This window comes from Grampus griseus (assembly GCF_964374135.1).
Source record: "Grampus griseus genome assembly, chromosome: 19".
Classification (NCBI taxonomy): Eukaryota; Metazoa; Chordata; class Mammalia; order Artiodactyla; family Delphinidae; genus Grampus; species Grampus griseus.
The window spans coordinates 16311885-16546306 of NC_139013.1; the positions used below are offsets into that span (position 1 = coordinate 16311885).

Consider the following 234422-nt stretch of genomic DNA (forward strand, 5'->3'; position numbering starts at 1 on the left):
TCTTTTTTCTTTTTTTTTTTTTTTTCCTACTATAGCCATCCTGGCAGTGTTAACTTGTATCTCGTGGTTTTGCATTCGATCTTAGCCAAAAGGCCAAGAAGCAATTCACTGAGGTTTTGATTTGCATTTCTCTAATGACTAATTATGCTAACCATTTTTTCATGTGCTTATTAGCCATTTATGTATATTCTTTGGAGAAGTGTCTATTGCTAGTATTCTGAGTATGTTTGCATCCATATTCATAACGGATATTGGTCTATAGTTTTGGTTTTGGTTTTGTGTTCTTATGGTGTCTTTGTCTGATTTTGGTATCAAGGCAATTCTGTCATTATAGAATGAGGAAGTGTTTCCTCCTCTGCAGTTTTTTCAGAGATTGTCCTTTCCCCTTGAATGGTCCTATCATCCTTGTTGAAAATTAATTGACCATATATGTGAGAGTTTATTTCTGGGATCTCTAATCTATTTCATTGGTCTGTATGTCTGTCCTTATATTAGTGCCACACTGTTAAGTTTTGAAGTTGGATAATATGAGTCCTCCAACTTTATTCTTTTAAAGGATTGTTTTGGCTATTTGGGGGCCTTTGCAATTTCATATGAATTTGGGGATTGGCTTTCCCATTTCTGCAATAAGGGCTGTTGGAATTTTGATAAGAATTGCATTAAATCTGTTATCTCTTTGGGTAATATTGATATCTTAACAATGCTAAGTCTTCCTATTTTATTTTGAACATGAGACATCTTTCCATTTATTTAGGTCTTTAATTTCATTCAGCAGTGTATTTTTAGTTTCCAGCATTCAAATCTTTCACCTTCTTGGTTAGATTTATTACTACATATTTTATCCTTGTAGGTACTGTTGTAAATAGAAGGAGCTTCCTAATTTCCTTTTTGGGTTGTTCACTACTATAGATACACAAATGATTTTGGGGTATTGATTTTCCCTGCAACTTTGCTGAATCCATTTATTAGCTTTATTATTTTTTGTGAGTTCTTGGGGATTTTTAATGTATAGGAGGATAATGTCATCTGCAAAAAAAAAAAAAAGAGAGATCATTTTACAACTTCCTTTCCACTTTGGATGACTTTTTTTTCTGGTTTTATAGCTCTGGGTAGAACTTCAAGTACAATGCTTAATAGCAACTGTGAAAGCAGGTCTCCTTCCTTGTCTTTTTCTGATTTTTCAGTCTTTCACCTTTGAGTATGATGTTAGCTGGAGGTTTTTCACAAATAACTTTATCATATTGAGGAATTTTCCCTCTATTCCTAGTTTTCTGAGCATTTTTATCCTGAAAGTTCGTTGGATCTTGTCAAATGCCTTTTCTGCATAAATTGAGATGATCATGTGGGGGCTTTTTCCTTCATTTTATTAGTGGGAAGGATTACATTGATTTTCTTATGTTGAACCACCCTTGTATTGCTGGGTCATGGGGAGTAAACCTTTTAATATGCTGTTGGATTCAATTTGCTAATATTTTGTTGAGGATTTTTACATCTATATTCATAAAGGATATTGGTCTGTAATTTTCTTTCCCTGTGATGTCTTTATCTGGCTTTATCAGAAAAATACTGGCCTCATAGAATAAGTTATGGAGTGTTTCCTCCTCTTCAATTTCTTGGAAGTTTGAGAAAGGCTGGTGTTAATTTTTCATTAAATGTTTGGGGGAATTCACTGGTGCAGCAGTCTGGTACAGAACTGTTCTTTGTTGGGAGGTTTTTGATTATTGATTCAATTTCTTTACTTCTTATAGGTCTTTTGAAATATTTTATTTCTTCTTGAGTCAGTGTAGGTAATTTCTGTTCCAAGGAATTTTTCCATTTTTGCTTGGTTATCTAATTTGTTGGTGTATAGTTGTTCACAATATTGTACTATAATCCTCTTTATCTCTGTAAGGTTGGTGGTAACATCTCCAATTTCATTTCTGATTTTGTTTATTTGTGTTTTCTCTTTTCCTCTTTGTTAGTCTAGGTAAAGGTTTAATAATTTTGTTGATCTTTTCAAAGAGCCAACGTTTGGTTTCATTGATTTTCTCTGTTGTTTTTCCTTTTTCCATTTGGCTTATCTCTACCCTGTTTTTTGTTATTTCCTACTTTCTGTAGCTTTTGGTTTAGTTTGTCCTTTTTGTAGTTTGTGAAGGTGTGAAGTTAGGTTATTGATTTCAGATCTCTTTTTTATGTAGGTGATTACTGCTATAAATTTCCCTCCTAGCACTGTTTTTGCTGTGTACCATAAATTTTGGTATGTTGTGTTTTCATTTTCATAAGTCTTTAAGTATTTTCTGATTCAATTTGTGATTTCTTCTTTGACACATGGATTTTTGTCTTAGTCCATTCAGCCTGCTATACAAAATACAAGAGAATGGCTAGCTTATAAGCAACAGAAATTTATTTTTCACAGTTCTTGAGGCTGAAAGTCTGAGATCAGGGTGCCAGAATTGTCAGGCTGTCTTCCTGGTTGCAGACTTCTCACTGAGTCCTCACATGGCAAAATGGGCTAGGAAGTTCTGTGGGCTCTCATTCATAAAAGCACTAATCCAATTCATGAGGGCTCCACCCTCCTGACCTAAGTAACTCTCAAATGCCCCACCTCCTAATACCATCGCATTGGGCAGTAGGATTTCAACATATGAATTTTCAGACCATAGCAGTTGTTTAAGAGTGTGCAGTTTAATTTCCACATATTTGTGAATTTTCCAGTTTTCCTATTAATTTCTAATTTCATTTGGCTGTAGTCAAGGAAGTTACTTTGTATGATGATATCAATCATTTAAAATCTATTGATACTTGTTTTGTGGCCTAATGTATAATCTATCCTGGGAGAATGTTTCACATGCACTTGAGAAGAATGTGTGTTTTGCACTTTGGGGGTGGAGTGTCATTTATCTGTTAGATGTAGTTCGTTTATTGACTTGTTTGAGTTCTCTGTCTCTTTACCTACCTTCCATGTGGTTGATCTATGCATTATTGAAGGTGGGGTATTGAAATCTCCCATTATTAATGTAGAACTGTTTCTCCATTCAATTCTTTCCATGTTTTCTTTATATATTTTGATGGATCTGTTATTAGATGTGTAAATGCTTATAATTGCTATATCTTCTTGCTGTGTTGACATTTTATTTATAATGACCTTCTTTGTCACTTGTAATCTTGGATTTAAAGTCTGTTTTGTCTTGTATTAGTATAGACACCACAGCTCTTTTTTTTTTTTTTTTACTATTTGCATAAAATAGATTTTTCCACTGTTTCACTTTCAACCTATTTGTGTCTTTGGATCTAATGTGAGTCACTCATAGACAGCATGTAGCTGGATAATGTTTAGCTTTTTAATCCATTCTGCCAGTCTCTGTCTTTTGATTGGAGAGTTTCATCCATTTACATTTAAAGTAATTACTGGAAAGGAGGAACTTCTGCCAACTTGCTCTTTGTTTTCCAAGTGCCTTATTACTTTTTTTTTTAATCTCTCATTTTCTCCATTTTTGCCTGAGGAATTGTTGTCAGACACCTAAAGTGAACTTTGTAAGGTAGGCAGTAGTCCTTCTGGCAGGTGAACTTGATAGATATTGGAAACACTAGGCTGAACGAACCACATGGTCAAAGGGAATATTTTTTGTTCAAGGAGGCATGAGAGGACATGTGAGATTGCAAAGAGAACCTTGATCTTCTGAGAGACAGTATTGCCAGGAGGCAACTGTATGTCTTTCACTGGATGTTCAAATTCAGCCTGTGTTCCTGAGATGTGTGACGCTGGGAGATTTGCTAGTGCTGCCTGAGTCTCAGGTTGCTGACTGTGCCATAGAAAAGATTATAGCATTTTTGGGAGGATTAATAAAAGAAAAACACACAAAACAACTTACATGTGCCAATCACTCTGTTGTTTGCTTTATGAATAAATAAATTCTCACAACCACCTGGTGAAGTGGGAATTATTTTTGTTTTGATGCTGAAATCAAAGCTTGAGAAATGAAGTAACTTTTCTAAGATTAATGAAAAGCAAGTGTCAGTACCAATAGGCTGATTCAAACCTGGGAATTTGGGTCCAGAGCTGGGAATATTTAATTGCTTGAATGCTGCATACAAAGTTCTCAGCATACAGTGCACTGTATACAGCCATGAAACTAAAATACTGCTGCTAGCGATATTGTTTGTTACCATTATAATTTTTTCCCTATTCATCTTTAATGCCAGAACTTACTTTCTGTGCCCCTCAAGCCGCACAGCCTTGTCATTCTTTCATCAACGAAATCATAGGCATTTTTTTCTCTAACACAATTGCATCCTGTTTAAAAGGTAGTATCTGACTCCCCTTCGGTGCCCAACACAGAGCTAGTCTCCCACAAAGTGCTTAGTGATGTGTGCCTTGGTTCTTTCAGGATTTTTACGAATGACTGCACAATTGTCTCCAGCAACATATGACTAGCCCAAGGCTACTGAAGCTACTCCAACTTTCCAGGCATCAGTGACCTTCAATAACATGGTTGTAAACTCTATTCAGGAACACTGAGGGCAGTTGCACTCATTTCAAAGGACCCTGTACTGAGAGGTGATGCTGAAGACCTTTAGGCTTCTGGTCTCACTGGGCAAAGCCTCACTTCTTCTCCACAGGGACCTGGAGCCTCCTTCATTCTGCTCTTTCTCCAAAACACATGTGTAGTACACCCTCCCATCTTCCTGCAGCCCTGCTGTGTTCTTGTCTCACTTTTTCCTATCCAGTGTCCTTTGTGTCTCCTCAGAGTATTTTGGATAATAAATATATTCCCCTGCAAGATGTTTCAAATACCAAAGGAAGATTTGTTGGAAGCAAATGGGAGTGTCTTGTAAGAGCCCCCCAAAAGGTGAAACAGTAAGTAGATGGGTGACAGGTGATTAGGAAGACCCACTAGAAGATGTGACATTTGAGACCAGAATGATGAAGCAGCCATGTGAAGATAATGATGATGAAATTTATAGCTAATATTTATTTTAGTGCTTTTGAGGTACCAGGCATTATAAGCATCTTACATCAATTAACCCACTTAATCTTCATAATAATCCTGAGATCTTATTATCATCATTTTACAGATGGAGAAACTTAGGCATGGTGCAGCAAAGTAATTTGTCCAAGGTCATACAAAGCCAGTATACACATAACTTGGTTTTATACCCAGGTAACATGACTCCAGAGCCTGTGCTCTTCATACACATCAAGAAATGGTTAAGAGATAAGACTGAGCACGATTCTCCATTGGTGACATTATAACATCATTATGATCTCAGGTATATACTCTTACTGCTTTCTTAAAACCGTCACTATCTCAAATATTTAAGTCTCTGGATTTCTTTTCCTAGTTCAGTATTATTGTGAAGGCACTTTAAATCAAGATTTGTAAAACATTATCGTGTATGCTCATGCTTTTTAAATGACAAAGTATGAGTATTTGGACGAATCCTCATAACAAAATAACAAGATGGCATAAAACTATGTGTAGTGAAAGCGAATAAAATCTGGGGGATTAAAGGACTACTTCATCTTTGCTGTATCAGTGCTTAGGAGAACAGAGGACAGAGCACAGGAGAAACAAAAAGCTACCGCCATTATTGCACAACTAAATATACTTCTAGGGGCCAGTCTATCCATAATTATAAATGTTCTTATCCTTGATACCATCCCATACTCCTTTAATTATAAATTTATCGAAGATCCTTCAACATGCCATAGAATGTCGAAATAAATCTTATAACTAAAACTAAATCAAAGGAAAGATAAATTTCTGCTTAATATTAAAACTTCACCATCCCATTCCAGACCCACTATACCTGGTGAGAATTGCTATGTGCCTTCACCTCTTAGCTTTCTGTTAAAAGTAGCATATGTACCAGAGTAGAATATTTTGTCTAAAGTTGGAAACCCTATTACTCATTCCATACCAGAATTATATCACCAATATAATATTCTTCCTTAAAATAATGTCTTACAACTATCAAATGCCATAGAGAACATAATCTGGAATATAAATTATATAACTGCCCTTTACTTGCAACTGTGTCCATACAATCCTAATCGCTGATCTGTATCACCTTTCCAGTCACAAGAAAGGAAACTGTGAAGCCCGTAAGGCTATTCCATTTCTTATCTGAAACTTATATTTGAAGCCATCCCCCTTATAATTATCTGTCAAGGTTCAGTGTAGAAAACAAAAACTATTTTAAGAAGATATGTTGCAGGATACTAGTGCTCTCAAAATTGGTAAGCAGGCTGGAGAAGTAATGGGAACAGCTCTGGACTAGTAAATTCCAACCTCCCATAACAATGATCAAGGGATGGGGAAATGACTGCTGCTGTTACTAGTGTTGCTGCCAACAGTAGTACCTCAAAGCCACAAAACTTGAAACTAGACACTGAATAATGTATTCTGGATGCAGAAAACATGATAGAACTTGCTTGTCTGCTTTGCCTAGAATGAACTCCAAGAGCATGTGTGCCTTACATACAGTTGTCCTCAGCATCTGTGAGGGACTGGTTCCAGGACCAACATACTCCCTCACCCACTATGGATACAAAAATCTGCAGGTGCTCCAAATCCCTTACATAAAATGGCATAGTATTTGCTATAACTTAGGCACATCCTCCTGTATACTTTAAATTATCCCTAGGTTACTTATAATACCTAATACAATGTAAATGCCATGTAGTTGTAAACACAATGTACATACCATGTAAATAACTGCCTGCAGCCGGTAAGTTCAAGTTTTTCTTTTTAGAACTTTCTGGATAAAAACTTATTTTAACATTTTCCAACTGCCAGTGGTTGAATCTGCAGATGCAGAATCTGCAGTTATGGAGGATCACTGTAATTAGGACTCATTCCTTAGGATTTGGATTAAAAAGCACATCCTCTCTGCTCTAATCCCTCATAGTATGTATAGTTTCTTGGTTATGTTCTCACAGCACTTGTAAAAATTAAAATGTGTCAATTAAGCCAACTGGAAATGGACTGTGGATTATCCTTATCAAAATAGAGACATTCTTAGCTCAGAGATCAGGCCATTTTTTTCTAGGTTTGTTAGTCTCCCACTGAAGGCTATATAGGAAAGCTGATCCTAATTCTTCAAGAGGAAAGTAGTGGAAAATTTTGTAAGAAATATTAGTGTGTCAGTGAAAGAGTCCAATATATACAAAATAATTTTACTAGAGACCAAAAATTTTATTCACACCACTTTTTACTTCTGTTGCAACTTTAATTTTCAATTATAACATTTATTGGATCCACTGGGTGACTAAATATCTTCACATGCCCATTAGCTAAAGATAATTTCTATGTAGAACTCTTGAGTAAAATGCATGCTGCTACTATAAGATATGCATATTCATTTATAATATGCTTGTTTGTTCTCCTGTAGAATTGTTTACAAATTAGCATCATTGCAAAGAAAGACTTACACATAATTCCTAAATCCTTCAGGTTTTTCTAACGTTAATCTTCTGATGTCTAGCAAGCTAAGAATGCTTAGTGAACACTTTGCTACATTTCTTACATAAGCTTTCTTTCCAGTGTGAGTTCTTTGATGTAAAATGAGGGATGCATTTTAACTGGACTTCCCACAATTTTTATATTCATATTGCTTCTCTCCTGTATGTGTTTAATGTTTTTTAAGAGATTCATATCACCTAATGTCTTTCCCGTACTTGTAACATGTAAAGGGTTTCTCCCCAGTGTGGATTTACTTATGTCAGTTAAGGGATTAATGCTGGCTAAAGTCTTTCCCACATCTACTGCCTTCATATAGTCTCTCTACAGTGTGAATTGTGATAGACAATAAGGCTTGTATCATTGCTAAAGAGTTTCCCATATTCATTACATTCATAAGAATTTTCTCCAGTATAGATTTTCTGATTTTGAATCAGGGAGGATCTATGGCTACAGTATATTATGACAAATTCTACATTTATGCAGTTTCTCTCTTATATGATCTTTCACATGTATAGTGATTTATATGGCCTAAAGGCTTTTCCACACTTATTGTACTACTGGGTTTCTCTCCATTATGTACTCTTTGATGGGCAGTAAGATTTGAGCCTTTGCTAAATGCTTTCCCACACTCATTACATTTATATGGCTTTTCTCCAGTATGAATTCTCTGATGTACAGTAAGGTTTGAACTACAGCTGAAGGTCTTCCCACATTTAATACATTCATAGGGTTTCTCTCCAGTATGAATTCTGTGATGTTGAAACAGGGATGCCCTATGACTGAAGGCTTTCCCACATATACTACATTCATAAGGTTTCAATCTAGTGTGGTTTCTCAAATGCATATTCAGTGATTCAGGCTGGCTGAAGGATTTCCTGCATTTTTGACATTCGAAGGGTTTTTCTTCAGTATGAATACTCTGATGCTGAATAAGAAATGAGAGGCTGCTAAAGACTTTCAGACATTTGTTGCATTCAAATTGTTTCTCTATACTGTGAATTCTTTGATGTCGAGTAAGGTGTGAGCTACAGCAAAAGGCTTTTCCACATTCGCTACATTCATAAGGTTTCTCTCCAGTGTGAATTTTCTGATGGTGAATGAGAGATGACCTGTGAATAAAGGCCTTCCCACATATTCGACATTCATAGAGTTTTTCTTGAGTATGAATTCTCAGATGTTCAATGAGATGTGAAACACGACTAAAAGCCTTTCCACAGTTCATACATTCATATGGTTTCTCTCCAGTGTGAGTGCTTTGATGATTAGTAAGTGATGAGACATGGCTAAAGGCCTTCCCACATTCAATACATTTGTAAGGTTTCTCTCCACTGTGGCTTATTTGATGTCGAGTAAGGGATGAGCCATGGCTAAAAGTCTTCCCACATTCATGACATTCATAGGGTTTCTCTCCTGTGTGAATTCTCCAATGGCGATTAAGGATTGATTGTTTCCCAAAGGCTTTCCCACATTCACTACATGTATAGATTTTCTCTCTATTAAAAGTCTGGTGAAGGGTAAGAGATTTGCTTTGGCTGAAGGCTGCCACACTTTCATCAGAATTCAAAAGTTTCTTTCCATCATTGATATTCTCATTTTTTATAACTGAATTTGCTGGTAAGCTCTTCTTAAATATATCACGTTTATGTGACTTCCCTTCAGCAGAAATTCTCTGTGGTTCAGAAAGAATAAACTTTAAAGGCAAGATGCTTCTAAACTTACTACATTTGTAAACACTTTCCCTGGTGGGACTTTCTCTAAAGGTGAGGGTCACTGGTCTGAAATGTTCTACCTGATTTTCACACTTCCCCTCCAACTTCTCTATATAATCCAAGTCCTTGTTAAAATTTGAAAATTCATGACTTTGTTTTATAGTTTTTTCCATTATTACCATTTGGGGAAAATCTTCATCATAAATATCTTCCTTCGTTGATAATTCTTTGCTTTCCCATCTTGATTTCCAATCTGTAATATATCAAGACAGCAAAACACTGCTTTTACTGAACTTCTTGAAAAGAAACTTCTATGGTAGAAATAGGAGAACTGGATAAAAAATAAAGTCATTCCCCTCTAACCCCCAAGACACATGGCTCTGACAACTCTCATATATTCAATGATTTCTGAACAAAGTTCAAATGCAGCACAGAGAATACAGACAGCTCACCGAGGCAGGAACAGAGTATAATAAGGGAAATGGGTTAACATAGGCAATCAGTTTTGGGGGAAAAAAGGAAACTATCAGAAAGAAAATGCAGAAGGCATTCTGGATCCCAAGCCAACATTTTGTGCCTATACTTATGTGAAAGACTACATTTTATCTCACACAGCCTTGGTTCTCCAACGTTTGATTAATCTAAATTTGCTGTCAGATTAGTATGCTTAATATGGAGAATATATAGCACTGTGCTAAACAGCTACAATGAAAACAAAATAATCTAAATACTCTTTATGGCTCAGAAAGATTTAAGCTTTGTGAGTTTATGTAGGATCTGTGTGAAATCATATTTATTGACATTAAAAAGTACTGTTCTGGACCTCCCTGGTGGCACAGTGGTTAAGAATCCACCTGCCAATGCAGGGGACACAGGTTCGAGCCCTGGTCTGGGAAGATCCCACATGCCGCAGAACAACTAACCCTTGCACCACAACTACTGAACCTGCGCTCTACAGCCTGTGCACTACAACTACTGAAGCCCGCGTGCCCTAGAGCCCGTGGTCCCCAACAAGGGGAGCCACCGCAATGAGAAGCCCGTGCACCACAACAAAGAGTAGCCCCCGCTCACCGCAACTAGAGAAAGCCCACATGCAACAATGAAGACCCAACGCAGCCAGAAGAAAAAATAAAGAAAATACTGTTCTCAGAAACCTTCTTATATATCCCTTACTTCCTCTAACACTTATGTTCATATTTGTTCTTTGAAGTTCTGCTTTTTCAGCCTAAAACCATTTGTATATTTTTCCTTAAGTGGACTCAAAAAGAATAATTGCCTTATTTTCATTTCAAATAAATAACAATTTGAATTATTATGACGCCAAAACCCTCCACTTTTGATGAGATGACATGAGTAATACAGAAAAATAATAATTTAGGATAGAGGAATGGTTGTTTTGAAATCTAAGCTAAGGATCCCTCAATTTTGTTACATTTGGAATCTCTGATGACAGTATCCCTAAAATATACTAAAATGCCTCCATACTTTCTACAAGCATCTTTAAACAAAGATCTCCTTTGCCTGATTCACCATGACTTACCTGGAAACAAACTTTTCGACAGCTTTTTCTCCACCATCCAAGGTTCTTTGCCATCCTCCAATAAAGCAATCACGTATGGCTTAGGTATGGAAAGACCTGCTTACAGGAAAAATATAGAACAAACATTGTTTAAGCTGTGGCCTTCATGGAGGAGAGACTCATCAAAAAAGGGACCGAAGAAAGGTCTGAAGGATGTTCACTGAAACGGGAAGATAAGCTTCAGGCAGGACACAACAGAGCTATACATTTCCTCAGAACATTTACTAAGGAGGATCTCTAGCAATTTGGAGTGGCAGAAGAAAGATCTCCCTCATTGGGGTGGAGGCAGAAATATGCTTACCTAGAGATACCAGGTTCTCATAATTCTGTACCATCACATCCTTGTATAAATTCCTCTGAGTAGGATCTAGCCATCCCCACTCTTCATGAGAGAAGTCTATGGCCACATCACTAAATGTCACCTGAAATAGCAAACACATTTAGGCTCAACCATAGCCCTGGCCTCTTTTGTCACTGGTTAAGAGGTAAAATTACCCTGGGGTGGAAGAAAGGGAACAAGATTCAGCAGTTGTGACAATGATCAGGAATCTGATCTAAGTTAAGTAATAATTGGATAATTATGTGCTTGGCATTGTTATACAATAAGGATAAGAGATAAATATAAGAGCTCTGCTTCAGGAGAGTAGGGAATAGAATTATAAAATTTTTCAAAATCAGCATTCAACTTTTGGCGTATAGTCAAGTGCTTAGCTCTGTTTTTTATAGTTTACGTGCCAGGTAAAAGAACATGAATTAAGGTTCAAAAAAAAAGAATCCAATAGGTTCATAATAAAAAGACACCTTTATATTAAAGATAGACACATTCATAACCAATTTATAAACAAAAAGCAAAAATATTTATGGTACATAATTAAACCTCATATTCATAATCTATAATTAAAATAATTTGAGACCCCTGGGCAAGAAGACTGAAGGATGGTTTCATGTCATAGGTAGTCCTTGAATAGAACCTTAAAGGAAGGGCAAAGAAAAAAAAAAAAGACACATTTCAAGGAAAATATTCTAAGAAAATAGATTTCTTCCCAATAGTACTCATTCACAGTATTATTTAAAATAGCAAAATTTTAGAAAAATTTTTAATGTTTAATAATAGCTTACTGGTTAGTCAAATTAAAATATGTGCAAACAAAGTATGCATTTAAAATGTCATTATTATTACCTTTCACTGGTGAAATAGGCATTGTTTGGCTATTGTAAATTTTTCACTCCAAGTGTAGATTCAATATTCTGTTACTTTATTTGGATATTTTATTAATACACGTGTTCACCAGTGACACTGGTCTTTGGTTTTAAGGAGGGAATTTACCTTCATCAGGTGTTAGGGAAATAATTAAAAATCAAATCTACCAAGCAGAAAATCCTCTCTACAGTTTAAAAAAAAAAAACAGTTTTATTACTGAATAAGCACTAAACCAGACTATAATGCACTTCACAGGTAACCACTAATGAGACTCCAAGGACAGAAAGAAATTTCACCCTTTTACAAACTCAGGCAGATACAATCCATTACACATGTTTTCAAAGTAAATGATAACTTGTCCTTAAGTAAGAGGACTTGACAGCATCATTTGCTACACACAGTTCATCCTAAATTCACCTGGTAATTGGGGTAGTCATCTGTGTTAACTGCCTTTATCCCAAAGAAAAATTTTGAAACTCATATCTTTATGACAAGCAAGTAGTTAGAATCTGCAGCCAGGAGTCTAGGCTAAACTCCCATACAGATAGGGAGGTAGGGGTGCATCTTCCTTCATGTTTCCATTTTAAAGAGATGGCTCCAAGGCCCTTAAGAAAGAGTTTAATGCTTTGCAAAACTGGCAGAGGCTTATTTAGCTTTGAAAAAGATGAACAAGCATCTCAAAGGGAGAGGGAAAGGATATACAATTACAGATTTTTCTCAAGGAAACACTCTAAGAAAAGGGAGGGGGAGAAGGTCTCTCTTTTGGCACCAGGGAAAATTCTTTTTTCCACTTGTATTTACTCTTAGCCAGGTATTAGGGTTACGCTAGCCTTATCATATGAACTGAGAAAATTTCCATCTTTTCCTATTTTCCACAGTGGTCTTTTTCTTTTTTAAGATTTTTTTTTTTGATGTGGACCATTTTTAAAGTCTTTATTGAATTTGTTATAATATTGCTTCTGTTTTATGTTTTGGTTTTTTGGCCACAAGGCATGTGGGATCTTAGCTCGCTGACCAGGGATTGAACCCATACCCCCTGCACTGGAAGGTGAAGTTAACCACTGGACCACCAGGGAAGCCCCCCACAGTGGTCTTTAAATGATTAGCTTTTAAAAATCCCAAATGATAAGCCAAATTTAAAAATCAACACTACATTAAGTGAATAAAACACTATGTTTTACTCCACCAATGCAAAGATATTTTACATTTTAAGTTTTGATATTAATGAATATCATTGTATTAATAGTCTAGAGAAGAAACCTCACATAATCTAATAGATACTCTTTGATCTTTATTTAAATCAGAGTTTCTCAATCTTGGCACTACTGACATTTTAGGCTGGACAATTCTTTATTGTGCCAGCTGTCCTGTGCATTTTAGGATGTTTAGTAGGATCCCTAGCCTCCACCCTTTAGATGCCAGTAGCAACTCCCCTTAACCACCCCCACCCCCAGTTATAACAACTGAAAATGTCTCTAGACATTATCAAATGTCCCTTATGAGTGGGACTAAGGGGGATAAAGTCACCCTATTTTGAAAACCACTGCTGTACAAAATTTTTGCACTTCTTTGAAAGACTCTTGGGCCTCTCTACCTACATGCAAGGTGTTTTCTCAGTTTGGTATAACTTCACTTCTACCTCTGCCGCCCTGGTACTATGAGACACTGAAACAACTCCAGCCTTGCTTCCCCAGGGATGCTTCAACTCTTTCTTCCCCTTCAATTGCCTGAGCAGCCTGGGATGTTAATTCACCTTTGTCCCCAGAACTTAGGATATTAAATAAATACCTTAATTTCTTATGCTTTCTTACTTTTCTACCAGTCCTGTACTGCTCAGTACAGTAGCCACCATATTTGGCTATATAAATTTAAATTAATTAAAATAAAATTAAAATAAAATTAAAAATTCAGTTCCTCAGTCACTGTAGCACTCAATAGTCATACGGCACTGGTGGCTACCACATTGGACAGTACACAAATAGAACACTACCCCCACTGTAGAAAGTTCTCTTGGACAGTATTGCACGAGATCATGAAATCCTGCATGTCAGTGTACACCCAAACCTATGTAAGAGTCTTCCTAACAGGTACTTCATTATGTGTTTAGAAAATGAATCCATGAGTGATTTTGGCAATTAGTTCACTTTAGCTTTTACTTAAAAAAAAAAAGTTCTTTCAATTCTAATTATCTAATATACCCAAGAAACAGACTCTGCCCAACACGCACATCTGCCACTCATACCTTCTCCTGTGCAGGCTTCACTTCCACGCCATGATTCTGTCCCATCATTTTCTCATCACTCTTTCACTCAGTAGCTATTTACTAAGCATCTGTTTTATGCCAGATACCACTCTGGACACTGAAGATAAAACAGTCAACAAAAAAGAAAAAAAATCTCTTCCAGTGGGAGGAGACAAACGATGAGTGTATGCATATACTAAACACATAGTGTATCAGCTAGTGAGTGATAGGTGCTATGAAAACACAGTGATGGAGGAGTGGAAGTGACAGTCGACAGAAGGTGACTGCAATTTTAAATAGGTGTTCAGGGAGGCTTTACCGAGAAAGTAACCCCTGAGCAGAGATACAGAGGTAAGAATGCAAGCTTGTGTATATCCAGGGAAAGAATATTCCAAGTAGATGGTACAGCAGATTCCAAGGCCTGGAGGCAGTAGCCAGTGTGGCTGGAGCTCACAGGGAACAAAGAGACAGAGAAGGAAGATGAGATCAGGGAGGTAATAAGAGAGCCTAACTGTACAAAGCTTTTTATGTCACGACCCAACTCTGACTTCTATTATGAGTTAGGGCCACCAAAGAGTTTTAAGCTGAGGAATGACAGGATATTATATAACAAGAGGATCTCTATGACAGCTGTATTGAGAAGAGACTGAAGAGGGTCAAGGGCAGAAGCAGAGAATCCAGCAAGGTGACTACTGCAAAATATAAGTGGCTTGTACCAGGGTGGCAGTGGTAGTGGCAGTGATGGGGTAACTAATGGTCAGATTGTGTAGATACACTGTGTATATTTTAGATCCAACTAGAGTGTTTGAATGTTAGTTATAAGAGAAAGGGAGATCTCAAGGATGACTCCAAACCTCTCGACTTGAACAACTGAAAGGACTGACATACACCATTAACTGAGACCACATGATACAGTTTGGACAACTACAAAGCAAATAATTCCAAACTTGAACTTTGAATTGTAATTTAAAAAAAAAGTTTTGCTCAAGACTCTTCAGAGGCTTCTAGCAAGAAACTGGTAGAAAACAGAAGCACTGAGAGAAGACAGTACTTTGGAGTTCTGCAGTCTACATCCTGTGCTATAATGAAAGGAATCATAGATCCAGTCCCTAAAAGGACTCTGTGAGGTGGGAACTGGTAGGAAAGGCAAAGCAAACACTCAGGAGTCCTGATAAGTAGGTGTTTCAGGAAGATTTGGGGACATACCAACTTACCTGAAACATGACTCTGCAATTTCCAAAAGTCAACACAGTCCTCTTTCCAGGCTCTCTTCTTATAGAAGGGCAGTGCCTGAAAAGGCAGATCAAGGACAGGAAAAAGCAGTCATGAAAAATCAGGCTTATCTTGCAGCTCTGGACACACCTGCATGGAGAATCACACTGGGAATCACTTTCTAGGGCTCTAACCTTTCCCTAGGCAAGAGGTAACCAGGTGCCATTTGCGTGTAAATCAACTATCATATACATAAGTGACAAACTCATAAAACAACAGTAATAACACTGTTAAATAAGAGCTTTTTCGGTCTTCACCACTATGCATAGTAGGCATTCACATTATTCCAGATTTCTTTTTTTAAACTCTGAGAAAACTGAAACTCGGCGATATTAAAGCAATTTGTTCAAGGTTTACACACTGGATTTTTTTTTTAATGTAGATGGCGTTTTCTTTCAGTGCGTACAACGCACCCTGGCTCTCCCTTTTCCTTTTCGCAACAGCTCTGAGGTAAGCGCCATCCTTACTCCCCTTTTACAAAGCATGACAGAGGCCCCGAGAAGCTAGGGGCCTATTGGGCTCACACCGCGGGGCAGACCCTGGGACCAGCGACGTTGTGGCTGCCATGCCCAGCGCCCGGGTGCCATCAGCCCGAGGCCTGCGGCGGCCCTCCCGGGACCCACACTTGCCTTAAACCTCAGCGGAGCCCGCCAGCACCGAAGCCGGGCGCGGCCGTCCACAGTGGGCACCTCCTTGTACCTAACGCGCCGGATCGCTGCAGCGGACAATGGCCTCCCGCCTTGCGGGAACTGCGCTGCCCAGAGTCCTCCGCGATTCCAGGACCGAGAATTCCGCTGCAGGGCCGGAGACGACCGTGGGGCGGGCCAAAAGCGGAGTCCACGGCTGGCTGCACTTCTCAGATTCCTACGCGTCGGATACAAAAGTTGCCGGTGCGTCGCACGGTCGCCTCCCAAAAAACCACACTTCCCAGGAGGCACTGCGACCGCGCGATCTCGGCGCACCGCGAGACCACAGCCTGGGCTGTGTGAGAAATTACACAGCAGGGCTGTTCCACCGGACACACACGCTAAGTATCGGGAGGACAACAGTCGTTTCTGGCAAACTCTGCTTCCCGGAGCCAACGGCAGCCGTCTAGATGCACTGTGAAGACAATGGCGCCCGAACCGCGAAACTACACTTCCCAGAAAATTATGCGGCCGCGAAACGTCTTTCGGGTCATTCCTTTGCTCGCATAGGTGTTGTCCGGCCCGGAGAAGGGCAGCCTTGCTAATGCGGGACACGAAGTGGCCTCTACCAGCCAAAGGTCTCCTGTCATCCAAAACTTTGCTGTCACGCTGTCCAGCTTGTATAGGTCTTGAGTATTTGGCGCCCACTTGCCCAGGACTGTATTTTCCCAAATGCCCTGTGTCCGGGCTGTTACATTAGCTGTCTGCGGACCAATGACACTTCCCAGAAGTTCGAGGGGTCACGTCTTCGCTACGACAGTGACTGCCGCTGTGATGTGCATTACACGTCCTCGAAGGACTCAGGATTATCAGACTCGAGTGAGGGCACTGAGGACCAAGACCCTCAATCCTGGGAAAAAACACTCCTCTGACCCTCCTCCGGCCCCAGAAGCGCTTCTTAGTCTCTGACTGCCCAGCCCACCCACACGGGCCCTGGACAAAGATGTATCTAGGCCAGAGCATTCTACTGTTGTGAGTTTGTGTTGTTGCCTTTACTTTTTTTTAAAGTAAGTTAAATTTTACTTATTTTTTAAAAATTATAAATAGTATCACTATGAATTTTCTTGCATATATGAAGTACTTATATGCATAAGATTCACGAGGTAATGCTTCCACCTTGGTATATCTTGTGAGTGTGGTATTCAGTCCCTATAGCAGCAGTGGTTTTTAAAAACATTGTGGCATCAGCTGGATTCCTCTCAAGGCTTAGAGTATGTAACAAGGAAAGGTTTGCCAGTGCAAAGTATATTCCCATTTATGTTTTTTATGTCTTTATTAAACAGTGACATTTTTTTCAAAGTTGTACCAATTTGTACTCCTGCCATAGTTTATAGTTATTTTGGTTGGCAACTGTTAGTGCCAGCACTTGATTTTTGTGAAACTTTCAAATTTTACAAATCTGCTAGGTGTCAAATTATAACTTATTGTGGCTTAAATTTGCATTTCTTTTATTGTTAATAAGATTGAGAATCTTTTCACCTGTCTGTTGGCTTTAGTATTTCCTTCTCTGAGAGTTGCACATCTCTTGGTCAATGTTCTTTTAGAACAATGACCTTTTTAATATTAAAATACAAGTTACACAGAAAAATGCAAGATTTTAAAGGGAGAATGCAGAGACTAGGATACTAAAATTTTTCCCCTGAGAACCCTGGGCATTGAACTGGATTCGGTAACCAAATATGTTTTCTACAGTTTTTGCATAATGTTTCTGAGTGTGAAATTCTTTGATTTTTCTCCTGCTTGGGATTGTTGAGCAGTTTGAATCTGTGAAGTGGCATCTTCTTGTGCTCAGCAAATTTTTCTTCTCCATACATTGCCTCTGCTCCCCTCCCCTTCTTGTGAACTCCAGTTAGCTGTTAGGTAGGTTTTTCCATTCTATCCTCTGTAATTTCCATCTTTCAGTCTCTGTATTGCAATCTGGGTGATTTATTCTTATTTATCTAACATTCATAATTCCCTTTCCAGGGGATTTTTTTTTAATTTTCAGTTTTTCAAAGATTTTTGTAACATGGTAGACACAGTTGATTCATAATATGCATTTGATAATACCAATAATTGAGGATCTTATGAACCTTTGTAAATTTATTTTTTAATTTCTTTACTCAGTTTGCTTTGTTTCCTTTTTTGGTTGGTTATCTGTGTGCCACTCAGTCCTTGAAAAGAGATTTTACTGGGCTCCCCAATATCCTTGGATGAAAGTGCCTCTCTTTTCTAGAGATTATATAGTTTTATTTTCAGACAAGATCTGGGATTACTACCACTCTGGAACCACTTTAAACTAAATCCAAGACATAAAGTCCCTGCTCAGTCCTTCCAGAAAATCTTATATAGGAATTCCTCATTGTTGCTACTTTTCCTCATGAGCTTCTTGGAAGAATTATGAAGCCTTCCCATTATGGGTCCTCAGATGTCTGGGACATAAATTAAGTTCATGGGGAAGGGGGGTTAACATTAAAGGACTAGTTGTGACTGGGGGCAGAGGTGAGAAGCTATTTCAATAGCTTCTATTTCAGTAGCTATTTATGACCAGTGCTTAAGGAACATTACTTCAAAGCTGAACCCCTAACATGTGAGTGCTTTATGATTTGCATTTTTAACAGAAAGGATAGAGGCACTCTGATGAATAGCAAGACTAAGAAAAAGAAATCCAGGGGCAGATGGACTGGGGACTCGGGCATAAGTAAACCAGTTTTAAACAAATACGCCAGTCACTTGAGAAAGAAAATAGGGCCAAGAGAGATCAATAAGGAGACAGGAAAATACTTTACATGCCATACTGAACCCTCCGCCTTCCACTAGCCCTGAGCTGCCTTCGTTCCCTTTTCTATTAGGCATTATTTACAATAAATGATTTTGCTATTGGAATTTATCTGTTCAAGGGCGCATTTTAGAATATGAACTGGGAGGGGCTTCCCTGGTGGCACAGTGGTTAAGAATCCGCCTGCCAATGCAGGGGACAAGGGTTCCATCCCTGGTCCGGGAAGATCCCACATGCTGTGGAGCATCTAAGCCCATGCGCCACAACTACTAAGCCTGCGCTCTATAGCCCATGAGCCACAACTACTGAGCCCACGTGCCACAACTACTGAAGCCCTTGTGCCTAGAGCCCATGCTCCGCAACAAGAGAAGCCACAGCAATGAGAAGCCTGCACACCACAGCGAAGAGTAGCCCCCACTCACTGCAACTAGAGAAAGCCCGCGTGCAGCAACAAAGACCCAATGCTGCCAATAAATAAATAAAATTTATTTTTTTAAAAAAAGAATATGAACTGGGAGAAGAAAAGCCAGTTCATGTTGATGCTGAAACTGTTCCAAGACTCAGGGTGATAAGGAAGTTTGGAACTCTAAGCTTCCAGAGACATCAAAAAAAATTATATGTATTTGCCATAGGGAGAAACTCCTGCTGAGACCTCTGCTAGAAATCTTTGTCCTCGTTCCTGGCTCATTCTCCATCTATCACTTTGTAATAAGCCTACACATCCCAATATGGACCAAAGTTTTAAATCCAAGAGCCTAGTCCTAGTTCTCCTGTCACTGGTTTGAAGACCTATCCATTCCCAGTCTGGCCTAAGCCTGACCCTGGAATGCCCAATGTAGCACCTGTGCAGAGCCTCCAACAATACGTTTGTGTTCTCTCCTTCTGTCCAAGAGGACCTCTGATATCCCACATCTCTGATTATTTATGTGACTAGTATCAGGTAACACCAGACACTTCAGTATGAAGTGTCAGGTGTGCATACGTTTGACAATAGTATAAAGACTTTGCTTGATAGGTTGGCTGGGTTACCTGAGGAAAACTAAGGACGGGTATCAAGGGCACTGTCTGGGTATGATGGGGAGGAGGGTGCCCATCTCACTTCCTTTCCTCCCTCTTAGATTATGGAGGAATTGGAATAAGTCTTGCTTTAGCTCCATAAGAAGGGGTTTCATTTAGACTTTAAGGCTGAGAATACCCTCGGGGGCTTACTAGGTAGAGAGCTCAAGTTTTTCCTATTGATTTTGCATGATTTCTCAAAAAAAAAAGGCTTACGGGAGGTGAAGTCCAATATGTATGTCAGTCTGGGAAAGTATGTGGATGGAAGTAAAGTGTCACTGTTCTTTTTACAAAACTTCAATAAACACTATTGCAAAATTTAGAAAAAGAAAATTTTAACTCATTCTATTTACCCATAGAAAGTGACTTATGCTAATCTATTGAGAGAAAGGTATCATTTATTTTAAAATACAGATTTATTTTACGTGTACGCTCATATTCTTTTTCACTCAATCCATTGTGAATGTCTTACAATACTAACAACATACAACCTACATTATCATTAGAATGTCCACAGTTCCATATCAGGAATCATAACAGTAATAGATTTAAGTGCCCTCCCCTTGATGAACATTTGCTTTGTGCTCAAGTTTTTACTTAAGTTTGTGAAGAATATCCTTGTACATACATCATTGCATATGTACTTGGTTTTTTTAAGTGGTAAATCCCTAGATTCTATGCTACTGGTCAAAGAATTTACCTGTCTCTAGGCTTCTTTAATACACACCAACAGAGCGCCTCTATGAAGGCTATTCTATTCCATGTTTTGGCCTTAGGAGGAAGTCTGGAGCTTTTTAGAATCTAGTTCCAAGATTTCAGGTAACTGGTGAAGGGACCTACCTGTTTCTGGAACCCCTTTTCGGTGTATTCTCTTCCATCCAAACTGTAGGAGGGAAAGGGCATGTGGGGCTCTGGGCTACCTGTACTGAGTGGGGATTTAGGGCCACAAACAGAAATAAGGGTGTTTCCTGTGAGCTGCCAGTGGGTCCCTGTCATTTAAGAAATGCTTCTGAAGGCAATACTAAAGGCATGAAAGATTCCTCTGGTGCATCTTTTGAGGCTGTAGTGATCTGTACCTACTAGGGGGGACTGAGGCATCTTTTGGTTCAGCACATTCCTTAAGTGGGGAAAAGGACACAAGGACATTGTCAGAAAGAAGTTGAGCATAATGTTCTTCATCAGTGCCCTTGAGAAGCTGCCCTGGTCCAAGTTTTAGAGGACCCCCAGTTTGGTTCCACTGTCAGAGGATCCTCCCAACTTAAACTCAGTCCTATTTCCAGAACCCTCTCTGCCACAGCACCTTCGTCAGCGTTCAGTGAAGGAGGAATCCCAGTAACATTCTTTTATCTGTCTTATGTTCTCTGTGACAGACATAAAGTTGGTACTCAGTAAATGTTATATGTACCCTGCTCTGATGGTTAATTTTATGTGTCAACTTGGTTAGGCTATGGTGCCCAGATTTTTGGTCAAACACTAGTCTAGATGTTGCTGTGAAGATATTTTTTAGATGAGATTAACATATAACGTTAAATCTGTAGACTTCGAGTAAAGCAGATTACCCTCTATAATGTGGGTGGGCCTCATCCAACCAGTCAAAGATCCAAAGAGAAAAAGACTGAGATACCCTGAGGAGGAAGGATTTCTGCCTTCAGACTCAAACTGCAACTTCAACTCTTCCCTGGGTCTCCAGCCTGCTGGCAAGAATTAAGGCTTGCCATCCCCCCAAGTTGTGTAACTCAGTCCATTAAAATAAGTATCTCTGTCTCTGTCTATCTAACTAAGTAGCTACCTATCTGATCTACACACACACACACACACACACACACACACACAAACACACAAACACGCACACCCCTTATTGGTTCTGTTTTCACTGGAGAATCCTGACAAACACAGCTGCCATCTCACTGAGCTTATTCTATGGAGTGTCACCGTGCTCTACTGATAATTCAAGCTTTACGACTCTGGGTCATCACTATTAGAAAATTCTTTCTTAAGAATAACCTTTATTGACCCCGAGACAATAATATCCATAGGAACACATGTGCTTCCTGCCATTATCCCTTCTCTGTCTTTAATCAACATTTTTTTCTGCCTTTACTAGATCTTTTCCATCATCTTTCAGATATGCTTAGACTAGTTCACCTTTTAAAAATATGCTTAGAATAGTTCACCTAGAATAGTTCACCTTTTAAAAACCCTCTCTTTTCCCAAAACCCCCTCCAGCAAGTACACCACTTCTATTCTCAGTAGAAAAGCTTCTTGGAAATTTTTTCTATATTAATTTTCTTTAATTTTCACTCCACAACTATGTCCTATCAGAGAACATTCCTATTATTTTCCTGAGACTGCTTTTCTCTAGGTCAAAGTGATCTCCACATTGCTAAATCTGAGCCCCTCTTCTGTCACTATGCTTCTTGACCTGTTAGCATTTGACACAATTGACAACTTCCTCATTCTTCAGTCTCTTCTCTTGATTCTATGACGCTACATTTTTCTTAATTTTTATTTTAATGGCTGCTGCTTCTCAGTTTCTTTTGCTTGTTCTTCATCTCTCCTTTGATCTCTAAATGTTAAAGGGACCCAAGACCATATTTGGCCTCCATTTCCACATTTCCTACATGTTTTCTTTTGCATTTCCATGTGTTTATAACTCATCCTTTAAAAAAAGCCTCCCCAGTCTATCTATAACCCAGCCTTGCCTCTCCCTGGAACTCCCTATCCATACATCTAGCTCTTTACCTCCCAGCTCATTTTGGTTGTTCATTGTCAACTCAAACTCCACATGCTTCATGGGGCCCACACAGACATCTTGATTTTCTCCTTATTCTCCTCCTCTTTCAAGCCCCCACACTTAGCAAATGGAATCGCCATCCACCCACCAGACAAAGCTGAACATCCAGACATTTTCCTGTATCCCTCTTTTGTCCTCACTTACCCTCCCTGCACATTCATTCCAGCAGACAGTGTTGTTTTCAATGCTGCCTCAAAGTGATGGGGCCTCAGCCTTCATTTATTTGCATCCAGTTCTCACCTGAAGCACTGCAAGGACTGCTTAACCAGTCCTGTGCTTTCACGCTTGCATCCATATAGTCCATTCTCTATACAGAAATTAGATGATTTCTAAACTACATAAATAGAATTCCATTTTGTAACATCTTTTAATATCTTCTGATCTCTCAAAGAATATAATCCAAATTCTTTATGTTGGCTTATACAGGCCTACCTGACTTGGCTCTGCCTCCTTCCATGCTTCTCCTTGCTCACAAGGACACACATGTTAATTCAGTGACCTGCCTTCTCTACCTCTCATAAGCCACATTTGTGCATCTTTAAGCCTTTAAACAAGCCTTTTGCCTGGAGGCTCCTCCTCATGACCTCACTGCTGTTCTATCTTGTCTTCTAGATCCTTGCTCTATTGTCACCTCAAATGGGTCGTTCCTCACCACTCTCTCTGCAGGTGCCATCTAGTCCCTCTGTATACCATCCTATTTTAATTATTCACCCAACACTCATCAATTTTTGTTACTCCTATGGTAATTCACTATGGTTTGTTTATTATTTGTCAGCAAGCACTTGATTGAAACTTACTGAAAGAATACAGGTCTCTTTTCACCAATGCATCTCCAACATGAAGATCAGTACTGGGGTATTGAAGGTACTTTATAAGTAAGAAAGGAAGGGAGGGAGGGAGGGAGGGAGGAAGGAAGGAAGGAAGGAAGGAAGGAAAGAAAGGAAGAAAGAAAGGCATCTGATATGCTTCTTCATTTTCCAGTCTATCCAATCTTCCCATCCTCCCTACCCTAATCTACTTTAAGATTCTATAGATTTGTCTATTTTGGGAATTCCATATAAATGCAATCATTTATTTTCCCTTTGTCCCCATACTGTTGATCCCTTTTACCAATTTTGCCCTTCCTCCCCCTTGTGCCTTCTGGTAACCACTATTCTGTTCTCTAAGTATCTATGTATTTGTTTTTGTTTGATTTGGTTTGTTCATTTATTATGTTTTTGTTTATTAGTTTTTTTATTCCACATAGGAGTGAAGTCATACAGTATTTGTCTTTCTCTGTCTGACTTATTTCACTTAGCATAATACCCTCAAGGTCCATCCATGTTGTCCCAAATGAGAAGATCTCATCTTTTTATGGCTGAGTAGTATGAATATTCCATTGTGTGCGTGTATCTCACATCTTCATTATCCATTCATCCTTTGATGGGCACTTAGGTTGTTTCCATGTCTTGGCTATTGTAAATAATGCTGCAATGAACATGGGGGTTCGCATATCTTTTTTGATTAGTGTTCTCACATTCTTTGGATAAATACCCATAAGTGACTTAGATGGTTCATATGGTAGTATTCTTAATTTTTTCTGAGGAATCTCCATACTGTTTTCTATAGTGGCTGCACCAATTTACATTTCTACAAACAGTGCAGAAGTGTTCCCTTTTCTCCACATTCTCTCCAGTACTTGTCATTTCTTGTCTTTTTGGTAATAGCCATCCTGACAGATGTGAGGTGACATCTCATTGTGGTTTTGATTTGCATTTCCCTGGTGATTAGCGATGCTGAGCATCTTTTCATGTGCCTGTTCGCCATCTGTATGTCTTCTTTGGAAAAATGTCAAATCAACTCGTCTGCCCATTTTTTGAGTTGTTTGTTTTTGTTGTTGTTTTTGAGTTATATGAGTTATTTATATATTTTGGATATTAACCCCTTATTGGATATATCATTTGCAAGTATCTTCTCCCATTTGGTAGGTTGTCTTTTAGTTTTACTGATGGCTTCTTTGCTGTGAGAAGGCTTTTTAGTTTGATGTAGTCTCAACTGTTTATTTTTTTTGCTTTTACTTCCCTTGCCTGAGGAAACATATACAAAAAATATTGCTAAGAAAAATGTAAAAAAGCATATTGCCTATGTTTTCTTCTAGAAATTTTATGGTTTCAGGTCTTACATTCGAGTCTTTAATCCATGTTGAATTTATTTTTTATATGGTGTGAGAAAGTAGTCCAGTTTGATTCTTTTGCATGTAGCTGTCCAGTTTTCCTAACACCGCTCATTGAAGAGTCTATCTTTCCCCCATTTTATATTCCTGCCTCCTTTGTCATTCATTAATTGCCCTTATAAGTGTGGGTTCATTTCCAGGCTCTCTATCTTGTTTCATTGATCTCTGTGTCTGTTTTTGTACCAGTATCATACTGTTTAGATTACTGTAGTTCTGTGGTATAGTTTGATATCAGAAAGCTTGATACCTCTAGCTTTGTGAGTTCTTTTGTGTTTCCATACAAATTTCATTTTTTTAAATATTTATTTATTTGGTTGCATGGGGTCTTAGTTGCATCTCCAGGGCTCCTTAGTTGAGGCTCACCAGATCCTTAGTTGTGGCACGTAGGCTCCTTAGTTGTGGCATGCGAACTCTTAGTTGTTAACGGCATGCACGTGGGATCTAGTTCCCTGACCAGGGATTGAACCCGGACCCCCTGCATTGGGAGCGCAGAGTCTTAACCGCTCTGCCACCAGCGAAGTCCCCATACAAATTTTAGACTATTTAGTTCTAGTTCTGTGAAAAATGCCATTGGTATTTTGATAGGGATTGCATTATATCTTACATTGCCTTGTGTAGTATGGAAATTTTAACAATATTAATTCTTCCAATCCATGAGCACAATATATCTTTCCATATGCATTGTCAACCTAAACTTCTTTCGTTGGTGTCTTATTGTTTTCTGAGTACATGTATTTTACCTCCTTAGCTAGATTTATTCCCAGGTATTTTATTCTTTTTGATGTGATTGTGAATGGGACTGTTTTTTTAAATTTCTCTTTCTGATAGTTCATTATCAGTATATTGAAACACAACAGATTTCTATATATTAATTTTGTGTCCTGCAACTTTACCAAATTAATTGAGAAGTTCTAGTAGCTTTTTGGTGGCATATTTAGGATTTTCTGTGTATTATGTAGTATTGTGTCATCTGCAGACAGTGACAATTTTACTTCTTCGTTTTCAATTTGGATGCTTTTTATTTATTTTTCTTGTCTGACTGTTATGGCTAGAAATTTCAATACTATGTTGAATAAAAGTGGTGAGAGTGGGCATACTTGTCTTGTTCCAGGTCTTAGAGGAAATGCTTTCAGCTTTTCACCATTGAATATGATGTTAGCTGTGGACTTTTCATATATGGCCTTTATAATGTCAAGGTATGTTCCCTCTATGCCCACTTTGTTGAGAGTTTTTATCATAAATTGATGTTGAATTTTGTCAAAAGCTTTTTCTGCATCTACTGAGATGATCATATGGTTTTTATTCTTCAGTTTGCTAATGTGTTTTATCACATTGATTGATATGTGGATATTGAACCATCCTTGCATCCCTGGGATAAATCCCAGTGATCATGGTGTACGATCCTTTAATATACTGTTGGATTCCATTTGCTAATATTTTGTGGAGGATTTTTGCATATGTGTTTGTTAATGATATTGGCCTGTTATTTTCTTTTTTTGTGATATCTTTGTCTAGTTTTGGTATCAGGGTGATGCTGGTGTCATAGAAGGAGTTTGGGAGTGTTCCACCCTCTGAAATTTTTTGGAATAGTTTGAGAAGGATAGGTGTTAACTGTCTTCTAAATTTTTGGTAGAATTCAACTGTGAAGCCATCTGGACCTGAACTTTTGTTAGTTGGGAGTTGTTTTATTACTGATTCAATCTCATTACTGGTAATTGGTTCTTTCATATTTTCTATTTCTTCCTGATCCAGTCTTGGGAGATTGTAGGTTTGTAGGAATTTGTCCATTTCTTCTAGGTTATCCATTTTACTGGCATATAATTTTAGTATCTGAATATATAAATATATATAAATGTAGTAATCTCTTATGATCCTTTATATTTCTGTGGTATCATTTGTAACTTCTCCTCTTTCACTTCAGATTTCATTTATTTGTGCCCTCTCTCATTTTTTCTTGATGATACTGGCTAAGGGTTTACCATTTTTGTTATCTTTTCAAAGAATCAGCTCTTAGTTACAATGATGTATTCTATTGTGGGTTTTTTAGTCCCTATTTCATTTATTTCTGCTCTGAGAGGTATGATTTCTTTCCTTCTTTAACTTTGTGTTTTGTCTGTTCTTTTTCTAATTCCACTAGGTGTAAGGTTAGGTGGTTTATTTGAGATTTTTCTTGTATCCTGATGTAAGTTTGTGTCATTATAAACTTCCCTCTTGGAACTCCTTTTGCTGTGTCTCATAGATTTTGTGTTGTGTTTTCATTTTCTTTGTGTCCAGGTATTTTTTTAGTTCCTTTTTGATTTCTTCAGTGACCCATAGGTGGTTAGTAGCATACTTTTTAGCCTCCATGTGTTTGTGGTTTTTGCAGGGGGTTTTTAGTTATGGTTGATCTCTAGTCTCATAGCATTGTGGTCAGAAAAGATGCTTGATATGATTTCAGTTTTCTTAAATGTACCAATGCTTGTTTTGTGGCCTAGAATGTGATCTACCCTGGAGAATGTTCCATGGGCACTTGAAAAGAATTTATATTCTGTTGATTTTTGATGGAATGTTCTCCATATAGCTATTACATTCACCTGATCTAACATGTCATTTAAGGCCAGTGTTTCCTTACTGATTTTCTGTCTGGGTGGTCTGTCCATTGATATAAGTGGGGTGTTAAAGTCCCCTACTAGTATTGTGTTACTGTTGATTTCTCCCCTTATGTCTGTTAATATTTGCTTTATGTATTTGGATGCTCCTATGTTGTGTGAATATATATTTACAATTGTTATGGCTTCTTCTTGGATTGATCCCTTGATCATTATGGAATATCCTCTTTGTCTTTGTATAGTCTTTGTTTTAAAGTCTATTTTCTGATATAAGTATTGATATAATACTATCTGATATAAGTATTGCTACTCTGGCTTTCTTTTAATTTCCATTTGCATGGAATACCTTTTTCTATGCCCTTTCAGTCTGTGTGTGTCTTAGGTCTGAAGTGAGTCTCTTTTGGCAGCTTATATACGGGTCATGCAGCCACTCTATGTCTTTTGATGGGGACATTTAGTCCATTTACATTTAAAGTAATTATTGATAGGTATGTACTTATAACCATTTTATTAATTGTTTTTTGGGTTCTTTTTGCAGTTATTTTTGTTCCTTTCTTCTTCGTTCTCTTCCCTTGTGCTTTAATGACCATCTTTAGTGTTATGTTTGAATTCCTTTCTTTTTTTCTGTATGTATTATCGGTTATAGATTTTTGGCTTGTGGTTACTGTGATGTTTACGTATAACAATTTATATCCATATCTTTATCTATAACTAGATAGCAATATAGATATGTAATTATTTTAAGTTGCTGATGTCTTAAGTTCAAATGTACTTTAACAAACCTGCATTTTTACTCTCCCCACCACTTTTAATTAATTAATTTATTTATTTTTGGCTGTGTTGGGTCTTCATTTCTGTGTGAGGGCTTTCTCTAGTTGTGGCAAGCGGGGGCCACTCTTCATCGCGGTGTGCAGGCCTCTCACTATCGCGGCCTCTCTTGTTGTGGAGCACAGGCTCCAGACGTGCAGGCTCAGTAGATGTGGCTCATGGGCCTAGTTGCTCCGCGGCATGTGGGATCTTCCCAGACCAGGGCTCGAACCCATGTCCCCTGCATTAGCAGGCAGATTCTCATCCATTGCGCCACCAGGGAAGCCCTCCCCACCACTTTTAATGTTTTGACATCATATTTTACATCTTTTTGTGGGTTTTTTTGTATCCCTTAACTACTTATTGTGGATATAGATTATTTTACTACTTTTGTCTTTAACCTTCCTACTAGCTTTATAAGTGGTTGATTTACTACCTTTACTACCTTTTCTATATATTTTCTATATATATATATATAGAAAAAATATATATATATATTTTTTTATATATTTGCCTTTACAATGAGATTTTTCCTTTTATAATTTTCATGTTTCTAGTTGTGGCCATTTCTTTAGAGAAGTCCCTTTAACATTTCTTGTAAAGCTAGTTTGGTGGTGCTGAACACTTTCAGCATTTGCTTCTCTGTAAAACTTTTGATCTTTCCATCAAATATGAATGAAGTCCTTGCTGGGCAGAGTATTCTTGGTTGTAGGTTTTCCCCTTTCATCATTTTAACTATATCATGCCATTCTCTTCTTGTCTGCAGAATTTCTGCTGAAAAGTCAGATGTTAACATTATGGGAGTTCCCTGTATGTAACTTGTTGCTTTTCCCTTACTGCTTTTAATATTCTCTCTTTATCTTTAATTTTTGCCATTTTAGTTACAGTGTGTCTTGGTTTGGTCCTCTTTGGGTTGATCCTTTTTGGGACTCTCTATGCTACCTGGACCTGGATGTCTGTTTCCTTTTCCAGGTTAGGGAAGTTTTCGACTATGATATCTTCACATATGTTCTATGCCCCTTCCTCTCTCTCTTCTCCTTCTGGGACCCCTATAATGAGAACGTTAGTATGCTTGATGTTGTTCAAGAGGTCTCTTAAATTGTCCTCATTTCTTCTTATTCTCTTTTCTTTTCCTGTTCAGCTTCAGTGATTTCCACTACTCTGTCTTCCAGCTCACTGATCCATTCCTCTGTATCATTTAATCTAATGTTTCTTCCTTCTAGTGTATTTTTCATATCAGTTATTGTATTCTTCATCTCTGCTTGGTTCTTATTTATATTTTCTAACTCATTAAAACCTTCTAACTTCTCACTCTGTTCATCCAATCTTTTCCCAAGTTCTTTAAACATATTTACCATCATTACCTTGAATTCTCTATGGGGTAGATTGCATATCTCCACTTCTTCTTCTAGGGTTTTATCTTGTTCCTTCTATCATTTTGCTTTTTGTTTTCTACATAACTTAAAGAAAACAAAGATGTAGCTCTTTTATTCCTAACTTCCTGCATTACTGTATTCTTTTGTGTTTGGTCTATTTTTTGTAGTGAAACATCTAAATTCTTTTCTCATTTTCTGTTGTATATATTTTATAGCTGTTTCTTTGTGGTTACCATGGGATTACATTTAACATACTAAAGTCATTACATTCTAATTTGAATTTATCCAGCTTAACCAATAACATACAAAAACTCTGCTGTTTTACAACTCCGTCCCCAACCCTGGTGTTTGATATCATAAAATTATATCTTTTACATTGTGTGACTAAAAATATAAACTAATAATTCTTTAAAGTGCATTAGTATCTTAAGATATGTAGGATACAAAATGCAGAGTTACAAACCAAAGTTACAATCATACTAGTTTTAGACTAATAATTTTAAAAAGTAATGTAGAAATCAAAAAGTGGAGTTAGAAACTGGTGTTACAATAATACTAGATTTTATAATTTCCCATGTATTTACCTTTATTGAGATCTTTACTCCTTCATGTGTCTTCAAGTTACTGTGTAGTTTCCCTTTATTTCAGGACTGCAGGACTCCCTTGAGCATTTCGCACAGGACAGCTCTAGTGGTAACAAACTGCCACAGCTTTTATTTATGTAGGAATGTCTTAATTTCTTGGCTCCAAGTTTTGCCAAATAGAGGATTCTTGGTTGATGGTGTGGGTGTTTGTTTTGTTGTTGGTGGTGGTTTGTTTTAGCATTTTAATGTATTGGCCCACTGCCTCCTGGCCCTCAAAGTTTCTAATGAGAAATAGACTGATGATATTAATGTTGATCCCTTGCATGTGATAAGTTGCTACTCTCTTGCTACTTTCAAAACTCTCTCTTTTGTCTTTGTCTTTCAAAATTTGATTATATTGTGTCTTGTAGTGGGTCTCCTTGCAGTCATCTTACTTGGAGTTTGTTGAACTTCTGAGATATTTATAATTATGCCTTTCATCAAATTAGGAAAGATTTCAGCCACGTTTCTTCAAATATTCTCGCTTCCCCTTTCTCTCTCTCCTTTTCTGGGAGTCCTGTAATGTGTGTTAGTCTTCTACATGGTATCTAGCAGTTCTCTTTGGCTCTGTTTTTTCTTTCTTTCTCTTTTTTGTTTTATTTTGTTTGTTGTTGAACACTGGACATTTAAATCTAATAATGTGGTAATTCTGGAAATCAGACTCTCCCCTTTTTCCAGGGCTTGCTATTTTTGCTTATTTTATTTTCATTTTGTAGGCTAACTCTGTGGGAAGGATCTCCTGAGGTTTAAACTTTCAGTCTTCTCAGGTGTTTTCTGGGCCTGCACCTTTCCCTCATCACTTTCTAATTTTTCTCATATTTGCAAGTTGCTTTTCACTGTCCTAGTCCTTGATTTCTAGCTCCCAAAGTGGGAAAATGAGAAAACTGAAGGGAGGAAAAAAAGGGTTCTAGCCCTTTAAATCCTCCCAGAAGTCACATCAGCCAGAGTGGGAGGGGCTCAACAATGAGGGGAGGTGCAAGAACAATGCACCTCACAGCCCTCAGTTGTCTGCTCCTCTCTAATCAAGAACAGAAATCAAAGAACAGATCCCTGTTGTTTCGAGGACAGGGTTCTTTTTGCCCTGGTTGGCACAAGCTATACATAGCTTGCTCCAGGAACACATGCACAGTGGTCTGTCACAGGGCTGGAGGTGGAGGACTGGTAGCTGCTACTGTGCTAAGGGCTGAAATTGACTAACATTAACCACAATTTACTGCCCAAGTCTTCTTACGGAATTTGACTGCAGTAGACTACAGAGTTCCAAAATACTTACACTAGATAGATTCTGCTGAAATTGTTGTCTATGTGAGGAGAGAAAATCCTGGTGCTTCCTACTCTATCTACACCTACATAAGCTCTTTTTAAAAACGGCATCATTAATTCATATTTTCTACTTGAAAAATTATTTTCCTTTACTCCCTGACTCAACATTTGTTCCACCACCTTCTTGGCACCCTCACCTTCTCTCCTTTTCCCCATTTTGTCTACCATGTTTTACATACTATTTAATTTAGTATTTTTTTTTCATTTTTCCTGCCTGTCGTTCTCAAATGGAATGTACGTATCATGAGGGCAGGTTTCTTTGTGTCTCTTCTTTCCTTTGTCTCCCATACACTGATGATAGTGCCCAAAAATCCATTATTTGCTCACTGAACATAGGTTAGAGCAGTGAATAAACATGACAACAACCTCCCTTCCTGTTCATTTTCACCGTTCTGGAAAATCCTTCCAAATGTCCTCTTTACCACTTTCTTCTAGTGGGTTTTGCCTCAGTGTGTTAAGAATAAAAAAGGCACACGTTTAAAAGAGAAATCCTCAAGTGTGGTAAAACTTGTAGGATAGCACAGGCTATTACTTCTCATACTATTACTCCTCAGACTTCAGTTTCTTATGCTCAAAGTTCCTTAAGATATTAACTTTTTCCATTTCTCACAGTGTGATTTCCCAGGGGTATTTCTGCCACTATCTTTGAATGAATTCTTAATTATTATTAATGACTTTCAGGAATTTAAATAATTTACAAGTGTGTTTCAGTGATACTCTCTGCATGCAGTTACTACTGTTTGTGAAATTACAGGTGAAGCGATAATCACTTCTTAGTAAGGAATTGAGACCCTGAAGTCACAAATATTTGTCTCAGGTTTCAGAGGCCCCTTGGCACACTTGCAGGGGTTGTGACAGCTTCTTTCCTGGCAGGAAATGACATTGTGTAAGTGGCTTTCCTTTCCAGATTCCTAAAAGAAATTGAATGTGTTTTAGGATGTGGATTAGGAAACAGTATCTGGATAAAATAATGTTGCTTGCTGGGTTGGACACATCACTGATTATACCAACAGGACAGACGTTTTCTGAGGCAACCAGAGGCAGAGTGCCACCCATGTTCACCAGCTTCAGAGCCTCTGAAAGTCCTCCCCTCCCCTCCATCTTTGCATCCCTGCTGGAGACTTTTCTCACTTATCCCTAACAAAACATACTGAAATTTACAAAACTGCCAAATAAAAATTGTCACTAGCCATCTGCCTCTACAAGGATTAGATTACTAGCCACTGCAGTTGCTGACTTTCAACACACCTTGAGAGGAGTTCAGAGCAGAGATCAGGAATAAGGCACTCTGTGCTCTAGGAAAAACTGGCAGAACAGGCCTTTAGATAGTTAGATATTTTCAGGAGAAGGTTTTATCAGCCCAATTTCTTACATCTTCTTATATCTAGAAAAGCACTAAAATCATTAATGGAGACATCTGCTCCTCAGGACTAGTGGCAACATTCTGCAAAAATGTATGCTTGGTTGCATGTATCTCTCTTCACCAAAACCACATATATACTGACACACACACACACACACACACACACACGCACGCACGCACGCACACACCTCTTTGGAGCAGTTCCTCAGAGCTATCTGAGCCGCTGTGTCCCAGGCTAAAGTCCTCATTTTGCCCCGAATAAAACTTAACTCACAACTCACTGTTGTGCATTTTTTTTGGTCCACAGGACCAACTCTAAGGCTTCAATCTCCATGTATTTGAAGAGTAGCTAGATATCATATGTTTCCTCTTAGATACAGACACACACTTTCTGAGTCATAGTTTGGTGTGGTGTATCCAATTAGGTTTGTAACCTTTGGAGCATCTGAAATCTTTAAAGTTATCTGTGACAGGTGGCGGATAAATCTGTGTACTTCCCCTTTAAGAAGGTGCGAGGCCCGGCCCCTTCCTAAGAGCCTCAGGCCATCATTTCCTAGCACCCCGCCTAGGGTTCCCTGAAGGCTTTCCGGTTCTTGGCCAGGCTGCCTGCAGGAGAGAAACTACACTACCCAGAAGTCTGTGCTGGGAGGAAGCAGTAAGAATTGGGCCAATAGGGACGGTAAAACGGGCGTTTCCTGTGTTGTTGGCTTGGACTTCCGGCGTCCTGGGGGCGTTAGTTCTTTTGAAACGTGTTTCTTTTCTGTTCACAGGCTTCCCTTGCCCGCGACCTTTCAGAACTTCCGAGAGAATCACCATAAAGAGGTAGGAACCACCTCTGCGCCTTGTAAGACCTTGTGGGGGGGTTAGAGGGAGCCCACTGGACCCGTTTTGGTTGCCGCCCCTCTTGGTCCCGCTCACACAGGGAATTAGAGGCCATGGTGTAGGCACACGGTGAGGACCAGCTGATTAGTATTATGCTCAACTGCTGATTAGTATGATCACTGTCATCTGTTCCCTCCCCTTCATTGCCGGAATGCTTGCATGTCTCTTAGGCCACACGGCCTTGGCATCGTTTTATGTCTTTTGTGAATGATTTCAGCATAGAAGACCTTTGGCTGTAATACAGTCACATTCTGCCCAAAGGCAGTGTCTGCCTCGCCTTGGAGCCTGACACAGAGCTGGGCTCCCAGGAAGTGCTGAGTGTTATTGACTTTGGGGCCCTCTGGTCCTTTACCAACGACTGAACGTTGAGCTCTAATCACATCTGTCTGTCCCAGGGCCAACAAAGCTACCTCTGTTTGACTTTCCAGGCATCCGTGACCTTCAAGGACGTGGCAGTGACCTTTACCTAGGACGAGTGGGGGCAGCTGGATGCTGCCCAGAGGAGCCTGTACTGGGAGGTGATGCTGGAGACCTGTGGGTAAGGCCTCACTGCTCTTTCTGTGGGGACCTACAACCTCTTTCATGCTGCCCTTTTCAGGAGGCTTCTGAGGACACTCTCCCTCCTCCCCACGGCCCTGACATGTATTGGTTTATCTTCAGGCTCCTGTGTCTGCCACAAGGAATTTGGAGCAAGAAACCTAGTTCCCCTCAACAGCTCAGATGGCAGAGGAGAAGGATTTGTTGGAGGAAATATGGGTGTCTTATAATATTGAGGGGTAGGAGGTCCAGTCAGGCACCATGAGAGACTAAAGTCAGGAAATGGAAGAAATACTGATTAGATACTGGCCTTGGTGTCTTCTCATCTATTTGTGGGTCTCCTTGTGCCATTCTCAGCAGATTGGCTTTTTCTGCTGCAGGGAGCTGATAGCCAGAAATGGTCACCCCTACCCTTGATCTAAGAAACCCCTCAATTCCTTGTCTCTACTTCTTGCTGTACTTTTTTTTTTCCTCATATATCTGTCTTTCTCTACGTCTGGCTGTCTCTGCATGGGTGTTCTAGTGGCAGGAAACAGCCACCCAAGCCCACACTTCTTTTTACCTCTTACTCCAGTGCTCAGCACAGGCTGGCCCTAATTTGTTCCTTCTCCAGATTCCTACAGGATGGAGACTGAGTGGCCAAGCTTGATTGGTTTATAGCCCAGTCAGCAGAACCCCTGGGTAATGGCATGTTGTTCAGCAAGTGAGTGAAGCAGACAGGACATCAGGAGGCATCTGTGTGAGTCCTACTGGCAGTCATTCTGAAAAACAGAATCTCCTTTAAAAGGCGTTTTTTGCCCCTGATGCCTACATGCTCATCCCTCGTGTACTTAAGTCTGGGCCATGATCGTCTCTTGGTATGGGAGATCATTTTAGAGGGTGCACAAACATGGCAAGTGGCAATGATGGACAATCAGAGAAGGCCATTCCTTTTTCTCTTGTTTTTCCTGTTGCTGTTTCATGCTGTCTTTTAATGCCCCTTTGACTGCTGGCAATTTCTCTCTTCAACAGAAGGGACAGCCTCAGACTCAGAGCCCTGAGCAGGCAGCATGAGTTCATTGAGACTTGATAGTTCTGTTTTGATTTTCTTGCAGTAACTTTGCATTTGTGGCAAATGAAACTGGTTTTTCCATTTCTTATATGGACACAAGATTCCCTATATGAAGACATGTATTAAAGTTAAATAAAAAGTGGGTCAGTGTCAAGGAAGGCAGTTGTTAGCAATGGTCATAATTAATGTTCCATGAACACTAGTGCATCTGGGTCCCATGACTGCATCTGGACAGTTTTGGGGGGTCCTCCAGGACTAGGGAGATGGATCACCCTAGACAGCTAGCACTACCCTACTCAGCCTTTAGGGCCTAATGATAACGTTCTTGGCTTTGGTTCCCAGGTCACAGATCAGTATGGACAAGAGCAGCCTCATTCCGAGGTCTCCTCTCCATCTCAAAGTCCCAGACAGGACTGAAACATTTCTTTTTGTCTTTGCTAAAATACGAATATCTTATTTCTTTCTCCACAAACAGGATATCTGGTTCCCAAACCAGATCTAATCCACCCACTGAAGCACAGGCAGGAGCTGTGGGTGGTGAAGAGAAGCCTCTCCCAAAGTGCCTGTCCAGGTGGGTGACCAAGTGTTGGGCAGGAGGGGTCATGGCAACCTCAACTGAGGGGACCACTGCCTCTGGAATTCCGTGGGAAGCTTCTTCTTGTGGCCTCCTTGGGTGCCTGGGTCAGGGTAGAGCTCTCCGTCTTGAAGTCCCTTTGTCCTCCCACCTCAACAGATTCTTTTCTGCCACAGGGTAAAGAACCTGTTTTATGTATAAGGGCAAGGCTCTGGGCTCCAACTGCTTGGTATTAAAACCTGCCTTTGCCGGTCACCAGCCCAGTGGCAATAGGGAAGTTGCATGATTTTGTCGGGCCTCCTTTAGTTAATTTAGGCTGTTAATGTTCACTGCAGTAACAGATAATCTCCAAAAGCTGAGTGGCTCAACACACGAAGGATTTTTCTCACTCATGGCAGGGCTCGTGTGGGTCAGCGTGTGAGATTGTATCACACGGTTATTCAGAGACCCAGGTGTCGCCTGTCTGGCTTTATGGTTACCTTGGCATCATTCTACTGGCAGAGGGGAAATGAGAGGAAGTATGGAAGTCACACCTACATTATTTCCCCTCACACTCTTGACAAGAACTCGGCAGTTGGCCATCCCTTTTTTCTTTTTCAATTTATTTTATTGAAGTATAGTTGATTTACAATGTTGTGTTAGTTTCTGGTGTACAGAAAAGCAATTCAGTCATACATATATATAATAGATTACGTCTACTAATCCCTAATTCCCAATCCATCCCTCCCCCACCCTGCCCTCCCCCTTGGCAGCCACAAGCTTGTTCTCTATGTCTGTGAGTCTGTATCCCTCTTTCGATGCAGCTGGGAACTGAGGTTTAGCTCTGTGTCCAAGGAGAAGAGCAGATGGGTTTCTGGGTTTTGTTTACATCAAACCAGTCTGCTGCACTCAGCCTACTCCTGAAAAATGAAAGTGATAATAATTTCTAACTCATTGGGCTGTTTGAAGATGTAATCATTTGATGCATGAAATTAGTTAGCACCATGGCTGAGTTATAGTTACAAGCTCAAAAAAAGCTGTTAGGATCTTTCATGTAATAATAACAATCACAATGCATAATCCCTCACATGTCCTCCTAGACTCAGAATAAGAGAGTTTATGTTACCATCTCTGCCTGTAGGCTGCATCCCACCCTTTTCCACCTGTTCATCTATCCTTCCGTTTGTCAGACAGAAGCAATCCCTAGCTGCACTGTCTTCCTGGCCCTCCTTTACCGTAGAGCCTCAAGATGGTATTTGGCTTTGTTTGGCCCACATCTGGGCTGCTGAGAACAGTTGGAGTCACAAAGTGTGTTGATTGGTGCCACTGCAGTCACGGTCTTGCCCCTCTCCTGCTTCCTTGCACTCCCCAGCCAGTTCATGTGTGTCTCTAGCCCCCTTCACAGCCCGATGGAGTCTCTTCCAAATACTCACCTTTCAATTACATTCCACATGTTGCATCAAATTCTTCATACCTTAGAAGGAAATCATGATCTTGCCCACTCCTCCATCCTCCACAGTATCAGTGGATGGCCTTGTCATTCAGACAGTTGAGAAGGTGGGAAACGACCTTGTACAAACTCATGACACTCTGCCTCCATCTAACCCAACATTCAGCCATTATCATCCTGCTTATTTTCTGTTTTTCATATTGGGTAACTCCATCACCTCCACCACCTCTGTGAGCTGCACCACGAACATCCTGCTCTAAGCTCTCATCATCTTTTGCCAAGACGATGCCAAGACACTCCTAACTGGTTGGCTCACATCTGCTCTGTGTTTCTTCTGATCAGCTCTCTCCTGCACCAGCTCTGCCATCCATACAAGCGTTGATCCAAACATTCACCACTCCCTGAGCCACTGATGTCTCAGCATACAGCCTACTTCATGGCCTTCTTTCTTGCTGCTCAACCTTACAGAGCATCTCTTATCTGTCTCATACCTGTAGCTTCACTTCCCAACTTTGGAAGAGGTCTCGCCCCCTGCCGTAGCTACTTCCTGCACCAGAGACTAAGTCACACCTTCTCCTGCAACTTCGGAGGCTTCTCATGCTTCCTCCTAGAAAGGTAACCGGTATTTAGACTCTGTCACCATAGATTAGCTTTGACTGTCTTGACTTGATGTAAATGGAGTCCCACAGTTTATTCTGTCATGTCTGTCTTCTTTTGATCTTCGTTATGCCTGTGAGAGTCATTCTTGTGGTTCTATGTAGTTCAACTCTGTTCTTTCTCAGTGCTCAGCAGTATCTCATTGTAAGGATGTCCATTCTCCTGTGATTGCCGTTTTTTCCCCTATTTCTTGTATTATGAACATTCTTGTTCATGTTATTTTTGGAGAGATATACTATGTATACATAATAAAGTACTCATTTTTGCGGGGAATATACAGAGAGAGGAATGACTGGGTCTTAGGCTATGTATATGTTTAGCTTGAACAGAAACTGCCAGACAGTTCTACAGAGTGGCTGCACCCTTTCACGCTCCCACGAGCCATGTGTGAGAGTGCCCATTGCTACATTCCCATCAGCACTTGGTGTCTTCCCCTTTCCTTTCTGAGGCCCAGTGGTGAGGTGGCTCAGAACCACAGCACTGAAACCATTCTTGATGAGGTCATAGCTTTTATTCTAATTGTCAAATGCAACAACAGCACTAACGATAGTGAATAATGGCCCACGATATACTGAACATTCAACCTGTGCCAGGCACTATGCTAAGTACTTTACAGGTGTGGTCTTGTTAACCCTCATGGCAGCTGGTGAATTAGGAACTGGGCATCTCCCAGTGTTTCAGGTTAGGAAATGGTGATTTACAGGTGGTTAATAACTGTCAAGATGACTGCTTGGTAGAGGCAGGGTTTGAACTGAAGTGACATTCTTCACCACCACGGTGTACTGGTTTTCGATGCAGCAGAAACCTGTTCCACTTTTCTGCACCTCAGCTTTGGTAGCACTTGGTTCCAGTGGTCCCTCTTTTCCAATTCTGACTGGATTGTTCTCTGCCTCTTACTCTAATCGCCTCCTCAGTATTGGCTTTGCCTGACATCTCATGGCCCTTTCTTTTTATTGTAATTAGTCTCCCAGAATGATCCGCCTCTACTCTTAGTTCTTCAGCTCATGCATGTTGTGTCCCATATCCATGCCGCAATATAGGCAGGATAGTTAACAGGTATTCATTGCTTTTTGGTGCTTGTAAACACTGTATATACACTGTTTCAATTCATCCTCACAGTGATTTTTTTGACTCTACTTGTACTCTGATTTGTAGGTGAGGAAGCAGAAGCTTGTGGAAGTTGAACGCTTGCTGAAGGTCAGAAAACTAGCAAGGGGGTGTTGCTGGGATTTGAGCCTGGGCTGATTCTCCCCAGGTACATGATGTCAAACACAATACTCTGTTGGCTTCTAACATTTATATTTGACTACAGTTGTATACGTTTATATTAATCATAAACTTTGGTTTATGACACACTCATCATCTGGCAATGTACTATCATGTTTAATTTATTTTTAAACTTTTCCCAGTCATTTATTTATTTCTCCTAAAAAGATTATAGTGGGAACTTCCCTGGTGGTCCAGTGGTTAAGACTCCATGCTTCCAATGCAAGTGATGTGGGTTCAATCCCTGGTCAGGGAACTAAGATCCACATGCCACGCAGCACGGCCAAAAGATTAAAAAAAAAAAAATTATAGTGAACGCCATCAACCAATGCAAGAACAGGAGTATTACCAACCAATATCCTACCTTGATCTATATATTTCTCCCTTTCCCATCCTCTCCCTTCCTGACAAAGATAATCACTGTCTTGAACTTGCCTTCATAAGTTCACTACTTTATATGTGGGAGTGTTTTATATTATAAATAGAATTTCTTCTGTAGATGTGGTGGCTTTCAGATTTTCTGTTTCTTGTGCTGGATTTGTTATTTTGCATCTTTCAAGCAGTTTGTCTATTTCATCTAGTTGTCAATTCATTGGTTTAATTAAAATCGTATCATACCTGTTTGTAAGCGTACTTAAACAGCATATTATATGGTTTTCTGTTTTTTAATTTCTGATAAATGGTTATCATACTTGATTGCTATGGCTTGAATGTGTACCCCTCACATTCATTTGTTGAAATCTTCATCTCCAAAGATGATGGTATTAGGAGTTGGGGCCGTTGGGAGGTGCAGAAGTCATGAGCGTTCAGTGTCTTATCCAACAGGCTCCAGAGAGATCCCTCATCCCTTCCACCATGTGGGGACACAGCAAGAAGGCACTGGCTATGAACCAGAAAGAATGCCCTCACCAAAATGTGACCATGCTGGCGCCTTGATCCTGGACTCCCCAGCCTCCAGAACTGTGAGAAACAAATTTCTGTTGTTTGTAAGCTACCCAGGCTTTGGTATGTTACAGCAGCCCAAATGGACCAAGACATTGATGTAGTTTTCTGATACATGCTTTTAAAGAATTCAGTGTTAAATTACTAAGAATCACTGTGTGTGAGCTGTAGTGTTTTTTTTTTCCTTCTCAAAATATTGTTACGTCAATATATCACAATGTATTTATCGATTTTTGTGGACATTCACCTATTTCCATAATTATATCCAAAAATTCTCACTATACTACCTTGTTCAATGAAAGATACTTGTTTCCTTTTTCTTTCTTTTTTTATTTGGTGGTTATCCACCTTGCTGCACACACGTGCAGGAGTTTTAGTTGTAATTCTTCTTATGAGTGGAATGACTGATGGAAAACAACTTTACAAGATGTTGCCCAGTGTTTTCTAAAGTGACGTTATCAATTTGTTAACTTCACCAGCAATGAATGTGAGATTTCATACACCACATCCTGTCCCACATATGATATTTTTGGGCTCTATAATTTCTTCCAGTTGAATAGGTTGCTAACTGGTTTCTTACTCTGGTCTTCACTGGCATTTACCTCATTACCACTGAGGTTGAACTCCTCATTAAAAGTTTTTTGGCCAGTGTGTATGTTCTTGTGGAATAGAATAGAGAGCCCAGAAGTAGCCACTTTTTAATTGAAGTATAGATGATTTACAATATTATATTAGTTTCATGTGTACAACATAGTGATTCCATATTTTTATAAATTATACTTCATTTAAAGTACTTACAAAACAATGGCTCTATTTCCCTGTGCTGTACAGTATATCCTTGTTGCTTATCTATTTCATACATAGTAGTTTATACCTCTTAATCCCATACAGCTATCTTGCCCCTCCTCCTTTACCTCTCCCTACTGGTAACCACTAGTTTGTTCTCTATGAGTCTTGTTCCTGTTTTATATATATTGGGTTGGCCAACAAGTGCCTTTGGTTTTTAAGTAAAAATAAAAGACACATTTTTCATTTTCACCAAGAACTTTATTTTTTTAAAAGGATTTTTTTTTAATGTTTTTATATTTTATTTTATTTATTTTTGGGGGCATTGGGTCTTCGCTGCTGCACGTGGGCTTTCATCTAGTTGCAGTGAGTGGGGGCTACTCTTCATTGTGGTGCGCAGGCTTCTCATTGCAGTGGCTTCTCTTGTTGTGGAGCACAGGCTCTAGGTGTGTCGGCTTCAGTAGTTTTGGCACGCAGGCTCAGTATTTGTGGCTTGAGGGCTCTAGAGTGCAGGCTCAGTATTTGTGGCACACAGGCTCAGTTGCTTCACAGCATGTGGGATCTTCCCAGACCAGGGCCTGAACCCATATCCCCTGCACTGGCAAGCAGATTAACCTCTGTACCACCAGGGAAGTCCCACTACTTTTGTGTTTTGTCTTTAACCTCCATAGTTTGTGTGTAGATGATTTCCTACCTATACTTATGTTCGCCTTTACTGGTGAGCTTTCCCATTTCATAATTTTCTTGTTTCTAGTTGTGGCCTTTTCTTTTCTGCCTACAGAAGATCCTTTAGCATTTGTTGTAAAGCTGGTTCGGTGGTGCTGAATTCTTTTAGCTTTTGCTTGTCTATAAAGCTTTTGATTTCTCCATAAAATCTGAACTAGAGTCTCGCTGGGTAGAGTATTCTTGGTTGTAGGTTTCCCCCTTTCATCACTTTAAATATATCATGCCATTCCCTTCTGGCCTGCAGAGTTTCTACTGAAAGTCAGCTGATAGCATTATGGGAATTCCCTTGTATGTTATTTGTTGCTTTTAGTATTTTCTTTCTTACCATGTGTCTTGGCATGTTCCTCCTTGGATTAATCCCATATGGGACTCTGCACTTCCTGTGAACTTGGAGTGACTGTTACCTTTCCCATGTTAAGGAAGTTTTCAGCTATTATCTCTTCAAGTATTTTCTTGGCCCTTTCTCTCTTCTCCTTCTGGGACCCTATAATGTGAATGTTAGTGTGTTTGATGTTGTCGCAGATATCTCTAAACTGTCCTCATTTCTTTTCTTTCTTCTTTGTTCTGTGGCAGCGATTTCCACCACTCTCTTCCAGTTCACTGACCCATTCTTCTGCCTCATTTATTCTGCTGTTGATCCCTTTATAGTGTATTTTTCATTTCAGTTATTGTATTCTTCAACTCTGTTCGGTTGTTCTTTATATTTTCTAACTCTTTGCCAAAAACTTCTTGTAACTTAAACTTCTCTGCATCCTTTCTTTTCCCATATTCTTGGGTCATCTTTACGATCATTACTCTTAACTCTTCTTGGGTAGATTGCCCATCTCCACTTCATTTAGTTGTTCTTGTGGGTTTATTTCTTGTTGCTTCATCTGGAACATATTCCTTTGCTGTCTCATTTTGTCTGAATTTCTATTTGCATTTTTATGTGTGTTAGGTTCATTATGTTTTTCAACCTTGGAGAAGTGGCCCTCTGTAGGGGATGGACTATTTGTCCCAGCAGTACACTCCCCTCTCATCACCCAAGGGGCAGAGGACAGCTGGTCCTACAGTAGTTTCTGACCTGTGTTTGAGGACTTAGTTACACAAGCTTAGGGATCATAGTTCTCTTGCTTATGGACTGCCCCCTGGTGAGTGAGGCTGGTCAAGAGGCTTGTGCAGGCTTCCTGGTGGGAGGGGCTGATGCCTACCCACTGGAGGGTAGAGCTGGGTTTTGGCTTTCTGGTGAACAGGGCCATGGCAAGGGATGTCTCTAGAGGTGGCTGTGGACTGAGGAAGTCTTTAGGCAGCCTATCTGCCGATGGGTGGGGCTGTTTGGTCTAAAGCATGGCAGCATGGGAGCCTACAGGCTTTTGGGCAGGGTTAGGTCTTGGTGCTAATGACCCCAGAAAGACTTCTGCCTTCAGTGACAAGTTAATGTAGATGAATACTCACCAGTGTCTCCGCCTCCAGTGTGTACGTCCCCAGGGGGAGATACAGCTGCCCCCGCCTCCCCAGGAGACACCCTCCAAGACCAGCACGTAGGTCTGGTCTACACTCCTATGAAGTCACTGCTTTTGCCCTAGGTCCCAGTGTACATGAGACTGTGTGTGCACTCCAAGAGTGGAGTTTCTGTTTTCCCCAGTCCTGTGGAGCTCCTGCATTCAAGCCCTGCTGGCCTTCAAAAGTCAAATGCTCTGGGGCTCCTCCTCCTGATGCTGGACCCTCACGCTGGGGAGCCTGACATGGGGCTAAGAACTCTCCTGTGGCAGAACTTCTGTGATATAATTATCCTCCAGTATTCTCCAGTTTGTGTGTCACCCACCTGGGAGGTATGGGATTTGATTATATTGTGAGTGTGCCCCTCCTACCATCTCGCTGTGGTTTCCTCTTTATGTCTTTGGCTGTAGAATTTTTTTTTGGTAGGTTCCAGTCATCTTTATTGATGGTTGTTCAGCAGTTAGTTGTGATTTTGGTGTGCTCATGAGAAGAGTTGAACACAAGGTCCTTCTCCACCATCTTGTTTCCTCTCACTGTCACTAGTTGTTTACTTTCCTGTTTTTGCCACATATTGTGTCTTTTTTCTATATTCAGTTCTGGAGTTAGGAAAGTCCAAGATCAAGATTCCTATGGGGTTCAGTTTCCTGGCTTGCAGAGAGCCACCTTCTCGCTATGTCCTCAAATGGAGAGAGAAGTCATCGTGTTCATAAGTGAGGACACACAATATGTTAAATATGTAACTTCTTCAGAATAAAAAGAAAAAATAATTTATACAAAAAAGAAAAAAAACATTCCAACAAATGAAAGTCCAGGACCAGATGGCTTCATAGGTGAATTCAATCAAACATTTAGAGAGAGAAGACCTAACACCCATCCTTCTCAAACTCTTTCAAAAAATTGCAGAGGATGGAACACTCCCAAACTCATTCTACAAGGCCACCATCTCCCTGATACCAAAACCAGACAAAGATACTACAGAAAAAGAAAATTACAGACTGATATCACTGATGAACCTAGATGCAAAAATCCTCAACAAAATACTAGCAAACAGAATCCAACAGCACATTAAAAGGATCATACACCATGATCAAGTGGGATTTATCCCAGGGATGCAAGTATTCTTCAATATACGTAAATCAATCAGTGTGATACACCATATTAACAAATTGAAGAATAAAAACCATGCTCTTCTCAATAGATGCAAAAAAAACTTTTGAGAAAATTCAACACCCATTTATGATAAAAACACTCCAAAAAGTGGGCATAGAGGGAACCTACTTCAACATATTAAGGCCATATGCCATAAACAACAAACCCACAGCAAACATCATTCTCCATGGGGAAAAACTGAAAGCATTTCCTCTAAGAGCAGGAACAAGACAAAGATGTCCACTCTCACCATTACTATTCAACATAGTTTTGGAAGTCCTACCCATGGCAATCAGAGAAGAAAAAGAAAGAAAAGGAATCCAAATTGGAAAGGAAGAAGTAAAGCTGTCACTGTTTGCAGATGACATGATACTATACATAGAGAATCCTAAAGATGCTACCAGAAAACTAATAGAGCTAATCAATGAATTTGGTAAAGTAGCAGGATACAAAATTAATGCACCGAAATCTCTTGCATTCCTATACACTAGCAATGAAAGATCAGAAAGAGAAGTTAAGGAAACACTCCCAGTCACCACTGCAACAAAAAGAATAAAATACCTAGGAATAAACCTACCTAAGGAGGTAAAAGACCTGTACTCAGAAGACTATAAGACACTGATGAAAGAAAACAAAGATGACACAAACAGATGGAGAGATATACCATGTTCTTGGATTGGAAGAATCAATATTGTGAAAATGACTATACTACCCAAAGCAATCTACAGATTCAATGCAATCCCTATCAAATTACCAATGGCATTTTTTTACAAAACCAGAAGAAAAAATCTTTAAATTTGTATGGAGACGCAAAACACCCCAAATAGCCAAAGCAATCTTGAGGGGAAAAAAACGGAGCTGGAGAAATCAAACTCCCTAACTTCAGACTATACTACAAAACTACAGTAATCAAGACAGTATGGTAGTTTCACAAAAACAGAAATATTGACCAATGGAACAAGATAGAAAGCCCAGAGATAAACCCATGCACCTATTGTCAACTAACCTATGACAAAGGAGACAAGGATATACAATGGAGAAAAGACAGTCTCTTCAATAAGTGGTGCTGGGAAAACTGGACAGCTACATGTAAAAGAATGAAATTAGAACACTCCCTAACACCATACACAAAAATAAACTCAAAATGGATTAAAGACCTAAATGTAAGACTGGACACTATAAAACCCTTAGAGGAAAACAAAGGAAGAACACTCTATGACACAAATCACAGCAAGATCCCTTTTGACCCACCTCCTAGAGAAATGGAAATTAAAAAAATAATAAATGGGATCTAATGAAACTTAAGAGCTTTTGCACAGCAAAGGAAACCATAAACAGGACGAGAAGACAACCCTCAGAATGGGAGAAAATATTTGCAAATCTCCAAAATATACAAGCAGCTCATGCAGCTCAATATCAAAAAACAAACAACCCAATCCAAAAATGGGCAGAAGAGCTAAATAGACATTTCCAAGAAGACATACAGATGGCCAAGAGGCATATGAAAAGCTGCTGAACATCATTAATTATTAGAGAAATGGAAATCAAAGCTACAGTGAGGTGTTACCTCACACCGGTAGAACAGGCATCATCAGAAAATCTAGAAACAACAAATGCTGGAGAGGGTGTGGAGAAAAGGGAACCTTCTTGCATTGTTGGTGGGAATGTAAATCGATACTATGGAGAACAGTATGGAGGTTCCTTAAAAAACTAAAAAATAGAATTACCATATGACCCAGCAATCCCACTACTAGGCATATACCCAGAGAAAACCATAATTCAAAAAGACACATGCACCCCAATGTTCACTGCAGCACTGTTTACAATAGCCAGGTCATGGAAGCAACCTAAATGCCCATTGACAGACAAATGGATAAAGAAGATGTGGTACATATATACAATGGAATATTACTCAGCCATAACAAGGAACAAAATTTGGTCATTTGTAGAGATGTGGATGGACCTAGAGACTCTGTATACAGAGTGAAGTCAGTCAGAAAGAGAAAAACGAATATCATATACTAACACATATATGTGGGATCTAGAGAAATGGTACAGATGAACTGGTTTGCAAGGCAGAAATAGAGACACAGATGTAGAGAACAAACATATGGACACCAAGGGGGGAAAGCAGGGGTTGGGGGGGGCAGTGGTGGGATGAATTGGGAGATTGGGACTGACATATACACAGTAATGTGTATAAAATAGATAACTAATAAGAACCTGCTATATAAAAAATTAAATTTTTTAAAAAAGAATCTGCATATAACAGCAAGGTGGGTAACCACAAAAAATAACTAAAAATAAATAAATAAATAAATAAAAAGGAAACAAGTGAGTATCTTTAACTGAACAGTATAGTCAGAATTTATGGGTGTAATTATGGAAACAGGTGAATGTCCACAAAAATTGATAAATATACTGTGATATACTGGTGTAACAATATTTCAAGAAGAAAGAAAGCTATAGTGCACACATTGTGATTCTTAGTTATTTAACACTGACTTTTTTAAAAGCATATATCAGAAGACTATAGCAATGTCTTAGTCATTCAGGCTGCTGTGACAACGTACCACAGCCTGGGTAGCTTACAAACAGAAATTTGTTTCTCAGAGTTTTGGAAGCTGGGAAGCCCAGGATCAAGGTGCCAGCATGGTCACATTCTGGTGAGGGCCTTATTCCTGGTTCATAGCTGGTGCCTTCTCGCTATCATGGTGGAAGGAGCGAAGGATCTCTCTGGAGCCTGTTTGATAAAACACTGATCCCATTCAGGAGGGTTCCACCCTCATGACTTAACACAGTCCCACCTCTTAATACCATCATCTTTGGATGAGAGGATTTCAACATGTAGGGGACACATTCAAGCCATAGCAATCAATGATACTACTTATCAGAAATTAAAAAACAGAAAACTATATTTTCTTTAAATATACTTGCAAGTATGATGTAATAAAGTGATGAACTGACAACTAGATGAAATAGACAAGTTGCTTGCAAGATGCAAAATAACACATCCAACACAAGAAACAGAATCTGAAATGCACCACATCTACAAAAGAAATTCAATTTATAATACAAAACACTCCCAATATAAAGTAATGAAATTATGAAAGCAAGTTCAAGACAGTGATTCAGGAAAAGAGAGGACTGGAAAAAGAAGAAATGTATAGATAGAGGTAGGATATTGGTTGGTAATACTCCTGTTCTTGCATTGGCTGATGGTGTTCACTATAATCTTTATAGAGAAAATAAATGATTGGAAAAAGTTTAAAAATACGACAGTGCACTGACAAATAAAAGTGTGTCATTAAACTAAGGTTTATGATTAATATAAACCTATACACCTGTAGTCAGTTATAAATTTTAGAAGCCAACAGAATGTACTGTGTTTGATATCATGGTACCTGGGGAGAATCAGCCCAGAAACAAATCCAGCAACACCCCCTTGCTAGTTTTCTGCCCTTCAGCAGCCATTCAACTTCCACAAGCTTCTGCCCCCTCACCTACATATCAGTACAAATAGAGTCTCTCAAAAATCACTGTGAGGATGAATTGAAACACTGCACCTACAGTGCAAGGACCAAAAAGCAATGAATACTTGTTAACTATCCTGTCTATATCACAGCATGGACATGGAACACAACATGCATGAGTTGAAGCTGAAGAACGAAGTAGAGTTGGATCATTCAGGGAAACTAATTACAGTTAAAAGAAGGCCATGAGATGCCAGGCAAAGCCTTTTTTTTTTTTTTTTTTTTTTGGTTTGGCTGTGCTGCACAGCATACAGGATCCCAGTTCCCCGACTAGGGATTAAACCCATGCCCCCTGCAATGGAAGCACACAGCCCTAACCAGTGGACTGCCAGGGAATTTGCCAGGCAAAGCCAATATTGAGGAAGCAATCAGACTAAGAAGCAGGGAACAATACAGTCAGAATTGGAAAAGAGGGACCACTGGAACCAAGTGCTACCAAAGCCCAGGTGCAGAAAAGTGGAACAGGTTTCTGCTGCATCAAAAACAAGTACACCGTGGTGGTGAAGAATGTCACTTCAGTTCAAACCCTGCCTCTACCAAGAAGTCATCTTGACAGTTATTAACCACCTGTAAATCACCATTTCCTAACCTGAAACACTGGGAGATGCCCAGTTCCTAATTCACCAGCTGCCATGAGGGTTAACAAGACCACACCTGTAAAGTACTTAGCATAGTGCCTGGCACAGGTTGAATGTTCAGTATATCGTGGGCCATTATTCACTATCGTTAGTGCTGTTGTTGCATTTGACAATTAGAATAAAAGCTATGACCTCATCAAGAATGGTTTCAGTGCTGTGGTTCTGAGCCACCTCACCACTGGGCCTCAGAAAGGAAAGGGGAAGACACCAAGTGCTGATGGGAATGTAGCAATGGGCACTCTCACACATGGCTCGTGGGAGCGTGAAAGGGTGCAGCCACTCTGTAGAACTGTCTGGCAGTTTCTGTTCAAGCTAAACATATACATAGCCTAAGACCCAGTCATTCCTCTCTCTGTATATTCCCCGCAAAAATGAGTACTTTATTATGTATACATAGTATATCTCTCCAAAAATAACATGAACAAGAATGTTCATAATACAAGAAATAGGGGAAAAAACGGCAATCACAGGAGAATGGACATCCTTACAATGAGATACTGCTGAGCACTGAGAAAGAACAGAGTTGAACTACATAGAACCACAAGAATGACTCTCACAGGCATAACGAAGATCAAAAGAAGACAGACATGACAGAATAAACTGTGGGACTCCATTTACATCAAGTCAAGACAGTCAAAGCTAATCTATGGTGACAGAGTCTAAATACCGGTTACCTTTCTAGGAGGAAGCATGAGAAGCCTCCGAAGTTGCAGGAGAAGGTGTGACTTAGTCTCTGGTGCAGGAAGTAGCTACGGCAGGGGGCGAGACCTCTTCCAAAGTTGGGAAGTGAAGCTACAGGTATGAGACAGATAAGAGATGCTCTGTAAGGTTGAGCAGCAAGAAAGAAGGCCATGAAGTAGGCTGTATGCTGAGACATCAGTGGCTCAGGGAGTGGTGAATGTTTGGATCAACGCTTGTATGGATGGCAGAGCTGGTGCAGGAGAGAGCTGATCAGAAGAAACACAGAGCAGATGTGAGCCAACCAGTTAGAAGTGTTTTGGCGGCATCTTGGCAAAAGATGATGAGAGCTTAGAGCAGGATGTTCGTGGTGGAACCCATGGAGGTGGTAAAGATGATGGATTCATGCAATATGGAAAACAAAATAAGCATGATGATGGTGGCTGAATGTTGGGTTAGAGGAGGCACAGTGTTACGAGTTTGCACAAGGTCCCACCTTCTCAACTCTCTGAAAAACAGGGCCATCTACTGAAACTGTGGAGGATGGAGGAGTGGGCAAGATCATTATTTCCTTCGTATGCATGAAGAATTCGATGGAACATGTGGGATATAATGCAAAAGTAAGTAGTTGGAAGAGGCTGTCCGGCTGAGGAGGGGGTTAGAGACACATCAACTGACTGAGCTGTGCAAGGAAGCAGGAGAGGGGCAAGAACATTACTCTGCAGTAGTGCCAATCTAGACACTTGATGACTCCAACTATTCTCAGCAGCCCAGATGTGGGCCAGACAAAGCCAAGTGTCATCTTGAGGTTTTACAGTAGAGAGCCAGGAAGATAATGCAGCTAGGGATTGCTTCTATCTGACAAATATGAAGATAGATGAATGAATGGCTGGAAAAGGGTGGGATGCAGAGCATAGGCAGAGATAGTAAAATAGGAAAATGATACCCCAAAGGAAGACAATAATTTGCCAGTTACCAGTCGAAAAGAAATTGAGATCTATGAATAGATGCACAAAGAATTGAAAAATAATCATCTCAAAAAAACTATGAGCTAAAACAGACAACAAAATCAGAAAAACAATACGTGATCAAAATAAGTTAAATGAACAGACAGAAACTTTAACATACAACCAAACATATATTCTGGAGCTGAGAATATAATGATGAATCAAAAATTCCATAGAAAGCTTTAACAGAAGATTTGATCATGCAGGAGAACCAATGAATTCAAAGACAGATCATTTGAAATTATACAGTTGGGGGAGGGGAAGAAAGAATGATAAAGAGTGAAGAAAGCCTATGAGACTTTTAAGAACCAATATATGCATTGCGGCAGGGAGGGTGGGGTGGGGTGTAAGACCCCTCATGATGGAATTCGTGTCCTTATAAGAAGAGCTCTCTCTCGCCTCCATGTGAAATGTGAAGACACAGCAAGAAGGTAGCCAGCTGCAATCCAAAGACAGAGTTCTCACCAGACACCCACCCTCCTAGCACCCTCACCTCAGACTTCCAGTTCCAGAACTGTGAGAAATAAATTCTTGTTGTTTAATCCAAAAAAAAAAAAAGAACCAATATATGCATTATGGGAGTCCTTGTAGAAGGAGAAGAGAAGTGGCAATAAACTTACTTAAAGAAATAATGGGTGAAAACATCCCAAATATGTAGAGAGATATGGACCATCCAGATAAATGAATCTCAGAGTTCCCCAGTCAGTTTCAACAGAGAGAAAACTTCAACAGGACACTTTATAATCAAACTGTCAAAATCGAAGACAGAGATTTTTGAAAGCAGCAAAGAAAAAGCAGTTTGTTATACACAAGAGATTCTGGAGGAATGTCGTGGGTTTCTTCTCAGAAACGTTTGTACCCTTTCCATTATAAACTCTGAGGATCTAATGTACAGAACAGTGACTATAGTTAATAGTATTGTATCACATACATGAAATTTGCTATATCAAATAATCAATTTGTATATTTTAAATATATTTATATTTAAAGTACATAATATATATAAATTTATTTTTTGTCAGTTGTATGTCAGAAAATTTTTAATGAAGGCAAGATCAGATTTTTTCCAGGAGGAAAAAACAAAACAAAACAAAAAACCCTGAGTAGTTTATCACCTCTAGAACTGCTTCACAGGAAGTCCTAATGGAATTCTTCAATAAAAATTTTAGGGATTTCCCTCGTGGTCCAGTGGTAAAGAATCCACCTTCCAATGCAGGGGACGCGGGTTCGATCCCTGGTCAGGGAACTAACATCCCACATGCAACTAAGCCTGCACGCCACAACTACTGAGCTCGTGCGCCTCAACTACAGAGACGCCTGCACGCCACAATGAAAGATCCCACGTGCCACGATGAATATCCCACGTGTTGCAACTAAGACTCGACACAGCCAAAAATAAATGTTAAATTTCTAAAAAATAATATTAAAATGTGGGAGTATAATTCGTACTGTAAAGGCACATATATAGTCAAACTCAGAATACTCTAATATAGAAAGCTACAAATTTCCAGTTATGAGATAAGTGCTGGAAATGTAATGTACAACATGATGACTGTAGTTAACACTGCTGTATGGTATATTTGAAAGTTAGAGTAAATCCTGAGAGTCCTCATCACAAGGGAAAAAACTTTTTTTTGTTTCTGTGTAAGATGATGGGTATTAACTAAGCTTATGTGGTAATCATTTCACAATATATGAAAGCCAAGTTATTATACTGTACACCTTAAACTCATACAGTGCTGTATGTCGATTATAGCTCAATAAAACTGGAAAAAAGAATATACCAATATAGTAGTGGTATGCATAAATCACTTTTAAGTCTAGTATAAAAGGTAAAAGACAAAACTGTTAAAACAACTGTGACTACTGTAATTTGATATGGATAAACAATATTAAAATGTAAATTGTGACATCAATAACATAATATGTGGGTTGGAGAAGTGAAATGTTACAAATTTTTGCATGCAACTGAAGTTGTCATCATTAGCTTAAAACAGATGTTATATCTATGTTTTATGTATGCCTCATAGTAACCACAAAGAAAAAACCTCTAGTCAATTCAAAACATAAAGGGAAAGGAATCACAGCATACCACAATCAAGAAAAAAAAAGCCACAAAGGAACACAGGAAGAGAGGAAGTAAAAAAGGACTTTTAAAAAGTCAGAAAACAACAAAATCACAATGGTAACTCCTTACTATCAATAATTACTCTCAGACATAGGCTGAAAATGAATGACTGGAAAAAGATATTCCATGCAAATGGTAACCAAAAATGGTAAGAAGGTAGCTACACTTATATAAGACAAAATAGGCTTTAAGTCAGAAACTGTCAGAGAGACAAAGATTGTCACTGCATAATGATGAAGGGGTCAGTCTATCAAGAAAAATATAAAAATTTAAAATTTATATATAGCCAACATCAGAGTTCCTAAAAATATATGCAGTCTTTCACAGGTCTGAAGGGAGAAATAGACAGCCATACAATAATAGTTGGGGGACTTCAATACCTCACAATTATGGACAGATCATTCAGAGAGAAAATCAATTAGGAAACAGCAGATTTGAACTATCAGTCCAGCTGAACCTAAGAGACATATACAGAACATTCCATCCAACCAGTAGAATACACAGTCTTCTTAAATACATACAGAACATTCTCCAGGACAGATCATATGTTAGGCCAAAATACAAGTCTTAAGAAATTTAATAAGATTAAAATCATATCAAGTATCTTTTCTGACCACAATTGTATGAAACTAGAAATTAGTAACAGAAAGAAAATGAAAAATGGAGAATTTAAACAATATACTCTTGAGAAAAATCACTCAAGTCAAAGAAGAAATCAAAAAGGCAAATTTAAAATACCTTGAAACAAATGAAAATGGAAATGTAACATACTAAGTCTTATGAGATGCAGCAAAAGCAGTTCTAAGAGGGATGTTTATACCAATAAATGCCTGCATTAAGAAAAAAGATCTCAAAAGTCTAACTTCATACCTCAAGGAACTAAAAAAAAAAAACGAACACAGGCCAAAGTTAGCAGAAGGAAGGAAATAATTATTAGAGAAGAAATATATTAAATAGAAACTAGAAAAACAAAACATCAACAAAACTAAGAGTTGACTTTTTGAAAGGATAAACAAAATTGACAAATCTTAAGCTAGACTAACCATGAACATAGGAGAGAAGACTCAAGGAAAGAAAATTGTACATAAAAGAGGAGACGTTACAACTGATGCCAACGAAATGAAAAGGATCAAAGGAGACTACTATGAACAACTGTATGCCAACTATTATGGATAAGCTACAAGAAATGGACAAATTTCGGGAAACATACAGTGTACCATGACTAAATCATGGAGACACAGTAAATCTCAACAGACCAATGAGTAAGGAGATTGAATCAGTAATCAAAATCCCAGGACCAGATGGCTTCACTAGTGAATTCTACCAAACATTTAAAGAATTAATGCCAGTCCTTCTCAACCTCTCCCAAAAAATTAAAAGAGGAGAAACACTTCCAAATGCATTGTATGAGGCCAGTGTTTTAAACTGATACCAAAGCCAAATAAGGCTACTACAAGAAAACTACAGGATTTCCCTGGCAGTCCCTAGGATGCAATGATGTTCAACCTATGCAAATTAATAAATGTGATATACCACATTAAAATGAGTGATAAAAAGCATATGATCTGAATAGATGCAGAAAAAGCATTTGATGAAATTTAACATTCTTTCGTGATAAAGATTAAACAAATTAGGTATAGAAGGAACTTACTTCAACATAGTAAAGGCCCTATATGACAAATCCACCATTAACAACATAGTTAGAAAAGCTGAAAGTTTTTCCTCTAAGATTAGGAACAAGACAAGGGTGCTCACTATCACCACTTCTAGTCAACTATCACCACTTCTAGTCAACAAAGTAGTGGAAGTCCTTGCCAGAGCAATTAGGCAACGAAAAGAAATAAAAGGCATTCAAATTGGAAAAGAAGAAAAACTGTCTCTGCAGTTGACATGATATATAGAAATCCTAAAGACTCCACCAAAAAACTGTTAGAACTAATAAACAAATTCAGTAAAGTTGCAGGATACAAAATTAATATACAAAAATTAGTTCAATTTCTGTACACCAATGAACATTCTGAAAAAGAAAATCCTATTTACAATAGCATCAAAACCAAAAAATACCTAGAATAAATTTAACCAAGGAGGTGAAAGATCTGTGCACTGAAAACTATAGAGTGAAAGTAAAAACTAAGTGAAAGATTGAAGACACAAACAAATGGAAATTTATCCTGTGTTCATTGATTGGAAGAATTAATATTATTAAAATGCCTAGATTTAATGCAATCCCTATCAAAATTCCAATAGCATTTTTTATAGAAATAGAAGAAACAATTTTAAAATTAATATAGAATCATAAAGACCCTGAATAGCCAAAACAATCTTGTACAAGAACAAAGCTGATGGCATCATACTTCTTGATTTCAAAATACACTACAAAGCTATACTAATAAAAACAGTATAGGGCTTCCCTGGTGGCGCAATGGTTGAAAGTCTGTCTGCCGATGCAGGGGACACGGGTTCATGCCCTGGTCCGGGAAGATCCCACATGCCACGGAGCAGCTGGGCCCGTGAGCCAGAGCCTGTGCTCCGCAACGGGAGAGGCCACAACAGTGAGAGGCCCGTGTACCACAAAAAACAAACAAAAAAAAAAAACAGTATAGTTCTGGAATTAAAACAGACACATAGATTAAAGGAACAGAATAGAGAGCCCAGAAATAAAGGTATGCATTTACAGGCAACTGATCTTTGCCAGTGGTGCCAAGAACACAAAATGGCAAAAGGACAGACTCTTCAATAAATGGTGTTGGGAAAACGTGCAGAAAGAGGAAGTTTCACACAATATAAAAAATCAGTTCCAGTATATAACCTGTATATAATGGAATATTATTCAGCCTTAAGGACTAAGGAAATCCTTCCATTTGCTACAACATGGATGAAACAGGAGGACATTTAGTTAAGTGAAATAAGCCAGAATGAGAAAGATAAATACTGTATATGTTGAATCTAAAAAAATCAAAACTTATAAAAGAAGGGGGTAGAATTGTGGTTGCCAGGTGCTGGAGTTTGGCGGTAATGAAGACATAATGGTCAAAGGTACAGTTTCAGTTATGCAGTATGAATAACTACTAGAGATCTAATGTACACCATGGTGACTATAGTTAATAATATTGTGTACTTGAAAGTTGCTAAGAGTAAAGCTTAAGTGTTCTCACCACACACTTAAATGGTAACTATGTGAGATGAGGGAAATATTAGCTTGATTTTGTAAACATTTCACATGTATACATATATCAAAACATCACATTGTACACCTTAAATATACAAAATTTTTATCAATTATACCTCAATAAACCTGGGGAAAAAAGATAAAATAGCCCAATGCAGAGAACAGAATGGTGGATTCCAGGGGCTTAGAAATGGGGTGATGTTGGTCAAAGGGTACAGAGTTTCAGATATACAAGATAAGTAAGTTCTGGAGATCTACTGTAGAAACAAACACAAACCCCTAAACATAAGACCTGAAACTGTAAAACTCCTAAAGAAAAAGGGGGATAGATTCACAACATTAGTCTAGACAATGATTAGTCTAGACAATGATATGACACCAAAAGCATGGGTGACAAAAGCAAAAATAGTCAAGTGGGACTACTTCAAACTAAAGTTCTATACAGCAAAGGAAACAATCAATAGAATGAAAAGGCAACCTCCAGAATAGGAGAAAATATTTGCAAATCATATATCTGATAAGAGGTTAATATCCAAAATATATACAGAGCAACAGTTTTTAAAAATTAGTAACTTGATTTAAAAATCAGCTAAAGACTTGAATAGATATTTCTCCAAAGAAGACATACAAATGGCCAACAGGTATATATGAAAAGGTACTCAACATAACTAATTGTCAGGGAAATACAAATAAAAACTACAAGGAGATATCACCTCACAAATGACAGGATGACTATTATCAAAAAACCACAAGACAAGAAGTGCTGGTGAGCTGGTGAGGATGTGGAGAAATTGAAACCCTTGTACACTGTTGGCGGGAATTCAAAGTGTTGGAGCAGCTATGGAAAACAATGTGGAGGTTCCTCAAAAAAGTAAAAATAGAACTACCATACAATACAGCAATCCTGCTTCTGGGTATTTATCCCAAAGGGTCAAAATCAGGGTATTGAGATATCTTCACTCTCATGTTCATTATAGCATTATTCACAATATTCAAGATGTGAAAACAACCTATTGACAGATGAATGGATAAAGAAAATATACATATATGCAATATAATTTTATAATATATATTACTATATTATATATAACATATATTAGATATTTAGCCTATCACATTTTTTAGGCTGGATAATACTATATTAAATATATAAATGTATATATAAGTATGTAAATATTTCTTTTATATATAAAATACAGAATATTCAGCCTCAGAAAATAAGCAAATTCTGCAGTATGTGCCAACATGGATGAACCTTGAGAATATTATGCTAAGTGAAATAAGCCAATCACAGAAAAACAAGCTCCACTATTGTATGAGGTATCTAAAAGAGTCAAATTCATACAATCATAGAGTGTAACCATGGTTGCCAAAGGCTGGGGGGAGGGGGAAATGAAGAGTTACTAATCAATGAGCATAAAGTTTCAGTTCATCAAGATGAATGAATTCTTGAGATCTACTATATATATCATTGTACCTAGAGCCAACAATACTGTATTATGCAGTTTAAAATTTGTTAAGAGTTAAAAATTTGTTAAGGTGTATCTCATGTTAAATAGTCTTACCACAATATGCTTTTAAATTTTAAGTAAGTAAATAAATATTTCAACAGACATTGATAATGTCTCCTTGGGGCAACACAGTCACCTGTTGAGAACCACTTCATTTTTAAAAAACAGTGTATCAAAAATTTTTTGATAAAAATGCAATATTAAAGAAGACCTAAGTGAGGGGCTTCCCTGGTGGCGCAGTGGTTGGGAGCCCGCCTGCCGATGCAGGGGACACGGGTTCGTGCCCCGGTCCGGGAGGATCCTACATGCCACGGAGCAGCTGGGCCCGTAAGCCATGGCCGCTGAGCCTGCCCGTCCGGAGCCTGTGCTCCGCAACGGGAGAGGCCACAACGGGGAGAGGCCCAAGTATTAAAAAAAAAAAAAAAAAAAAAGACCTAAGTCAATACCTTAAGAGGCAGAAAAAGGAATGTGGAAAGAATATATGTGACATGAACACAAGGCAAGGTAGCCTCAGAGAGTGGCAGCATTTGGATCAAAATATTTCCGGGATGACACAGGATGACGACTTGTATTTTCAGAGTGGGCACAGGGGTGCCCCTCAGCACGACCAGCCTCATGAGTGGCTCCCAGGGTATTAAGCTTCTCCCCAGTAAGTCAGGGAGGATGGAGCTCAGACTGGCTCCCAGAAGTGCACTGGCTTCCTCTATTTGCTGGATCTTTAATCTCTTGCTAATACCTTTGTTCCTATGAAAGTAGTACATTGAACAGCCAAAGCTTAAGTGTAATAATAAATTATGGGTATGTTCCTTACTCTTTCCAGACAGATTTCTAAGCCCTCTACTTACAGTTATAGTTTCTACAATTGACTATGTGTTTGGGCCCCATCGTCTGGGGTAGTGTCACCATGGTCTTCGTCCTACATAGGTTGAAGCCATGAGTCCAATCCAGTCACAAAAAAACAGCCCTTCCCCCAGTCCTAACCATGAAACCAGAGCCACACACATCATGTTATACCTAGTGAGGTGTTGCTTCCTTTTCCTCACCCTCTTTCATTTTGACTGTTTAGAGGACTCTATTGTTATTTTAGGCCAGTGAGTGGTGAACATATCTTGTTTGTTGCTTCATGTTTCTCAACATTTGGCCCTTTTTTTTTTTTTTTTTGCGGTACCCAGGCCTCTCACTGTGGTGGCCTCTCCCGTTGCGGAGCACAGGCTCCGGACGTGCAGGCTCAGCGGCCATGGCTCACGGGCCCAGCTGCTCCACGGCATGTGGGATCTTCCCGGACTGGGGCACGAACCCGTGTCCCCTGCATCGGCAGGCGGACTCCCAACCACTGCACCACCAGGGAAGCCCACATTTGGCCCTTTTATAGTCATTGTCGGTGATACCCATGTCTCTCAGTTTTGCTTTGCTTCCTGGACAGTGAAACTGTAACTGTATGACTCTGTTCTCTAAAGGGCATTCAATCATTCTTTCCATCATCTGTTAATATTTAGGAGTTTCAGATTCTCCCTAGGAATCTGTGATTCAATGAACAGTGGATGGAGAAATAATGTCCCAGAACTCATAAATCCTATAACAGATGTACATGCTAACATTATGCATATAATTAATTATATAAAGATTACTCAAATTAACTATACTAGGTTCTTCAATGAAGAAATCCACGAAATGCTGAAATAGTGTGGTAGAGGAAAATTTTTTGTTTGGAGATCTGAAAGAAGCCTCTCACTATGAAAGTTTGATGGATTTTCTAAGCATAGTTCAGGTGCTTCTGACATTAGGACAACCAACTGGAGGAATCTCATGGAAGTCTTGTGCAGCCTCAGGGTAATGGTAGAAATCTGATGTTTTGAGAATAGAGACATGGGTAGGACAGCACGATATGAAACTGGAAAAAAAATCGACAGATGGTTCTGGATAGGCACTTGGGACAGACCAAGAATTCTGAAGTTTGTCTTAAGAAAAATTATAGGCTAATGAAGGGGTCCAATCAGGTAAGTAAAAATGAATTTTACTGCCATGCACATGTGCAGGGCTAGCCTTTCCTTCTGTGCACTTACACACTGCCTGCCTGAAACCTGTCAATAGCCTCCATTGCTTTGTGCACACCTGTAGCAAGATCCTGCAGCTACCGAAGGGCATGCCAACAGCCAGGGCCCCCACAGTTGCTTGTAGGCCTGAATTAGGCCCTATCTCCTGTTCCAGGCCACACCACTGGGCTTACTTACAACTAGCCTCCTGAAGTGCACTGTCTGGCCCAAACCCCCATTGCTGGCCTACAGTGCTGTGGCACATGGCTGGGGAGATCCTGCAGCCACAGTAGTGCATGTCAACAGCCAGGGCCTCCACAGCTCCTTGTGGCCTCAGATTTGACCCTATCTCATGTCACTGACCTGCACTCCTGGATTCACCTTCAGCTAACCCCTCTAGCTGTGTGCCTGCATACCCCCAGCCTAACTCTTAACCCCAGGCCTCTACTACATGCACCCATGGCAAGACACAACAGCCCTGGTTGTGCACACTGCCAGTGCACTCACAGTTGACCCTGGCCTTTACAGTTGACCCTGGCCCCCACTGCTACGCATGTGTCTGGAACTGGCCCCTGACAGTTTACATGCACCTACAGCTGGCCCCCACAGGTGAGCATATACACACCACCAGCTCTGGCTACCACTGCTCCATGCCTTGTTCCCTAGCCACTGGACCTGGCGGTGCTGCTGAGGACCCCAAAAATCCTTGCAGCCTCTGTGGACCCCCTACATCACTCACCAATGACCATGAAGTTGCTGATGCCTTGTACCCCAGCAGCCTAAGCCAGAGTCACCACTCCCACCCAGACCCAGAGACAACACACATATTCACACTTCATGCCTTGCAGCACTAGAACCAGGGTCTCAACATGTTCCAGCATGCCTCCACCTGCAGGTGAAGTTCCTTCCTTCCCAAAGTCAGTCCATAAAGTCTGGAAGAAGTGACTTCTTCTTCAAATGGACAGACACCCATGCAAAGCTACAGAGATCATGAAAAATCAGGGAAACATGATACCACCGAAGGAACACAGTAAACATCCTATAACTGACTCACACAAAAAAGGCACTACATGAATTACCTGACAATTCAAAATAGTTGATGTAAAGATGCTCAGAGAGCTACAAGAGAACAGCTAAACAGTTTAACAAAATCAGGAAAACAATACAAGAACAAAATGAGAAGTTCAACAAAGATAGAGAGCTTTAAATAAAAAGACCAAACAGTTTTGGAGCTGAATAATACAACGATTGAACTGAAGAATTCAATAGAGAGCTTTAACATCAAAATAGCATAAGGAGAAGAAAGAACTGGTGAGCTCAAAGGCAGATTACTTTAAATTATCCTATCAGAAAGAGAAAGAGAAAAAAAGAATAAAAAAGGATGAAGAAGAAGATTGAGAACTACAGAACGTATGGGATACCACTAAGAGAAACAATCTTTGCATCATTGGAATACCAGAAGAAGAGAGAGAGAAAAAAAGACTCTTTAAAAGAAATAATGTCTAGGGGCTTCCCTGGTGGCACAGTGGTTGAGAGTCTGCCTGCCGATGCAGGGGACACGGGTTCGTGCCCCGGTCCGGGAAGATCCCACATGCCGCTGAGCCTGTGCATCCGGAGCCTGTGCTCCGCAATGGGAGAGGCCACAACAGTGAGAGGCCCGCGTACCACAAAGAAAAAAAAAAAAAAAAAGAAATGTCTTGAGAGCTTCCCAAACCTGGGGAGAGATACTGACATCCAAGTTCATGAAGCTAATAGGTAAACCAAAACATTTCACTCTAAAACAGTCATCTCCAAAATACCATAAAATTGTGTAACATCAAAGACTAAGTGAGAATTTTCAAAGCATGAAGAGAAAAAAATTTTCTCTCATATTAAGGAACCCCCAGGGACTTCCCTGGTGGTCCAGTGGCTGGGACTCCACACTCCCAATGCAGGGGGCCTGGATTCTACCCCTGGTCGGGGAACTAGATCCCACATGCCGCAACTAAGAGTTCTCATACCACAACTGAAGATCCCACATGCCACCAGTAAAAGATCCCACACGCCACAACTTAGGATCCCACATGCTGCAAAGAAGACCCCGCACACAGCAAGGATTCCGTGTGCCTCGGCTAGGACCTGGTGCAGCCAAATATAGATAGATAGATAGATATTTTTAAAAGGATATAACACTTAAAAAAAGGAACCCCCATAAGTCTATCAGTGATATCTAAGCAGAATTTTTCAGCCCAGGAGATAATGAGATGATATATTCAAAGTGCTGAAAGAAAAAAACTGTCAACCAAGAATACTTTACCCAGCAAAACTGTCCTGCAGAAATAAAGGTAAGATAGACTTTCCCAAAAAAAGAAAAGCTGAGGGAGTTCATGACCACTAGAACTGCCTTACAAGAACTGCTGAAATGAATTCTTCAAGCTGAAACAAAAAGTTGCTAAGTAGAAACAGAAAAACATATGAAAATAGTATTACACACTGGTAAAGGTAAATATATAGTTAAAAGTCACAATACTCTAATATTGTATCATGGTGGTGTGTTAAACACTTAACTGTAGTATAAAGGTTACATGACAGAAGCATTAAAAATAGCTATAGCTACAAAAATTTGGTAATGGATACACAATATTAAAAGATACAAATTGTGACATCAAAAGCATAATGATGGTTGGGTGGAGTAAAAGGGTAGAGTTTTTTTATGCGATCAAAGTTAAGTTGTCAATTGGCTTAAAACAGACTGTTACAGCAATAAGATATTTCACATAACACTCAAGGTAACAAAATAAAGACTTATAGTAGATAAACACAAGATAAAGGGACTCAAAGTATACCACTACAGAAAATCATAAATTCACAAAGGATGGCAACAGAGAGGAAAAAAGAAACAAAGGGACTACAATACAGCCAGAAAACAATTGCAAGCAAGATGGCAATTGCAAGTCCCTATCAATAATTACTTAAATATAAATGTATTAAATTCTGTAATCAAGAGACACAGAATGGCTGAGTGGATAAAAAGAAAAATCAAGATCCAACTAGGTGCTGCAGAGAGGAGATTCACTTCATCTTCAGGGACACACATAGGCTCAAAGTGAAGACATGGAAAAGGATATTCCATGCAAATGAAAACTAAAAGACAGCACAGGTAACTATGCTTGTATCAGACAAAACAGACCTTAATTCAAAAAGTTTAACAGCAAAGAAGTTAATTATGTAATAGTAAACAGTTCATTCATTAAGCGGATATAATAACTGTAAATATATATGCACCCAACATTGGAGAACCTAAATGTATTAGGCAAATAGTAACAGACTGAAGAGAGTAATAGACAACAATACAATAATAGAAGGGGACTTCAACCCTACTTTCAACAGTGAATAGAAAATCCAGAGAGAAAATCAGTAACAAAACATTGGACTTGAACTATACACATGGAATGTGTATACACAAGTGTACATGGAATGTTCTCCAGGATAGATAATATGTTAGGTCATAAAACAAGTTTCAACAAATTCAAAAAGATTGAAATCACACCAAGTACCTTTTCTAAACACAAAGGTATCGACTAGAAATCAATAACAGAAAACTGAAAAGTTCAAAAACATGTGGAAGTTAAACATATAATCTAAAATAACCAAAGACGAAAACAAAAGGGAAATTTGAAAAAATACCTTGAAACAGAGGAAAATAAAAACACAACATACCAAAACTAAGGGATGCAGCAAAAGCAGTGCTAAGAGGGAACTTTATAGTGAGTAATGCCTGCATTAGAAAAAAGAGCTCAAATAAACAATCTAACTTTTCAACTCTAAGAACTAGAAAAAGAACAAACTAAACCCAAAGTTAGCAAAAGGAAGGAGATAAAGAACAGAGTGAATATGTAAAATACAGAAACAATGGAGAATCAATGAAACCAAGAGTCAATTTTTTTGAAAGATAAAACTGACAAACTTTTACGCAGACTTAACAAGGAAAAAAGGAAGAGGACTCAAATTAATTAAAAATGATTGAGGAGGGCTTCCCTGGTGGCACAGTGGTTGAGAGTCCGCCTGCCGATGCAGGGGACATGGGTTCGTGCCCCAGTTCGGGAAGATCCCACATGCCGCAGAGTGGCTAGGCCCATGAGACATGGCCGCTGAGCCTGTGTGTCCAGAGCCTGTGCTCCACAATGGGAGAGGCCACAACAGTGACAGGCCTGTGTACCGCAAAAAAATAATAATAAAAATAAATAAAACTCATATGGAAATGCAAAGGATTCAGAATAGCAAGAAGAAATTTGAAAAAGAAGTACAAAGTTGAAGGACTGCATTACATGATTTCAAGACATATTATAAAATTATATTAAGACTAAGATATTTGCAAAAATATAGATGAAAAAAGTACAGAAAAAGAGTAGCACATATAAGAGCAACTGATTTTTGAGAAATGTGTAAAGGCAATTTAGTGGAGAAAAGATAGTTCTTTCAACAAATGTTGTGAAGCAACTGAATATCATTTTTTTTTAAAGAACTCTGACTCCAAACCTTACACAGTGCATTATAATTGACTCAAAATGGATTATAAACCTAAAACTGAAAACCTCCATTAGGGAGCATAAGAGAGAATCTTCTTACTATGGGTTAGACAAAGACTTTTTACATACAATCCAAACACATGTTCAATAAAATGAAAAAAACAATATATTGGACTTTATTTTATCAACATTACAATTTTCTGCCATAGGAAAACTGTTAAGAGAATGAAAAACCAAGCCACAGGCTAGAAAACTGTACTGGCAAATCTCATACTTAATTAAGGACTTGAATCTAGAATTTAAGAAATCTGAAAAATCAGTAATACATCAGAAAAAGATTTTAATAGGCAAAAGATCTGAACAAACACTTAACCAAAGAAAACAGAGGGATGGTAGTAAGCACATGTAAAAATTCTAAACACTGGCCATTAGGGAAATACAAAATAAAGTCACAGAGAAATACCACTACACACCTAAGGAAAATGGCTACAATCAAAAACACTGACCACACCAAGTGCTGGTAAGAATATAGAGCAAATAAAACTCTCATACACTGCGGGTGGGAATGTAAAATGGTATAACCACCTTGGAACAGTTTGTCAGTTTATAAAAAGATATACATCCACTTACTCTTTGACTCAGTGTATTTATCATGTTCTTTATTTTCTGTATTTTTTGATGTTTTGACATCTTAAAAAGCTTGCTGGAGAGACCACCCCTCCCAGGACTATCCCATTCTTGAGACAGCAAAGGGTTTAGCCAAAAGTATGTCTCTAATGTACAAACCAACTGATCCAAATCTATAGCCCCAACCACCAAGTCACACACAAAGCCAATATTTCCCCTGCCCTAAACACAAGGCCAGGTACCAGACAATCTGAGACCAGTTCTCTAGTCCAAAACCTGCTGTCATTATTCAAACTAGCCAATCCTAAGCTGTTTACTCTGCCTTGCTCCTCCCACAAAAACCCCAATAAAGGCTGTGGCCTCTGCCTTCCCCTCACTCTTTTCTGCCTCCTGACCAACAGTGGTGATCTCCATGTAGCCCTATGTGTCCTTTCCCTTGGGAAATGTAATAAAATCTTTCAATGGTATTAACATCTCTGTGTTAGCACTCAGTCACTGCATAAGTTAAAATGCTGTGGTCACAAGTGAGACATTCAAGCCTTTTACTCCTAAGTATTGGAACATGAACAAAAAAAAGAACAAAGAGTATCACTCATCATCCAGGTACACAGGGGTTAAGCCACAACCCACTGCAGTCACCACCAGCAGTGTACCTTGAGGGGAATTCAGGATGAAAAAACAGGATGAGTCACTCTGTGCTTTGGATAAATGGTCCCCTAGATAATTAGATGCATATCTCAGGAAGAACTTTAGTGACCCCAGATTCTTGCATCTTCTCATACATAGAAAAGCACTAAAATCATTAACTTGAGATATCTGTTCTTTGTGATTAGCAGTAATCTTTTACCAAGATGTATGCTTGACTACATGTATTTCCTAGCCAAAAAATTCATATATATACTGGCTCCTCCCCTACGTTTTTGGAGCAGTTCCTCAGAGCTGTCTCCTGGGCTACAGTCCTCAGTAAGACCCTGAATAAAACTTAAACTCACAACTCTTATGTTGTGTTTTTCTTTAAGTTGACAAACCCAAGAGAAAGCCTAGTACATGAATGTCCATAGCAGCTTTATTTGCAGTAACTCCAAACTAGTATCAATCCAAATGTCCATTAAAAGATTAATAGAAAAACAAATTGTGATATATCCATCAAGTAAATACTACTCTCTAATGAGGCAAATAAAGTACCCATACATGCAACATGGAGAAATCTGAAAATAATTATGATATGTGGAGGAAAAAAAGGCAAAAAAGAGTAAACATCTTGTTATTCCATTTATACAAAATTCTAGAATTGGAAGTTTTTAGTGAAAGACATGAGAATGGGGAGCTAGGGCGGGAGGACAGGAGGGATTATAAAGGAGGATAAGGTAACTTGGAGGGTGAGGAATTTGTTAAATATCATTAAACCATATATGTATAATGCCCATACATGACAAAACATCACATTTTACACTTTAAATATACAGTTTACTGCCCATCAATTATATCTCAATCCAGCTTTCAAAAAATCTGGATCTCCTGCTTCTCTTGAAGAACTGGAATATTTGACAAACATATTGACTTGACCATAACTATTCTCAGCCCTCTGGTGGGACACCCCTACTTCAATGGAAGGAAAGAATAACAAGCAATAAAGACTGTGAGTCACAAAAGTCACATTCTTGGACTACAATATCTCTTCTCTCAGTCTCCATTTTCTTGCCTGTCTAACAGTGGCTTTGAGGTAAACAGCCCAAGTAGCCCCAGGAATCCAGAAAGCTTTAAGATTATTTGCTCTGCCGGTGACCCTTGTCCATAGAAGAAATGTAAATCTAGAAGTACTGAGAATATCTGTACATGCTCATCCCTCATAGCTTTAGTGAGCAGAATATTTCTGGAAGCACTTCAGATGGGGTACATCCTCTTTAGCTCGCTCCCCCCAACTCTAATCACACCCAGTGTGTGAATGTAATTATGCCTCCAATGACCTTAGACCACTCATGATTTCCTCCAGAGAAGGGGAGAGTACAGAGGTCTGCCTTCTCTGGGCACACTGGGTAACCTGATGCACATTAGCCAGAAGGCAGAGGCGAGATGGCTTCTGCCACAGGTACTGGCAGTGATTTAACTCAGGCAAGGGCCTTGAGCAGGTCAAACTGCATTACAGGTCCTGAGAGCTTCCCACATAACTGGCACTCATAGGAAATCTCCCCACTGTGGACGTTCAGATGTGTGAGATACAACTTTTGGTTGATGGCTACTTTATAAAGACTACTGTCAGAACTTCTCCCTGGTGTCATTCCCGTTGACCAAGCAAACACCCTGCACTGCAGAGGCCTTTCTCCAGTTTGAACTTTCTGGTAACAAATGAGGAAAGGCCACTAGCTTAAGGCTTTTTTACAATGTGACTTCTCTGATGTTTAATGAGGCTGGACTTGTGGCTAAAGAATGTCCCACATTCACTGCATTCATAAGGCCATTCTCCAGTGTGTAGTCTCTGGTGTTGAACAAGTGTGGGTTTAAGGCAGAAGGGTTGCCCACATTCGTTGCACTCAGAAGGCTTTTTGCCAGTGTGAACTCTCTGGTGTAAAATGAGGCTGGATCTTTGGCTAAAAAAATTCCCATTTTATGCACTCGTATGGCTTTTCACCAGTGTGAACTCTCTGGTGTACAAGGCCAGAACTTTGGCTAAAGGATTTCCTACATTCAGTGCACTTACAAGGCCTTTCTCCAGTGTGGGTTCTTTGGTGCCAAACAAGTGTGATTTTGTGGCTAAAGAATTTTCCACATTCACTACACTTATAAAGTCTTGCCCCAGTGTGAATTCTCTGATGTTCAATAAGGCCAGAGCTTCGCCTAAAGCATTTCCCACATTCACTACATGCATAAGTCTTTCTCTAGTGTGGATTTTCTGGTGCTGGACAAGTCTGGCTAAAGGCTTTACCACATTCACTACACTCATGAGATCTTTCTCCAGTGTGAATTTTCTGATGTTGAACAAGTCTGTGTCTATAGCTAAGGCTTTCCCACATTTGCTGCATTCATAAGGCCTTGCTCCACTGTGAACTCTCTGGTGTACAATAAGGCTGGAGTTATGGCTAAACAGTTTCCCATATTTGCTGCACTCATAGGCCTTTCTCCAGTGTAGACTCTCTGGTGTTGAACAAGTGTTTGCTGCTATAGGCTTTCCCACATTTACTGTATTCATAAGGCCTTTTTCCAGTGTGAACTTTCTTATGCCAAACAAGGTGGGAACTTCTGCTGTAGGCTTTCCCACATTCACTGCGCCCATAAGGCCTTACACCCATGTGAACTCTCTGCTGTACCATAAGTCTAGAGTTGTGCCTAAAGAATTTTCCACATTCAACGCACTGATAAGGTCTTTCTCCAGTGTTAACTCTTTGGTGTTCAACGAACTTATTTTTGTGGCTAAAGGCTTTCCCACATTCACCTATCATGCCCTTCTCCATTGCGAAAAGTCTCCCTGCATTCAGTGCTTCTAGGTGAATTCCCCTTGCTGTGAGTGTTCTGGCGCTGGAGAAGGCCCAAGCTGGGCAGGAGGTCCTTCCTACAATCCCCACACATAAAGGGATTCTCTGACATGTGGACTCTGCAATTCTTAACAAACAAAAGCCAGTCCTCAACCCTTCTGAGGTGTTTCTCTCCACTGTGCTGCTTCTGTTGCTGGTGAATGCTTACACTGAACCAGAGTTGTTTCACACATGCTGCACACGTGCAGTTTCTGCCTGGGGTATATTCCCTGCTGCTGAGACAGGTACAAAATGTCTTTCAAGACTGGGCCACAGTCTGTCATACACAGTGAAGTAAGTCAGAAAGAAAAAGACAAATACAGTATGCTAACACATATATATGGAATTTAAGAAAAAAAAATGTCATGAAGAACCTAGGGGTAAGGCAGGAATAAAGACGCAGACCTCCTAGAGAACGGACTTGAGGTTATGGGGAGGGGGAAGGGTGAGCTGTGACGGGGCGAGAGAGAGTCATGGACATATACACACTAACAAACGTAGTAAGGTAGATAGCTAGTGGGAAGCAGCTGCATGGCACAGGGATATTGGCTCGGTGCTTTGTGACAGCCTGGAGGGGTGGGATAGGGAGGGTGGGAGGGAGGGAGACGCAAGAGGGAAGAGATATGGGAACATATGTATATGTATAACTGATTCACTTTGTTATAAAGCAGAAACTAACACACCATTGTAAAGTAATTATACCCCAATAAAGATGTTAATAAAAAAAAAAAAAAAATTTTAAGGGAAAAAAAAAAAAAAAAAAAAGACTGGGCCACACATCCCACAAGTGTAGGCCTTTTGGGTGGTTGGACCTGCCTTGGGAGTCCTGAGTTGTAACACGCCTTGAGAAAGTGCCTCCTCATCCTTCATTCAAAACCAACAATCTGAAAGCATGCAGCCTCTGGTGGGAGGGGGCAGCCCTATCACAAATGTACTTCTTACAAACCCAGGAATTAGTACATAGGACTGTTGGAAGGACAAAGGGGCTGAAGTGAGGTAAGAAAGGGTCTGCTGTGCAGTTCTGAGCCTGGCAAGATCACACAATGGGGAGGTCTACTATGGGCAAGGAAACAGGTGGGATGCAGTACAGGAAGAAGAGGCTGGGTCTCCCAACTCACTTCTCTGCAAATGGCTTTCAGCAGGGGCTTGTCTGCTAGTGACATGAGCACTGAACAAAAGGGGAAATCAACTGCAACCAAGTAGCTGGTGTTCATGTACTGCTTAGAATATGTCTACATCTCACCAATACATTATGTGTAGCTCAATGTTGGAGAGCCCTTCTGAGGGAGCCGTGGAGAGGAACAGGGGAGACCTGAAGGCCAGACAGGCATGGATTAGCCCTGGCCAGAAGTCAGATTAGAAATGATAAAGGGGCAAATTGTCAAGAATGGAGATTAAAAGATAGAAGTAAATTATGGCCCCTGACCTTGGCATGAAAACAACAATGGGCACCAGAGAGGTTCCTGGTGTGATGTGAACCCAGCCCTGACATGAAGCCATCCCTCAGGTCCCACCTCCCAAGGCCAGTCCCCCTCCAGGGCCCTCTTGCTATGGCTGGAGTCAGGCCTGCCCTGTCAGGCACCCACATCTCTCCCTGCAACTCCAGTTGGGCAACTACATGGAACCTGGAAGACACAAGTCCTAAGTGAAAGACAAGGCAGGTGAGTAGACAACACTGGTGCAGAGCAACCCACCCCATGAACACAGGGAAAAAAACTAATGTTACAAAAAGAAACCTGGAGGAGTATCTCATAGGAACAGCCCAGTGGTCCCCACAAGTAGTGACCATGTTGGTGCCTGCAATTCCTGGCACAGTCAGGCATGAGGAAATGCCAGCTGGAGGGAAGGGGGCAGACCTGGGGCAGAGAGTTGCAATATATCTGGACAGTCACTCTGCTCGGGTGACCAAGTCTTTGGGATCCACTGGTTTCATTGCAGACTTCCTACTCCCATATCCTTCCCTGAAAGGCTTCAGGGATGCTGAAGGGTTGCTTGGGAGAGGATGGGAAAGTACACTCAGCCAAGTCTGGCACCCACGGCACCTATGAAAGAAGACACAGGAAGGGAGCAATGTCCACAGTCTGGCTGTGAAGGAAAGAGTGGCCCCTGGAGAAATAAGGAAGGAAAGAAACCAGTCAAAGACACTCGGCTGAGTGTGAAGGACTCACCCAGTGAGGCTACAAGTGCAAAATTCTCCAACATCACATCATGGTACAGGAGCCTCTGAGTCCCTCAAGAAGCTCCCACTCCTCCTGAGACAAGTCCACAGCCACATCCTCAAAGGTTACAGTGCCCTACCATGATGGGGAAGGCAACGTCCCTGAGCAGCCTCTCTCCCCAGGACCCTCAGTTAGTCCCCCAGACATCCACTCCCTGCCCCCACTCCTCTCCAGCTCCAAAACTCAGGATATACGAGGCCCAGATGCCACTGGTGCCAGCATTCTCCTTCCTATTGATCAATGTGCCATCCCACATCCACGATAGGCATGTGGGCAAATAAATGCCATCCAAGCACTGGGTATGGCATGAAAGTCTCCACCTCCACTCTTGCCAGCAAGTTCCACAAGGGTTCCCAGATCATGCCTCCCAGACACACCAAACATGGGCTCAGTTTTCTTCCTTTAAGCTGCTGGGAGCAAGTCCCTGGGACCTTCAGTTCTCACTCTCCCCACTGAGCGCACCACTCCATTGACAACACCTCCCCCACATTTCCAACCCCCCACCAACACTGCTACCTCCTCCACCTCAGCCCACACCAAAGGCATCTCCCTGGCCTCCCCACATGCCACTCTGCACAAGGCATCTGGAAAGTGCTTGCCAAACGCAGTTACGATCCACCTGCCCAGAGCCCTGATGGCCCACGCTGGCAGGGGAAGCCCCAGCCCTGCTTTAAAGGCCTCTCCACCACGCCCTTTCCTTGCTTCAGCTTCAGCCACCTAGAACCACATGCAGGTGCCACATACTTTAAATTCTCTTTACTGCTGTGTTACACATGCTGTCCCTTCACCAGTCTCAGCCTTCCTCTTTCCAGTCAAGCCTCATTCAAAACCCAGAACCTCCCATCCCCCAGCCCAGGACCAGCTACTCTCCCAGCTGATCCATTTGCCCCTGAGCTTATCTGCCAGCCTAAGTGAAACCCTGCAGGCCTCACCAAAGGTCACAAAACTCTAGCGTGCTTTTAGAGGGGGAGTAGGCCTCGGCCTCACTGCCATCTCACCTCCATTACTGCTATGCTCCCACATCCACCTCATGTGCACTCCCCCTTGGAAGCCTTGGTCCCCTACCAGACCCACCTCTCCTCCACACCTACCTCCTCCCGCACGGCCGCTACTCTCCCTCATCTGCCTTTGTGATGTGCACCAGCCCCATTCAGGTGCTCAAGAGAGAGGCCCAGTCCTCCAATCTGGCCCTCCTCTTCCTTGTCCCCTAACAACACCGTCACCATGATCTGAAGACTCCCCCTACTAAATGACTCACAGCTCCACCCCAGTCCACACACAGGCCACCAGCTTGTGGTGTCTCCAACCTGATTTCTTTCCCTGAAAACCAGACCTGTGTCCAGCTTTCCACTCAATGCCTCCACTTGGGGGGCTCTCTGCTTCTCAGACTCAACATGGCCAAAATCTAACTCCTAATATTCCCTCTTGAAAATTACATGCCTACAAGTGATTTCCCCATTCCAGTTAATGGCATCTCCTTCCTTCCAGCTGCAAAGGCCAACACTTAGACAACTCCCCTCTCTAGTCAGAAAGTTTTGTTGGACCTACTTTAAAAACAAATCCACAAATCCCCATCCACAGCCACTACCCTGATCCAGCCACCAACCTGGTCCCGCTGTCACCACACTCATCTAGAGTACTGCAAAAGCCTCCCTCACTCCTACTGTCTGCTCTCCACTCTGCAACCAGAGAAAGTCTGTTTAGACCTGATTCAGACCCTCTTCTACTCCAAAACTTCCATGGCTCCCAGTGTCCCCAGAATAGAGGCACAGTTCCTCAGCCTGCCATTTCAGGCCTGACTCCTGCACCCCGGCTCTCTGATCCCATAAGACGTAATGAAGAACTGCAGTTGCCACTCAGTCTCACCTCTAAGCATTTGCACATGGTGATTCCCGTACATTTAATACCTTCTACAGGACAGACTATTAGTGGCCAGAAACCAGGGACCCCTCCATACAACCTCTGGCCTGGATTCAGGGTCTTGAGTCTGAGGAGAGGCCTCAGAACCAATGTCAACAGTAGAGTGGCAGGCAGGGGGTCCCAGGACACATCCTGGAGACCATGAGTGGGAGATGGGGAGAGTGAGGTCCTGAGCCAATCTTTACTCACCTATACATTGCTCATGAAATGCTTCTGAAGCCATGGAAACCTGCAGGAAGAGTGAGACCATGAGTGAAGGGCATCCATGGTGGGGTCTCAAGGGCTGATCCAACGTCCTATGCCTACCCTGAAGCAAGATGACCTGACTTTAACTTCTGGGCTTCAGTCCTTGGTGCTGTCTCTTACTAGCTGTGTAACCTTAAACTAGGACTCAATCTTCCTGTGCCTCAGTGTTTTTATCTCTAAAATGGGCATAAAAATGGTACCAACCTCATAGGGCTAATGTTGGTATCATATGCCTTAGGGTACGTCAGGTGTTAAATATGAGCTATAACTACCATCCACAGAATTGAGGCTTTTGTCAATGTTTTCAGTGCAAATGACTTAATGGATTTTGAAATTTTAGATGTGTGTTATATTTACCTTTTGAGTACTTGAGAAAATGTAATATTTAAGACTTTTTAGTGTCTTAATATACTGATTTATGGTATATTCAGGTGTGAACCAAATATTAAGTGTTCGCATAAACTTGTTAAATTCACACATTTCAGTGTTGGACTGAAACGCCTACCTACACCTACACATTCAGAATACTGATCTCTCGGTGTTGAAATGAGTGGTTGTGTCATAAACTCCTAGTTAAAAATGGGGAAAGAGGGTTGAGCGGATGCTAATTTTTCTATCCTTTAAAATCTTCTCATAGGGACTTCCCTGGTGGCCCAGTGGTTAAGACTCCACACTCCCAATGCAGGGGGCCTGGGTTCAATGCCTGGTCGGGGAAATAGATACTGCAAACATGCCGCAACTAAGAGTTCTCACGCCACAACTAAGAGCCCACATGCTACAACAAAGATCCCACGTGCCGTAACTAAGACCCAGAGCAGCCAAAATAAATTATTAAAAAAAAAAAAAGTCTCATAATTGGATCACTTCCCCCCACTCTACAGCCACCTCTCCGGTCCAGCCTCCATGGTAATTCTGGTCTGTTTGCAGTAGCCTCCACAAGGTCACCCCATATCCACTATCCTTAACTGCCCACCCCTACCCTCTACCCCGCACGCAGTTTGATCTCTCAGCATCATTTAGGAAACTTCTAGAATTCTAGCTCAAATCTAGTCTATCTGCTCACAACTCTCCGAGGCTACCAGTGTATTCAGAATGCAGGCCCAGCTGCTCGGGCAACTACCATTCCACATAGCGCTCATCCGCTCACAATGTTTCCATAAGGAGACTCGCCCCAGGTTTCCCGAATGCTCCTCTATCGCACCTCCATGGCTCTGCACATGTTGGTCCCTCTGCATGTAACAGTCCTCTACTCATTACACTGGGTGTCAGAAATGGGGACTCCACCCAGGAACGCTCCACTGTCTTAAAGGGGACAACCTAAAGTGACCTGGGCAAGCGCCCCTCATTCGAAGCTTTAGGGTTCGGAGGTGGGGGTCTGGGCAGGTGAAGGCCTGCGGCACAGAGCATCAACCTCTGCTGGGTCCCTCAGCACAGCCGCCAGAGAGCCTGTAGCGGAGCGAAGCCGGGAAAGTCGGGCGACCAAGCCCGGGCGCCGCGGGCTCAGCCAAACCCCTACCCCAGCCCCCGGGCGGAGTCACACCAGGCGACGCCCTCTCCGAGCCACAGACCCGCCTCTATGAGCTGCAGACACCGTCTTCTCTCGCCCCTTCCCGCTCACTTTACCTCGGGCCGGACCAAGAGCTGCACAACCGAATCAAGCCGACCGACCCATGGTGACCAAAATGACCGCTGCCGGGAGAACGCCGGAAGTCCCTCCTTGACAGGTTTCGCAAAGTATGAGAGCGTCCTTCTCCTCGGCCTTCATTGGCCCAGCGCCGCAGACGCGCAGCGCAGAGACATCTGGGTAATGTAGTTTTCACCCAGACGCGGACGCTGGCTAGGGGCGCCCTTTCCAGACCTCTCGGCAAAGGCCAAGATGCCCAGCAAGAGGTTCTCGGAAGTGGTGACCCGAAGTTTCCATAAAGAGATGGGGTCTCGCTCTCGCTCCTTTCAAAGGGGCGCACGAAGATTTCCGTGGTGTGTACTCTGCAACCGATCACAGAAATAGAGACATTGTAAGCCGCATAGCACAGGGAGATCAGCTCGGTGCTTTGTGACCGCCTGGAGGAGTGGGATACGGAGCGTGGGAGGGAGGGAGACGCAAGAGGGAAGAGATATGGGAACATATGTATATGTATAACTGATTCACTTTGTTATAAAGCAGAAACTAACACACCATTGTAAAGCAATTATACTCCAATAAAGATGTAAAAAATAATAATAAAAAAAGAAAAAAGAAAGAAAAAAAAAGAAATAGACATTGTATTATGCTTCACAAAGCTACAAAATCAAAAGACACACGAAAGCTTGTCATTTCCATACGCAGTGAATCCACTTATTATCTGGAAGCTAATAAATATTATTTCTCTTCAAATACATGTGGGCTGAAGTCGATTTTATGGGCTACAGTATATTTGGGCAGTGACAAGAGAGAAAAAGTCTAGACAAGGTCATACTGGGGAAAATGGGGGAGGGGTGTTGGGTGACTGAGCAGGTGGTCAAGTATGGAACTCTGCTGCCGTTCCCACAGTAAACATCCCTGTCTATGTACTCAGTGACTGTGTTCAACCCAGGAGCGTAACTGGAGGAGGCTGGTATCCTACCCAAATTCAGCTGCTCACTGTTGGAAAGGTGGATACTGGAGAGACAAGGGTCGCTGGAAAAGGAAAAATTGCTTTATTCAGGAGGCGGCAACCTGGGAAAATTGCACTAATGTCCTAAGACCATCTTCAAGCATCTGATTAGGAGACAAAGGTTTTGTTTTTTGGTTTGTTTATAATTTATTTTTATTTAAGTATAGTTGATTTACAATGTTGTGTTAGTTTCTGGTGTACAGCAAAGTGATTCAGTTCATATATATATATATATGTGTGTGTGTGTGTGTGTGTGTGTGTATTATATATATATATATTCTTTTTCATATTCTTTTCCATTATGGCTATTACAGGATATTGAATATAGTTCCCTGTGCTATACAGTAGGACCTTGTTTGTTATCCAGTCTATACATAATAGTTTGCATCTGCTAATCCCAAACTCTGAATCGATTCCTCCCTCACCCCTGCCCGTTGGCAACCACAGGTCTGTTCTCTATGTTTGTGAGTCTATTTCTGTTTCGTGAATAAGTTCATTTGTGTCATATTTTAGATTCCATATATAAATAGGACTTCACTGGTGGCACAGTGGTTAAGAATCCGCCTGCCAATGCAGGGGACACGGATTCAATCCCTGGTCCAGGAAGATCCCACATGCCGTGGAGCAACTAAGCCCATGCGCCACAACTACTGAACCTGCACTCTAGAGAGCCCATGAGCCACAACTACTGAGCCCATGTGCCACAACTACTGAAGCCCACGCACTTAGAGACCATGCTCCACAACAGGAGAAGCCACTGCAATAAGAAGCCTGAGCACCACAACGAAGAGTAGCCCCCACTCACTGCAACTAGAGAAAGTCCACGGGCAGCAACAGAGACCCAATGCAGCCAAAAATAAATAAATAAATTTTTAAAATTAATAAATAAAATAAATGGTATCATATGGTCTTTGTCTTTCTGACTTACTTCACTTAGTATGAAAATCTCTAGTTCAATCCATGTTGCTGCAAATGGCATTCATTATTTTTAATGGCTGAGTGGTATTCCGTTGTGTGTGTGTGTGTGTGTGTGTGTGTGTGTGTATATATATATATATATATATATATACTACTTCTACTTTATCCATTCATCTGTCGATGGACACTTAGGTTGCTTCCATGTCTTGGCTATTGTAAATGGTGCTGCTATGAACACTTTCGAATTATAGTTTTGTCCAGATATATGCCCAGGAGTGGAATTGCTGGATCATATGGTAATTCTATTTTTAGTTTTTTGAGGAACCTCCATAATGTTTTCCATAGTGGCTGCACCAATTTACATTTCCACCAACAGTGTAGGAGGGTTCCCTTTTCTCCACACCCTTTCCAGCATTTGTCATTTGTAGACTTTTTAATGATAGCCATTTTGACCAGTGTAAGGTGGTACCTCATTGTGCTTTTGACTTGCATTTCTTTAAGAATTAGCAATGTTGAGCATCTTTTCATGTGCCTATTGGCCATCTGTATGTCTTCTTTGGAGAGATGTCTATTTAAGTCTTCTGTCCATTTTTTGATTGGGTTGTTTGGTTTTTTGTTATTGCGTTGTAAGAGCTGTTTGTATATTTTGGAAATTAAGCCATTGTTGGTCGCATTGTTTGCGAGTATTTTCTCCCAGCCTATGGATTGTCTTTATTTTTTTAACATCTTTATTGGAGTATAATTGCTTTACAATGGTATATTAGTTTCTGCTTTATAACAAAGTGAATCAGCTATACATACACATACATCCCCATATCTCCTCCCTCGTGTCTCCCTCCCACCCTCCCTATCCCACCCCTCTAGGTGGTCACAAAGCACCAAGCTGATCTCCCTGTGCTATGCGGCTGCTTCCTACTAGCTATCTATTTTACATTTGGTCGTGTATATATGTCAATGCTGTAGGTTGTCTTTACACTTTGTTTATGGTTTCCTTTTGCTGTGGAAAAGCTTATAAGTTTATTAGGTCCCATTTGTTTATTTTTGCTTTGACTTCTATTGCCTAGTGAGACTGACCTAAGGAAACATTGGTACGATTTATGTCAGAGGATGTTTTGCCTATGTTCTCTTCTAGGAGTTTTATGGTGTCATGTCTTATGTTTAAGTTTTTAAGCCATTTTAAGTTTCTTTTTGGGTATGATGTGAGCATGTGTTCTGAATTCCCTGATTTACATGTGGCTGTGCAGCATTCCCAACACCACTTGCTGAAGAGTTTGTCTTTTCTCCATTGTATATTCTGCCCTAGGAGACAAAGTATTTATGATACCATGAATGTCATGCTGAAAGAGAGAGAAACAGAGAGACAGAGAAACCAGTTGTGACTGATGAATAATTAACCATTGGAGCAATGTTAATCAAAACGTTAATCCACATAAATCCACACGAAAAGGCTTGGTAGATCCATCTAGATTGTTTTAATCTTTGGCCATTTTTCTCAATGCCTTTTTTTTTTTTTTTTTTTTTTTGCGGTATGCGGGCCTGTCACTGTTGTGGCCTCTCCCGTTGCGGAGCACAGGCTCCAGACGTGCAGGCTCAGCGGCCACGGCTCACAGGCCCAGCCGCTCTGCGGCATGTGGGATCTTCCCGGACTGGGGCACGAACCCGTGTCCCCTGCATCGGCAGGCGGACTCTCAAGCACTGCGCCACCAGGGAAGCCCTCAATGCCATTTTTAAAAAATCCATTCTTTCTTCATGATTCAATAAATTGTTATTATTATATCTTACACTATCTTTGACTCTATCCATGTGTTTTCTCTTCTGTCACAATGACCACCTAAACATTCCTCCACTGAAGCTAGACTGTTTATTAGTTGGAGACGTACTTCAGCTGCAATACTCGGTGAGAACAATCCTCTTTACGGTTCCTGTTTTTCAAAATTTCCTTGGTTGACTTCAAGGCTTTATTTGGGGCGGCAAATATTAAGTCAATCTTCATTCCAACAAAGATGAATTTAGATGGGTTTGGGAACAGATGACATTTCTACAATGTCAATTCATCTCATACAAGGATATGATTTAGCTCTTTATCTGTTCAAATTTTATTTTGCACTTTTCAACAAAATTTTACATCTTTTTAGGATGACCTGAACACTTAATACTAAGCCTAGCAGAGCATCCAGCACTTGGCAGATGTAAAAATCAAGGTGTAGAATGAACAAACGGGTGAATTGAAATACTTAAGTTCAGCCATCAGGTCAAAGAAGAGCCAGGCTCAAGGCCCTGGCCTCTTAGCCCCAGGTCCCAAGTTCAGCTCCTGGTATGTGACCTTATTTTGCCCACCTGGCCAGACAGTAGAGAGGTTTTACCAGTTATGCCACTCTTTTTGCGGGCCATGCTCCCTGTAGCTGACATTGCCCTAGACCCTAGGAGACAGAGGTAAAGCCTAGTCCCTTCCTTGTAGCTTCACAAGTCTCCTACTGGTAACGCAATTACCCATTTCGTGCTTTTAGACGTAGGCTCGGAGGGTTCGGGACACGTGCCCCATGTGGCACATCCTGCAATTAAGACTCCAGAGCCTGAGCTCTTTCCATGACAACAACACTGCCTCTGGGTTAGCTTCTTCCATCCACTCCCTCCCTCCTGGCCCAAGACTTCATGGGGGTCCTGGTCCCAGTGGCAGAACCCAAGGACAGCAGTGGTACTAAGTGTCCTTGAAGAAAGGTCAGGCTCCTCAGAAGACATCCACCTAAGAAGTAGAAAATGGTGAATGCCAGTAGGAAAAAGAGGGGACTTGCGATGAGCTTACTCAGGTCATCTCCGGAGTCACCCTCCAATAACTGGAGGGACATTTAAAGGACTAGAGGCTCTGCAACTGTGATAAAGGCCAGAGTGGGAGATATACTATGCTATCAGTGGCCCCGGACAACACTTTTATCTTTCCAGGCTGGTGAAGTCGGGGTTTAGATATGTGTTATTTTGCTTAATCTTCACACACAATCCCCATTTTGCAGATGAGAGAATGGCCTGAGAAAGTTACAGCAAACTTGCCCATGGTGCCACAGCTTGCCAAGGACAGAGCCTAGGCTTACCCTGTTTCTGACTCCAGTCCCCATGCTCTCAATGACCACATGTGTCACTTCTCACCATCTCCCAAGATCTCCTGCGGGGCCTCACATCCTCCCCGCACAGCACACAGACAGTGGGCACGCTGAGCGAAGCGGCAGCCATTTTATTAGAGTCAGGTGGGGACAGGTGTTTGGATTCTAGCTTCAGCTGATAAGGAGAACAGGGCAGGAAGACCAAGCGTAGACCAGGCATCACTCGCAAAGATTATCTCCTCAAGGGGAGCAGTTTGCAAATGTCTCCTAGAATATTATCCATCGCCGTGGACACTGTATAGTTAACACATTCATCACTGAGGAGGATGGAACCCTGGGAGAGAGTAGGATGAGGAGGGACAGGACCTGAGCCCACAGCAGGGCGACCCTGTCTCCCCAGGATCACCTCACACCTCACACCTCACCCTCAGTGATTCAGCTGCATCCCCAGCAAGAACCTCTGGCCCACAGACCCACCAGTGGAGAGGGGGCTGCCATCAGGCCGGCCAGGAGGAGGACGGCTCCCTAATCACCTGTGCACAGGTGTCAGGATGGAGACAGAGCAACAAGCCGTGCCAGGGAGGGGAGGAGAGGACAAGGGTTCTGCAGGGCGTAGCAGGGGCTGGTCCTGAGGGAGGAGCAAGGTAGCAGAGGCGGGGTTTGTGTCACGTCTCCTGCACCTGAGCCCCTTCTGTCAGGTGTATTGGGTGTACGGAATGTGCATGTAAACAGCCCCATGTGCCCTGTGTGCTTATATTAGTGCAAGAAACTCTGCTTTATGGGAAAACGTCTCGCTATGCAGTATCAACACTTTGAGGAAAATAGGGTAAAAGACAGACTACCTATCTGGTAGCATGAGGTATGACAAGAACAACAACGAAAGAAAGATATTTCCTCAGAAGATAACATTACTAGCACAGCTGAGCAGCTGCATGTAGCTAGAAGCTGCCTCAGGCCCCCAAACACCTGAGTGGACTTCTGGCCTGTAGGCACTGAGACAATGTCAGTGGAAGTGGGGCTCTTAGCCAGAGGAATAGCCATCAACGTGGGCACACGAGGAAGGAAGTGGCCACAAGCCAGAAACCTTACAAAGCCAAGGGAGTCCCTTCCTGGGAGAAGAGTCTAAAGGCAGGGGCTCATTTTCAATATTCCTAAAATAGCTCTGACAGGACTCCTAGTGCGTATGAGCTGAATTCTTCCTTTCCTGACAAAGATTAAAATTCTACTCCTCCAGTGCTAACTCCCCTCACCAAGAAAAAATCACGAGTCAACACACTTGGTGTGTTGCATTGATAAGAGTCCGCTGTTGTGTGGGAGCTAACTGGCACGCTGTAGACATATTCGGTAGCAGAAGAGGCTGGCTGTGCAGGTGGACTGTGGTTGCATAACATACGTGCCGTAGGGTGGAGCAAAGGTTTACGTGTTTCATTGTTTATAGCTCTTGTCTCTCACATATCCCATGACTGCACGGTCTATTACCGTGTGGCACATTGCAATATGCTGCATGTGTGTCATCATGGTGGCGGATGGGGAGAGTAAATTACCATGAGTTTCAGAGGCTTGAGCTTGTCCAGAAATCCCAACTAATTGTAGCAATCCTGGAGTTTTTCTATGTCTGCTTTTTCCCGTTCAGTAGTGCCAACTGTTTCAAGGGCTAGGTCCAACAGTGTCCTGCTTTCCGAGGACCACAGTGCTAACCACTCTGTAAAATATAGGGCAAGCTTCCGCTGTAAGCACAGACAGAAAACACTTCATCAAAGGAAGCACCGGGGTAGGAGGTTCGCGTTTCCCCACCACTTGGTAGTAACTCACATATCCAATGCTTCCAGACTCACCTCCCACTGAGATCCACCCTCTCCCAGGACTGTTATATCCCAGACAGAAAACATTCTCTATGAGGCACTCCCAGCAGAAGGGAGCAGCTAGAGGGGCTAGGACTGGAGACCCCTCTGCCCTTGATCACTGCCCCCAGGCACACCAGCCTACCCGCTTCTTCCCTTCCAATAAGCACCGCTACCCCCAACTAACTATCCCTCACAGTGTGCACAGCTAATGACCTCCCCCTGCATTCAAAGCCTGAAAGCCTCAGGGGGTTTCTGCAGGACTCCTGGGCACTGATCTGCCAGCTGCTCTCTAAATCTGTCCCTAGAAGCTGCCTGGAGATGACTACGGAAGGATGCAGTGAGACGGCATGGGGCAAGGGTCAGGAAGACCATCTGTACCCTCCTTCCTACCCTCACCCGTCTCAAAGGTCAGCTCTCTGGTCACCAGCAAGGCCAGCACAAGCAGTGTTCCCTTCATCGTGTCAGCGCTGGGATGCTCTGCTCAGGGCAGGGTTTCTGCTGCTTTATAAACCACTAGCTCCCTGAGCCTAGCCCAGCCCACACCCCTCCCGGGAGCTCCACAGGCCTGTGGGCAGGCACCTGGTGCAGGTGTCTTCCTCAGCCCTTGCGGGTGTTTAGTGTGGGAATCCCTTCCTACTCCGAGAGCAGAGCTCCTGGAGGAGACGTGGTGGTATCTTTGCCAAAGAACAGCTGGAGCTGACATTTCTAAGGGGCTCCATTCTGAGCGAAATGCTCTGTTGACCCAGCCCCAGCCATCTTGTTTTCCTGGTCATCCTTCCCCCCAGCCTATCCGGGCTCCAAAGGCAGTACTCTCCCGAACTGTGGCGAGGAAAGCACAGGAGAGTCAAGGGCAGGTCTACACCACTACAGGGAGACAAAAGGTTATCCAGAATCCTTACCTTTTCCCCAAGGTTAAGTCCTGGAGATAAGAATGAGGAGCTGGGGGCTTCCCTGGTGGCGCAGTGGTTGAGAGTCCGCCTGCCGATGCAGGGGACACGGGTTCGTGCCCCGGTCCGGGAAGATCCCACATGCCGCAGAGCGGCTGGGCCCGTGAGCCATGGCCGCTGAGCCTGCGCGTCCGGAGCCTGTGCTCCGCAACGGGAGAGGCCACAACAGTGAGAGGCCCGCGTACCGCAAAAAAAAAAAGAATGAGGAGCTGGACCTTACCGAAGCCCCCTAAATATCTTAACTGCTGCAGTCTCTGGACTGGGCCCCGAGGACTGGTGGACACCAGCCTTGGGTCTGAATCACTCCCTACCAGGGAATTCACAGGACTTGCAGCCATGTGGGTTTTCCCAGGGGCCGGTAGTTCTGTAATTTTTTATCGTGCCGCCAGCTTTGCTCAGATCCTTAAGGGAGCAAGTTCCTGGGCACGTTCTTGACTCCCAGTGGCTCCAGGCTTGCCCCCTCTCCTGGCTGTCTTGCCCTCCTCCGTCAGTGCATCTGGTCCCAAGAGGTGCTTGGACTGCATAGCCTATCCAGAAGCATCAGTAAACAGCTGTGGGTTTGTGGGGTTTGACTCCTGCATCAGAGTCTCTGAGGCCCACAGCCTTACAGGCCACTGTGGATGGGAGTCCTAAGGCCCAGAGTGCTGGGTCCACCAGAGGTGCCGTTCCATGCGCTGAAAACTCTCTCAAGAGTCAAGTTCAACCTTCCACTCTAGGAAAGCAGTTTGTTGGTGCAAACAAGATGAGGTGGTCCTTGAAAACTCTAGCAGAAGGAAGCCTGAGAAAGCTTCCAATGTCCAAATTGGAAACAGTTTGGCCAACAAAATAAGTAACAGAATATTAGATGATAACCCAAAGTATAAAGTAATATGTGTGAGTCCGTACTGTTATAAATAAATGATTAAATAAATAAATGGGGGAGAAGAGACAAACATTCCCTACAGAAACATTCCGAATCATATATGTAGATTATCCCCTCCAGGAGGGGGAACTTACTGCCCTGACCTCCCTGAGAGTGGGCTAGACTCAGTAACTCATTTCCAAAGGAAACAGTAGGGGAAGGGGAAAACAGTGCAGAAACATGGCGAACACAACATTAGTCAAGTAATCAAGGCTGGTATACCCAGTGGTAAGACATACTGCTGCCATATATACCCTGCTGTAAGGTGACGGGAAGGTACCTCACCTCTGTGGTGTTCTCCTCAAAACCCAAAGTCTGTACCCCCGTCTACATTATGAGAAAAACAGCAGACAAACTCAGCTTGGGGATCATTCTACAATACCTGGCCAGTCCTCCTCAAGACTGCCAAGGCCATGACAGACAAGGAAAGAATGAGTCACTCCACAGAGCAGAGAAGACTGGGGAGGCAAGACAATGAATGCAGTGTGCATAGGTTGTATATTGGATCCTGGAACCCGAAGAGGACATTAGTGGACAACCTGGTGACATCCAAATAAAGAGTAGGGTTTAGTTACCAGTAATGTTCCAATGTTGTTTCTCAGTTTTAACAAATCTTTGCAACTCTTCTATAAATCTAAAATTATCCCAAATTAAAATATTATTTGAAAAAAACTTGCATTAGGAAAGGACAACATCTGCTGCCACTCCTCTCTTGACCCTGTTCAGCACTTTGCTCTGACCTCACCGAATGTCCCCACCATCCGGGGACGTCTCAGATGGTCTTGTGGCATCCTCGGAAGGGCACTGGGCTGGACCCATAGCAGCGACCTGTGTTACTTCAGCACTCCAAGCTACTGGCTTCCTCATCTCACAGAGCTGGGGAGGGGATGGAAGGCAGTGTCTTCTGAAGGACAGGAGGCGTGTGACCCGTGCCCAGGTGTCCCACCACACTGAAGTCCCGTCCCACATACACATAGGGCAAGCATGTGCAGCCTGGCCCATATGGTGTTCACGTTCCTGCCCAGGAACTCTGAGGCACATCTGCAGCCACCTGAGCCCCTCATGGGGTGACCTTCAGAGGTATGGCCCCCAGGCATCAGTAGCCATGGCAAGGGAGGGCTCCACGGAGACCAGCTGACAGCTGGAGCTCAATACTTGGTATCTCCTTGCCAAGAGCAATTACCAGATGTGAATCCTATCTGGCATAAGGTTCTGATTGTGGTCACACAACTTGTGTCCCAACTTCAACTCTGGGCTTCAGCAAACCTTATTCTGCCAAAGGTGACTCAGAGAAAAGGCCAGCCAGGGGCCTCCAACAAAAAGTTACTTAATTCTGACTTATCAAAATATTATAAACCTTCACCTTACTTAATTAATCCCAGGCAATATTCACAAGCACATCTACAGCAAATAGAAGTAAAAATATTCTTGTTTATCAACTCCAGAGAAATGGAATATTCCTTCCATTATTCTAACAAACACTGTGAAACACCCACTGAGGGTTGGGCCCTGTCCTAGTCCTGGGGATGCAGCAGCACACGCCAAGCTCTCGCTCTCCTGCAGCTCTTTATACATCGAAGAGGGAGTGAAAGACAATCAACCAATGGCAAGAAGTGCTATGGAGGAAGATGAAGCAGGGGGAAAGAAGAGAGTGCCATGGGGGGCAGGAGGGAGCCAGCGCCTTTGATGTAAGGGGTCAAGAGTATGGGGAGGACTTCCCTGGTGGTGCAGTGGTTAAGAATCCACCTGCCGATGCAGGGGACGTGGGTTTGAGCCCTGGTCTGGGAAGATCTTACATGCCAAGGAGCAACTAAGCCTGTGCACCACAACTACCGAGCCTGTGTGCCACAACTACTGAGCCTGCGTGCCTAGAGCCCGTGCTCCGCAACAAGAGAAGCCACCGCAATGAGAAGACTGCACACCGCAACGAAGAGTAGCCCCTGCTCACCTCAACTACAGAAAGCCCGCGCACTGCAACAAAGACCCAATGCAACCAAAAATAAATAAATAAACGTATTAAAAGAAAAAAAACCAGTATGGAGAAATTTCTCTGACGTGTGATATTTGAACAGACCTGAGAAATGAGGCAACGAAGCAGGCAGCCACTTGGAGGAAGAGCATTTCGGGTAGGGAGTGCAGCACATGCAAAAGCCCTGCTACAGAAGCATACTCGGTCTGGTCAAGGGGCAGAAAGGAGGTCACTGAGGGAGGAAAGAAAGGCAGGGATAAGCTCACAGAGGCAGCAGGGGTGCGGGACTGGTTGTGCGAATGGCCCAGGACGGTGGGCCTAGAAGGGGCTTGGCTTTTCCTGAAGTCGGAGCTCTGGAGAGGTGATGGGGGAACAGCACAGAGACACTCAAGAGAAGAAGCAGGTTGGGGAAAATATTCCTGTGTAGATTGAGGTGCTGTTGCAACCACCCCCATGGCCTTAGAACTTAGTTATACTTTAAACTCTAAGCCTCTACCAAAAACCAAAAGACAAAGTAACCCAGTGACACAATCCGAAAAAGGCCATATCCTGGGGTACAGAGCAGGTTGGGGAAAGGGGGAAACTAGATCTCTTGGAACAAATGGAAAACATCACTAAATACCCCAATTAATGTAATGAGGCTAATGTCATGACATCAAAATCCAACTACTCAAGGTCATAGACAAAAAAATCTAAGCCAAATATTAACAAGTATGTGAAATTACATATCAAAAAGATACTATATGTTGGGACTTCCCTGGTGGCACAGTGGATAAGACTTCACGCTCCCAATGCAGGGGGCCGGGGTTCGATCCTGGTCAGGGAACTAGATCCCACATGCATGCCGCAACTAAGAGTTCACATGCCACAACTAAGAAGACTGCCTGCCGCAACTAAGACTTGGTGCAACCAAATAAATAAATAAATATTTTTTAAAAAACATTAAGACTAAAAAAAGGATACTATATGTTGATTAACAAGGATTTATACAAGAAATGCAAGGTAAGTTTAATATTAGAAAAACATTTGATGTAACTTATCACATCAACAGAACTAAGGGGGAAAGTATATGTTTATTTCAATAAATGCAGAAAATGTGTTATAAAATTCATCATCTTTTCTTGAATTAAAAAAACTCTTAGAGAGACTTCCCTGACCGTCCAGTGGTTAGACTCCATGCTTCCAATGCAGGGGGCGCGGGTTCGATCCCTGGTCGGGGAACGGTACCGCCAAAAATATAAATAAATAAAATAATTAAAAATTAAAAACCCTTAGAAAGTAGAAACAAAAGAATATATCCTTAATCTAATAACAAGTGTCTACCAAAAAAAATTCCCACAGTAAACTTCCTATTTAATGGTGAAATACCAAACGCTATCCTTTTGAATCTGGATAAAGGGTAGCCAGAAATACTTCATAATATTTTTGTAACTTTCTTGTAAGCCTGAAATTATGCCAAAACAAACAATAATAATATAAGATAAAAAGCTGTCAAAAACAAAATAAAACAAAGCAAAAACCTTCCCTTGGGTCTAGATAGAGGATAAGGATGCCTACTTTTACCACTGCTATTCAACATTGTACTAGAGAGCCTACAAATGCAGTAAAGCAAGAGAAGAATAGTCTATGTAGATGGAAAAGGAAGAAATGAACAGGTATTAGATACAGTTATATAAGTCCAAAAGCACCTACAGATAAAATATTAGAGAGTCTTTTAAGTGCTGCACGTAAGTCAGTATAGAATAATTAAAATGTTCTATATGGCAGCACAAACATCTAGAAAATTACATTTTCAAAGGAGATAACATTCACAACAGCATTAAAAATAACAGATGCCTAGGATAAATGAACTGATAAATGAATAAGAGATACAGATATAGATATAGAGAGAAATAGATATATAAAACTTTACTGAGAGAAAATAATGAAGACAAACAAATGGAGACATGTACCATCTTCATAGAGAGGAATAGTAAATATCTTAAATTTTTTAAAATTATCTCCAAATCGATCTACAGATTTAATGCGTGGTTAGGTCAAACTCAACAAGCTGGTTCTAAATTTACATGAAAATGCAGAGGGCCCAAAACAGCAGACACTCTGGAACAAGGCCAAAACGGAAGAACTCTCTCTACCAGAGTCAAGAACTAAAGCTTTGGGCTTCCCTGGTGGTGCAGTGGTTGAGAGTCCGCCTGCCGATGCAGGGGACACGGGTTCGTGTCCCGGTCCGGGAGGATCCCGCATGACGCGGAGCAGGAAGGGAAGGAAGGAAGTCAACTGGACTACTACAAAATCTAGACTGAGGCGGGTCAAAGAGCTGCTTACAGAAACTGGCAGCTGGAGCAAACGGCAGAGGTCAAGATGGCACCTGGCCAGTGGACCAGCAGCCTGGGTCAGCCACCTTTATGAGCACCAGCGGGGTGCAGCAGGGACAACAGAGGTGCTGGCCCCGGTCAGCGCTCCTTTTCTGGAAGGGAGAAGCAGAAGCTCACTCTCTAACAGGTTCCTGGTGGTCTCACGCTCCTTCATGGCCTTCTCTCAATCGCTGTCACTGAATTCCTGTGCCCACACTCAGCCTCGTGCCCTCATCCAGGCAGGGTTAGAGCCAGGCGCGCAAAAGCTCTGGACACCACATCTCTTACAGAAGGCGTGCTTTGTGCGTGCTGAACGTGTATGTGTATGCCATTACCCTCTCGGCTCCCTTCAGGAGCTTTAAAGCAAGAAGCTGGAACAGCAAAGTGCCTATTCCGCTGCTTCTTGCAAATGCTGCAGGTGCAGTCAGATTGTCAAGTCTGCTGAGGCCCAAACTTCCAAACGAACTGCTCCCAGTGGCAGCCTCCTCGGGGTCTCACCAGGGTGCCCACCCATCCCGCCCCCTCCGGGGGGCCCCTGTGCTATTGTGCTCACTCCCCGGTCAGCAGGCTCCAATCTCAGACTGAGGTCTCTGCCTGACAGTCCCTATCCGACTCCTGCCCCAGAATCCTTAGGTCAGCCCCTGGATGTCCATAGACTCCCCACCTCCCCACCCGCCGGGCCACAGAAAGGCAAAGGAAGTAAGCTGTGTGAAGAATGCATTGTTTGGGGCCGGGGCTCTTCTCCACAGCCCAGTCTGGCCACAGGGGCCAACTGTGGGCTAGTTTCAGAATGGGGGTGATCGATGGTAGGTGAGGGGCCAAGGGGTCAGTGCGAGGACCAAGCAGGGTGAGCCGGGGAACAGAGGCATAGGGGAAACAGGCCTTTCCTGAGGGCCGAGAAGGGGCTGGGGGCTTCTCATAGGTGAGGCCCCAGAGGGACCTGGATAGGGAGTTTTCACAACACAATATAACACAACAGGACCTGACACAATGAAACACATCAGAGCAGCACGTAGTTCCACTCAACTGTAGCAGAGAAGAAGGGCTGCAGGAGTCAGAGGAAATCATGGGGCAGACTGACTGGTGTTGGGCCCCTCAGCCATGCCCCCAGGTCCATGGCCTTGAGTCACCCACTTCCTCGTGATGACTGCAGAGTCCCGACCTCCTCGGGGCTGAGAGCGGGGGCTGAGAGCGGGGGCTGAGAGCGGGAGCTGGCGCTGGAGTCCAGGGTGAGGTCTGGCATTGACTTCCCTGCCTCTGAGCCCAGGTCATTTTGGGAACTGGATGGTCTTCCAGCTGAGCCAACAGTGCTGATGGCTATTTCTGGGCACCCTCGGCCAGGCTTCCTGCCTGCCCGGCCAGACTGGTTTCTGCATGAATGTGGTCGTGGGACTGAATGCCCTCCATTTACGGAGCTGTGTGAGTTTTCAGCCGGGGACTGTTGGCCGCAATCATATTCATATAATCACATGCACCCCATTGTACACATACGGTCTCGCATGCACTTCTAGACACACACAAACACATATTCTGAGACAGATGGGCTGTTGCAATCACACGGTCACACACACTGCAAGTCTCACGTGCCCCCCCAAACACACACTCACACACTCCCAACAGCATTCAACTCACACACACACAATTAAATTTTCACATACCACACACACCAAGCTTTATGCCCATCATACAAAACGAGACCCACGCACTCTCCTAGCCAGAAGCCCTACTGCAGACAGAACACACACACACACACACACACGCGCGCTAACACGTGCAGAGACACACACTCCAACCTAACGTCGCTTCATTCACTAGTTCTCCCCCAGATGCTCAGGGCATCCGTCTGCAATGCCCTCCCTCCTCCCATCCTTAGTGGCCTGAATTCCTGCCCCACAGGAGAGGTCGGAGGCGTGGGGAGAGGAATCCCTGAGGGCGGCCATCAGGAGCCCCTGAACCCACATGTCAGGCCCAGTGCTCCCGGCGGGTAGCTCAAGTCGTGTTCCCAGCCAGGCCCCAAAGACCGGGAGTTTAAGGAACACACCACCCACAGGCAAGAGTTGTCCGCAGGTCTTCAGCTGGACCATGCCGCCTGCAGCCCTGTGGGGAGGGGGCGCACCCGGCTGCCATGCCCCTCCCTCCCCTCAGCGTCCATCTAAAACTCTCACCAACTCCTGGATGACAGGAACAAGTTTCTCACCAAGGGCAAGGACACCTACACGTAGCCTGCTGGTGAACACAGCCCACGGAGCTGGAAGTCCGCACAGCCTCACAACTCCAGGACTGTGTGGCCAGCACCACAAAGACCCACGAGGCACAGGCCACGGTGCAGCCAGGGCTGAGGACAGCAGGGTCTGGGGCCACGCACACACTCTCTTGTTCATTGCCCCTGACCTCCTTCAAAAGCACAAACCATTTTCCCTGATAACCTCTGTTTAACACAAACAACCACCCATCTCTCATCAAGAAATCTCAGGGCAGATGGGCAGCTGCCCAGGATGGTGACCTTGGGGTGCTGGGCCTCAGCCCTCTGATGCTTAGCCTTCCCTCTCTGGTACTCCCATATTCCTTGCTTTCTTTCCCGGAAGACCCCTCCTTTCAGCTTCCTCCCCACAGGAACACATCAATGACATGGGCTCTGTGACACAGAGCTCTGACTAGAGCCACGGTCGCTGCCCAGCCTGCCTATCCAGACTGGCAACTGCCTGCGTGGACCCTTGGGCAGCCCCAGTCCTTCTCCGGCAGCTGCTCTGCTGCCCCCTCCATCCTATTGGCTGTGCCGGCTCAGAGCCAGACCCAGTGAATCACTGCCCCCACCCCAAGACCTGTACCTCTGCGGGGCAAGGCTGTCTGACATTACATGCCATTCACCAAGCTGTGGCTTGTGTTTTTAGCTAAAGGGGGAAGTGGTGGGTACTGACCTCAGAAGAGAAGTTGGGAGGAGCCAGCCTACTGTCAAGTCAGCCTAATCTGCTGCCCCTGACCCCACCACCCTCCTTCCCTGCCTCGACCTTCTCTACCCATCTTCTACATTGCCCCGACATCTGGAACGGACAGAAGTCCACAGCAGGACTTCCCTGATGGTCCAGCGGTTAAGACTCCACGCTTCCACCGCAGGGGGCAAGGGTTCGATTCCTCGTCGGGGAACTAAGAGCCCACATGCCGCATGGCATGGCCAAAAAAAAAAAAAAGCCACAGGGCTTCCCTGGTGGTGCGGTGGTTGAGAGTCCGTCTGCCGATGCAGGGGACACGGGTTCGTGCCCCAGTCTGGGAAGATCCCACATGCCGCGGAGCGGCTGGGCCCGTGAGCCATGGCCGCTGAGCCTGCGCGTCCGGAGCCTGTGCTCCGCAACAGGAGAGGCCACAACAGTGAGAGGCCCGCGTACCACAAAAAAAAAAAAAAAAAAAAAAAAAAAGCCACAGCAGTGCAACTACAGGAAGTTAGGGAGAACCAGCAAGGCACTAACCCTTGAGTCCTGTCCCTATAAGAGCAAGGGTCATGACCCAGGTCCCCGAGCCACCCAAGACCAAGGATGCCCTTGCCTCTCTGTAAGTCGCTATACAATTTTTGCAACAATCAACATTTCAGAAAAAGCATATTTAAATTAACTGTAATGTTTTCCCATAATTTTTGTAAGTTGTCCCGAAATCATATGCATGCCAGGACTCTACCTTCACACATTTATGCAGTTCTTTTCAAATACAGGTAAATGCCAAACACAGTGCGTAAAACATTCTTGAAGTTGGAGTAGATTTCTTATCTTATTTGCCTTATCAAAGTGCAATTCCTGGGTTCATCATGAAACCGACAGCCAAAACCAGACTGACAGTGAAGACGGAACTTGACCTGTCTCCATGGCCTTCCCACGAAAGCCAGGAGAAAAGAAAACACACCATCACCCCACAATTGTTTAGCGTCAGTCTGGGATTCTGACCAATGAAGCAGTGCCAGAGAAAGAAGTGAGGCACAGGGACCTCCCTGGCGGTCCAGTGGTTAGGGTTCCACACTTCCACTGCAGGGGGCACGGGTTCGACCCCTGGTGAGGGAACTAAGATCCTGCATGCCACGCAGTACAGCCGAAAAAAATAAATAAAAGAAAGAAAGAAATGAAGCACAGTAGGACCCTAATCCACAAAGCATTACTGATATCAAATAGCTTTCATACACGGAAAACATGAACTGCATTCTAGAAGGGATTACTCAGTATTAAAAGGGTATCAACTATGCCCAAAGTAATCTAAAATTGGAAAGCGTTTCAAATCAATATTCTAACACATATTTTTTCTCTTCTGTAATGTGATGAACTGATTCTGAAAGTTCTTCAAGAGTAAAGGTTTAAGAACATTCAAACTTGAAACTAGAAAACTTGAAAAGGGTCATTAATAGGAAAATCACAAAAAATAAAGGCATATGACCATCACGTAGAAAAGATGTTCATTCTCACAAATAATCAAAAAATGCACACACGATAAAACATTTTCCCCAAAAGAGAACAGACGGGGCTTCCCTGGTGGCGCAGTGGTTGAGAGTCCGCCTGCCGATGCAGGGGACACGGGTTCGTGCCGCGGTCTGGGGAGATCCCACATGCCGCGGAGCGCAGCCATGGCCGCTGAGCCTGCGCGTCCGGAGCCTGTGCTCCGCAACGGGAGAGGCCACGACAGTGAGAGGCCCGCGTAACGCAAAAAAAAAAAAAAAAGAACAGACTTTTTTTTTAACTGGCAGTACCCAGGGATAAGTGAGGACATAAGAAAAAAAAAGGTATTTTCCTATTGTTGAAGGGAATGACAGTAGGCACAAAGGATCTGGTGGGTAAGGTGGCAGTGTGTATCCGAATCATTACAGATCTGAAAACCATTCACACTACCATTTCCACCTTTAGGACTTTATCCTAGGTATGCAATTAAGACCAGAGATAAAACTTGGCTACTACATTATTTATCACTACTGATTTACAAAACAATGTCTTAAATATCCAGTAGGAAAGCAGACAACGTTTTACAAGAAGTAAACTATTTACATTGTCCTAATGGGCTAGCGTATAGACACATTGCTTTGTAGAAAGACAATTTTAAAGTGAGACTTCTATTTAATTGTTTTAAAAAGAATGCCAAAGTCCTGACTTGGAAAACGTTGGGGAACCACGGCCAGAGTGTTGATTTTGTAGAAGCGTCTCTCTAGCTAATACCCCACTGTAGACTTGGAGTACAAGGGTACGTCCTGGGGCAGTAAATACCCCCTATTCCATCCAGACCTCCAGGACCCCCAGGAACTGCTAGTCCTGGGAGGCATGGGGTGGAGGCAGACATCACTTACTGCTTCCCAGGCTGAGTTTCTTGTCTCCACTGTGCCAGGCAACAACTTCTCAGAGTCAGCCATCCTGGATGCATCTGCGGGGTCCTGGCCACACCAAGCCAACAGGAAGGCAGCCCAAAATGGAACATGTTCACGCAAGGAAACCCACGGCAGCATGTCAACACACCACTAAAAGTAAAATCATATAGACTTCCAGTTACAGCTGATGGGCTGAACCCCTTCACTCGTGTTCTCTCCCACCAGTGACCAAACCGGAGGATAAAGAAATGTGAAAATTGGGACTTCCCTGATGGCGCAGTGGTTAAGAATTCCCTGCCAGTGCAGGAGACACGGGTTCGAGCCCTGGTCTGGGAAGATTCCCACATGCCACGGAGCAACTAAGCCCGCGAGCCACAACTACTGAGCCCACGTGCCTAGAGCCCGTGCTTTGCAACAAGAGAAGCCACTGCAATGAGAAGCCCGTGAACTCCAACGAAGAGTAGCCCCTGCTTGCTGCAACTAGAGAAAGCCCACGTGCAGCAACGAAGACCCAACACAGTCAAAAATAAATTAATTAATTAAAAAAAAGAGAGATGTGAAAATTGATCACGTCACAATATCAAAGACAGTGGGAAGGGGTTCGTTACAGGATTTGAGATTTCAACAAAACGGCAAAGCACAGTGGGAGAGCTTAGCAGGACTCAGAGAAGATAAAGTGCTCCAAAGGTGGGTAAGGACAGGGCCATGGCTGGGTGTGCCCCCACAGATGGCCAAGGGGGCTGGGGTGCTGTAAATGGGAAGTAAGTCCCCTTGTGGGGTCTTTAAGGGTCATTCCAACATGGCTGCGAAAATGACGCTCAAAGAGGCATACGAAATTAAAGGGTTCATTATACTCTTAGGTCCCAGAGAAAGAGACACGGCACACCTCACAGGGGACCATGTGGGAGGAGCACCAAGGGAACAGGCTCCACCAACACGGCTGAGGACCCATGGGCAAGGGCCATAACAGGGGGTCAGGGACGAGCACACAAGCAAAAGGTTTGAGCAGATTTCACTGGTGCACTGGAACGCCACTAGGCTACGGTCATGGAACGGCAAGAAGGGGGACTTGTGGAGTGGACCAGCCTTATCATACGTTAGCTTGTTTGTGACGATGTTGAGGCATCAGGAAAATATGAAATTTTAAAATACTATAACACGATAAACGCTGTCATGCCTCAGCATCAACCCCCTTAATTGGATGGATCAAAGTTGTCACCTGGGTTGTAGAGATATCAGAGGTGAGTGGGACACGTTGACTTAACCACCAAAGGAAGGAAGGAAGGGTAGCCCCCGCTCTCCACAACTAGAGAAAGCCCGCGTGCAGCAACAAAGACTCAATGCAGCCATAAATAAATAAATTTATAAAAACTAAAAATAAAAGTATAAAAATTAAAAAAAAAAAGAGTTAACACTAATCCTTCTCAAATTCTTCCCAAGAACTGTAGAGGAGGGAACACTTCCAAAATCATTTTACAAGGCCAGCGTTACCTAAGCCAGATCAGGACACTACAAGAAAACTACAGGCCAAATCCCTGATAAATATAGATGCAAAATTCTCAATAAAATATACACAAATGAAATTCAACAGCACATTAAGTGAATCATATGCCATGATCAAGTGGTATTTATCCCTGGGATGAAAATGGTTCAATATATGCAAATAAATAAATGTGATTCCCCATATTAATAAAATGAAAGAGTAAAAATCATATGATCATCTCAACAGATGCAGAAAAAGCATTTGATGAAATTCAACATCCTTTCATGATAAAAACTCTCAACAAATTAAGTACAGAGAAAAGGTACCTCACCAAAATGAAAGCCATATGTGACAAGCCCACAGCTAACATCGACTCAATGGTGAAAAAAATGAAAGCTTTTCCACTAAGATCAGGAACAAGACAAGGTGCTCACTCTTACCACTTCTATTCAACACAGTACTGGAAGTTAAAAAGGAAGAAGTAAAATTGATGATATAATCTTACATACAGAAAATCCTAAAGACTCCACCAAAACACTAGTCCATTCAGTAAAGTTGCAGTGTACAAAATCAACATACAAAAATCAGTTGCATTTCTAAATACTAACAATGAACTACCTGAAAAGGATAGCACACAATCCCATTTATAATAGTAACAAAACCAAAATAATTAGGAATAAAGTCTAACCAGTGAGGTGAAATACCTGCACACTGAAAACTATGACATCGATGAAATAAATTGAAGAAGATACAAATAAGTGGATACAAATATCTGTGTTCATGGATCAGAAGAATTAATATTGTGAAAATGTCCATAATACCCAAAGCTACCTATAAATTCAATCCCAATCCCTGTCAATATTCCAATGGCATTTTTCACAAAAATAGAAAAAACAATCCTAAAATTCATATGGAGCCACAAAAGACCCTGAAGAGCCAAAGCAATCTTGAGAAAGAAGAACAAAGTTGGAGGCATCGCAGTTCCTGATTTCAAACTGTACTACAAAGCTGTGGCCGTCAAAAAACTATGGTACTGGCATTGGGACTTCCCTGGCGGTCCAGTGGTTAAGGCTTTGCCTTCCAATGCAGAGGGTGCAGGTTCAATCCCTGGTCAGGGAGCTAAGATCCCACATACCTTGGGGCCAAAAAACCAAAACATAAAGCAGAAGCAATATTGTAACAAATTCTTATTGAATTTAAAAATGGTCCACATCAAAAAAAAAAAATCTTAAAAAAAAAAAAATTATGGTACTGGCATAGAAGCAGACACATAGACCAATGGGACAGAATCAACAGCCCAGAAATAAACTTATGTACATGAGAGCAACTAATATTTGGCAAAGAAGTCAAGAATACTCAATGGGGAAAGGATAGTTACTTCAATAATAGATGGTCTTAGAAAAACTGCATATTTATGTGCAAAAGAATGAAACTAGATGCCTATCTTACACTGCTCACAAAAATTAACTCAAAATGGGTTAAAGACTTAAATGTAAGACCTGAAATCGTAAAACTTCTAGAAGAAAACATAGATATTACAGAACACTTGATTTGTAGCAAAGAAGAGGAAAGAGGTTAAGTAAAAATGCTGTAGTCCTGAATTTGAAGGATCAGTATAAACTCCTTAAAAATACGTGATATGGGGGAAAAAGGAAAAAAATGTGATATAGGTGAATGCATATATAATATGGATTAGATGTAATATAGTAGAGGTAAAGTAGAAGAAAATAAGTAAAAATTCTGTAATCTTGAATTTGAATTGGATGTAAGTTATTACAACCACTTTGAAAAATGATTTTACAATATCTAGAAAAGTGAAATATCATATATACCCTATGATTCATTGGTATATATCCTAGAGAAGCTCTTGAATATGTGAGCCAAGACAAGAACGTACAAGAACATGCATAGATATGTTCTCTAAAAGCTATAAAATAGAAACAACTCCAAACAGCTATCACGGTACGATGGCGAAATCGTTTATGGTGTCTTCATCAATGGACTATTACCCAGTAATCAAAATGAATGACTAAACCAACACATAAACATGGATGAATCGCTAAAATGTAAGGGTGAGCAGAGGACGTAAACACAGAAGAAAACATTTAGGATGATTCAATCAATATAAAACCCCAAAGCACTCCATAGTAAACAACAAATTGTTTAAGCATACATGAATAGGTGGTAAGACAATATAGAGAAGTAAAGGAGTGATTGACACATGATTCGGCATGAGAGCTCCACCTGAGAGGGTAACCAAGGGAGAGGTGTTCAGAGCAGGGCACATGGAGGGTGCTGGTTACGTTCTACTTCTCCAGCTAGGAAGTTATCAATAGATCCACTGGCATGTGTTCTTCTTTCCTTCAAACTGAACCTGTGTTTTCTAGCCTCAGTGGCCATAATATATTTCTCAATATAAAATTTTAAAAAGGAGGGCAAGAGAGGAAGAGGAAAGGGCTCCGGGTCTAGGGAGCATCTTTAGGGTGGGGACAGCTTGAAAATGCTTTCGGGTCACTCTCCCTGTGATCATGGCAAGGAGGAGGCCAGGGCTGCTGCAGGCCAATGAGTTTCTGTTGGAGAAGGAGAAAGAGGAACTGAGCCCACACTTCCTCTTGATGGAGGGTGAGGAAGGGTCGTGGCCCAGCCCTGAGCAGAGCTGGAAGGGAGACAAGCGGGACCAGGCAAAGAAGGTTCAGAGCAGCACCAAGGGGTGAGATGGGGCTCCCGAAGCAGACAAAGGAGGGGAAGAGACGCAGAACGGCCATGTGACCCAGGGTGGGACTTGCAGAGAGGGCTGGTCAGAGGGCCCTGGTCCTGGGGCAATGTGCAGAGGGTCTACGGTTGGCTCAGTGGCCCCTTCTCAGGAGGGAGCTGACCTGAGTCAGGGATGCTGCTGTGACCTCAAAACCAGACTAGCTGGGGCCACAAAAGCAGAAGCCTGGCGGTCCTCACACACCATGCCTGGTCTCTGAGTCACATGTCCCCCTAGCCTTACAGTGGCAGGTCTCACGGACATAGGATGTACGTGCAGAGTCATACACACCATTGCTGAAGTGACACAGACACTGTCCCACACAGGGACTCAGGTACAAACTGTAGAAATGCCTTACTCTATACTGACTCATCTTAGTGATAACAGTAACTCACTTTTGTTTTTCAGACTACAGCAAATCTTTTATTACACATAATAGTATGTACCCAAACAGTACCCAACACCATTTCATATCTCTAACACAGGGCAGAGCGGGCATTCAGTACTAGAACCGAGAGAGGCGTGTTAAATTTCGAGCTTCTGACCACATCATATGGTAGCCAGGCAAAGCTTATATGTCATTTTCTCACGTCATCCAACATGTGGCTCATACATTTCACCATCTCGATGGAGACAAAAATTTCCATTCCATATTTTGAGTGCAGGAAGTTGAGAGAGATAAAATCCAGTGAAAACACATTGGTTTCAATTCAACTGAGGTTTAAAAAAAAAAGCAAACTTAAGTTAGTCATTTTGAAGGGAAGGAGGAAAAGGAAGTCATGGGGTTCAGAGTCAAAACTATGAAAAGGGCTGGTCCCTATACAGGGGCTGCTGTAGCTCTGGAAACTATCTATCAAAGGATATTTTAAAATAAAGTGGCTTCTCTGCATTTTGTCTTTTTTGGGATTGTAAACACGTGCTGTTTGATATCACCTGAATCTCATTTAAAACTTTTTTTTTTTTTGCAAACAAAACAAAAAATGTAAGTCTTTTAGGCAAGTATCTTCCTAAGGAAAAAAAGGAGTTCATTTATTATAAGACTGTGAGGATACCCAAGCACGGCCCCACTTAAGATTCAACAGCATGAACTTGAGACCTTTTGTCCGCTGTTCCGCAGAGCTGAACTGGGTTTCAGTAGAACAGGAGCCACCGCTGCCTCCTGCGTCTTCCTTCTTGCCTTTCTCCACATCCACCCTGTAAGGAAGACATAAATGGATGTCTCATCTTTTTCAGCCCCTTCTCTGAACGGCTGCGCACAGCCCAGGAAAGCCCCACTGCATAGTCAAAGAAAAAAGGAGCCCCCAGACCAGTACAACAGCGGCTCCTCAGACATGTCTGAGACTCCAGACTCCACTGGAAATACGCAGAAACCTCTAAAGCTTCAAACCCGTCTACCGGCCAGGGCACGGGTAGCAACGCCATCCGGCCCCCAGCAGCATTCACCTTGCTCCACTCCCCAGGAATAGAACGCACCTGGTTTTCTACATCCTTCCAGCTGTTGTCGTTTAAATTCACCGTATTCCCTCTGATACTGAGCTGCCTCTGGATCCAGTCTCAGCCTCAACCTGGACATCCTTAAGATTTTCTGTCACCGTCTCACGGTTCTTTTCTTCCAGCTCGTGGTCAGCCTCTCCTCCCCCAGTGCCAGCTCCTTTAGTCCCTCTGTAGCTGTTCAGTGTCACCCTCCTTCATTGGCTCTGAGATCTCCAAACATCGTTTGCAGCTCTGACACTCATCTTCAGTGACGCTGAGCTGAGGGTCCAGCTGGCCTAAAAAGAGTCTATGCCTCCCTCACCCAGCGGTGAGCCACGCCTGTCTGGCCCGACAGGATGTCAGAAAGGCCTCCAGTGACTTTCACGCTTCAGCTAATGTTCTCCCCGGGGCTGCGTCATCAGAGTGAAGCTGTCGGTGCTTTCTGCAGACGTCATCCAGGCTGGGGGGATGAGTGTGTGAGAGACACCGTCTTGATGGCGTTGGATAAGTCTCCTTTCCTAAGTTAGCCCCTTCCTCCTGCATCGCTCCTGGTTTCACCTGGGCTCAGGGTAGTAATGGAGCTGTGGGCTCCTGGATGGTGACACGGTCCAGTTTCGGGGGCTAGCTGCAGTGTTGGCAACACGAAGCTGACCTGCATGGTGCCGCTGGGCATCTCCAACCCTCCATCCCTCGGCACCTGGAGCCGCCACCCTGGTCCAGTCTACAGCCGGGCACTGTGGCTTCCCGTGGGCCCCGGAGCAAGGCCTCCTGAACTGCCGTCACCCCGTCTTCAGCTACTTCCTAGTCTGCAGCTAACAGTGACTCATTTTTACTGAGCATTTATTATGCACCTGTTAGTGTTCTAAGTGCTTTACAATATTGACCCCTTCACTCAACCACTTAACCAACATCCCCCAGCACCGGAGGCTGGGGACGCTGGGCTCCAAGTGGACACAGCTGTGACCACTGCAGTCACAGACACCCCCGTCCCCATGCGGACCAGGGTCCGGTGGGGAAGACAACCCTGGGAATGCCCACATGGAGTGTACACGCTCTTACAGACATGGGCAGGGAGCCTCAGACAGGCCTCGGCGTCCTAAGAGAACTCACCCTGACCCCAGCCCCTGCAGCTGCTGCACCTCTGCCCGATATGCTTGAAAGAGCTGGCTGCTCTGATGCCACCTTAACCCCTCCCCCTGCCCACCTGCCTCACCGGTGCCCCTGTTCCATCCCCCTTGCTGAGGGATACAGGCGGGAACACCCCAGGGCTCAGGCCTGGGCCTCTTCTCTTTCCTGATCTCATCCTCCTTCCACATGACCTCATCCATGGCTTCAAATACCTCTATACACACATGGCTCCAAAACGTGTATCTCCTGCCCTGACGTCTCCCCTGAGCTCCAAACTCACATGCTCCACACGGCAGGCATCTCCAAAGGGCAAAACAGAATTTTCTACTTATGCACCCACGTGAACCTGCCCTGCCCTCCAGGACAATGGAAGGCATCCACCCAGGTGCTCAGGCCCAAAGCCAATGAGGTATTCTTGTCTTCCAATCAGACCAAGTATAACGAAGTCTTTAAATATAAACACATAGTTTTTACAGAAGAGAGGGTGGGAGGGAGAGTCAGTCCATATCAGAGCTAAATGCAGTCTTCCCCCCTGACCCCTCGCCGTGAGACACCCCCAGGCTGGGCTCCTGTGACCTTCCCTTAGACTCTGCGGCCCCTCACCCACACGCGTGGCTCCCACACAACACACGGGGAGCAGCCTCTCTGCCTCCCGGGCTGCAGGTACGGGGCTGCTGTTTGACCTCCTCCATCATGGACACAGCCCTCTGCCTCTCTGAAGACACACCTCTCTGGCAGTGGGACTCTCTCCACCCCCGTGAGAACTTGTTCCCACCCTGATGGGAGGCCCCCTCCCCAGAGTCAGTGATCCCCCCATCCCCGGGGTCACAGTTGACCCAGGTGTCGTGGGAGACCGGAGCGGGCTGTGTGAAAGGAGAGAGCTGAACCAGGCTGAGCAGGACAACGGGAAGGGCTGGTTCGGGACAGGCTGAGACTCCAAAGGCCCCATCTGGCTGGGAGGACAGCAGCTCCTGGCTGAGACCCACACAGCTCAGGAATGTGGCCACACCAGGCCACGGGCCAGGCAGAGGGCCCAGCTGAAGACGCCTGGAAATCCTCACTAGCACTGCTGCTCAGGTGGAAGAGGGAGTTCCCAAAGCAATCTGGGGTTGAAGGAGGCTGGGTAGACGTCGGGCCGGTGAAATGCCTCTCCCTGAGCTTGAGCTCTACCCTCAGTGTCTGCAACTCCACCGTGGACAGGGTGCTGATGGCCAAGGCACCGTCACAGAGAAGGGAGTAAGCCAGCTGGGTCACACAGGTGCCTGTGACTGGTGTGTGGCAGGTAACTTCAGGAAGGTAAGGTGGATTCTGTGGGACAGTCATGTAACCAGTGGCAGGTGTATGTGACACAGGCAGGCACACCTGCACAGCACAGGTAGAGACTGTGCACTGGTATGGGATGATGGGAGTGACAGGTGAGCAGCTAGGGACAGACAAGTGAATATGTGACAGGCACACAAACACCACTGCTGAGTGCTTCCCACCCAAGTGCCAGATGTTTCAGGGCCATAGTCCCCCCAGCCCAGGGAGACCTGAGGGCCCTGATGTCCTTGGAGAGCCTCCCAGGCCCCCTCTGCCCTCCAGGGTGAGCCTCCCTGCAGGACAGGAAAGGGCCCACCTGTGACACAAACGCCCGGACTTAGGGAGGGCAGCCCAGCAGTGTCCTCAGGGCCAGAGCAGGAAGATAGGAGCGGGGAGGCACCCTCCACTCCAGCTGTGTTGCCCCGGTTCTCCAGGCTCCTAGACACTTCCTGGGCTCTGTCTCCAGGAACCAGGGGCCTGGTGAGACTAGTCTGCTACCCCAGGAGGCAGTGCCACACAGAATTCCTCCTGGGATGGCTGAAGAAGAGCCTCCCTGTCTCCTGGGAGACAGGTCTGGGTTGGGAAGACCCCCCAAGCCAGGCCTGCCCCCAGCAGTCACTGAGTCCCCAGAGCACGTGCACACACACCCCTCTCCCAGCCAGGTACCCCCCACACCCACTCCGGGTACATGCAGATCCCATATGCCCACACACCATGCGGGGGCAGGGCCTCCAGAACTGCTGGGTGGAAGGTCACCAGCGACCTGGGCGCCGCCCCCATCCCCAGACCTGTCCTCAGACCCCAACCCAAGGCCCTCCTGGAGCCCCCGCAGGCTGAGCCTACGCTTAGCCCTTCACCCTCCTCCCAGGGGGCATCTGCTAACTAGAAGACCAGCCTCAGGGATGGGAGTGAAGCTGGGAGGAGATGGTGGAGAGCACAGCCCCACACATCGCCGCACTCAACCGCTGACGGCTCCCAGGATTGGCCCGCCTTGCTCTCCAGGCATCTGTGGTGTGGACTCCTATGCCCAGCACCTCCCATAAATCACGGCCCCAACTGCCCATCCCCTTCTAGCCCCTCCACAGCAAGCTCACAGAGGCACTCAAGGGTATCTTCAGTTCAGCAAGCTCCCATCTGTGTGTCCTGGCCAAAGAGGGGTAGGAAGCACGGACCAGGAGGGGTCAGTAGCATCTCCTCCTACCCTGTGACCATGCAGGCACCCCATGTTCAAGACCCAGCTCCAAGAGCCCACTGTCCCAGCCTAACGTCACACACGTGCACACACACCACAGCCTTTGTCACTTACAAGAGGCGAACCTTTCCTGTTTGTGGGCCAGGCCATCCAAATATTTCCAAATCACCTGGCCCTGGGGGCCCCCTGCCTTGCGGGAAAAGGACCCTAGGTTCTGTTGGCCTCACTCAGTTATCTTTCTCTCTCTCCCTCTTGTTCATTCCACCTCTCAATTTCTTTCTCAATCTTTCTCTCCACCATTCTCTCAGTCTCTCAGCCTCTCTCTCAATCTCTCTCTTACAATGTCTCTCTCACCATCTCTCCCTCTCCCAGTCTCTCCTGATCAATCCACCACCATCTCTGTCAAACGTTCATTCTTTCACACACAATGTCTTTCTCAAAATTTCTCGTTACCCCTCACAATATCTAGCTCTCTCAATGTCTCACAATCTCATGCCCCTTCTCATCTCCCTCCCAATCTCCATCTCTCCTCTCCCTCCCTTTCTCCCTCTTTCTCACCCATCTCAAACAACCTCCCTATCTCTCCCTCTCTCTCTCATACACACGAGCACGCGCGGCAGGGAACCCAATACTCAAGGGTATCCACAAAGGCACACCTGTGTGTGTACTACCCGGGGCACACACTTGATGTGCAGCACGTATAGTTTTTGTGTAAACCCATTCTTGGGCCTCTATCCCACCTGTGGCTCCTTCATTGGGCAACTGAGGCTGTACTTGGACTTGCAAACCAGTGAAGGAGAGGGGTCCTAAGTTGAGACTCTAAAGGCCAGGGCAGGGTCTGCCTCAGGTTACAGTACCAACCATAGGCCAGGCACTGTGGAGACAAGAGTGAACAACCCAGACAGACCCTGGCCTGGAGTGCCCACCCTCTAGTGAGGAGATGGACATGAAGAGAACTCTTCTTCTCTCAGTACATGAAAGTACAGCAGTTAACAAAAGCCCAGTTACAGGTGTCAGCAGGTGTCAACATCAGGGGAGACATCCTAGGGGCAGGTGGGTTTGGCACCCAGCAGTGGAGGCTCATGGGTAATCTACCTGGCTTGAGGTCTGGCTCTCACACTGCTTCCTCAGTCTCAACAACCATCATGTCAGCATAATTCCTGACAATGGACTGGAAGATGCTGCTTTCGGAAAAGAGCTTACAGATCGGGGCCCCCAATTCTGGGTGTTCGGTGACGTGTAATAACGAGAAGCCTGGCTTATTCGTGTCGCTGAGATCGGAAGGATCTGACCAGGAATTAAAGCATCGGGCAGGGGGTGGGTCCAGGCAGAGCGAACTGCATGTGCAAAGGCTCTGGGGTTACAGGGATGGTGGCAGTCACCAGCCCTGGGAGAAGGCAAAAGAGGGTCATGGAGCCCAAAGAGAAAGGGCAAAGTGTGGCCAGAGATAAAGCCACTGCCCCCCAGGGTCATGCATTCCCTTGGCTCTGACTTTTGATAAAGTTTGGCACATGAGTTCAAAGGAGGCTCCATGCTGTGATGACTCAGTCCAGCTGGATGGGGGAGCATGGTAACCAGGATGGAGCAGGTGTGGAGAGAGATGGTGGTCCCCATGGCAGGAAGATCAGGGACCACCTCCACAGCAGACACAAAGAAAGAGAAAAGAGTAGAGCTGAATTTGCAACAAGGAGAAACGGAGGCCAAAGCAGCCTTCGACCTTGGAAGCAATCAGAAGAAAGCTTTGCAATAATTGGCTAGAAAGCAAAGCAGCCCAGCTCAAGAGGAAGAGAAAGCCAGAAAGAACCTCCCATTCCTGGAATATACTGTCTCCTGCCCCACTGGGATCACCTCCTCCAAGAAGCCACCTTGATCCTGTTCAGTCCCTTCCTCAGGAGACACACGCTTCCCGTATCTCAGGGCAACGTCTGCGTTAAAATATTTGGTCAACGATCGCCAAACTCACCATGTACTTCCTTCCTCAGCCCACTAGAGGGCGCCCGGGCTCCAGGCCTTAGCCCAGCTGGAACCCGCCGGCTGCCACTTCCCCTCCTACGCTTCCCAATAAGCAGGCCTGACATCGTTCTGGTTCCTACGGCCTGGCTCCCCCAGATGAAGGATCTTACGTTTAACAGTGGGGAGAACGGAGAGCAAGAGCAGTAGCCGAGGTGGTTCAGTTCTCATAGGAACAAATGGTCTTAAAATATTCCGTAAAAACCACCGTGATGGTGACTGTGATTAGGAGGTCTCTCGCCGCAGGGGCCACCCACAAGTGCAAATCAGTGAGAAGCTTCGCAATGCTGATGTGTCTTTCAGAGGAAGAGAAAAAAATCTCCATTTCCACATACCACATTAGGTAACCGCTCTCAAGACACTGACATAAACAAAACCCCACGCTAGCCTACAGTCTTTAAGGCAAACACATATTTTAGGATTTTAGAGGAATTTATACAAAAGTAGTTAAACTACAAGGTTTTACCACTTGAACGCTAGCTATATACGATATACAAATTGCACATTTGTGAGTTTCTTGTAACTTCCCTAAGAAATAACAACCGTGGGCCAAGTTTTTAGAAGAAAACTATATTCTTTTAAAGAAAATGAAAATATTCTCAAAGGAAAAACTTAATTTAAGTCAAATCATACGCTTTTGTTGTGGAGCCTGATACACAGTGCTTTCCTGTAACACATGGGCAGGGCGCCCCCTCGCGGCCTCTCTCGACCGAGACCTGTGGCTGGAATTCTGCACGAGGTGTTCTTTTCCCGAGGCCGAGGACGAGAGGGGTTGGGAACGAGGAGCCAGGGATGGGAAGACCGGGGCGGGATGAAGGCTGAAAACGCCCATCGGAGTCCCGGTGGCCAAAACCCGCCGTGACCACAATGGCCGAAGGGAGGGCTCCTTCGTAGGCCCCACTCCCTAAGGGTGTCATTCCTCACCCCCTTCTACGACCCCTCCCAAACAACGAACCCTTCCCACCCACCAGCGGGCCAGGCGCTTATGAGACAAACACGCGTGCCCTCCGGCAACCCCCGCCTTCCCGCAGCTTTCTTGAAGGGGGTCCCAGACCCCTTCTACACAGGGTAACTGGCTCCCGCCCCGAGGCCAGTCGGAGGACGGCGGCCGTGTACCCCGCGCCCCTGCACGTGGTAACGGCCACCTTCAGCCCCGTGACCCAGAGCCGGTCTGGGAGCCTGCCCCCGAGGCCACGGGGCACAGGGGGTCCCGAAACAGAAGGCGGGTGATGGGGTGGGGGCGGGAGGCGGCCAGGGCCCGAAAGAAAGGAAGCCGTTTGAGGAGGCACAGACGGTGAATAAATATTAGTAGCTTCGCCGCGGGGCCGGCCCCTCGGACAGCAGCTCGGTGGCCGGTGGGAGTAGGGGTGGGGTGGGAGCCGGCGGCCGCGCCCACCCTGACACAGAGCCCCGACACTGACCTGGGTCACCCATCGCCGGCGCGCGCGCGAAAATATACTCGCGCAAAAACACGTGCGTGCGCAGGAAAACGCGCTCCTGAGCGAAAAAAACGCGCGCGCGCGTGCACGCAGACACAAACACACGCCCCCAGGGTCGGGCTACCCGCCCCCAGCTCAGAGCTCGGTGACGTGCACAGCAGGTGAGGCGCCCCCAGGGTCGGGCTACCCGCCCCCAGCTCAGAGCTCGGTGACGTGCACAGCAGGTGGGGGAAGTGGGCCTGGCCGGAGGCGCCGCAGGTGGCAGCGGCGGCACAGCAGGTGGCCCTCCAGGGGGTAGCAGCGGCGTCCATCCTCCCCGCTCAGCTGCAGCCCGCAGTCCTAGGGAAGAACACAGCCCCGGCGCCAGAGTAAGCAAGGGAGGGGTGCATCAGAGATCTGTAGGACCCTGCCCACCTTCCGGAGGACTTTGGCCTTTACTCTTTGGGGGAAGGGGGTCAGGAACCCAGTGCTGGACACCCCGAATTGGAGAGCATCTTACACATCCAAAGGAGCCAACCAGGAGAGAGCTAGGCGGACACTAGGCTGGAGTCTTGGAGAGAGGGCTGGGCAATAAATGGGGGGCATCAGCATAAAAATGTGATAGTTTTTAACAAAACAACAGGAGTTTCTCCCAGGGAGTGCCGATAACTAGGAAAGAGAAGAGAAAAAAAACAGCTGAGCTGTGGAAGCTCCAACTTTAAGAGAGGAAAGAAGAGCAGAGCCAAGATTTTAGGGGAAGATGAAAGAGGAAAACCAAAAACTGCCTGCCCTAAGGGCACAGTGAAGAGGGCATCTAGGAGGGAGAGTCTAGGGAAGTTGCAGCGAGCTTAGGACAGTGACAACTGAGAATCATCTCCTGGATCCCCACATGGGGGTCACTGGCTGACCTCAGTGGCCTTCAGAGATAGTGGAACAGAAGACCTGAAGCCGTCAGTTCAACAAGGAGTTCTGCTTCATGTCCCTTATCCTACCATGTTTACCACTGCACGGTATTTTATAGGCTAATTTTCTGTTTAACAAGTTATGGGATTCGTGTTGGACCCCCAACAGGCAGGAAATGTGCAGGGCAGCCATGGAGGGTGGTGTGCTGCGAGCGACAGCGGGGCACCAGGCAAGACCTGCTGGACAACTTTTCCCTTCCTTTCGCCCCCGCCCCCACCCCAAGGAGGCCCCTTTGGTCACACTCTCACTGCACCCAGGGCTGAACTCCAACCTGGAAGCTGTGACACTTGTTACCCAAAGGCCCTGAGACCAACATCTACCCCCGCCCCACACAGCTGATGGAGCTGGGCTGTTGTGATGGAGCTTCATGTCCCACGCAACTCAGGTCCCAGGTGTCCTCCGTGTCCTGTCTGGCCACAGCCCCCTGTTCCCATCCAAGGCTCTCCCCTGGGGGCAGCAGCACCATGGCTCAGAGCCCCGAGGCGCTGGCTGTACTCTGCTTACAGCTTGCCCTGCTCCTGGACTCGGCATCAGCCTTTCCTTAAGGACTGAGCTTAGCGACCCCAAGGGGACACTGCAGTCCCCAGGACTGCAGAGCAGGATGCCCTCCTACGGTTGCTGGAGGAACTGTGGCCATGCCTGCTCCTGACCCCCCTTCCCTGGTCCTCCAGCAGGATTCCTGTTCCCTTTGGGCCACTTGCCCCCATCAAGGCAACCTGGTTCCAGATGGACCCTAGATTCCTACCGAAGGTTTCTCACCGACATGCCTGCTCTTCCCTGGGGGCTCTGAAACCCAACACTTGGTTTTTCTCCTGCTTCTTGGGGGTAGGTCGGTCATTCATTCTAGGTCTCCTGTGTGGCGGCTCTGCCTGAACGCATCCCCGGAATGTTGGAGCCCCTGGGCTATCCTGAGCCCCCGCTCCTTCCTCTACAGCTCTTCCTGGAAGACCTCATTTACTCCCCTGGCTTCAGTGGCCATGTACATGCCCATGATGGGACTCCCGCTTCCGGCCATGACAGTAACAAGGACTGGATTTCCCGCTCTACCTTTAACGATGGCAAACTGGGCAAAATATATGAAACGATGATTCTCAGACTCTGAACAACAGGCAAGGCAGGCCAGTGACCTCTGAGAGAAGGGAAACTAATAAGGAGAGCCCTACAATTGCCCAGGTTACTACCTGGAGAGATTTTTCCAGGCTGCCCATTGGTCTCCCTGAATTGAGAATTTGGGGAGGCAAAGGCAACTAGAAACCACAGGGCAGAGTATCAGAGAGGAAAGAGCTATGTATGCCAATGACTCCCAAACTCCTACACCTGTACCAGAGTCTTTATACTCCAGCACATCCGGCTGCTGCCTAGATAGTTCCGTTCAGGTGTCTCCAGCTACCCAAAGTGAGATCATCTAATGCCTTCCTCCTCTCACCCTCACTCTCTCCTGGGGTCATAATGGACACCTTCCAACCCCTCAACTCCCATGTCCAATCACTGACCAAATCCAGTCCCTTGTACCATCTAACCAACACTAAACTCAGTCTACTTGCTGAAACCCAGGGCCACAACCTTGACTGTACCCGCCTCCTCTGGGAACCTCAGCCCCTACTCCCTCTCCCTCCATTCATTCTCTGCATGAATGCCCTTTCTAAAATCTCAGTGACATCGCGTCATCCTTTTTCGATCCTTCTCCACTGCCCTCAGGATAAGTCCACGCTCCTCAGCTCAAGTGGCCTTTCGTCCGCAGCTCCTGCCAACTTCTCCAGTGAAACGAAACAACACACTCACCTTCACATCTTAGCACATTCTGCTTCCATTGCCTGAAAATGCCCTTTTCCCTGCTCCTTAGCTAACTCTTATTCGTCTTTCAAATCTTAGCTTGGGTGTCACCTCCCCCAGAAAGCCTTCCTTGATTTTCCAAGGCCTGCTATGTGCTCTGAAAACTCCCCTTGATAGCAATGATGACCCTGTATAAATACTGCCTGAGTACTTGTCTCTCTGGAGGATAGAGACTGTCTTTATTCTCTGTACATCAACAACACCCCAACACTGTACATCCTCGGCAAATATTTGACTGAATGAGAAACGGGCTGAGAGAAACATATCCTGGAGGGGAGGGAGAGAGCTCACTGGGGGAGGACAGGCAGAATGGGATAGAACCATAAAAGAGGAGGTGAGCCCACAGAGCACCTAGGGAGAAGGAGGCCTGTGCGAGAGGGGGACTACCCTGGCCGCCAGCCTTCTGGGAGGACCCAGGCTCACCTCACAGTGATAGCATTCCACGTGGTAGTCTCTGTCCATAGACACCACACGGATGGTTGTCTCACAGCCCTGGAGGAAGAGACAGGGCTTGAGGCAAACTGTGTGGTGGGTACATAACTACACAACGCGCTCCTGTCATGGGGGCTGTGCATTCACACCCGTGTGAGCTCTGACGTGGGTGCTCCCACGGGGCCAGAACAGGCATCAGTGGGTGCACACAAATGGATGTGCGTGTGCCGTAGGCCTCCTCCCACGCTGGAGCCGAGAGCACGCACACTTGCTCATGAGAGCCATCACGTGGGTGTCAGTGTGTGCGTACGTGTTCTTTTCAGTTCTCTGCAGTCAGGAAAGACCACTGCCAGGCCTGCTTCCCCAGGGCCAGCATGTGTGGAAGACCCAGTGCCGGAGAGAGGGGCACCACCCGACGATGTCTCCTGCACAAACCGCATCCTTCTCTCGTCTGCTCCCCCACCGTCTCAGCTGCGAGCTCACAGAGCCCGGGGCCAGTCCTGACATCGACGGGCAACGGAGCTGAGGGGCCAGTGGGGCAGCCAAGCGGCAGGGGCCACCAATTCCCTCTAACTCATGCGGGGACACCTGCACCGTACGTGCACTGGGCACAACACACGTCCCTCAGCCCAGAGGGACAGGGGGCAGGAGCGCCTGCTCATCCCTCCCACTGGGGCCCAAGACCTGGGGCCAACCCAGGCAGGACCAGCAGGGCCGGGCGGGGCCAGGCGCCTGACCATCTCCAGGTGAGTGGTTCCTACCTGTGCAGGGAGGATAGGACGGGCACAGGAGGCACATTTTGGTGCAAAAACCCTGGAGGAATAAAGGAAACCAGAAGTGACCAGCTGAGTGACCAGAGGCCAAGGGCACGAGGACAGGTCCACCCGTAGTAGCCCCATGACGCGGCCCGAGCATCAGGCCCCCTCTCCTTGTGCGGATATGTCGGGGTAGGAGCATCCTATGCCATGCCTTCTTGGCACTGGCCTTTCGTGTGGTGCCCCAATTCACCTCCACCCCATCACCTCCTCCAGGATGGCTTCTTCAGGTTCTGCCCTGGCCTCTCCCTCATGCTTCCTGCCAGTCATTGCCCCCTCGTGTCCAGGCTTGGGCGTCCTCTAGCTGAGACCCCTGCAAAGCCTGGCTCCACACTGAGTACCAGGAACCAATGCCCAGCACCAACCCCATGCAAGGCAGCAGCACAGGACCAGAGGTCCGAGGGCTGAGCCTGGAGCCACAGCAAGGGAGAACGGATCACCTGGTCACATGGGTACGGCCAGGCAGAAAGAGACTCTGCGGAGACCCCAAGCCCCCATTCCAGGCAGAAGACTCTTCTGCCTGGAATGGGGGCTTGGGGTCTCTGCAGAGTCTTTGCCTGGCCACTAGAGCAGCGGGACAGAAGCTAGATGGGGCAGCCCAGAGTCCCCACCACTAGGACGAGGGGGTGCAGGCAAAGGCAGGGGGAGGAGAGGACTGAGACAGAAGGCTCCAGCAGAGATCTGCGCCTCGCCCCAACCACTGAGCACACAGCGGAGGCCAGAAGTGAGCAGGCCAAGAATGGAGGGCACAGACAGGCAGGCCAGAAAAATACTCCTGGGGAGAGGCAGGGGAACCATGGGAGTCACACTGTTGCATAGCGCCGGCTACTCACGTGTGATAATCTCGGACACAGTAGATGTTGTTCTCCACGTCCACAGTGAAGGGCACCCCGTCCAGGCACTCGTTGCACACCGAGCACCGGAAGCAGCCCGGGTGGTAGGACTTCCCAAGGGCCTGCAGGATCTGGGGGCGGGAGGCACTGAAGGGTCAGTGTAGGTGGAAGGCTCAGCACAGCCCCCAGAAGACACTCTGGCTCTGAGCCCCTGGCAGGTCTCCAACAGGTGAAAGGGTGGGGTCCTTGACTCTGCGCATGTCAGAGGGGCTCCAGGAGCCTGGGGGAGGTTCTCACCATCTCCATGATGAGGTGTCCACACACGCTACACTTGTCAGCCGTTTGCTGGAACCCGGAGTACTGGGAGGGGACACAGGATCCAGGATGTTATGTGACACAGGGGTACTCGCTGCCCAGCCAGCATCTGCTTCCTGGCCTCAGGTCACCACATGAATCAGAAGGAGGGTCCCCGCCCCTGCACCCACCCATGGCACCAGCCAGGGCACAGCTTTGACTCACCAGGAAGTCCTCCTGGCAGTACACTTTCTCACCCACATTGTAGAACGCCTTCCCGCGAAGTCGTCTCCCTGCAAGGATGAGGGTTGAGAAGGGGGTCCCTGGACTGCTGGAACCAGGGACGACGCTCCTGCTGCCATTTCTCAGCACCCTCCTCCAACAGATGAGAAGCGGATCGCAGACAAATTTTAAATTTCCCTCTAATGCTATGTTATTATCATTACGCTAATTAATATTTTTAAAAAATTAAATAGAATATGTTGCTGACAAAACTGTGGTAAGAGGTTGTCAGAGCAAACATATGAAGACCGGTTTCTCAAATGTAAACTGAAGTTCTGATAATTAAAAAAAAACATTTGCTTTAAGTTCAGTGGAATTCAGAGCAGACTCCGCAGAATGAATTTCTTTTTCTTTTTTTTTTTACTTTTTCTTTATTTTATTTTTGGCTGCGTTGGGTCTTCGTTGCTGCGCACAGGCTTTCTCTAGTGGTGGAGAGCGGGCGCTACTCTTCGTTGTGGTGCACGGGCCTCTCTCATTGCAGTGGCTTCTCTTGTTGCGGAGCACAGGCTCTAGGAGCATGGGCCTCAGTAGTCATGGCTCACGGGCTTAGCTGCTCCGTGGCATGTGGGATCTTCCCAGACCAGGGCTCGAACCCGTGTCCCCTGCATTAGCAGGCAGGTTCTTAACCACGGCGCCACCAGGGAAGCCCAAGAATGAATTTCTTAATCTAGAAACGTTAAAGTACAACTCTCACCAGGTGAAGGAGCCCAATATAAAAAAAGGTATCCTTTATTCCAAGGATGCCAGGATAGTTCAACGTTGGCAAATCAGTCAGTGTGATACAACACATTAACAAAATGAAGGATACAAATCCTATGATCATCTCAATAGACACAGAAAGAAAAAGCATTTAATGAAATTCAACATACTTTCATAATAAAAACTCTCAACAAAGCGGGTATAGAGAGAACGTACCTCAACATAATAAAGACCATATATGACAAGCCCACAGCTGATATCATAAACAATGGAAAAGCTAAAAGCTTTTCCTCTTGGATCAGGAAAAAGACAAGGATGTCCACTCTCACCACTTTCATTCAACATAGAATTGGAAGTCCTAGCCAGAGCAATTAGGCAAGAAAAGGAAATAAAAGGCATCCAAATTAGAAAGGAAGAAGTAAAACTGTCACTATTTGCAGACGACATAATATATAGAGAAGAAAAAAATATATATATATAGAGAGAGAGAGAGAGAAAACCCTAAAGACTATCAAAAACTGTTAGAACAAATGAATTCAGTAAAGTTGCAGAATACAAAATCAATACACAAAAATCTGCTGTTTCTTTAACTAAAAATGAACTATCAGAAAGAGAAAATAAGAAAAGTCTATTTACAATTGCATCAAAAAGAATAAAATACCTAGGAATAAATTTAACCAAGGAGGTGAAAGACTTGTATATTGAAAACTACAAAACATTAACGAAAGAAACTGAAAACACAAATAAGTGCAAAGATATTCTATGCTTATGGACTGCAAGAATCAGTATTGTTAGAATGTCCACACTACCCAAAGCAATCTACAGATTCAACACAGTCCCTATCAAAATTCCAATGGTTTTACTGTTGGTGGGAATGTAAATTGATACAGCCACTATGGAGAACAGTATGGAGGTTCCTTAACAAACTAAAAACAGGGGACTTCCCTGGTGGCGCAGTGGTTAAGAATCCGCCTGCCAGTGCAGGGGACATGGGTTCGAGCCCTGGTCTGGGAAGATCCCACATGCCGCAGAGCACCTAAGTCCATGTGCCACAACTACTGAAGCCCATGCACCTAGAGCCTGTGAGCCACAACTACTGAACCCCGGGCGCCTAAAGCCCGTGCTCCACAACAAGAAAAGCCACAGCAATGAGAAGTCCTCACACCACAACGAAGAGTAGTCCCCACCCACTGCAACTAGAGAGAGCCTGCGGGCAGCAACAAGACCCGACGTGGCCAAAAATAAATAAATGTATTTTTTTTAAAAAAGGAAAACTAAACTAAAAACAGAACTACCATATGACCCATCAATCCCACTACCGGGCATATACCCTGAGAAAACCGTAACTCAAAATAAGTCATGTACCACAAGGTTCATTGCAGCACTATTTACAATAGCCAGGACATTGAAGCAAGCTAAGTGTCCACCATCGGATGAATGGATAAAGAAGATGTGGCACATATATACAATGGAATATTACTCAGCCATAAAAAGAAACGAAATTGAGTTATTTGCAGTGAGGTGGATGGACCTAGAGTCTGTCATACAGAGTGAAGTAAGTCAGAAAGAGAAAAACAAATACCATATGCTAACAACTATATATGGAATCTAAAAAAAAAAAAAAAGTTCTCATGAACCTAGGGGCAGGACAGGAATAAAGACACAGACGTAGAGAATGGACTTGAGGACACAGGGAGGAGGAAGAGTAAGCTGGGATGAAGTGAGAGAGGAGCACTGACATATATACACTACCCAATGTAAAACAGCTAGTGGGAAGCAGCCTCATAGCACAGGGAGATCAGCTCAGTGCTTTGTGACCACCTAGAGGGGTGGGATAAGGAGGGTGGGAGGGAGACACAAGAGGGAGGGGATATGGGGATGTACATATGCATATAGTTGATTCATTTTGTTATACAGCAGTAACTAACACAACATTGTAAAGCAATTATACTCCAATAAAGATGTTAAAAAAAATTCCAATGGTATTTTTAGAACAAATAATCCTAAAACTTACATGGAACCACAAAAGACCCTAAAAAGCCAAAGCAATCTTGAGAAAGAAGAACAGAACTGGAGGCATCATGCTTCATGATTTCAAACTGTATTACAAAGCTACAGTAATTAAAAAGTATGCTGTTGGCATAAAAATAGACACATTCATCAATGGATCAGAACAGCAAGCCCAGAAATAAACCCACACATATATGGTCTATTAATTAACAACAAAGGACCTCACATCTGTTAGAATGGCTATGATCAGTAAGACAAGACATAACAAGTGTTGGTTAGGATTTAGAGAAAAGGGAACCCTCGTTCACTGTTGGTGGGAATGTAAATTGGTGCAACCTCTGTGGAAAACAGTATGGAGGTTCCTCAAAAAATTAAAAAGAGAACTAACATATGACCCAGCAATTCCCTTTCTGGGTATTTATCTAAAGAAAACAAAAATACTAATTCACAAAGATATCTGCACCTCCATGTTCATTGCATCATTATTTACAATAACGAAGAGATGGAAACAATCTAAGCGTCCATTGATGGATGAATGGATAAAAAATTACACACACACACACACATGAATATGATTCAGCCACAAAAAGAATGAAAATTAAATCTTGGCATTTGCAACAACATTAATGGACCTTGAAGGCATTATGCTAAGTGAAATAAGTCAGACAAAGAAACACAAATGCCGTATGATCTCTCTTATATGTGGAATCTTTAAAAAAAAAAAAAAGCTCATAGATAGAAGAATTTGGTGGTTGCAAGACACAGGGGGTTGGGGATGGGAGAAATGAGTGATGTGGGGTTTTTTTAGTTTAAACAAATTGAACAAAAACTTTCAAAGAAAAAGGCATCCTTGTCAAAACCACAGCCCCAGCAGACCTATGAGAGGCATTCCCATTAGAGTCAGGAGATGACAACACCTAACCAGGGGCAAGAGGGAACCTCCCGCACCTGATGAAGGGCACCTATGAAAGCCCCACAGCTCACATCAGACATAACAGTGAAATAGTAGATGCTTTTCCCCTTAGGATTCAACTGTATACTAGATGTGCTACGCAGTGCAAGAAGACAGGTGAGAAAGGAAAACCGATAAACACAAATGACGTGATTGTGTTATACAGAAAATCACAAGAAATCTATGAAAAACCTGCTAGAACTAATAAGTAGGTTTAGCAAAGCTGTAGAGTAGGTGGTCAATATATGAAAACCAAAAATATTTTTATATTCTAGCAACAAGCGACTGGAAAATAAACTTACAATTTTTATTTTTATTATTTTGAATACATTTTACTAGCACCTTCAGTATTCCTTTTTTTTTTTTAATATCTATTTATTTATTTGGTTGTGCCAGGTCTTAGTTGCAGGAGGCGGGCTCCTTTAGTTGCAGCTCGCAGGCTGCTTAGTTGCGGCTCACCAGCTCCTTACTTGCAGCATGCGGGCTCCTTAGTTGTGGCATGTGAACTCTTAGTTGCAGCATACACGTGGGATCTAGTTCCCTGGGCAGGGATCAAACCGGGCCCCCTGCATTGGGAGCGCGGAGTCTTAACCACCACGCCACCAGGGAAGTCTCCTAAACTTACAATTTTTAAAATGCATTTATAACAGCATCCCCAAAAACCCATAAAATACTAAGGGATAAATTTAATGAAAGATGTGTCTGACTTTACTCAGCAAAACCAAACTTTGCTGAGAGAAATTTTAAAAGAGCTACATAAATAGAGAGATATACCACTGCTGGAAGACAGTTCTCCATTGGATCCCTTCCATCTCTGCACATCTTTCAAATGGCTTGCAGCTTTCATTCTTAATTATCTTTCCAAGGACGTCTGTGGAGCAAACTGCTCAGAAGACAGAGATAGCATCTCCCTCTGAAGCAGAAAGCAGGTTGGTTTGCTGTTCAGTATAAACAGAGATAAATGTGCTTCTCTGGGATAAGAGTCACACAGCTTTGCTGGCAGCCCATTATAAAATCCTGGGGTTCCCTAAGCTCAGGGTTCCTCAGCCATGACATAGAGACCCACCGCGTGTGCAGCACACAGCTGGTATCCACGTCACCACTGTGGGACCAAGGAGGGCACACAGAACCGATGTGAACATGAAGCTCACGCTGCCTGCAGTGCTGTATCTGTCCCAGGAAGGTCATGTCTTCAGCCAGCACCCGTGAAACACAGGCAGGCTAACTAGTCAGCTTGCATGCAGGGAAAAATCTTGGACCCTGCACAGTTCCGACAACCATCTTCATGGCTTCAGACGTTCTCATATCAATTGTCCCCAAATTGATCTACACATTCAATGCCGCCCAATCGAGTTCTCAGCACTCTATTTTTTTGTGTGTGGAAACTGATGTGCCAATTTTTAAATTTATATAGAAATACAAAGAACCTAGAATAGCCAAAATAATCTTGGAAAAGATCAACAAAACTAGAAAACTTACACTCCCTATTTTAAGACTTACAGAAATCAAGACAATGTAATATTGTGGGCAGGAGAGACAAAAAGATCAGTGGAGGGGCTTCCCTGGTGGCGCAGTGGTTGAGAATCTGCCTGCTAATGCTGGGGACATGGGTTCGAGCCTTGGTCTGGGAAGATCCCACATGCCACGGAGCAACTAGGCCCGTGAGCCACAACTGCTGAGCCTGCGCGTCTGGAGCCTGTGCTCCTCAACAACAGAGGCCGCGATAGTCAGAGGCCCGCGCACCGCGATGAAGACTGGCCCCCGCTTGCCGCAACTAGAGAAAGCCCTCGCACAGAAACGAAGACCCAACACAGCCAAAAATAAATAAATAAATAAATTTATTAAAAAAAAAAAAAAAAAAGATCAGTGGAACAGAATGGAGGGCAAAAATAGACCCATAAATATTTCAACAAACGTACAAGTGGGAAAGCAAAGTCTTCTCAGCACATGGTGCTGGAACAACTAAATATTCATATGGAAAAAAGAATAAGACTCAATCCCTTACCTCTTACCATACATAAAAATTAACATGAGATGGTTATCAACCTAAACATGAGAAACCTAAAGCTTCTAGAAAAAAACAAAGGAGACTATCTTCACGACCTAACAGGGGACAAAACATTTTAAGTCACAAAAATAATAACCGTAAAACAAAACAAAAAAAAACGGAAGAAAATATTCACAAAACATCTGAAAAGAACTTTTACCATATATATTCCTAAAACTAAATAATAAAAGACAACTCCCAATTTAAAAACTGGGCAAAAGAGGGACTTCCCAGGCAGTCCAGCGGTTGAGACTCCGCACTTCCAGCACAGGGCCTGCAGGTTCAATCCCTGGTCGGGGAACTAAGATCCCACGTGCTGCATGGCAAGGCCAAAAACTTTTTTAAATAAAAATTTTTAAAAAAGGGAGTAAGAATTAAAGTAAACATTATTTTTAAAAAAATGGGCAGAAGACTTGAACAGACTTCACAAAAGAAGATATAAATGGCCAAGAAACAGAAGAAAAGACGCTCAAACCTCATTAGTTGTCAGGGAAATGCAAATTAAAACCACAGTGAGATACTACTTCAAACCCATTAGAATGGCTAAAATTAAAAAGACTAAAACACCAGCTGTTGGCAAATATATAGAACAAACCAACTCTCTTACATTTCTAGCGGGAGTATAAAATGATACAGCCCCTTTGGAAAATAGTTTGGCAGTCTCTTATGAAGTTAAACGTACACTTAGCCTATGACCCAGAAATTCCATTCCTTGGAATTTACCCAAGAGAAATGAAAACATTTGTCCACAAATGACCTGTACAAGAATGTTCATAGCACAACCTAGTATCTATCAACAGATAAATGGATAAACAAATTGTGGTATATTCATACAATAAAAATGCTATTCAGCAATAAAAAGGAGTGAGCTACTGATACATGTAACAACATAGATCAAAAAAAAAAAAAAAGGCGGGGCTTCCCCTGTGGCGCAGTGGTTGAGAATCCGCCGCAAATGCACGGGACACGGGTTCGAGCGCTGGTCCGGGAAGATCCCACATGCCGCAGAGCAACTAAGCCCGTGCGCCACAACTACTGAAACCTGCGTGCCTAGAGCCCCTGCTCCGCAACAAGAGAAGCCACCGCAATGAGAAGCTCGCATCGCAGCGAAGAGTAGCCCGTTTGCTGCAACTAGAGAAAGCCCACGCGCAGCAACGAAAACCCAATACAGCCAAAATAAATAAATAAATAAATAAATAATTTTTTAAAAAGAGAAAGAAAATAGTACATACTATTATGGCTGCATTTATATTAAGTTCTAGAACAGACAAAACTAATCTATGATGGTAGAAATCAGAACACTGGTCGAGTGGATGTGATGGGAGAACATATGGGGATTAACTGAAAAAAAGGGAAGATGGAAGTTTCTCGGGTGTTTAAAATTTTCTATAACCTTGTTAGGGGTGCGAGTAATATAAATGAACACATTTATCCAAAATCTTTGAACTATATACTTAAGATCTGTTTGCTGCACTATATGTAAATTGTACTAAATTAAAAACAAAAACAAAGGTAAACCGAATATATCTTGTGCCAGAGTAAAGAAGTACTCAAAGAACAATGGGGACATGTCAAAAGGGCACAGGAGTCAACTGGAAAGGACTTCCTCCGGCAATCTGAGCATCAAAAAGAATAATGATGGTATTGCAATACATTGCATGAATACAAGTCCATAAGTAATAAGAATACTCATAAAAGAAAAAATGTATTTGCCCCTGTTCGACTTTTTCCTTAATTTTCAGGGACTTCCCTGGTGATCCAGTGGTTAAGACTCCGTACTTCCACTGCAGGGGGCACAGGTGCGATCCATGGCTGGGTAACTAAGATCCCACATGCCACACAGAGCGGCCAAATAAATAAATAAAATAAACTTTTCAAACATCCCCTAGGGTGGGCTTCCCTGGTGGCACAGTGGTTGAGAGTCCGCCTGCCAATGCAGGGGACACGGGTTCGTGCCCCGGTCCGGGAAGATCCCACATGCCGCGGAGCGGCTGGGCCCCGTGAGCCATGGCCGCTGAGCCTGCGCATCCGGAGCCTGTGCTCCACAACAGTGAGAGGCCCGCGTACTGCAAAAAAAAAAAAAAAAAGAAAGAAAAGAAAAAGCTCCGAAAGCTATCCCAGGAAAATGAGAATGGACATTTCCCTAGTAGGGCATAACTTGCAGAGATATTTCCCAACCCATCCCCTATAGCCCAATAAAAATAAAAATTAAAAAAATAAAATAAAAAAAAGGAATGCTGTAAACAAACAAAAATGATCGTTGGCAGTTATGTTTGTGACAGTATAAGGTTTGTTTTCCCATATGCTTCACAGTGTCTTTTAACAAATAGAGGTTTTTAATTCAAATGTAGCCAAATTTGTCAATCCCCTCTTTTAAGTTTAGCAGTTTTTGTGTGAAAAAAATTTTTTTCTTAACCAGAAGATTGGTAAAGATATGTTTCTATACTTATTTCTAAAATTGTCAAGTTTTTCTTTACCCATTTAGGTCTTTGATACACCTGGATTTAATTTCATTATTTTATATGGATAACCACTTTTCCCAGAACCATCTGCAATGCTGTCTCTATCACCCATCAAGTTTTCACACAGACAATGGGTCTGTTTCTAAACTCCACTCTGGTCCATTGGTCTATTTGTCTATCCTTGCCCCAGTACCACACATGAAATTAATTAATGTAACTGTACAATATATATTGACACCTGGTGGTGGAAGTTTGCCCGACCTACTCTTCTTCAAGATCATCTTGATTATTCTTAGCCTTTTGCTCTTCCATTTAAATTTTAGAATTAGCTTGTCAAATTCACAAAAACCTGCTTAACTGGAATTACAATGCATTATAGATCAATTTGGAAAATACTGACCTCTCAACACTATTTTATATACCCATGTTCAACAGTATATGAATATTTACATGATTATGCTGTATTTATTTTTCTTGTCTTACTGCAATGACTAGGACCTCCAGTACAATGCTGAATAGAACACATGATTGCAGGCATCATTGTCCTTTCCTCTTTTAAAGGTCCATTTTTCTTATATTTCACCACTGAGTATGATGTTTGCATAGATTTTTAGTAACCAACTTTTATCAGGTTGAGAAAGTTCCTTTTTATTTCCAGTTTGCTAAAATCTGAATGTCAGATTTTACTGACTGCTTGTTCTACTCCTATTGAGATGATTATATAGTTTTTCTTCTTTAGTTTGTTAATGAGGTGAGTTACAGTAACGAATTTTCTATCGTGACTCCACTGGTACTCTTCAGGTAAGCTCAACTTGGTCATAATATATTATCCTGATTCATACACTGCTGAACTCAGTACCAGTGGAAAGAAGAAGGGAATAAATAAGAATACAAGAAAAATTCCCAGAACCGAAGGGCAAGTCTCCAGTCTAATGGGGCTCTGTGTGTACGCACAAAGCCTACACCAAACATAAAGTATCCGAAGCCAAGTAGCTGCAATGCACAATTTCAGGAGCACCATTCCTCTTGCATCTACGTAAGTGGCAACCCCTGCAACTGTGCAGTTCACAGCCCTTTCCAGAGGCTATTACAGGATTTGCTCAATGATAGCCCTCTTCCTGAGATCTCCCAAAAGGAAAAAAACAGATCACACACACAAAAATGAGAATCAGAATGGCATCAGAATTGAGCAGTAACCATGGCTTCTGGAAGATAAATCTATGACTTCAAAATGCTTAGTGAAAATTAGTTCCAATTTGAAAATCTATTCCCAGTCAAACTACAAATTGTGAGAGTTGAATAAAGGTATTTTAGACACAACAGAATTCAGAAAACTTACCTCCCACATTGCCCTGCTTAGACAACTACAGCAAAACGCTGGACAGTTTAGGTTGTTTCACAGCTTCGATTCCTCCCTACTTCTCCAAGTTGTGTTCAGTAACCAACCTTACCTCAGACAGCCTGGTGTGTTTAAGGGAAACCTGAATCCACTCCCCTATCCGTGGACGGGCTTGATTAGTATAAAGCTAATTCTTCTTCCCTTATAATGGTTCAGAGACTCAGGCAAGTAAGCCAATCAAATCACAGCACTCCCCCCAGCCACACGGGGCTTGGTTCAGGAATGGATGTGTGAGATGATCTGGCCAATGATATACAGGAAGATGTTTGCTAGATGTTTTCTGGAAAAGAAGTCTCCCCACCCCAAAAACATGACGAGAGGAAATGGCCCCTCTTCCTCCAGACCAGTGGTGTCCCAATGGAAGTCTCAAGCTGCCTCAGACATTTCACTACCATAAGAGAAGTCACCCTAAGGATAAAACCAAACCCAAGGGAAACACAGCCAAGATATTCATAGGGCCTAAGCCACTAGATCAATCCCAGCCTGAAGCCAGCCCTATCTCTGGGCTCCCAGTTCAACGAGTCAAGAAATATTCTTAGAGTTTAAGCCTCCTCAGCAGCTTTTCTGTCATCTGCAGCTGAAAGCTTCTAGGAGACAGTGGATTCAATCCAACCAATATACATGGGTAGGCACAGAATGAACACTCCACAGGGGTCCAGAGAGCAACTGGCTCAGACTAAGGAGAGGCCAGGGGCTCCAAGGGGGAACTCAAAAGAATGCCTACTAAAATGGGGCAACTGGAGTGGGGAGAGGAAACTGAAGGATATGATAAGTCAAGACAATGCAAGGAGAAAAAAAGGTTAAAAAAGAAAACTCCAGGGAAAGTAAATGACTATAGAAAAAAGGAGACATAACCCCAGTATAATTCTTGGTTTTGCAGTGAATAATATTTACATAGTCATATTATAGTAATATAAACCTGGTTTATTGACTTAATCACAACTTATGATGACTACACTGAGAAGACGGAAGGGGAGAGGGCACAACAGTCAGCGTAAGAACCTATTCCTCACCTACCACGGCAAACAAAAGTAAATCATTTCCAAAACTGATAATCAAGAAACAGCAGTGTATGCTGTTAGAACATGGAGGTGCCTACTAGATGAAGTTGCTACGTGGCTGTCCCTGGGCAAGAAGACCGGGGTAGAAAGATAAGCGGTTTTTTGCGATTGCAAAAACAGCTTCTCAGGACTCTCTGACTTAACACTGTGTACGTATTAGACGTTTTTTTCTTTTAACATCTTTATTGGAGTATAATTACTTTACACTGGTGTGTTAGTTTCTGCTTTATAACAAAGTTATATTACACTTTTATAAAATAAAGTGTTTTATATTAAAATGTTTTGTGTATATAAATAAAAGATGTCTTCTCAGGGCAAAGCATGAAAGAACAGTAAGAAGATCAAGAGTGCAGACTTAAAAAAAAAAAAGAGCGCAGACTTATTAGGTTGGTTGGATTATAGTTACTTTTTTCTTTTTATAACTTTGTCTAGGTTAAATTATAACATTTATATTTTATACAGTGTGTAAAATTAGGACAAAAAATATATTGCAGGGAAAAAAATATTAGCCTCATATCCAGGCAGGCAGAAGGCACATCTCTGGCTCCACAAGCCCCACCCAGACAACCGAGAGACATCAGTACCCTGCCCAGGACAGAGGTTCCAAAGCCAAGGGCTAGAAGGGCAGCCTTTCCCTGTGGCCAGCAAAAGCCTCCTCCCTGGTCTCACGCCTCCCTCCCCAGGGCTCAGCAGATCTCCCCAGGAGCCTGGGCCTCTCAAGCAGACTAGGCCAGATGACAAGGAGCCACAACTCAGCCTCCTCCACACTCCAGCCTGGGCCAGAGCTGGGTGGTCCATCCGCCTGGGACTTAGATGCAAGGGGATCCACAGTGCAAGAGGGACAGGGGAGAGGTTACCTACCACAGGAGTTGCAGGTGAAGCAATCGGTGTGATACAGGCTCCCCATGGCCTGGCACGCCTGCCTCGCTCCATAGATGCCAAGCCCACACTTGATGCAAATCCCTATGGAAGAGGAGGCAGGAAAGAGCAGCGATTAGCACCAGGTCTGTGGACTTGAATGGACACGCATCTGACTCCTAGTCCTAACACCGCCCAGCCACGTGATCTTGCGCAAGGAAATTCCATAGGCCTCCTTCGCTCCATTACTAATGGCTGACATGGGGACAGGAAGGGTACCACTACTTAGGGTTTGCTGCTGTTGTCTGAGGACTCAAAGAGTTTAGCAGAGCACGTGGCAAGTCAGAGCTAACGGACACTGTCCACACCATCAAAATTACAATGACATGTTTATACCTGGAAAGTTGGTCTAAGCCCCTTCACCTTGATCTGCTCGTGGACAGAGGGAAAATCCTTTCTGCTGTCTATGAACCAAAAAGAATGAAGACCACATAGACACAACCAGGGCAGAGTCCCTGACCCTCCCAGCCACACCTCCTTCACCTGTACAATAAGGTCAAGTTATTCTCTTGTTTAGTCAACACGTGGACACTGACACCCCGCATAGTTTAGGTGCCAGAGATTCTGCAACGCACCAAACAAACCCCCCCCCCCCCGCCCTCAAGGAGCATGTATTCCAGTGGAGAGAGGTGGACAACAGGTAAATCACATCTCAGGTAGAAACAAGTGCTATGGAGGAAAAGAAGGCTGATTAAGAATACGTCTGAGTGTGTGATTTTTAAAGAAGATGGTCAGAGAAGGCCCCAGTGACAAGGTAATATCTGAGCAAAGGTCTAAAGGAAATAAGACGGCGAAGTTGCTCTGCAGGGAATAACTGAGTGGACTTGGGGACCACCCCAGGGTGGGGTGCTTGGCAGGTAGGGGAGGGGTGGTAAGGAGAGGGGTAACCAGCAATACCAGGGCAAAGGCCAGCACTAGCCTTAGGGAACTCTCTAGCCAGCCCTCCTGGAGACCGTGGAGACTGCGGGTGTCCAGCCCAGACATCAGAGGTCCTCTCACAGACTCACCAAAGGTCTCCCATGGCACAAAGGGCATGGAGACGGGCCCTACCTGCCCCCTGGACCCTAAGTCTTCTGGCCGCTTCAGGACACGCTGCCCTCAACCCTCTCCTTCCTGCCTTCCACCAGATCTTTCTCCTTAACATTTACCATGGCCGAGCGTCTCCCACCTTAAAAAAAACCTCCCTCCCCCATCAGCCACCCCATTTTCCCTCTCCCCTCAGTCAAGAAAGAAAGCTTAGTCCACATCCTGTCATCTCCTAACGGTGCAGATTTATGGACTTTCTCTTCTGATCTTGCTAAAGGGGGCCCTCTCCTCCTCTCGGGTCCCCAGAATATGACCCGCACCTGGCTTTCTAGTTCTTCTCTCTTCCCAGTTCTACTGGGTATTCCCTTGCTCAGTCCTGGGTCTCCCATGCCTCAGTCTCCCCAGGAGAGAGAGAGACAGTTCAGATGCCCTCAAACCAGGCAGGAATGTAAAAGTGATTGGTGGGCACCCAGGTGAATGCAGAAGAGAGCCATGGCCGCCGGAGGTCACAGACACGTCTCAGCTCCACTGATGGCTACCGGGGAGGAATGCAGGGCCAGCACTTCTAAAGATTCTGATTTTTCAAGAAAAGCTAGAAATCTAGATTTGTGCATGAAACCTTTCCATACTGAAATTAATTGTTAACTTAAATGTTTTGAGAATTTGAAGCCAAACACACCACGTTTACAGGTCTCCACACGTGGCTTTACCCCAGCGCCATCTGCTCCCATGCTCACCCCTGCCGAGGCTCCTGGCACCCTGCCCAGCCTGGATCCCTCTCCTGAGCCACTAATCCACCTCCCAGGTGGCCCCAGACCACCTCAGGTCCAGAAGAGAGCTCTGGGCTCCTGCTCAAAAAAACGGCACTTTCGCACAGCCAGGTTCCAGGAAGCATCCAGGTCTACCCTATCTCTCTCACCTCCAGCTCTCAATCAGGTTCCTCTGTTCCCTACTCTGGACTTCATTCCCTCCCCTCACGCCCACTGGCCCGATTCAACGTCATCAATTCTCATCCCACTTGCTGTTTCAACAGCTTCCTCACAGCATCCTACCCTGGCCCCCGATAATCCATCCCCCAAACTGCACCCAGACTTATCTTCCTAAAGTGAGAATGACCCACCCTCACACCTTCACTCTTGTCCATCAACTCTGAACACCTGACCTTGTCATTTGACTACGTTACCAGAAAACACGATGCAAGGAGCAAAAGTCGGCTGCCTATTGGAAGCAGAACAGAAGGACGGGCCAGAGGGGAAGTTATGACCTTGTATTATTTGTTTTTCGGTTGTTTGAGCTTGCACCACTTTCATGAAAATACGCTGAAGAAGGACAACCAGGGGCTTCCCTGGTGGCGCAGTGGTTGAGAGTCCGCCTGCCGAAGCAGGGGACACGGGTTCGTGCCCCGGTCCGGGAAGATCCCACATGCCGCGGAGCGGCTGGGCCCGTGAGCCATGGCCGCTGAGCCTGCGCGTCCGGAGCCTGTGCTCCGCAACGGGAGAGGCCACAACAGTGAGAGGCCCGTGTACCGCAAAAAAAAAAGAAAGACAACCAGGACCATGAGGTACCTCCAAAATCCAAGGAGTAGACTGCTTCGGAGGAGAGTTGACTCCACCTTTGGAATGCAGTAAGATCCAGACCAACAAGACCTGGCAAATGCCCTCTGGTGTTTGGGGCTGAGGCTGGGGCATCGCCAGGGTGCTGAGCGAGGGCTGGGTCAGTCCAGTGGGAGGAGACAGAGACGGCTGAGGGGAGATCGAAAGCGGATAAGCAAAGACGATGTCACCCAGACACTAGGATGAGGGATGAAAGGGCGGATAAGACCTTGGGGCCATATAGGTTTGGGTTTGTTGTTTTTTCTTATTTTTGTTGTTGTTGCTTAATGAAAGACCCTTATACATATTTATAAACAAAAGAAAAGGGCCAGTGGAAAGAGGAAAGCTGAAGATGGAGGAGGTAGAGGTTGGAGATGGAAGGACCTTCATCCTCAGACCTGGACATGGACTTAAGAGCCTTCAGGGAAGGGACAGGAAGCCAAGACTGCAACTGCTGACCCTATTATTCTCAGCAAAGTAGAAAGCACGGGCAGGGCCAAAGAGAGAGGCAGGCTGTTGAGGGACTGAAAGAGGGAACTGACCAAGGCTAAGAGTGATGGGTGGTGCCCAGAAGAGCACCAAGGTTAAAGACCATCACTCTGCGGCCTGATATAGCAACAGAAAAGGGGGCCGCAGCACTGACTTGGAGCCAGGGTTCTGCAGGGCAAACAGCAATGAGAGCAATCAGAGGTAGCGGTGAGACGCAAGCTGCAACCAGGACTGAAGACAGCTGACGCGAGGCAAGTCCAGGGTGTGGCCTTGGGGGTGGGCGGCTGAAGAGAAGGCAGAGAGGTCACCAAAGTCAATGAGGTTCTGGAGGCCTGAGGCTGTTGGCTGGCTCCTGGCAGCAGAACTTGGTCAGGAGAGATGCCCATGAGAGACAGAGCGCAGCCAGGAGGTGAGCGGGTGCCAGAGCCAAGAAGGGATGGACAGAGAGGAAAAAACACTCCAAGGGTGAGGTTTACCAGAGATCGCTCGAGCTCATGCTCCCTGCAGACTTCCTTTTGTAAAATGTTGTATTATCCAGGTTGATCTCTATGAAACTGCCACTTTCACAGCTCCAAAATGTGGAACATCGGCAGGAAGATAACAGCAGTTCAAGCAAACAGCTGCTCATGTTTTCAAAAAATCAGGAAAATGTTACCTAGATCCGGCTTCTCTTAAAAAAAACCCCCAAAGATCTATCATCACTCACCTCCCACTCCCACGTGGCTTCAATGGGAGCAGCAGGTCCCATTAGAAAGGATGACCCACCAGCCCCTTCACTTCTCCCACTACCTGCCCCGGTCTGCACACAAAGATTCAGGAGTAGCTACGGAGGCCCAGAGAACACACCCCTGCCCAGGCCCTGCAGCGAGTGGGGACAGGAAAAGGGACGGTCTCCCCGGGAGAGAGCGCTGGAATCTCATTCTCTTCAGAAGGTAGCCCAGCTTCGGCTCCTGGTACCTGCCCGGCATGAGAGGCAATGGCTTCCTACTCCCTCCCTGCTCCCAGGCGGTCTGACAGCAGCCACAGGACCTACCAGACCACAAATTCTCACCGTGATGCTCCTAGATGAGCAGGTCCCCTCCCAAAGGCAGGACAACCCTTTGGCCTACACACTCCCTTGACCACCTGACCCCTCCTGGGCTGTAACCCCAGGGAGTATAACGGAAGCGTACATATCCTTACTTGTCTCCTTTTGCCCACATTCTTCCCTCGGCCTGCAGTGCCCCCATTGCCCGTCCCATACAACCTCCTTCCCTCTCAAGATCCAGTTCAGGGCAGTCCTGAGCTGCTAGCTGGAATGAACCATGAAATACAAACTCCAGGACAGCCTCAGCCTCAGACATGATAACCACCACCCCCTCCAAAGCCAGGTGCCTGCTTATCAGTAAAGGAGGGAGCGAAGCCCCTCCCCAGGCCTCTCAGAACCTCAAGCCTCAAGTTGTCCAAAGGACTTGGGATCAAAGGGCCAAGGTCAGACTGAGAAAGGGAGGCTGTCAGAGACTGGTGGTCTTTGCAAATGATGTGAAGCAGGATTCCCTTCGGAAACATCCCATATACACAGCACAACCGAGAACGAGGACAGCCCAGTATGACCAGCTTAGTCTCCCCCCACCCCCAGCGTGGGCTTCTCCTCCCTCAAAGACTCTACTTCCAGCCACTACCATTATCAAAGCCTCAGGTCAGGCGGGCTCCGGTGGTATCCAGGCCACGCCACCTCCCTGCCCCTGTTCACAGCCCTTACTGCTGGGAGAAGGGAAACACACAGCTTCGGCTGACCGGCTGATCACAAAGCATGGAGTACGATGAGCTGAGGCAAGTGCCAAGGGTTAAGAAGAAATTATTCAAAAATAGCTTTTTCTGCCTATTAACGTGACTTTTCCTCTAAATTAGGGGCAACGCATCCACTGACTTTGCCAGAACTCCCGGCCCAGAGACCCAGAGGCTAAGCCACTGTCCGAAACAAGCCCCAGACCTGGAGGTTCACACACACACTCCGTCTGCGGGAACAAACGTCGCCAGCTCCCCAGCCCCACGGGAGGGACACACGCTTTTTGCAGCCCGGTCCCTCGTCCGAAGCCCAGCCCTGGGCCCAACCAGCGCTCTCCTCGGCCGAGCCGGCCGCCTAACCGGAGGTCGTCCCCGACCCCCGACGAGGACAGCGGAGGCCCGGGGCCGAGGCGCGCGGGCCGCGCGGCCGAGCTCGCTCACCGAAGTAGTCCCGCGCAGTGCGCGCCTCCAGCGCCCGCTCCAGCTCTCGGGTCAGCGCCTCCAGCCGCCGCTCCGCCGAGCTCGGGGCGCCCTCCCGGCCCGGGGGCAGCTGGAGCGAAGGCAGAGCGAAAGGGGCAGGCCCGGCGGGCTCCGGGGAGCGAGCCGGCGCGGAGCAGGCGCCGGGCAGGAGCAGGTCGGGGTAGGCGCCGGCCGAGCCGCGGGAGCCGAGGCTGGACACGCTGGAGCGCGCGCTGCCCACCGACGGCGGCCCGGGGCCCGGGCGCGGGTCCGAGCGGCCCGAGCGCGGGCTGCCGTGGCGCTGGTCGTAGCCCAGGCTGATTCCGCTGGAGCGGGCGCTGCCGCTGCCGCCGCCGCCGCCGCCGCCTCCGTCGGAGCCCGCCAGGCTAGCCCGCGGGCTGCCCGCCGGCTGCGCGCTGAGCTCGGGGGCCGCCGCGCGCCGCGGGCCTCGCTCCCCGCGGCTCAGTCCGTCCACCCCGGCCTCGGGGCCGCCGCCGCCGCTGCCCTGCCCTCTGCGGCCCAACGCCTGCGCCGCCTCGTCTCCCGGCCCGGGCCGCGGCGCCCGCCGGCCCCGGCCCGGAGAGTCGCCGCCCGGCTCCAGCTCCCGCAGGGCCAGCCCGGCCAGGAGCAGAGCCGCCTCGTCCACGGCCGCCCGGGAGCGCTGCATGGCCCGGCCCGCCGGCCCCGGCGCGTCACCTCCGCCTCCGCTTCCCGCCGCCGCTCCGGCCGCGCCGCCGCATCGTCCGCCCGAAGCCCGGAGCCCGCCCCGGGACCCCTGGGCGCGGGGCGGGGCCGGCGCCGGGCCGGGGTCGCTCTGCGGGCCACGCGCGGTCCGGGGGCCGCGGCGCTCCGCTCGGTGGCGCGCGCGGCGGAGGAATGTGCGCTCGGAGGCGCCGGGCCGCGTCCCCTCCTCCCTGCGGCTGTGCGGGGGGCGGAGGGACTCCTTTGTGGGGGCAGGAATGCGAGGAAGGAGACGGCGCTGCGGCCTCTGGAATGTGGGGGGAGTGGCGGCGGCGGAGCCGCGGTGTCCGCGCTTCGCCGCGAGCTCGGAGGGGCGCGGAGCCTGCGCTGGGCCGCCGGGGCGTGCGGCTTGGAGCTGGCGCTCGAGTGGCGGAGCGGCCAGCTGTGGCGCCGCGGGGCGGGGTGGGGGGGCCCGTGGGCCCGGGCTTCGTTGTGCGCCCCGACCGTCGGGCCTCTGGAAGGATCCCGTATCCCCGCGGGCTGAGCTGGAGGCGGCTCCCCCAGTCCCGGCCAGAGAAATATGAGCAGTTGACAAACGTTTCCCACATCCTCCCCCATCTTACTTCCCAGCGTCGCCACGGTTTCAGGCGCTGGGCCGGACAAGTTCGGCCTTGGGCAGAAGCGCTGCACCCATCCGCCCCAGGACACTGGAGACCACTGCGCGTCTCCAGCAGATGCGACCCCAGGATCTAGCGTGACCCCGACATCCTAGCGTGTCCCAGGGCCATGTGGCTGCGCACTGGTTTCGGGTGCCCCCACCAGCCTGGTGGGGAAGGCGCCTTGTACTAGGAGCTGGGGCTGGACTGAGACTGGTCCCCAAGGCTGGTCGCCGTTCACAAGCGCCCAAGGCCAGGCGAGGCCGGAAATAGGCCTCGGGCTAAGCCAGGGGGCGGGGAAGCCTCAGTTGTGACCCACGGGCAGTCACCAAGAGATGTGAGGACTCCTCCTTTTTCCAGCACCTGCCCACAGGGGCTTGGGTGAGGCGCCAGTCCTGGGACGGGATAGGGCCTTGTGGCCACATGGTGGGGGAGGGGAACGAGAGGTGAGTAGGGCTTTGTCCCCAAAATACAAGCTACAAAGCCCTTGTCATACATTTCAAACAGCTTGTAGGAAAGAAAAGCAAACCATTATCTGTCAGGGCCTGTGGATCCAGGAAAACAACCTTGAGTGGAAGAGTTCTCATTTCCAGGCACCTCCCTCCTCAGAGAATGCCAGGAAGGCACCCACAGTGTCTCAGGGAACAGGAAGCCTGGATGGGGAATGGTCCCGGTGAAGACTGACCAGGGCTCTGGCCTCAACATCGCTGAGGAGCTCACTGTGGCACATTCTCAGCTGTCAGGGGAGTAGTGTCCGACCCAACTACTCCTCCCCGCTTCCACCTCTCAGAGCTGGAAGAATTCCAACCCCTACAACCCAGGCTGGGGGGTGGGGAGGCACAGGTAGGGGCAAGTGGTTTGGAGGGAGCAAATATCCGGAGGAGCCATCTGGTGAAAAATGATCTTCCACTCTGAGAAAGGAAAATACATGAAATCAACAGCAAGGTATTATATTTCTCTGATCACATTATCTACCATTTGTAAATGGAGATATTGGCAAGACTGTGGTGTATATTTGTGTATATTTTACTGGTTATGAGTGTAAGTTGGTACATCCTGTCAGAAAGCGCAGTTTGGTGTTATTAACATCCTCACAAACAAACAAAAACACTCTTGAAAGCAGTCATGTTCCAAGTATCTATTCTAGGCAAGTAATCCCAAGGCAGACAACAGTGTACCCACAAAAGTGTTTATCACCTTACTTATGTAATCTAAACAGTCCTACCTAGGATCTCCAGCCTTCTGACAAGGAGCTCAGAGGGAGCTCTCTGCCCTCAAAGGTACTTCTTAAATAACTGTTCCATCCTTTCCTGACCACTTGAGCTTTCAAGACTTAAATAATATACTGGAGTCCAGGGTCAGCTAAAGGACATTACTTACTCTAACAGTAGATAGATAGACAGATAGATAGATAGATAGATAGATAGATAGATAGATAGGATAACAACCACCCACAAACAGGAAGAGAAACAGCCTAAAATGTTTGCTTTCTCTCTGGCAATCTTGGCAGCTGGGGGTCGTCCCACACCTAAGACAGGAAGATGGTGGCAGCAAAGATGAAAAAGTTGCCAGAGTCCATCAACTCTAGGCTCCTAATCACCATGAAAAGTGGAAAGTACGGCTGAGGTACAAGCCAACTCCGAAAATGATCAGACAAGGCAGGGCAAAACCAGTCATCCTCCACTGAAATGGAAAACTGGTGTCCATCACCACAGTGGCAATAATATTGAATTGGGCAAAACGGATAGAAAATACTAGAGAGTTCGCACACTGGCTATCATTGATCTAGGTGATTCTGATATAGTTAGAAGCATGCCAAAACAGACTGGTGAAAAGCATGCAAAATTGTTCTTTAATAAAATTGGCCAGAACTCGTTTAAATAAACAAATAAATAAAATATTCGCTGTTCGGGACTTCCCTGGTGGTGCAGTGGTTAAGAATCCGCCTGCCAATGCAGGGGACACAGGTTCGAGCCCTGGTCCGGGAAGATCCCACATGCCGCGGAGCAACTAAGCCCGTGCACCACAACTACTGAGCCTGTGCTCTAAAGCCCACGAGCCACAACTACTGAAGTCCGCGTGCCTAGAGCCTGTGCTCCACAAGAGAAGCCACCGCAATGAGAAGCCCACACACCACAACAAAGAGTAGCCCCCGCTCACCACAACTAGAGAAAGGCCACGCAGCAAAGACCCAACGCAGCCAAAAACAAATAAATAAAATAAAAAAATATTCGCTGTTCCAACATTAGAATAAAGTACTTCCATGAAGTGGGAAATTCATTAAGCAGTTATTTATAAATACCTTTAAAATATTTAATGATGTGGGGAATCCTACCATCATGCCATTAAGTGGATACAAAGTAGGATTCAAAAGCACATGTTCTTATCTATACGTTACCTGAATGTGTCCCAGACCCCATCTCCTTTTGTATCCTCAATAAAGGGTGGGTTTTGATCTCAGTTCGCTGGCTTTCTGCCTGAGAAGCACAATGGGGTGCTCTCTGGCCTTTTTCTTCCTGAGTCCAGGGGTGTGCGTAAAAGATGAACAACCAGCGCTCTGGGGGAGATTTGTACAAATCAGGAGCCCTGATTTGTACAAATGGTCAATTCTAAACTACCAACATGATGTCACTGAACAGACTTGGGAAGAAATGGGTATAATCAGCTCTCGAAAGCTAGTATGAGCTGGCTCCAATGACCACTGCCTGGGTCCCACTGTTGGAGAAAGAAGTTTCACAACAGAACTGCTGGGTCTCTAGTTCTATCATTCTTTCAACCAGAATCTTCTTTGTCTACACAAACGGACCAATACTCGGGAGGCTAGAACAGGACATGTTCAATCTAGTCTCACACCAAACCCTGAACCACCATCTTTTCCTTCTAAGGCCCCAGATGCTGATCCTACCCAGACTCTGTCTACACTAATGGTGATTTTTTTTTTTTTTTAAGAGAGCCCATTGTCTCACCTTGTAATGAGACCCCCTTATCTGTCTGTAGTGTCCATATTTTCTGGACCCCAATTATGGACAAAATTCAGTGGTTTTCCCACAGTCTTGGGACACACTCAAATGTCAATCAAATATGGACTAAGTAACTTGGGTTATGAGGAAAGGGGGATGGCATGCAGTCAAACACCATATGGAAGAATCGCTGGGATCCACAGTTCTTTCTCTCCCCTCAGCTTACAGCAGTATTTACTTTTATAAAATAATTTTTCCTGGGGAGAGCAGAAGTAATCTTTCACCTAAAGCACACTCATACCTCTCCCAGCTCAGCACCTAAGGGCCAGTCCTCCCATTAACACACAGCACCAGACCCAAGGTGCATGTTCTGCCTAATCCACTGGGAGTTGTGCCCAAAGGGATTTTTTTCATCCCCTTTTCTGAGGCCCAGTTCTTTCTACCAGATTGAGTCCACCAGCTTCCCCTGGTCCTAGTTCATCCCTTAGGCCTCTCTGGGGGCACAGAAGTTTCAGAGCATTGACCACTAAAGCCATAGATGGTTGGTTCCCCAATCTAAGAATTAGGGTTAGGATCTGACAATTACAGCTTGCTTCCTCCATCAGGGAGCAAGTGGCCATCTTGGGAGGACCTTCACTTTCCTGCCCTGAAACCTTATCCTGCACTCAGGAATGGGAATTTATGCACAAACTTTACATGGCAAAGACCCCAGCCAGTCTGCATCTCCATGGGGAGGAGCTATTTGGGGATGACCAAATTCCTACAGCCTTTGGAATCACATTTTTGAGCATGAGGTTGGTGTTCATGACTTTCAGTGCTGCTGGAAGCTGCCACTGGGACCAACTGGGAAGCTTGGCAACACACAGGCTGCAGGTCCTCAGATTCTCATTGCTACCTATTGCTGCCTTAAGATGAGAAGATTCGTGCACACCAGCCCTTAGTTTCTTACTGCTTTTAAAGATTTCTACAGGCTGGCAAATTTCGCAAGGTTTTCCAAGAGCAGCATAGTGCAGAGTAGGGATGCAATGTTTATAGAATGAGTGAATGATGGTATGTACAATGCTTACATTCTGAGAAAGTAAATTTCAGAAGATTTATAAAGTAAATCTTGAGGACCTTCTTGGAGCACTATACATTCTAGTAAAATTTTTGCTCAGCCTTTCCTTGTGTAGTAAGTCATCATTTGCTGCAAGATTTAAAATTCTTGGAGACTTTCCTGGTGGCGCAGTGGTTAAGAATCCACCTGCCAATGCAAGGGACACGGGTTCGATCCTGCTCCGGGAAGATCCCACATGCCACAGAGCAACTAAGCCCATGCTCTCCAACTACTGAACCTGTGCTCTAGAGCCTTCGAGCCACAACTACTGAGCCCACATGCCACAACTACTGAAGCTCGCACGCCTAGAGCCCGTGCTCCGCAACGAGAAGCCACCGCAATGAGAAGCCCACGCACTGCAACGAAGAGTAGCCCCCACTCGCCGCAACTAGAGAAAGCCCACACACAGCAACAAAGACCCAACGCAGCCAAAAATAATAAATAAATTTATTAAAAAATAAGATAAACTTCTTAAAACTGTTATAGGGAATTCCCTGGCGGTCCAGTGGTTAGGACTCTGTGCTTTCACTGCCGGGGCCGGGTTCCATCCCTGTTTGGGGAACAAAGATCCCTCATGCTGCTTGGCCAAAAAAAATTAAATAAATAAATAAATAAAATGAATATATAAGATATATATATATATATATATACATGCAAGCACAAAGCAGCATCAGAGCCCTATAGTTCAATGCAGTTTATTTAGTGAGAGCAGTTCAAAAGGAGTTCCCTGTGTGCAGAATGCAAATAATGTATTCCCAGTATGAAAGTGTCTATAGAAATACTTCACTAAATATGTCTTGCAAAACAATCAAATGGATCCTGGTCCTCAGGAACCCTACTTTAAGATGCAAGGAAATGAGAGATCTTCACGACACCTACAAGCCCCAATGACTAGAAACATGTGCCAACAGTTTTTCTTCCCTAATTTCTTTGGGTTTGTAATAGTTTTTGCTTTCTGTATTACCAGAGGCTTAAATTTGCCCATCGTCCTTGGCCATGGGGCAAGTCCCCTTCAGACATATGTGCCATCAATGGGCCATTTTCAGGAACAGGAACATGCACTATGAACCAAACGTTTTCTGGCCGCTTCTAAGTGGCCCTTTAATCTCCTGGGAACAATTTGGTCCTCTTCTTAGTTCTCCGGAGGCTCAAATGAAGACTTCCTCCTAAGTCTCAGCCTAGCGATACGGACGAGCAAAGCTGATTTCATCAATGCCAACCCAGGAATCGCTGTAACACTTTCTCATTCCATCTGATATTTTTAATAATCTTTATTACCTTTCTGACTTCAATCATAGGATATACTCAATACGAAACTTGAAAAAGAGACAGGCACTAAAGAAAAATACAGAATATATCTCTCCACTTTTACTATGAAAGTTTTCAGAGAAAAGTTAGATGGCAGAGTGAACAACGTATATAGGCTCCATCTATATTCAATGTTAATTTTGCTTTTTTTTCTTCCGGTATTATTTGCTGAGCCATTTAAAAGTTGTAGGTATTTTGAGCTTCATCTCTAACGTCACAATAAGGACAATGGCCTATATAAGAACATTACCATAGCTACGAAAATAATTCCATTATCACCTAACTTATTCCACTTTCAAATTTCTAATTGTCACAAGAATTGTCATTTATTTTGCACTTGAGTTCTAGAATATCACACATTCTATACTTGTCCAATTATTTCCTCTAAATGTTTAATTTGTTCCTGTACCCCTTCTACTTCCCGTCAGTTGGAGGTCTAGATGCTATATATAAGTTACTTTTTTCGGGGGGTGCCTAGGTGGTGTGTTCTTTAAATCAACATCTCATCAGTAAGCACATACCAGGTTGTCCCATTAGTGATGCTAGGTTTGATCACTTGATTACAGTGATGACAGATCAGTCCATTGTCAAGACTGAGCTTTTTCCTTTCACGAGTTTTTTATACAGCAACATTTGAGCACTCTGCAAAGGTTCTGTTCTCAGGAGCCTTTTACTAAAGGTTTTGATATCCACTGATGATCTTTGCCTGATTAGTTATTTCGTTAATGGTTCAGGCTCTATATTAAAACACTGAATCCTTTCATGGTACATGCCAAGTACGTGGAATGATCTTTGGGACAATGAACTCTCTAGGTAAACTTGAGTCGCCAGACTGCTCCCAATGAGGCTGGAAGATGGTTTGTCAGACTGTATTTCAGGCTGGAGCTGCCAGGGATACACTATTGTGGAGCCTTGCTTCCAGCCCGCCCACTAAGAAGACCCATGTGGGAAAACCATGAATACAAGGCCAGATCTAAAGTATCTCCACTCTCCAGGGACATGGGAGCAGCTTGAATCTTAGTCTAGTTAAACAAGACACTGCAGTCAGACCTGCTTTGCTGGTAAACCCAGATTTTATAAAAACAAGTAGAAAACGGACAGAAACTGCTGGAAAAGTGGTCACAGAGTTGTTGCAAAGATGACCACCACTGCTCTGCCAAGATAGAAACACACCTCTACAGATCAAACAGGCGTTTAACGCCACATACGTTCAAACGGGAAAGAGAAAACCAAAGAACGTACACAACCTGCCAGAAATACACTGTTGACAATTGTGTCTAAAAAGGCAGGGTGAAGGGTGAGGTTTTAAGGAATGGAGAGACTTTCAAATCTGGAGAGCTCTTCGGAATGCAAAATTTCAAAATGGGAGTTGATCGTCAGGGACCAACCAGTTAACCAAAACTTGCTTCTGAGAGGTGGTATTCCAGAATATCTCATTTTTATCTGTTACACAGCTCTGTAATTTTGACATTTATTTTTCTGGAGGAAAATGAAACCTCCAAAAAAATCTAGAGGCCAAGTGAACCTCACAGGGTCATAGAGTTGTGGGTGGGAACCTAGCCTGCTTGTAGTTGTCGTATCTGAAGAACGGAAGTCGGTTCATCCTGAAGGCGTCAAGCAGCATGCTCCTGCGGGCTGAGTCTTGCTCGCCACGATTTTTCTGAAGGCTTTGATTACATGATGAATTTACAAATGACAGAGACGAGGAGTAAGCTGGATGGCAGAGTAAGAATTACACAAAGTGGAACAATACAGAGAATTATCAACTTGAAATTTGGCTGACTGTGGCCAAAAATACCAAAGGCAGAGAGGTACAGAACTGGGCAAACAGCTTCATGGGTTTCTGTTACCCAAAAACTCCAGGCACATCTGTGTGACAGCGGCCTAAAGGCCAAGGCCTTCCGAGGTCCGAGACAGAGATGTGAGTACTGCCCCTTCAGCACTGGTGTGGTCACATCTGCTGGCCAGAGTTGGGTCCTGAATGGTACAATGCAAGAAGGGATTTGGATGACCTGGGGACAACCCAGAGTGGAGGAAAGGCTTTCCCTGTGGAGTCTCAAATCGAAGGCTCCAAGTTACTGGGGCCGAGCAAAGATCACTTAAACGTTCTCAACAGAAGGCCAACTGTTTACAATCCGAATGGCATTAAAAGCTTTCTTTCAGAACATACTCACCTGTGGTAAACAGCAGAGGTCTTGTAACCTCCACGTCCGTTTCTGAGTTAATTTTCTAAAAGCAAAGAATATAGCATGCCTGCAGCAAATACAACGTATAAACCCGGCAGAAACGTGAACTGTGCAGGCATGTATAACAAGTATGCAGATGCCATTTATTTGGTCCATAAGTACAGTATAGTCGTATTTGAGTTTTACAAAACATCAAATATAAATAACCTGAAACTGGAACAATACACAAAATTGGCTTCTTACACGGACATACCAGGCAGTACAAGCTGAAAACTTGAGTAAATTAACAACTGTTTTACATTAATATACATAGTGCCAGTTAACATTTAAAAACAAGTTTCAATGCATAGCACTCGATACTTCTTTGAATCTGTTTCAGTCAATTAAGAGTATGAAAATGGTTAGATCTAGGCTAAAAATAATTCTTCTTCTAACCAAAAATAAAGGCATAATATTTATAACCAGGTATCAACTTTACTAAACCACAATATTGTAAAACTGTTAAATGATACCTAAGGGTATTTACATTAAAAAGGCAACATGCATTGTGTTGTTCCATCTCATGACTGGTTATGCACACACTTTGTTCAAAGGGTTTTAAAACTATATTCCTACTTTCAATACAGCATACTGCAATGTTTCTAATAGTTCTAGCAAAATGAATGCTTTCAAAGGGAGCAGAATCATCTTCAAGTCACTGGTGCCAATTTTTTCCCTTTGGAACAAAGGACATAACAAATAACCTGGTTCTGCCCAGAAGGCCTACTGCAGTGAGAGGGTTCTGTTCAGAGGCATTTCCGTTCAATCTAATGCTATAACATCATCAAGCTCCTCTGTCTGCTCTGTGCGTGACTTTTTCGCACTGACATTCTCTTTCTCATCTAATTTCCTCTTGCGACTTCTTTCTTCTTCACTGATGTCGGCATTATTTGAGGGACCTTCTTCATCCGAATCAACTATGAGCACATCATCTTGCTCTTGTGCTTATTTCAGAAAAAAAGGGAAAAAATGGTTAAAAGTGGGGGGTTACTAGCAGCTCACTAAAATTTTACGTATGTGAAAAACTAACTCTTCTAATACACACCAAACTTTAGAATGGCTACCCTTAGGACCTTGGCTTTACACATTACATATTTCCGTAGTGTTTTAATGTTTTCTGTTACGAGCACCTCTTTCTTTTTTAATCAAAACAAAAATTTTAACAAGCATTATATAATTCCAAGGAATTGTTACAGTTCCTTGTTTCTACTTCTCCAACAGAAAAGAGGAGGGTGAATATCCTAATATTCGCAGCAGTGGTAGTAATAAACAACAACATATACATAGCACTTACAACGTGCCAGGAACTGTTCTGAGCACTTCACATATACAACTCATTTAATCATCACAACCACCGTATAAAGAAGATAACATTATTATCCATTTTCCAGAAAAGGAAACTGAGGCAGAGGCTTGCCCACGGTCACACAGTAGCAGAGGATGAGGTCAGGATTCAAACCTGCAGAGTGGGGCTCTACAGTGTATGCTCTTAACCCTACACTACGGTTGGTTTTGCGTCACCCATCTCCCACCACTGCACTAAATCAAAGGCAGAACACCTACCTTACTCATTGCTAGAGCCTCCAAAACCTATCCACAGCAGCGCATCGATAAATGCACATTTTGAATTATGATTTTTGAAAAACTACCAGTCCTTTCCTTAAAGGAGGATGATGAACCTTTCTATTTTCAGAGGGGGGAAAAGGTCATGAACCCATGGCCCACACACTCTGGACTACCTCAAAGTCCATCTTTACAACTCTCAGAGAACATGAAAACCAAGGAACCACCATATTCCAAAGAACACCAAAGACACAGGGTCAAAGAAATGAAAACAAGTGAAAAAGTAGTAACGAGAGACTGTGAGAGTGAGAGTGAGAGTGAGAGTGAGAGTGAGAGTGAGAGAGAGAGAGAGAGAGAGAGAGAGAGAGAGAGTTGGGGTGGGGTGAGGCAGGTAGTAAACGTTTACATTAGAGCACAGTAAAGCACCAACACTGAACACCCAGGAAAAGAAAGCTTCTGGTGCACTTTATCGAAGTCACACTGGTTCTGAGAAAACTGTGAAATGCTAAAATGTTATACTTACCAAGCATCTGTTCACTCAAAATAGTTAGATGCACTGATTTACTGCCCCTATGAACAGGCATACAAAATCCAAAACTACTACTACTAAGAATGAACCATCTTTCTACACCAGTAAACTGACATTTCCAGTCGTAAAAACAAACGAACAAAAAAATAAAGTGTCTATTTTCCATAAAAATTTTACCCAGTCTTAAATATCTTCATGGTTCATACATTCAAAGCTTCATTAAAACAATGCCAAACCAACACACACCTCTAGTAGTCCTACGGAGTTCTACTTTATGGTCAACATTCATAAAATAATCAGTTTGTTCTAAACAGTCGTGCTTGGTGGGTAAATTAACAACCTGCTGGCCGGGGGGCCATGACTCACCTGTGGATGTGGAAGGCTGAGCTCCATCGTCACTGCCATTGGTTATGCTTTTGGCAGCATCTTCAGCTTGCTTGGGCCCCACTTTTTCTGGGGCATCACCAACAACTTCAAATTCAACATCCTTTCCTAGGTCTTCACTGTAAGAGAACCATGTACTATAACACTGGACCACTGCTATACTACTTACAAAAGCAAAGGCACACCAGACAGAAACTGTCCTCAAAGCTCAAAAAGCGTATACTACGTACACACCAAATATTTGGATTCTGATTTTCAAAGCGTTTTAAAAAAGACTATAACAGATTTTTATGATAATTCAAAACTCTAATTCAAATGGTCAATAACATCGCACTTTCAATTCAGGGAAAGGGTTTTTTAAAAAAATGTTAAGTAACTTTTATTGCTAAAGCAGAAAATGAGTTGAAAACTGTGAGGCCTGATGTAATTCTTAGGCATTATTTCTTCAGCTACTAGGTGAAAAGATTCTATACACTGTACTCTGATCTTGACCAGAGTAATTTAGTGTTTGGGGGTAGAGTTACATGGATTCTCGGTTTTCTCCCCATCTTTACAGGCAGCATCCTGCTTTTGTAATGAGTTCCCAAAAACATGTATAAAAGTTTAATGCATGAAAGTCAAACAAAAGACTTACATGTTATAAGGGGGGTTCTGTTCCCAGAGAGCTAAAAAATATGATAAAAAAAACCCTAATTATGCCTCCTTTTTTAGACACCATGTGATATATTTCCATTTTATTGTACATGTCCTTTCACAACTGAACACAAGCACACCACTAACATCCAACTGGTGTCTAATCGAGGCCAGATATCACTCCCTAGCGATATCTACCTTTCACTCAATTGTCTCATTTTATACTAATAACCCACATTCAGTTTTTCCTGTCATTTTATGCTTTTTATAAACTAAGTATATATATAATACTCTCCAAACAACTACACAAGTTCTAAAAGTTTGGATATATAGATAGCAACATTGGCAAAAAACATGTGGATGCAGGTGGCAGCCTTTGCATTTTGTTAGATGCTACCTAAAGTTATGAGTCAGGGTGCAGTTTAAGGGTAGCAACGAGCATGTTACCTCATTCAGCAGATAAACACACCAAAGTGGAGGACCATCTGTATTTAAATTGTGTTACATATGTGCAAATATCCTGTAACGCAAGCACTTTGGATGCTTTTTTATAAAGTGGGCAGGATATAAAATCAAATAAAAAGAAAAAAATACATGACCCAGGAATCTATATAGGATAAATTTTAATGCTCTCTTGTTACTGTTCCAGATCACAATGAAATACTTGTTTTATGGGAGAAATATTTCTTTCTTCCAAATCATCTTTAAAACTAATTAAAATTTTTTATTCTAGTTCAATTATCAAAATGAATGCACCCTTGATTATAACTATTCAAACACCTGAATTTCTACCCTCTCTAGGTCTTTCTGATCAGCCACCACTGATGAGTTAGTTAACCCTTAAACATTTCTCGCTTATCCCTTTTCTTTCTGGATTCTCAGATTTTTCTGTAGGTCAAACCTCAGGGAACTTAGCGGCCAACTTGAGCATATACATGGTGCAGCTTCAAATGAACAGTAAGGTTTAAAGGTAAGAAAACATTTTCTCTCCACTTTATCTTAAGTTTGTATATTCAAATAACTTCTTACACTTAAAATATTAATAGTTCCTACCTATGAAGGATGTTGATCAATAAAGTGTAGTCCTGAAGGAAGTCGTCTGCTTGAAGCCGGCTCCCATTTCTAATTCCAAATTCTGATAACTTCTTGTGATTATTAGCTAGAAAATTTGAAAGAAATTTAGATGCTTTAGTTATATGTCCGTGGAGCAGTCACTTTAATTTTTTAAAGGTAAACCCCCTGCTATAAGCTGAACTCTATCTCCCAAAAATTCGTACACTGAAGCTCTAACACCAGTGCCTCAGAATGTGGCTATATTTCGAAACAGTGCTTTTTAAAGAGGTGATTAAGTTAAAATGAGGCTGTTGGAGTGGACCCTAATCCAATCTAATTGGTATCCTTAGAAGAAGCCAAGGCGGGAGGCCTCAGGAGAAACCAAACCCATCAACTCCCCCCACCCTCCCAACACTTTGATCTTAAGAGTTCTAGCCTACAGAAATAGGAGAAAATAAATGTTATTTAAGTCCTTGTCTGTGTATTTTGATATGGCAGCCCTAGTAAACTAGTCCACTAAAGTATTACTCACTTAGCTACTCAGCCCTGAAAACTTAACTACCAAAATTACTTCAAGGGAATCGAACTGTGAGAAGTTCTGAGAACCTTCTCCCCTTGAAACCAAATTAATCTGGAATCCTACAGGAGTCAGTGACAACTTTTAGAATTGTTCAAAATATACTCTATTTCTAAAGAGGTTATCCACAGAAATGCCAACAAACTACTTTTAGCAAATTTTACAATTCAGAAGTATGAGGAAACTTTATTTCAATGAATTTTTCAACATAAATTTTCAACATTTCTCAATGGACAGACAGCAGGGTCTCCAAAAACTAATAATTCCAACTTAGTTCTCTCTTCCACATGTCATTTCTGCTTCATTTGAATATCCCCAGCATGTAGCCCACCATGCTTAGCATCTACTGGCACTCAATAAGCCTTTGCTACATGGATTATAAATACTCCAATGAAGAACAATCTCTCCAACCAAACTTCTGGTGTCACCACCTCCTCCTACCTATTCTAGGGCCATCCTGCCTTAACTATCCTTTCTCTCCTGCATGTTCAAATGCTCCTCTCTCCTGACCTGTAAAAGCACTCAAGTTTCATTTACAAACTGCTTCCTCATTTAGCTGCCAATTTACACTCTCCCCTCACAACAGTCAGCTTTACTGAGTATCTGCTCTGTGTCTACAGACTGTGTATAACCTGTTGACCTATAGCCACCATGCCTGGCACATACTAAGTAAACTGTATTTTAAATTCTACTTACGTTTAAATTTACATAATTTTTTTACATAATCTAATAATCTTTTGCGTTCTTAGTTTTTATTTCTTATTTTACCTTTTTAGTCTCCCTGGAATGTCTCTGGAAAATAGTTTCTATCCAGACTTCCATCTCCAAGCCCTTTCACACTCACTAAAACTCCTCAGCCCAACATGTTCAAAAGGGAACCCAGTCACTGAGCATTCTATCCTGGTGAATTAGCATCACCTCTGAAGCCAGAGTCTTGGCAACAGTTCTGTCCAAGCCTAACAATGTTACTCTTCTTCACCTGTGCTCTAAATTCTGCCTCTGCAAATCTCAAATCTGCCATTTGCTTCTGCCTTAGTAAAAATCCCTCACTTCCCTCCATTTTTTTCTGACTCCCTGCCTCTACTCTTACATCCTTATCTCACCCCCCTGCAGATTATGTATTACTTCCCTGCTTAAACCCTGGTGGGAGCAGGATACTGGGGGAGGAGGAAGACAAACAGACATTACACATATGACACAGCGAATCCTCCAGCTGCACAGTCACTGCCAACCCCCACAGCACCCCACCTTCCAGTGAAACAAAATACCTGGCCATTTCTAAAGCTTTTACATTGCTTCATAAGTTTATGCCTTTGTAGATGCTGTTCATTCTGCCCAAATGCAGACTCTCCCCCCTCAGCTCTTCTTCAAGAACTGGTCCATGAGTCCTCTTTCTCCTGGGACACCCCACCCCCTCCCCGACCCTCCTTTTACAAAGCTTCAATTCAAACTTTGTACACTTTCTCTCTATAGTATTTCTTAGATGGCACTAAATCTACTTGTTGATAATCCCTCCTCTCCTTCTAGGCTGTAAGCACTTCAAGCCAGGGACAATTATCTTATTCATCTTTGAATTACGAATATCTATGACTATGCCTGCAATACAGAAGGACTCCAAACATATTTGAACAAATGCTCTCTCACCCTCAGTAGCACAAGTATTTTGTGGAAAAGGACCACATTTAAGCCACTGAGATTCTTGACCAGTTTCCATTTTTAAGGTCCTAGCCTTTAAAAGAGACAGATGGCTAGAATGGGGCTTAAATATTCAACTAGACTCTTAAAACAGATTATGACCCAGCCAAAACGCAACCATCAATTACTCATGACCTAATATCTCCAAATTTCTTAACAAGGAGCTATAGCCAAAAAGAATGCTGACACTCCCCGTCAGGACAAATGAGGTGTGGGAACTTCTAAGTCCAATCAGATTGACCAGTGTGGTCTGAAGGAGGCATAACCACAACACAATTCTCACTTGGAAAGCTTAAACAGAAACTAATGCATTACACCTTATATAACAAATACATTAACAAAAGGGATGAACTGCTTAAACTTCCGAAAAGGAAAGCCAAGAAAACCAAAACTGGGCACTGATTTCAGCAATACACTCTGCTCTATATCACGAGCAGGCTATCAAGGCTTCCCCACTCTTGGACAAACATCACCCCTGTCAGCTGAGGTACTGAGTACCATATGTAGTGAACGGATAAACTAACATGCACTCCTTCACACAGGCAGTCTGCATCCAAATGAGGGGGAGTGAACACAGGCCATGTATAATAAATACCTTCTGTCTCTCCCTCTTCTGAGGATATTAGGATTGTTCCTTTTCCATCTTCAATTTGGACATCTGGTGCTACCATAGCAAATTTTTCTTTCACTATCTATAAGGAAAAAAAAGATTCAAAATATTAACATATGGAATTAAAGACCATAAAAAGCCTAGACTTTTTTTTTCATAAAGGCTCTTAACTTTCCCCTTCCATTGGAAATGAGCCAAGCTGCTCTTCAAGGTACCTTAGGGCAAGCAGGAAAGCAATGGGAATGTACCCAATTATCTCATGCCCATGTTCCACCCCCATGTTTGACCACTGATAAAGATCAGGTAAAACTTCCTCCAGATGGGGACTGAGAACTCCTTGGCTGGCTCTTGGTATTTTGTCGTTCCCAGCAGATTAGGTACTAAGCTAGACACTTGACATATTTTATCTTAGTCTCTATTCCAAACCCATACTGACAGATGTTTTATAGGTGAAATATTTCTCATCAATCTGATTCTCAGATAAACAGTCTTCCCCTTCCCAAGTTCCATCTCTAAATTCAGAGACGGATCAGGAGTGATAATACTGTTAAATTCTACCTGATCCTATAAAACAAACAAATAAACAGAAAAACCAAACAATGGAGGAACTCTCTAAAGGTCCAATAGTGGAATTACCTTTAGCTCAAGAATGAGTAGATACCAACTATAATCGTTTCTTTCCTAAGAAGGAAGATGGGGCAACCACCCTCCAGTATATCAAGTCCTGCTGCTTCCCCATCCAAAACATAAGCTCAAATCAACCCGCCCTCTGTAACCATTTCTGGGAGAAAGGCCATTCATTCTCAAGCAGCCATTAGGGCCACGAAGGTCTACTCCCCCATGTCAGGAGATATATAAATATGTAGCACCATGATGGACATAATCAGAGGAACTATCTGAAACGATCCCCAAAGTGGGAAGTGGAACCCATTCAGGCCTTTTTTTTTTTTTTTTTTTTTTTTGCGGTATGCGGACCTCTCACTGTTGTGGCTTCTCCCTTTGTGGAGCACAGGCTCTGGACGCACAGGCTCAGCGGCCATGGCTCACGGGCCCAGCCGCCCCGCGGCATGTGGGATCTTCCCGGACTGGGGCACGAACCCGTGTCCCCTGCATCAGCAGGCGGACTCTCAACCACTGCGCCACCAGGGAAGCCCCAGGCCATTTTTAAAATCTTTCCTAATTTAAAAAAAACTAGGAGGAACTGAAGGACCAAGCTATAGAACCAGACCATATCCTAACCCTCCATTTCTCACTCCAGAGCTCTACAGGTGAATCCAAGTGTGCAAACGATGCACCTTCTCAGGGACTAACTTAACATACCAGAATCAGGACCGTCACTAGATCACGTAAGGATACCTCCTATCTGCCAAGAAAATACAGAATTTACACACTGCCTGAGAAACAAAGAACTTGCTTACTAAGATACTGTCCACCAATGTACCACCTGTGCTCCATATTCTAGCCAAAAACACCTATTCCCTTCTGGGATGTAAAGCACATATTCTGGAACCACAGACAGGAAAGACAACAGGACCCAGATGGTAAAACAACCCAGGATACCAGAGCAACACACCTCAGTAATTAGGGTAATTATCTGGCTTTTAGTTTGTTATCACAGTAACACTGTAAAAGGCAAAAGGGGACTTGTTTTTTCTTATAAAAAGAAAAATGAACAACCTTTCTTATAAAAAGAAAAATGAACAACCAGGAAGAGAACTAGGTCCTGCATTTACCTTATCTTGTAAGGTGAGAACAGTCACTTTATGGACGTTCAGCCGCACAGTCACCTCTGGCTTGCTGGCACATACGTAACAATTAGGGTTGGGAGGATCCAGTGCACAAGGCACAAGGAGCTTCTTTCTTGGGTTTGGTTGTTTATTCAAAAAAATCTTTGGGAAAAAAAAAACACAAGCAAAAATCAGAAATTTGAGTCATAATTCATATATCATACAGTGTTCACTTAAATACTCCCTTCCAGAAGGAAAATCAAGACCTTTTGTTTTTTTTAAAAAAAAGTTTGAGTATGTACTTATTTATTTGTTTATTTATTTATGGCTGTGTTGGGTCTTCATTGCTGCGTGCGGGCTTCCTCTAGTTGTGGCGAGCGGGGCCTACTCTTCATTGTGGTGGCTTCTCTTGTTGCGGAGCATGGGCTCTAGGCATGTGGGCTTCAGCAGTGGAGGAACATGGGCTCAGTAGTTGTGGCTCACGAGTTCTAGAGCGCAGGCTCAGCAGTTGTAGCACACAGGCTTAGCTGCTCCATGGCATGTGGGATCTTCCCAGACCAGGGCTTGAACCCGCGTTCCCTGCATTGGCAGGCAGATTCTTAACCCATGCGCCACCAGGGAAGTCCCAAAACCTTGTTAAGAGACTGATTTTTCCAACCTTCTTTTTAAATTAGCTACCTTGTAAATAAGGCTGAGCTTACTGGAAAGAAATCTCCGTGTACTGAAGACTCTATATAGACTATTCTGCAGACTAATTTGGCATGAATAAGGGCCTAACCATACTTGTCTCTGGTACCATCATTAAATCAGTTTTGGGGTTCCTTCCTAGTGGTTATTCTTATCAACTTTAAGCCAACTTCTAACAAGACCAATAAACTAATTTCTCTAATTAATGATAATGCTTTCATAGATATATGGAACAAATGTGCTGCCTTTTTTTCAAATTTTCAGATGACTATGATATTAACATTTACATAATAAAAGGAAAAATAATGTATGTCTGGCCCTATTACTATTTCCCTAATACGCAAACAAAAAAATAATAAGAACCAAGGGGGAAAAAAAAAACTGCACTGAAGTTACAAATGTCAGAACATTGGAAACTGATACACAAATTCTCATCGTGCAATTACCATGTAGTATGGTATCTGCTAAGATGAATTAACTCTAAAGAAGAACCCCATCAATTCCCCGAAGCTTAAAGAAGTAAATCCCTTGACAGGCATTAAGTGCTAGGAAGAGCCCTACTGTAGCCTCTCCCCACAATAAATACTAGGCATATACATTTGTACTGTCAGGGCTGGAAGCAGGGTACAATGAGAGAACAGACTTATTTGATCTTGATCTTCACTGGGAAGGTAGAAATGAACAGTAATAAAAACAATTGCTAACACTACTAATACTCAGGCTAACACTATTATTAATCTATCCTGGCATTCATTTATAAATGTGAACAAATGAAGCCCGGACATATAGGTATCATTAGCCCAAGAGAAGAAGAGAGATAAGAAAGCAAAGAAATGGAAAGGATGTTACAGAACAAAGTAGACACTTGTTCAGGCTGCTATAAAAAGGTAGAAATCAAAAAATATATAGTTCTTATAAATTAAAAACATGACAACCAAAATAAAAATTTAAATAGAAAACTGAACCTAGATGGCAGGTTCACTGATCATATGAGTCTACATTCCCTCACCCTGAAATTTCACGGAAACAGTAAAAGGTATTTTAAGAGTGCATTAATAATGGCACTGGGTGCCTTCCCTGGTGGCCCACTGGTTAAGAATCTGCCTGCCAATGCAGGGGACATGGGTTCAAGCCCTGATCCTAGAGCCCGTGCTCCGCAACAAGAGAGAAACCACCGCAATGAGAGGCCCATGCACTGCAATGAGGAGTGACCCCCGCTCGCCGCAACTAGAGAAAGCCCGTGCACACAGCAACGAAGACCCAATGCAGCCATAAATAAATGAATAAATAAAATTTTAAAGACTAAATAAATAAAATTAAACACAAAATCCTCTCTGAAGAAACACACCTTCAACAGGTCCTTAAAGAATTATCACAGATATAGTTTTAACAAATACTAATTGTTTTTTTTAAAAAATCAGGTATCACATAAGCAAACAAAACACTATGAGAGAGATCTAGCAGATGACTGTAAACTCATCCATAAAGATTTCAGACATAAACATGATCAAATATAAGTTTAAAATAAAAAAGTGACAAAAAATGACTGAAGAACAGGGGACTATAAAATAACCAAATAGAATTTTAAACCAGAGAACTCTTAGAACTGAAAAACAATTGAGAAAAGTTAATATAAGAACTCACACAATGAGTTCTTCCAAGGAATCAGTAAAACTAGAAATGTTAGAAGCAAACTAGCTTCTGCAAATGTGACAAAAATAAGAGAAGCAAATGTGTTTTCCTTTTTGTTATAATTTCCAGGAAGCTTACTTAAACATGCAACTCACAAGGTAACTTGAATTACTTTTCCATTGCTTTAAACCAATTTTATTGTTTTAATTTAAAAATTGCAAATAGAAACACTCACTGTTCTACACTGGTCTATTTTTCCTGATAAAATCTTCAATCCTTCCAATACTATCAACCCAGCAATCACTGCATTAGTAGTAGCGATAGCAGGAATAATGTTCCCTGCCATTGCTGGAAAAAAAAAAAAAAAAAAAAAAAAAGTTTAGCTGTTAAAAACCTTAGAATTTTAGATGATACAACTGAAGTACAAAAAAACTTACATTTGATATCAAATCTGCTCTTCATATTCATACTGAAAATATGCATCCTGAGGTTTGCAGCAGAGGTGACGAAATCCATTGCAGATGGGTCATCCTGCCAATAATTTAAACAATTTAACAAGTCTCCCCACAAATTTACTCATTTGGCTAGTATTTCTTTCAGAACAGCAGTTTCACACATTTATAACAAGTCAACTAGAACAAGAGATGGCCTCTCTGGATGAGAAGGGGGCAGGGGCTCATCATCAGCTCCTGTGATCCAGGAATGTGGTCTTACCAAGAGCCAGCAGGTTCTAGGAATTCACTCCTGCTTAAACAAATGCACTGGAGACTAAGGGTATAGACCAGAATACCAATTCCATTTATTGATTGTGGCAATCCTTCCCTGGGTCCATCAGTCAACAATAAGGTTGTTTGACAAGTACAGACCCCAGGGAACACAAGCTGTTTTGAGAAAGCTATTTCATTGAAGCCTCAGAAACAGCTGAACTACTCCTTTTGGCTTTCCTTCTCCAAACTCCCTTCATGTACTCCACAGACCTATACTGTTTCTTTTCAGATGTGGCAGGACAATAATTTTCCCTTTACAACTTCTGTTCTTCCCGAGCCTATATCCTAGTCTCTCTAGTTAGATTTCAGCAAGGTTTCCGGCTTTGAACTGAGAAGAAACTATCGTAGCCCATAATTCAGAAACACCAAAGTATAAAAGAAAAAGCATTGATAGAACGTGGGTTCTTTACATATTTAGCTGGCTATGTAACCACAGGCAAATAAACCTCCCTGAGCCAATATTCATTAATCTGTTAAACAGGGAAAATTACATAAACATCTTGTAAGGTTGTGGTGAGGATTAAATATGATTATTTAACACAGTGTCCATCAGGTACTTCCCCAGGCAATTGGCTTATCACACCCATTAGTTTCAGAGTTTACTCACAGAGGCTAACAATTCAGTTCCAAGTTTTGTTATGTAGCCCCTGTGTATAGATGAAAACCTCCCAAACCACTAGTGTAACAGTAACAATGAAAAAAAAATTTTTTAAGTTACTCCTTATAGCACACAAACCCTAAAGACTAATGTTTACAAGACTCCCCCAATCTAAATTTACCAGCTTTATTTCAGATGACTGATTCAACCCATCTCAAAATTTGCACATAAAGTTACCTTAGTTTTCTTAAACTGATCAAACTTTTCTCCTTACTTTAAAACTCACAGCAAATCTTTACCAATACATGAACATATAAACTTTATCAGATAAATCATTTACAGCCACAGAAAATATTGACTACAATTAAAAATAAGTAAACTCACCAAATTTCAAAATGTAACATTTAACTGCAAAATACTTTTAAATATTGTTTTAACTTGTAAGAAAGACTACATCTCATTTTTCAATTGAGAAGTCTCTCAGACTTTTAAGAGTTAAAAGGCAATTTTATTACTCTCAAGGCCAAATTAGGCCTATGAGCTGCTGTCTCCAAAAAGATATTATGACTTCTATTAACAAATCTCTATTACGTAAGAAGTTCTCTTAAGCCTATTTGCTTAAGTCAGATAAACATTTTACTCCATTAAAGTCACATTTATAAACCATGAACACGTGAGAATCTAAAATGAGGTTTTATGATATTGCTTAAATTCACATATAGAAAATTCATAGTTCAATGTAGTAATTAGAGATGAAAACATCCAAACAAAAATCAACATGTCCTCAAAATCTGGTAGAATAAACAATATCCCCAAATTACTAGGTTCTGGTACAGCTCAAGAACTAAAATATACATTTGATATACAAGTAATTGCCCCACATTTTCAAAACAAACCTTGTCCCATATAAGCTCAGCTCCATCTCCCTTTTCTGCTAAGTGAACTCTCAAAGTCTCAATGCTCTTTGAAAAAAGACGTGCATAGCTCTTCACATCTAGAACTTGCTGGTCTCTCAGACCTAACTGTGGTTCATTTTGTTGATCTGATGCATTGGTTTCTTCTCCTAAAGAAAAGAATATTAGAAATTTCACTATTAACATCATTCCTCTACTCTGTTTAACAATTCAATACCCGACGATAAGAAAATCAAATAATATGAAACAAATTCCATTAAAGTAATTATCACTAAGATACACTTATGTGTACAAGAAAATCGCTAATATTGATATGGGAAAGGTGCAAGACTGTCTCAGAACTTCATAAGGAGATTACTAGAGGATTCAAGAATATAATGTAGATAAGATAATAATCACTATGCCCAGAACATAGTTAGCATTCAGAAAGCGGAAGCTATTAGAGCAATAATTGAATTGGGCCATAAAGTGACATATCCGTTACTGTAGATAACTATAGAAAACTGCTCCAAACTGACATCCTAAGTCTCCTGGTACCTTTTAAGTTCCACTATGCTGAACACTGCTGTGCAAAACAAGCTGAGACACAATGTGTTGAAGGAGAGTGGGTAAGGAAGTAGTCACTACTACAATAGTTTTTCTTGCACTTAAAGTTATAAATAAGTTAAAGGAACAACACTTTATGTCAGGGAAAATATGAAACAACTAAATGTTAACTGATAAGGGACTAGTTAAATAATACTGACTGAAAAGAGCAAGTCAGAGTATATAAATAGTATGATTCCATTTACGGAAAGTGCATATACAACTGTCTGCGTCTACGTGCACGGAGTTATCACCAAGACATTCCCTAAAACATTAATAGTAACTATTTCCCTAGGTGATGAGATTTCCAGTGATTTTCCTTCTTCATACTTTGCTGAACTGTCTGAATTTCTTACCATGGGTGTATACCACTGTACACCAAGAAATGACAGGGCTGTTTAAAGACTTTAGGTTAGAGAATTTCCAATTTAGCTTATCCCAAAGACAAAAATGTATCCTTCACCTTGACTTTGCACTTCGGCCCAATCCAATGGAACTGGAGGTTTCCTTTTCCGCCACAGTTTGTCCATTGTCAACAGATACCTGATATCATCTTTAAAAAGCTAAGATAGAAAGAAGGGAAGAAGGAAAGAAGGAAAGGAAGAAAGGTAAATTCCATGAACTCTACAGTCCCTATGCTGACAAAATATAACAAAATTTCCCTGCTGATTTACTTTAAACATTACACTATAAAATCTGATTTAAAGAACACATGTTATATACCAGTAGATTAACAATTCTCAAAGGGGCAGGGGGAGCTTAAAACTTTGTGTAAAAGGAAATTTTACACAAAACCCCCGTATGTGAAAACAGTTAAAATCAGAGATGCTGGTGAAAGCAGAGTAAGGGAACTCTGAACTGTGCTGACTGACCCTGTCCTCCCAAGTCACCTCCCCTAAATTAGCTCCTCAGATCAGTCGGAAGCACAATCATACCATTCAAGCAGACTAAGTGAATACACACGAACTCCGTAAGAACTGAGCCTAAAGGTACCAGTTAGCAACATCTCCAAGTTTGTGGGACATACCAGTAAAGCACACACATTTAAAAAGGGCTCAAAAACAGAATTTCTTAACCATCTGCAACATCTTTGAAATGTGCTCCCGCCCCCCCAAATAACCTCAAACACACAAAACAATTCCTATTTCGAAAATAAAAACATAAACATTACCACATGTAGACTGAGAGACCATCACATGAATCACACTTCCTATGTGGCAGAATACCAGATGATTTTAATAGTTTTACCTTTTCCTTAGCTATATTTTCTATTGTTGACTGATTTATTCCACAGGTTTGTTGTATGTACCGGGTATGAATTTCGATGTAGCTAAGTTAAAAGAACTATTTCTATCAAAATATACTCAATTCAATAAATATTTATTAAGCATCCTTAATCTTTGAAAACCAGCCAAATATACAACTAATTAGAGTACAACTCAGTGTGAAAACCACACAGTTCTGAGTACTGTAAGTTTTTTAAAATATTTATTTATTTATTTTTGGCAGCGTTGGGTCTTCGTTGCTGTGTGCAGGCTTTCTCTAGTTGCGGTGAGCGGGAGCTACTCTTCGTTGTGGTGTGCAGGGTTCTCACTGCGGTGGCTCCTCTTGTTACAGAGCACAGGCTCTAGGCACGCGGGCTTCAGTAGTTGTAGCACGTGAGCTCAGCAGTTCTGGCTGACGGGCTCTATAGAGCGCAGGCTCAGTGGTTGTGGCGCATGGGCTTAGTTGCTCCGCAGCATGTGGGATCTTCCCAGACCAGGGCTTGAACCCGTGTCCCCTGCATTGGCAGGTGGATTCTAACCACTGAACCACCTGGGAAGTCCCTATCTTCACACTCCTGTCTCCTTCTATAAACCTATGAATCTCAACCAAATCCCTAGTCTAAACTGCTCTATTTACCTATAGAACCACCTGTCATCTCGCTAATATCCGAGAAGAATCTCAAAATTCATTCTATCACCTTCCCCTCTTCCCCAACCCCCACGCACACATCTGTTTCCCACCCTACCTATCTCAGAGAACGGCACCTCTGTTCACCTGCTGCCCAGCAGGAAACCAGTTAGTATTATTCTTCGTTCCTGACTTTATACATACAAAGTCCTGCTGAGTCTAACTTTTCCTCCACACTCCACTGGGATGCAGATGGGTTGTACTTCAGATTTCTCTGGCATTGCACACTCCAGAAGGCACTGTCCCATACTGGTTACAAGAGGAACATCAGGTCCTACAATAGTGCACTGCATACTTTCTATACCTTATACACTACCCTTTAATGGATTCCCACTGTCTTCGTATAACATCCTTATCGTGACCTAGAAAGTCCTGCCAGATCTAACCTCAGCTTACCTTTCCAGTCCTCTTTCCACTCTCCCGTTTAATGGGAATTATTTCAGTTCTTCAACCTAAAACTTTCTTTCTATATGCTGCACACTCATCCCCACCCTTATTCTTTAAAGTCTTGAGTTGAAATGTCAAGACTTTAAAGAAGTCTTGACAGCCTCTGGACAGCCTCTTCCGAACCCTCATACTAGGTTTAATAATAATGTTTAATAATAAGTGGGGTTAAGTTTACTTATTATTAGAGGGTTCCAATGCATCTGAACTTGAAATTCCTTGTTCAATGTTTGACTTCCCTTCTAGATGCTGAGTTCCCTCCCTAAAAAGAGCTGGGACCCTATTTTCTGTCTTTCACCACTAAATCCTCTGTACTTAAAGTGGTCCCTGGCACACAGCAGATGCTTAAAGTTACCTGCTGAACAACGGATTGGAGAGGTACTTCAGATTATTCTGGCATTCAACTGCTGCTCAGGTTGGAATGGAAATAGGTATATGGATACTAGTTTGGAAAACACTGTCGATATCCGTATCAGAGTTAAGTGCATTTGATTTTAAGTATAATCAAAATAAAAACCATTTTCTAAGGTAAAGGCTGTAGTGAGGAAATAAATGCAGTAGGTTTAAGAAAGTCAACCTGTGACATGTACTGTCACTGAGGAAAGATGAAATAGAAGCTGGAGGGAGCAGTAGGCCATTTGCTTAGGACAACAGGACGTGTGCATGTCAGAAAGCAGACAGGAGGAGCCAGGAGACTCAAGATGCAGGGGAGAGAGAAAATACTATTTGAAGAAAAAGGTACAAGACAGAAAAATAGCAGGTGGAAGCACTAGCCTTTACTCAAAGGGATTTCTCTCAAACAGGAAAGAGCTAGTAAGAACCTACTGTATAGCACAGGGAATTCAGTACTCTGTAATGACCTATATGGGAAAAGAATCTTAAAAAAAGTGAATATACATATATGTATAACTGACTCACTTTGCTGCACACCTGAAACTAACACAACACTGTAAATCAACTATATTCCAATTAAAAAAAATTTTTTTTTTTTTTTTTTTGCGGTACGCGGGTCTCTCACTGTTGTGGCCTCTCCCGCTGCGGAGCACAGGCTCCGGACGCGCAGGCTCAGCGGCCATGGCTCACGGGCCTAGCCGCTCCACAGCATGTGGGATCTTCCCGGACCGGGGCACGAACCTGTGTCCCCTGCATCGGCAGGCAGACTCTCAACCACTGCGCCACCAGGGAAGCACCCCCCGCCAAAAAAAATTTTTTTAATTAAAAAAAAAAAAGAAGCAGGGAAAAGAGAAAAGACTTTTAAAAACACAGATCTGGGGGCCTAGCTGAGCCATAATTAGGTAGACCTAATTAAAGCAATCTTACAGATTTCTCTAAAAATACTGAGCAAACAATATATAAAATGAAGAGGAATTCACCCAAGAACACAGGCTTAGGGATTCAAGAGCAATTTAGAACATGTCACCCAAACTCTCAATAGAAGATTTGAGCAGCAAAGGGATATAAGACGAGAAACAGCAGGAACCAAAAGTCAGTTATATAAAGAAAATCAAGAAGTTCAGTGAAATTGAGGGACGGAAAGACAACCAAGAGTGAATAAGCAAGCCGCTGTATTTTACCTTCTATAAAGATGCTATACTGATTTAGTATTGATGTTAAAATCTCAAACTTGTTTATCCCACCTGCATCAATGAATTCACTAAGACAGCAGTAGGCATAAAAAGAAGTGTAATTCAATCATGTACTAGTTTAAAACAGAGTAACAAAAATCTATCTACAATTATAAAAAAAAGTAAACCTAACCTTGGTAAAAAGTTTAACTGGATCATATCCAGTTGATTTAGCCCATTCCTTGGTGGAAATACGTTTAATGTCACCATCTTCATTAGATGCTCTGGCTCTGGCTTCGGCTTCCATTGGTTCCCCTACAAAACAAACACCATTTTATTTTCAACTGTAGTTAGTATAGAACTAAGCTCTCATCTACCCTTAGGGGAAAAAAGAGTCACTCATGGAGGTCACCAGCATCTGACACATTCTGAGTTCAAGGAGACAGAATTATAACATGCTCATCACCATCTTTTTCTGCCTCAGTTTCTGAAGGCCATATGTAGAGCAGTTCCAAGTACAGACCTATAATCAGATCTGGGAACAACTCCTGGCTCTATTTACTAGATTTGTAAAATTTCCCTGAACACTGTTTCCTCACAAGTAAAATGGCAGTACCCATTTTTAAAAACACATCTTAAATACATATTATCTAGCACATAACAGCAATTATTTCCCCCCGCATTAAGCTATCAATATTAAATTAGCAAAATAAAGATAGTGCTCACCAATAAGAAAATATACCCCAACTGGTTTACTCACAGGAAGCTTCAGGGTCAGCTCTGTCAGGAGACACTTCTTGATCAGCATCCTCTTCCCCAAACAACTGGCTATAATTTAAGAATAGTAAATATTTATGTACAACAAAATACTCTGAACAAAGGTTAACTTTTCCTACTTTTCTCAAAAACAACAAATTTAGTTATCTCAAATCTTTAGTAGGGATGAAAAATAAACAACTGACAAATTATGTTCCATAAACTTAAAAGTATTAAAACATTCTGTTTAAAACAGCTTGCAGGGACTTCCCTGGTGGCACAGTGGTTAAGAATCTGCCTGCCAATGCAGGGGACACGGGTTTGAGCCTTGGTCTGGGAAGATCCCACATGCTGCAGAGCAACTAAGCTCATGCGCCCATACTGAGCCTGTGCTCTAGAGCCCACGAGCCACAAGTACTGAGCCCGTGTGCCACAACTACTGAAGCCCACACGCCTAGAGCCCATGCTCCGCCAGAAGAGAAGCTACCGCAATGAGAAGCCCACGCACCACAACAAAGAGTAGCCCCGCTCGCCACAACTAGAGAAAGCCTGCACGCAGCAACGAAGACCCAACGTAGCCAAAACTAACTAAATAAAAAAAAAACAAAACAAAACTGCTTGCATTCTCATTTCAACCACAACACAGGCAAGGCTACATTTTAGTAGACCTAGGTTCACTTCTGCCAGCTAGGCTCTGCAAATTCCTATGTTAAAATCTTTGATCAAGAGACACGTGAGCAGCTTTTACATTCCAACATGGATAATATTCCACTGCCAGAATAATAATTGTGAAGTATACCTGCAGCTAGCCGTTAAACAAATACTGACCCACCTATTATGTGCGAGGCACTGGTCTAGGTGCAAGAAACTCAGCAGTGAATAAGATGGTTTTCTTTTATAAGAAATAACAGAAAAGCATTAAGCTGAAATTCTCTTTCGTTAAGCAAGTTATCCTAAGAATTGTTTAATAACTTTCCAACCATTCCTCAAGCACGTAGCTTAAAATAAAGCTATCTTAAAAAGCTATGTTTTTTTTTTTTTTTTTTGGCTGCAACACGCGGAACTTCCCCGACCAGGGATCGAACCTGTGCCCACTACATGGGAAGTACGGAGTCTTAACCACTGGACCACCAGGGAAGTCTGATAATAAAGCTATCTTAAAGAAATCCTTTGCACAGTAAAAATCTCAAAGATCCTGATACACTTTACAAGAAAATGGCCATTTGTTTCCCACACTGGCTGTGCCCCAAAATACAGCCCCACAACGGCATATAAGAGTTCCTATCGACTTACTTCCTCTCCGCACCTAATGTTCTGCGCCAAACTAGCAAGTATAAAATAGTATGTTACTGTGGGTTTATTCATGATTTTGCAAGTCAATCATAAAGTTAAACACTATCTTCATTTGCTTATTGCCTATTTGGGTTTCCCTTTAAGTGAAAAAATGTCTGTTAGTATTATTTTGTCAGGTTGTCTTTTTCCTATTGATTACAGGAATATATTCCAGATCACAGTTTTAGTTGCTTATATGTTACAGCTATTTCATCCCATATAACAGCTTATTATTTATACATCATTTAATGTCTCTTGATGACGAAACACTAAATGAATTTGAATGTATCAATCCTTTATTTTATAATTAACACTTCTGTATCTTGAGAAATTGTTCCTTAACCCCAAAGATAAAGATTTTCTTCTATATTAGAAAAATTTAAAGTTTTGTCTTTCACATCTGAATAATTAATCCACTTGGACTTAATTTCTATATATTGTTAATTTACACATATCGTTTGAAGTAGAGAATACAATTTTTTTCCACATTGGTAGTGAACTGCCTTCCCTTCTATTTAGTCCCTTCTTTCATCTGGGATCTACTGTGCAACCTCAGTTACAGTCTGTTTTTCTATCCCTGCACCAGCAACTCACTAAATTATTTTTACCTTATATTAAATCTTGAAATCTGTTAGAGCAAGTCCCCTCAACTTACTCTTTTCCAAGAGTGTTTTGTGGTTCTGCTTAGGCTTTATTCTTCCATATAAATTTCAGAATCAGCTGAACAAGTTCCAATAAAATCCCTGATGAGATTTTAATTAGAATTGCATTGAATCATATCAATATTTTATATATACAAATTAGTATAAACATATTTTTTGCTCTGTCAGCTAAGAGGGCCTAAAAGAAATGGCACCCCAGAACTATGCCTAAGCACTTGCATCTTGGTTGCTAGTATCATTCTTCAATTAAAGGAACCCGGGCTCCTTGAAGAAATGTCTAATTCTAGGGCTGAAGCAGGAAACATAAAAGATGAGCGTGGAGCATCTTGTAGTACCAGAAAGTAAGGAATTGCTCCAAAAAACCCCCACACATTGATGGCAGTATATCAAAGAGCACAAAGCCAACTGAAGAGCTCCCAGTGGCCAAAGCTGGAACAATTTGAGCAACAAAATAAAACAGTATAAGATTATAACCGAAACCATATTCAATATCAATGAGTCCACACTGATATCAATAAATGGGTGAGAAGAGACAGGACAATATAGAAGGGGGAGAGAGTAACTTTACAGTGGAGAAAACAAACACTACCTTAAAGTAATCAAGGCCTACATTAATAGTCATAAAACATGTTGACAACATGTACCCTTCATATGATATGATGAAAATGGCACTTTACCTCTGTGATCTTTCTCCCAAAAATCCATAACCACAGTATCATCAAGAGAAAAACATCAGACAAATTCCGACAGTGGGGCATCCTAAAAAATACCTGACCAGGGACTTCCCTGGTGGTGCAGTGGTTAAGAATCCGCCTGCCAATGCAGGGGGACACAGGTTCAATCCCTGGTCCGGGAAGATCCCACGTGCTGTGGAGCAACTAAGCCCGTGCGTCACAACTACTGAGCCTGCACCCCAGAGCCCGCGCACCGCAACTACTGAGCCTGCGTGCCTAGAGCCCATGCTCCGCAACAAGAAGCCACCGCAATGAGAAGCCTGTGCACCACAATGAAGAGCAGCACCCACTCGCTGCAACTAGAGAAAGCCTGCACGCAGCAACGAAGACCCAATGCAGCCAAAAAAAAACCTGACCAGTACTCTTCAAAACTAACAAGGTCATCAAAAACAAGCAAAGTCTTAAGAAACTGTCACAGCCCCCTTAAGGTGGGCCTAAAGATATAACTAACTATAATGGGGTATCCTGGAACAGAAAAAAAGACATTGGGCAAAAACTAAGGAGATTTAAATAAACTATGGACTTTGGTTAATAAATAATGTATCAATATTGGCTCATTGTTATGTACGTCATACTAAGATGTTAGTAACAGGAAACTGGGTGTGGGAACTCTGTGCTATCTTCTCAATCGTTCTGTAAATCTGAAGCTGTTCTAAAAAGTCTATTAAAACAGAAAAAAAATGTTTGCCAAGTAAATAAAGCTTGCAAGTGTATTTCTTGTGAAATTTTGTTGTTATACTATTATATGTGTACTTTTCTGAGTGATTATACCTTAATCAAAAAATAAAGAAAACTAATGTTTGCTGTAGATTTCTAGAAAATATTTTTTATCAGGTTGATCAAGTTCTCTTCCTAGTTTACTAAGAATTTTTGTCATGAAAAGGTGTTTGCTAAATTTTACCAAATGCTTATTCGACATCTATGAAGATTATATAGTTTCTCTTTAAATTCTTAATGAAGTAAATGCCATTTATAGATTTTTCTAGTGTTAAACCATGCTTGCATTCCTGGAATAAATACAGCTTGGTTATGGTATACTTTTGTTTTACACCATTCTAGATTTGTATGCTAATGTTTTGTATAGGATTTTTTCATCTACATTTATGAATGAGAATGTCTCGCAATTTTCCTCTTATAACAGCCTTAACTGTTTTGTTTTTTAAATAATGTATGTAGGACATCCCTGGTGGCACAGTGGTTAAGAACCCGCCTGCCAATGCAGGGGTCACGGGTTCGAGCCCTGGTCTGGGAAGATCCCACATGCCGCAGATCCAGGAAGCCTGTGCACCACAACTACTGAGCCTGCGCTCTAGAGCCCACGAGTCACAACTACTGAGCCTGCGAGCCACAACTACTAAAGCCCGCGCACCTAGAGCCCATGCTCCACAACAAGAGAAGCCACTACAATAAGACCGCACACCACAACAAACAGCAGCCCCTGCTCGCCGCAACTAGAGAAAGCCTGCGTGCAGCAACGAAGACCCAATGCAGCCAAAAGTAAATAAATACATAAGTAAATAAATAAATAACAAAATGCCCTCTCTTAAAAAAGAAGAGGTTATTTATTTATTCATGCATGCATGCATGCAGTGCCTGGTCTTAGTTGTGGCATGCGGACTCTTAGTTGCAGCATGCATGCAGGATCTAGTTCCCTGACCCAGGATCGAACCTGGGCCCCCTGCATTAGGAGAGCATAGTCTTACCCAGTGGACCACCAGAGAAGTCCCCAGCCTTAACTGGTTTTGCTATCAAAGATATGATAGCCCCTGGGGGCTTCCCTGGTGGCCCAGTGGTTGAGAGTCCGCCTGCCGATGCAGGGGACACGGGTTCGTGCGGTCCGGGAAGATCCCACATGACGCCGAGTGGCTAGGCCCACGAGCCATGGCCGCTGAGCCTGCGCATCCGGAGCCTGTGCTCCGCCAACGGGAGAGGCCACAACAGTGAGAGGCCTGCGTACCGCAAAAAAAAAGATATGATAGCCCCAAAACATGAAGTATTCCATTTTTTAAAAAAGTTTCTCTGAAACTTTATATAAGATTAGAATGATATATCCCTTGCAAATTTAGTGGAAATCACCTATAAATTCACATAGGTTTGGTGCATCAGTCAGAGAAATTTAAACCACTGATTAAATTTCCCTAGGGAGCCTTTTATTTCTTTTTGAGTCAGTTTTCTAAGTTTTTAAAATGAATTTATCCAATCATTAAGTTTTTAAAATGTACTGACATAGGGACTTCCCTGCTGGTCTAGTGCTTAAGAATCCACCTTCCAATGCAGGGGATGCGGGTTCCACCCTTGGTCAGGGAACTAAGCCCACACGCAGCCCGAGTATGAGGGCCACAACTAGAGAGCCTGCATGCCACAGCAGAGGCTTCTGCATGCCGCAACAAAGACCCACCGCAGCTGGGGGTGGGGGGAATATGTAGCGGCATAATCTTTTATTATCATCCCTTTTTTCCCCCTTATTATTCTAATCTGTGTTGAGATTATATTCCCCACTTAGTTAACTATCCCCCTCTCCTTCTTATGATCAAACTTGCCAACTTATTTTTTGCTCTTACCTCAATTATACCGTTCCTTCTAATTTTTTTGACTTTATGTTGTTCTTTTTCTAACATAAGTTGGATGCTTTGCTCATTAATGTTCACCTCTCTTCATATGTGTAAGCCTGTATCTTTTCTTCCAACTACCACATTCAATGTATCTTACAAGTTCCACATGTAGTATTTTCAGTATTATTACGAAGTATTTTCAACTTCCATTATTTCTTTTTTAACCAATGAGTTACTTCTAAGTATGTTTTAGTATTTCCAAATACATAGATTTGTATTTATTTAGTTACATGCCTGTCTCCAGTCAGACTAAGCTTCATCATCATAAGTACAATTTCTCCAAGGTATTTAAATAAGAATGACCCCACTGTCCATTATCAGTACTAAAAATATGCCCAGAAATATATATACTCTTACTTGAACAAATATTTTGCCCAAACGATGCAATGAATAGGTTCTGAAGGTGTGTTACGAATTGTACAGCCAGGAAAAGTTCTCTGGGTTGGTTTGGGATGACATTCGTAACACTCAGTCACACCCTGCAAAGTCAGGACATGAGAAAAACATTTATCCCATCATAGTGGCTTCTCAATATTGTAATATAATCATAAACATTTCATTCATCTATATTCCAACTGTCAAGAAAATTTTAAAATATTAGTGACTCAAAAATCCTTACTTTACAGATAAGGAACTACAACATAAAAGTTAATTGAATCTACCATAGTCACAGCTAAGACTAAGCCAGGACTTCTCTGATTCCTGGCCCGGTGAGGAGAAAATACAAGTTTACCTTGATCACACTAAACAGACGGGGAAAGACAAATAACTTTCCAACCAATTATCTCTCAAAGTTGTGAAACTCAGTTATTTAAATATTATTTATAGATTTACCTTATAAGCTCCTGAAGATTAAGTGAATTTAAAGCACTAATTTCCAGATCTATCCAGATACATGGAAAAATCCTAAGTATTACCAAACCAAATACTCTTCATTTCGTTGCTAAAGGGTTATGTTTAAAGTTATACTGTAAGGAATCCTTCAAAGAAGTCCACGGCACCTGAGATAATTTTCTAAAACTTAGAATATTCTTTATCTTGGCAATTCTCAATCTCAGTCTTAACACACACTAGTGTCTCAGGATCATGGTAAAGACCCCAAACCTGCAAATAATATTTTAATATAAATTGCAGCAGATGAAGTGTTTTCTCCGTAATGCCATTTCTGGTGTCCTTCCAATATGCTTTCTTGGGGGCAGCGATATGGCAAGCAGTCACCCCTCATAAACTGATATTTATAAGTCTTTGTAGAATGATATAAATTAAGCTTTCGAAGAGTAATATTAAACAGTAAAAACTGAAGCACAGCCACAATTTTCAATATGGAAAAACTGCCAAAGAGCAGACAAAAATACCAAATTTCAAGTAGAGTTTAATTCCTTTTAGTTTCAAAACCTGCAAAATGAGTCTTCAAACGTATCTATGTTTAATTTCTTAAAAGAATTCAAAGAAAAAAGATTTGAGCAGCAAATGAATAACAATGCTGAGATTATATAAAACTGGGTTTATGAACACACACGTATTTGTTCTTATTCTCTAGTTTTATCTAAATATTTGAAATGTCAGTACTCACAAACACTCCAAAAATTTTTTTCAAAGTACTCTTCAGATCTATAAATCCAGACTTTAGACAAGTAACTTTTCAGAAGGCTGGTTTACCATATATCAACTACAACATGACATGTAGTCTCATGGCTACTAAGAATTTAAAAAGGCAAGTTTATTATGCTTGCCAGCCTAAGGATTTTAATATATAAGCTACATGAAACAAAATAGCACAGAGCTAAAAGATCTTTGCACAGAGCTAAAAGATCCAAAGTTTACTTCTTCCCTCCTTAAGGTCCCAAATAAATATTTGGGAAGCAAAAAACAAACCAAAACAAACCAAACCAAAAAAAGTACTTTACCTTTTTGATAGTGGTTACTTGCCCAAGATAACCAGCAGTTCCACTCTCAATAAGAGGGACATCAGCTGCTAGACACATTCTATTAACATGGTTTCGGGCAGCTGGAAGAAAAATACTAGTTAACAGGAGTTTACCAAAAAAAAGAAAAAAAAGAAAAAAGAAATTATGTAGTTACCTTTAATTAGGATGAAATTTACCCAAACCATTTTTTATTGTTTTTATTTCATGTACAACTTTCTTAGCTATGACCAGAGTAATACAACTGTTATAGACATTTAAGAGACATTCAACAAAATTTCAAAGGTAAGGAATTTATATCACAAATTTACTGTAGGAGAAGCACCCCTATATATTACTTTTTAATACCGAAGTGCCACCTTCCTCCTCTATTGCTGTACCTACTTCTATTAAATATGGCTAAAACATTGTTTCAACGTTTTCCAACCCCTTAACTTGCTCTTATTCCAATAAAATTATCAGGTAATACATGGAAGTAAATGGAGAATGTGGAATATCAACCTTGGAACTATTTATCTTTTTTTTTTTTTTTGCCTCACGGCATGCAGGGTATTAGTTCCCCGACCAAGGATCAAACCCACGCCACCTGCAGTAGAAACTCAAGAGTCTCAACCACTGGACCACCAGGGAAGTCCCAACTTGGAACTATTAAGGCAGTTTAAGGTGAGGGGAAAAAAGATGAGTCTGGTTAAAAGAGTTACCCTCTTTCTAATGCTACTTTGTATGTTTTTTCTTTTGATATTTCTGGCCCCAAATTGTTACAAACTCATTTGACAGATGTACTTTTACATGTGGAAGTAGTTACAGAAAGAGTATTTTAAGTTATTTTCACCCCACATTCCAGACACAAAGATTTGTTAACAATAACTGGCTATATGATTCTTGATTATATGAAATATCACCAACTTGTGTAAAGTTTAAATGGTCCAAAATGTGTACACGTAATAGGATCCAGTCTGATATATTGCAGCACCAGATATACCCAAAATAATTCAAGAGCCATGACTTCTATGCTAACTTTGACATCCTATTGCCTTACTCTCAAAACAGTGGTTTTCAGCCTTCATTGCCCTTTAGATCATCTGGGGAACTGTGAAAAAATATGATCTTTAGGTCCCATTTACAGAGTTTGACTCAACTGGTTTTGGGTGAAATTTGGGCACTGATATTTCTTAGATCTCCACATACACGAAGGAAGTCACACTGTGCTTAAGTGCTGGGATAATCTGAAACAAATATACATGCACGCAACCTATGCATCATCCTCTTTAATGATTTTAACTTCCCCTATATTCACACTAGTTCTAGTTAAAATTACAATCAATTGGCAAGCTTTAAACCTGATCTTACTTCCCTTTAGGTCTTTTAAGTTCTAACTCATAAGGAAATATTTTAATTAACACTAATTTTGTAAACAACCTTGTTATGGAGGAAGGGAAATACTTAGAATTAAAAGTATTAAAATAATCTCACCTCTGTTATCTAAAGCATTCATAACCAATATAAATTGTCGAAAAAATTCCACATTATAGTCAGGGCTACAAAGTAAAACAACAACAAAAAAAAAAGGTCACCAAAACAACCGGCCTTACACATGAGCTTCACAGTATAATACAGGGTCCTAAAAAGCACATTAAAGTAATAAAAGTACAAAAATAACTGATATTAGGGGTCTCTACAATATAGATAGGTTTGATTTTTCCCCAAACACCAGAAACAGATTTAAACCACACATCTGTTTTGGCCAGCTACCTCGGGCACAGAGCAGAATCTCAAACTGGCATGACTTCGAGAGTCCCACCAGGCCTTCTTGGGGCAGCAAGTGCCTGGGAACATACAAAGAATACATTCCCAGGATCTGCCTGGCCTGTAGCTTCACCTCACATGGTCAGGATCAGGCAGGGTTCAGGCCCCTAGGGTCCCTGCTTTTAGCAGCACTGGGAAAGCAACACAGGGTAAGGAGGTTGTAGGGCTATAGGCAAGCTTGTAGAGCAAACATCCAGAGAATGAAAAGGAAGCTGGAAACACAAATTCCCTGAGAAAGCATAAGACTTTCTCTAATCCAGGCCTCAAACAAGAACTCATTATTTTTAAAACCACTTACTTGTGGACAACAACTATAGATAAAGGACATTTTAGACGCAGGGTTCCTTTGCCCCAATGCCTCCAAAATTATATTTTTACTCTATCTTTACTGAGATCAGAGTATATTTATGTACCATCAAAACTACTGCCCCATCACAATTCCCAGTGTTATATTACAGAAGTCACAGTCCTAACAAACAAATTATTTTGAGAGGGAACCTTTTAAACTGAAAAAGGCCACAGCTGAAATCGATCAGAATGAGAGCAATATATTTAGAAAAGTCTGAATCATCATGTATATTGATTTCTTATAGTTTAGAATATCTCTTTGTTTAAAACAAGAATATAAGGTCCTTTTAGGTTTCCAAGTAACTTATTTATTGAAAGTATTAGAGTAAATGACCTCTTATCTAAATCATTCAAATTATATATATATACATATATATATACACACACACATATATATATATATGAACTGTTAAAAGAATGTCACTTATGTGGACACAACCTACTACATTTTAATTATTCTAGAAAAATTTTTAAATAAGCAGAATGACTCTGAGTTCATATATTTAGCTAATAAAAGTATTATACTTTAAAGGTTTAAGTAAAAATTCACAGCAAACACAATTTTGCAACATAATAATTAGCGCATACTTCATGATGCTGTCATGGTAGGCTATGATATTAGCTTTCGGGTAAAACTGCAGTACACTTTCTTTGGCAACCTGGAAAAACAAACAACACTAAATTACTAATTTACTAAATTACTACAACATTTCTATCTGAATATGAAATCTATCTATGGCAGACAATAGTTATTTCACCTACTTATATACACTTGTACATGAATGGCAAGCTTCAGCAAAAATATCAAATGCAGTAACCAAGTGTCATTCATCCATTCAACAAATATTTACTAAGCATCTTCCATATATCAGAAACTGTATAAGGCACTTGGTGAGCAAAAGTGACATTAATCAAATAACCATCCAGATAAATTTAACTACAAACTATGACAAATGATACACAGAAAAAGTAGAGGCTGTAATGAGCGGAAGATATGATTTAGTCTAAGAGATTCAGGAAAGCATGCCTAGAGAAAATCTGAAAAATGAAAAGGAGAAGAGTGTAAGTTTGCCCAAAAAGCTGGGAGAAAAAGCAAAGAGAAAGATGTTTTAAAACCCTGAATCAAGATGGAACATTCAAGGAACTAAAGAAAGATCTGGATGGCTAGAACCTCAGGGGAGGCTGTTTTCTTCTAAAGGGGACAATGACATAAGCTGTAGCTTCTCTTGCCCACAAACACAGGAGCAGCCAAGCTCTAGGCAATGTAGGAACACAAGGCTCATTCTAAGTAAACAATCAGAAATTTAAGAAGGGGACACCATTTACAGGATTGGGTAGAGCACTTTTATTTCCTCTGTAGATAAGAAAGGATGGCACAGTCTTCTGTCCTTTTCTAGACATCTTCTTATTCTTCATAATCCCTCAGCTAAAAAGAGATGGCTTCCCCCATATTCTCCCTCCTACTAGAGAGTCCAAATTAACCTAATACCATAAATAGAAGATCCACCAAAGGGCAGAAATATAAGTGAATAAATAGAAATGATATGAGAAATACAAAGTTACCTGAGCCTTTGATCTTCCAACATGTTTCTTTTGAAACAAAAACTGCCTGTTGAGGTTGCTGACATCAATAGTATCCAGGTCAATCTACAAATGCATAAACCCCAGATAAATCACAAATTTCCTGGTATGTCTGAGCAATACGTATCCCTATCCTCAGCATCCATAACCCAGAAGTTTTGATATCTGCCACGTTAGGGGAGAAAATGCTTTTTGACCAATACACTAAAGTTGTTAAATTGATAAAAGTAATTTAATGCGTATTAAAACAAAACAAGATTTAATTTCAGATACAACTTTCTCAAAAATATTTTAGAAAGGATGCTTTTTTGTTCATTTGTTTAATCATACTGGCAAATATGTTAGGAAATTCCTTAGATGACAAAATGATGCTAAAAATGCATTATATTTCCATCATTTCTCTATCAATCTGATTACTCTTTCAAATCCAACATAATAGATCTAACTGTGCCCTGTTCTTTTTCTTAAATGATACTTGCCAAATAGATTTACTGAATTTTTGCTGCTTTCTTTAATTCAAAAGTCTTTACCCACACACAATTTCATTTACAATCATTACTTGAGGGCTGTGGAGGGAAGCTTCTACACAAGGTTAGAAGTCTCACGTTTTAAGTCTTATCTAATTGCTGCTTCAAAGTAAATATAAGAGAAGAAATAATTATAACTAAAACCATTTTCACTCCATTTCAATAAAGTTACATGAAGAGTAATCAAATGTTCTAACTGTGAAACACCCTAATGGTTTTGGTGAAAATCACCAAAACATATAATCACCTAACATTTTTTATCTGTGCTTTCTAAATTTACTACAAAAATTAAACCAAATAAAAAAGGATCAGCATTTATTTTTCAGGTGCCCAAATTCACTGCCTTGTCTATTACAAAATGATCCTTTTGAAGAAGTATTAGTAGGTATTAGCTATGCCACATTCATATTTGGGATACAGAACTGAATGGAAAGACTAACCCTATAAAAACCAATGGAAAACGCGTAAATGCTTTTCCCCCCAGTCACTCATTTATTAGTTCAGTCGGCCACCTCTACTTTTTTTTTTTTTTAATTCCCTGTTTCCACTACACCTTAAGATTCTATAAACTCACATCCAAATTTCAGGCTACAACTCCAATCTCTAAAAAGTTTACATTAACAGAAATGACTTGACTCAGAATTACAGTAGCTTCCCGTCACTGTTCAACAATGCAAAAGTTAAAATCCTAACCAATACCTTTAACGAAATAATCTACGGTGATAACAATGACTGTCACGCAGATTGCACCCAGCCAGAAGAGAGGAGCGCGAGCCACAAAGGAGTCCTAGGTAAGTCACTAAACCCCACAGTACCTCACTTTTCCTCTTATCTGTTAAAAATAAAATGGGGTGAAGACAGCGTTTACAAGCCTATGATGGTAGTGAAGATTAAGTGCGTTAAGGCGAGTAAACCGCGCAGGACAGCGCCGGGCTCGGGACAAGCCCTCAGTAGGTCCTGGTTGTTACCACCGCCATCCTCTGCTCTGCATATTATTTGAGTTAAGGGGGACTTCGAATTGAACACTCACAACATCCCCAAGGGACTCGAGACAATCCTCTCCTGCCTCCGGTTAAAGCTGGGGAACCGCTCTGAAGCGAAGACACGAGGACTCTTCCACACCCCAGAGCCGCCACAAATTGGCGCTGCCTGGGAGGCGGGGGACGGCTCTTCGCGGGACGCCCGGAAGACCCGGGCCCTTGGCCTCCTCAGCGTGCGGAGCGGGCCCGGCGTGCAGCGGCGCCCGCCCCGCAGCCGCCGAAGAGCTCCCTCTAGGTGGGCAGCGACGACCCCAGGGCCTCTTGGTCCGCCCCCGCACCCACAGCTCAGGTCCGGACCTCCGGGCCCCGATCCCCCGGCCCCGGCTCCACGGCCCGCCATTCAGCCCGCGCACGCCTGGCCCTCACCAGGTCGATGTGGGAGAAGCCGGTGAGCACGAGGTTTTTGAGGAGTTCGCAGCCGATGCCGCCCGCGCCCACCACCAGGACCCGGCCCCCGGCCACGGCCTCGGCCAGCTCCCGCGGAAGCCCCCGCGACAGTGCCATGGCGGGACAACCACGAGCCTCGGCGCAGGCGGAGGCGGGAGAACTGAGCCGCGGCCGGAAGTGAGTGGGGGAGGGGCGGCCTAGCTTCCGTTCCTGCGCACTGCGGCCGCCTGTCGGCGCTGAATGGGCGGGGCCTGGGGACCTGGCCAGTCCGCGAGCGGCCCGGACTGGGCTGGACTGTGAGCAGAAGACTCTTCACACCTCCGGCTGTACTCCAGGCTGGTAGTGCTTCGCACCGACGCGCGTAGTTCTGCTATCTGGCTTAAGATTTATTAGATTTTTGATGTGTATTTTAAAAAAATACTTTGCAGCATATATGTAAACGAGCAAAGGCCTCTTATGCCCCAAGTGAAGAAAGCCAAACTTTGACAAGGGGAGTTTGCAGCAAAGTAAGGACTTACTGCAGGGTGCCAAGCAAGGGAGTGGGAAGCAAGCCTCAGATCCACTTCAACTTGGTCTCTGAGTTAGAGGGGTTTTTTTTGTTTTTTGTTTTTTGTTTTTAAGTACGCGGGCCTCTCACTGTTGTGGCCTCTCCCGTTGCGGAGCACAGGCTCCGGACGCGCAGGCCCAGCGGCCATGGCTCACGGGCCCAGCTGCTCTGCGGCATGTGGGATCTTCCCGGACCGGGGCACGAACCCGTGTCCCCTGCATCGGCAGGCGGGACTCTCAACCACTGCGCCACCAGGGAAGCCCTAGGGGTTTTTTTTAAGGGTGAGGAATGGAATATTTCCTGCCACATCAGTAAACAAAGGATGTCAGTCATCAGCAATTGCAGCCCTCCATCCGTGAGCTGGTGAGCCCCAAGGAAACTCAGGAAGGAAAGAATACCTGCCATCTAGCAGCCATCAGACTACAGCCACTCCCTACCGTAAGCCCTGAGGGAACTGAGGATGTGAAAACACAGGATACTGGCCCCAGATAGCTGAGGTGCATATCAAAGGAATGATTTCAGTGAGCCCAGACTCTTGCATCTTCCCATACATAGAAAAGCACTAAATTCCTTAATTTGGGGTATCTGGTTTTCTTTAATTTAGAATAATCCTTTGATGTTCCAACTACCTGCCCTGTGTTGCAAAACTTCTATATAACCTGTCTCTCCCCACCCCACCACCTCCTCAGAGCAGTTTTCTCAGGGTTACTTGAGATGCTGCCTCCCGGGCTTGAAGACCTAAAAATTCCCGCCAAATAAAACATAACTCTCAACTTTTAGGTTGTGAATAATTTTTTAAGTCCACAAGGGGAAGAACAAAGAGGCTGGGATTAATCATCATCTTGTGACATTTCTGTGACATTTCTTAATTGGGAGTTAGGATGTCTGTCTCTGGTTTACAGTTTTCTGGCCACGTGGTCCATGGTTCAGGAGTTTGTTAGCTCATCTTCCTCTGGAGAAACAACATGAGTTTATACCTTAATGATGACATCTATAATAGCAAGGTTAGTACATTAACGATGTTATCAACAACAGCAATTTTAGCCATCTGACTCTGGGTGATTAGTGTTCAGTTAGCACAGGATTGAGATCAGAGGGGATAAGAAAGGGAATAAAGTTTTGGAGAGAGATTTATCATAAACTCAGTAAAGGAACTCGATTTCCAAGGGACTCAGTTTCAGTTACAAAGTACGTCCTGGGAAAATATTGATGGTGGAAACGCTCATAATATTGAATGAAAAAGATACAAGGACTTCCCTGGTGGTCCAGTGGTTAAGAATCTGCCTGCAAATGCAGGGGATGCGAGTTCCATCACTGATCAGGGAACTAAGATCCCACATGCCACGGGGAAACTAAGCCAGCACCTGCAACTACTGAGCACATGCACTCTGGAGCCCACGAGCCACAATGAAGAGCCCGGCAGGCAAAAAAAAAAAGAAAAAGAAAACACAAAGATACAAAACCACACATATGATTAAATTTTGTTAAAAAAAACTTTTTTTAAACAGGAAGAAAATAACCATGGTTAATATTTTTGTGCATCTGTGTGTGATGAAATTATGGATATTTTATTTCTCCTCTAAACTTTACTGTATTTCCCAGATGCTCATTCTCCTCAAAGAAAATGTGAATTTTAAAATCAGAAAAAATTATTAGAAGAAAAAAGGAAAAGATGGTGTGAAAGGAAAATCAAAATAGAGTATTGCTAAGAGAGCTCTCCAAAATGGAGCTGGAAGGCCACTGACAAAGTAATTTATGCATGGCTCAGCCTGGATGAAATCTGACGTTTTGACCACTTACTGTCCTAAGGAAGGCATCCAGAACATCTGCCAGAAACTTGATACTTACCCTTACCCTAATATAACTCATGACAGCCTATCTATTTATCAGATCCTTAACCTAAAACAACTCGTGACCGCCATCCCTAAGGACGAGTATTTCTTTTCTTGTGTCAGAGTACAGTCTCGTGGCTTTTGCCTTTCTAAGCCCCTGACTTTTTCTCTTCCCCGGAACACTCCTTCCCTTTTAATCAAATCTGTGTCTTCCGAATTGCAATTCTTATGACGCCAAATATACTCTTTTCTTATCTTCTTTCTTCGTTTTGTTGGTTGACAGTGGAAAACAGAGGAAAATGCTTTTGACTTCTGTGGTCTTCCTCATCAGTTGCTTGGTTCACGAACCACACACCAAGCCTGATCTGTGAGGAGTACTCGGTCTGTTGCCCTGATCCATGAGACGAAGGAAGGGCCAGGGCACCCAACCATGGTTGGGGTGGGAGGCACCCTTGCATAGTAAGCTGCTGATGTTCCTTCCCTACTACTGGCTCTCATAAAGGCCCCCTGTGGCAGCTAACGCTAACAGAGGTCTTCAACAAAATGCTGACCTTCCTTCTCCCACTAGACACACAGTGGATAGAGCCAGCTTCCTTTGCTTCTTTCCTGCCTCCCTCCTCTTTCCTTTGCCTGGGCTGGACACCTAACCCTGAGGCTTTGCTATTCTTCGTGGGTTGGTGTGTTGTTAAAAACAAGATACAAGCTCAGAATGGAGTCGCTTATGCTAAGCCCCATGTCACCAAACTGAGACTTAATTACAGTTTCGGCTCTCCCAGAAATGGAATCTTAAACCATCACTCAGGAATCATCGGATCAGCACTGGTTAGGTAATCTACCTGAAAGACCCCTGCCGTCCCCTAAAGGAAAGTAAGTTGGCAATAACCAACCCCCTATTTTGCTGATAAAACTTTCTTGTTCCTGTCCCTTTCTGCCTGTAAAAGTCATTTTGTTTAGCTCCTTGAAGCTCCTTCCTTTCTGCTAGATTGGGTGCTGCCTGGTTCCAATTGATTTTTGCTCAAATAAATTCTTATGCCTCAGTTTATCTTTTAACAGTGTGTATAAAGTATAAAATGCTTGCCCACCTTAACAAATTCAAATAGGATGCCAGTGCAGGAAGTAAAAATTGAAAAGCACCACTCACAAAATTGCACACCTAATCCTACTCCTCAGGGCCTTGCTGGCGTTTATATTTCCAGATCTAGATCTTTTACACAGCACTATGAAGAGTTTTACATTTAAGTGGGTTCACACTAGTCTTGTTTTCTCATATCTTGCTTCCTTAACAATATGTCACAAACATTATTTCTATGGGATCATGGGAAATGCCCCTGCTAATCTGTACTCTATTTTGGTAAGACCTCATACAAACATGTATAACTAGATTCGAGAAATGTTTGGTTGGAAGCACAAGTTGTCTCTACCTAAAAGTCAGCCAGATATCTGCAAATGTCTGTATCAACAGTTGAAAGCAACAATTCTACCCCATCCTCTCCTCAAAAGAGGGTACTCTCTGGCCATTTAAATAAATCCAAAGTGATATACCTGCAAGTATAAGCAGTATGTTTTCTGCTCCAGTTGGAGTGAGTGGTCTGACAGTCTGAGGGATTCTCCACCCACAACATAAGTGCCACAGGGGAACCGGTGGTCACTTCTCCAGCATGACAGAGGAGGAGTCAAAACCTCTCTCTGCAGGTCCACACTCAGCCGCAGCCCTGCAAACCCAGTGATCCTGAAATATCACTGACCAACACCTTCGCTTTCTTCTACACAGCCAGCCACTTTCCCCCAGGTGCCTCCCACCCTCCCAGGAAAGAGGGAGAGGGCAGGGCAGCATCAGGTAGGGTTCTCACCAGTCACACACTGCCCAGGAGAACCACATCTCATGATAATATGGGCCTAATGTGTTATTTACCAAAGTTTATGTTTATTAACATAAATCAACCAAATTGTTTATGTTAATACCCAGTTTCCTCATCTATGCAGGCAAACAGCAGGTCTGTACACAGCTGGTGGAGGTGTTTTCATGCTGCTGTCAAGGGGTAGCAGAATGGAAGCAGCTGATAACATAAAAACTGAATGGAGAAAGGGGAGATTGGAGAGGTAGACAGCTGGATGGAAGGACAATGTCCAGAAGAGAGAAAGGGCCCCCTTCCTGTGATGCTTTAGGGGCAGGAGGTGAGGGCGGAGAGCCCGGGGTGGGAGAACACCAGGCAGGTATAAACAGCTCATGTCACAGGGCAGGAGCCTCAAGCAGCTGGAGCAGTTCCAGTAGTTTGCTCTGTCAGCACCCAGGGACAGCAAAAGTGCCAAGGCTGCAGGGGTAGTACGTGGCTGGCTGCGCTCATGGCTCTCCAGCTGCTCTCCCTCCTAGAACCCACCGGTCTGCTTACATAGGATCACCTGCCCTCTGGGCTACAGAGGAGCCACATTCTGAGCTGCCACTGTGGACACAGGCCACTGACCCTGGAAGGGTTAACCAGCCCACAACTGGGAGGTTCTAGTCCTGGCTCCAGACCCATCAGGGGTGTGAAAAAGCAAAAAGAAACAAGAGCTAATAAATTGTGAGTCAAAATGAGGTAAAAACACAATTTAAACATTAAAATTTGCTTTAATTTATATAAACAAAAGGAAAGGGTTTCCCAGGTGGCACAGAGGTTAAGAATACGCCCTGGTCCAGGAAGATCCCACATGCCACAGAGCAACTAAGCCCATGGGCCACAACTACTGAGCCTGTGCTCTAGAGCCTGTACTCCGCAACAAGAGAAGCCACCGCAATGAGAAGCCCGCGCACTGTAATGAAGAGTAGCCCCCTCTCTCTGCAACTAGAGAAAGCCCACGTGCAGCAACAAAGACCTAACGCAGCCAAAAATGAAAACAAACAAACAAAAAAACACAAAAGGAAATGCACTACTTAAATAATAATTCATCTGGGTCCTCTTGGATAATACAAAATTCTTCCACGGGAGTCTGATGATTTTGAGGCCAGCAACTCTTCTCACATGTGTATATTAGAATGGTTCCGAATTCCACAGAAAGACCTGAAAAATACAACATATTCAGGATTCCAGCAAAGAGAAAACTTATGAGATACACTCAATATTCAAAGTTTGCCCTGTTTGGGGAAAGCATCTTAGGAACTTGTGTAGAAATCAGCGATTTTTAGAACATGGCTGCTGTCATCTGCCGATGCTGGCCTTCAGGTGCAACATTTCCAGCCTCCAGCCAACCCTGCTCACTTCAGACTGGTCCCCACAATCTGAATTGGTTCTGGCAAGTCCATCCTGTTACTAAAGGCAGTGGTTTTTGTATACTGACAGACTCCCTCGGTTTGTCTCATGTCTGAAGTCAAGGGGAGATTCTGTCAGCAACCAAAGACCTCTGTTCAGTCCTGAATGGCAGGTTTTTCTTCCAATTCCAGGGCTTGTTCCTGTACTTGGTGCTCCTAAGTGTATAGTCATACCACCCCTTCGATTGTCTAGTTGGTGAATATATCGGGCAGTGTTAAATACATCGCACCCTCAAAGCCGTCTGCCCATTTTGTCTTTATTTCAAAAATCTGAACAAATGGCTAGCATATACTTGAACTCTTGGTGAAATTTAAATGTTAATAAAATAGTATACCCATCAAAAAAAAAAAATTTCAAAGTTTGCTTAGTGGATAGAGCCCAGACTCTGGAACAAGATTGCTGGAGTTTAAACCCCAGCTCTACCACCCTGAGCAAGTGATTTCATCTCTATGTTATAATGACTCTATTTATCATGATGACAAGGTTGCTGTAAGGAGGAGTAAACAAGCCAATACATGTAAGATACTTAGAACAGAGCCTGGCACATCTTAAGTGTGAACTGTTAAGCAATTAGAAGAAAATACAAAGGAAGGAAAAAGATGGCTCAATATGAGGATAACTGGCGTTGCCACAGGGAGTGATTCTACCTTACACACTGAAAAAATAATTACTTAAAGCAAAAACAGTGCTCACTAGTTTTCAGTCACAATACAGTTGCAGTATTCCTACAAAAAGTGACTGCTGATTGCAAAAAAACCCACAGATTTCTCAGTAAAATATACTTTTTTTAAAAAAAATATTTATTTATTTGGCTGCATCGGGTCTTAGTTGCGGCATGTGAGTTCTTTAGTTGTGGCACGTGAACTCTTAGGTGTGGCATGTGGGATCTACTTCCCTGACCAGGGACCGAACCCAGGCCACCTGTATTGGGAGCACAGAGTCCCAGCCACTAGACCACCAGGGAAGTCCCAGTAAAATATACTTTGAAAATAAACAAAAAATCTCAATTAGTCTTCATTGCAAATGTCTAGACTATCTGACATTGAAGATCATTTTAAAATATGTCACACTGACAGAACACTACCTCCAAGAAAGGATACAGGCAAAAAGTAGAAAATAAATCGTAAGAATTTATAGAAGTTTATTGATGGATGGAGCCACGAAGAATGTCATCAAGAGAACATGAGCAACAAGAACTCCTGTTGAAATCAGAATAGGAAATCAGGAGTGAAAAGGAGCAGTTGGGCAACTGGTTTGCTGCAGCAAAAGAAAAATACTTTTTAAAAATGTAGACAGCAATAATGGAAAGAAAATCAAAGACAGTACAAAGAAAGGCCAAAATAGAGCTGATTTTGAAAAAATAACGTGGTGAATTTGAGATAATTCCCAACTAGAATGAGCAACAGGCAGTTTTCAGAGGGCATTAGAAGGCTGAAACTCAGTACTAGTAACACCAGGAGATGAAAGAAGGAGGTGTAAAGAATTAGAGAGAATAAAATACCAAGTAGCTGAGTATTATACATGAGCCCAGAGACCTGCCACATTTGGGGGATGAGGAAGGGGGAGGAGAAAGACACGGCATATGGAGATCAAAACAGTCCCATTACACATCCAATGAAAAACATCAGAAACCACAAGAAACAGAAAAGACAGGTGAAACTTAATTACAGGTAGAAAAAAAGGCTTGAGAGAATCTCAATGAATGTAGAGGGAAAGGGAAAAGCATGCATTTGAGAGGAGAAAGGTGACCAAAGCAACTGGTGTTGCTTCCGTAGAAAAGCTACAAATTCAACAGAAAAGATACTCAGAAATAAAAAGGAAGAAAAACTAAATATATAGGTCAGAAGACCTATCCTGTCCCACAATAAAAGGATTATAGAACAATGGGACGGCAAGACATATGTTAGTTCAGTGCCTGGACTTCATAAATAAATAAAATTCTACAGGCATCCTAGCATAAAGTTAGTTACAAAGGTGGCGGCGGTGGGGCAGGATGGAAATCAGTCCACCCTCAGACTTCTACAAAGCAACATTCAATGCCAAAACATACTTCCCGGTGAGACGCAGCCATGGGAGATGACAGGAGGTACCAGATAAAAGGACTGGCGGGGCTCTCACTGTTGACAGCATGGGCAATTACAAAGTTTTGAAGAAAGAAAGTGGGGCTTAAGAACTTTATACATAAGCTGTCCTTCAAATATAAAGGCAGACCAGCACACACATTCTAAAGTAAGAACAACACCTACGAGCCCTCTTTGAGGCTATTACTTGATAGATTCCAGCTAGGAGAGAACAGTCAAAATAAAGAATTCATAGGCTAAACAGCTATGAGAATTATGGCTATAGAATACAGATTTAAAAACCTTGATAAAGCAAAAATGATACTCAAATATTTGGAGATGGAGTAGGGTATACATTTCCTTATCTGTTATAGTAAAGATAATGCATACTATTCAAAATTGAAATACAGAATGAATATAATTCTCTTAATTTCAGAGGATCTTATAGAAACTAGGGCCTCTTGAATAAAGAACCCATTACCTAGGAACTTCCCTGGTGGCGCAGTGGTTAAGAATCTGCCTGCCAATGCAGGGGGCACGGGTTCAAGCCCTGCTCTGGGAAGATCCCACAGGCCACAGAGCAACTAAGCCCGTGCACCACAACTACTGAGCCTAAGCTCTGGAGCCCGCGAGCCACGACTACTGAAGCCCACGTGCCTAGAGCCCGTGCTCCGCAACAAGAGAAGCCACAGCAACGAGAAGCCCGGGCACCACAACGAAGAGTAGCCCCGGCTCGCCACAACTAGAAAAAGCCCGCACGCAGCAACAAAGACCCAACGCAGCCATTACATACATAAATAAATAAATAATAAATTAAAACGAAGTACATGGTAAGGATTTCCTGGATATGACAGCAAAACACAGGCAACAAAAGAAAAAACAGACAAACTGGACTATAACAAAATTAAAAACTTACGTGCATCAAAGGACACAATCAGTGGAATGGGAGAAAATATTTGCAAATCATATCTGATAAGGAGGTAACATCTAGAATATATAAGCAGCTCCTACAACTCAACAACAAAAAATAAATACGCTGATTAAAAAATGGACAAAGGGGGCTTCCCTGGTGGCGCAGTGGTTGAGAGTCCGCCTGCCGACGCAGGGCACACGGGTTCGTGCACCGGTCCGGGAAGATCCCACATGCCGCAGAGCGGCTGGGCGCGTGAGCCATGGCCGCGTGAGCCATGGCCGCTGGGCCTGCGCGTCCGGGGCCTGTGCTCCGCAGCGGGAGAGGCCACAACGGTGAGAGGCCCGCGTACCACAGAAATAAATAAATAAATAAATAAAACTAACGTTTTTTCCTAAAGAATGAATGTTCATTATTTAAGTTGGCTTAATTACCTCCATTGGGACTTCCCTGATGGTCCAGTGGTTAAGAAACCACCTTCCAATGCAGGGGATGCCAGTTCGATCCCTGGTCAGGGAACTAAGATCCCACATGCTGCAGGGCAACTAAGCCCGTGCACCACAACTACTGAGCCCACGTGCCACAAGAGGGAAGCCCATGCACCGCGACAAAGATCCCGAGTGCCGCAACTAACACCCGACACAGCCAAAAAATAAATATTTTAAAAAAATTGTTTTTCCTCCATTAAACCTAATTGTTATAATTGTCACTTTGCTGTCATAATTGTTGTTCCTGTCATCCTTATAAGGATCACCAAAGGCATTATGAGTTTGTGCAGCTGCTTACACGGTGTTTTTCTTAATTAAAATATGATTCACATGCCATAAAATTTACCATTCTAAAGCTACAGTTCATTGGTTTTTAGCATATTCACATAGTTATACAAACATCTCCACTATCAGATTCCAGAACATTTTCATCACCCCAAAAAGACACCCCAGGCCCATACCCGTTAGCAGTCACTCCCCATTCTCTCCTGCCTCCAGGTACAAGCAACCACTAATCTTCTCTTTCAATGGATTTGCCTATTAGGGACATTGCATATAAAAGGAATCGTATAATTTGTAGCCTTTTGTGTCTGGCTTCTTTCACTTAGCATAATGTTTTCAAGGCACAAGTATTTGCTGCACGTTTATCATGTAGTACTTCCTTTCTTTTCATGGCAGAATAATACTCACTGGAGATACCACATTTTGTTTGTATACTGATTTGTTGATGAACATTTCAGTTACTTCCACTTTTTGGGTATTTCGAATAATGCTGATACGAGCATTTGTGTACAGGTTTTGGTGTACGTATGTTTTCAATTATTTTGGGTGGAATTGCTAGGTTATGACGTTTTTAACAATAATATTTGCAAAACTTTTCCAAAATTTTGTACCAGATGCTGCAAAAGATGCTGGGACATCAACAACTTCCTATGTGGCTGATGGCAACAGAAACTGGTAGATACCTACCATGCAACAATTTGCTAAACATGACTTAAATAATACTTGTATACACAGCTATTAAAAAGAACTCAAAGGGACTTCCCTGATGGCGCAGTGGTTAAGAATCTGCCTGCTAATGCAGGGTTCACGGGTTCAAGCCCTACTCTGGAAAGACCCCACATGCCACGGAGCAACTAAGCCCATGCACCACAACTACTGAGCCTGCGCTCTAGAGCCCGTAAGCCATAACTTCTGAGCCCACATGCCACAGCTACCGAGGCCTGTACGCCTAGACCCATGCTCCACAACAAAAGAAGCCACCACAATGAGAAGCCCGCACACCGCAACGAAGAGTAGCCCCTGCTAGCCACAACTAGAGAAAGTCCACACACAGCAACGAAGACCCAACGTGGCCAAAAATAAATAATTAAATAAATTTGTTAAGGAAAAAAAAAAAGAATGCAAAAAAATAGGATTAGACAGGCACTTCTTCAACCTGATGAGAGCATTTACAAAAAACCTACAGTTAACAAGTTACTAAGTTACCTAACGATTAAAGACTGACTGCTTTACTCCTATGATCAGAAATTTGACAAGGATGTCTGCTCTCATATTTACATTCAACACTGTATTGAGGTTCTAGTCAGTGCAGTAGGCAAAAAAAAGAAAAAAAAAAAAGAAGAAGAAAAGAAAAGAAAAAAAAGACAGCCAGCTAAGGAAAGGAAGAAGTAACTGTCTTCATCCCCAAACGACATGATTGTCTATGTTCAAAACCTGATGTAATCAACAAAATAACAGAACAGTTGCAGGGCACAAGATCAGTATACAAAAATCAATTGTGGAAATAATGTCAAGGAACATGGCAGAGTAGGAAGCTCTAGGAATCTGACCTTGCACTAAGGCAGCTACTGAGCTGGAAGAACTATCTGAAACTATCTATTTTGGAACTCTGGAGTCTAGTGAAATACTTCATCATCTAGTAAGAGCTCAATTAAGACATTTAGAGATTTTCCTTCTTTCATTTAGCAACTAGCTCCAACACCATATCCAAGAAGCTCAACAAACTTCAAGCAGTAAAAACTCAGATATCCACACCAGACACACGGTAGTCAAATGTTAAATTGACAAACTGTTAAAACTCAAAGACAAAAGGGTAACTTTGAAAGCAGCAAGACAGAAGTAACTAGCTGCATACAAGATAGCCTCAATAAGATTTAACAGTTGATTTCTCAGAAACCAGGAAAGCCAGGAGGCAATAGGATGACACATTTCATCCTGAAAGACTGTAAATAAAGAATTATGTATCTGTCAAAACTATGTTTCAAAATTGAAGGAGAATTAAGATATTACCAGATTTTCTTTTCTTTTTTTTTTTTAAAGCTGAGGGAGTTCATAACAGTACATTTTCCCTGTAAGAAATGCTAGGGGCTTCCCTGGTGGCACAGTGGTTAAGAATCCGCCTGCCAATGCAAGGTACACGGGTTCTATCCCTGGCCTGGGAAGATTTTACATGCCGTGGAGCAACTAAGCCCATGCGCCACAACTACTGAGCCTACGCTCTAGGGCCCATGAACCACAACTACTGAGCCCGCGTGCCACCACTACTGAAGCCCGCACGCGTAGAGTGCATGCTCCGCAACAAGAGAAGCCACCGCAATGAGAAGCCTGCACACCACAACGAAGGGTAGCCCCTGCTCGCTGCAACTAGAGAAGGCCCATGCGCAGCAACGAAGACCCAACACAGCCAAAAATAAAAACAAACAAATAAATAAATAAATTTATATATATATAAAAAAGAAATGCTAAAAGGAGTTCTCCAGGTTGAAATTAAAGGATACTAGACAGTAACTCAAAAACAGGAAAAATAAAGAACTTCATAAAGGACAGCTTTATTATACTTCTGGTTTAGTTTGTAACTTCTTTCTCCTATACAATTTAACAAGCAAATGCATAAAATACCAATTATGAATCTATGTTAAGAGACATACAAGGTATAAAGATATAATCTGTGATGTTAACAATATAAAGGGAAAAGAATAGATGTATATAGAAGTAGAAGTGTTTGTATACTATTGAAAGAAAGTTGGTATTATTCAAACTAGGTTGCTAAAATTTTAAGACGTTAATTGCAAAGTAATCACTAAGTAAAATACTAAAAAATACAGTAAGTCCCCTACCTATGAACCTTCAAGTTGCGAACTTTCAAAGATGCAAACATGTGTTCCATCAACATCAGGCGTGGGTGAAATTGCCGATTGCCCTCCATTTCCTATTGCTGACGATCCTTCAGCTCTATTATCTCCCACCTCCTCTCCCTCCTCCAGTCAGTAACTCCTCTTGCCTGTTCACTCGATGCCAGCCCCTGTACACCAGCTGTTGTACTGTACTACTGTACTTTTCAAGGTACTGTACTGTAAGATTTTAAATGTTTTCTTTATTTTTTGTTTGTTTTTTATGTATTATTTTTGTGAATAGTATTACAAACCTATTACAGTATAGTACTACATAGCAGATTGTGTTAGTTGGGTATCTAGGCTAACTTTGTTGGACTTACGAACAAATTGGACTTACAAACACGCTCTCAGAAAGGAGCTCATTCGTATGTAGGAGACTTACTGTATACAGACAATGAAAGAGGGAATCTAAATGGTATACTACAATAAAATCACCTAAATACCAAAAAAAAGGCAATAATGGAAGAACTGAGGAACAAAAATATTATAAGACATACAGAAAATAGCTAAATGGCTGAAGTAAATCCTTTATCAGTAATGACATTAAATGTACATGGATTAAACTCTCCTATTTAAAAAAAAGCATTGACAGATGGGATATAAAAAAATAATAAAATAACACTAATCTATATACTATTAGAAATACTCTCTTTAGATAACAGGGACACAAAGAGGATGAAAGCAAAAGGATAGAAAAAGATATTCTAGGCAAACAGTAACTAAAAGAGAGCTAGGTTGGCTATCTTTTTCTTTTTCTTTTTTTTTTGTGGTATGCGGGCCTCTCACTGTTGTGGCCTCTCCCGTTGCGGAGCACAGGCTCCGGACGTGCAGGCTCAGCGGCCATGGCTCACAGGCCCAGCCACTCCACAGCATGTGGGATCTTCCCGGACCGGGGCATGAACCCGTGTCCCCTGCATCGGCAGGCGGACCCTCAACCACTGCGCCACCAGTGAAGCCCTGGCTATCTTATTGTTAGACAAAACTTCAAATAAAAAGTGGTTACAAGAGACAAACAGGGACATTATGTGTTGATAAAAGGTTCAATAGGGCAAGAAAATATAAGGGCAAGAAAATATAATAATTATAAACATATAAGCTTCTATGTGCAGAGACCCTAAATATGTGAAGCAAAAATTGAAAGATTTAAAGAGAGAAATAGACAGTGCTACAATAATACTTGATATCAATAACTCACTTATATGGGCTTCCCTGGTGGCGCAGTGATTGAACGTTCGTCTGCCGATGCAGGGGACACGGGTTCGTGCCCCGGTCCGGGAGGATCCCATATGCCACAGAGCGGCTGGGTCCGTGAGCCATGGCCACTAAGCCTGCGCGTCCAGAGCCTGTGCTCCGCAATGGGAGAGGTCACAACAGTGAGAGGCCCACGTACGGCAAAAAACAAACAAACAAACAAACAAACAAAAAACTAACTCACTTATAATAATAAATAAAACAACCAGAGAGAAGATCAATAAGGAAACAGAAGGTTTGACAATGCAATAGTTTCACAACTGGAACTAACAGACACATAAAGAACACACCACTTAACACCACATTCTTTTCAAGTGTACATAGAACATCTCTAGGATATACCATAAGTCTCAATTAATTGAAGAAGACTTACCTCATACTAAGTATCTTTATGATCACAATGAAATGAAACTAGAAATCAATAACAGGACAAAAACTGGAAAATTCACAAATACGTGAAAAATAAACAGAACATTTTTAAACAACCAACAGGTCAAAAAAGAAGTCACAAAGGAAATTAGACAATACCTTGAAACAAATGAAAATGAAAGCACAACATACCAAACTGCAGTGAAAGCAGTGCTAAGAGGAAATTTTCAGATATAAGCACACACAATAAAAACAAAGAAAGATCTCAAGTCAATGACCTTAATGGTCTATACCTTAAGGAACTAGAAAAAGACCACACTATCAAAGCCAGCAGAAGAAAGGAAAAAATAAAGACTAGAGCAGAATTCTTTTTTAAATGGAAATATAAAAACAATAGAGAAAAACCCACAGAACCAAAAGTTTGTTCTTTGTAAAGATCAACAAAATTGACAAATCTTTAGCTAGAATGACTAAGAAAAAGAGAAGACTCAAATTACTAAAACCAGAAATGAAAGTAGAAACATTGGGACTTCCCTGGTGGCGCAGTGGTTAAGAATCCACCTGCCAATGCAAGGGACATGGGTTTGAGCCCTGGTCTGGGAAGATCCCACATGCCGTGGCGCAACTAAGCCCATGTGCCACAGCTACTGAGCCTGCACTCTAGAGCCCTCAAGCCACAACTACTGAGCCCACGTGCCACAACTACTGAAGCCCGTGCTCTGCAAGAGAAGCCACCGCAATGAGAAGCCCGCACACCGCAACGAAGAGTAGCCCCCACTTGCTGCAACTAGAGAAAACCCGCGTGCAGCAACGAAGACCCAACACAGCCAAAAATAAAAAAAAATTAGGGCTTCCCTGGTGGCGCAGTGGTTGAGAGTCTGCCTACCAACGCACAGGACACGGGTTCAAGCCCTGGTCTGGGAAGATCCCACATGCCGTGGAGCAACTAGGCCCGTGAGCCACAACTACTGAGCCTGGGCGTCTGGAGCCTGTGCTCCGCAACAAGAGAGGCCACGATAGTGAGAGGCCTGAGCACCGCAATGAAGAGTGGCCCCCGCTTGCGGCAACTAAAGAAAGCCCTTGCACAGAAACGAAGACCCAACACAGTCAAAAATAAATAAATAAAATACTGAATACATAACTACTTTAAAAAAAAAAAGTAGAAACATTAAGACAAATTTCATAGAAATAAAAGATTATAAGAGAATAATATGAACAGTTGTATACCAACAAATTGAATAACCTAAAAGAAATGATAAACTCCTAGAAACATGCAATCTACCAAAACTGACTCAAGAAGAAACAGAAAATTTGAATAGACCTATAGCAAGGAAATTGAACGAGTAATCAAAACCCTTCCAGTAAAAAAAAGCCAAGGGGCTTCCCTGGTAGCACAGTGGTTAAGAATCCACCTGCCAATGCAGGGGACACGGGTACAAGCCCTGGTCCAAGATCCCACGCCCGCGCACCACAATGAAGAGTAGTCCCCACTCACCGCAACTAGAGAAAGCCCGTGCACAGCAACAAAGACCCAACGCAGCCAAAGATAAATAAATAAATTTATAAAGAAAAGCCAAGGACTAGAGGATATAACTAGTAAATGTTACAAAACATTTAAAGAAGAATAAACACCAATCCTTCTTTAAGTCTCCCAAAAAATTGAATAGAAGGGACTACTTACTCATTCTCTGAGGCTAGTATTATCCTAATACCAAAGCCAGACAGAGATATTAAAAGAAAAGTACAAACCAATGTCCCTTATACGGATGCAAAAATCCTCAACAAAATACTAGCAAACCAAATCCAGGAGCTTATAAAAAGGTTTATATGCTATGATCCAATGGGATTTATCCCAAGAATGGAAAGATGTTTAAACATACCAAAATCAATATAATATACCACATTAACAGAATCCACAGAATTACCATGATCATCTCAATTGATGCAGAAAAAAAGCATTTGACAAAATTCAATACTCTGTAGTGATAAAAATCACTCAATAAACTAGAAATAGAAGGTAAATTCCTCAATCTGAAAAAGGCCATACATATGAAAAACTCACAGCTAACTTAATACTAATGGTGAAAAACTAAAAGCTATTCCCCTAAGACCAGGAACAAGTAAAGGATGCCTACTTTTACTTTTGTAACTTCTATTCGATACAGAAGTTCTATATAGGGCGACTGAACAAGAAAAATAAAAGGCATACAAATCAGAAAGAAGGAAGTAAAATTATCTCTGTTGGGGACTTCCCAGGTGGCCCAGTCGGTAAGACTCTGTGCTCCCAATGCAGGAGGCCTGGGTTTGATCCCTGGTCGGGGAACTAGATCCCACATGCATGCCACAACTAAGAGTTCACATGCCGCAACTAAAAAGCCCGCATGCTGCAACTAAAGGTCCCGCATGTCGCAACAAAGATCCTGTGTGCTACAGCTAAGACCCAGCACAGCCAAAATAAATAAATATTTTAAAAATAAAAAAATAAAATTACCTCTCTTGCAGACGATGTGATCTTTTTTCCAAGAATACTTGTTTTTTTAAGTTTATTTCTTTTTAATTTATTTAATTAATTTATTTATTATTTTATTTTTGGCTGCATTGGGTCTTTGTTGCTGTGCGTGGGCTTTCTCTAGTTGCAGCGAGTAGGGGCTACTCTTTTTCTTTTCTTTTTTTTTAATTTTATTTTTTATTTTTTTGGCTGCATTGGGTCTTCATCGCTACACGTGGGCTTTCTCTAGTTGCGGCAAGCGGGGGCTACTCTTCATTGCAGTGTGCGGGCTTCTCATTGCGGTGGCTTCTCTTGTTGCAGAGCACAGGCTCTAGGCACACGGGCTTCAATAGTTGAAGCGCGCGGGCTTCAGTAGTTGTGGCACACAGGCTCTAGAGTGCAGGCTCAGTAGTTGTGGCACACGGGCTCAGTAGTTGTGGCTCGCGGGCTCCAGAACGCAGGCTCAGTAGTTGTGGTGCATGGGCTTAGTTACTCCGCAGCATGTGGGATCTTCCCAGACCACAGACTGAACCCGTGTCCTCTGTGTTGACAGGCGGATTCTTAACCACTGCACCACCAGGGAAATCTGACAGGGGGCTACTCTTCATTGCAGTGCATGGGCTTCTCATTGAGGTGGCTTTTCTTGTTGTGGAGCATGGGCTCTGGGCACGCAGGCTTCAGTAGTTGTGGCACGTGGGCTCTAGAGTGCAGGCTCAGTAGTTGTGGCACACAGGCTTAGTTACTCCACAGCATGTGGGATCTTCCCGGACCAGGGCTCGAACCCGTGTCCCCTGCATTGGCAGGTGGATTCTTAACCACTGCGCCACCAGGGAAATCCCAAGAATGCTTGTTTTTATTTTGTCTTTGTCTCCATACTTACATTTCCACACTAACAGATCAAAATCAAATTATCTTCAACTCAAATATTCATATTAGAATAATGATAACAGAACACAAAGATTCAGTGTTTCATCTTGATGTTTTCTAATCAGAATTGTTTAAAAAATACCTAGAACTCACCAGTTCCTAGGATAGTTACCAGAAAGTGACAAAATGTTTTTTTTTTTTTGGCTGCACTCCACAGCTTGCAGAACTTCCCCAATGAGGGATCAAACCCGTGCCCTTAAGCACCAGAGTCTTAACCACTGGACCACCAGGGAAGCCCCCCAAACTGACAAATTTAAAGAAACAAAAATAGTAGACAATCCTGCAAGTGATTTTAGTTGTTGCTATATTTTGTCCCAGGAACAAGTCACCTCTTAGAAAAACTACTCCAAGATCAAAGCCTGAAATGATTTTCAGTGTAGTAAAAAAAAAATTACATGTTATTATAATGTCCATACACCTAATGATGTAGGTAAAGATAAAAAGTGATCTCTTCTTATGTGCTTCAAGCAATTCAAAAGAAATATATAAAGGTCCTAAGAAATCAGGTTAGATCTGAAATGCAGTAGGGAATACAAAAAGCAAACAACTTTCCTTGTTTATGATTGTAAAAGAGAAGTAGGCCATGGTAAACAAATACGTCACATGACAAGGTATGTTCATGTTAAGAACACTTCCATAACCACAGAAGAAAGGTTTACTGATTGCTGAAATAAAAGAGGAAATGGATATGATGTACCTCAGGGAATTACTGGTAAACCGGAAAAAGATAATGCTGACATAAAAATGCCCTCATTGCAGATACTATACATGAGTGACTATGGCAGTTGTGCAAAGAGATAGAAGCCATTATTCCTCAACTGTATATGATTATGCCAAACGTGTGCCTTGGTCAACTCATCATCTTAAGAGACAGAATTTCTGCTTCAAAAATTAAACCACGCTAACCTTTTAAAATATTGTACAATGAATAAACATGTTTTGTGAATTCGATGAGTAGATGGAATATTTTCATGTCTGTTCTAAAAGTACTTTAGATACACATAAGAATACTCAATGGTCATAAAGATCAAATGTAATCAGCCACCATCCCATGTAAAATCATTACATTTGGCAAAAACTATTATGTGTGTGTGTATATATATAAAATATATATTAGTAAATAGAGATGATCTGATCTTATATGTAGAAAATCCTAAAGAATCCACACCAAAAAATTTGGTTTAGAACACTTGTCTCTGTTGTTTTTATATTATCCTTTAAGATCTCTGCTCTAGCCTTTATTCCTTCCTTTCTTCTGTGAGCTTTGCTTGGTTGGTCTTCTTTTGCAAGTTCCTTAAAAGGTAAACAGTTAGGTCATTGATTTGAGATTTTTCTTTGTTTTCAATGTATGTGTTTACAGCTCTAAAAATGACCCAGCAATGCCATTCCTAGGATATACCCAAAAGAACTAAAAACAGGGAGTCAAACAGATATTTGTATACCACTGTTCACAGCAGCATTACTCATAATAGCTAAAGGATGGAAATCTCATCAAGTTAAAGAATTTTTAAAATTTGTATATACATACAATGAACTATAAAAAGGAAGGTAATTTTGATACATGCTACAACATGGACAAACCCTGAAAACATTACGCTAAGGGAAATACGCCAGACACAAAAGGACAAATGTTGTATGATTCCACTTGTATGAGGTATCTGGAACAGGTAAATTCACAGAGACAGAAAGAGATAGAACAGAGGTTACCAGCAACTAGGGGAAGAGAAAATGGGGGGGTTAATTCCTTTCTGGGAGTGGGCGAGTAGTTAATTCTTAATGGGTACAGATTTTCTGTTTGGGATAACAAAGAAGTTTTGGAAATAGATAGTGGTGATGGTTACATAACATTGTGAATATACTTAATGCCACTAAACTATACACTTAAAGAAATGGCTAAAATGGTAAATTTTTTTTAACATCTTTATTGGAGTATAATTGCTTTACAATGGTGTGTTAGTTTCTGCTTTATAACAAAGGGAATCAGGTATACATATACATATATCCCCATATCTCTTCCCTCTTGCATCTCCCTCCCTCCCACCCTTCCTATCCCACCCCTCTAGGTGGTCACAAAGCACGGAGCTGATCTCCCTGTGCTATGCGGCTGCTTCCCACTAGCTATCGATTTTACATTTGGTAGTGTATATATGTCCATGCCACTCTCTCACTTTGTCCCAGCTTAGCCTTCCCCCTCCCCATGTCCTCAAGTCCATTCTCCAGTAGGTTTGCATCTTTACTGCCATCTTGCCCCTAGATTCTTCATGACCACAAAATGGTAAATTTTAAGTATGTATATTTTACAACACATCTTTTAAAAAATCAATTATATTTAAATATACTAGCAGCAAACATCAGAAATTGAAATTTTTTAAATGCCATTTACAATAACATAAAAAAGCAGTTAATATTTAGAGACAAAACTGAAAAAAGATGTGTAAGACTATACATTGAAAAGTATAAGACCCTGCTGCAAGAAATTAAAGAGAACGTAAATAAATGGAAAGACATACTATGTACATGAGTTGGAAGACTCAACATTAAGATATCAATTCTCCCCACACTGATCCAGAGAATCAATGCAATCCCAATCAAAACCCCAGAATGCCTTTTACTTTTTAAAGAAACTGACAAGCTGATTCTTAAAAACACAGAAATGCAAAGGACTTGGAAGAGTCAAAATATCTTTGAAAAGGAAGAATAAAGCTGCAAGATTGACACTACCAGATTACAAATCCTACAAAGCTACAGTAGTCGAGACAGTGTGGCAGCGGTGTCAAAACAGAAAAACAGATTAATGGAACAGAATGCAGAACAGAGAGTACACAAATAAATTAATACATATATGGACAACCAATTTTCAACAAAGGTAAAAGATAATTTAGCAGAGAAAGAATATCCTTATCAATAAATGGTGCTGAAACAACTGGATATTCACATGGAAAAGAATGAACTTGATCCATACCTCACACTATATATAAAAGTTAACTCAAAATGGACATAAATCTAAATGTAAAACATAAAACTAGGAAAAAACTAGTGTCCTTGGGCTAGGCAATTATTTCTTAGACAAGACATTAAAAACATGATCCATACAAGAAAAAATTAATCAATTGTCCTTCAAAATTAAAAACTGTTTTTTGAAAGGACACTGTTTAGAGAATAAAAAGACAAGTCATTTTATTCTGACTAGGGGGAGAAAAAGGAATTGTTTTCAAGTGGAGAAACCTGAAACACCAGGTGATCAAGGCTAACATCAACAGTCAATGTATAAAGATGCACCCTTGATATCATGTGTGACATGAAGAAAATGGCATTTTACCCCTGTGATTTTCCTCTCAATAACCCATAATCTCATTCTGATCATAAGAAAAAAATCAGACAAATTCCAATATAGGGGCATCTTACAAAGTAAGTGACCAGTACTCCCCAAAATTGTCAAGGTCTTCAAAAATGAGGAAGTCTGAAAATCCATCACAGGCAAGAGACACAACAACTAAATGCACTGTGGTATCCAGGACAGGCGCTTGGGTATCAGGTAAAAATTAAGGAAATCTAAATAAACTATGGATTTTAGTTAATAATGTATTAATACTGGTTCATTAATTGTAATAAAAGTACCACATTAATGTAAAATGTTAATAAAGGGGAAACTGGGTGTGAGGTATATGGGAACTCTATGTACTATTTCTTAATTTTTCTGTAAATTGAAAGCTTCTGAAGAATAAAGTCCATACCAAAAAAACAAATAAAAAAAGGCAAGCCACAGACTTGGAGAAAATATTTATAAATTATATACTAAAGGACTTGTATCCAGAATAGATACAAAACTCTCAAAATTCAGTAATAAGAAGACAAACTATCCAATTTTTAAAAACAGAAAATGATTAGAACAGATACTGCACCAAAGAAAACATATAGTGGTAAATAAACACATGAAAAGATGCTCAAAATCATTAGTTGTTAGAGAAATGCAAATTAAAACCATGTGACATCACTACACACCTGTGAGACTGGCTAAAATGAAAAAGACAGACCATATCAAGTGTTGCCAAGGATGTGCAACTCTCATGTATTGCTGGTTGGGATATAAGTGGCACAACCTCTTTGGAAAACAGTTTGGCAATGTCTTAAAAAGTTAAACACACACTTACCATATAATTCAACCATTTTTCTCCTAGATACTTACCGAAAAGCCTATGTCCATATAAAGACTTGTACACAAATGTTGATAGTAACTTTACAATAGCCCCAAATGGAAGCAACACAAGTTTTCTTAAAATAATTCTAATTTTGCTGGGGGGCAACTAAGCCTGCACGCCACAACTACTGAGCTCGCGCACCTCAACAAGAGAGCCCACGTGCCGCAAACTACAGAGCCCACATGCTCTGGACCCCGTGTTCCACAACTAGAGAGAGAAAACCCGCATGCCAAACTAGAGAGAAGCCCGCACGCCTCAACGAAGATCCCGCGTGCCGCAACTAAGACGCAGTGCAGCCAAAAAAAATAAAGAAAATTAAAAAATAAAATAAATATTAAAAAAATAATAATAATTCTAATTTCCCAAATTTTATGTAATATGCTTATATTTTTTAAGGAAACAAAAATGAAACAATAGTCTTTCATTTTAAAAATAATTCCAAATTAGTGCTAGAAACCCACAAACTCAAATAAATGAATGGCTTATTACCTAAATTAGCACTTCTGAGCATGCTGACCAGCGCTGGCATAAGCTGAAACTCAAATATCCTTCGGATTCCACAGTGACTGCAGGCTGGGAGCTCAGTGACTTCTGATGTAGGGCAGGTCAAGAAAAGTGGTTCTCCACTCCAGGAATACCTAGAGCAACGAAATAAAGAACCGTGAATCAGGGCCACGTACAAGTCACATTCCAACATCTAAGACCACGCTTTGCAAATTTTGTTTCTTTCTTGGAGAGTATCCGGAGCAAAACCAGAGAACAAAGAAAATCCAAAGGCCCAGAAAAATAGCTGCAAGGTTGTATATCAGAGCAAGATATCTGAATTCTTATCAATGGTTACCAAGTCTAGATGAAGGCACTAAAGCTAATGTTGAACTGAATCTAACTAAAACTGCAACAAACCCCGGGGTTTGAAAATCCCGGGGTACCACAAAAATAAATAAAAATAATGTATATTAGTTTGGGAAACACAGGAAAGTATAACAAGAAAACCAAAATCTACAGTATTCCTCAAACCATGAAGCTAAGATTTTTCTTAAGTTCACTTATTTTTTATGCATTTGGATGCACACATGTAAGTAGGTTTTGCTTTTTTTTTTTTTTCCGGTATGCGGGCCTCTCACTGTTGTGGCCTCTCCCGTTGCGGAGCACAGGCTCCAGACGCGCAGGCTCAGTGGCCATGGCTCACGGGCCCAGCCGCTCCGTGGCATGTAGGATCCTCCCAGACCGGGGCACGAACCCGTGTCCCCTGCATCGGCAGGCAGACTCTCAACCACTGCGCCACCAGGGAAGCCCAGTTTTGTGTATTTTTTAAAAACAATAATTGGGGTCATAGAATATTTATAATTTTTCTCTTTTCTTTCTTTAAAAAAATATTTATTTATTTAGGCTGCACTGGGTCTTAGTTGCGGCCCGCAGGATCTTTGTTGCAGCATGTTAAGTTGCAGCATGTGGGCTTAGCTGTAGCACGCAGGCTTCTTAGTTACAGCATGTGGACTCTTAGTTGCAGCTTGCAGGCTTCTTAGTTGTGGCAATGCAGACTCTTAATTGCAACATGCCTGTGGGATCTTAGTTCCCTGAGTAGGGATGGAACCTGGGCCCCCTGCATTGGGAGTGCGGAGTCTTCCCCACTGGACCACCAGGGAAGTTCCTGTGGGATATTTTTATAATGGCAGTTCTTGGTGACCCTTGGATATGAGAGTAAAAGAAGGCAACAGAAGTGGTTTTGAGCTTCTGGCTTGTGAAACTGGGTGAGTGTTGATGCTATTCTTGAGATGGGGGTTTAGGAGGCTGTTATCTGGGGTGTGGGGTCTTGATTTTTCTTGAACTACAGAGTGTGTCCTTATCAGTTTGACTTCCATCTTTGTAATTAAATCTTTGTTAATTATAATAGTTTTGATTTTATTTCCCCTGTGCATTCTACTTTATAAGTTTCATATATTGAAGACATAATACTTTGTAGTAAGTAACAAGTGCTCATAGGATATTGAATCATACGTCTTGGAAGTTCATTGCCCAGGTCTTCCATTTCTACCTGTGGGTCCGTGGGCAAGTCACTTAACCTTTCTTATCCTCAGTGCCTCATCTCTAACGTGAGGATGATGATACAACTACCTATTTCATAGGATTCCTATGAGAATCAAATGAGGTGATGAGGCAAATACTCTGTAAAATATACGTAAATACTGGCTGTTGTTTGAAATCCACTATGCTATGTTTTGGGGAAGCAGAGATCTGTTAGGATCTTTTCGTTTTGTTTTTTTTTAATTGGCCATGCTGCGTGGCTTGTGGGATCTTAATTCCCCAACCAGGTATCGAACCCGGGCCCTCGGCAGTGAAAGTGCAGAGTCCTAACCACTGGACCGCCAGGGAATTCCCTAGGATCTTTTTTTTTTTTTTTTTGCCGTACACAGGCCTCTCACTGTGTGGCCTCTCCCGTTGCAGAGCACAGGCTCCGGACGCGCAGGCTCAGCAGCCATGGCTCACGGGCCTAGCCGCTCTGTGGCATGTGGGATCTTCCGGGACCGGGGCACGAGCCCGTGTCCCCTGCATCGGCAGGCGGACTCTCAACCACTGCGCCACCAGGGAAGCCCTAGGATCTCTTAATAGCACTGGCATATTTATCTATTCTTCATCATCTTAGGACAAGGGTCTACTGAATCACCTAATTTCTGTAAACTCTTTGGTGGTAAGGACAGTATATAACTCTCATGCAAAACACAGTGCCCATGTATAGGAGGTATTTGGTGGAGCCAATACCCTTTCAAATGTGGTATGGGTGAAAAGAACCTTGGTTTAGGTCTTAGAAGACTTGGCCTTGGGCAGATGACTTTACCTTTATTTTCTCTTCTGTAAAATGGGCCTAATACCTACTTTACAGCATGTTTGGAAGGATTCAGTGAACGTATTCATTCATCCAGCAAATATTTATTGGGTCTATTTTAGATGCTGCAGGTGCAGCAGGAAATGACACAAAGTCCGTGTTTTTATAGCTTTAGCTTTCTAGTGAGGGAAGTTAAAAATAAATAGACATGTTGTATGATTTCCACAAGTGATAAATGAGGAAAATAAAACATAGCTATTATAACTAGGATGTCAGAGAGGCCTCAGAGGAAATGACATACCCAGCAGGTTATAGTATATAAAAATAATGACATAGGGAAAACTTGGAAAAATGGGTCCAGATAAAGTGGACAGAGTAAAATAAAATGGTCTTTCTCCCCTAATACCTGATATGATGAATATAAAAGGTAAAAGTCAGCCAAAAATAAAATAGAAAAAAACAAGTATTAAAAAGAAAATCCCTTCCATCAGCAATGAAATAAGGAAAGGAACTTAATACCATAAAACTCAAGAGTGGCAGCTCAGGACATAATATCACTAAATGTCTAATACAGGTCTGGGTACCTCACATGTATTTAAATATTTATTTTTGTAATTAATTTACTTTTCACAGAGGAAGGTAGAGAAATTTCTGGAATGGTTTAGTGTGAGTTCTAACCATACAGCCTTCTTCTTTCACCTCTTCAAAATATACTGATTAGCCCACAAAATCCTGAGAATTGCAGTAATAATCTTGAATCTGGAAAGCAGCAAATAGGAAAAGAATCTGTATCTTCTGCTGTAGGGCTGTTGGCCAGAGAACTGGGTGTGGTGGGGTGAGGATGCAGGGAATTAGGAATTGCCTCTCAGAAGCAAAAGTTGTTGACTAGTTACAGTAATGATAAAGAGGTCAAGGGCAATTTCTTCCCCATTAAAATGGGATCTCCCAACATGTAAGACATTTTACACTATCTGAGAAGTCAAAGTGAAACCCAGGTGTTCTAGTAGATTGCATCTGGTCTTACAGAACCATATCCCCACCCCACTTCACTACAGAAAAGTAGAAGAAATGAAAAATATGCTTGGAGAAGGGGAAAAGAGCAGACCTCTGATATGAGATAGACAGAAAATCAGTAAGAAAGCCCACACACCGTTTTGGAGAAAACTGGTGGTCTAAACAGAGTTGCCCCCTTCAGGCATGAGCTAGATGCAAAGTGGCATTCCACTCCTGTAATCAGTAAAATTAAAGAAATGAATAGTACAAACAAAAATGAGCCAGGAACCATATCTGGAAGAAAACATAAACTGAGAACACATAATTCCCAGCAGAGTTTTCAAGATATAGAAGAACTTTGTAAGAAAATACATTCAGTGAAACCCAAGAGCTCAAAGTTGAGAAAATGAAGTAACTATGAGAGGCCAAGGGAAATTGAATTGCTAAAGAAACCAAGCCACACATTACATATTGAATAAATTTAGAAATAATAGACTTGGCTGAAAATCGAAGTACTGACGTGGTTAAAAGAGTTGTGAAAATCTAGTGAATGCAAAAGAAAAAGACAAAGCAATTAGAGAGAAGGTGATATCTATGGAAGGTTGATAAATATAACTACTATAAGGATAATTGGTGTCCAAAATAAAGAACTCAACAAATGGATGAAAAACAATACTCAACGATGAAACAGGAAATTTTCCCCAAAATGAAATAAGAACTGAAATTAAAGTACAAGAGTGATTGAAGTGAGAGACCTAGCCTGGTGGTGGTTTTAAAAGTATTTTCTTTTCTTTTCTTTTTTTTTTTTTTTGCGGTACGCGGGCCTCTCACTGTTGTGGCCTCTCCCGTTGCGGAGCACAGGCTCCGGACGCGCAGGCTCAGCGGCCATGGCTCACGGGACCAGCCGCTCCGCGGCATGCGGGACCATCCCGTACCGGGACACGAACCCGTGTCCCCTGCATCGGCAGGCGGACTCTCAACCACTGCGCACCAGAGAAGCCCTATATACATTACTTTTACAATCAAGAAAAACAATTTAAAAAAATGTGCCTTTACCTCAAAATCTGCTCTTGACAAGCAGCAATTCTCTTCATGAATTTGTAAAACATCTTATCTCCACTTTTAATTATGGTCTTCTCATATTTTTCATCACCATCGCTAGAAAGACTAAAAAGAGAAGCAAAAAACACTTTTGCCTGTATATATCCAGAGAATTACAGTATTTAGAAATATACTGAAAATTATACTGAACAGCAGTAACCCCCCCGCTACCCTTCTCTCAAGCCCTGCTTCCTCGCCATTTTCAACTCTGGATAATTATTTGCAATTTAAAAAGTCATTATGTCCACTCACTCTCTCCATTTCTTTCTCCATTATGGATTATTTTCAAACACCAACACTTCTTCACACACTCCAACAGTATTCTGAAAAAGCTTACAAATGATACAGCTCTGGTAAAGAACCAGGTCAACTCCCCATATATCCTACTGTAATTCTATTATAATAGCAAAGTGATTATTCTTACTTCAAACTTTAGAGGGTTTTGGTTTATAAAGCCTTTCAAGACCTATTCTCACACTTAACTCCAAAAACCATGTGAAGAGATACACCACCCAGATATCAGTATCATCCCCATTTTACAGGGGAGAATTGAGGCTCTGGGAGGGTCTCTGAGGTCCTAGGCCAGTTCTTGAGCCACAGGCAAGAGTCAATAAACAAATGGCATTTTCCTAACTTACCTGTCTCTGTTATACATTTAAAAACAGAAAAGTTAAAGAGCTAGTAAACCCATCTTGTGTAAATACTTGGTATCCCTAACTCGTTTGTTCACTTTCCTGAGGGTCCCTATAAACAGAACAAAGTGTCTTCAAGCTAACTCGAGGGTGGCTGGTAAGATCCCCTTGTCTGTCTCCCTTTCTCATCTGAGAGGCATGAAGCAGAAAGGTCCTACACACACAAGTGCTGCCTGAAAAAGTTTCCCCAGATACGAGGGTAAAACCAAAGGGTACCTACTGTGGCAGCTTCCTGATCAAATCACCTCTCACGCTCAGCAGTACGCACTCTCACCTTTGGGAAAGCAAGTGTTCCATGTCAATTCCCTCTCTCTGTTGATACTCCCTCAGAAGGCTCTGAGCATGATCTAGACTGACAAAGTCTCTGTAGTCATCCTCATCAACAACACAGATGTAGTAGGGCAGGAACTGTGGCAGCACGGAAGGCAAGGCCATCCCTTCCCCAGGAGGCAGAGGAAGAGCAGCACCCGGGACAGTATCCTGCAGGCGGAGGTCTTGGAGCTGGGCAGTCCAGTCTCTGTCTTTGGCACGGCTGGAATCATTTCCAAAATCTGAGATAAACTGTGGTGGAGGCGCCTCCTCCCCGTCACTTCCCCAGTCATCTGCACCTTCACACCAATCCTCAGCTGTGAGGCCATTCTCCTGTTTCTGGAAAAATATCCAGTGAATGTGGTTCAAGCACACTTGGGTGATCTCACCTACTCCCTTGGCTTCCTGAGCCACCCATCCCTTCACCTTCCTGAGGGAGCCTTAACACCAGCACCCCCCGCCCTCCACTCTGGCACACTCTGATTCAACTTCCTGGACCCCATTTACTCAAAAGCATGTTGGAGGTGACAAATATTGTGTTTCCTTTTCAGGGGCACCATGGCAAATGCAGTACAGTGGTTTCTTCAACATCTCTTTCAGTTGTGCTTCATGTATTGCACATGGTAAGAAAGAACTACATTTCCCAGACTCCTAAGCACCTGGGGTCCTAGGTGTGATCAGGGGGTCTGTGTCTAGAGGGAGACACAAACTTGAGACAGAGTGAAGTGGAAAGAAGAGCCATGAAAAAAAAGGTAGCTGATCTGTAGATGGAGACAGCAAGGCTCTGGAGTCAACAGTTCTGAACAGGGCAGCTTCCATTCACCGGAACACATCTCAGTTTCCTGACTGCAAGCGAGGTTAGCAGCTCCTTGACAGGCCAGTTCTGAGGTGTGGTTCCGGAGGTCACTCCTGGAGTCATCTCCTCCAGGCTATCCAAATAAGTTAGTAAAAACCTAATTTTAAGTCTGTCTCAGCTTTAAAAAGTCAAAGTGCTTTTCTATTATCTGCAATTGAACCCTGACAAATATAGGCAGACACCACCTTTTTATTCCCAGTACTGCTAGTACTGTGCTTGGCACACATTAAGAATTCAGTGTATATATAAAGCAGCATTCACAGGCAAAGGGAAGCTGAATTTTGTTCTGCAGCTACCAGCTTGCCAGATTTTTTTAATTTAATAAATTCGGGTTTTGTCGTATTAAATATGTTTGTTACATACACATATACTTATCACAGTAAGTATATTTACTATAAACACACACATATAATGATATGTATGTACACACCCATACTTTTTCCCAAACAGAAAAATCCGTAAGCTATGTGCTTCCATACCTCCAGTGCATAATTAAAACAACTAACAAGACGTTAAGGAAGTACCATTTTACGGTTCAAAAAAAAAGCAAACTGTGGTGTGATGAATTGGGAGATTGGGATTGACATGTATACACTGATGGGTATAAAATGGATGACTAATAAGAAAAAGTAATAAAAACTAAACATAAAAAAAGCTGAAACCACTCCAAAGTACTTCAGAGAACATGGCTTAAAGTTTGTCTTAAACGAAATTCTGGAAAATACCCTCAAATGACAGCAGATCATAATATGATAGTCACAAGCGCTTTACCTGAGCGTCCTGCGTCTCTTTCTCTCGCGTTTGCAGGCACTGGGAGCGGAACACCTTCCAACTTCATAGTAAAGAAAAACTGCGGTGAAGGGTCCATAGCCGACTGCCAGCCGACTGACCAGTCCCCTCCGGGTGCGCCGGGGGCTGGCCCCCCACCCCCGCTCCCGCCTACCTGCGCGCCCTGCCGCTAGCGCACCCCGGGCGGGGGCAAGCGAACACGTGCAGGAGCCGATGAAAGGGGGAGCCTTCCAGCGGGCAGTACACCTGCACGACCAGGACAAGCGGCTGCCTGCAAAGTTCACACACTGGCCTCGGCGCTGCCACGGCGGGCAGGGCGTCCTGAGGGCAAGGGAGGCACTCAGACCCTGACTCTTACCCGAGACCTCGCCCACTCCCTCACCCCGTAGCCCTCACCAGCACCCGCCGACCCCGGCTCCGACGCCCCACCTCACCGGAATGCCGCCCAGCTTGCTCGTGGTCCAGGCGCCCAGCCCCGTGGGGCAGCAGTGCACCGCAGTATCGCGAAGCCCGAGCAGCACCGGCTTCCGAACGGCCGCCATGACGACGAGGCGCCCAAGCGAAGAGGCGAACTACGGCAGCCGAGAGGGTGCGCCTCTCTGTGCACGCGCACTGCCTACGCCTGAGAGACGGCCCCGCCCCCTTCAGACCGCTTCCGGGGATACAGTTTGGAACCCGGGGAAGATCCCGGAGCGGCAAGGCTTTTTGGCTCGTAGTGCGCGCTGCTAAAGGAAGTTGGCACCCTCTACCGTGAACTAGTCTTACCAAAAAGTTTTATCTAAAATAAGTGGGATATGGGACATCTCTGGCGGTCCAACGGTTAGGGCTACGCGCGTCCACTGCAGGAGGCGCGGATTGGATCCCGGATGGGGGAACTAAGATCCCGCATGCCATTCGGTGCGTGAAAAATAAATAAATTAAATAAAATAAGTTGGATAATAGTACTGTCGTTAACAAGCCCCTCCCCCAAAAAACAAAAACACGAAGTCCTAAATTTTTATTTATTTTCTAAATTATTTTTTAAATTTTTATTGGAGTATAGTTGACTTACAATGTTGTTAGTTTCAGGTGTACAGCAAAGTGAGTCAGTTATACATATACATATAGCCACTCTTTTTTTTTTTAAGATGCTTTTCCCATATAGGCCACTATTGAGTAGAGTTCCCTGTGCTGTACAGTAGGTTCTTATTAGTTATCTATTTTATATATAGCAGTGTGTATATGTCAATCCCAGTCTCCCAGTTTATCCCTTCCCCCCCAAGAAAGCCCTAAATTTTTAGAGAAGACACATCGAAATGCCTATAGATGAAATGATATATCTGGGATTTGCTACATGATGGGTGGGACTGTAGATGAAATTAAATGGGCCCTGGGTTGATAATTGTTCAAATTTGGTGTCAGGCACAGGGTGGTCTCTATGCTATTTGACTTCTATATGTTCGAAATTTTCAGTAATAAAGTTTTTTTAAATGCCTGTGGCACACATAGGTGAATTTCAAAAACATCGTGCTAAGTGAAAGAAGCCAGACACAAAAGGCCACATTCTGGAAAAGGTGAACTTTTTGTAATCAAATGGATGGTTGCCAGGGTTTGGGTTTAGGGGTTTAGGGGGCAGAGGTTGACCACAAAAGGTGCCAGGAACTTGTTGGAGTGATGAAAATGCTGTATATCTCACTTGTGCTTGTTACATGACTGTATACATTTGTCAAAACTCAGAACTGTACACCAAAGGAAGATGAATTTTACTATATGTAAATTATACCTCAATAAACCGGACTTAAAAGAGCATGTTGCAGAAGCACTATTTCAGGCTTCATACCATGGTATGTAAAAAAAAAAGAGAAAAAAAAAGAAAAAGAAAGTGACTTCCCCTGTGTTCCAGTAGGTAAGACTCTGTGCTTCCAGTGCAGGAGGCCTGGGTTCAATCCCTGGTGGGGGAAATAGATCCCACATGCATGCTGCAACTAAAGAGTTCGCATGCCACAACTAAGAAGTCTGAATGCCGCAACTAAGAAGCCCACATGCCACAATGAAGATCCCGCATGCAGCAACTAAGACCTGGCACAGCCAAAATAAATAAATAAATAGTTAAAAAAAAAAAAAAAAGAAAGAGGACACAGGTGCCTCCTGATGTTTGGCTCCAGCCCCAGCGAGGACCTGGAGGTGAAACCAGTTTACTTCTGGTTTATGACTGCCAATCTGATGGCTTTAAAGGTGCTGTGAAGTCCAGTCTTGCTGTTCACTTCAGGTCTAGCCAAAGAGGCTGGATGACTTGGTAGATACTTGTTATTTTAGCTAATGTTTCCCAGGATACATTTCTAAATTATTGCAAGAAGAAACAAACTTCAAAAGTCTTCTTGGGGACTTCCCTGGCGGTCCAGTGGTTAAGACACCACGCTTCCACTGTAGGGGGCACCGGTATGATCCCTGGTTAGGGAACTAATAAAATCCTGTATGCCCCGTGGTGCAGCCAAAAATTTAAAAAAAACAAATCTTATTCTTGCTAACACAGCAAGATTTCCTCCAACAGTTACTGAGCTCTCTCCAACGTGTCATCTGTTTACATCCTAATATAACCTATTACAGCCTCTTGATCAAAGTGTGATGGCAGCATGAAGCCTTACTACTTAAGAGGAATGTTCAAGATGTTAACTGCTGCCCCATTCTGGAATTTCAGAAGCAATTTAACAACAAATTTGACACTGACATTATCGTGGAGTCCTTGGAACAACGTAAGGAGTGCTTGCATGTGTGAGACTTGAAGTGTCTGACTTAATTCAGGATTTCGTAGGGTTTGGACCTCCTGACAAACTCACACAAATCATCAAATTGTGATACAGTTTGTATTTGAGGAAGTACAGAATGAAGATGTTGAAAGCTGCTTCAGTCTCACCTGAAGGGCTGCTTGTGATGGTTAATTTTACGTGTCTACTTAACCGGGCTAAGGGATGCCCAGACAGCTGGTAAAACATTTTTTCTAGGATTATCTGTGAGGGTGCTTCAGAAGAGAATAGCATTTGAATCAGTAAACTGAGTAAAAATCTGCCCTCAACAATGTGGGTGGGCATCATCCAATCTGATGAGAGCTTGAAGAGAACAAAAAGGTGGAGAAAGGGTGAATTCTTTCTCTTCTTGAGCTGGGACATCCATCTTCTCCTGCCCTTGGACATCAGAGCTCCTGGCTCTCAAGCCTTTAGACTCTGGGCCTCCCACCAGTGGCCTCTTAGTTTTCAGGCCTTCAGACTCAAACTGAATTATGGCCCTGGCTTTCCTCAGTCTCCAGCTTGCAGACAGCATATCGTGGGATTTCTCAGCCTCCATAATGATGTGTGCCAGCTCCCATAATAAATCTCCTCATATATCTGTATAGAGATACATAGATATATCCTATTGGTTCTGTTCCTCTGCAGAACTCTAATGTACTGCTCAAGACTTGCAACAACTGGCAGCCACAGGATAAGTGGAAGCTGTAAGTGATGACAGTGGCAGTGATGAGCAGAACAAGTCAGGGCCAAGGGACACATGGCCGACTGACATATATATGCCAGGTGCTCCCGCCTAAGGGAAGACATGAGACTTGGCAGCTGGCCAAGAGGAACTCAGTGGGCCCACTGCTAAAAGATCATTCATGTGAAGACAAGCTAGCCTGAGAGGGTCTGCCACCTAGAAGTTTCCTCTCTACAGACTTGTGTGCTTGCTCTTTTGTAATAGAGGAAGTGCCTCTGATGGGAATATAGCTCACTTTTCGTCAGCTATATTAAGAAAGGAGGTGGGGGAATTCCCTGGCGGTCCAGTGGTTAGGACTCCATGCTTCCACTGAAGCGGGCACAGGTTTGATTCCTGGTCGGGGAACTGAGATCCCATATGCCGTGAGGCGCCCCCTCCCGCAAAAAAAATAAGAAAGGAGGGGAGTCAGCAGGGGCTTCAACAGAGCTTGACTGTTGAAGAACATCTTTCTATCACCTCTACAAAAGTGGGAGAGAAGTGCGCATTCACTTTTGGAATTAAAAAATAAACAATTTCCACTTCACCAATAGGAAGATGAGAAGTGCTGACAATTTCTATTATTTATTTTAAGTGGACGTTTGTACCTATATGGTCACTTTCTACAGTCAGGGTATTCCTTTCTTTGAGCATTCATGGGTGCAGTTTGTCTTCTCTTTATAGGAATAAAAAATACAAGTCCTGGGCTTCCCTGGTGGCGCAGTGGTTGAGAGTCCGCCTGCCGATGCAGGGGACACGGGTTCGTGCCCTGGTCCGGGAAGATCCCACGTGCCGCGGAGCGGCTGGGCCCGTGGGCCATGGCCGCTGAGCCTGCGCGTCTGGAGCCTGTGCTCCGCAACGGGAGAGGCCACAACAGTGAGAGGCCCGCGTACCACACACACACAAAAAAACACTATCCAGTGAACAGAAGTATACAGTCACTCCAAAGCCACAGGGGTGAGGAGTGTAAGAAGATGTAGAAAAGATTTGATTACAGAGGCCACGTTGCCCTCGTGACTTGGATTATGCCCCACTCCACCCACTCTCTTCTCAAGGGACCGTCCTCCATTCTGGATCTGCTCACCAATTACAGCAAAGCCTCACACAAGGCAAACACTCCTCCTACTGGGCACCCTAACTCCTGCAGAGAGCCCCATCTCAGGACAGAGAAGAGTCTCAGCCTACAGTCTCCTTTGTGGCATCTTTATTTTCTACCTGGTATATGAACAATGAACACAGGTCAGAAAAATCAGCTGCACTGAAACACTTCAGCCAACTGTAAGACAGAGGGGGCCTGGACATGGAGAGGGTGAGGCTGGCAATTCCAGACCAGCTTCCGCCAAAGGGCTTGTGGTCCAAGCCCGAAACCAGAGGGTGCTCTGGGCAGGACCATGCGGTGCAGACTCTGGGCAGGAGGGACAAGAAGGACCAGTCACAACGGGGACTACTGCCGGGCACGAGTTTATTGGCTTCTAGCCTCACGCTCCTGCTTGATGAAGTTGATCAGCCCATTGGTGGAAGAATCGTGAGAAGTCACTGGGCTGCTGCCATCAAGCTCAGGTTCAATTTTCTTAGCCAGCTGCTTTCCCAGCTCCACTCTGCCAGGGCGAGGAGAAAGAATGGTATGAGGAAGCTTCCAACATTGCTAGTGAAATCCACCAGCCAGCTCACAGGCATTCCCCACCCTCCCCTTGAGCCAGCAACTCACCCCCACTGGTCAAAGCTGTTGATGTCCCAGATGATGCCCTGAACGAAGATCTTGTGCTCGTACATGGCTGTGGAGGGAGCACGTTAGGGCTCTACCAGCCCAGTCCGACCTACCCGAAGCTGGGACTTCCCCACTCACTTACCAATCAAGGCTCCAAGAATGAACGGCGTGAGTTTAGTGAACACAATCGAGTTGGTTGGGCGATTTCCTTCAAAGACCTTCAGAAAACACCCAGAAATGTCCCCCAGTTAGTCGTGATTCCTAACTCCTCATAAGGGAAGCACACGCTGCGCCAGAGGCTGGGATGGGCAGCTCTGTGAGGACAGCCCCTCCTACTGTGCAAGGCAGGCAAGGCATTCCACGAGCCCCTGCCCTGGCCACACAACTTTATCCTTCCAATTCCAGGATGCCACCCAAAGCCCACTTCAGGAGAAGGGCTGACCTTGTGGGGCAACAGCTTCTCAGAGTCCTCTGGACTCTTCCCTGCGGCCTGTAGCTCCTTCCGGGCCTCCTCTGTTGACTTCCCCCGCATCAGGGCCTCAGTCTGGGCCAAGAAGTTGGCCAGGAGGATCTGACGAGAGAGACGTCGAGTACCATCTTGAAGCACTGTCTGAGCTTCAGGCAGATGGACAAGACTGCCTGGCACTGCCCAGTCAGGGTTAGTCTCAGCGGTCGGGGTCAGGCTGCCTGCCCCGACTCTGGAGCTTACTTGGAGCAAGGGGGGCACCAGAGCACATCTGCTGACACTGGAAAGTAGGTAACGATGATAACTACCCTTCGAGGACTATGTACTACTTGCCGAGGGCCCTGTTAAGAACTTTACCAACATCTATTTTTTAAGATCCTGAGGGGGGAGAGGCATCATCTCTTTTCTAGTTGAGCCTCAGTTTCCTCAAGTCAGCAGCACTGAATCCCAGAAGGACAGAGTGGAAGAATTAGAATTCAAACCCAGGACTCCCGCGTCCAAAGCTTGTGCCCACAGTAACCCATGCTACTCTGCACACCCAAGAAAAGGCAGGATCGGTCCCCTTCAAGGACTCTGTCAGGTCAGGAGTTGGGTGCTTTTCCCCTTTGCTGCTGTGGTAGGCAAGATCTTGGCTCCCTGACCTTTGCCCCCCTGCTGTTAACGCCTGTGTGTATTATATCGCATGGCACAGAGGGATTCTGCAGACAGAGCTAAGGTTACAGACCTTAAGATAGGGAAATTATCCAGGTGGGCCCAATGTAATCACATAGCCCTTAAAAATCACAGAAGAGGACGGCAAGTGAGTCAGCCACAAAGATGCAACAGAAGAAGATGCAGGAGAGAATCGAAGCTTCAGATGGGTTCAACCCAGCCTTGCTGGTTCTGAGACCGAGTCAAGGGGGTTTCTAGAAGCTGAGAACGACCCCCAGCTGCCAGCAAAGCAGCCAGGTCTTGGTCCTACAACCATATAGAAATGGATTCTGCCAACAATCTGAACGAATGAGGAAAAGGATTTCCCCCCAGAGTCTCCGGAAGGGAACACGGTCCTGCCGACACCTTGACTTCAGCCTGTGAGAACCTGAGCAGAGACCCAGCAGACCATGATGGGCTTGGGACCCACAGAAACCACGATAATAAATGGGTGTTGTCTTTAAGCCACTAAGTTTGTGGTGGCAGAAACAGAAAACTAGTCCTGCTGACTAATGCATCAGTCTCAAGAGGTCTAGGTGTCATGTGCGCCTAAGACAGCATGAAGAGGGTTTTTACCTTGTGATGCAAACCCTTCCTTATCGGGTGCTGCGTCTGAACAGGGATGAGGAAGTCACAGGGTATCATCTTGGTACCTGCGAAGGGCACTGTGGTCACCCAGGCGCCTATCCCCACCCATGGGATCCACCCATGTGGCCTACAGGAGAAGGCTGACCTCATGGAGGAGTCTTTCCTGGCGTGCCCTCCCCGTCCCCAGCTGCACTCCTGCCCAGGCCAGATGGGCCCTACCTTGGTGGATGAGCTGGTAGAAGGCGTGCTGGCCATTGGTCCCTGGCTCCCCCCACACAATGGGGCCCGTCTGGTGGTCCACACGGGTGCCGGACTTGGTGATGTACTTCCCATTGGACTCCATGTCACCCTGGAATGGGGCCAGAAACCCAGTCATCGATCTGCAAGTCTTTCTCCTTCATGCACATGCCCAAAACCAGCCTGGGATGCACCAGGCACGCCTGCCCTGCCCTGGCTATGTGAGATATGGGCAGGCGTGATTCTTTTATGTCCCCTCATCTGGGAGGGCACAGCTCACAAGCTTTTTGGCTTCGACCGCTCTGAAGGACCCATGACCAGCAGAAGGTGTATACGGAGGTCCAGGGAGGACCTCCCTAAGAGCAGAAACGGGTCACAAAATCTTCAACTGATTTCTTAATGGAGAGGCAGGCTGGAATCCGGACTGTATAGCCTTTGAGGGCCATCACCCCAACTAGACTCTGGGCCTTGGGGAGCCTCAGCCCCTCCTCCAGTCACAGGATCCACTGGGAGAGGGGCTGCTCCAGGGGGGCTGTGGAGATTCCAGGGGCAGAGGGCTGTGAGTAGCCCAAAGAGGCACCACAGACTGGGTGTAAACTTGCTTTTCTGGAGGGACAAAGGCAGTGCAAACCATGGGGGTCCCAGGCTGTGGCCCACCCTATCGGGTGATGTCCAAGAAAGAAGTGACCTGGCTGAGGCACGTGCCCTGAGCCAAGCCAGAGCCTGACTGGCCAGGGCACCATGATAGCCACTCATGCCCCTCCACGGTAGCCAAACTCAACTGACACAGATCCTGGTTACAAAGATTCTCCATGAGCTGGGGAGCACAGGGGGGCCTTGGACATGCCCAAGGGTAATGGAGGAAAAGGCCGCTGGAGGAGCAGGAACCTGGGCACCCAGGCTCATGGGCCCCCCAACCCAAGGCATGGCCTGGCAGCTGGTACCTGCTGGAAGTAGGCAGCAAAGCGGTGCAGGTACTGGTCGTAGGGCAGCATGGCATGCGTCTCACACCCAAAGCAGTTGATGTACCACACGCCCAGCAGGGCCAGCAGGACGGGGGCATTCTTCTCCAGGGGCGTCGTGCGGAAGTGCTGGTCCTGAAATGAGAACGGGGTGGGCGGGGGCTGAGCATCTTCCCAGGAGGGAAGGAGTGAGGGCGAGGGGGAGGGAGCTGGACCAACCACAAGCTTCTGGCCAGCGTCTGGCAGAGAACACACGCCTCAGCACTTACCATCCAGTGAGCCCCTGAGAGCAGCTGCTCGAAGTTATCAAATCCTGCAACACAAAAGCAGCGTCAACAGAAATGGTCATGCCCTAGGCCTCCTGGACGCGGACACAGCTTCTTCTGGAACCGGGGAAAGGCTGGAGGGGGAGCCAGAAGAAACAGGATCTGGGAGGACTTGGGCCTGTAGAAAGCCCCTCTAATCAGAGTCAGCCCTGAGCACAGAGGCAGCTCTAGGGCCACCTGGTGTGGAGGAGCGAGCAGGACCGCAGTTGTGAGGGGCGGGGAGAAAGGCCAACCTGCAAACCCGCAAGGAAACTCGGCCCTTCCCACCTGACCTGAAAGAAATGTTCCAGCCAAGGGCAGAGAGGCCCGCGGCCTGTGGGAACGGGAAGGTATTCAGGGACACGAGCCCCCAGCCCGACTTCAGACGGCAACACGGTCTCCCGAGACAGAAACACAAACATGCACACTCACCCACGTGCAGGGCAATGGAGAGTCCGATGGCTGACCACAGCGAGTAGCGGCCTCCCACCCACTAGGAGAGACAGGAAAAGGCGCTGAGGAAGGGCTGGCACACCCCGCCCCCCTCCCTCCTGCCACGAAACTTGCCCCCTGAGAACCATGCTCTGCTACAGGTGAAGCTCTGCGGCCCTGGGGCCAACCCACCTCTGGGAAGCAAGACAGCAGGCCAGGCGCCGGCAACTGCTGGGCCGACCAACAGGGCAGAGACTACACGAGGGACTGACCAGAGCCACGAGACTCAACCAAAGATCTTACCGTGGCTGACCCCACCACCTCAGACACCGACAGAACCGGCGCCTCATACCTGTGCCAGGTCCGGCCTCCCCAGGCACCAACAGACCCAGCGCCTAGCCCACCTCCTTGGACACTGACAAGTCAGAATCCCATACCTGTGTCTGGTTGTGCCTCCAAGGACACCGACAGACCCAATGACTCGTACCTGTGTCCAGCCTCTTGAAACACTAAGAGACCCAGCGCCTCATACCTGTGCCCACGCATACTTCCTTGAACAATGAAAGACCCAGCACCTCCTACCTGGCCTTGGCCCCTGCTCCTCAGATACTGATAAACCCAGTGTCTCATACCTGGGCCTGGCCTTGCCACTTCTGACAATGAGAGATCCAGTGCCTCATACCTGTGCCCATTCCCGATTCCTCAGGCTGTACTGACAGACCCAGCACCTCCTAGCTGTACCTAGCCCTGCCTCCTGGGACACTGACAGGCCCAGTGGCTCATACCTAGGCTTGACTGACCTTCAGCCTCAGCCCAAGACACACTGAGGTCTACCATTCACACTGTGCCTTCTCGTGCCACACTGCAGACTCCACTTTACCTTCAGAATCCTCAGATCTCCAGTCACGTCTTCCTAACAACTGTTTATGGAACACCTACCATGTTCCTAGCATAGGCAATACAAACAATCCACGGGGGGGAAAGATATAAATGAAACAATCATGCCAATAAATGTGAAGATGAGATAAAGTGCTTGGGAGAAAGGAAACCAAGAATAAAAGGACTCTGAGGGTGCTTGAGCCTGGATGTGAAGAATGAGTAAGTGTTACCCAGGGAAGCACAGAGGGAGGAGAAGGATTCCAGCAGCCAGAACAGCATATGCAAAGGTCCTGCAGCAAGAGCAGCCTTTCTCAACAGTGAGAGAATTAAGCCCCACGGAAAATGCTTTGAGTGACTCAATTTCTCAGTACTACCAAGGTTGGTCCAAGGCCAGCACCCTTCTAAAGGCAAAAGAGAGATGCTAATTCATTACATCCAATGGATGCCTTGGGGCATTAAGGCTTAATTCTATCCTGAAAGCCTGACGAGACAGGCTGGGCAGGAAGAAGTGTAGCACAACCTAGAAGATGAAGGAAGGAGTGAGAACTGGAGGGTAGAAGCTGAGAGGCAAGGCTGGAGAACCAAGAAGTCTGTGGGTGAGGAGCGAATGGAAGCAGGAAACCATCTAGGAGCCCCAGTGGTCGTCCACAGAATGATGCTACCCTGAATGGGGGCGGCAGGGATGCAGACCACTGATTCAGGAGGTTCAATTAAAAAGGATGAATTGGAAAAAAAAAAAAAAAGGATGAATTGGAAGAATGACAGAATCAAATGTGGCCCAGATGTTTATGGCTTGGATAATAAGATGAATGATGGGGCTCTTTACCTAGAAAGGGTCTGGGTTTGGCGGAACCTTACCTGACTGTCACAGTCCCACAGACCACACCATGCCTGACACTGGCTCTCAGATCTCACCCAATAGACTCAAATCCAGAAACTGGCCTGAGCAGACAGCCAGCACTCAGACCAACAGATTCCAGGCTGCTGCCCTTGACTGAGGTCAGGTTCTCAGACTTCACTTTTGTTTTGGGAGGGCCCAGCAAAGCTAGTGTCCGATTTGAGCCTCTGAGACCTCAAGCTGCGGACACAGGTCCTTAGACCTCACCTTCACCTGCAGTGGGTCTCACACCACGCCTTAGAGATGTCGCTCTGCAGTCAGTTCCCTGTTCTGTGCCTCACCTGCCCCAGAGCCTCAGACCTCACCTTCTCCAACCAGGTATAATCCAATCTCTTTCCCCACTTGATTAATTCAGACCCTGCCAGCTAGATCCCAAAGTGACAGACCACACCTTGGACTGGTTACAGATCCTCAGGCCTCTGCAACACCCTGAGCTCTGCCCATCACACCTGACCAGGGTGCTAAGAACAGCCGGCTGACATGGCTCAGCTCGTTCTACCTCTCCTACCTGAACCCAAGGGCTCCGCACACCTCCCCAGGTAGACCCAGGTACACATACCTACGATGACTCTGCCTTTCCCTCGATGAGAGTCCACTCTACCCACCTGACCGTGCCTGAGCCTACCACTGAGGGTCCCACCTGTGTCTGACCCACCTTCTCAGGCCTTACCCGTCATACCAATTACGTATTTCTAGGCTAGATCCTGCCCCATTCGTTTCATCTAACAAGCCCGGGGATGCCAATTTGTACCTGAACCGGGGGACAAAAACCCACCTAAGATCGTGTTTATATCTCTGTCCATGTGACCCTGATCCACGGACTCACGGACAAAGCCAGGTCCACATAGCAGCCCTGGGTATGCATGCAATGGCTTCACCTGGGAGGTCAACTCTACCTACTTGTGTTCAACTCCAGTACCTCAGACCACAGGGTTATACGCCTGTCAGAGGCAGGCTCCAGACAGCTCAGCTAATCACCCGGGCTTCACATACCTGTCTGTGCCTAACCTTGACCCCTCACATCTCAACTGACAGACCCAGGCCCCCCTCCCTGAGCCCAACACTCAGACTCCTCACGCCTTCCCAAGGGGTCCAGCTCTCTCTCCACGGGCCTGATCTCGGCTCCCAGGCCTAACGTGAGACAGCCAGGTCTACCGTCTGTGTCTCACTCGGCTTTCCACATCTCACAAACAGATCCAACACTATCAACCCCTGCTTGGCCTGGGCACCAACACCTCAGTAAGGAGCCTCCAGCCTCATCAGATGCAAACATCTCTGCATATCTGTGCTCAGCAGACCCCACCAAGAGATGTGCTTCTACCTACTTGGGATTAACCCCAGACCTAACTCCTAGGACCTGGGTCAGTGTACCTCATGCTCCAAGCATGTCACCTGCGAGACCCAAGCATACATACAGCTGGCCCCAAAGTCCTTGCTTGCGAGGAGCCACATCCACCTACTCATGTCTAACTTAGAGGCTGCGTATCCGCTATGAGCCCCGCAGAGTCCCGCCTACCTGCAGAAGACCCCAGTGCTGTGGGCCTGAATTGAGGCCGCTCTACCAACCCAGGCTTAACCCTGGTCTTTCAGGCATCACCAAAAGACCAAGGGTACATACCTTCGCCTGAATCCAACACCTGAAAGAGCTAAGTCTACCTACCTGTGTTCAACCGTAACTCCTTAGGTCTCCTCAAGACTATACCTGGCAGACAGGCTTTGCCTACCTGCCTCTGACCCAGGCTGCTCAGACCACATTTGCTGGGCCAGCTCTGCCTACTTGTACATGACTCTGATTCCTCCGACCATACCTAGTGGACAGCTCTGCCTACCCGTACATGACCCTGGATCCTCAGACCATACTTAGTGGACCCACTCTGCCTACCTGTACATGACCCTGGATCCTCGGACCATACCTAGTGGACCAACTCTGCCTACCTGTGCTTGAACCTGGATCCCTGGACCACACCTAGCCAAACAGCTCTGCCTACCTGTACTTGACCCTGGATCCTCAGACCATACCTCATCAGACAGCTCTGCCTACCTGTACATGACCCTGGAGTCTTGGACCATACCTAGCGGACCAGCTCTGCCTAGCTGTGCTTGACCTTGGATCCTCAGACCATACCTGGTGGACCAGCTCTGCCTACCTGTGCTTGACCCTGGGTCCTCGGACCACACCTAGTGGACCAGCTCTGCCTACCTGTGCTTAAACCTGGATCCCTGGACCATACCTAGTCAGACAGCTCTGCCTACCTGTATTTGACTCCAGATTCCAGACCATACCTTATGGACCAGCTCTGCCTACCTGTACTTGACCCTGGGTCCTGAGACTGTACCTGGTGGACCAGCTCTGCTTACCTGTGCATGACTCTGTCTCCTCTGACCATAACTAGTGGACGAGCTCTGCCTCCCTGTGCTTGACTCTGGGTCCTCAGACCATACCTAGCGGACCAGCTCTGCCTACCTGTACATGACCCTGGCTTCTTATGCTGTACCTAACAGACCAGCTCTATCTACCTGTATGTGACCCTGTGTCCTCAGACCATACCTACCCAGCCAGCTCTGCTTACCTGTACATGACCCAGGATCCTTAGAACCTAACTAGCAGAATAGCTCTGCCTACCTGTGCTTGACCCTGGGTCCTCAGTCCATACCCAGTGGACCAGCTCTGCCTACCTGTGCTTGACCCTGGATCCTCAGACCATACCTAGCCAAACAGCTCTGCCTACCTGTACATGAGCCTGGATCCTTAAAACATACTTAGTGGACCCACTCTGCCTACCTGTGCTTGACCCTGGATCCTCGGACCATAGCTAGTAGACCAGCTCTGCCTACCTGTACATGACCCTGGATCCTTAAAACATACTTAGTGGACCCACTCTGCCTACCTGTGCTTGACCCTGGATCCTCGGACCATAGCTAGTAGACCAGCTCTTCCTACCTGTACACAACTCTGGACCCTCAGACCATACCTGAAAGACCAGTTCTGCCTACCTGTACATGACCCTGGCTCCTCAGACTAGACCTAGTGGACCAGCTCTGCCTACCTGTACACAACTCTGGACCCTCAGACCATACCTGACAGACCAGCTCTGCCTACCTGTGCTTGACACTGGATCCTCAGACCATACCTAGCCAAACAGCTCTGCCTACCTGTACATGACCCTGGATCCTTAAAACATACTTAGTGGACCCACTCTGCCTACCTGTGCTTGACCCTGGATCCTCGGACCATAGCTAGTAGACCAGCTCTTCCTACCTGTACACAACTCTGGACCCTCAGACCATACCTGAAAGACCAGTTCTGCCTACCTGTACATGACCCTGGCTCCTCAGACTAGACCTAGTGGACCAGCTCTGCCTACCTGTACACAACTCTGGACCCTCAGACCATACCTGACAGACCAGCTCTGCCTACCTGTGCTTGACACTGGATCCTCAGACCATACCTAGCCAAACAGCTCTGCCTACCTGTACATGACCCTGGATCCTTAAAACATACTTAGTGGACCCACTCTGCCTACCTGTGCTTGACCCTGGATCCTCGGACCATAGCTAGTAGACCAGCTCTTCCTACCTGTACACAACTCTGGACCCTCAGACCATACCTGAAAGACCAGTTCTGCCTACCTGTACATGACCCTGGCTCCTCAGACTAGACCTAGTGGACCAGCTCTGCCTACCTGTACACAACTCTGGACCCTCAGACCATACCTGACAGACCAGCTCTGCCTACCTGTGCTTGACACTGGATCCTCAGACCATACCTAGCCAAACAGCTCTGCCTACCTGTACATGACCCTGGATCCTTAAAACATACTTAGTGGACCCACTCTGCCTACCTGTGCTTGACCCTGGATCCTCGGACCATAGCTAGTAGACCAGCTCTTCCTACCTGTACACAACTCTGGACCCTCAGACCATACCTGAAAGACCAGTTCTGCCTACCTGTACATGACCCTGGCTCCTCAGACTAGACCTAGTGGACCAGCTCTTCCTACCTGTACACAACTCTGGACCCTCAGACCATACCTGACAGACCAGCTCTGCCTACCTGTGCTTGACACTGGATCCTCAGACCATACCTAGCGGACCAGCTCTACCCACCTGTACATGACCCTGGCTCCTCAGACCATACCTAGCGGACCAGCTCTACCCACCTGTACATGACCCTGGCTCCTCAGACCATACCTAGCGGACCAGCTCTGCCTACCTGTACATGACCCTGGGTCCTGAGATTGCACCTAGTGGGCCAGCTCTACCTACGTGTACTTGACCCTGGGTCCTCAGACCATACCTAGTGGACGAGCTCTGCCCACCTGTGTTTGACTCTGGATCCTCAGACCATCCCCAACGGACCAATTCTGCCTACCTGTACATGACCCTGGCTCCTCGTGCTGTACCTAGCGGACCAGCTCTACCCACCTGTACATGACCCTGGCTCCTCAGACCATATCTAGCAGACCAGCTCTGCTTACCTGTGCTTGACCCTGGCTCCTCAGACGATACCCAGAAGACCAATTCTACCAACCTGGCACCTTACACTGTACCTGGTGGACCAGCTCTGCTTACCTAAGACCACATGTGGCAAGTCAGTTCTACCTGTGACTGAGCCTGGCTTCTGAGACTGCAGCTGGACGGCCAGCTCTGCCTACCTGTGCACGACCTTGGATCCTCAAACTGCACATGGTGAGCCACCTCTGCCTACCTGTGCTTGTTCCTGGCTCCTGAGACTGCCCCGGCAGGCTAGCTCTGCTTACATGTACCTCATCTCAGCTCGCCAAACGTCATCTAAGACATTTGGTTCTTCTTACCTGGACTTGGCTGTGACTTCTGAGATTTCACTGGACAGACCCAGTTTCCTGAACTTGCTCCACAGACTTTACCTGACAGACCGTGCTCTACCCACCTGTGCTTAACTCACCCTGACAGACCCAAGGATAAAACCTGTACCAGATGCAAACTCCACAGACCTTACCTGAGAAACTCAATTCCACATACCTGTGCCTGGCCACAACTCTACAACTTCGTAAGACATCTCTACCAGACAGGCAGAGATGCAGTTCTACCTACCTATCCTGACCTTACCTGGGAGATGCAGATCTACTCACCTGTGCCCAGTCCCAGCTCCCAAGATCTCACCTGAGACACCTACCTCTATCCACCTGTCTTCACTTCATATTCTCAGAGATCATCTAAGAGATCCAGGTCTTTCTAGATGAACCCAACCTTGGCTCCTCAGGGCTCACCTGACAGATCTGTTCTACCTACCTGTGCCTGACCTCAACTGTGCGACAGAGTTTAATGAACCTAAACATGGCTTTTCAACCTACTTCTGGCTTACCTTTGGCTTTACAGATTTTACCTGAGAAACTCAGTTCTATCTACCAGTGCTGAACCTCAGCTCCTCAAATCTGGAATACAAACCAGGGACTGACCTCAGCAGCTCAGACCTCACCTGTTCAAGAACCAAAAGTACAAACCTGTATCTCACCTCAACTCCTCAAACCTTACCTGACAGACCTGCTCTGTGTACCTGAGACAGACGCAGAATTCATGAACCTTCCAGATGGATGGAAGCAGCGCTCCATCTCTTTGCCCGACTCCAGCTTTTCAGTCCTTTCCCAGGGGACGCAGGACCATCTCCAGGACCATCGCCCTGAGCATCACCAGAACTGCTTGGACAACACCTGAGGACACAGTTCTGACCCGGACCCGATGGTGGATTTCTAGTCCCACCTGTCAGACTCAGCTGTGTCTCTGCCTACCTTTGGTTTTCGTGTCCTTACCTGACCAACACACTTCTGTCCAGATGTGCCTGATCTTGGCTCCTCAGGCCTCCCCTAAGACACCTAGTTATACACACCTTGTCTGTCCAGCTTCTGAGACCTCAAGCAGACGTGGCTTTACAGACCATGCCGGCAGACCCCACTATACAAACCTAACCTGAACAGACTCTTCCCAGAGACCTGACAGATCCCTGGCTGCTCATCTCAGCCTGAGGGAAGCCTGGCGAGAGCCCACTGGTGCCAAACAGTGTCTGAGTGACTTGGGCCGCTGACACTTCTAGAGACATTTGTCTCTAGACCTTTGTCTACCATAAGCCTCTCACAATGCACCTTAGCGACGTGCTTCCCTGGTGGTGCAGTGGTTAAGAATCCGCCTGCCAATGCAGGGGACACGGGTTCGAGCCCTGGTTCGGGAAGATCCCACGTGCTGCAGAGCAACTAAGCCCGTGCGCCACAACTACTGAGCCCGCGTGCCACAATTACCGAAGCCCGCGCGCCTAGAGCCCATGCTCCACAACAAGAGAAGCCACCACAGTGAGAAGCCCGCGCACCGCAACGAAGACTAGCTCCCGCTCGCCACAACTAGAGAAAACCCGCGTGCAGCACCGAAGACCCAACGCAGCCAAAAATAAATTAAAAAAAAAAAAAAGAACATGTACCTAATTTTGGCTCCTCAGACTCCACTTGATAGAATAAATATCTGAATTCTTCCAGAATTCACAGACCTCACCTGTACCTTTACCTGTCCTGGTGCCTCCTCTTCAGATACCACCTGTACCTGTCCTGGCTCCTCTTCAGACATCACCGGCCAAAATTAGCTCTCCGGTAATGCGTGCTGACTGCCTGATCCCGACACACAAGGCTGCCCCGTGGCTGGCCACAGCTGACCAGGCCTCACCGCTTACACGTACCTACGCCAGACTGGACTCTTCAGATCTTACCTCAGAGCGAGAGCAACATCCCTGTATCTACTGTGACTCCTCTGTCTCACCTGAGACCCTGGGTCCAGAAATTTCACCTGTTCCTGTCCCTGGCTCCTCAGATGTCACCTTCTCAATTCACCAATATACATCCTTAGCGACCCAGGCAGGTCCTTCCAGGTTATGTCTGGACTGGCCGCAAAGGCCTCCACTGTGCCCACCCTGGCCACTCGGGCCTCACTAGCCAGCCCCAGCCCCATGTTCTTGTGCCCAGCTGTCATTCCTAGGCCTTACCTGGGAGACCCAGGTCTGTCTCTAAGCCACACCCCCACTCATCTCTGCAGGCTGGGTGGTTACAGGCAATGACGAGCCAGGCTGCGACACAGCCCCGCTGCGCTGGGCTCCTTGGCTAGCAGGAGCCCCCACGTGTCCCTGACCACCACCTGCTCAGGCTCCAGATCCCGCAGAGGAGGAGGGTGGTACCTCCCCTCGTTTAACAGGCATGCAACATTTGTTAGAAGCTGCACAGTCTCTCTCGAGCGGGGTTCCTCATCTGAGCCACAGGACGCAGAAAAGGATTTGAGTGACTCTTCTCAATTCTTCCAAGGATGGTACATAACTAGTCCCATTCTAGAAAGAGGTTAACTCATGACACACAAAAGATGCCTTAGGGCGTGAGGGCGGAATCCTCTCCCAGACTCCAGGCCTTTAGAGCTTTCAAAGGAAGTTACATCTTCAGATGCTGCCGCCAAGCAGAGAGCTTCCAGTATAAAGGCCTGGAAGCAGCCCCACTGGGAAAATCCCCAACCGGACGATGCCCTCTTAGGTACACCTGCCGAAGTCACGTGTTAGGGCCACACCCACTGCATTTAAGGCACCCACGCCACGCCCTGCACCGCATCTCTGCCCCCCGAGCCTTCCCTGCATTCTGCGACCCGAGCCCTTCTCACACCACCGCTGCACTCAGGCAAGCTGCAAGGAGAGCTCCTGCTCACTGCTTGGCACCAGCTGTGGCTCTAGCAGAGATGAGTCTGCGTGACCGCCTGTCACTAGAGTGGCCCGCAGCTCTGCCACTCAGCAACGCTGGCTTTGCGAGCTGCCCAGCGGGGCCCCACCCAGGCACCTCCTCTCTGCCACCCTCCAGCTGCCCCTGCAGCTCCTTTCCAGGCCTGCCCAGTCACACCTCCCGCCTCACCCTGCCCTTTGGTCTTTACAGGTTGCGGCTGTAGTTCAGAGAAAGGTCATCACTGAGAATAACTCACAACCTCAGCTTAGTGAGGGGGACAGGGGTGGCTCCGGTTACCCCGCCCAGGGGAATGTCACCCTGGCCTTGCAAGCCCGCCCTCGGTGGGAGTGGAGCCCTCATCCTGACTGAGCGAAGCTGCTCCTGCCCCACAAGCCTCTCTGAGGGCCTCCTGCCTGCTGCAGGCATGCAGCAGGTGCTCAATAAATATCGACCTGACCTTATGGGCCCCTCATCTGCGGCTTGACCTGGCAAAGGACACATGATTCACCCACCACGGGGAAGTTGCCTTTACTTACATCCCAGAACTCGAACATGTTTTGAGGGTCAATCCCAAACTCCTTCACTTTGGCCTAAAAAGGGCAAAGGGAAAGAGAAGGAAGGAAGCCTGGGTTAGCGGCACAGGAACATGTTAGCGGCTCCAGGGCATGAAGAGTCGTGCCACCACTGGGGCTGCGCTGCAGCCACCTGCGAGTCCAGGCGGGACCAGGAGCCACCCACCCCCAGAGCCAGATGCCAGGCCAGCTCACGTCCAGCACACCCGTGGCCCAGTGCTTACAAACCCCTCCTGCTGAAAGGGGCTGCGCAGCCACCCTGAGGACCTGGCCCACACACTGTTCTGCAAGACCATCTCCTGGACCAGACCCCCTGGGACCTCTGGGAAACAACTGAGCACGGGCAGGGGCAACCTCCCAGGCCAGGAAACATACAGCCCGGACACCTGCCCAGCCCTTCCAATACTGGGATGGTGACCGCACCCCAGGAAGCCTTCAGGGAATGAGAGATCCTATTCTATCCCCTGGGCAGACAGGGTTAGCAACCCTTGCCTAGACCCCACAGGAGACGCCCCACTGACCAGTCTGAGCTCTACCCGCAGAAGGTGGACAGTGGCACTGTGGTTGGCCAGCCTTAAGATGTCCTTCTGTCTCCCCCCACAGGCAAGTCAGCACTGCAGGCATGGGTGGGGGTGGGGGTGACACGGAAGGAGTGGAGTCAGGAGGACCCGGGTGTGGTTCCGGCTCAGACTGCCCAGCACAAAGCCCACCACACAGCAAGTGCTCAGCCAGGTCTGCCTTCCTCGCGACCCCTACAGCACAGCCCCGTCCTGCCCGCTGACACGCCCCTGACCCCACCTTGCACAAGCCGGGGCCAGGAGGAACTGGCAGGTGGGTAACCACGTTCTAGTCCCGTGTTCTAATCCCGGCATCACTGACTCATGCAATCACTGGGTGACAAGTCACATCCCTTCATTGGGGCTTAATGTCCTTATGTGAGAAATGGGATGCATCCCCCACCCGTACCCAGCATATCCCATCTGGGGAGAGGCCAGTGGCAGAGGCCAGGGGAGGTCACATGTGTGGAATGTTGTGGCCATCAGCCAGGCCCGGGAGATGGGTGGGGTTAATGTGATCCCACTGACTGCAAGCCCCCTGCTGGAGCAGCAGAGGTTTGTCTGCCTTGCAGAAAAGGTAAGGATGGTTTGCAACTCACATCCCTCACAGGCAACCAACCCTTCTACCCCACCAGCTGAGCCAAGACCCCTGAACCTGTGAAACACACCTCAGCTGATGTATTCGGAAAGGCCATGACCCTGACCTGGCCTGGGCCCTCCCAGGGAGGTAGTATGGGAACCCTCATGGGCACTTACAGTGTTGGTAGACAGGGCCACAAAGTGCTTCGAGACTGCGGAAGGCTGCAAGAGATGAGCCAAGTTATACCACACCCATCCAGGGGCCCCCCAGGGGCAGCAACCCTGCCATCTCTGGAGAAACGAAGGCCCCGGGGGGGACCCACTGCTCCCAGTCCTTGGTTCGGAGGCTGTCGGAGGAGCCCCATGTCAAGATGGAGAGGACAGAGGGGTCAGAGGCCAGGCAGCCCAGCCTACCTCACAGGCGCACAAGGCCCAGGGTGTCTCCGCTGTAAAGCTGGAGGGGCCAGGGGTAGAGAGGATTCCACAGGGCCAGTGGCCTTAAGGAAACGGCCCTCAGCAGTTAGAGCAGCATCTGCCACATTTGGCTTGTCTGGGCTGGCAAAGCCAAATATCTTTTTTTTTTTTTTCTAAATATTTATTTATTTTGGCTGCACGGGGTCTTAGTTGCAACATGCAGGATCTTCGTTGCGGCATGCATGCGGGATCTAGTTCCCCGACCAGGGATCGAACCGGGGCCCCACGCATTGGGAGCACAGAGCCTTACCCACTGGACCATCAGGGAAGTCCCAAAGCCAAATATCTTAACCAGAAAGGATGCCTCCTGCTGCCAACTTCAGGGGAAATAGGGCTACAGGGCTAAGCGTGGCCACGCAGGCTGACGGGCAGGCCCACCCTGTCCTTCCCAGCCCGCACACTGCCCACTGCCCACCCAGCACTCACATCCTTGGCCGACAGGAGAAACCACTCCTTTGCTGTCTCCGCGTTGGTGATGGTCTCCTGGGTGGTGAAGGTCTGCAGGCAGAGAGTACAGGAGTCGGTCCCCAGCCAAGGTCGGTACGGCCCAGAGCCAGAGCTCAGCAGCGGAGACCGTGTGGGTGCCCAGTTAGCACACGGAGCAGTGCATGCAGGTGTGAGCCACTCCCCATCACCTCCACCCACATGTCCACAAAGCCACGATCAGTGACTGTGTCTGGGGCAGGGTCCTGGAAGTAGCAACGTCATCCTGTGATTCCAGGACTTCACAGACAGAGAAAGGGGAAACGCTCCTAAGAGCTACACCTCCACCTGCCCAGAGCCCACCCTCCGCCCCCGCCACCCCACCACAGGTCAAAGGCCAGAGCATCCTCCAGGAGCAGCTGTGGACACACCTGGGGCTCCCTTCAGCCCAGACTAGGCTGTATCTCAGAACTCAGATGGAATTCTTAATATTTAATGTGCATGGATACGAGTAAACAGGGCATAGATGACAAAAAACAAAATGCTTACATCATCTGGGCATGGCTCTGGGATCAGAAAGGAGCAGACATTAGAGACAGATCTCTGAGAAAGATGGGAACGGTCCCAGGCTGAGCGCACATTCACTGAAGTGAGTGGGTATGCCTAAGATGAAGGCTCATACGGACCAGTCCGGGCTTTCATCAGGTAAACTGTTTTTGCCACCAGATAAGGAAGAGTCTGAGGGCAGCTGTGCCCACCTGATCCACAAAGCATGGCTCATTCAGAGCAGCTGGGAGAGTCCAGGGCAGTGGCAAAGCATCCACCCCCCCTCGCACCCCAACACACACAGGGTTGGGAGTCAGGCCGGGTCTGAGGGCCGTACCTTGGAGGCGATGATGAACAGGGAGGACTCAGGCTTCAGGGCGGCCAGTGTTTTGGCAATGTGGGTCCCATCGATGTTGGAGACAAACCAGACCCGGGGACCTTCTGAAGAGTATGGCTTGAGGGCTTCAGTCACCATGAGGGGTCCCTGTGGGGAGACGCAGCATCAGAAAACAAGATTCCGGGGCCCACGAGAGGTGAGAACAGCCAGGTCCCATCTCTGGAGAAACCAAGGCCCTGGATGGGACCCCTCCTCCCCCATCCCAAGGCAGCCCCCTCCTTACCAGGTCAGAGCCGCCAATGCCGATGTTGATGACATCCGTGATGGACTTGCCTGAGTACCCCTTCCATTCACCGCTCCGGACACGCTGGCACAGAGCAGGGAGATGTAATCAGCCCAGATCCCTGAGTATAAACTGCTGCTCAAATGCATCATTACTTCTGTATCCTTACACCTCAGTCCCGACCTCCAGGCCCTATCACAGGCCTACTGAGACACAGTGTCACATCCTTGCCACACTCAGCCCCAACTAGACCCTTTTTCTCATCATTAATAAGCGGGGTGACATCCCCACCTCACAGCAACATTGTCAGAATCTGCAAAACAAGAGCAAACTTTCAGCAGAACCTAACATGACAGAGGCCAAGAGATGTGGAATGTCAACTACTGTGACTGGTCTGTGCCAGGGACAGAAATGACATACACGCAGCCAAGCTCCACATGGACCCCAGGGATTCTTGCCTCCCAGTATTCACATCCCTATAGGGTCCCCCACGCTGTACAGGGCTCACTATGCACCCATTAGGACACTGCAGAGATGATGGAGTGTGACTTCAGAAGCTGGGTCAGGAAAGACCATGCAGCTTCTGCCTTGCTCTCTTGGATAGCTCACTCTTGGGGAAGCCATCTACTATGTTATGAGAAGACTCGGTTTTATGAAGAAGCCAGTGTGGTGAGGAACAGAGGCCTTCTTCCAACAGCCAATGCCAACTCACCATCCACGAATAGGAACTGCCTTGGAAGAGAATCCTCGAGAACCCAGCAAACCTTCAGATAACTACAGCCCTGGCCGACATCTTGAGTACAACCTCAAGAGAGACCCCAAACCAAGACCAACCAGTTAAGCCTCAATTTCTGATCCACAGAAACCGTGTGAGATAGTAAATGTTTACTGCTATTTTAAGCCAAGTTTGGGTGGAATGTGTTATATAATGACAAATAACTAATGCAGACTTTGGTGCCACAAGTAGAGTATTACCATAACAAAAATCTAAAAATATGGGTAGGGACTTCCCTGGTCCAATGGGTAAGACTCCGTGCTCCCAATGCAGGGGGCCCGGGTTCAATCCCTGGTTGGTGAACTAGATCCCACATGCATGTTGCAACTAAGAGTCTGCATGTCACAACTAAGAAGTCCACATGCCACAACTAAGATCCCGCATGCCGCAACTAAAAAGATCCCATGTGCCGCAACTAAGATCCGGCAGAGCCAAAATAAATAAATAAATATTTTTTTTGAAATAAAAAAATAAAAATATGGGTAAAAGCTAAAAGAGCCTTGAGGAGAGTTAGTGAAAGCCTAAAAAACATTGGAAGAGACTGTTAGCAGAGGTTTAATGGTCCTCGAGGGGGCTGCTGGTACAGGTTTAAAGAAGTGGGAAGAAAACACTACTGAAAATTGTAGGAAAAAGAATCCTTGTTATGTAGTGAAAGAAAATTTAATAACACTGTTGCCTGCATTAAAGGGGAAAGTAAAAGATGTATCTATTATGATCTGGATGATCTAGCTATAGAGATTTTCAGGCTGTGTTATAGGAACTACCTGGCTTCTTACTGCTTACAATAAAATACAAGAGGAGAGAAACAAGCTTAATGAAGAACTTTTAAACAAAAAGAAGCCAGGAATCGCTGGATTTGAAAATTCCCAGCCTCTCCAGAAAATAACTGATGCTGAAATTAGGAGATGGATCTTCGGCAAAGTTCAAATCCAGGGCCCTGTAAGAAAAGCTTCAAGAAGTAAAGCAGAGAATATAGCTGTAAAATCCTTTGTTAAGACCTCAGAAAGAACTAAGGTGGTAACACAGAGAACATTTTGGCTGAAGGTAAGGCTTCCAAAAAGCTTAAAAGTACTGTCTCTGTGGTCTTAGAAGCAATTGTAGGAAAGGACTTATCTTGAAAAAATTTGTGGGTATAGCTTTTGTCTAATGGAGTGAACCCACCACCCCCAGTAAGCTTCACAGGAGACTCACAAAGTTTTTAAGATAACTGAATTGTCAGAAACACTACCAGCCTGGACTGAAAGTGACAGAGATATTACAAAAGGAAAAGAGATCTCTGGGACTTCCCTGGTGGTCCAGTGGTTAAGACTCGCACTTCCAATGCAGGAGGGCGCAGGTTTGATCCCTGGTCTGAGAACTAAGATTCCACATGCCATGCAGCATGGCCAAAAAAAATAATAATAATAAAAATTTAAAAGGAAAAGAGATCTTTAATATTTTTTATGTTTTAGGCCGTGGTGTGTGTATGTGTGATCTTAGTTCCCCAACCAGGGATCAAACCTGCGCACTCCTGCATTGGAAGTGCAGAGTCTTAACCGCTGAACCGCCAGGGAAGTCCCAGAAAAGAGATCTTTAAAAACCTACATTTCTATAGGCAGTAAGCAGGCTGAAAAAACTAGGCAATTACAAACACAGACTACCTTTCATGTAAAAAGGATGACTAAGGGCAAAGCCAAAAGCCTTGAGGAACAATTCCCAGGCCTTGAGTCCTAACCAAGCAATTGCCAACATGTGTCCTGCTCAATTTCAGAACTGCTTTGGACCAATGTTTCCTGTGTGCCTTCCACTTTCCTTCCTTTTTGAAAAGGAATTATCCTATAACAGTTATCCTATGCCTATCTCACCATTGTATGTTGGGTGTGTAGGGGATAAATAACTTGTCTACTTAATTCACGTATCTTCAGATCAAAAGGAACTGTATTTAAGTTGTATTAAAGAAAATACAGATATATCTGTATCTAATTTAGATTATGAGGTTCTTCACTTCTAGCTGATATGGTAATGGCATATGGCTTAAGAGAAAGAGAACAGGGTATTTTGCATGTGGAAGGAACATGATGAATCACTGGGAGCCAGAAGGGAGACTATGATAACCAAATTCTAAGATGGTTCCCAGCTATCCTCACCTCCTGGCACTGCATTCATGTCCTTGTGTAGTCTCTTCCCACTTTGATCAGAATTGACCTGTACAACCAACAGGCTATTACAGAAATGAAAGAGTAACTTCTGATGCTACCTCAAGGTATTAAAAGACGTTGAGGCACTCTGCCTTGCTCTCTCTTGGATCAGTCACTCTGGGAAAAATCAGCTACCTTGTCATGAGGACATTCAACCTGTAGAGAGGTCCACAAGGTAAGGAACTAAAGCCTCCCAAATGTCAGCACTAATTGCTAGTGAGCCATCTTGAGTGCAGATCCTCCAACCCCCATCAAGCCTTCAGATGAATGTAACCTTGGGCCAACATCTTGACTACCACCTTATGAGACCTGAGCCAGAACCAGTCAACAGAAACGCTGACTGCTGTTTCCAGCTGCTCGATTCTGGAGTTATTTGTTACGCACCGATAGGAAACTAGTATACGTGGCTTTCCCCAAACCAGTAAGACCCAGTAACTTTATTTCTTTTAGATAATCATCACCTGCCATGAGCAATTTTCCATCAATACAGAAAGAAAATAAGTTGCTCAGCTTTTCAACAATCAATCTCACCATGAGTTTTGTTATAATGAAGCAGCCTAGAGGGGAACTTTGTGTATCTTTACTATTACTACATATACCCTTTATTTAACCAGATAGGGGGTCTTACAAAAGCACACCCGTTCTGCAACTTCCTTTTTCAACTTCACAGCATATCCTGAACAGCACAGCAGGTCAATGCAACTGTAGCTCCCTAATTCCTAATGGCACCCAGGACTACGGTTTATGAACATACACTGACTTTACTGGTCAATCCTCTGATAAATGAGGTCAGGCTGTTTTCGGTTTTTGCCGTGACAATCAAGGTCATGGTGAACATCCTCACCCAATCTTGGCGAACTCCTGAGAGCACAGCCATGGGGAGTGTTCCTTACCATGGAATTGCTGCTATTCAGCAGCTATTCTGCACTATAAATAGCCCATCAGTCTGAGTCAGGTATCCAGCAGCCAGCTATAAGGGAGGGCTTTCCTGGAAACAGCTTCCCAGACGACCAGTGCCACACACTCTCCACATGGCATGCCCGAGCACACAAGGGCTGACCAAACAGGGCACCCTGCTTCCGAGACACATCAGTCCTGCCACTCACAGCAGATGTCTGGAAACACCCAACCCTACATCCCATCCAAAGCCCATCACAAACACCAACCACTCTTAAGGGACATTCTGGAATCCAGATTCTCATCAGGATCCTAAGCCTTCCTCACCCTGCAAAGTCCCACTCACTTGCCTGCCTAGCCTCTAGGACGGATGCCCAGATCACCTCCTGCCGTTTCAGGTCTGAAGATGACCAGCCACACGTGGGGGACGCTGCTCTCAGGGACCAGCTGACTAGAGCCTAGATCATCACTCCCAGAGCACGTGTACAGACATGCGTGACCCACACGTACAGACATGCACACGGCCACACAAACCGTCCAGCCCACAGACATCACCCTTGCACTCCATGCTTGAAGACATCCACCAACTCTTGCAGAATCACCGTGGGGTAGACACTGAGGCAATGGCAGGCGATGTGGGGAAATCTCTAGCTGGTCTCTGAGGCAACCCCTACACCCCCACACAGGAAAAGGAAGCACAGTTGTGTGCATTAATGCTGACACAGGGACAAGCTGCATGTGTGTGTATACGTGTGCCCGTGTTTCAAAGAAGAGACGACAGACATGCTAGTACATGCATAGGAAACTTCTGGAAGATTTACAGTAAACATTATAAAAGCTGCCTCTGGAGAGTTGGCTGGGGTGTGGTCAAGAAAATGTTCCATTTTAAATCTCGTCTGGTTCTAGACTAGGCAATAAGGGCACATGACTAAAGAGGTCAGAAAAAGCAAGTCTCTCCCCGACTATCCCATCCCTCAGGGGCCTCACTTTTCTTTTCAGAACTCTGTCCGGGCCAGACTGTCACCGTGAGCCCACAGGCGTTAGAGCTCAGGAAGGAGGCTGCTCTACTGCTGCCAGTGGTGGGTTCCCTGAGAACAGGGTCAGGGAAATTCCTGCCTTAGCAGAGGCTCCATGGCTAGCTGTCACAGAGACCACCGCCACCTCAGGCTGCATTGAGGGCTGGGGTCCTCTCCAAGGAGCGTGGAAGGGCGGCCCATCAGGATCCCCAGATTCCCAAATACAAGCACACACACACGGCCAAGGGGAAGTCCAGCCCAGCAGCTGCTTACGTGGCAGAAAGACTTTATCTTCTCCAGGACCCTGTTGACCTCTGGCATCACATCCTTGCCATCCACCAAAATGGGTGTGTTTGACCGGTTCCGAAGGGCCACGTGCAGCACTGCCCGATCCTGGGGACGAGAGTCAGCGCGTGAAGGCCTCCACCCCAGGGCAGCCACACTCCCAGCTGGGCATGATGCAGTGTGGCCCCAAGAGTCAGCTCAGCCCTTTATCCACTGGACACGCAGGCCCTAAGGTCTGCTAGTACCATGGTCTCATACTCAAAACCCACTGCGTGCTCATGCAAATAGGGGCCGCTCCAGGTCCTAGAGGGAAGGCAAGGCGTGTGCTGCTCCCTTACGTGCTGCAGACAGTCGCAAGGGGAGGGAGACCGGAACAGGCCTGGGACAGGCCCCAACGACCCACAGATGTTCAGGGCGTGAAAAGTCAAGGAAAGCTGAACAAAGAATGAGCAAAGGCACACTGGTGACAACACAGGTCAGAGACAAGCAATGACTGGCTACAGAGGACCCAGGCTCATGAAGCCCAGTCTCATCTTTCTGGTGAAAGTACACGGTGTTCGTTGGCTCCTTTTGAAAAGTGTCCCTGGCCCTTTGGAAGTGGAGCAAAACAGGCAACTCAAGCTTCCCTCACCAAGCATCCCATCACACCCACTACTGGAAACCAAACCAGACCCTAAGTCTGTGATAGGCTCCAGGCGGCTGGCCTTAGCAAGTGAGAGCAACAGTCCCATCAAGCTGGAGGCAGCAGATGAGTCCTTGAAAGAAACAGGTCTGAGACTCCAGGGGGACAGGAAGGGATGATCTCAGGACTCCAACGCAGGGAGAGGCTCACTAAGGTGGAGGGCTTCATGCCACACTGCCTTCACCCTGCCCAACCTCACTCCTGTGCCACATTCTGTAGACAAATGCACCACTCCAGGAAGCCCTCCTTGATTGCCGTCTCTCAGCCTAGCCCAGCAGTGAAAGACAGGGGTGTTTGAGTAGTGGCTCTGCCACTTACAGAATGACACTGGATAAGTGACTTGACCTCTGAGTTACAGGTTCCTCACGTGTAAAACGAGGATAATAACATCATGAGGATGACACACTGAGTGCTCAGTGATTCTTATGCCTACAGGGTTCCACGGCGATTCAGGCACAGGGTGGCCAAGGCCTGGCCTTGCCACAGCTTCCTGATGACTCCTCCCACTGAGGAGGTTGATTTTGACATGAGTCGTCTTTTCACTGACAAAACCTGTAGCAAGGATCAGAGTTAACTTCTCTGAGCAGGCCTTGAGAAGCCCTCTCCCTGCAGCCTTGAGAGAGGCTGTCCCCAGGCAGACACCGGGAGCCATTCCACGCTCACCAGACCTAGACTGCAGTCTTGGGGAAGACACACCCCAAGGCTGTGCAACTTGCTTAAGGAAATAGGCCTTCGGGCCCCTGGTTAAGCAAAAGCATTGCCTAAGAGGAGGGGTACGGACACAGGGTGATGCAGCTAACAGTCAGACGAACCCCAAAGGGAAGGAAGAGGCTGTGGAGGGTATACGGAGTCTGCCTGCTCACCTCGGTGAAGTTGATCTTCTCACCATTGAACATGCGTTCCCGAGCAGCCTCCACACCCCTGGACTTGGCCTGAGAAGAGAATACACTGAGGTCTGGTCCCACCCACGTTGGCCACCAGGAGTCCAAGGCCCCAAGCACAAGGCTTGGTGCAGCCCCCGGCGGGGCTGACAAATGGCTGCAGACTGGTGCCCTCCCCCACTGCCTGGGAAGGATCTGCTCAGACATCAGGCACTGAGTCCCCTGGGATGCAGGTCAGAACCTGAGCCAGGGGCAGGGGCACAGGGGCAGCTACTGAGATCCACTAAGAGGGGTGAGTAAAGATGTTCAAGGACCTGAGGACGTCAGTAGCCCAGCTCGTCCACAACACCATGGGTCACGGGTCAAGCCTCCCCACGCAGAACATTACCAGGTCCACCAGCATCTGCATCACAGCCTCCGTCACAAGGTTCTTGGAGTAATCCAACAGAATATGCCCATGGTTGGTGTTGAGGTTCAAGCTGCAGAAAGAAGGCAGAAGCGGCTGACCACACCCCAACCTGATCCCTGATCAGAGATGCTTCCAAAAAAAAAATCCTCCCTGTGCCAAATCCAAACAAGCCTCAGCTGGCCAGCACAGTGGTGTCGTCTGTCACCTGTCCGCCCCCCAAGCCGACCTGCAGCAGCAGCACAGGGCAAGACGCAGACCCCTGGTGAGGAGCCTTTCCTCTGCTAAAACTGAGCTGGGGCATGAGAAGACGGAGCTGGGTGAGCTGCCCCTGCCTAGGCCAGAGAGTGACAATTCCCTCCCAGAGCTTCCACTCTGCGACTCAACTTACTCAGGGAAGGACCCAAATGACAGGGCTGGCCATCAGGGGCTTCCAGTCTGGAGCCACAGACCTCCCCTCCCGAACCCCTGTGCCAGTGACCATTCCCGACCCCCAAGATTTTCTCCTTTCCTGGTCGTTCATGGGTCTCCGGACCTAGCCTCCTGGGCAGGAATCACGGCCCCACCTCTCCACCCTTCCATCGCGGCTCCCCGCAAATCCCCCGGGCCGGTCCCACCCTGACCGCACCCTGCAGAAGGTCCCGAGCACACTCTCGGCCGGGACCGAGTGGAAGGGGGCAGCCCTTCTGAGCCTGCCGCGTCGGCGAGGGCCCTTGCTCACAACGGCGGAGGGATGGCCTGCTTCAAACGGCAGGGACTGGTGGAGGGGGAGGGGAGAGAAATGTCCCCGTGGAGGGGAAGCGGCAGAGAGGCCCAATCCTCATGACGAAGCTGCCGGGGCGCCGAGACCTCCGGCGAGCACCCGGAAACCTGCTTCAAGGAGGCGTCAAGGACGAAGCGCGGCCTGGGCCTGCGCCCAGATCCGCAGCCGGGGGCCCTCGGGGACCGCCGCCCAGCCCTCCCGGCCCAGGCCCTGCACAGCCGGACCCCGCGCGCCGCCTCCGGGTCCGGCACGTCCGCGCCCCGCCCCTGGCCCCGCGCGCGCACCTGAAGCGGTTAAAGCGGTCCTTGTCTCCTTCGAAAAGGCGGCGCAAGTTGAGGTCAGAGCCGTGCTCGTGGTACCATGCCTGCAGCTTCTTGAACTGCGGGTTCTGGGTGAGCGCGGCCATGGCGAGAGCGGCAGAGAACACGGACTGGGATGAGCACGGAGGAGGAAGCTGGGCGGGTGGCGCGCGGCAGGCGGAGGACCGGCGAGCGCAGCGAGCTTTAAGGCGCAGGTCCCCGGCTCCGCTCCGCCCCGTCCCCGCCCCCGCCCTCCTCTCTGAGGTCCGCGCCCGAGGGGCAAGCTGGTCCGCAGCCGAGGCTCGGGGGCCTCAGCTCTTCTCGCCTTGCCACCGGCGGCCGCTTGGGCTGCTGCTCTGCCGACCTCTGCCTGGAAGTGACTGAGGAACAGAGGCAGAGCCCCGGCCTGCTTCATTAGTTCGTTCATTCACCCACTTAACCCAACTCCTTACAACACTTCAGTGTTACAGGTGCTGCGGCTATGTAGGTGACAAGTAAAATATATGGCATATCTGATGCTGGGAGGTGCTAGTGAGATAAGGAACGCTGGAAAGGGTGCTGGGAATAGGGGTTGCAATTCTGAATAGAATCGTCAAGGCAAAACTCACTCAGGTGACATTTGAGCAAAAGCCTGAAGAAGGTGAGGAAGCAAGCCAGTTGGCTATCTGGGGGAGAAGTGTTCAGGCAAAGGGAAGAGCAACTGCAAAATTCCCGAGGAGAGCATGCTTAGATGTTTCAGCAACAGCAAGAGGCAAGTGTGGCCGGAGGGGAGTGAATGAGGGGAGAGTGATAGAAGATGAGGTCACAGAGGGAAGGAAGGCAGTAAGTCATCGTCAGGGCTTTGGTTTTTATTCCGAGAGAGATGGGAAGCCATTGAAAGGCTTAAGCAAAGGAGGGACATCATCGGACGTGTTTTACAAAGGATCAGACCAACAGTTCAGTAGGCATGAAAGTGAGGACAACAGACAGGACGCTACAGCAATAATGCAGGCCAGGAATGAAGGTGTCAAGGTAGGAAGAGTTGGCTGTGGTGATCTAGATATATTGAGTGAAGAATTAAGAGAAAGAAAAATAACAGTCAATGATGACATCCAGTTTTTTACCCGAGTTCCTGGAAAAATGGAATTGCCATTGTATCTTGGAGAAATACAAGTTTTAGGGGGAAGGTCATGATCTTGTTTTTTGACATGTTAAGTTTTCCAAACCTATTAGACATCTAAGTGGAAGTGTTAAGTTCGGTGTTCGCGTCTGGAGTATGAAGAGAGACGGTTCAAGCAAGAGGAAAAACTTGGGAGTCATGAGTGAATAGGTAGCACTTGAAGTCATGAGCCTAGATGAGAGTTTGGGTGAGACGGAGTAAATATAGTCAGAGAGAAGAGGTCCAAGAACTGGGCACTCAAATTGAGCTTCTCCATCGCCCAGTTCCCCCAGAAATGCCATCCGTCTAGGAGTGTGCCCTGTCCTGCTGCAGACCCAGGCCTAGGTCTTCCTCTAGCCCACCTCCCAGTTCCATGCAGTCGCTGCCACCTCTGGCCTCTGCAAATGGCTTTTCTCTCTCAGCCCAGAATTATTTGAGATGAAGGAAAAAAGAGAGCGGCCAAAGACTGAAGAAATGAATGGTCACAGGACTTTGCAGGGAACAGCCCTGTCCACAAAGCCCTTATTTAGCCAGAGTTTTGGGTCAACTGTCAACTCTGAGATTTAACTCGGCTTCCTGTACCCAGCACAACCCTGACAGTTGCTGAACAGCATCTGGTCTACTAGAGTTTCTGAGAAACACTCCAGAGTTTCCCAGCCAAGCAGTTGACTGCACAGAACAGCACTCCCACCCCTCGATCCTGTGTTTCAGAACAGAACTTCATCCAATAGGAAGGCCAGTCTCAGTAGCCATTACCCCATCATCCACTTGCCCTATGACTCCTCAGATGACTCTAACCCAGCAGTAGCCACTGACTCCCCTTTTCTAGTAGGCTCTTTTTGGTGATCACAGTGGACATCTGTTCATCTGTTGTCTTTGTCTGAAACCACTACCTCTCACCCTTAGGTTTCTTCCTCTGCCTCTCTGATTGCATCAGAGATGAACACATGACCTAAGCCCGCCAAACAGGGTTCTTTCCTGGGACCCAAAGCCAGCAGGAGAAACTCAGTTTTCTGTAGTGTTAAGCTGCCTTTCAGAAAGGACAGACCCGAGGTTCAGTCCCTGGTCTCATGGAAAACAATGGAGAGTGTGACCTCCAGAGAGATGTCAGGGTGAACCTCATAGGGCCCAAGTTCCTGGGGCCAGGTCACCTCTGTCTGCAGCTGGAACACAAATCGAATCAGTTATTTCCCTTAGTGTTGATGTTGTTCTGAGCTGAGCTGTCATTTACAACTCCAAGTGTTTCCAAAAATGTTATGGGTGTTCACCTGCCCACTGCCACACTGTCCTCCCCAATGTCCTCTCTCATCCACCCAAAACCCATAGGAGCAGCTGGGGTACTGAAGAGGCAGGAGGCGAGTCCTCCGATGATTACCGTTTTGAAGGTTTCATCTTCTTTTTAACATTCTATAATGTACTCCTCCAGGAGTTTGGCCTCTCTTATTCCCAGTAGCTTCAACTATTCCAGATTTCCCAGATATTCTCAGATTTCCCCATAATATATATATATATATATTTTTGCAGACGCGCAGGCTCAGCGGCCATGGCTCACGGGCCCAGCCGCTCCGCGCCACGTGGCATCTTCCCAGACCGGGGCACAAACCCGCGTCCCCTGCATCGGCAGGCGGACTCTCAACCACTGCGCCACCAGGGAAGCCCTCCCCATAATATTTTAAGTTTAACGTTGTACTTTGAAATTCCAAGGACTTGGGCTTCCCTGGTGGTGCAGTGGTTAAGAATCCGCCTGCCAATGCAGGGGACACGGGTTCGATCCCTGGTCCGGGAAGATACCACATGCCACAGAGCAACTAAACCCGTACACCACAACTGAGCCTGCACTCTAGAGCCCGCAAGCCACAACTACTGAGCCCACGTGCCACAACTACTGAAGCTCACGCGCCTAGAGCCTGTGCTCCGCAACGAGAAGCCACTGCAATGAGAAGCCCGTGCATCGCAACAAAGAGTAGCCCCCGCTCACCACAACTAGAGAAGGCCTGCCTGCAGCAACGAAGATCCAATGCAGCCAAAAATAAATAAGTAGATAAATTTAAAAAAAAAACTATAGAGTTTTCCAATTAAAAAAAAAAGAAATTCCAGTTATGTGGATTTTCTGTTAGCAGAAAACTAGGTTCCTATCTGGAGGACCATAACTCACAGTAGCTAAGGAGAGAAAATGCAAAAAAGGAGTAGCTCAAAGGCAAGCCATTATTAATTGAAAGCCATTCATCACCCAACTACTAACATGGGTACTTTACTACTCCCACCAGTTTACTGTGTGCAGAGCTCTGTGCTAAATTCTCTCCCACATAACCTTCATAGCAGCCCCATGAGGGATATCCTGTTGTCCTCCCCACTTAAGACAGGTTAAGAAATCTGAAAATAGCTGTTCTGCTACTAAGTAGAGAATTAACTCAAGGTTGCCCCATTCCTGAGCCCAGTTCTTAATCACAGCCCTGTCCTGCCTGCCACTTCCTGACTCTTCAGCCTTGGGAAGAAGGTACAGGGAAAGTGGAGGAGCAGGCAATCCCCTCCTGCCCTCCCCATTATCCCAGTTCTAACATCAAGTAGGCCTTTGTGGTATTAGATCTGATTGACAGGGTAGAATTTTACAAGTGGAAATGGCCAAGAATGACATCTCCAACGGAAAGGACAGCAGCATGGGCAAAGACAGAGGTAGGAGAATACAACCACTGGATTAACACTGGTCCCCTTGGAGTGGATCTAAGGATCTGTGTAGGGCAGTAGAGAGAAACTCACCAGGAAAGGTGCAGTGTGTGGAAGGGATCGGACATTGGAGTGTGGGGTGGCCTCTCTGACCAAATCTCGGGGGAGTGGAGTGGGGCCTGTAATTTGGAAAAATAGTAACTTAAGGTAATTTTATGTTGACAAACGTTAAACGTGTTTTCTACCACCATCACCACAATCGGCACCACATGGCTGTGCTAAGCCCCGTCTGCAAACCGCACGGTATAGGGTTCAGAATCCAGGGGAAGTGAAGCTCTCGGAGGGCTACCTGCACCCAGGCCAAGGGCTGACAATCACAACCGAAAGAAAACCTGGCTCAGAAAGTTCAACAGACTCTGCTCCAGTCAGTTAGGCACCTTCAAGTGCCCTCAGCAAAATAGTATGAGCCGGCAGAGGAGTGGATTGAAGGGTAGACTTAAGTCAGGCCTCAATTCAGGGCCGCTGGACAGGGGTCAGGCAGGACCTGGAGACCAGGGGATCACCAGGACAAGGGCAAAGGGAGGTTCGGGGACAGGGCGACGGCCGGAGGCTGAAGGAGGTCGGGTGTGGGGCGATACACGCCGATGGATTTTCGCGAGCTGCTCCGGGGAGGCGCACCCACCGAGGATGCTGAGTCACGCTGACCAGGAAAGGGCAAGAAATCGCGGTTCGCCGGAGATACGGGGATCTCCTGGCACTGGGCCCACTCTCCGGAGGTGCGGCGCGCATGCGTCTACGCGCAGGGAAAGCGGGATCAGCTCAGGTAGTGAGGAGGTACGCACGCGTCTGCGTGTGGGCTCGCACGTCCGGGGGGTGCACCTGTGCGCATGTCCCCGCGCCGGGACGGGATAGGGGGGCAGACCGCGGAAGTCGCAGACGCCTCTACCCGCACGTCTGAGATGGACGTGTGCGCACAAGTGCGCATACTCCGGGTTGGGGCGGACTGCGCGTGCGCAGACTAGGAGACCCGAGGACGGGGAAGCCAGCGCCCCCAGGAGGGTCGGAGCTCGTACTGCGTGCTTCGTGCTGTTCGCCTATTCGGCCGAGTATTATCGCTTCGGGATGTCGCCACAGACTTTTCCCTTTGAATCCACTGTTAGGTTTTTTTTAAATTTTTTTTTTTTTTTTTTTTTCACTGTTAGGTTTTTAAAAAGAATTTCCCCACCGCACATGGGCATGAGTTTCCAGCAGAAGAGAAAACTCTGTACTTAGTTGAGCTACAGAGCCCTACCCGCAGCTCCTAGTGTCAGTCCCTCCTTGCAGCTCTAGTACAAACACTGATCATGGTGTATTCTTTCAGCCCGACGTGAGAACCGGTTTATTTTAAGGCTAGTTCTATTTTTCGCCCTGTATTAGAATTTGCCTCTGGCCTTAGCAACACCTCGTTTCGTCTGGCTTGTCTTGAGTTGCTTCGAGCTGTTCTGCACCCTGCACATGTGGCCATGAAGGAGACTCGCTCCTTGCTCTACTGAGGCCTTGGTTCAGGTGAGAGAGAAACATACAAACACACATTCCAGCGGAGTGCTAAGTGCTGTAGTGAAAAGCAAAGCTGGGGGGAGGCTGGGCTCTGGCCCAACAGAACTGGAGAGGCCCAGGCAGGTGGGCACTGGGTGGGGGGTGGGGGTGGGAGGCCTCCTTGAGGTAGCAGGGGTGTATGGGACACCCTGGGGCCTGAGAAGGAAAGGCAGCAGCTAGGGGAGGACCAGGTTGATGGCAGTGGAGATGTAAGAACATGGTGGAATTTAAATGTGCTTGCAGATGCACTTGTAGGACTTGCTGCTTAAGTGAATGAGGAGAGTAAAGACGATCAAGAATGTCTGCCTGTGCGCTGGGTGGATGAATAGTGGCACCTCTTACCAAGATTGGGAAAGAAGGGGTTGTCTTCCCTCAAAGACTGAGTTTTACGGTCACAGACTGCATCTTCTGTGCAGCCCTGGCTCCCATCCTAGCAAGGGCCTCGCCCCTAGGTGACAATAGTAAATGTTGAAATGAATGACACTCCTGAAGCAATCCTTCCTCCTCACCTAGGTCCACATCCCCAACTCAGTCCCAATATAAGCCGCATCCAGTCCGCCTCACAGACAAGCAGAGGCCTGTGCCCAGCCAGCAGACCCCTGTGGAATCATAAGGCCAGCTGTTTGTGTTACTTGCAGGAGCCTGTCCCTGGAGGTTCCTCAGACTCCCATGCACATATGGTTGGCAGCCTGACAGTCATGTTGTCCACATACATGGCTTTTTGGTAATTGAAGAGCCATCTCCAGATCAGGAAGCAGATCACAAGAGGGGTCACACAGAGCACAGAGGAACGTCCTTTCACAGCACCATGGCTGGAATGCAGTGTTTCAGCTACGCTCCTAGAGCTGGACGCCCCAGTCTCCCAGCATCCCCTGGTGGAAAAAGACGGGCACCGTCCTCATAAGGACCTCACCTACCTGTGTGTCGTCCTCCATTTCTCGGCTGAGCTAAAGCCTCCAAGGACCTTCTTGGGGCTCCGGTGAACATCTGTTCTGCTTCCATCCCCACCCACCTGGCATGGAGCTGGGGCTACGGGACTCCTGTCTCCATCACTGTTGTGAATCAGAAGTCAGGGAACGGCACCAGGTACTAGTGTTAAATGGGAACACGTTTGAATAAAATGTGTTTTTCTGTCTAGCATTTTAATGTGTCTTCCAGTGTCTTCCTTAGCATACCCACGCAACATGGCTGTTCCTAAGCAGCCTTGTCCTGAGGTGCACTTAGAAGGCTCTAGGACTAAGTCCTCATGCTCAGCTTTTAGGCATCTCAGCAGAAAGAAGCCTGAGTGGTACTTGTACGGGTAGGTTATATATTAATGCTCACTTACTCCATTATCCTAAGTTCATGAAAAAAGTTTCAATCAAATGCTGTCTTGCTGTAAATGAAAATGAGCTGAAATTCCCCTGTAACCCACCCACCTTTTGTGGTTCCCATTTTGCAATCTTTCCTTCTCCATTAGCAGGATGGCATCAGCCAGTGAGACTAGTCCTTCTTGCCCCTGTGAGGCAGGGTCTGTCTGCCACACAGTGGGTCCCTGGCAGAACTGGGGGAGATCATCCCTGCATCTGCTCCTGGAAAGGCTGGCTGGGCAGCTCACAAGCGCCCATGTTTGGTGGAATGTGTGTGTTGGCAGATCACAACCCAAGGAGAGAGTCTGCATCCTTCCAGGTGACCTCCTTCACCACGACATTGGCTCTGCCCACACAGAGACCTCTTCCAGCTTTGGCCTTCAGGAAGCTAACAGGAGAGGTGTGGTAGGTT

General features: G+C 44.4%; 5 protein-coding genes and 2 long non-coding RNA genes across 14 annotated transcripts; 1 reads left to right on the plus strand and 6 right to left on the minus strand.

The window, feature by feature from the left end:
* Positions 1-7157: 7157 nt before the first annotated feature.
* On the minus strand, positions 7158-16333 carry LOC309837228 (uncharacterized protein). Its single transcript, XM_082677650.1, has 5 exons — positions 16078-16333; positions 15391-15466; positions 11035-11155; positions 10695-10790; positions 7158-9407 (listed from the first exon to the last, which is right to left on the minus strand). The coding sequence occupies exons 2-5, from the start codon at positions 15397-15399 to the stop codon at positions 7921-7923; spliced, it is 1713 nt and encodes a 570-aa protein (XP_082533776.1). The 5' UTR covers positions 15400-15466; positions 16078-16333; the 3' UTR covers positions 7158-7920.
* A 585-nt stretch (positions 16334-16918) lies between these two features.
* On the plus strand, positions 16919-52245 carry LOC309836505. 5 transcript variants are annotated; one of them, XR_014298156.1, is made up of 5 exons: positions 16919-17141; positions 33805-33856; positions 34345-34454; positions 35980-36075; positions 49881-52245. It is a non-coding gene; the product is annotated as an uncharacterized lncRNA (long non-coding RNA). The 5 variants fall into 5 exon arrangements; XR_014298158.1 differs by lacking the exon at positions 16919-17141 and having other exon boundaries at positions 33742-33856; positions 49881-49981; positions 51538-52245; XR_014298159.1 differs by lacking the exons at positions 16919-17141; positions 49881-52245 and adding exons at positions 39320-39419; positions 40256-40616 and having other exon boundaries at positions 33742-33856.
* On the minus strand, positions 36767-73934 carry LOC309836507. Its single transcript, XR_014298161.1, has 3 exons — positions 73862-73934; positions 72182-72221; positions 36767-36977 (listed from the first exon to the last, which is right to left on the minus strand). It is a non-coding gene; the product is annotated as an uncharacterized lncRNA (long non-coding RNA).
* A 22979-nt stretch (positions 73935-96913) lies between these two features.
* On the minus strand, positions 96914-128005 carry WTIP (WT1 interacting protein). Of its 2 annotated transcripts, XM_082676695.1 has the most exons (9): positions 127302-128005; positions 121930-122031; positions 110382-110449; positions 110160-110222; positions 109863-109993; positions 108976-109027; positions 108206-108274; positions 97560-97657; positions 96914-97177 (listed from the first exon to the last, which is right to left on the minus strand). In XM_082676695.1, exons 1-8 carry the CDS (start codon positions 127984-127986, stop codon positions 97595-97597), a joined length of 1233 nt encoding a protein of 410 aa, XP_082532821.1. In that variant the 5' UTR covers positions 127987-128005; the 3' UTR covers positions 96914-97177; positions 97560-97594. The 2 variants fall into 2 exon arrangements, with proteins under 2 accessions (XP_082532821.1, XP_082532820.1); XM_082676694.1 differs by lacking the exons at positions 96914-97177; positions 97560-97657 and adding an exon at positions 104137-105346.
* An 8323-nt stretch (positions 128006-136328) lies between these two features.
* UBA2 (ubiquitin like modifier activating enzyme 2) lies at positions 136329-168030 on the minus strand. 3 transcript variants are annotated; one of them, XM_082677354.1, is made up of 17 exons: positions 167851-168030; positions 165900-165983; positions 164925-164995; positions 163656-163720; positions 162165-162265; positions 160615-160736; positions 154922-154989; positions 154355-154476; positions 150663-150762; positions 149597-149763; positions 147773-147866; positions 147571-147683; positions 145023-145178; positions 143275-143371; positions 140408-140513; positions 138704-138840; positions 136329-137189 (listed from the first exon to the last, which is right to left on the minus strand). In XM_082677354.1, the coding sequence occupies exons 1-17, from the start codon at positions 167986-167988 to the stop codon at positions 137008-137010; spliced, it is 1923 nt and encodes a 640-aa protein (XP_082533480.1). In that variant the 5' UTR covers positions 167989-168030; the 3' UTR covers positions 136329-137007. The 3 variants fall into 3 exon arrangements, with proteins under 3 accessions (XP_082533480.1, XP_082533481.1, XP_082533482.1); XM_082677355.1 differs by lacking the exon at positions 167851-168030 and adding an exon at positions 167144-167270; XM_082677356.1 differs by lacking the exons at positions 163656-163720; positions 165900-165983; positions 167851-168030 and having other exon boundaries at positions 164925-164939.
* A 4814-nt stretch (positions 168031-172844) lies between these two features.
* On the minus strand, positions 172845-197514 carry PDCD2L (programmed cell death 2 like). Its single transcript, XM_082677958.1, has 7 exons — positions 197404-197514; positions 197124-197290; positions 196952-197012; positions 195290-195663; positions 194279-194389; positions 189895-190043; positions 172845-173288 (listed from the first exon to the last, which is right to left on the minus strand). Exons 1-7 carry the CDS (start codon positions 197509-197511, stop codon positions 173158-173160), a joined length of 1101 nt encoding a protein of 366 aa, XP_082534084.1. The 5' UTR covers positions 197512-197514; the 3' UTR covers positions 172845-173157.
* A 4127-nt stretch (positions 197515-201641) lies between these two features.
* GPI (glucose-6-phosphate isomerase) lies at positions 201642-227483 on the minus strand. The gene is made up of 18 exons (XM_082677511.1): positions 227270-227483; positions 226205-226295; positions 225799-225867; positions 224242-224361; positions 219104-219187; positions 218821-218967; positions 217941-218012; positions 217218-217262; positions 215869-215922; positions 205841-205901; positions 205373-205416; positions 205086-205238; positions 204124-204253; positions 203893-203969; positions 202603-202731; positions 202303-202378; positions 202161-202227; positions 201642-202050 (listed from the first exon to the last, which is right to left on the minus strand). Exons 1-18 carry the CDS (start codon positions 227389-227391, stop codon positions 201915-201917), a joined length of 1677 nt encoding a protein of 558 aa, XP_082533637.1. The 5' UTR covers positions 227392-227483; the 3' UTR covers positions 201642-201914.
* Positions 227484-234422: the final 6939 nt, after the last annotated feature.

Bases quoted from the DNA above. Each gene is read 5' to 3' on its own strand.
- PDCD2L (XM_082677958.1), bottom strand. From the start codon at position 197,511: ATGGCGGCCGTTCGGAAGCCGGTGCTGCTCGGGCTTCGCGATACTGCG. The intron at 197,291-197,403 runs GTGAGGTGGGGC...CCTTGCCCTCAG, and splicing joins GCAAGCTGGGCGGCATTCCG to GACGCCCTGCCCGCCGTGGC. The intron at 197,013-197,123 runs GTAGGCGGGAGC...TTTACTATGAAG, and splicing joins GCTAGCGGCAGGGCGCGCAG to TTGGAAGGTGTTCCGCTCCC.
- GPI (XM_082677511.1), bottom strand. From the start codon at position 227,391: ATGGCCGCGCTCACCCAGAACCCGCAGTTCAAGAAGCTGCAGGCATGG. The intron at 203,970-204,123 runs GTAGGGCCCATC...TGCCCTTCGCAG, and splicing joins CTACCAGCTCATCCACCAAG to GTACCAAGATGATACCCTGT. The intron at 202,379-202,602 runs GTCAGCCCTTCT...TGTTTTCTGAAG, and splicing joins AGAAGCTGTTGCCCCACAAG to GTCTTTGAAGGAAATCGCCC.
- WTIP (XM_082676694.1), bottom strand. From the start codon at position 127,986: ATGCAGCGCTCCCGGGCGGCCGTGGACGAGGCGGCTCTGCTCCTGGCC. The intron at 109,994-110,159 runs GTGAGAACCTCC...TCCCGCCCCCAG, and splicing joins GACACCTCATCATGGAGATG to ATCCTGCAGGCCCTTGGGAA. The intron at 109,028-109,862 runs GTGAGTAGCCGG...TTATTCCTCCAG, and splicing joins TGTGTCCGAGATTATCACAC to GGTTTTTGCACCAAAATGTG.
- LOC309837228 (XM_082677650.1), bottom strand. The intron at 10,791-11,034 runs GTAAGCATATTT...TCCTGTAAGCAG, and splicing joins TGAGAACCTGGTATCTCTAG to GTCTTTCCATACCTAAGCCA. The intron at 9,408-10,694 runs GTAAGTCATGGT...GATATATTACAG, and splicing joins GTCGAAAAGTTTGTTTCCAG to ATTGGAAATCAAGATGGGAA.
- UBA2 (XM_082677354.1), bottom strand. From the start codon at position 167,988: ATGGCACTGTCGCGGGGGCTTCCGCGGGAGCTGGCCGAGGCCGTGGCC. The intron at 147,684-147,772 runs GTAAGTTTTTTT...TTTTTTTTCCAG, and splicing joins GAGCAGATTTGATATCAAAT to CAATGGCAGGGAACATTATT. The intron at 140,514-143,274 runs GTATTTATTATA...CAAATTTTCTAG, and splicing joins AGAAGAGGGAGAGACAGAAG to CTAATAATCACAAGAAGTTA.